Source organism: Plectropomus leopardus, chromosome 9 (assembly GCF_008729295.1).
Source record: "Plectropomus leopardus isolate mb chromosome 9, YSFRI_Pleo_2.0, whole genome shotgun sequence".
NCBI lineage: Eukaryota > Metazoa > Chordata > Actinopteri > Perciformes > Serranidae > Plectropomus > Plectropomus leopardus.
In genome coordinates, this window is record NC_056471.1 from 29,842,674 (window position 1) to 30,103,851 (window position 261,178).

Sequence of the window (261,178 nt, forward strand, 5' to 3'; positions counted from 1 at the left end):
AAAGAGTTTCAAGAGATGCAATTGATATAATTCAGTTCTTTGGGAATTCTTTATGTGTAACTTTTTGTCGTCTCGTTACATAACACCTGGATAAACATAAGCATCACTGTAAGCATGTCACGTGACTTTTGCCCACTCCAGACAGCAATAACTGATCCTCCTCCCGTAAAGTTTTCCTTAGTGTGACTGTTTTGGGGTTTTTTTTGTTACATGAATTCCTTCTTTGTCTGCTCAGCCAATAAATAGCAGGAGGGACCCTCAGCTCGAGCAGTCTCACTCTCCTCCTCTTACACTCAGCAACCAGCTGACACCATGTGGACCCAGGACAGCGCTCTGCTGCTGCTGCTCGCCTGCTGCCTTTGGTCAGCGGACGCTCAGGGTGACAGGAGACAAAGCATCTGGGATGATCCCATCAAATTCAGCACCAAGGCCAAGGACGTGTGCACCATGATCATCACCGGTTACAGGGAATACACCAGGCTGAGGCTGTCCTGCCAGAGCAACAAGCGCTCCTATTGGTGTGAATACATCGGAAAGCCTTACACCTGCCGCCCCTACAACAAAGACCCCCGTCACTACTTCGTCCAGATGATGTGGGGCCTCAGGAAGCTCCACAACGCCTGCCAGGCGCCAAAGCAGATCAAACCATTCATGTGCAGGAAGGCATCTGATGACTCTCAAATGGTATTCTCATCCGCTTCTTTCTCCCAGTCAACGGCAGAGGCTTCCACAGGGACAGGAGCAAAACCAGCAGAACAGCCTGCCAGACCTCCACCACGTCCTGCACCCACGAGGCCTGACTCTGGGAGACAAGTCCCGCCAGGAGTAAGGACCACTCAAAGAGCCAGTCCACAAACAACGCCACCTCCTGTCGAGAGCAACGCTAAGAGGATAGCTCGGCAGTACTGCTGGAGGTCACTTCAAGGCATCTGCGCCTACTTCATCGGTTTGTTTCGAAAATAACGAGGAAGGTGAGCAGCAGAGCTGGCCTCTTCATTAACACGCAGCTTTTATTATGTTATCTTATGACTAATATAAGAGTACCGTGGTGAAGAGGAATAAGGGATCCTGTATATTTAAAACCAAGTTTGCCTCCAGCATTCATTTACTTTTCTCTTTTCTTTGCTCAAATATTACTGATGCACATAATTTAAAACTGTATGCATTCCCTCTTCTGTTATATCCACAGATTTACAAGTCTGATGAAGATAACTTCTGATGTCTGATGAAAGCCCTTGGAGGGAAATCCTACACCAGCAGCTTTTACATTTTGGGAGAAGAACTGCAGCACTCTCTTCAGGGGAAGAGATGGTACTGCTGTGATTTTTCTGTGAACTTTCCATGCATCATCCTCCAAATGTCACGTGAAAAAAAACTACCTGTTATTACTAAGAGGGTTTACACAGAAGGCTATGAAACACATGTTTGAAATGGTAAAAGTACTACTACTAGAGAGTTTCTGCAGCTGTACACACCTTTATATCGATATACAGGCCTGGGACAAGAGAGACAAACAAATTATTGCTGTCACTTATTTGTATTTATGTTTTTGTTCTTGTATATAATCTTCTTGCATCACCTAATATCACCTCAAATATTACATTATTGGATATTTCTTTCGTTTTCATTTTTTTTTTTTGGTCTGATGATTTTTGCTCTGGTGTATTTCAAAGAAAGGTTTAATAAATGTGAAACATATTTTATAAACTAAATAAATATTATTCTTTATCATTTTGTGTTGATGAGCAAGATGTTATTACTCCTTCCTGATGAAAAATAACTCAAAAAATACTGAACAAAAGTTCAGATCAAAAACAGCTGCTATACAATATTAGTCTTGTGATACCTGCTATACCATATTGAACCACTGGGTGACGCTACTGTTTAAATTAAACAGACCACTGAGTTCACTCACTGATTTTCAGGGATTTTCTCCTGCAGGGACATCTGGCTCGTTTCAAGATATTTCAAGTAATTTTATTTTTGGCATACTGTACTAACAGATGGTGCAATGAAGGTTTTTAAAAGACTCAGTTATTTGCATTTGTTTGAAATTAATACCTTAAAAGTAGGGTTATCGCAGAAGCAGGTGGGACTTCTTAAAGCAGGCAGCACAATCTGCCAAAACAGATTATTTTTAGTCCTGTCTTCAATGACTGCAAGTTCATACACAAGTACAAGTTTTAAGTCTTTGCTTAAATTAAATCAGTTTTGACTAAAGAACTAAAAAGGAGAGAAATTAGATGTCAATCAATCACTTATTTGTCTCTTGAAATCATTCATGGTCTAACTCAAATGCGATCCTGTCAGCTCTTTTAACATATGCACTGTATTAAGTCCTTTTTTTACCTCTTCTTACATGGTGGGGTGCTTTTTTATGATTGTCTGTGTTTTCAGACGAGCTGCAGCATGTGTTTATGGGTTCCAAGTTTACGGTTGTGGAATGATTTAACTGTAGTTTTGGGTACAGTTGCTTTTGTTGTTTTATTAATGAAATGCACCAAAGACTCAGTAAATTCATTGGTTTCATAGGTGAAGTTGAAGTTTGTATCCTGGAATGTGCTACACACTCTGACTGGCTCGATCTCATGCGTCATAGTTTGTTTACATATCTCGTCACCAATCAACACCGCCGTACGGTTGCTCCGTGCGAACATGCGCAACGCCGTTCTGCAGCCACCCCTAAGCGGCTGCCTCTAAGGAGCACTGCTGTGATCTTGAGCAGGAACAGGACAGCACCTCACATTCACACTGATGTACCAGTCCTATTTTGCCATATAACACACGTCTACTCCCCTTAAACAGTCTCCTGTTTGAGCGTCGCTGTCCTGGATTTAGCCATGTTTCCTCTGAATAGAATATTAAAGTTTCTGATATCCCGTTGGAAACTGATGCGACACAGAGGTCATCCAGTTAATTATCCAATGCCTGTACAATGACTAGCAGCATGCAAGTTCAGACGGTGCTCATTCTTCTCCATCTTTTCCTCGACAATTAAAAACCTCAACCTGGCTAGCAAGCAGGGTCACAGAAGGAGAGTTTCCAGACTGGTGAGTTGATTTCCTCATCCCACCATCAAACACCAACCCAAAAAAGCACCACCAACACTTGCAAGTACAAGTTATATATAGTCTTGCTTAATGCCTTTCACTTGGTCTGATCCCCCCAAATCAGATGAAACAAATTCAGCACACAGACTGGAAGAGCCGGTGTTTTCATATTTACAGGCACAGTTCTACAATGAGGTGAAGTCTAAGTTATTTTGTGGTTATGGTTGCCACTAGGGCCAGATCAGCAAAGACAAAGAGACAAATTGACCAAAGTGAAAGTCCCCTGAAGTTGCTTTTCAATGACTTTATCACACTGTTGCTGGTTATTAAGCAGATTTTGATGTCAGTGGTATTATTTAATTTAATTTAGTAAATAATTTGATCTAACTTGTTTAACCAACTGCATGACAAGCTTCAACGATGGCAATAATCTGTATTTACAAGCTTAATTAAAATAACAAAAATGATTTCACAGGCAGTGATTTGACTACCCTTTCATTGGCTGGCTGCTATGAACTCAACAAACTTTGTAAGCCCTCCAATCATGCGTGTGTGTGTGTGTGTGTGTTTGTGTGTGAGGGGGAGGGCTGTATTGCAGCAGCGTACTGAAGCTGCAGGTAGAGTAAAGACGACTCTCAGGTGTCTGGACTGTAAACCTAAAATTTATCCCTGAAAACTTCAGGTAAGTTATCGCTGATTCATCTGATCTCAGACTCTAATGATTCCTGAATACTAACCACTCTGATATTATAACAAATGAGGACTTAAAGTCTGAATGTATTTGCTGTGGCTTACTTTCATACTTTGCACACGCTAATTGCACTAATTCCAGCATATTTACATCGATGCTTACTGCTGATATGTTGATTAATGAGCACTGTCCTAACTCAATAAACTGAATTAATTTAATTTAATTTTTATATGCAGTAAAACCTTAAAGTCATTACATCTCTGCAGTAATTTAAAGGACTCTTTATGATACATAACTTATTAAATTCCTCATTATGTCCCTATAAACATGTCTTCACTTGGAGGAGTTGTATTGTGTTGTCATTTCTTTACTTTCTAAAGCCTGCTATATTCACGTCACACTCCGACTGTTTCATCTTATAAACCAAGGATTAATTCTTTGTTTGGCTCGGCTTTTTATTAAATTTGGGGCTATTTATTCATTTCTTTCATCACACTGTAAGTTTTTATTCCTCTTTTTATTCTTATTTATTCCTTAAAAGCCTATTTTCATCTTTCATTCTGTTAATTTGTATGTGACGTTTTATATTCAATGTTTCTTTTATATTTTGTCTTTATGTCAAACTGCTTTGAAAAGATGCTATTCTGAACAAGCTGTGTTGTTTTTTTTTGTTTAAGAGTCACTATCTAAAGCTTGGAGTGCACCAATAGTATTTCTGTAGGAAAATTAGTCATTTCAGTCCAAAACATGCGTCTAAAAGGGGATTATGATTCCTTTTAAGAGGGAAAAAAGGGATTTAAAATATCTAAATCCTGATTTATCCTCTTGCAGGGTGTTTCGTGCTGGTTTCATGGCTTTTTTTACCAATGTCACCATCCTGCTGGTCCTAGCGTGTATTTCCCATCAGCTGGTGTTGAGCAGCTGCCAGAAGAGCCATGGGCGAAAGGGGAGAGGCGTGGACAGAGGACAACACAAGGACAGGCCAGGGCTGAAAGTGGGCCGCCAACCCAAATCTGTCTCTTCGCAGCCCATTAAAGGCAAAATGGTCTCCAAAGACAAGTCAGAGTGCACCTGGGCAGCAACAGGTGAGGGTCTCTTCATCCTTGGTATCACCTGCAAGAAGATGGACAGGAGCTACAGCTGTGAATATGTCGCCAGACTGGATCTTTGTCCCCAGTATGCCTCCAATGTCCGGCTTTACTGGAAGCAAATCGCCAGGGCACTGAGGAAGCAAAAGAGTTTGTGCCAGGACAGTCGTGCGTTGATCAAGGCGGGAGTGTGCAGGAGAGCTGCCAGAGATGCTCATTTCAGACTCCGTAATGCACAGAGGAAGACTGATCCACCTTCCACTCCACCACCATCTCCCCGAGCTGTCAAATCCTGTCAACCTAATAACAGGAAATTGGCTGAGGAGCACTGCCACGACTCCTGGTCGAGTTTCTGCACATTCTTTTTCACGATGCTGCAGGATTATGATTGCTGATCCAGAAACAGTGGAGACTAAAATCAATTCAGCTCTCTTTGCTGTCACATTAACACTTGTCTCATTAGATATTCTTCATAGATGCCACTAAAGAAGTATTTCTCCACGTTGTTAACAGCCATTCTACCTTCAATAAACACTTTTTCTATCTATTCTTTAATGCTGCTCTGTGATTTGTCGATTTAGGAAGAAATTTACTTTGGTGATAACTTGCTATTGATAAATTTGTTTCGTCTTGAGGAGAAAGACAAGGAAATCCTGTCATGTCATTTTAACACTTTGAAACCTGGATTTCTTCTTTTCAAATGTGTGTTCACAGTCTTACTGAAAGTATTTGCAGGGGAGATTAGGAGTTTGAGCATGTTGGGTATTGACACAGTAATTTAACCGGAGGGAGTGTGATTTTTAGAAAGGCTTGGCCTGCATACTTTGGCACTGACGAGCCTCTAAATCAACACATGTTCAATGTGCAAAATCAAAGGGCAGCAGGGTCGTATCAGATAATACTATCAACAAAGGATATTTGGCAGACTTAACAGAAGATGCATTATGGTTGGCATTCATAATAGGATTATTCGACATTTCTGCCTCATTTCAGTTTCAAAACATACACTTGATTCATGCACTAAAATGACAATTTGGCCGAAACATCTTTAGCATTCATTAGTTGAAATCACTAATGTTCAGAGGTAAAATGAGAGCGGCTACATGACAGTCCAGGGTGTAGGATTTAGGGGAAAATATTTAGAGAAATTAAATATAATAGGTATGTTTTTTTGGTGTATAATCACCTGAAAATAAGAACTGTTGTGTTTCTGTCACTTTAGAATGAGCTGTTTTTTACCTACACAGGTGGCAGGTCCTCATCCATGGATATCACTATGTTGCCATGTTTCTACAGAACAGACAAACCTAACACTGATTCTAGATAGGACCATTCATATTTTTGCATCGGCCACAGTGATTAGCAACCCCTCCATGACGAGAGCATCTGACAAACAGATTTTCTTTTTCTGTAAGACTGTTTTCCTCATTGTTTTACTGGTTTAAATCAGCGCGTTTGTTTGTTTTGGAGAGGAAGACACCTCTGGATATATGGCTCATGGTAAAAAACCTCCTGAACATCTGCATCTTAAGTTATCAGATAACAAATGGGAGCTCACATTAGCAGATGCTGGGCCTGCGTCCCATCTGCAATGTGCCGAACAGCTTTGGAGAAACACTGATTTGAAACTGCTTTATTCAGTGTTTTTACCAGTTTTAATTAGGGCTACCCCTTTAAAGTTGGAGATCTGATTCATCAGTCGGCAACCCCTCAGTTGACTGAGACTGCTTCAAGACAAGCAGTCGTTTTTTGTGATTTTTGCTAGTCAGTGTGCTATGCAGAGTACTTCTGTGGATGTTTTGGTCTCCAGATGTTGCAGAATGTGCTCTTGACTTCAACAATATAGCATGGAGGAGTAGATAGGCTACTTGACACGAAAGAAGAGAGAGACTGCTCTTTTGTTTAGAAGTGATGAGATTACAGCTCACAGCAAGTTAATACAGGATCAGAGAGCAGAGTGATCTGTACGGAGGTGATTCGAAACTACAGCAACAAAGCTACATCAATTCAATATCGGCATAAAATGCCCCCCAAAAAACGGAGAGGGTCAAGTGGCCAGTTTTGCCAGTGGACGCTGGAAGAAAATCTCATGGATCTCTTCTTTCATTTGAGCTATTCTGTGTTTTCAGAGTCTTTGTACAAAATATTCTGTGGGTCTTGAAAGATGACTCAAATTGGCCAGAAAAGCTGGCACAAGCCACTTTCCATTATACAATAGGGCTGGCACTCAATGAGTTAATGGTCAGGGTCTGGAGCTCTGCAAAAGCCCTGCTTTATGTGTGTCTGTGAGGGGCAGAGAACCATAGAAGAGAGCAAGAGAACCGAAACGCTGGTATAAAAACAACCTGACAATTTATACTCAATGTTCGGGATATAGTTATTTTGTACTGTATATAGCACAAGGATCAAGCTGCGATACCTCAAGTGTATTGGATATACATGGGCCACCCCTACTGTGACACACAACTAAATACCCTACATCTTACACACTGGACCTTTATGTAAAATACTGCAATACAACATTATTAAAACACTCCATAAAGATACAAAGTTCATTTTGTAACACCCACTCACTGCTAGAAAAACAGCTGTTGTTATGTTTTCTCCCTGAGGTTAACAGGACAAATTGCTGATAATGTGATGTGATATCAGGTCAGGATTTAACCAAATCATCAGCAGCAAACACAAAGTGTCAGTATACTAATGTTCAGCAATCATAAAGATATTTTTACATAACAGGCAGACAGAACTTTTTTCCGCCCATAGCAGCTCCAGCAGACCAGAACAGGGCCGTCTCAGCACACGCTGTGATTTGAGAACAGGGAATGACTATCATTTTTCTTGATGATTCCAGCTTCATCTCCTGCTGTAACATAATACATTACCCACGGCTGAAATCCATCTAATTCACAGATTCTCAGCAGGTTGCACTGTGGGCCATGTAGGAAACCCCTTAATGTCAAATGAGGCAGACAGAAGTGTGGCTGCAACAAAAAGTAAATTAGAGGGCGGTCACAACATAACTGCAGGAATGCAGTGGATGTAGAAGTATATTTAGGGAGGAGTTTTCCCTTACAGCAAGATTTTTAAACACCAGCTGCTGAAGACTAGACTTTGATTCTGGAGGGCAGCTTGTAAAGCGTAATGCAAGGCACACACTCACTGAAAACATTTAAATGCCAGAAAAGCACCTGCTAATCTAACAACTTTAATACTTAAATAATTCAAAGACCAACTGCAGTGTTAAAGCTGTTGAAATCAGTTTCACGTAACTGTCCTTTCAAATACAAGCAACACACAAAAACAATGTCTCTGGCCATGTACAGGAGAATGTCGGGATTATTTTAAAATTGCGTTTAAGTAGTTTTTATCTGACAATATGCAATCATTCTAATGCCTCAGCTTTACCCAAATTCACATTACAAAGCTCACGTATGTCCCCCAGATGTTCAGAACAGAAACTAAAGTATGGCCACACACTAAATCAATCGCTGCCCAACAGCATGAGTTTAGAGACCCGTTCATGGGGGAAAAAGCAGTGAAATCTACCCTTTTTGCATTTTCACAAAGAGAATAGAGGTTTCACAAATCTGCAAGTGTGTTGTCAGTGTGTAATGTTTAGCCTCTCTCAAATAATGCAGTCCAGTTATTGCATGTATCTAAGTGAGTTTTTCGACAGAGACCTGGTCCAATGTAGGTCTATATATTTGGAAAAAAAAAAGCAGTGAAATCTTCCTGCAATTTTACAACTTTAGCCTTTCTAGGATAATCTAGTCCAGATTTGACCTAGGTATAGTGGTTTTACACGCAACAGAGGTACTGGTCCTTTCCTTTTTAAACCTTTTTAGGAGAGTTTTTCACAAATCTTAAATCATTGCTTTTTAGAAAACATTTGGCCCCTGTTCTAGGCTAATCTTGTCCAGATTTGACTTGGTTCTAAGTATAACGGTTTTTTGACAGAGACCTGGTCCAAAGTGGTCCCTTAATTTTGAAAAAATGCCAGCCACGAAAATCTTATTTTTTTCACCTTTTACAAGATTCAAGTTTTCAACACATAGGGTTTTCAGGCGGGGAAATCGTCGGGGCTTTTTTACTGTTTTTTTCAACAATATGCCTTCACAACAGTTAGAGGTAACATCGGTCGCCAAGCAAGTTACTTTTATATCTCTGTAACTGTTAGTCTTTTTACTACTGAATCAGAAGCAATTACGAGTCAGCGTTCTTTGACGTTACTTTCTGTCTCAGTGAGGTGGGGGGTCGCGCTCGTGCACATTAGGCATTTTTTGGGTGGAAAAAATTACTAACTTTGAGCAAACGCTAAAACGCCAAATCATAAACAATATAACACAATGCGCTATATCACATAACTCAACACGATTTAACACAGGTGGGTAACCCGACATGACATTACCTGTCCTCCTCGGTGCTGTCGGTCGGCTCAGTCCCAGTTTTGAAATAATAATACCGCGTCGGCTTATATCCGGGGGTAGCTCATGATCTGTTAGCCGAAGATATTTTCAAAGCGGTCCTTCTGCATGATTCCGTGTTTAGTAATCCTCCCAAGGGGAAAAAAACACAAGGCATTCGAGATCCTGAAAGTCTAGCTCTTGATCACGAAGTACCACCCTCTCCAAAAAACGCAAAAAGATAAACACTATCCTCTCACAAACTTACGTTAGGCTAGCCGTTAGCTATTTTGTTGTACTCGAAAAGAACCACTTCTCCACTTTAACTCGGATTATTTACAACCAGTTTTGGATTATAAAAGTCGTCTCGCAGGGCTGGGGTGGGCACTGGGTAAGGGTTTTTTAATCTTTTTAGTTTTTCTTCAAAAAGTAAACTTTAAATTAAGTCTGTGAGGAGATTAAATCCGCATCGTTCACGGTAACAACTAACGGGCTAACCAGCTACCAGGGACACTAGGCAACACTAACAAGCCAATCCAGGGGGGGACGGTGCAGCGGCCGTAACGGCAATCCGCTCTGGGCATGCGCACTGTGATTTCCCACACTATACGGGGGCACTTGACGTCTTGTGCGGGGCGGTGCAGGGTCCTCTCGAGTCAATCCCTTTCTTAACAATATAAATACCTTTAAAAAAATTTTAAACCCTTGGGCCTGCCTTTAATATCCACACACAACACAAAAAGCTTAAAAAGAATATTAATATTATTATTATTATTTTCTACTTTCATTGAGTAAAATCTAAACTACAAAATCAGCCCTTATCATATATTCAATTTTTATCAAGAAATTTTTAATTCTTTGTCATGATAGGTTTTGATTTGTCACATTTGTTGCTTATTATGAATTATTAGATTAAAAAAATAAACACCACCAAAAATGAATTATTTCTTATATGCTACATTCTAAGTAGAATTTTTTTATCATCACAGCTTTTATGTCAATAAAGAAGCAACAAGGATTTTTGTACATTATTTTTTGTGCGGTGTCAAATACTCCCACTTTGCAGAAAATTTGGTATTTCAAAATCAAGCTATAAAATATATTACACATTAAATGATGAAATTTCCAAGAACTTTCAGTGACTTTAATTTTTGTAGTCAACATCAGTCCGATTCATAAATATTAAATATTTTTTAATTTTTTGAATTTTAAATGCCCTAAGGTTTTTTTGTTGTGATGTATTGCCAACTTTTGAGTTTTTTACATGAAAAAAGAAAATTCACTGTACTACATGCAAAGTAGATTATTATATTATTATTGTTGTTTAATAATATATAATAAAATGCATAAAATATTATTTAGAATAATCAAAACTGAATATTATCTAAAATTATTTTACAGAATGATAATTTTTAAGCACCTTTCTTCGGGTCTCTCTTTTTTTCTTTTTCTTTTTTTACTTCCCTGTATTTTTTATGTTTGTTTTATATTTGCTAATTTTTGGGGTATTTTTCTTATACTTTTTACTTTTTTTGTTTTTGCTTTTTTGTTGTTAAAATCTGGGTCATTTCCTCTTCAGTTGCTCATTGCCTTCTCCCTTGTTTTCTGAGAAAAATCAAGCCAACTTTCCGAGGTTTCAAAGGGTTAAAGCTGAGCCAAAGCATCCTTCCTCACTGGGCTCTGGGTGTCCTGGACTGACGGTGGCCTGACCGCCTGTGCCTCCTGATTGGCTGAGAGATGTGGGCCTTGGTGAAACTGAAAGTAAGGAGAACACACACCCCGGCACTACTGACGCTAAGGAGATTTGGCACTGTGTGTGTGTTTGGGTACAACCGGGCTTACACACTCCTATGAATGCCTTTGTATGTGTGTGAAAGGCCATAAAGAGCTTTAAACTCAGACAAAGAGCTGAAGGGAATTAATGAAACACCACAAGCATCACATTGTTAGTGTGAAACGAGAGTGTGTGGAGCCGGTGGTCGATCTGAACAAAGCAGCATCGACCAGGTCTAAATCTAAAATATATGGCCTGTATTGACATTATACATGACATATTTAAGATGGAAGGGATTACTTTTGCTATTTGACTGCAACAGAACAAGTTCTTAAAAAGATTATAGAGTATATTACACCTGTATATTCTTCATTTATTTAAAGTGAATTCATTTTAGTTTATTTTTGTATTTATTTACTTTTATTTTTAATGGTTTTCGTGAAGTATCGTGAAGACACACTCCAAAATTCTGGTCTATTTATGAAGCGCATTTTTACCTTTTTGAAAAATGTGTTTTTCCAGGTTCATATCTGTACTATTTACTTTATCGGTCCTTTTTGGCTTCTGAATTTATTGCTTGAATTCACTTTTGTAGCATCTCCGAATGTATCTCTTATTAACAGAAGGCTTGGAGAGATAAAACTACTAAGCCCAATAAGGACTATCTTTTTGGACCTTGTCAGAACTCAATAAAAAGAGAATTAAAAAAAATAAAAAATAAAAAATATGGCCTGTAACTGACCAAACGTTGCTGAGATTCACCTATTTTACTTGGTAAGGGAAGTTATATAACCCTCCAAAATTGTTGAATAATTCTATTTCTTTCATTTTTCATTGGAGAATGAAATGTGACACTGGAGGCTGGTTTACAGCGTCCTCCTGCAGTGGAAATGAGCGCCCGACACAGAGCAAGTGATTTATGAATCAGTCAGAAAATTGCAGCTGCTGGCCACATAACCGCTGAGTCATTCTCATTGATTAACAACTATATCATCCGCCCAAACTGTAGTCATATCCTAGAGATTTTGTATCATAGCTCAGTTGAGACCTTTACCGTTGCACCTGCTGAAAGAAAACTAGACTGAAGCTAGGAATAAAATCATTTAGTTTGTGTTGCTATTTTTATCCTTTGAGGGTAAAATTTAACGGTCTTGTGGTCTCAATAAAAACTTCACAAACTGGACTTGTTCCTGATTAACTTCCTTATTAAAGAATTACTGAAATGTGTCCGATCAGGCCGCATTAAAACTAAAATGCCTTGACTCAGCATGTTTACCTCATTTAAATCAGAGGACTGCTATCAACAGCCAGCAGTAGCCAACACTACACTTCATTATATAGGTGCATAAATGCCACAAACATAAATTAAAACGTTTTTAACTCCGGGGAACTCTGTGAAAGAGGACCCACCCACATATTTTAATATAAAAAGCTCATAAGTAACTATTCCTAAGTAACAAAAACAAAATGATTCTTATTTTCAGGTGATTACACACTAAAGAAAACATACTTATTATATTAGACATTATATTCAATTTATGCCAATATATCCCCTCAATCCTACACACTGGACCTTTGAAAATATTTTAAGTGCATGACAGAGTTTATGTGTAATGTTTTAATGTTTTATATCTCCCTCCTTATTTACTGTGTTGTATTTTTGGTCTAAGACATACTTGTCTTCTTTATTATCGTGGGTTTGTTTGGATTAGCTAAACTTAGTCTTCACATTCTTTAATTGGTAAAATACATTCATTTGCAAAACATAATTTTTACTTCAGTCACGTATTATCTGAAACAACATAATTTTGAAGCTGCAACAAACAGCCCAGACAGCTGCAGCTCCTTACACCTGAATGACTATAATGCAGAGGAAAGGAAACATCAATCTGCGAGTCATTTTTCAGTCGCACTGGAGCGAATACTCATCTGCAAAAACAGCACGAGGCTCTGAGGGGAAGCATGCCAATACATGAAAGGTGGTTCAGGTGGTATTTTAAACGCCTAACATAACGTCTGGCAGACGGGAACATAAAGAGGTTTGTAAATCACAGAGACATAAACACTAAGATTTATTTTGTGGCTCATAGGCCTGTGTCTGAGTGACTGTGGGGATAAATGTATGAAACTAGATTTCTATTTACAGCTGTGAGAGTGCAGCAGGCAAACAAGCTCGCTGCTTAAAATCACCTTGTCTTGAATTTAGCCCTAAAAATCATGAGAAACTGATGCAATGTTTCCCACTGGAATCACAGAGATGAAATTATAGTGTGTTATTTTTAAGTCTCCCCAGAAACAGTGAAATCACTTCATGTAAGCCTGCTGGAGACCACGTTTGGGAGGATAAGCCCTTTATAAACCCAGAACTTTATTTTAAACTCTTTACATAAGATACAAATCTAAATGGACCGATTTAGAGGGACATGTAAAAAAAAAAAAAAAAGGACCAACAAAACAATAGGACAAACAAAAGAAAATGTATGTTACTTGGGTAAAACAGCTGAACTCTTGAGACCTGGATCAACATTAGTTTTTCTAAGCTCCATTAAGACGCCTTTAAAAAGCTGTTTTACCCTTTGAAACCTGAGCAGATTGGTATTAATCAATTGGTTCGATTGTTTCAAAATCATGTGGTGAAAGGCAGTGAGCAATTTGGCAAGAAATGTCCCACAAATTGCAGAAAATTAGTAAAAGGTGACGAGAAAGTGACCTGTAAATTATTATTACTGTTTAAAAAGGGGGAAATAAAAAAACTAAGAAAAAAGTCCAGAAAACTACATTAATAATTAATATAATTATATTTTTTTAAAATAGATTTTCCCCAATTTTGGGGGGTAATTTCTTGTTAATTTTTTTCCTTTTTATTTTTATTTTTGCTTATTTCTGGGTAATTTTCTTGTAACTTATTTACTTATTTCTTACTAATTTGGGGGCCATGTCTTGTTGCTTATTGCCTGCTTCCCATGTTTTTTTTTTGTTTGTTTTTTTGTTTTGTTTTTTTTTACAAGAAGTCAATGTACACAGGTTTTAAAGGGTTAGGGCCTGAAAAAACAAATAGCTTTAAATCTTATGAGGTTATAAGTAAATTTTACCTAATACAGTTAAAAAATGTTCAGTCACAGTATGAACCAGTTTCAATGTAGTACCTGCATTTTCTGACTATGTGAAGCCTAAAATATATAAATAATTTCTGAAGTAGCACATCTTTACACCGAGGAAGACCACATAAAGACAACAAGTGATAAAAGTGCTATAAATTCAGTGTAATTTAAATGTGTGAATAAAAGCAGTGCAGAGAAACAGTGAGCTGGTCTCAGACTTTGCTGCCACCATGTGGCACAAACCCAGCAGAGCGAACTCATCTCCCATCTCTTGATCTAAACATCCAATTTGTTTGACATCCGGTGCTGCCATGCAGAAAGACACGGGGGCAGCAGTATGTCTTTATATGAGTCAACAAATGTCTAATAGTGTCCCATTACTCACTGATCACTGACAGCCGCATTGTAATTCAAGTCCGGATCAGCAGTTCATTTGTAATTAATGAGAGCAGGAGAGCTGTCGACATGTAGCGTTTAATAAATCAGCAGCAGTATTGTATTTTCTAAGTTGCATTTAACACATGCTGCGAGCACTAAAAACAACTACGTGTAAAATGACAAAAAATAGGGCCACAGCAAAAACTATTTAGGTTTTTAAGGTAACACAATAATTGAAGCATAGCATGTGTATGTACTCATAGAGCTTTTTTCTGTTTAAATGTCAAATATTAAACAGAAACAAAACATTTTTAAGGTAGTGCGCTCTAACTGGAGTTAACGCAAGAGAGATATCATCGTAAGTCGAAAATGACGAGTGGGAAATTCACACTAATTCTATCAATAGTGAGCTAAAGTCAAAAAGAATGAACAACTCTGGATCAATAACCTCATCTGACGTGAGGCTTCGTCTGGCCGCACCACAGCGGCTCATCAGTCAGTGCTGCTACACATCCTAACAGCATCAATCATTCCCACCACAGAGGTAGAGCAAAGCCTTCTGGTAGTCCCCGGCTGTGTCCTCCTGCAGAAAAACAACAGACACGGAATCAGTGGCGGAAAGTAAATACATATACTCAACGACTTTATTAAATTACAATTTAGTAAAGTATTTGTATTTCCATTTTCTGCTACTTTTTCCTTTTAATCTACTGCATTTCAGAGGTAAACTTAGCATTTTTTACTTCACTACACTTGTTTGATACCTTTTTAGTTAAAGCTTAACTATGCCGGATCTTTTTAAAAAACAATACAAAGTCTCATACAGAAGTAATCCCTCTCAATCATCGCTTCTGACCCACTCTGTGTGTGGCGGTGTATTTTTCTGCAGAGACTTCGCCCGCTGGCTTTATTTTCTTATTTTTTTTGTTCAGGATGTTTATGGGTGTGTATCCCAACAGCACTGAGGTGAGCTCAGAGCTTAATGAAAAGGTAGTAACCAGGTGCCAGACTGTGAGCAGCAGGTATCCAAAAGATACAGCACCAAAAAAAACAAAAAAAAACAAAAACAAAGTAAAAACAAATACATAAAGGCAAATATTTTTCCAATCACACTGCCACTTTTCGTGCATGTGGGCGGCTGTAGCTCGGGCGGTTTGATCGCCCGCTCCTCCTTCCCACCTGTTGAAGTGTCCTTGAGCACAACACTTCTGACAAACGTGGTCTGCCAAATTAATGCATTAATGTAATGAACGTTAACTCAAATCTGTCGCCCTTCAGCTGATCACACGTCCTCAGCTTCTGTTAGCAGGTTCAGCGAATGCTCATGTTAGCTGGATCCATTAAACTATGCATATATAAAATAGCCTGAGTAACAGCTGAGCACATTTATTCTGAATTTGTGAACGTCTGCAGTAAATAAAGTGAGCGGCCAAAACTCAACAAGGCTAGAGATGACAGCTAACCAGATAATTAATTAGCCTGGGTAGTTTTTATTTTCTTTAATGCTTATTGTGGTGATATTATCTGCTGTTGATCAGTACTGTCACTTTTAACCAAATCACTGTCACATGACCTTGCATTCTTTGTCACCATGTGTTATAGTGTTCAATTCTTTTTTATTTTTTATTTTGATTTGGTCCCCTTTTTTAGTTACCTTTTTTTTTTATATATTTTTGATTTCTTCTACATTTTACATTGACTGTATTCTGCTTCAACAACCAAATTTCCCCTCTGAGGATCAATAAAGGTTTATCTATTCTTAAATTGTCTGTACTGTATATTTATTTATCTATCGGTAACAATGAATAAACAAATTTATTTGCATTATTATTATTATCAGAAATGTCTATGTTTATCCAAATGAGCAGTTTTCAGGTGAAGTCCCCTGGCATTGAAGCAAAGCCTCAAAAATAAAACAGAAAAAACAATCGTCTGGGCATTCACACATTATTTCAAATTATTGAGCATTATTTCATATTGCTCACATTAGCACTGTCAGTTTTCTTTTATTTATTTATTACTTTAAAAATTTGCATTCTGCTTTGCATGTAGTTTATTAAAAAATAATACATTTTTTGTTTTTTTTTTCATGTAAAAGCGTAGTGCCATAATGACAAGAACCTATTATTCAAAAGGTAAAAAATTCTGAAAATTGCTGAATAATTTATATTTATGATTCGGATTGATGTTGGTTAAAAAACTAAACTCAATAAAAGTAGAAATCACACTGATGTATAATACATTTTATACCCTGATGAAAAGCACATATCTTGCACAGAGCAGTATGAGTCTGAATACTGATACGGCATAAAAAATAATAATGTATAGAATTCAGTGTTGCTGCTGATTAATGACATATCCCAGGCTGTTATAATAAAAAAAATAGACTTTGCATGTAGCATATTGAAAATAATTCTTTTTTTTTTGTGTTTGTTTGTTTTCTATCTAAAAACAGAGTAGCATCATGACAAAAACCTGGCATTTAAATTTTTTAATTGCTATGAATGAGGCAGATGGTAGTTAAAAATTAACTAGATAAAAGTACAAAAAATAATATTAATTTTTAATATTTTTTAAAGCTTGATTATGAAAAGCAAGTTTTCTGCACAGAGCGATACACGTGTGTGTAATATTGAAGCAAGCCCTGAGGGTTAAGCACATGAATACAGGTGTTTCTTTCTCTTAGCTCGCTGTAACAGGAAGTAGCTGGCAGATCTGATATTGGCCTGAAGGGTCGGACTGGTCGAGGTCGAGGACGCAGGAATCAGAGAAACAATAAACTGTTTTCAGAAGTTTTCCTTTTACGCTGCTTACACATCGTGTGGGATGGAGAGCTGTAGCAGCTTTGATTATTTAGCCCATAAATCTTTAAATGTGGGTTTAATTACCTTGGATGACAGACTTGGGCTGAAATTGCTTTTTCAGGCACTTAAGTGGATTTACGGTTCGTGCAAATACAAGTGAGACACTCACAATTATTGCACCTCCTATATGAACACGAACACATCGTCGACGCAGCAGGAAGAGCACAGGTGAAACTAATGACATCAATTATCGCTCATTTCAAAGAGCCAGTAAGTCACGACAATGAACCATCCTGCACAATAAAAGGGCCACTGAAGTGAAATATAAATGGAGTGCAGCCATAATAACAATCAAAATATCAGCTGTCTGTGTTAAGTCATAAAAAGTGACATGAAAAGGCATCACTGGGGAAAAATACCTCCATGTAGTATGAATACTTTTGATAAAAGGCACAACTTGAAGTAATAATTGGAACGATGAAATAAAAATGAACTCTACAAAAAGTGTCAAAAATTAAATATTGCTTAAATTATATATTTTATTATTTCATGATGTCATTAATCTATTCAGCATTGGCATTGCTCCAGGAGGATGGCAATAACTCTTCACTGCAAGGAACATCTGGACCCGGGAGAATAGATTAATTCACTTCGGCTGCTGTGAAAAGCAGAGAACGTCATCTCAGTCTCATCACGCTGAAAAAAGGCATTTAAAGTAAATCACCGATCTCCAACCCATCACTGCACTGACATGAATGGCGTATCAGCGGCATGAACGTCGTACACACAGCTGGTGATTTAAAGCATGCAGCGGGACAGATGAGCATGTTTAGAGCGTCAGCGGGGTAAAACGGTTACATCAGGTGTTACATCAATACATTTATTTTCTTCTTAAGTAGAGATCATAAAGAAACAGAGGGCTGTCAGAGTGAGCCGTACCTGGATCGTGTTGTAAAGAGACGCTCCGTACTTCTTTTTGAAGATGGCTCTGATGTCCAACATGTCCACCTCGCTCCTCGACACCATTATTCTCATCAGGGTGTCGTCATCAGTTCCAGCGCGCTAAACACAGAAGCAAATTCAGCAGCCAGAGTTAATAATCTATGAAATTGCATCTTCAACCAGTTTTATAGTCCAAGAAACTGTAAAACATCTTTCTTTTTATTTCTTTCAGAGAGACATTCTGTAACTGAGGGCCTCACACTGTCTCATATGGTGATGTTTAATCCCTTAACTATACTGTAAATCCTATTTGGAGGAAGAAAAGTTACTAAGAAGAAGTACTTCAAAAACACAACTGGGTTTGTCTTCAGAGGGTTCTTATTTAAGGACTAATCCAGTGATTTTGGAGGTTTAAGCTTCTTGACTACACTACATGACTACTGCAAAAAATTATCAAATGTATGGTGTGCAGATTTAGATTTGCGAATGTAATATATTTCATGTATTTATTTTTACGTAAGTATTACTTTTTTCTGTCCATCTGCTTGTTTGTATGATTTTTTTTTTTTAATTTTACATCTCATTTGCTGAATTTATACAAAAACGACTTTGGAAAAATGATCACGTGCCAGACTATTTCTTGGCTCGGTCATGACTATATCCAGAAATGCAGGGCTGTCCCTTAAGGACTCGAGGAGATCAGATAAACAGGTTCCAAAATTTCTTTCAGAAAACCTTTTGAAAAAGTTTTTTTCTTCTCCCAATACTCAAAGTCTCATACAAAACCTGACAACAACACTCTTGAGGTTGTGTGACGGTGACGCCTACCCTCATAGATCTGTACAGGCCATCAGCAAAAGAACTCTGGGACACTCCTGACACATTTCACTGCGGAGCAAAGAGGCAACGTCAGGACTCTGTGTGAGATTGAATTTCTGCCATGATAATCTTTTGTCGTTGTGTTGGCATCGATTTCCACCACAGAGTGTTATCATCTCTTTTATTAAAGCATGAGTTTTAGCCAAAAACAAATAAAAAAAAAAAGAAAAGTGTCCTGATGAATCTCAGGTCTTACCAACAGCTACCAGTAAGTCCTCCAAATTCCCAGTGGTCTCTCCCTTAATGCTGTCCTCTATATCGGAGCCAGAGAGTTTCTTATAGGCATCAAACACTGCAGAGAACAAAACAAGCACAACACATATACAACTAACATGACTTTTGTGCTTTGTTTGTTAATTTTCCTCGTGATTTTGGCTGTTTTATGGCATCATATTTAGTATTTATTGATCACTGGTATTATAAGAATCCACTTTTTAGGAACACCAACAGCACAACCATCAGATCATCAATTTACCACTTAATGATCAGCTGAAAGTGAAAATACTACCAAAATTAACTAAAGAGTGAATTTTGCAAACCACGTCAGTTTTTTCAGCGGCCTGTTAACGCCGCAAAAAATGTTCGTAGCGGCTATTTGTCAGCAAAAATCAAACTTACATCAAACATTTAAAGGGCCACTGACGCAGCATGGGCGTCATTCATAGTTATTGTGGTATTTCTTGATTTATTTATCAAAAGATAAACAAGCAAACCAAGGAACAAAGGAATCATGTCTTCCGCTGCCTCTCTTGCTCTGGTGAAAAAAAACAAACATTTTGCCCACCCAGGTGCATGCTGGTCACACCTGTAGTTGTATCGCTCTGCATACAAAATCAGCCCATAAAAGAAGTATTTAACATTTATATGATTTTCAACTGTCATTGAATTAAATTTTTTAACCAACATCAGTCCTAATCATAAATATCAATTACTCATTAATTTACAGAATTTTAACCAATTTAATTAATTAATCAAGATGTTGTCATGATGCCACTATGTTGTTTGATGAGAAAAAAAATACACAAAAAAATTATTATTTTCAATATACTACAGACAAAGTTGATTCTTTTTAATTATCACAGCCTGGGATATGTCAGTGATTTGCAGCAACATTGATTGTGACAGTGCACTTAGTGGAAATAGCATGTGTTTTCTGCATATGCCAAAAATGTTAAAAAAGACACCATCAGGTGGAAAACAATAAAAATGATATAGTTGTAAAAACGAAATTTCTGAGGCAAAAGCCAAGAATGACACAAAGCATGTTTTTATGCTTTGATGGCTGTGGGATCAAAAAACTGCAGTTTGAATGGGTTTTTAATGAGCATTGTTTTGCCCTTAACAGTATGAATGTAATAATTTTGTTTACACAGTGCTTTAGAGTTATTGTAGGAGCTGAGCTGGAAATTAAAAGGTTAAAGAAAAATACACAATCTTGCCAAAATGTATGCCATATGCATGAACACAGCCAAAATTATTTAAAAAATGAAGAATGAAAAGCCTGTAAAATGCACCAAACAGTCCCTAAAGGTTAAGTATGAGGACTCATGCAGAGGGACAGTATGTTCGGCCACCCACTGCTCACTCTTGTTGGGGATCACGTTCCCTTTCACTTTAGCTTCGTCTAACCCGTCGACTGACCTGTTTCTTGCTGCACGCTTTAATTTTTCAGTGAGTTGTGCCTTCAGTTCGGGCATCTGACTCACTAACCAGCTTAAATAAGTCTCTGTTGCAGCCAGTCGTTTGTGCCCTCAGGACCGCAGCTGAGTTTGTGGTTGTTTATCACACCTTAATAAACTCTACAAACCCGCTCTACCCCTGTGTGTCTAAGTTGTGTAGTGTTCACTTTGTTGTTGTTTTGGCTTCCACTTTTTGTCCCTTTTGTGGGAAAAGAAATTTACTGAAATTTCTAGTTAGGTATTGAAGATAAAGATATATTTGAACAGAAAATGACCCTTTCTGAATCATTTAGGTGAAATAAAACATGAGTGCATAGTGATTATAAGTTGCAACTTTTGATCTTTGATTTTTCAGCAGCTGACTGACAAATTACACATAACATTTAAACACGCTGGCACAAACACGCTCACCTTCTCTGAGATGCTCTGCGCTCCTGTTGCCAAGAATTGTGATGAATTTTTCCTCGTCTGTGCCAAACTTGCCCTCACCAGCAGCATACAAGTCCTGTAATGGCAGACACACACCTCTGCTTGTCACACACACAAACACACAGAGCTAACCTTGTGTAGACGTGACTTATTTGAACACACACAGGCGGCGCAGGAATGACAGCACTGATGTAGGACCTTGCACTGTGCCAAAACAACACGGAGAAGTTTTTTTTTGCTCAATTGTCTTTGTTATTAAAGAGAAATTCTGTGTTTCAGGTTCTTTCACCTGCAGCTTCAGAAGTTTTTTCTAATGTTGGTCAAATGACAAAGTTTTAAAAGACTCACCAACTGATTTAATAATTGATCATTCAGTTGGATTTTTTTTTTTTTTAAGAAAACTCATCTTTAGGCATGTTTGGTATCGAGGTATTACTGTCTACCGGGGTATTTTAGAAATCCTGAAGGTATGATTTTCAATGCCGTCAAAAATACAAATAGTCCTTTTTCTACTAACCCTTTAAAAAATTAAAGAGAAAATAACTGAAATAAGAAAAAAAAAAAATAATAAAATTAAAAAATGATAAGTATAACATAATTTAAAATACATAATTACTATTATCTTATTAATAATGAGAATTACAAGTTTTCTGAAAATACTTACTAATCCATTTTTTCACACAAATAACATATACTCCCTGGTGAAATATCTAAAAGGTATAAAGGAATGAAAACATACCACCCAGGTCTATTCATCATCATTCATTTACGCAGCAGGTTAAATGAATAATTAAAGTTAAACTACACAACAAAAGAAAACCTTTAAACTATCTAAGTAAAGTGCTGCGTAACATTCTGCCGACAATACATTTGTACTTTTACTTAAGTAACACTTTGAATTTAGGCCTTTAACTTGTAGTATTTTATGGTATATCTACTTTTACTTAAGTAAAGGATCAGAATACTTTTTATATCACTGCTGATGACGACGCAAATAATCACTTTGATAAAAAGTGTCATCATGTGTCAAGCACAGCTTGTGCCTTAATAATTTGTAGTACATTCAAATACATGTTGGATCACTTTATCATTACTGGGTCACAATTCACGACTCAATATCAATAATTAATAATGGTCCAGGAAACAAAGATGTTCCGTTCCCAAAGGTTAATATCCTATAATTAATTTACCCTATTGACTATTCTTTCTTGGCCTTTAGCTTAACTGCACTTTGATGATCAGCCTCACAAACATGATCACATCTTCAACATTGTGATATTTGAAAGAAGATGGTGAAATTTAATCAGATATTCTCTGTAGACCATTCACAGGGCTGCACAGGATATTCACTGTGGTTTTCAGTTTTTAAAGCTACTAAATGTTGAATTTTGGTACCTCATCTTTTTGCAATGTTTTTTCAAACTAAAGTTGTTGTGAGACCACCGTTTCAAAAGGTCTCAAGGTTGCATTTTTTTTTTTAATTGGGCTGCCAGGTGAGGTGTTCAAATGGGACGTCATGTGACAGACTACTTTTTCAGCCGGGACCCGTTGCCAGGCAACCAGCAGAGAGTCAAGCAGTGGTGAAGAAGAAGTCAGATATTTTGTAAAGTAAATGCTGCAGTGCTACAGTGTAGAAATACTTTGTCACATGTAAGTTCTGCATTAAAAATTAACTTAAGACAACAGACATCAACATGTATTTATAGTCCCCAAAGTCTACTACTACTCATTATGCAGAATGGCCTATTTCAGATTTGTTATATTGTTGAATTTTAATTATTAATGCATTGATGTGTTCATCACTTTAATGCTGGAGTTAATATGAATTAAGTAATACACTTTTAGCCTGTGAGTTTCCCGCCTCATCTTAACCAAAATCATATTTAATGTGTTGATTGTTGGAGAGACGACGGGATAAATGAGACTTGGATCATGCTGCGTGAGTTGTGTAAGAGTTTATAAATGGGGTTTTCTAAGTTTTTGGATTCTTCATTCACTGTTCATTGTTCTTTAAATCTGTTGTAAAGCTGTTAAAGAGACCTTGTTTTTCTTTAAGTGTAATATACGCTCCATTTTTAAGGTGGAAGAAATGAACTAAATAAACTAACAGCAATTTCTTGTACTTTTACTTTCAATACTACAGTACATTCAATATCATAAAATGACTTTTAAAACTTTAAGTACAGTAAATATCAGACAGTAGTATATAATAGGTGACTTGAACTTTTAGTTCAATTTTCTGGTAAGATATCTGTATTTTTCACTCAACTTTGTTTTTCAGGTACTTCATCCTGCGCTGACTGTAACAGGGTTTGTTGATGGAAAAAAGTTTCTCTGCACACATCAGAGGGACATTTGTTAAATTGTGAGAAATTGTTGTTTTTCTCATGTGCCTGTTTCTTACCTACATGGTGGAGCAGCGTTTTGTTATCATGCAGCACAGACCTGGAATAACCTGTTAGCCAAACCCCGACTATAACCACTTTTCACACTGCCCACTCCACCAAGTAATGACTCCTAACTTCTTTTTAACTTGATTTTTTATATCACTTCAACACTTTTACACCTGGATCGACATCAGTTTTCTTGGGCTGCATTCACATGCCTTTGATTTAATTTCTTTTGAAAAAATAGGAAATAAACATAATGAGCAACTTGGCAATAAATTAGAAAAAAAACACACAAAAAAAAAATTTAGCTAGCGGTGATTGTTATTATTATCCAACAACAGGGGAAAGATGCCCCGAAAACTACATTTATATACTGTATCTGTTAATTTTAATTTTCTTGTAACTTTAAACTCATTTCTTACAAATTTTTGGGCCATCTCTTGATAAGTTCCTCGTCTCTTCTTCCTGTTTTTTGACAGAAAGCAAACCAATTTGCTTAGTTTTCAAAGGGGTAAATAATATCTTTGCACCTCTTGTCTGCACTTTTGCTATTTTTAATGGTGATTTTTACTTTATTTCTTTTTAAAACCATTTATCATTCATCTAATATTGTAAATCTGTATCCTTTATTATGTTTTATATTTAATTGCTCTGTAAAGTTTTTTTGAATTGCCCTGTAGTAGGAAATGTGCTGAAGCCGCCTTGCCTTACCTTGGCGTCCTTCTCGATCTTCTCCTCGTTTACTCCCTCCTCCCTGCTGCCCTTCACAGCCGGACAAATGACCAATCACACAGACAGACAGACAGACAGACAGACAGACAGACAGACAGACAGACAGACAGGTAGAACAACAGACACAAAATCAGGTCAGCGTGGATGGAAAGACAAAGAGCTCAGAGCCTCTCAACCCAGGTAATCCCTGAAGATGACATTATCTGCCCCAAAGCATTAATATTACATCTCCGTCTGTAAACTAAAACACATTTGAGACACAAACTGTGTTATTGTGCTCTCATTTCTCCCCCAGCCCACACCTAAACCTCTCATGACCGTGTAACAGCATCAACAGCAGCTCTCATTATCAGGAAACACAAGTCTCTCCACCAGCCCCTCTCTGTCTCTCTCTACCTGCAGGAGGATCACCAGCAGCTTCTGATAGTGCCCCGAGGTGTCACCGCAGATATCTTTCTCCAGCTTGCTGCTGAACTCTGGAGGAAAGACGAGAAAGGGGGCAGAAGATTGTTTACACTTTGTGTTCACGAAAGTCACGCGCGGCTGCAATCGACCCCAGTGGGCCCTCGTCTGTTGTACCCGAGGATCTCCGACAGCAGAGATTGGATTAGTCGGCTAACGGACAGCTCGGCCTTCTCTTTTGTCCAGATCAAATAAACTGGCCTCTTTCCCTCTGGCGCTTTGTTGTCACACTGTTTTCCACTGTGGTTTGTTGCCATTTGAAGCTGATATGTTCGAGACGTTCTTACAGCTACACAAGTGTTGAGAGATACAGTGTATTCATTACACTAATGACACAACTTCTCCATGTTACAGTGGGAAACCAGAGAGGTGCACCCGGGAAATACGTCTTCTACATCTTCTGCTCACTGGAGAAAATACCACTGATATCAGAAATCTATACAGAATTATAAAAATCATTTTGTATTGTGTCAAACTTTTATACCCTCTTATGATCATTACGGTTAAGATACTTATTTTGATCTCATAAAGCAATACATTTTCCCCAGTGGAATATACTGGGAGGTCACTATACACCACACTTTTCACTGCTTCACTTTGCCATCAGACAGCCCTTTCAGACGGGGAAATGAAGCCGTTATCTGCTTCTCTTCAAATTTACTGAACTCCACTGACAAAAACAGCTACTTCACCTTGTAGAACCCCGGAGCTGCTGTTCGACCGCTGCCTCGACCTATTAGTTTGTTTGTTATTACCAGACTTTGGTGAATTAAAAGTAACCCTTTAAAACACCAAAGTTTTCTGTTACAGATTTGCAAAAACCTTAAGTGATATTTCAGAAATGTCGACAAAATGCAGTCGCGAGATGACTGTTTCCACTGAGTGATGTCATGCGACTTCTCCTCCCGCAATAACATGCCAAGAAACATGGCGAAGGCTTTATTTCTTTTGCAGCCACCGCACAAGCCGTCATTATTTCCAATGAAAGGCAACGTAGGCGTGTCATGTGAGCCCCTTAAACATTGGCCACATATGAGGGATTTCTGGAAGGTGATAGTCCACAATTTCACAGAGGAATTATGGATTCAAAACTTCTGGATGATCAGCTCAACTTTTTAATAGTTATACGATTCAATAACTTGTAGCGCCTGCTGCATCATGTCCGAAGGAGCCAGTTTACTGACAAGCCCAAAGCCATAGCATCATGAGACCTATAATATACTTATATAATAAACTGTTTCCATTCCAGATTTGTGGAATATGGCTTTTTGGAATCGCCTGAAATACCACCTGCTGCGAGTGTAAAAACGTATTTTGGAAACTGGCATGTTTCGATTAGGTGTATTTTATATTCGCAATTTTTATTTGTGAAATTTGAGAATTGATGGACCCCCCCAATGACTGTTTTTGTCAATGAAGTCTGGTGGATTTGAAGAGATGTTTATAAGAGCTTCAGGTCCCCATCTGAAGGGGCTGACTGATGGCAAGGTGAAGCTGTGAAAATATCCTAAATATTGTGTACAATTACTGATTGTGTTTTTTTTTTTCAAAATGCAGTAAAACACTGTAAATCTTAATGCTTTCTAGGGCCAATATTGTGTAATATTGTAATTCATGTAACATTAATATACTGTTGACGTAAACTGTGGCATTGCCTCTGTAAAATAAAGGTAGGAAGCTGGCAACTACAGCTGCCAGAATTTACCTGAATTTTATGGGAAAGATTTTAACAGCATGCTTTTTTTTTTTTTAGGTGGGCCTTTTTCCTGTGGCCAAATTACGTTCTGCTGCAGCCCCGTCCAAAAAACAAGACTTTTTTACTTTTTTTACTTTTTAAACTCTTGGCCACATAACACCGATACCCAGAGCTTAACTGACAAACAACAGTGAACATGTTAATCTGCTTTTGTCTCACTCACCTTTCTTGTAAACTTTGACGATGTCTTTCATCTGTTCGCCGGTCCTGGAGGCCAGGATCTCAATCAGCACGTCGTCATCAGTCCCGGCACCCTGCGAACCAAAGTCAATATGAGACAACATGGATTTGTGCACCAGCGTGTTCTCATTCTGTCTGTCTTAAGGTCGATAAAGAGCAATATTTTGCGATTAAAACACACAAAAGCTGCAAAAATGTTAAAGAAAAATGGATGAGGAAAATAAATATTATTTGTCAGCACAAAACAGCGACGAGGTATGCAATTAGAGAATGAATAACCTCAGCTGAAGAGAGAGTTCAGCTTCGAGGTCCACTCTTTACTTAAAAGCAAATTCTCCTCTCTTTGCTCTAATTAACCTCCATGCAAAAATGTCTTACGCCCCGAACAGATGGGGAGGTAGGTGTGATAGGAATGTCGAGGCCAATTCCTAAATGCTTTGCTTTCACTTTGATTGAACATTTAATTTGCACTGCACAAAAGAAAATGTGATGAAAGAATAATGAATACTGAAAAAAAAGTCCATTTACAACTTGGAGGAACCAGAGTTTTGCCAAATCTATTTTCCTTACTTCAAAGTAGTTTGACATAAAAATCAGCAGGTGGTGAGTATGTTATGACTCAAAGATAATAAGATATCTGAAAGTTCAGTAATTTATACAACTATAAAGTAAAAGATCTGGTAATAGATCTGTTCTACAGCTCCAATAAATCTGATAAATCTGTGCACTGTAAAAAGAAACGAATTGTTTTAACTTTATAAACGAGTGTCTAGGCTGCTTTAAAAATCTAAGTTGAACGAATTTAAGAAGATAATTTGAGGTAATTTTGTAATAATTCAACTTTTCTCAAATTCAGTCAACTTACCAGCGTTTCCAAGTTAAAACCAAATACTTTCTTTTCACAGTGCCGATGGTTTGTGCTACTTTAGTGTGACATCTTATCAATTTGAGCCACATCAGAGGTGCAGCAGATAGATATGAAGAAAAATCTCATATTCAGGACTGTTGTATTAACCTACACTGAGAAGCAAAGACACAACACGTCATTGGAAGCAGTCCCAAGGACAATAAGACGGGACTGTGTCCCTAAAGAGTTTATCAAATAAAATCCAGCTTTAACCTCTGACCTTGGACAGATTTGAAGCACATACATAAAGAAAATGACACCATATGGGAAATTATTTTCATCATGGAGCATGAGTACTTGTAAGTATAATAGTTTTGTCTGTTCTTTACCTTTATTTGTCCAGCTTTGTTGTCTTTGTCCCTGGCTGTTTCTGTCTAAGGAGTCAATTCCTTGTATATGTGCACATATTTGGCCTCAAAAGGTGATTCTCATTCTGAGGTTTCTTGTGCTTGGCTCACAGAGTAACATTTTTTCCAGCTGGTTGTTGCTCATGTAAATTTTAGCCTGATTTTGGCTGCAACAACCCAATACTTTTAATATTGGCTTATTTAATTCAATGAGCATGAAATGGTTTTCAGCACATTGCTGTAAAGGTTCGGTGAGTCATTCTTGTTTTGATTCAACAAACACACAAACAAAAACCAAAACATGTTTGGGATTTTTAGCACTTACTACACAAAGAAGGTCCAACCTTGAGCAATTTACAACTAATTACAATTTCCTGACAATGCAACAAACAAAATCAAAAAAACAACACCTGAAAAAAGTTTGATACCTGTGACAATGTACAACAATGCATCTTTTGAACATCAAATTAACTGATATGTCTTTTCCTAGTTCTGAAATTTCAAGCTATTAGCAACTCATAAGAAGTTGCAGCTGCTGAATGCTAATAAAACTAGAAATCTGCACTCAGTCAAGAGCAGATCTAAAAGTCCTGAAATTCTTCACACATCCCCAAATCCTAGAAATGTCCTAAAATCTTAGCAACGTCCTAAAATCCAAGAAATGTCCTACAACCCTAGAAATGTCCTAAAACCCTAGATCTGCCCCAAAATCCTAGAATTCCTGAAATTCTAGAAATGTCTGAATATCCCAGAAACCTAAAATCCTATAAATGTCCCAAAATCCTAACTACGTCCAAAAATCTTAGAAATGTCCTAAAATCCGACAAAATTTCTAAAATTCCAGAAACGTCCAAAAATCCTTGAGATTTCCTAAAATCATTGAAATTTCCTGAAATTCCAGCAATTTCAGAAAATCATATAAATTTCCTAAAATCCTATAAATTTCCTAAAGTGTCCTATCATCCTAAAATCCTAGAGACATGTGCAAGGCTGCTGCGACTGGCCCCTGGCCTCCTGTCATTTTACAAAAGTGGCCCCCAAGCAAAGACAGCTGAGTATTCCTGCAGTGAGGCTCATTGTTTTTAGCTGAGGAGGTTTTTGGATATGCTGCTTGGAATTTGTTGAGGACTTGCAGCACGTACCAGCCGGCTGACAGGAGTTGGAGAATAGTTTTACAACAGACGACTATAAACCATTCAGACATCTTTTAAATGGCAAATCACATGACACGGGCCTCTCTCATGGCAGACATTTAAACTTGTCGATCACAGGTTACTGATAACATCCGCAATGGCTGAGTTCCATTTATGTGAGTCAGTGCCAGGGCCTGTGTCATTGTGCACGCTGGTTTATTGGCAGGGCTTAAATAGAGAGGAACCGTCATCACTGTCTTCCTGCTATGACAAGTTGAAGTGAGTGGCGTGAAAAAGGTCTAATGCTCAGTGGAGTGTTTCAGCGACAGATGTTGAAACATCTGTGCACTAACACCGCTGAATAAACTGTATCGTCTGACGGTCTCCACGCATTTACATATAAGACCTGCAATATGCAAAAAAAGTGGCGCGTCTGGGGAAAATGTCATCAGTTACCTTGAGAGCTTTGTGCAGCTTGGAGGCGTCATATAAGGTAGGTGGGGTCATCAGGGCCACGATCAGACTCTCAAACAGCCCGCCGAGCTCCGATTTCAGAGCGTTGACCAAGTCCTGAAGGGACGAAGAGATGATTAATGACCAGAGGAACAATAACAATGACTGTGTTTACACACTGTACTTAACTTTACGTCATTTAAATGCTGCGTCATTAAAGAAAACAAAGACGTTATCTGGTGCCTTTGACTTTATTTAAAAAAAGTGAAAACACACAACTTTCCCCCTTATATTTATATATATATATATATATATATATATATATATATATATATGTGTGTGTGTGTGTGTGTGTATATATATATATATATATATATATATATATATATATATATATATAAAAAAGAGAGCTGACTGGCCTTGTGCTCTGTGGATCACAATCAAATGTAGGTCACGAAATAATATCGGGTGCTAATGGAAGACGGGAAACAACAGGATAAGTTGAGGAGGAAATCCAGGCAAAGTATGCAAACATGAAAAACAAGGAGGATTTACATTAAAAAACCTTTATTGTAGTGGCTAAATCATTAAAAAAGCCTAAAAAATGCTTTTGAAGCCTTGATGAAGGCAAACAGCTATGACAAGAATAAAAAGGGGAAAATGAACAAAAAAGTGCCTAAAAGAAGTATATTATTATTATTATCATTATTTATTATTTTTATTACTCCACGACTGATTGGCTAGTATTTATTGCCTTTGTTGGTTGTGTTGGTTAGTTTTAGGCATTAGGAGTGAGACTGGCTAAGGTTAAGGCAGGAATATCAGTGTAAGCCAATCAGAGGCAGAATAAGGCGTGGTTATGCCTTTGTCATCTTTGGAAAAACACTACAGCATTATCCTGCTATCCTCTGTTTTAGATGTGGAGTAGCTGACACACACTTCCTTTGTGCCGTAAATCGAGCCTTCATTATCCCGGGAGATTGTCCCCATTAGCGGACAGAACTGTACAGTGCAAGCGAGGCTTATAGCTGATGGTGTCATTATTCCATCGCCATTACGTTGTGCAATCAACATTTAGTTCATGACTGTAAGCATAAAAAATGGTCTTTTCCACTTCATATGCATGAACCATAACGACATCATAAAAGCATAGTGACAGGAAAAATAGACACTTCACAGAAATGCAGATTATCCTGAAATTATTACAAATAAGTGTTAAAATATAAAGAGAGCTGTCAGGTTCTTTGTGTCAGAGATGATGGCTTAAGTAACTGCACTGCTTTCACTGCGTTTCTGAGAAATGAGGATAATCATAAGAAATGTGCCCGCAGAAAAGAAAAATATATTTCCTTTGCATTGTTTCCTTAAACTAGCAGCTAATCAAATGGCACATATTCCACACAGACGGCTTTATTGATTTCTTTTTTATTACACATATGGTCGTTGCTGGGAGCACGACCCGAATGATGTAGTGAAAAGAGTGAGTAATAACGTGTGTGTGTGTGTGTGTGTGTGTGTGTATAAAACGCCACCATCTTGTGCTTGGCCAGTTCAACACATCTTTTTAGCAGCTCAATATGTGCGACCTCTAACAGAAAATCTCCTTGTTTCTAGATTACATAATCAATCTCCCTCTTCACATAACAACCTTGCTGTCATTTCAAATAAAACTCCCATAAAGGGTTTGTCAAAAGGTGCTTTACAGAGCTGAAACGATGCACTGTTAGTTTTAGAAAAATGAAACTGGAAGGAGAAAATAAGAGCATGGACTCTGCAAGATATGACTGTAAAGATATCTGTTTTTCTCTACTTTTTTGGCACCATTTCTTCTTCTGATTGTCACTGCAAATGAGTGCTTTAACCCTTTGAAACCTGGATCGACATTGCTTTTCTTGCGCTTCATTCATACACCTACACAAGTATTCAAATATTTGTGCCCTGAGCCAATTGGTTTGAGCCTCTTTAAAAAACATGGGGGAAAAGGCAATGGACAACTTTGCGAGAAATGTAGAAAATTCAATTTAAAAAAAAAAAATTATATTTTTTTTAACCTAAGGAAAAAATGTCCAGAAAACTTTATTTGTAATTATTATAATTATATATTTCAATTTTTATTACAGAGTAATCATGATGTTTTAGGAGCTTTTTTTCCTTTAAATAATTGTTTTGACATTTTTTCATGTAATTTTTTAAATTAATTTTTGGGTGATTTATTTGCTCATTTGCCTTCTTTCCAAATCTTTGAAAGAAATCATGCCAATGGTTTTAAAGGGGTAAGGCAGCGTCTCTTGCAATAAATATGTTTTATTATATGTAATGGAAGAAACTGTGATGAAAGCAAATGGGCTTCATTTTGATAAAACACTGTTAATATTCAGAGATATTCCAGGAGCTACTGCGTGATTTTTCTGACCTTTTTTTTCTCTCAAACTGCCTCATCTATTTATATTTCAGGCAGCTTATATATTTGCTTTTCAATAACCTCCACAGAAGAAAATTAACTTGCCGCCTTCAATCCACAGGTGGTCAGAGAATAACTTGACAGTGGGAGCAGAGGAGCGTAAAATGTGCAGGTCTTGTATAACAAACAGCACTGCACTCTGGTCCACTGAGACTGGAGGAAATTGGCCTTCCTGCCTCTTCCTCTCTGAATACTTTCTCATATGACTGTTGAATGTTAATGCAGAATGTCAACTCCTGCTCCTTGATTCTGAGTGACAGAAAAACTTGATGTTATAGATGACTGAGCGACTTTTTAAAAAGTGTTTCACTCTTAGAAAGATGGTCTTTTCTTAAAACTGGGTGGTGTATGCAGTAGGAAGACGCAAATACTTTTGAAATTGTTGCTACGTGACCGGAAAAAAGCAAAAAACAAACAGGAAAACAATATTATTTTCTTTTGCTCAGTATTTAGAAAACCTACAACTACCAGAATGCACTGCACCACACTAACAAATGCTCTAGCTGGTGAGCTTTTATGTGTCTTAAAAAACTCGGTTGCAAACAAGTGTCTAAATGAGACTACAGAACGACATCATGCCGAACACTGCTTTACAGCCACGTTGTGGTGGAGACGTTAAATCATGCCACCATGGCGTAGTTCGTTTATAGTCTAACGTTGGCTTTTTACTTCCGGCAACTGCATTTAGGCTTCAAAATCCTAAAAGTGGTGTGTATTTGTGTAGAGATTATCTTGCTGAGCAAAACCTGTAAGTATTATAAGCATTTGTTTACCACAGAGCTTATTTTCTGCAATAATCCCAAATCCAAAGGAAAAATCCCGTGGACTTTTTGACGAGCTAACCAGGACGATGCTAACTTCTGCGTCAGCCTACAGAAAATCATCCTCCTTGGAGCACTCTGTGTGTTGCTGGCTGTTCATCTACACACAATCTTCAAAGTGTCCAATTAAGTAGAAAAACAGAAGTAATATCAGAAAAAATGTGCTTCAAGTGCTTAAAATAAAGGCAGTTGTTCTGCAGCAACGCGGCCTGTGTGACTGATTGGGGGATGTAGTAACATACTGAGACACGGACACATTATTTTGTCTTTTTACTGGATTTGTTTGTAATGACTGTGAGGTCTGTTGAGACGTGATTTGGGATCTGGAGGGTCCTCAGTTCAAGTCCCCATATGGACTAAACACGGAGGGCGGACTTGTATCTGGAGAGGTGCCAGTTCATGCCAAAATGCCCTTGGGGACGGTACCGAACCCCAAACTGTTTTTGCAGCCCCCTCGCTCTGACATCTCTCTACTAATGTGCGTGTATAAGTCCTTATTGTGCATGTCTTTATTTTGGGCCTATGTGTGTGTAATTTGTAAAAAATAAAATAAAATAACAGCAGAGTAAATACTGAATTTCCCCATGAGGGACTAATAAATAAATGCTCTTTTTTCTTTTCTTTCTCATAATTAAAATGTGGAATATAATCAGCCTCAGAAAACAACAAAGGGACGGTGTTTTTAAGTGCACTGGAGCCGATGTGTTTGTGCCTTGAATGTTTCTGGACCGAGTGTTTCCCAGGTGGTGTCGGTGAGTGACGGGGACACAGTGACCTGCTGACATGACCCGCAACCATCCATCAGAGTGACGGCCGGCCGTCATCAGCTCTCTGTTTTGTTCCCAGCGGCTCAGCTCACCTTTCCGTAGGCCTTCTTGTACGCTGCCTTAATTTGCTGGCGTTGATCGTTGCTGCGCGCGGTCAGAAGCATGAGGATCGCATCTTCATCCGTACCTGCAGCAGAAGTCAATTAAAGCATTAAATAACACACAGAATAAAACACTCTGTTAGCATTTACCCAGACAGCTGTTCTCTATCTGAAAGAAAAAAGGTCGACCTCAGGCTCCTACAAGCCAAACGCTTTATCGCAATGTGCTGGAAAAGTGTTAGATGTCCCTCTCTTGGCCACTGGTCATTAAATTTAACTTATATAGATAGAAAGAAAACCCAATAACATTTTGTTTTTTGGATTTTTGTCAGAAACAGTGATACTAAAGGAGCATTAGATGAGTGAGATAACGCTGAAAATGTCAATTTACTGTGAGGAATGTACCCTGATTGATGTTGTATTTATGTAATTTTTCATTTTATTCATATTATTTACTGCAATTTTAAACTTTTTTTTCATCGCCTTTTGCACATCAAATTTGTGTTTAACTTCCTTTTTGTTTTACTGTATTTATTGTTATTGTAATTATTATTATAATTATCACTAGTAGTAGTAGTAGTAGCAGCAGGAGTATTATAACTAATATTGTTATTATTTAATACAAAACTGCTGTATATTTACTTTAGGGGAGAGTTCAGATGCTTGTGCATCGTGTAGTCTGTTTAAATGTATAACTGAATAAAAGTAATAAACATTTGTTTTTTAAGAATCTTTATATTCTGAATTCTTTCCTCTAGCATTATCCTGTTTGCACCTATAATCTAAGAGAAGCATGCTCTCTTTAGCAAAACCCGACCGAGAATAATTGACAGCTTGCAATAAACTACATGAGGGGTGGATAAAGCCAGTGATCCAATAATCAATAGCTCCTCAAAGTCACCAGCACTCTGATAAACAAACAAGCTGAAGAGCAGCTTGTTATTTCCTCTGAGGGATAAATTTGTTAAATTAGTTAAAGCCTCGCTGATCTGTTATAACAGCTGTGATTAAAGGCAAAGGTCAGGTCATCATTGTTCTCGCCACTTTTAAATTCTCTAATCCCCCATTAATTGTTTATGTCCTTATGACTCTTATTGTGAAAGCTCTAAACTGGCAGGAAGCAGGAGATGAAAGTGAAAAATGTGCTGAATGCAGGTTTATATTTAGCAGGAGAAACATCAGCATTAATGATTACGTTGTGTAGTGCATCTTTAATTTGATGATTGTCATCGGGCCCATTGATTTACACTAACGACCGCAGCTTCTCATTTTGCATCTCTGCAATTAAAAAAGTATCACCTGCGGGAGGGAAATGGGGTCAAAGGTCAAACTATTAAAAAGAAAACCAAATTAAGCGAAATGGCCTTAAAACAAAGACATAAATTATGTGACACAACCTTCAAGTTATTCCTCTCTCACAAATGCCCACAGCAGATTTCAGATGTTGTCTTAGTTTGTGCTCCTAGTTAGTTCTTCACTTGAGTATTTGTCACTTTATACTTTTACTTCACTACATTTCAGAGGGCGATATTGTACTTTCTACTTCACTATATTTGCCTGAAAACTTAAAAAAATAACAAATTACCAATCATTTTAAACAAGTGCAGCTGCAAAGATTATTTTGAATCTTTATTTAGACTAAAATCATTGAGGGCGAGCCTGCATTTACAATGATGTCGAGCACATAAAATATAATGAAATAAAATTAGAGATTATTTGAAATTAATTGAGATTAGTTGATTAATCAATCGGTCCATTGACATAAAATCAATTGCCAACTATTTTGATAAACATGTAGGTCTTTATTGTTTATTTATTTTTTTTATTGTGAGTTCAGGGGTTGTTTTTTGATCATTTTATATTTGTGGGTGGGTTCTTATATTTTTGGTTTGTGGTGTTTTTTTGGTTTGTTTTGGGGTTGTTGTTTTTTTATATAATTGTTTGTTTCATGGCCGTTTTTTAATAATGAGTACACCATCACATATTATTATTTTTGAAAGTTTGAAATCAGTTTTACAGTAAAATAATTCTGTGATGACCGAAATGTTAAAACTAACCCCGACGTAACCTTTCTCCTTCCAAGCTCGTGTCACAACATCCTGTAATCCTGCCAATATTTAATCATGTTTGGCAAAAATATTTATTAAATTCAATATTTTATAAAAAAAATATATTTTTATAGGGCAAAAAACACATTTTTGGAGCATAATTTTTTTTTTTTACTTCATTTTGAATGATTTTACTTTTTTAGTTCCTTATCATTATAATCATCTCAGATTGTTTACCAGTCCGCCCTCTGCTTCAGCCATCACATTACAGACTGGGCTTTTTTATGGTGTGTGTGTCTCTATGTTTGCCAGGACACAAAGTGCTCATTACTGTGGTGTTTTTGCAGAGCATGTTGTGGAAATGACTTAATGCTCCTACTTGCTTTAAAGTTTAAGTTTAAAACTTCTCAGTTTCTCTTCTAATTGGACCAAATATACACTGTATTAAAATTATTCCTACACACCAGAGGATTACACTAATTGTTCCAACAGTAAACGGAAACGCTTCCCTGACAGCTGTGTCATTACTGTGTTTTATTGGTTTTAGAGAGCAACAAAACAAGCATTAAATTGCAAAGTAAACTTTTTAAAATATACTAATGACACAAACACATAAATGGGACACACCTGTCACATGTGGGGACTGTATGTGCAAATAATTCAGCCAGTCCAGCTGCCGGATGAGAATGTTTGTATTGTGCAATTCTGCAAACCACAGGAAGTTACATTTGTATGCATATCAATGTTTATAAAGTGATGCAGTTCAGACGACAGCATCGTCACAACAACATAAAATTGAAAATTTAAACAAAGTTTGAACACATCTGCTTATGAAATGTACAAATGTGTAACAGACCCATATGTTAAAATGCCAAACTTTGCGTGTGTGTGTGTGCGCGTGTGCGTGTGTCTAAAACCAGGTCTACTTTGTTAAATCCAGAGTGTGTTTTTAGCCATCTAACACCCTTTTTGTGACTCTCTGGCTCTCTCTGTTATGTTATTGCTGCAGAATGTGTTACACTGGAGTTATTTTAAACCTCAGTACGTCTCATACAAACGCTGTAAGGTGCGTTGTGCGTTGGTAACAGAGGCCAAGGACCACTAACCAAGCTGTTGTATTTGACACCCTGGGAACGAGAGCAGTTTGACCTTTTTCTATATGAGATAGCAGATCCCAGTGGTATAACATGCTGAGTGTGAAAGTAAACAGCAGTGGGGATGGGTAAAGAAAACTGACCGATTCCTTTCATGGCTTTGTGGAGGATTTCAGCATCGTGTTTGGCGTTGAAGTTGACGAAAGGTCTCACGCTGCCCCTGTATGCCTGCAGAAAGACAGCAAAAAAAATAAATTATAAATGTGTTTTTAGCAGATAGTTTTCTCTCGTGTTTCTTTACTCTGGCTGCGGAAACTGCTGCTATATGTCTCTATGTGCAGGTGTTTACAGATGTTTTCACCAACCTCCAGAAACCAGCAAACCTGCAATGAAATCTTTTTATGCATATTTTAACTGCTCAGGTGAATTAAATGAGAATCACCTGTAACATACTTGGTAAAGTGGGTGCTAAAATATGTATATTGTTTCAAGGTTTTATTGCTCTTTCATGATTTGTGTTTCAACTGCTTCCCTTGCGTAATAAGAATAAAACCATGAGCATAAAAAATTTAAAGATACTGAATATTACTGCAAATGTTGGTAGCTGCACTATAAAACTATTGCTTCAGGCCATCAAAACCCACCCGGGTTTCAACGTTGACAATTCAAACTCCGGGGCAAGTACTGTAAGTATAATTTAAATCAAGTCTGGCTGCTGCTTTATGCAACACGGGTAATTTAAAAAATGTGCCGAGTTTTAGATTGTTCTCCAGGGGAAATGTCATCTGAAGAAAAAGCAATAAAACATCTGCCTCAGCTGCAGCTTTGTTCCAAACTCTGAGCAGGTGGACCAAGTGGACGAATATTGTCTCCCCCTCCTCTCAATAAAGTTTTTATTATCTCTTTGGTTGGTTATCCGTTTTCAAGAGAGCAACCTCTTGAACGATGACGATGTTCACGCTGAAGTGTCGCTCTCATGCATCACTGTCACAGCTTTGATCATGCCTGCATGCATCATGAAGTTGACTAAAGCACAATAAAACACCTTTTTTCTACAGTAAAACCAGTCGTGAGCCATTTTCAAACACAAACTCACTACTATGATGTGAGTCAACATTTATTGTTCATTCTCTCTTTTATTACAACATTTAGTATTCATCTTCTACAAAGACATCAGCACGAGCTGTCAAACTGTCTTTTTCAGCAACGCTATTGTGGTCATGTTTTTAAGCACCACTTTGAGCCAAACTGCAAATATCTTCATTACTGCTGGATGGATTTTCAGGAAAAGTGGTACACACATTTATAAGTCCCCCAAGACCATCAATAAATGACTTTGAGGAACCCCAGATTTTTCATCTAGCGCCACCAGTAGGTCAAAAGTTTTACTTAACCACTGAAATATTTCCCCATCTACCAGACTGGTTAGCTTTTCGTCTTATCATTTAAGGTCCAGGGTAAGAAATCTCAACAACTACTGCAGGGACTGTCAGTATATTCCTTAGACGCTGCCTTCACATGCTGCTCGGGGATATCTTATTTACCGTATTTATGAGTAACAAGCAGAAGAACGGCCCTCCAAAGTCAGAATTATGAGTGGGAAATTGTGAAACTACAGTGACACCCGAGTTGTCGAGTTGTGACGTTTGCGTGAAAAAGTGAAATTACGCCATCCGCCACTTGATCCCCACGAAAGAAAGACTTTTCCCCATTGACAGTTTTTTTCTCTTCTCTCATAGTAACAGTGTTTTTTTAGAGAGGCTATTAAACAGGAAGAATACATGTTTTAAGCAACGGTTAAATCAAAGTCAGTGCTAATCTCAAAGAATGGCTGTTGTATTAACCTTTCAAGTACCATCAGGGAGCTTTGTCTCCCGACTGTCCTTTGATGAAATAGTAACCCTGAAGAGACACAATAGACACACAAACCTGCAGTTTCCATGCACGTGGAAATACAATATGGTGCAAATTAGACCACAGTCATCAACTTAAACTGAGCTCTTGCCTTCACTTTACATCTTAAATCAGCTTATCCTCTTCAGACAGTCTGAGATCTCTCAACAGCCTCGAGAGGATAAAATCAAATCAAGGATATCAAATGAAGCTGCTCCTACTCTTTTGCGCCAATGTGAGTATACGGTATTGCACAAGTCGCACTTATGTTTAACTAATGAGTGAATTGTTGCAGAGAGTCTTTCCGGCAAATCAGGGATCATATAGAGGTTGTGGTACACATCAGGTCTTCACAGAGTAGAGGAACTGGGAAAAATGAGGATTCAATCAAATTTATGGAAATAAAAATTGTCTCTGGTTGCATGCAAATCAGAGGCTGGAGCTGACAGTTATTTGTGATGTGTTTTGTTTGGGACTGATCATGCAGCACTGGTTTCAGTGTGGCTTGAAAAGGCATTGACCTTTCCAGAGTTAAGACACGCTTCATTACACAAACATTAATTCTGGCGCTGTGGCCGAACAACACTAGTTTTAATTCCAGCCGTTTTTTGCCAAGCAAAGTAGTTTCTTGGCAGTTTTCATAAATAGACTTTAACCCTTTAAAAAACTGAGGAAATTGGCTTGTTTTTTTTTTCAAAACATGAGAAGAAGGCAATGAGCAACGACAGAAATTATCCATAAATTTGCAAGAAATAAGTTAAAAGTACAAGAAAATTACCTGACATTTGTACAAAAAAAAAATTATATGTATGTGTGTGTGTAAATTAAATTTGTTGTTTAAATTTGTTTCTTACCAAGTTAGTCATTGCCTTTTCTTAAAATCGTTCTAATTTGCTCAGGGTTCAAAGATCAAAATACTTGCGAAAAGCATCTGAAAACAGCACAAGATGTCGCTCCAGGTTTCAAAGGGTTAATTTAAGGATTATTTTTTATTTAAAAGAAAATAAAACAAAAAAAGGAAAAACTTACCATCCTTTTTGCTGAATGAAGACTACTGTTGTAAACTGAAAGAAAGTGAAAGAGATTTCTGATTTAAAATAAGCAGTTTTAATAAGTGGTGAATGTAACTAAGTACATTTACTCAAGTACTGTATTTAATCACAAATTTTTATCCAACTTTATACTTTGACCTAATGACATCTCAGAGGTATAATTTGTACTTTTTACCTCACTACATTTATCTGACAGCTTTAGTTACTTTTCAGATTTCTTTTTTATACCATCAGGGTTACAAAGGTCATGGAAAACCTGGAAAAGTCGTGGCATCAGTAGAAAGCATGTGAAGTTTTGTAAATGTCATGGAATTGTGTTTAGTGCAATGAAATTAATTGGTACAGTAATCTTTACACTGAACAGACAACCACTGCCACACCCAAGGCCTAAAAAGCGTATGTTCACATTCAGACTCACATTTAGACATCAGTTTATTGTCAAATGCATCAAGACTGCACTGATACTAGAATCAGTTGTTTCTCCTCATCCTTGAATGCCAGTGCCAGGCTGATACGTAGTTTAAGTATTTGAAGTGAATATGAACATTATTAAGAAATCACCCCCCAAAAAAATCAGCAAGAAATTATTGTATAAAAACATGATAAAATTTGCTGAGAAATAGAAAAAAAAAAGGAAATAAACAGAAAGAATGGCTCAAAAACAACTAATATTCAATGAAATATGTTTAAATATATAGTTATGATAATTATAAATATAGTTTTCTAAACATTTTAAAAAGCCAAAACTTAAAAAAGAAACATTTAAATTATTTTATCTAATTTTCTAGATTTCTTGCCAAGTTCATCAAATCCATTGGTTCAGAGTCCAAAGGCTTAATTATTTGTGAAAAGCTGTTTGAATGTAGCACAAGAAACCCGATCCAGGTTTCAAAGGGTCGAGTAAATGATCTGAGCAGCCAGCTTATACCAACTCTAAAACAAAGCATAAATAAGTATAAGTGTTCTTACCAACAGGTGTGTTTCTCCTCTGTCCTCACAGGTGATCTGTGCTGCTTCGGGTAGAGGCTCTTTATTTTCTGCTCCTGGCTGCTGTCGCTCGGCTGCAGCTCTGCAGGGGAAAGCTGACAAGATGTACTTCCCCATCCGTGTGCAGTGTTGTCTTTCACTCGCTGTCAGTCACAGAGATCGTGACCTCATGCTTTCAGTTGCTTTGTGTGACCTTCAAAAGGGGGACAAAAGTTAAACGTTTCCCTAAAAGTGTCCACAGAGAGCTGTTGTTACAGATATTGGAGGCAATTTTAAGACGTTATTATCTTTCTAGCCAACTTAGCAGCCAGATCAGCGTTGGAGTTAATTAGATAATGTTGTCTACTCAATATTCTGCGATGATATCTCAGTAGAAATTCATCTGCATTTAAGCAAGCTAATACTAGCCAGTTAAAACCAAATCAGCACAATAACTTCTATGTTTCCTCTAGGAGTTTTTCACTAAATACCACTGAATTTATAATGTGGAGCACTAACTTGAACAAATGAGATCCCTCTGCCACACTCCCTGCCGCTAGGACACTTCTCAGCCGGGTATTGTCAATAGCAGCTTTGAAGACGGACCTTAGCTACTGTAACAACTTGAATTCAGCGTGCGCACACCAAAAACTCATGGATATATCGAGAAGATCTGGATACAGCACAGAGGCGGGGCTCCGTTCATTGCTATGAGAGCTGCTCAGTATCGCCTGAAGCAAAAAAAGCTCTATTTCCGCTGCATGAAAGTACCCAGATCTTCCACACTCGGATGGTAACGTCTGCTGGCGGAGTGACTTATTCCTTATTTAACGATTCGCTAGTTACTGGTAATAAATATGGATTATTACATGTAAAAAATAACATACAATGCTTTTAAATAAAATGTAGTAGAGTGAAATTACGACCATCCTGTCTGACCCACTATAAAGTATGCAAATGTCAAAAATCTGAGAGAGGCTGTCACTTAATTAAATGCCTTTTTCCTTTTCCCCTTCAGCGTCATTCACTTTGTGTCTCATTTCAAAGGACATGTTTTCGAGCGTGTTTAATCCAAACATGTGCTCAGGCGAAGACATAATAACAAACAGGAGATGCTTGATGCCTGATAGGAGCGACGGGATCAGCAGAGCGAAGCTCCGAGGTGCAGCTCACATATCGTCGTCACCGTCCTCGTCCCTGCAAACCTTAATTAAAGTGAGCACTTGTGAGGAGATGAGAGTGTGAACACCATCTCTCAGGTTATCCAGTTACGGATGCTCGCCGTTTCATCTCACAGCCTCCTAGACTGACATGGAGCCAATTTCCTTTAATCACCTATAAACAAACAGGTAATAATAAACTTATCAGATTAAGTGGGGAGTCTCTTTTATATCATTGAGGCTTTTTTTAGTCTACAAGCCTCAGGGCTCATAATACTGAATAGATGTACTGTTTTGGATATTAAATGTAAATAGAATCTGAATATTCAATAGGCTATAAAAAAAAGACTATGACAGCACTCCAATTTGACATTTAAAGGCAATATTAAAAAGTCAAATTAGAGTGCTGCCCTTGGCTGTTCTTTAAATTATCTAAATTAAGCATCCAGCACCGAGCCTTTAAGGTCTGATCGTGACTTAAGCGCACTGTTCTATTTCTATTCAATATTCAACATCAGAAATTTCTAAAAAAAAAAAATAGACTTGACCTACTTGACTTAAGCCCTTTGCTCCACCAAGGAGCATGGGCCATTGACAAATTACTTCCATTTCACTCAGTTATTAGCATTTTTTTCTAAATTTCCCTAGTTGAGCCACATGTTTGCCTAAATCCCTTTTCTGGGCGACCTCTTTTCGTTGTTCTATGTGGGTTCAATTTCAGGATTTCAGGGCTTGTTGGGTGATGTTTGAGGCAGGAAAATATGGTTTTTTTTTATTCAATGTATGGATATATCATAGTGAAATAGATTCAGTGGGTTGCATATAACACAGAAGCCTTACAGCGGCTGAGCAGGTAACTTCCGCCGGCGGAGCGACTGTCTTCCGGTTTAGCGCTTTGCTAGCTTGAACGGCGGTCTAAAAAAATGTAATCTTGAGGTTCTTTTACACTCTCCAAATTTTATCAAACTGTTTGTCTTGAATCTAGATAGTCAAATGAGTCGTTTCGCAGGGGTTTTGACGCTCATAAAAACTATCTACTGTTTTAAAGCCGTCTCTATGGGGAAAGCCTTTCTGGGCGTTACCCATGTACGCAGCTATTATTAGCATGAACGCTCCGAAACACTTAATTTTTCACTAATTTATCACAATGACAGTTAAAAACACACACCCCAAAACATAGAAAATATATTAAATCACATTATACCTTGTTCCCGTTCCAGCCTGGCGATTATTTCAGCGAGAAACAGTAAAAAACCTTCAGTACAAACATTTCGGTGTTTCCCTCCGCTTTCCTCAGACGTTTGTGCCCTATTGAAATGTTTCCGCCCGGCTTCAAAATAAAGGCCGCGAAAGACAAAACAGGAAATGGCACTTTCAAAATAGCAGGCTACAGTAAGTGATTTAGCTTTATCTTTTACCTCATTTACGGAAATGTTTTACCTTTTTAAGGGTTATTTACGCTGCCCATTAGATCCCGCCCGGCTCCCAGACTTAAATTATGATAATATAATGTATTTTTTTGGAATGCTTTTATCAGCTTGAGAAAAGTTTAACAATTGTAAAACCACCATGGATCAAAAATGCATAATAGAAAGTGTCATAATTGACATTAGTGGGTTTCCATTAAAGATCTGCACAAAACTCAAAACGTTTATGTTTAGTTTTCACAAAGTTTTTAGGGACTTTTTTAACCGCAATATTTTAGAAACCTGCCGAATTATAAATAATAAAATATATAAATAATTGCCTGTTTTGATTGCCTTGTAAAAAGTCCTCTATAAAGTATTTACATTAAAAAAGTTAATAAAAATTAAAGCATTTAAAACATCACTGCATCTCCGTTGGTAGACTTTGTTATATGCTGAAGACCATAACAATAAAACTTTATATGTACAATTCCATCACAAGTTGAAAATGTGCAGTTGAACCATGAGTTGTGATTGTTTTGCCAAATTTAGTTTCAAGACTGAAGTATGAACTTCAAAATAACATTTGTTTTCATATGGAAGAAACAATAGCTATTGTTCTTCAAATATAAGCTGAATCAGTGAGTGAGGCTGCAAACTGCTGACTGTTACTTTCACTTTTTACGATCATCCCTGAGTTGTCAGTTTCCAAACTGAATCATTTTGAGTGTTTCATTCATGAACGCAGTGCCATGGAGCAGCCTGTATACAGAGCCGTGGACGGCTCAGTTTGTCGGGTGCTGACTGACAGACAATAAGCTCCATCATCAATCAAAGGGCCTCCCCAGACACCACTCATCGTCTCTGTTTGCCATCTTCCCCTGTGCTGAGGGCAGGTGTTATCAAACGCACACGGCTCAATTTCGACAAATATTACCTGGACTCATGGACCTCTAGAGAGCATCCATAAAAAGCACGCTGTAATATCTGGGGCAGTTTTAAGAATAACATCTGCCTGGCTATGAGAGACCATCAGTGGGTTTATGGCTCTGATGTAAAGTAGCTCTAAGCTTCAGACTGAGAGACAAAGTCAAGTCAAGTCAGTTTTATTTATAGAGCCCATCATCACAAAAACATGGTTTGCCTCAGAGGGCCTTACAGTGTACGGCATCCCTCCGCCCTTAGACCCTCACATCACCCAAGGAAAAACTCCCGAAAAGAAACCCCTGTAATGGGGAAAAAAAGGGAAGAAACCTCTGGAAGAGCGGTGGAGGATGATGAGGGATCCCTCTTCCAGGATGGAAAGTGGTTTCATTCTGTCCATTTTTCACTGTGGCCTTTTTTGAGTGGATATCACATTCAGGTGGGAATCTTCCTGCAACATTAACATTGCCTGCAGCTGTCAAATCTAATTATTTTCAGAACATAAGGGAGAACAAAATTCGGTAGCAATATTAGCTGCACCAACAGTAATTACCTGGAGTTGGTAAAGAAGTAAGCAAACATTGGCCTAATTGCCTGTCAGCTGCTTTAACCCAAGTTTCATTATGTAACAAATATGCAACCTATATGTTTGAAGCTACAGTTAAAGCTGGAACAGCCCGCTTACACTTATTCGTTTGCTAACTTCCTTATGGACAGAGCCAGCATGCAATTAGCTTAACTTAGTTTAGCATAAAGACTGGAAACAGGAGACAAAGATTCTGTCAAAAGATAAAAAGTCTGCCAATGAGCTAACCTCTAAAGCTCCAAAACGAACAAAGTACCATAAACGTTTATTTGCAACAGAGCTTATTTTCCGCAGTAATCCAAAATCCGATGGAAAAATCCCATAGGCTTTTTAAATTCCACGTCTACCTGCAGAAAAGCATCATCACACAGAAAAACGTCATCGCTGGGGCACTCTGTTCAGTGGACAAAATGTAACAGAAGTAAACCCAGAAGCTAAAAGCATTTTTTTTTTTTGGTGTATGCACCAGGCGAGAAATGAATAAGTGCCACCTTGGCATCCGGTCTTTAGATATAAATCTATGTGTTGCAGAAACGGGAACGACAGCATCCTGATATCAGCGTGCACAGAGAGCCACAGAGAAGCTCGGATTACCACACATTCAGAGAGAGCGTGATTTCATACTCTGCTCAGGACGCCATAACTCCACCATATCTTTATGTAGCAGTTCGCTGGTACATTAATCCTGTTAATGTTGTATAAAGCTCTTTTAAAAGACAACTATGAAAGGCTTCTCCTGTAAGTCTTTGCAAAAAAGCAAATACTGATAAGCATATTTCCCCAAACTGTCAAACCGTTCTTTAATTACTCTGCTTTAGTGCTGCAATTTTTTTTCTTTAAGTGCAATTCATCAGTTTCCACATACAAACATACTGTACATATGAATCAGGTTACCTGGTTGGATTACTCCAACATATATCCACAGTATATCCATACAGCTATTTTTTCAAGAAAATGTATTTTTAACTTGAGTCAGCATTGCAAATATACTGCCACAAAACTAGGCTACCATACATTACCATTTAGAATATAAAATGCCAATTCTTTATATCTTTTTTAAAGCATCAGGACACAGAAGCCAAATTATATGTTACACATTACACAAATGAGTGCAAAAATGAAAAATGTGTTCATTTATTGAGCAAAAAGGTCACAACAACATGCTTCAACTATTTCCAATAAACAGCTTCAACAAAATGAAACGCGGGACTTTGAAAATAAAATAAACATGATTTATTTCTATTATAAAATACCAATTTATCGACTTAACAGTTATCCTTTGAGGCAAATCGATTTTCAAAATGTTCAAAACAGCCACCAGAAGAATAGAGTCCTGTAGACTATTCAATTTTATTTCCTTATTTTGCTCAGAGGACAGCTTGATTTATATTTTATTATCTTCAAAAAGGTGTTTTCATCTCTTCTTCATTTACCAGTTTGCAACTAGAGGCCAAGAAAACAGACACTGACAATAGGACTGCATGTTTTTGTAGTTGTCATCAGAAACCTTCTTTATCCCTCTCAGCACCACATCTCATCAGGTGTTTTCATCTTCTCTTAACCTCAACTGTCTGCAGGACGAACCCAGCAGGGATCCACAGCACAGAGGAGAGTGGCTCAGAGGCTGCTGTGACTCTTTTCATGTATTCGCAGACATGTGGCACTATCTTTGTTAGAGGAGGTTTGAGAAGCCACAGATGGTCAAGCAGTGCCAGAGGACAAATTTCAGCTCGACAACAAGAGGTGAAAAAAATGCAGTCGTGGGATCTATCCACAGTGTCAGACCTCATTAATCTGCAGGTCTCTTGCTAAAGGGAAGAAAATGTTATTGGCTTGAAATAACCTGCGTTCAGACCTGTTGAAGAGAAAACCCAAAAGATTTCCTGGTTTCACATAGTAGAGAGATAGTTCAGCGTTTTCAGGCCGATGATTAAAAGGAGTATTTTGGGAAATACACCTTGATATATAGCCAGGAATTAGACGAGACTGATACCACTGTCAAATCTGTATGATTAACATGAAGCTAGAGCCAGAGGCTGATTAGATTAGCACAAAAACTAGAAACAGAGGGAAAAGAGGCTGTCCTGTCTAAAGCTAGCAAAATTCTCAAATTGTCATGTTTACACTTAGGTTTCTGTAGGATTAACCCTTTGAAACCTGAGCAAACTTGATTTCTTTCAGAAAAAGCAACTTAACAAAACATGGCCAAAAATAAGTTAGAAATTGGTTTAAAACATTACAACCTGAAAAAATAGCAACAATTTCTGTAACATAATTTTAAAATTATAGTAATTATAAACATTGTGTTCTGGATTTTTTCTGCTAGTTTTATAAGTAGGCAATTTATTTTGATTATCCTTGGTTGCACATGTCAACTCTATTTACAAAAAATATGAAATATATGGTCCAGTTTGACGTAGTTGTCGGGCACCGGTATGGAAACCTGTGAAATCACATTGTCACAACGTTATTTTTTGCCAGACTTATTGATGCATTATTTAAACTATTAACCACCAACTTGCATATATGGAGGGATAGACCGATCATAGGGAGAAAATGATTAAATATAAACAAACAGAACATTTAGCATCAACTCAGTAGAGCTATGATACACAAACAGCTACAGAAAATATGTTTTATGTTACATTACATGGAAGCTTATTCATTAAAGACTACTGTAACAACCTCACAACATATCCTACAACTACTTTTTTTTACTATTTGTAGGCCATACTATGATTTGTGTGCTAACTATGAAGCTGAAGAGAAAAGCGTGAGATTGATACCACAATAATATCTGTATGCTAAATTTGAAGTTAGAGCCAGCAGCTGTTAGCTAAAGCACAAACTGGAAATTAAGGATAAAAGCTACCCTGGCTACGTCTGAAGCTAAAAAAAAACCCCTCAAATTATCATGTTTACACTCAGGATTAAACAAAAGAAATCTAACTTGTTAATTGGTTAACTTTAGAGGTACTGGCAGGTGGATTTAGTTACCTCTGGAAAAATCCAGGCGAGCAGTTTCTCTGTCTTTCTGCTAAGCTAACAGTGGCATCAGTCTTCTCATCCAACTCTCAACAAGTACACAAATTAAGTTTTCAAATATCAAACTATTATATTGTACAATATTCTTTGAGCATAAGTCACAAAAACAACACTAATATTGCACTAAATGTGAAGCTGGAGCCAGTGGCTGGTTAGCTTAACACAAAAACTGGGAACAGAGGAAAAAAGCTTACCTGGCTCTGTCCCAAGCCAACAAAATTCTTAAATTGTTGCGTTTACTTTTTTTTTTAAAGATAAAATCGAGATAAAATTGTTTATTATTAATTGTTGAGCTTTAGAAGTGTTTTTGTTAGATTTTGGTGAATTTGGACAGAACAAGCTTAATTCCCCCCTTTTCTAGTGTTCATGCTAAGCTACGCTAAATGGCTCCAGAGTGGCATCAAGCTCCTCATCCAACAAACAAATACATTTCTTAAATATCAAACTATTCTTTCAACAGAAGCCACAAAAAAAAAAAAACAGAAATAAATGCCTACAAATGAACTGATGAGGCACAACACATAAAATGGGAACAAAGCTTGTGCGGCTAATTTAATAGCTTTGATTAACACTAATGGTTTCTTTCCCTGAATAAACGGTTTACACCCCTTGAGAAATGTTTAGTGATGCTGAGGCATCACACCCAGAAGCACTGTGTCTGAACCATGTTTGTGTTATTGTGCTGCTCTATGAGGAAATCAACTGTCAAGGTGTAATTAACATGCTCCCCTAAGGACCGCCACGCTATTGATTCCTCTCGGACTATTCAATCAAAGACAGCCCGGCCACCTCTGACTAATGATTGAAGAAAAATAAAACCCAAATGACTCAAAGTTACCAAGTGAAAAAGGTCAAATATGTATGTATTGTGACTTCTTCTAAATACCTGGGAAATAGTATGACACTTGTGGGCTCTTGTGGTCGATATTAACCTTCCACCTCAAGGGCCTAATTAACTTTGTCCCCTGACATGGACACAGGGGTTGAGAGACCCAGTGGCACACGGCACCTTTCATATTTCTCAAGGCGGCATATCCTCAATATCCCTCCTCCCAATCCACCAATGAGATGAGAGGAGTGCAAATTGCCTTCCTGAATGCGTTGCTTTAATCAGCATGGATCAAGATGCAGATTTAGTCTTGGCTTGTGCTTTTTACCCGGCAATTTAGATGTTTGAGCTCGGCTGTGAGGGATGAAAAGAATTAGCTGTTGCATAAGAACAACAGTGTTAAATGAGCAGAATAATACAGATAATTTAGTGCACATCAGAGATAATATAATTGAAACTGATACAAAAGAACAGGCAGTTGTTTCTCTAAGTAATAACATGAGCATTTTTATTAATTTTTGAGGGAATATAAGCACTTGAGTCCATAACAAAGTGTTTTTTAAAGTCATTTTCTTACATGGATCTGTCAAGCTCTCCAACAAGCCTCAGTCCTGGCAGAGTTTGGGCAGAATTTGTCCCCATTTTTCACAACACATGCTGAAACCTCTGCTCAAAGCAAGGCTGCCTGAAAGAGCGTCCGGGCTGCAGCGTGGATTTTCCCACCGAGTTGCCCAGCTGCTTGAGGAGCATCCAGAGAAGAAGCAGCATGAGCATGAGAAGTCCGACGAGCATCCCCACGTACAAGCTCAGGTTCCAGCCCCAGCCCAGTGCCAGGGGCAGCGAGGTGGACGCCACCAGAAATTTTCTGGGGGCAGGCATGGGGTTAGGCAGCAGCCCGCCCTCCCTCTCCCACCTCTTCCAGGACAAAAAAAAGCTCTTTTCCCACACTTGGATCTTCTCAGGGGTTACACAGATGCTGTGCTGCAGCTGCAGGAGCCATTCTTCAAACTGGTATCCAGCTGCTTTTGTTATGTTACAGAATTCCCTTCTGTTCCCATGGTTTACTCCTCCAGTGAGTCACAAGTGTGTGTTTTCAGGGGCAAGGAAAGCGTGGTGTGAGCTGTCCATCCTCCTGAGATGAAATGGTGGAAAGCTTTCTGCAGCTGGGTTGTGCTTCCCCTCTCCTGTCAGACTCCTGCACAAAGCCAGCCTCCCAATTTATCATGAGAGCGAGCGAGAGCGAGGAGAGAGAGAGAGAGAGAGAGAGAGAGACGCCAACGGCTGCCTTTATTTGACTTTTAGGGAAAATCAAACTGCTAACGTATGCGATGAAAAAACTAAATCAATCCTGTTGTCCTGTTATTGACCTAATCGATAATTATGTGCAAAAAAATGAAGACATATGTCCACCACGCATGTCTTTGTATTTCATTTTTCCTGTTTGGGATTCAGTGGACCAGTTTTAGTTACAAAACATTGATGGTAACTGTGATGTTACAGCAAAGATTTAATTGGATGATTTTTTAATAATCCCTCAATTATAAATTCATTGATCATGTGTCAGTATTTTCAGGGTTCCTACAACTTCAGGCAAGTATTAAACCTTTGAACCCTAATCAGATTGATGTGATTTCTTTCAAAAACATGGTTAAAAAGGTAATAAGCAACTTGGCAAGAACTGTTCAACAGATGGATTATAATTTCAAACACCTTCTCCAGTTTTTTTTTGTTGCATTGTACTTGTACTTTTTATTAACTTCTTGCTAAGCTTATTCTCAGATTTCAAAGGGTTTGTATTTTTTAAATGTCAGTCAGAATTAAATATAATGGCAATTTACAAAAACCAAAATTAAAGAAAAAGAAATAAAAGAACACCTTGAACTAACATCAATTACTGAGGGTCGGTTTTGACTTTTGTGGAAAGTATCTGATGTTTTGGTGGTTTTTATGGACAATTTAGTGTTTTAAACTCCACATGATTTCCATAGTGCTGAATATGAAAAAACGTTTTGCCTTAAGTACTCTGAGCATATATACGCACTGCTGTGTACCGGTTTCAGCCATGCTGAAAAATCTTGGTTCAGTGATCAGTTGTTTGTATTGAATTTAACTTTACCATGTCGGCCATTGTACAGGGAAAACTGGCAATAATTAATTAATGGACTGAAAACTTTAAAATAATTGCCAACTAATTTGACAATTGATTGATCAGCAAGATAAAATATCAAAAATCTCATTTCAGCTTCTTCAATGTGAATTTTGTCTTCACTTCGACAATTATGTGAATATCTTTGAGCTCTGAGCAAAACATGAAATTTTAGGAAATCTGGGGATTTGAAAGACAATCAGTTCACCATTTTCTCAACCAAACTATTGATCCATTAAGAAAATAGACAATGAAAGTAATATTTAGTTGCAGAGATCCTCTGATCTGAACACACAAGACCAGAAACTAAACATTAATGTAAGAAACAGTATTGTATACACAAAACTGTAACCAGATATTTTGACAAAATGTATAAATAGAACTTCATATCTGAGCATTTTAGACTTCAGGACATTTCAAAACCAATTAAGTCCTTTTAAAAATGAACCCTTTGAACGTCCTGAAATGCTGGTTTTGCTTGTGCCGTCTCTCCTCAAAACCTTTTAAAAATAGTACTTCAAATTTTACATTTGTGCCTTTTGTAACACCTTGTTTTGTTTTAACACTCAACAATTAAATCCAATAATTCCTGCTCATGTCAACCTTAAAGCACAAGCCAAGATGTTTTAAACACTGAATTTGAGGTATTTTCCTCTAAAACCTGAGAGCAAGTTACCATAATTCATTTTCCTTTTGCTCCCATAGCACAGTTAAGCCTTCAGTGTTCAGCTTGGATTTAAAGCCCCATGAGCCATCAAAGGCATTGAATTTAAACTAAGCTGAAAAATGCAGAGCAAATTTGATGCTTCAGTGCACATTGGGAGGGTTGTACTCATTTAGTTGTCCAGACCTTCACAAATCACCCATTTTGTTAGTAAAATTCTACGTTTGAGTCCTCATACAATGCGAGGACACCTTGAAGGACCAAAACTGGTCCTCTGCTGCCCCCCAGAGTCCAATGTGACCATAAAGATGTCAACATCAAGTCTTATACTTTAAATGCATTTTATTTACAAGAGCCATATTTTACAGTGCAGATGGCGCCTTGAAAAGCCGCAAACTCCCAAGACACCAGTGTAATGAGACAGCTGACTCCATTACAGACAAAACGTTCTTTAATCTGCATCCCATGAGGTTGCCTCTCAGGTGAACCAGCAACAATAACTGCTTGATTCAACCTTTAAAAAAAGTGGGGAAAGACAGGTTTTCTGGGTTTGAGCAGATTTACAGGTCCATCGGAGAAACACCGAAGCTCAAAAGCAGAATTTTGCAGAAGACCTCTCGATTTTGTCTGCGATTAAAAGTCAACATTAAAACTGCTTGATTTAAACCAACAACTGTCTGGTATGAATGTCAGGATTAAGTATAAAAATACCTTAAAAAACTCTAAACATCTTGTGCTACTCCAAGAAGAGCAGGCCATGTCATCTGAAATGGTGGCACACATCATTAAAAAATACAAAAAATGGAAAAGACTGACAGGTATACAAAACTCTACATGGACAAGGAGAGGGGACAGCTTAGTTCAGCAGCAGTTTAGCCGGAGCTTCAATGAGGGAAACTTCAGAGTACCTGGAAGAGAAACAAAACGTTTAACATTTATGCCAAACTGCAAAAAACTAATAAAAACAGAAAAGATATCAATCCAAAGCTACAAAGACTGACAGTTTAAGTTGAAGCCTACTTACTTGGGGCCCTTGTACTTCTCCCGAACAGACTGCTGAGCGTGCTGAGCAGCACTGAGGTATGTTCGGTGCAGATCCTCAACACATGGCATCAGATCTTCAAGAGAGTAGCCGGACCTTTCTGCCAAGGACTTGGGCTGAGAAGGAAATAACTGGAGTCAATGTGACGAAACAAGCATATTTTTACTAGTTAAGAATTGCAGTTGGTGTATGAGGTCCTGTGCAGATTTAGGTTTTATTTACAAATACAGTTATTGGAGTGAATTAAGAAAATTCATCTTGCCACTGTAATTTTGTTTAGACAGAGACAAAATCTAATATTTGTACCAGTTTTTAGCCAAGTTGCAATTTTCTGCCTGTAGTTCTTTGGCAGATGGGACACATAACTTTTTGATGTACAAAACAGTCATAATTTTACAAACATCATCCCTATATCCCACTTCAACTTATGATAAATCAGATTTGTGCAAAATTGCAGCAATAAAATTGAGGCAGTCATTCCCACATCCTAAAACCAGAAATAAAAGTTAGATATTTAAAACATTTGTGGATATTGAGAACTAAAATTTTAAGAAGCTTTAGTTGCTTTAATAAAATGAGATTTTCATACTTCAAGACCTGCGGAAACTCAAGTCAAACAGAGGCTTGCACAAACGTCTGAAAACAAAAATGCAAGACTGCTCCTTAAGACGATTCTACCTCAAACTTACCCATGAGCCACCGGTCACTGTGTGGTTGGCCAGGATGTAGGCTGCTGCAGCCGTCTGTGATGGGAGATACTTCAAGAACGGATCTGAATCAACCAGACTGAGCTCCCCGAGGTACTGAGGGAGAAAAAATAAAAAATTAGAGATACGTTTTTACCATGTTGGCAATAAAATGCTTTGATGCAAGTGAATAAAAACAGTAATATTTGCTGACGCTCACCATTGCCAGATTCTCCACCTGTTTGCTCACAGACTGATGGAGGAAGTACTGGGTGAGAAACTGGTTGATGGTTGGCGCTGCCAGATCAAAGGAGAGCACTTTGAGCACCAGATGCTCCATTCTTAACACCTGCTTCTTGGTGTAGGTGTCATCTGTGATGTAAACAAACTCTGCCACCTCTGGGGGGTAGATCTCTTCAAATTTCCTGCATTTGAACATTTGAATAGTCAATTCACACAGCAGGAGAGGCAGCTTTGTAAATGCACATTGTAATTTGAATGCATTCAAAAAGCATGAGTCAAAAATAACGGCTACGTACGAAGCCAACAGCATGGCAGCAGTTCCAACCAGCTGAAGCTTCCCCCTCAGGACAGACATGGAGGACAGGAAGCGATCGATGTAGTTTACAGCCAGATAAAGCGTCTCGTTCTGGAGCTTGTACTCCTCCCCGACCTCCACCAGCCAGTCCACCAGGATGGCCCTCATGCTGTTGGTGATGTCAGGCTGCTTCTTCATGTAGCCAGCTTTGGGCCTGGTTTTTACCTGCGGACCATTGCCAGCGTGTTACGTAAGAAAAAACACTCAAAGTTCAGATGCTTAAATCCATTTTAAGAAAAGGGTCTCGTGATGTTTTATATCCTGCCAAACACAGCTGAAGAATCTGGGGCAGAGATGCAGTTTTTAGAGTTTCTGTTTCTTCCTCACCTCCATCTCCCTCAGGTACGCGTGGATTTCAGCAGCATATTCTGGGACCTCATTTACATTGACTTGTTTCTCCTCCCCCTCAACCACAGACATGTCCATGGGAGAGTCTGAGCAAAGAAAAAAAGTTAACATTCAGTAGAGAAAAATCTCACTTTTATAGACAAATGTCAACTTTTGTCTTCAACTAGATTTCAGAAAGAATACATTAGATGTGATGGTAAAAAAAATTACACATTTTTGCTGAGGTGTAATTGAGCAATTGTCAATTTTGCCACATATTCAACCAAACCCACCAAAGCTGACATCCATCGCCGATGGCATATCAATGGTGGCCAGCGGCTGCCGGAGCCGTGCCACAGCATTGATTGTGAGGGGAGACTCCTCAGGGACGGGTTTGGCTTTGACAGCTTCGTCCACCTGCTGTGGCTTCTTGGTGCAGGCGCCATCAGGCTCGTCCACGTGAATCTGGAAAGAAGGCTGCTTGGACGAGGGCTTCTCTGAGCAGATTTTGCCAAAATCTCCATTTTTGCAGGACAAGGGTTGTGACGACTCCTAAAAGCAGAAAACAGGGTCCGTTCAGATTTTTCTTGTCTCACAAGAGGAAATGTTTTGCAGTAAGGCAGCATAAAAAAAATACCCAAATTAGACCATTTAATACATGAAACAAAGGAAATCAAAGTTCCAGCACACACCAGGAGCCTGTGGTTGACCGCTGTGCACAGAGTGAATCTGATGGGGTGAGATTTTTGTTTTTAATGGAAGTTGACAACAAATGAAGCGTTAAACTGGAGTTCCCTGGTGTGCACACACACTTTGATTTCCTTTAGCTCATGTGGTTCATCCTGTGAGAGACAGCTGTGCATTAGGCATCTTCAGTTTAATAGACAGATGGCACCATGAAAAAGGACAATTTAATCTATTTTACACGCTCAAGAATGCTATAAACACTTTGAAATAGGCACTAACATCAGTATTTGTGCTGAGTTAATTTGCCTTTCACAAGCTATTTGACACTTTGAAATCTGAACAAATTGGGTCTGATTTCTTTCAAAAACATTGGGAGTAAAGGCAATGACCAAGAGGGCAAGAAATTTCACAGAAATTGCAGAAAATTAGTTAAATGTGCTAAGTTGTTTTTTTTTTTTAAATTGCCAGCTTTTTTGGTCATTTTGTTTTGTTAATTAACTATTTTATAATTTGTGTAACTTTTTTTTGCCAAATTATGGTAAGTTGCTCACTGCCTTCAACATATTTTTGAAATCAATCAACCCAGTCTGCTCCCAGTTCAATGGGTTAAATGTTGCTTTGATAAGAAAAGCTGCAACAGTGAGCATAAAGCAAAGATGTGACGGCAACCAAGAGACAGTTTATTTTGTATTAAGAAAATCAATTATTGCAAAAACGAAACACAGCAAAAACTTTAATCTGCAATTACTTTTTAAAAGCCTAAAGATGTCAGAGTACTTTAGAGTGTTAAATGCAATACCCCAAAATAGTTAATGCAGCTGGGGAATGGCGGGAGCAAGTGCACAAAGCAGAAAATGAGCAGAATAAATCAGCAGACACCTCTGTTGTGTAATTAAAGCCGTTGAACACAGCAGCACTGACGGGGAGATTAAAATGGCGGACAATTTAGATATCAGAAGTAGCTACATATATAGCTACATTTAAATATATATGCACGTTTTAAAACACTAAAAACGCAGGTTAAATACGGCATTAAGCACAGATGTGGGATTGTGTTAACTGACAAGTAAATGCGTTGCCTCCAAAAACTGCAAACAATAGCACATATGTGGATCACATTAGCAAACACCAGCTAGCTGGAGCTACTTAGCATCGTTACCCAAACTGACCTGCTTGGTGCCGCGCTGGTTCTGGTTCTGGTTCTTGCTCCTCTGGTTGTTCTGCAGGGCTCCCAGGACGGTCCTGCTGGCCGCTTGTTTGGGCGGAAGATTTTCTTGGTTGTCGTTTGCAGAAGCAGCTCTGGGTTTTAGCGAGCCTCGCAGTCTTGACAGCATATTTTCCTGGTTGTGGATGTCGCTGGCCGCGCTTCCCTGTCCTCTGCTGGTCATGTTTCCCCTCAAAAACACAACCGTTTGCTTGACCGAGTCTCTACAGCTCGTGCGCGCGCTAAATATAGTTTTAAAAAAGTGAGTTTTAAATGTTGTGTTTCGTTACGGACGGTTATACTGAGGCTAGCTTTAGCGGCTAGCTTGCTTAAGGAAGGTTAAAGAATCAAAACTAAGCAGTTGAGATGGCGACGACACTCGGAGCTGCGCTGCTAAAACAAACAAAGCGGGTAAAAAATAATAACGCACAGCCGGCGGAGCAAATCTACAACAGGTTCAAACGTGTTTGTTAAGTCGCCATGCTCGTGAGTTCCCAAATTGCCACCAACCTGCAAGCGGAGCCAGCTAGCCTCGGTCCATTTACCCAGAAACACGCAGAGATCAGGAGGCTGCTTTCTCTCAGTTCAAGTAGCCCGCGAGGATTGAAACGAGCCAATCACAGGCCGCACAGGCGATGACGCGTCCGAACTACGGCAGCCGAGAGAGGGCAATGTTCGCTTGATTGCAAATTCAAAACCGGTTTGACACATTTGAATGTAAAAGTCGAATCTGGATCAAAGAGGACAAACGTTATTCAGGAGGAGCAGCTGCAGAGGGATCATGGCAGCGGAGGAGGAAATGCAAAGAGTTTTAGTGGGAATTTAACAGTGTAGAAATACTCTGGAACAAGTAGAAGTATGAGCATCATCTTTACTTAACGTAACAAAAGTAAAAGTACTGTAAGGACAGAACTATATGTATTTAATTTCACTGTAATTACTGATGCATTAATGTCTGTATGTATACACACACACACACACACACACATAATTCTTTTTGTGTTTGTTTTCTCATTAACTTTATTATCAGAAATATTAGTATGAATACTTTGATATTGCAGCTGATAAATGTGGAGCTAATTTGAATTACATCCTAATTTATTAGTCGATTCATATTTAAGTATAAGCATCAAATTATACTTAATGTCTCTCTCTCTCTCTCTCTCTCTCTCTCTCTCTATATATATATATATATATATATATATATATATATATATATTCTCTTTTTTATGTCTTTGTTATCTGTTTAACTTTATTATAAGTATTAATATTATTAGTAGTATTAGTACTATTTTATGTAAGCATCACTTTGATATCGCAGCTGATAAATGTGGAGCTAATTTGAATTACATCATAATTTAGTGGTTGATTTATATTTAAGTATAAGCATCAAATTATACTTAATGTGTGTATATATACACATATATATATGTCTTTGTTATCTGTTTAACTTTACTATAAGTATTACTATTATTAGTAGTATTAGTATTATTTTATGTAAGCATCACTTTGATATTGCAGCTGATAAATGTGGAGCTAATTTGAATTATTTTAATCCATATTAATACATCATAATTTATTAGTCGATTTATATTTAAGTATAAGCATCAAATTATACTAAATATTAAATATAAAATATATAAGTGCTCATTATGCATCCGAACTGCCCCAGTCGAGGAAATTGTACTATTTATTCTATTATGACTGATACATTCATATTTAGGCAGCATTTTAATGTTTCAGATTTTTAGTCGTATTTTTTCACAATACTTACCACGTATCAGCCCTTTGAATGATGGATCTTACAATAGTGACAAATTGGCCTAAATTTTATTTCAAGAGGGCAAACTCAGCGTGCTATGATAATTATGATGTAAAAAAAAAAAAAAAAAAGTTCTGTGGTATATTTGGTCACTGAAATTTGTCTTGAAGCGTCTTTAACTGTGCTATTTTTGTATTGTAAATACAAAAGTTTTGTTTAGAGTTACTAGCAGTGTTTATGTCATATTGCCATTTAGATACTGTTTTACCTTATTATGGTGTACGATATTTAAATATAAATATTTAAATATCGTACACCATAATAAGGTAAAACAGTATCTAAATGGCAATATGACATAAACACTGCTAGTAACTCTAAACAAAACTTTTGTATTTACAATACAAAAATAGCACAGTTAAAGACGCTTCAAGACAAGTTAATAAATACGCTCCGATCTACATGTGATATCACGCCTCATTAAAAAAGTCTAACAGAGAATTTAAGTCATAATTATCGAGTATCTCGAGCAACGAGGACACCTTGGTTTTCACATTCTGGCCTTTGAACTTGAATTTGTCGATGAAGAGGTCTGTGATCATCCCTGCAGGAAAGAAGAAATAATCATTTCAGTTTAAAGTCCTGTCAGGCATCTTTAGAAATAAACTGCAAATGTTTACAATGAATAAAAGATACAGACAGAAGTGGAAGGAGAATTAGTTAATTGAAAGTGTCCCTGTGAAATGAAACAATAACACTGCACCATAAAGCCTCTCGAGGTGCGCCGGCTGCTTCTTGTACTCCTCGAGGAGATTGGCGGACTCATCCAGGATGTCACGGTACTCCGGGATGAGGAAGTCAGCGTTCCCCTCATGAACCTGAAGCTCCTGTGAGAGAAACCACAGAGGAAGAGTGACGGAGGTAAGCAAGTGTTTAACAAAAGCACCTTAAAATAAATAAAAAACAGTCAACAGCAGAGTGAGAATGAATAAGAACTTGAAGCGTTTAAAGTGATGTTTGGATCTTTTGAAGTGGGCTTGTATGAAATACTTATCCAGTCTGTGTATTACATGTAGTGGATTTTCATTTTTGGAAACATTTATGATACATGGTTTTATGCTGTTTTATTGCTGTTGTTTTTTTAAGGTGACCTTGAGTGTCCTGAAAGTTGCCCATAAATAAAATATATTCTGATTAGTTTGGAGAAACAGGCTGATATGGAGGTTAAGGTGATGTGCTGTGTGCTGACAGAGGCAGCACCATAATAATTTTTATCCACCTAAAAAACAGTCCAAACTAAAACAACCAATATCATTTTAAGTGTATGCTATATTTAGAATATCTTTTATTTTTCTACTGTATGTAATACATTGACAATTGAACCACACTTAAAAAAAATCCAAACTGTCCCTTTAGCCAGAAGGCGGCTTGGAAACGGAGATGATTCAGCTCCAGAGTGGACATAATTAACCGTTTCGTACTTTAAGTGCATCGATAAGCTGAACTTTTCTGGCCAACAGCAGCTGGTACTCCAGCTTCGGATGGATCATCTTCAGGGTGTGACTCACAGAGTCATCACTGATATCTGGAAGATTTACAAACAAAAAGATAGTTAAACAGGATTTAACTTAATAGATGATATTCCTTTGGAGGGAAAAGAACAGACGTACCGTACGAGATGTTCAGATTGATTTTCCTCTTGGTGGCTTCTTTCGAGAGAACATCGCTCAGTATAGAGATGGTGGAGATGTTGTCTGACCTGAAGTGACCCTCACCTTTGCTAAAATAAAATAAAAAAATAAAATAAAAATTTAAAAAATGTAAATGTAAATTAAATTGAATTAAAAATAAATAAATTTAAAATAAAATAAATAATATAAAATAATAAACATGTTTGATTCCAAGTAGATTATAACACAAACAGACAGGATATAACATTGTATCAGCCTTTGTCATTGATTTCATAATCTCTATAAATGTATATGTAATCCCAGGAAGCCTTTCTGCTGCGGTCGCGTATTTACCAGTAGGTGGCCTCAAGCTGAGTCCCGAGAAAAGTGTTGTGGAAATAGAAAGTGATGCTCTCTCCCGCTGGTGTTTTTTCGGGCACCTCTGGCAAACAGAAGACCACCCAGGAGTGGATCTCAGCAAAACTGAACTGTCCCACCAGACTGAGCCTGTTCATGGGCCTGTTGGACAGACACGGAGACACAGTAAGACATGTTCTGTGAGGTCAAAATCATTAATCATTCATTTGTTTTTACAGATTAAAACCAGTTCAGATTTTCCCTCTGAAGTCTTTACCTGTCTTGGTCGATGCTGTGTGTCCGCTGGTGGAGGGACAGAGGTTTGATCTGGTACTGGCGGACCTGGCATGTCTTAGGTTGCAGTCTGGGTGTGATGTAGGCCTGCAGGGTCCCAAACTGTCCCTCGATGGACCGCACCTGGATGGATGGAAGGATGAAACATATCATTTTTCTGCCGTGCATCATCAAGTAGTTTGAGAAAATAGGTATGCACCGCTGAGTACCATCTGTGACTCAAAATTACACAAAAGAAGTTACTGAAGGAGAAATAAAATCCCAGAGTTTTGATGCGGGTCCTTACCTTGAGTTCGAGTCTGGTCGTGTTGGCCTGACATCTGTACGTAGCCAGGAGGAAGTTCCCATTAGGCTGCTAGAGACAGTAATGAGTCAGCGCTCTGGGAGCAGCAGCAGGCTCTTGACTTTGTTTGTGATGCATGTTTGTCTTGCGTAGAAAGAGTTTAAGCAGCTCACCTCTGAGTCACATTCGCTGAAACTGACAACAGCCGAGTTCTTATCCACATCCAGCAGGTCTATGGGGACGTCACTCTGCACGGGAGAGTCATCTTTAAGTTGCATTTTTACATGTTTATGTCCCAAACATGGAAAACTATGATCATTTATTCATAATGAGGAGAGTCTGTAAGCACCAGAGTCTGTAACAGCAGGGATTTAACAATGAGCCGACCTGAAGCAGCAGATTGTCGATGGCGGTCTGCACCTCCAGAGTGAGGCTGTAGCTGGCGTCGTCCTGACAGAGGGTGAACTTGTCATTGACGCTGAAGACGGGAACAGCAGAGACGGCTGTGCTCGACTGGGAGGTCTGCTGGTACTGCTCACGACCCTGCAGGACTTTGACCTGCAGCTGCTCCAGCTCTGCCCTGCAAGGGAACAACAGGATTTGTCTTGAAATTGTACTTAAACCATCAGGGCGTGTGTCCATTTTTCTCTGGCAGAGAAGCGCTGGCAGAAAACTGGAGGGCCCATTATCAAAAAAGTGCCCCCATTAACAGGGAGTTGATTATGTAGCTAACAACGAGCTCATAATGTGCAAGGTGATAAAAGCACATCACTCCCCAGCAACATCAGACCAACCTGCCCCTGCAACAGGCTTCTCTGTCTTTGTTGTGACAGTGACTACACCAAAAAAAAAAAAAAAAAAAAAAAGTAGCAATCTGAAAAAAGAGACTGGGCGCAGCACTTTATGTCTAGGTGGAACTATGCCATACGCTCTGTCCTCATTAAAAACAATTGGGGAAAAAAACAAACATTATATGGACACTCACATAGAAAGACAAACACATTAAAAGCAGAAGATCTGGTACCTGAGAGCCTCTACTTTGGACTGAGTCTCTTTACTCATCCTGACCTCGTCTCCGGGGCCGGCCTCAGCCTTCTGGGGCTCAGTGGTCAAACCAGTCACCCACCCTGAAAGATGTAGTGACAGTAAAACAAAACATGATGTACACGTCAGAGCTCCTTCAACTACTTAACACTAACTGCTGAGCTTTAAAAAAACAAACTCCATGTCAGGCAGTCCCAGAAATGACTGTAAATCTCTGATCAAGAATGAAGTGATGCAGATAGATGGTCAGGCAGAACAACAGACACATTTCCATCTCTGAAATGAAATTTGGAAACACTAGGTGCACTGTTTTGATTTTGTAAATCTTACCTGTGTAAGTGGCAGTCAAGACCTCATCATAAGACTCCTTCCCCACGCAGCCGCCCTGGATGGAAGTCACGCTCTCTGACAGCACCTGAAGACGGCAGAGCCTTCAGCCATCAATGATCAGTATCAATCACATGATACAAAACATGATAGGAACAAATGATTTGGATTGGATTTATTTCCCCAACATCTGATATGTTTTTCAGATCATTTTGGCTGTTTGCTGATACAAACATATTCTTTTCCCAACTAATTGCAGAGAAAATCAAGTCTCTCCTGTGGTGACATCAGCATTATTTTGCCTTTTGTTACTGTGATGGCTCACTGACAGATGTACACACTCACCAGGCAAAAGAAGAAAACTGCTCAAACTTAGCTTATATTTAAAACATGCCCTATTTATTTTTTTATTCAACAATTTTTTAGATGTAAAAAATGTAAAATTCATCCCACTTCAACAGGCTTGGATGCTCAATAACGACAATAACGACAGGGAGGGCGAAATGTTCATTCTGGGTCAATGCTGATATTTCATTTTAATGCCTTTATCTGCCGATACTGATGACATGCTGATGTTATCGTGCATCCCTAAAAAATGACAAAGGACTTAGACTTTTAAGAAAGGGTCAGCGGGTGATACGTGTTGTGATTTTCTTTACCAATAACATCTGTGATAAACTGTTTTTGTATGACTATAGATATTAATAAAAAGGCCTTGAGCAAAAAATAAATAAATAAAATAAAATAAAAGAGATGTGGACCTAAGGACCAAAACCTTGTGAAATTCAATAAAGTTAACTGTATTAGAACAATGTGCAGAAATCCTCTTCTCTTCTCTCGCATTTCACAAATACACATTAAGGTGAATTGTGATGGAAACTGGAGTGAGTTAATTCTCTATATTTGACAAGATAAACTCACATGCTCAAAGCGTAACGTGGGCCCGCTGGTGCTGTCGAAACCATAGACCTCAACCGTCCCATCATCCCTGCCCACCAGGACGTCATTCACTCCGTCTCCAATAATGTCATACGTGTCGATGCAGAGAATCCCTGACGGGAGACAGAGAAGATGTTTGAGCAATCTAACATAATACATGTTTGTGTCTAATTGGCTGAAACATATAAAACCCTCCATTAGGTCATGCAAACAACACACCTCCTTTCTTTTTTTCGTTGTCGATCTCCCATTTTGTCGCGGCTGAGCTCTCACCGATGTGGACTAGTCCGATTTTGCCATCTGTAGTACCGTAGAGGATTTCCTCACCTGTAGAGAAATCGTTGTTTGATCTGTGTCATGTAAAGCTTTTGTACGTGTTATTGTTCTAGTAAAAAGCACAAAACTTGCCTCCATCTTTGTTGTACTGTTCCAGGACTGACGGAGGGCCGGGGACTTCAACGTCATAGGCAAGCTCGGATCCCTACGCAATAAAAAACAACAACACAGAATAACATATTCAATTATCTCAGGTAAAACAACTTACTGTGTTGAAATCAAAAGAGTAAATAAAGTCTTGGTCCACCTGCAAGACTCTGAGAACCCGATCTTGGCAGGCCAGGACCGGGACGAGGCGAGTCAGGTTTTCTGAGGACAAACACGTGATATCGTTGATTTTGTCTCCGGAGAGGTAGTAGTCTTGGTCCTTGCAGTCACAGTAGTGGTTGTAAATGTAACTCGCACACACAAAAAGGTCAGCGCCTGAGACATGCCTGGAGAAGAGATAACGAATGCCGGTGAATACAGTGAAAGTCACACACAGGTGGATAAAGTGTAAGTTAAGGGTAAAAGTGGTCCCTACATGGCGTTAATGCTCTCAGTGAGGTTGGCTTCAAAGGTGAGGAACTGTTTGCCTTTCTTGGTGAATCCTCGGACCTGAGAACCAGAGCAAACAAAGATCTTCTCCTGAGGAGTCCCCGCAGCTCCTCCGAGGCCCATTCTGGCTATTTTCTGCCCTGGAAGTGTTTTAAAGACGGGCTGAAACAGAGGAGTCAAATTCATCCCATTAGAAACTGTTCAACACATTAAAGAGAACCAAGGACTCGTCTTTAGGAAAAAAGTTATAATGGCTTTATTAAAGTGGCAGGTTCTAAAGGTAGAACATGATTAAACACTATTACTTCTACGATTTTCGGCGTCCAGCCTAGAACCTGCTGCTGTAATAAAGGCATTTACTGACTATGGATAAGTACCTCATACACGGTTCTTCAGCTTAAATCAGAAAAGAAGATTGAATACTTTCTTTTATTGCTACTCTAACAATAACCAATATTGAACAAGGGCAAAACGTGACTTTTGTCCAGTGAAAAACTTAGATTATCTACGTCAAATGTTGGAAAAATAACTCTCTTTAGGGTGGAGCACATGTAAGACAATGAAGATATTATACTAACATAAAGGTTTCTATTCAGTTTACCAACAGAAGCAGGAAATATTTGGTATTTCTGTTCGGTTTTTGGGAGGATTTGTTTTTTTTCTTGATACTTGGACTCCCATCATGACGAATTTAAGAGAAGCAATTTATTACATTATTTAATTTAAAAAAGAAAGGTGTTACCAATTATTTTGAGATTTTACAATGCAACATCAGAAAAAAAAGATTCATAAAAGCCAACTTACCAAGCCTGATCATTTTTAAGACTTTTGCAAATTAATATCAATTATGGCCTTCTTTTTTAATGAATCAATTCAATGCATTTCAAGACTGTTTAAGAAGGATCTGCAGGAACTCTGACCTCATACAACCCCACTTTAATAAATCTGAATGATAAATTTAAGATCCAGGTGGCTGTTTGACAAGGAAAGAAACTCACCACTGCTTCTCCCTTCTTCATCCCAAAACATGTTAGTATACCATCATGATCAGCAACAGCAACCTGAAACAAAGAGACGACGAAGAATCACGATGCTTCAATCAAAAACACCACTCAGATCTCTAATAAGTCCATGTGAGGCACAGCCATTGCTCTGACAGATTAATACCTTTTGGGTTGCCTTTCTTCCCAATGCTGGAAGCAGCTTCATGGTTTTCTGGGATGTCACACCGACCTGTGAGAACAAAGTGGAGCCAATTACACTCACACATATCCATAAATGTATACCACTGCCCATTCTGTCCTATAGCGTCTTCATATTTAAAACTGTCTGTAATGTACATATCAGATCTGTCACTTACACTCTGTATTTACATAATCCGCCCTAAAGGCAACGGCAGTCCCCAATATCAGTGCCCCCCTCCAAAGCAGGATAATGCACCACACCACACCTCAAAAACTGCTCAGAAATGGCCCGAGGAACATGACAAAAAGCTCCAAGGCGTCGACCTGGCCTCCAAATCCCCCAGATCCCTATCAGATAGATCATCTGCAGGACGCGCCAATGAAATAAAAGGATCCGTCACCCAACGCTGATGTCCCCCAGAGGTCCTGCGTCCATGCCTCCACGGGTCACAGCAAAGTGCAATAAAAGGTGACCCCACCGTGGATTGGGGGTGACCCTGGGTACCAGCACATCCCATGAATGGTTGATCTGATTGGGGTAAGGAGAATCTGGAGGCCAGGTCTATGCCCTGAGCTCTTTGTCACATTTTTGGGCCTTCCTGGGCAGTTTTTGTGATGTGGCATGTTGCGTGGTCCTGCTGGGAGAACACCGCCATCTGTGAGTGCCGCTGCCATGAGGGAGGTGAACCTGGTCTGCAACAGTGTTTGGAGACCAGGATCCACAGTTTCCCAGCAGGGAATAAAGAAAAGAATAGACTACAATCTTCAATGTTAATACATAAAAACAAAGAAACAGTGGAACATCTGAAATAACATCAAAAATAAAAGATTAGTATAGTGATAAAATACCATTTTAATATTCACAGTAAAAGAAATAAAAATAAACATTACATCGTAATGAGATGATTACTGTTTCTCACTTTATCTGTCAGTGGTTTTAATGTTTTGGCTGATCTGTGTGTATCTCCTCATATTCATATCACACTGTCCTCACTGTTAATATTGTTTAAACTGCCAATACTACCTAATGAAGTCAAAACTGATCATTACTGTTCACTATAGGGTCAGTTTGTAATTGATATTATAACTGTTACATTACTCTAGCCTTCACTGGTTAGATGCTGAGCTGCATTTCGTTTTATTTCGCGACATTACAGTTAAGTCGAAACGACTCTGACAAACAAAACTGACAGTTTAAAAAAAGTTACATGAGGGCAACACCCTGAGTTGACAATAAATGTGCAAAATTCACCGTAAAAGACTTCCAAAAACAAAGCAACAAACACCACAGAAACCACCGCCTGTGCGATTTTCTTTTACCTGAATATAATCAACTCGATGAAGGTGGATCTCCATCGTCGGTCTCCGCTGAGTGTTTTATCTTTGAGGGAAAGTGAGGTGTAATTCTTCCAGGTGTGTTATCCGGTCATAAAACAGCAAGGGTCATTAGTTGCAGTTCACCTTAAACTACTCACAATTTACCATCCGAATTTCAAGACGACAATAAAGACGATAAAGAGGCTGGGACTGGATTATCTAAAGCAAGAAGATTAGCTCTACGTGCTAACGTTAGCTAGCAAGCTAATTGGCTAACACGACAACTATTCGCACGACATCTGTCTGCTTCGGCGGAAGAAATCATCTTTAACGGAATCTAAACGACAGAAGAGCGTTTCTGTTCGCGCAGGCTGTAAAAAGAATTAAAACCTATTTTAGTGCGAATATTAGTAAACGCGAGGCTGGACGGTTCTCTGAAACACTTGGGGACCAGATAAACGCAGCACCCGTTGCCATTGGCAACGCTGCAGCCATAAGAAGCCGTAAGACGATTGGATGAGATATTGATTGAAGCTGTGTCCTGATTGGGTAGCTCGCAAAGACACTGCGCTGTTTCAGTAAATAGCACAAATAGCATAGACTGAATATAAAAATAAATATTTAAATATCTATCAAATATCTATCTATCCATCCACACAGTCTACAGTTGACACGTGTCAGTATAGATTTTGGCAAAATACATAAAACACCACCCTCAAAATATTAGTATTTCTGAATAAATAAATAAATTTAAAAAATGAAATTAAATTACTGTCTCACTAAAAATAACATCCCTTGGGATACAAACCAAAATAACACTGCAAACATTTGATTAATACATGAATAAGCTAAACATTTTGAATTCAATTATAAAGTATGTTTTTGACAGTTAAATGCGGTGTTTATCTCTGAATTTAGTGCAGCGCAGTACAAAATACTACGGCCTCAATGATAAAAAATATTAAAGCAAAATCTCCACAGTGCCACAAAATGTAAACATTCTGTGCAACAAAAAGTGGATTGGAGTGTATGTGCGACTATTTCTACATTAAGACATCCTTAAATTAAGAAAAAACAAAAACTAAAACTAAAAAGTCTATTTGCTGATGATGAAAGTTGGTATTTACGTCTTTAGTTACAGCAAACAGAACTTAAGTTAAGGTTGTTTGGTAACACGATTATTGTGGAATTTAAGAATAAATCCCCTCAGTAGATATTTTGGTCCAAACACTAGAAAGCATAGAAATTGAAGTATTCATATCTGCGATTGGCAAGATTTGTTGGGATCAGCTACAGTAACTTAAATAAATTATAGGTTCAAACCACATTCCTGTTCTTTCATATTTTATTGGTTTAATTAAGAGATCATCTTATCCTAGTCATAAAAATGTGGTTTGTCTGTAGGCAAATAAACACATTTAACATGGCAGATAAAATCAAGAGCATGCATTAAACAAAAAAAAACAAAACAAAACTACATCGCAACAGATAATTCTGAAATTCAAAACAGCTTTCAAACTGAGAAACAGGGTGAGGATGCATTCAGAACATGACAGACGCTGTGCAACTCTTTTTAAATATGAATCTACAGCAAAATGTCTGGTACCTTAAAACAGTCTCTACAATACAGCAGATATCTTGTTTCTCATTTCATCACCCATTTTGACATCAATGCCACGTAGATTTTGCAAGTTGTTAAAAGAAAGGGTTGATGGCATTAATAGATAGAAATAGTTAGGTACTTAGACAAATAAGAGCATTAGGTGCTTTGCACATAAAAAAAAAATAAAAATTGGACCACATAAAAACTCAAACGAACCCCGCCCTCCATCCACCCGAGCACTTGATCATTAAAAAAGACTATTTTTAATCATGAATAAGCATATTATAATTTAAGTTACTAATCTCAGAATGTTAATGTTTCATTATAGAATAAGCGATTTTTCATGAATAAATAAGGACACACAAGGAAAAAATAATAACAGCCAATACATACAGGTCACAGTTGATGTCGACTGTGCTGCATTGAGTGAACACAAAGTGAGGGATGTCCACCGCTTCACATTAGGGAGATGGGAAAAGAAATATCACCATGAGGCTTCAGTGCGTTACTGGCTGCTCGTCAACTGTCCTCAAATATACAGAGAAGCTGGAGCACGGGCTGCAAAGTTGACATTCAAAAAACAGTTCCTTCTGTTGATGGCAATGTCTGTCCCCATCAAAGTTCAAGTCACATCCTAAATGGTGGAAAAAAAGAAACGAAACAGAAAGAAAACACAACTTTTACGTAGTGTGATCAGACGCCTGTGGGTGCGAGGCGGCTGATGAAGGCGATACTGCTGAGGCACATCTTCCTGAAGAAGGCGGGGCAGGCGGGCTTCATGATGAAGTGCTCCAGGAGAATCCGCAGCTCTGTGAACAAGGTGCTGCCATGGAAACAGGTTTGTTTAATACTCAACTCAGACAGCAAACAAAAAAAACAAGCAGTTTCTTATTTCTGAATAGCAGACCGCTGTATTAAATATGAGTATATTCTACTGATTTTAGGGGTCGACTGATACTGGTTTATCAAGGTCCACGTGGATTATTAGTCGATAATGAGACAGAGAACCGATATTTGGAACCGGTATTAATTTACAATAAAAATGTTTCCGTCAATATTTAAAATTTGGAATATAAAAAACTCCACAACTAAACTAAATGCCTTTAGCAAATGTTTTATCAAAACTGAGACTTTCAACATCATATACAGCAAGTTCCCAGCAAGGTTTTTTTTTTAACAGAAGTTCAGTGAAATTAAAAAAAAATTAAATAAAAAATGAATAAATAAGAATAGCTCCCTGAGGTTTTGCAAAGTAAAAGTCCCTCACATGCTGAAACTTTCTTTGCACTTTTTAATCAATTAATTTTATCACCAATCGTTAAAATAAAACCCTGATACAGATAATGTGCAAAATGCGAAATATCAGCCCCAATAATCAACCATGATTTTTGATACCATGATGAAAATTTAAGGCATAAAAGTATTTTTCTATTGTAAAAAGATACATTTAACAAGGCTGTAACATGATGATGACTTCTTCTCCTGATCAGCAGCAGAGAGCAGCAGTTTGACTCTGATAAACATTAACAATAAGAGAGCAAGAACGCGCAGCTGAATCAGCAAAACTGGAAATCAACCTCAACTCTACACGTACAGACATTTCAATGGCTGACAACATTCCCTACCTTCTGGTGTTTTTATTTAATTTTGGTTCACAGTAAATAAAATAAATTTTAAATTAAACTTTCGTGTCAAATGATGATTGACTCAGCAGCAAAAACCTTAAAGAATTACACAGAACATTTCATGATTTCTTCACTCTGCTTCTGTCATCATGACTCGCTTGTTGTATTAGTGATATGCAGAAATGAATTAGCTTTGCGATATTATTGTATTATTCAACATCTTACCGGCAGTATGGGTTTCTTCTGGACGTGTAGCGGAGGGTGAGGAATCGGTAGTAAATGAAAGGCAGCAGCAAGCTCCCCTGGCCGCTGTGAAAGAGAGAGCGAAAACCGCCATGACATAACTGTGGGTTGTTCAACATTTTAATAATGAACAATATCATTAATAATCAACATTTATCAAAACATTGTTAATAAATTATCTAAACTGCAACACCAAGTTAATGAAACTTGCATAATCTCATTCAAACCAATAAAACGACTATCTGCTCTCTTGGTGCCTCTGTAGATCGCTTTAATAATTTGCATATGAAAATAAAGAGTAGCAGTGTTGATTTTTAGTGATAGTTGAGTTAAAATTCAATAAGACTGATTTATCTGCTTATTTTGGTAGCTGAGATTTACAGGACTGAAATTCAGCGTGACCTCAAAGGTGTTTAACAACAAGGAGAACCAGTCCGTTCTGTTGCTCACAATCTTTTCCAATTATTTTTGGCAGCACAAGATAAACTGATGGATCGCTGCGTCAGAAAAACACTGTCTAAGAACACCATCAGAACTCCCAACACTGATTCACTAATCCCGGCGCACACGCTGGGAGATAATGTGATGACATATATTACAGTAATGATCTGCAGGGTCTCTTCACACAAAAGCAGAAAAAAATATCTGTTGCTCTTTAGTTTATGAGCTGAAGCACAAACGAGCATTTCAATAATCCTGGAAACAGGAGTTGAGCTGGCTGGCGTTAGAGGATGCCTGTGAGCGCAGAATAAGTATCTCTGAGGAAAAAGAGGGAGGATCGTTGTACCATTTTCGATATGCAAAAATGTTTGTTGTATAACATTTTTGACACACTGTGTCCCTGTTAACTTAACATTAAACATAACAATTAACTTAGGTGTTTTTTGGTATTTGATAGACACTAATAAATAAAGCAAAAGGTGCAAATCAAGCAAAAAACAACAACATTAATGTAGAACCCTGCACTTACCTGAAAAGCATGAAAACAGTGGCTGGCATCAGGAAGATCTCATTGCAGGCGATGAACTTCAGGATGTTCTGCTGGTTGGTCGTGAGTTTGTCCAGGAGGTTTCTGATGAACATCAGGCTGCTGGGGCCCACAGACTGCAGAGAAAGGTCACGTCAAAAAACAAGGCTGCAGTAAGGCAAAATGTCCAGCGAGCTTACATGATACAGAAAAAAAAGTAAAATTAATCACATATTATCACTCATCGTTTTTATTCAATTTTAAAGATTAATTTGGGTCTCTGAGCCACGGCTGAGTAATTTAGTAGATGATTACAACACCATTTGGCTGGTGGAAATTTCCCACCTGGGGGTTAAACATTGTTCAGCAGAAGTCTTTCTGTTATACATTTTTAAACAATGGCATTAAAAGTCGGAGCAGGTGTCTGCTGCCTTCTACTCACATCCAGGACTTTCTTTGTGTAGGTGGTCGCATGAAGCAAAGAGAAGAGGAAGACTGGGAAGATGCTCACTGGACACAAGAGTTAAGGATCAACTTAATGACATAATAAACCATCTACAGTGATTTAGCGCAGCTATTAGAGCCACGTAATTGATTGAAATCATGGTGTTATCATGGACTAATAGAAGACGCTCAATGTGCACCAATGTTACGAAACAGATGGTTTTAAAATTCAATCCAGAAATACAGCAATACTGTTTTTCCCACAATTAGGCGTTGAAAGGATACTTGTGATGGGGTAGGAGTTGACCAGGATGAGTGAGTAGAGCAGGTAGTGGCAGCTGTCCTCCTGCAGAGCCTGGGCCAGGAAAGCTCTGCTCAGCTGAAAGCGTGGAAGCCTTTGATGCAAGCGAAGGGCGCTGGTGAGGGCGTTCGCTAACAAGGCTCGCTGATAGAAGTTAGCTGCTGCATAGGGTCTGAAAAACAGGAGCGGTCGCAGATATTCTGACTTCTATTCAGGCTCAGAGCAAAGACAGTGTTGATGATGTGTGCTGAGTGAACTCACCCCAAAATTGGTAGAATAAACATTACGGAGCAGTAGACGGTGAATAATCGTGAAAGCCACATTGCGGTTTCCAGCTTGTTACTCATTAAAAATTGCTGTGTAAAAGAAAAAGAATATTATATTCAGGAGATACAGAGACATAAAAGTTGAGGAAATGGGATATTAAGTGTTGAACCTGTGCCATCACGGTGCACAGATTTGAGGCAAAGTGCTCAGATAAAACACTGACAGAGGAGATCTTCTGATTTCTTGTGTATACTGACAACTGATTGCTTAAAGGCTCCTTCACTCATATTTTCTTAACAGTTAGTATAATCAGCCAGACTATAAAACAACAACAACAACAGCAGTTAATTTTATCACCCGCTCATCAAAAGTGAGGAGACAAGATGCAGCTTTGCAATTTACTTTCATTGAAGATTATGGGCTGTGACAGATGCAGTGTCTTTTACCACTTGGAAAACATAAGTTTGGTTGCTGTTGTTTGGTACTTTTTTGCCAACTTTCAAAGGCGCAGAGGAAGGCTGAGCCTGATGTTGCAATGCGCTCATTACCAACATCACCAACATCAGAGCCAGTTCCCCAGAAATCCCAGTTCTAGAGGTGATCCTCATCCTGACTTTGTTTTTTAAGTGTGTGTTAGGCCCTAAATATTGGCTGTGTGCCAAAAGTTGAACTTCATATCTCAGCGCCTGAAAAATAAGCACTTGGGAATTCTTGCACACTGCGTCAGCATCGCTGTCTCTTTTGAATGCGCCTCCTGCACATCTACATTGACAGCGATGGATTCAGGTGCACAAAAAACACGGCATGTGTACCAGCCGTGAGAGAAACAAAACATTTACAGCAGCAAAAAGGGACCCCTGAATTTTTACCATGAATGTTTTAGGAATCTTTTTAAACAATTAAGCGATTATCGTAAATGTTGCTGATAAATTTTCTGTTCAGTAATGTTTGCAGCTCTATAATAAATATCTCGGGAACATCAGTAACTACACTACACTGATGCAGTCCTACATGAAGAACAAATTATTTTTTCTTTCTGATAACATAAAGTTAAGTTTATGAATATAGTGGACACAAAAACAAGGAACATCTACACAATACGAAGCTGCTCTAAAATATATACTAACTTTGAGAAATTGATGATGTTTGATGTATGATTAAACTGTTTCAATTAATTGAAACAGTTTGCACAAAGTCTGGATAACTCTCTGTAAAGAGGTTGGGGGATTTTCTCAGAAACCCTCCAGAGCCACAGAAAACATGTATATGTTTCAGAAGGCTGATAAGTACGCCTTGTGATGTGAATCTTTGCATGAAAAATCCATGGAGGGACTTCACAAGGTGAGAAATAGATGACAGATGTAAGTGCTTGGTCAACTTACCGCAGGCCCTAGCTGCGGAGGTGGACTTTGTTGGTTTGTGTCGGCCATCTTTGGGAGTGTAAGTTGCTCTGTTGAAGAAATAAGTTACATTATGAAGCAATGTTGATGAGTCATACCAACAGGAGTCACAAGTTCAGCACCTAAAACCTTTCCTTAGTCTGCAACTTAAGATTGTTTTCTTTATTAATTAGTCAGCTGATTACTTTTCTGTCAGGAAATATTGAAAAGTGTTATTCCCCAAAGCCACATTTTCAAACTAACTGTGTGACAAACAGTCCATACCCCTTAGTATGGAGTTCGTTGTTAATATAACTAGCCAACATTACATACAAATACAGCTAACAGCTAATTGCTGTCTAACAGAAAATGAATGTGAAACAGTTTTGATAACTGCCTTTTTGAGTATAATATGATTGGAAATGTGCTGCTTTAACCTTCATCAGTCTTAATGTACTCTTAATAATGTTGAGGTTTGGACTTTTGGCCAGATAAAACGAATATTAAGTATCACTTTTGCCTCTGAGCAATTGGGACATTTCTCACTATTTTGAGAAGTGTGACAAACCAAACAACTTATCTAGATATCTACATTTTAAACTAGAAAATAATCCTTCAGATTAATCCATAACGAAAATAAACAACAGTGAATAGTTCAAGATGATTAAAAACTCAGTCACCTGCAATACAACGTATTAAATACAGGATAAGAAAAAAAAAGAGTCATTTCACTTAATATTTGAAGTACATTTTTTGTAATTATATTTTCATACCTGTACTTTGGCAACATATTAAAAGCAGTATTTTAACTTGTAGCAGACTATTTTCGTGTAATGAATAACGTTACTTCCTCCACTACAGGTTTCTTACTGCAATTAGCTAACAGAGCTAAGCAAACCAGGTGGACACAGTCACTATCAACAGTAAACTATAATATTACGGTAAAAGTTACGGCAAAAACAGCATAGAAACTAACGTAAATAAACTACTGCATTTATCTTTAACTGTAGTAAAAGATAAGACGGCAGCGAGGTTACATTAGCCCACCTAGCCTCAGACTGATTAATTCAGCAGAGGACCGATGCTAATAGTAAAGATTTACGCGTTTTTATTGATAAAAGTGGATAAATTCTGTCAAACGCGTATAAATAATCGTTACACACCTGTGTGTGTGTTTTTCTGATGCTAACGTTAGCAGCAGGTGGCTCTAGAAGGTTCTCCGTTACCATCGTTACTAGCATGTGAGCTAAAACCTCCGCTAACGTTAGCTGCCTCGCGAGCTCGTGAATGTGTTTGTATGCTCGCTCACGCGGGCTGACCTTCGCCGTTTAAAGCAGCTCGCTCAGATTTGACACTCCTGGTTAATAATATCAGTACATAAATAATAAAGCGCACATCTTACCGGTGTAACAGCGTCGAACAGGAGCGGTGCGTGCTAACCTGAGCGTGACAGGATGCTAACCACCTAACTGAAGTAAATGATCAGCTGACCTTTGAGAGCGACAAGGAATCCGACTCTCGCGAGATTTGAAGAGGAGCGCTCCTGAACACAAACAGGTAACACTGCCCTCTAGAGGTGGAAAACAAAGACCGTCAGTTAACCCTTTAACAGCCACACTAAGAGATGCATTTGAAAAAAATGTGTACATTATAGACCATAGAATATGTGAAGAAAATGCACCAGTTTATAAGATTTTTTTTTTCATGTATAACGCATTGCAATAAGTGCAAAAGTTAATGTAATGTAATATAGATCTAAAATTAAAAGTAACTTCATACTTACAATAAACTTACAAAAATAAATAGATACAAATAATAATGAATCTAGTGAGAAAGATCTGTATAAAATATATGGTAAAAAACAAATTCTCATTTTTATAGATACAGATAAAAATGAATAAAGCAAAAAAAACCCCAAAAAACTGTTAAATATACGGTAAAAAAAACAATAATCATTGTTATCATCTATAAACATTTGTATAAAATGAAGTTGGATTTTGCCAAGTTTTTATAAAAGCAATTTGATCATAAAAAATGTCAGCCGTGTGGTTACAATGCCTTTTAAAGGGTTAAATACATACATACATATATATATATGTGTCATACTCACAGTGGTGAAAGAAATACTCAGATCCTTTATTCAGTGATATACAAATCTTCTACTTAAAGGTGTCAGTATCATAAAAAGTCAGATTTCCATTTTTCCCCTCCCGTATCTGTGAAAAGGTACTGGTATAATGTGGCAAAGAAGTGCATCTTGTTGAACTGGAACCACTAAAGGAAAATTCAGTGTGTTTAAACATATTTTCAGTGTTATATATGTTTATATTGTTATAGTCTTTATTGCTGTCTTCACATTTTTGTCTAATTTTTTACAGTCATCATTTATTTTTCCTGCTACACTGCTTACATATGTTATGGTTATGATTAATATTTAATCATAATAATTAATAATAATTTGAGTTTACACTTGTTTTAGTTGCCAGAGACGATATTCTTTTTGTTTGTTTATTGTCAATCCTAAACATTTGTGTTTTACACATACAATTGTAAGTTTCTTTTACATGTTAAATCAAAGGCCAAAATATAAAGTTATATATATAAAAAAAAACAAATTTTGAGTGAAACTTGATGTCTTGAACAACGCACTTTTAACACCATAATAAATTTAAGTTTTTTTTTTTTTTTTTTTTTTTTTTTTTTTTTTTTTTTTGGTATTTTTTTATTTTTTTTTTTATTTAGTTTTTTTTTTTTTTTTTTGTTTTTTTTTTTTTTTTTAATTTCTTATAGTTTTTTTTTTCTTTTTTATTTTTTTTTTTTTAATAGATAGATAGATATAACTTTATTGATCTCTAAAACAATTATTGACAAACAATTTAATAGAATAAAAAAGGAATACTCATTAACACAAATAACCTAAATAAACTAAGTGACTACAACATATATACATATATACAAGTTTTAATTTCGGAGTGACTGCAGTTTGTTAGAGGTCCCATAAAAATCTAGAATAGGTACTTGTGTCTTGATTTTTTTTTTTTGGCCAGGCTTCAGAGAAAAAACAATAATTCTTTCCAAGGTTTGCCCCCCCCCCCCCCCCCGGGGGGGGGGGGTGGGGGGGGGGGGGGGGCTATAGACCAACAAAACTGAAAAAAAAAAAAAAAAAAAAATAAAAAAAAAAAACATTTTTACAATCGCGCCAATGAAAAAAACCTCAAAGTGGCGGGTAAAAAGGGGTGCCCCCCGCCAGTGGTTTTTTACGCCCACATTTTTTTCAAAAAAAAAAAAAAAATCCCTTCCTTAGCTTAAAAAAAATAAAACACCTACCAACTGCCTTGTATAAAAAAAAATTTATTGGCTCTAGTTTTAATAAAAAAAAAAAAAATGGGGGTGCGTGTTGTGGGGTTTGGGGAGTGGTGGGGGGGGGGGGTGTAAAAAAAAAAAAAAAAACCTTTTTTAGGGGGTGGGGGGGGGGGGGGGGGGGGGGGGCCCCTTGGTCAATTTTTTTTTTTTTTTACCCCCTGTTTGGGTTAAGCCCCCCTTGGGGGGGGGGGGTCCCCCCCCCAACTAAAAAACCCCTTTTTTTTTGCCTTTTGTTTTTATTTTTTTTTTTTTTTTTTTTATGTTCTTTGAGAGGGGGGTGGGGGGGGGGGCTTAATTTTTTTTTTTTTTTTTTTTTTTTTGTTTTTAAAAATCTTTTCATTCCCCCCCCCTCCCCCCCCCCCCCCCCCCCCCCCCCCCCCCCCCCCCCAGATTATTGAAAAAAAAACCCCCCCAGAAATAATAAAACCATAAAAAATAGCTACAGATGCCCTCAAAAAAAATCCCCCCCCCCCCCCCCCACCCCCACCCACCCACCAACCCCCTAATTTTTTTTTTTTTTTTTTTAACCTAATTTTGGCATTAAAAAAAAGGTTAAACCCAAGCGCCCCCCCCCATTTTGGTTTTAAATAACCCCATTACTGACAGCTTCACCCCCCCAAAATGGTCAGGAAGGGACACTAAGTATCCACTTGTTTTAAAGGAATTGTGGGAGAAATAGTCGGGGGGGGCGGGGGGCAAACAAATAAATACAAAAAAAAAAAAAAAAAAGGGGGGGAATTTAAACCTGCGGAAAAAAACAACAAAAAAAAGGGGGGGGGGGGATAATCAAAAAAAAGGGGGGGGCCTGCAATTGCGGTCCTTTTTTTACACCAACCCCCTTTTCCCTATCTTGGGGTAAAAACAAATAATTAAAAAAAAAACCCCATTCTTTTTTTTGCCTTTTTTTTTGGGGGGGGGTAATTCTTCCTCTCTTATTTACACTGCCGTTTTAATTAAAAAAAAAAATAAAAAAAAAAAAAAACCCCCCCAAATTATCGTAAGTTAGAGTGACCCCCCAAAATTTTTTTTATTCCCCCCCCACCCCCCCACCCCCCACCCCCATTTTAACCACCCCCAAAAACCCCCCACCCTGGAGAATATTTAAATGAAAACCCCCCCCCCCCCCCCCACCCCCCCCCCCCCCCCCTTTTGTAATTTGAAACCAGGCCCCCCCCCAACAACAAGTGGAGATTCCTTTGGGGGTGGGTTTTTTTTATTCCTCTTTTTTTTTTTTTTTTGAACTTTTTTTTTTTTTAAAATGAAATAAAGATGAATATTAAAAGGGATATTACCCAGACCATAAAATAGCCCCCCTTTTTTTTTCTAGGCGTCCCACCCACCCAAGGTATTAAACCGGGAGGGGGGGGGGGGGGGGGACTTGGGGGGGGTGAAATCATTTTGGGGGGGGGGATTGGGGGGGCCTTAATTTTTTATAAAATAAAAAAACCCCCCTTTTTTCCACCCCCACCCCCAACAAAAAAAAAAGGGGGTTGGTTTTTTTTTGTGTTTTTATTTATTTTTTTTCTTTTTGGGGAAAAAAAAAAAAAAAATAAAAGGGAAAAAAAAAAAAAAAAAAAAAAAAAAAAAAAAAAAAAATGTGGGGGGGTGGGGGGGGGGGGGGGGGAAAACTAAAAAGAAAAAACATAAAACAATATAACAAAAAAAAAAAAAATCAACAACATAAAAAAACAACAAAAATAAAAAAAAAATAAATATTTTTTTTTTTTTTTTCGGGAAAAAACATACATTTAAAAAATAAAAGGGGGGGGGTGGAAAAAAAAATAAAAATTTTTTTTTTTTTTTTTTTTTTTATTAAAAAAAAAAAAAAAAATAAAACAAAAAAACAAAAAAAAAAAAAAAAATAAATTTTCCTTTTTTGTTTTCATTTTTTTTTTTTTCCTTTCCAAAATAATAAAAAAAAACATTTTTTTTTGGGGGGGGGGGGGGGGGGGGGGGTGGGGGGGTGGGGGGGGGGGGGGGGGGGGCCCCCCCCACACCCCCCCCCACCCAGGGGGGTTTTTTTTTTTTTTTTTTTTTTTTTTTAAAATTTTTTTTTATTTTTTTGTATTGTTTTTTTTTTTTTAACGGGAGTGGGTTGGGGGGGGTGGGGGGGGGGGGGGGGGGGTGGGGCCCCCCCCCCCTCTTTTTTTTTTTTTTATTTTTTTCTTTTATTATATTAATTTTCGTGGGGGGGGGGGGGGGGGGGGGGAAAAAAATTTTTTTCCGGGGGGGGGGGGGGGGGGGGGGGGTGGGTGGGGGAAAAAAAATAAAAAAAAAAAAAAAAACCCCCCCCCCAACAAAAAATATTTTTTCCCCCCCCCCCCCCCCTTTTTTACCCTCTGTTATTTTTTTTTTTTTTTTTTTTTTTTTTTTTTTTTTTGGGGGGGGGGGGGGGGGGGGGGTGGGGGGGGAAAAAAAAAAAAAAAAAAAAAGGGGGGGGTGTAGTTACCCCCAAAAACATTTTTATTCCCCCACCCAGGGGGGGGGGGAAAAAACAACAATAAAATAAAAAAAACTTTTTTTCTTATTTTGGGGGGGGGGGGGGGCCCACCCCCCCCCCCCCCAGGGGGGGGGGGTCCACCCCCCCCCCCCCATTTTTTTATTGGGGGGTTGATTTCTTTGTTATTTATTTTTTTTTTTGTTTTTTTTTCTTCTTTTACCGATATGTTAAGGCCTTTTTTAAAAATATTTATAACAATCTTAATTTTTGGTCTTCTAAAAAAATAAAATCAAATGATTTTTTTTTTTTATCTTAAAGTCCCTGGTGAATATTTAAACATATATATATATATATATATATATATATATTATATTACGAAGCCTAAGCATTTAAAAAAAACCCAGCTCTGAACATGTTTAGTTTAAAGGAACAACCCCGCCTTGAGATAACCACCTTTAGTTTTTAAAAGTTTTTCCCCCCAAGGTTTTTTTCTTTCCAAACAAAGTCCGAGCATTTTTCGATCTTTTTTTTTTTACGCAATACGGCCAAGGTTCTGTAAGAAAGACGAGGGGCAAAAACAATTGGATTCATGACTACTTAGTTTAGAAAAAATTAAATGCACTCATATTCGAAATCAAAAGTGGAAACGCCATAATTTTTACAATTTATTTTTGTAATATAAAAACTTCCAAAAAAAAAAAACTTCAAAAATAAAAATTGAAAAGGAAAAGAAAAGTCGGAATGAATTGAAGTAATATAGGCTTTCTCTGCAGTATTTTTTGAATTTCCCCCCCCCCCATAAATTAATTATTATTATTGTTTATTTATTATAAATTTTTAATTGTATTATTATTATATTTTGTTTTTGGTTGTTTTGTGTCCCCATTAATATTCTTATTTATACTATTTTTGGTGTATAATATTTTAGGGCCTGGCTATACCTTTCAAAAAAACCGACTTCTAATACAATTTATTTATAATTATTAGTAATTACTAAACGAAAATAAATTAATAAAAAACCTAATAATAACCAATAATACTTTTTTTTTTCCTCCCTCCTCTGAAGTAAATAAACAGTTTGCGTTTTTTTTTATTCTGCGTAAACAAGAAAGATTTATCCAACCTGCGCCTCACATTTATTCCCACATTTTTTTTCTTTAAATCCCCTTCCCCTTCAAAAGCTCTCGGCAGAAAGACAGAAGAGAGAACAGAGAGTGAGTGACAGACCGAAGTGAAAGCTTTCTAAAAGAAATAGAACCGTCGTGTATACACTCAGATGAAAGCGCTTGTAATCGCTCCAACACCTCGCTCTCTGGATCTATTTTCGGCCCAAACAAAACAAGGGTGTGGTAGAGGAGGAAAATCGGAAACAAGCGAGGAAGAGGACGGAAGAAAGAGCTGGTATTGATAGAGAGGAAAAGAAGGACAAACGGTGCATTTCCCTCAAACTGCTTAAAGAAACAATAAAGCGAGTTATCCTTACAGACTTTTTCCCCGCCTTTTATCGTCTTTGTTTGGCTGATCTGAGAAAGGCGTTTCACACAAGCCACAGGAGCGCTCACCAGTCAGTGTTATGATGGGAGTGAATTCACTGTGAATTAATAAATAAATAAATACACAAATAAAAAACCAAAAAATAAAAATCGTAAGCTTATCTTGTTAATTTACACAAAAAAAGGCTATAAAAATATTTTAAAAATGAACTAGTTCCGTGTTCCTTTCAGTTGATACTCACCTTTTGCTTTGATGGTTTTCTTTTAACTGCAAAAAGAGCAACAATCTGCAAGAGAGAAATCACAAGATCATTTTTTACATCATCTTTCCTCATATGAATAATATCTTCAGGTACGGAGGTCAAAGCTCTCACTTTATTACAGCAGCTCACTGGTTAATTTGGTTCTTCACTGCAGTGCAATGCTGAAAGCAACCTTTTTGATTATTCTTAATTATTAGGGCTTTTAAAACAGGTTTAAGAGATATTTTAAAATAGAAAGGTTTTGACATTTGCCTCCAACATTTGAGGCAAATGTCAAAACCTCATTCGGACTCATGGTGCTGTCCTATATAACCAAATGACAAAATTTGACATGTTGAATCTTGGTTTTTTTTTGTGCATTTTGTGGAAACTGACACCCCAAACTGTTGCACCTTGATTTGAGCAAAACATAACACTTCTTGGGCAGATCTTTTTTTTTTCTGCAGGATTTTGCCACTCGGACAGATTCAGGCAGGCTATATTCTTGGCCTGCTAGCTTTCTCCCGAGCATTTTCATCCATTCCAAGTCATCCATTTTATAGAGAACGCTTTGGTTTATAAAGCATTTGACACCACTATGTTTCCTCTTTTCCTCATCAAGGTCTTCACTGTGCTACTTATAGACTCAAAACTTTGATATACATCTTCCAGTTTCTTTTTTTATTTACTCTATCTTTGTATCTGCACGAGTAGCAAGGAAACCTTTGTTGAAATCTTGGTTCTGATTGATGCATTTATCACAGAAGTAAAATAAGGAAAAAAAGAAGCAAGCTTTGTTCATGTTTTGGAATATAAAGAGTTACATATTAATATAATTAACATATCTTAGCAGAAGTGTGAACACACGTGTTTTCATTGCTATTCTAAAGGAATTGTCAGGAAAGATGCAGCTTTTTGTTGTTATTTTCTTTTGAAAATGAAATCTATAATACTAAGATATGTATATATAAAAAAAACAAAAAAACAAATGCAATATTCCTGCAGGGGATAAGTCTGCATTTATCATTTCTATTTTGCCTTTGCTGATAAAAACATCATGTTCAGCCTGGAGGGAATCTGATGCCCACAACGAGCCTCGAGCCAAAAACTATTGACACAGAAAGCAAAGGCGATCCACCAGAAAGCTGACTTTTCCCTTTTCGGGAGTAAAGCTATGTTTGTTTCTGGGCTGAATGGGGGTCTATAATGGAACTGATGGCATCAGGATTGTCACCACAAATGGTCTGGGCGTTTTGCAAGGCTGCTTGACAGAGCCTATTATGTCATTGGTCACGTCCCTCCACTCCTTGCTCGCTTGGGTTTGAATGGGAGTGAATTAATCAAACGGTTTGAGAGAGATCAGGCAACTTAATGCACTTTGTGTCAAGGTCTACGGTGAGCAGAGACCCCCGGCCTGCCCCTCTATACCTGCACTGTTTTCATCTGAACCATGCATGAGCTGCAACACACACATTTAATGTCAAATCTTTTTACTGTATAGATCTTTAAAAATATCTCCTAAATCATCACATCAACATTGAGATTTGAGTTGTTTCAGTAGTGAGTTTACAGTGAAATTACTGTGAATTATGAGGCATTTCTCATCCCTGGATATCACTAAAGAAATAGTTTACGTCTTACAACTTTATAGCATGATTTTAAATATATTTATAGGCCTACTACTGCACTATTTATAGCATTACATTTATGATGTTATAATGATCTGCAGAGGACGGTGACTCTGGAAACAATTACTCCAGTTTTATTCTCTGTCTGAAGATTTCACATCACTTTACGATTAAAATCTGGCATTATAGCCATGCAATGACATAATTTAATTTATCCAAGAAAAAATGATAATTTTTTAAGCAATAAGAGCCCATTAGTTGAAATTAATATTTTTATTCTATGGAGGATTGTTGTGCCTGATTTAGAATTTGTTTAATGAGTGCTGCTGAGGGAAAAAGTGTGACTACTGTAATTGGATGTCATTCATAATTTGGTTAATATGTGTGGAAATTTACCCTTTACCCTCCTGGAGTTCAGCAGGCACCATCTGAAAAAAAGGTCTATTAAAAAGGATGCTTTATGGATTAAATATTGATATATATATTCTAAAATATATATATATATCAAAGCAGAGCCGTCATCATATGTTATCAGGTGGGAAAATGGTCCAACTGGTCCATAGTGGTGCGCTGTAACGTTATTGCGTTATCAAACACAATCAAACAGTGAATTAATCAAAGCACTCTGCGTCAGAGCGCGTATGCATGAGCATTGTTTGGCTGTAATGGATGGCTTTAAAATTTTACGTTATTATTTCCCGTCATTTCTGGAAACAAATTGAACATTTATTGCATATATATTAAAAATTACACAGTCGTCGAGAGAGGCTGATGTCTCTTTTATTGAGGCGCACCGAGAGGTGAGGTCTCACTGGATCAATTTCCCTGTCTTGTTACTCCCGCAAGAGGATGTTTGGAAAATGCCTGCACCGCTAAATTGATTCAGAAACGAATTCATAACTTGGGGGGTTTAAGCAATTTTGTGGCGCCCATTTTTTTTTTTATCTCCTATTTTTTTCTTTGTTTCGTGTTTTGATTGCTTAAAGCAGCCAAACTAAGTTTTGTACCATTCTGCTCCTCATTGAAACTGCCTTATTCTCAGTTCTGCGGCCGTTAGTCCAAAAAAAATGCATTTAATACACTGGGTTTTGGGTGGCTTCACAAACATAGCCATTAAGCAGTCACAATGCTTTTATTGTGCACTTGATCTCAAAATAGAGGCTGGTCTGACTGCAGGATCCAGACGAACCTATGGAAAAGGCCTTGTCTTTGTCTGCCTGTACAGAGATGAATGGCCCGTGTCAACCAGATGATTAGTTTGCACTATTAAATTGTCAAAAAGGAAGGATTTTTCCCTAATAGTGGCTTTTCGCAAAGAATTATGGAATTCAGAGTTGTTTGCGACTGCTGGGGAACTTGCGGGGCTTCGCAGGGGCGAGGGCGAAGGTCAGACAGAGTTCTCAGAGCTGTGTCCAGTGTGGCAGCGGTCCGAGGGGATGTGGAGACAAATGCCGGCCTATGAGAAGATTAATCTCTACATTGTAGCAGATGAAGGATTGCCATGCAGTGACACCGTGATTCAACAAGATGAGCTGGGATTATCCGTCAATCAGTGCATCCACAATGATTCACTAAAAAAAAGCGTAAAAATTGTGCGCAAAGAGGAAACAAATGCATGCCTACTTCTAAAAGGAGGGGTGATTAATCTGTACATTGCATTAGATGAAGGATTGCCATGCAGTGACACTGTGATTCAACAAGCTAAATTATCCCTCAGTGCATCCACGAGGATTCACAAAAAGCGTAAAATTCATGCATAAATACGCAACATGGAGACAAATAAAGGCCTGTTTCAACAAGAGAGGTTGAATAATCTCTATATTGTATAAAATGAAGCATGGCCATGCAGTAACACTGTATTAAATGAGGTAAAGTGGGATTTCTCCCTTCGAGTGTCCACAATTAACAAAAAGCGTAAAATCTGCGCGTAAATACGCAGCATTCAGCCCTATTTCAACAAAATGAGAAGAGTAATCTCCGCATTGCATCAGATGAGAGACAGTCATGCAGTGACACTGTAATTAAACAAAATTAGGGGGGATTATCCCTTGGTGCACCCACGAGGATTCACAAAATAAGCGTAAAATTTGTGCGTAAATGCGCAACAAGGAGACAAATACGGCCTCTTTGTGTAAAATAGGGAGATTAATCTGTACATGCAATGACACTGTGATTCAAAATCTTCAGTGGGATTATCCCTTAATTCATCTAAGAGGATTCACACAAAAAAAACGTACAATTTGTGCATAAATGCGCAATAACGTCAAGAGTTCCCAAATCACACCAACAACATAGACTCCATGCAAACAATAACAGCAGCGTATCAAATGATTAACAGTGAACCTGCTCTCAATTAAACAAATACATTAAACTGGGAGTTGAGGGGATTTTTATTTCAAAGTTGTGCACGAAGCAATGGTGCACAACCCAGATCTCTCTCTGCACATGAGCTGTCTCTCCGCATGTCACCACTGCCATGCTCCACCCGCGAAAACCCCCTTCTTTTCTGCTCAACCTCTATTCTAGTGCCAGCGTTTTGTGTTAAATGTTAACAACTTGGCCCGATCCATTTAATCGCCAACAAAAAATCTGTGTTGACTCTAACACTCGCCTCCTTTGTGCCCATTGTGCGCCTGCCCTCACTTGAAGATTTATGTATTTTTGATATTAAATTCCTTCTGTCATCAAGACTGCTCTCTTGTTTACTTTTCTTGACCCGACGACCTCGTTCCCCAAACTTTCCCATATTTAACGCGGGACCCGCACCCTCGCCCCCCAAACTTGTTCTGCTCTGCCACAGCTGAATGCTGTGTGGCTCCTTTTGTTGGCATGTGCTGTTTGCACTGTTCTTGAACTTCAGTGCGCTGCCCTGTCCCCGTCCTGTACTTTGAACCCTGCGGAACAAAATAACGCCTTGTTGTTCTCAAACTCAGAGGGTTCAGTTCATGATATGGCAGCTCTGTGCATCTCTAGTTTCGGTATTTTTCTGAGCAACTTTTTGGAAATTGTTGGTCAGTGTCACGGATTATAATCTGGTCTTTAAGCACTGTAAAATCTGAAAAGTTGGTTTTACTTAAAAATCCAAGAAAATGATAGCCTTTAAAAATATAAGTAAAGACAACTATAGTCTTAATTTATGTTTATTGAAAAGTTAAAATTTAGATATGTACTTAATTTTGAAAAGTCAAATCAAAAACCTTTAGACTTTAGTTAAATCAATGTTTCTAAGTTTTAGCAACTTCAGAAAGTCAAGTTTACTGTGTTATATATCTGAATTCTTCTGGCTGCAAAGTCATTCATATTTGTTTTTTCATAAACATGTTAAAAAAACAGAGCTCGCAGCATCACTGAAAAAAATCTCCTTGTGATGATCAAGTTAAGTCAGACTAACTTGGCTTACTGAAGTTGCTAACACTTATACAAGGTAATTCCACTTGGCATTTTTAAGTTGCAACAACTTAACAAAATTAAGTAAATGCAGCTACAGTTAGGTAAACTTAACAATTAGACATAAATTAAGATTAATAGTTACAGACTTGTCAGATTTTACAGTGAGATGTAGCTTTCAAAACAACACAGTGATTTCTGTGCTTCAGTCACAATCTGCAAACCGCATTCATCCAGCATTGACGCAGTTGACGGATGCCCATATACCTTTTCCATATATGACGTCCATGTCGCCTATACAAGCCTCCCTCTGCTGCCCAGCTTGCTAATTAGTTAAACAAACGCTCATACTAATGATCCCACTGGCCTGGTGAGCTCTGGGGTTTTTGTTCGCCGACTTTGCCCCAGCTTCTCCTGCTGGAAACTTGGCCCCGCTGACCCGGGCTATCACGGCGCTGTGGAGACGACTGGGCCGCCCTGTCCGGAGTCCAACCCCCCAGGGGCCAAAGGGCAGCGTCCAAGGCCCGGGAATGCCACCACCAGCTGCTAGCGGTGACACCGCTTACAAAGGGGGCTTGGTGAGCAATCCTTCTGTGGGCTGTCAGTGTTGTGACAGTGCCGGCTTGACGTTTATTTACTCTCTCATAGGAGTAAAAACTGATGGTTTGGCTTAAAAAAAAGTGAGCAACCGAGGTTAGTTTGTTTCCAATAAGGCTGAGCTGATGTTACTGTAAATCTCTACTGGCTTCCCCATAAGTAGGCACCATTGACAAGGGTTTATAAACTGCAATGGCTTTATCATTTGTCATGACATTAGGATTGGAATTGATATTTCTGTCCACCTGCCACTGTGGCTGGTGCACTCCAAAACATAGCCACTTTGGGGGGTTTTTTGGCTGTAAGGGGAAACAAATCTAGAAGCTACTTGCATATTTCATAAGCATTTGGCTGGTACTAATATCCAACCCTATTAAATCATTTGTTAATGCTTTGTAGATCAGTAATAAGCCATTAATGAGAACTCTCATTGATGATTGACGGTTTGACTACTTATTCATAGAGGCTGCAGATAATCTGGACCAAAATCTAATTATGAACATATTATGCTATATCTATGGACTTGATGATTAAAACCAACTATTAATGATTAATTGCTGTGTATAACTAAAGATAGGATAATTGTTAATATCTATAAATGTATTATTACCAAAGAGGTTTATACAACCTGCTGGCAATCCCAAATGTATTCTCATATATAGCTTCTAACTGCTCTATAAAGCATGAGGTCTGAGGATGATCAGCACCACCATCAATCTCATATATATATATATATATATATATAAATAGAAATAATATATATATATATATATATATGTCATATATATAATTCCACTGCGACTTGTAATGCAAACTGTGGAAACCTGAAATAGGAATATGTGCGCTAATTGTTGATATTTATGCGGTTAAAGGTTTGAGGTCTGTGGGTTTATTTTAGAAACCATCCTTTAGTTTATGTCCTGCTCCTCCTAAATTCAAACGTTTTTGTTTCCCCGCAGCGCGCCGCGCGGTTAACACTGGCCCATTACACCATGTCATTTGTGGCTCTCGGTGTTATTTGGACAATGTTTGGCCATTTACCCGGCCTGTGTCTGCGCGCTCCAAGGAGGTCTCGACAGAAATTGATACTAATTGCGGGGACTGTACACTGCTGGCTGCCGGAGCGCCTGCAGGCAGTTGGAGGACCTGCTTGTCACCGCCTAATTGACAAGGGCTTGTCTGTCCTGGGAGCAGCTGGTCCTAAGCACTGGCGCACAATCGCAATCTTGACACGGCCTCCTCTCGCCTCAAGGAGTTTTGAGGGGAAACGCCGTTAAAGGGAGATTTATTGAATCTCCCTTTGGGTGACGCCGTATTAAGTACGCAATATCGGCTTATTTCCGCGGGTGCAAAAGGGAGCCACACTCCTGGTATTAATAACAGAAGGTGCCAATTAGGCCAGACAGGTGACATTTCTCGTGACATTATGAATCACTGCAAACAAGACAAGCGCGGGTAAATAAAAGCTGCGAGCAGCGCTGGTCTGAAATCCGTTTTAAGGGATAGTTATTTTACTTTTCGCAGCTACATGACACACAATGAGGCTATATGCGCAAATCGGATGAATGCAGGGGGATGTGTTGCACCAGCCATTCAGCCGGCGCACACAAATAACATCAACCCTCACAGTAAAATAATCAATTCACTATTCTGGCCTGTTTCTATTAGCCCATAGCTGAATGCATCAAGAGGAAAAAGCCAAGCAAGTATTGTTTTCGTCTGCAAGTGGAAAAGGTTTTCCACCACTTTCCCACTGCCTGTAAAGAAACGCTGCTTTTCTGGCCCCTTTTGAACTGAAAATCGTGATTTTTTCCCCTGGTGTTCTCCGGACGCGCTCCTTTCTTTCTGCGGAACAATGACAACACTGGAGCACCCCGCCGGTGCGCCACAGTTGGGGATCCCCCGGATTGTTTTGGACATCTTTGGATTTCATCAATCAAAATGACTGCAGTTTTCCATAAAAATGCTGAATTTGGTGCTGGAACCGAGCGGGCAAGGTAGAAAATACGAAGCTGTCCCTCTCGATGATAAATGGCCATCCTTTGATTGAGCAAATAGAGAAATACGTGCCGCAGTATACTGAGGAACAGGAGAAGATTGTTAGAGAGAGGACTTGCGTCAGATCATGCCAGAAATGAATCGAGCAGAAACATTAAGGCGGAAAAGCCACTGCATTTTCCCAAACCTTAGGAACCGGTGAGACATATAAACCATAAGTGGATTGGACATTATGTAAAACTCATCTTACTGGGCCACTATCAACAGAAATATTCATCTTTTTTTGGTACTTTCTGGAAATATGTATGAAAACAACAGCAGGAGAATAAAGATTACCTCTTTAGAGGACTGATTCAGGGCCGGACTGAGGACGTTCGAGGCCCTAGGAAAGCTCCCCATGGCAGCCCCCTGGGGACAAACAAACATTATTTTCTTTTATATTTATTGAATTAAAAAAAAACAAGAGTTAATGTGAAATCAACACAAATAAACAACTCACCTGACAAACAATTATAACTAATTTGCAAATTTCATCTTCTACTTCTCATTTTTTGTGTGTTTTGCGTTTCAAATGGTTTTTGCTTTTTTATTTTCTTTTTAGACAAAGAACCAGTAGCAACAAATGCCAACTGATGCGTCGCCTCGACTACTACGAAATAACACCATATCAACAGACGGCAGCAGTCTGTATTTGTCATTCAAAAAGGGAAACCAGAAGACGGACAGTACGGATTTAAGATGGCAGTTATTGAGATAGCACATTAACAACACGACCTGATGTTGAAAAGAACAAATCATATTTACTGTGAGCTAGTGAACAAATCACAATTACAAAACGTGTTTGCAAAAGAGCTCAATGGCTAAGAAAAAATTATTTTACCTTCCAAGTTTCGATCTCATACCCTCTTTAGCCGTTTATTTTCCTCACTTGTGTTTCTCTTTTCCTGCAAAAGACGAAGATTTAATTAATCTCAGAGGAGAAATTCTTTTTTTTTTTACTCTGTTTTTATTTTCATGTAATATAGTAACGTGAAAATAACAGTCGTCTTCTGCATCTATGTATTACGCTGTAGGTATCCTTCTGTATCTGCTCTTTACGTTCTGGGATGCTACTAACATGATTTTAACAAATGCATACGGTGGGATTATGCTGCACGTGATTACTTTTAGGCAAACAAAAGCACTTCGCAACCAATACCGGGACGTCAACAAAAGCACATGCTGCTACGGATGGTTAGGTTTCACATTCAGACAGGAAGCAAACACTGGACTACCGCATGAAAGTCTGGGGTTTGTTGGACCTAGCCACTGTCCCTCCTGGTTATTTATATCACAAGTTTGTTTTGACCTCACTCCATTATGACTCTAGCTGTTTGTTCGCTCTCTCCACTCCAGTCTCTTCTCGTGCACTGAGCTGACCTGCCAGTAAGAGTGATTTCATTCACTGATGAGCTTCGCCGTCTCCGACACTAGCCGCTTTTACACAGAGATCACGCTATAGGGCCACAACTGAGTCCTTTCTTTATGCTGCACCTGCATTTTTACACAGAACCAAATGATCTGGTCCAGTGTGTGATTTCACCCTGTAACGCTGCATCCCACAATTAAAAGAGGCGTGACATGTAACACAACAACGCCGACAGTGCTTTCTAAACAATACCAAAGGCATAACATGTCAATAACAATCATTTACAGTCTCTGTTATATAGCTCAAGCATCTCATTGTTTTCCCTGTTTGGGGACATTTAAGTCTGTTTTTCTTATTTGAATTAGCCTGCTGTGCTAAAAGCTGCTTTTTAAATCTCCCCTGGTGGGTCGCACAGATAAACACGTTGTCTAAACGTCACATCCGTGCGGCCCATGGTCACATCCTTCCAGCTTTACGTTTTACACAGAGTTCGTTTCAGCACTGTTACTAAATCTGTTCCCTGTTCAGTGGCGAGACCACTCTGTCCCCCTTTCCGTGATTGGACGTTATATACAGAACTGCAACGCGGTATAACAACGTGATATTCCCACTTTGAACAGTGTAAATGCGGTTATTGATTAAACATGCTGAACTTGTCGAAAAAGGACAACAAGGGCCAACTAGTGCCAATGTAGTGGAGCACAGCAAAATCTGTGGTGTTGACACACAATGCTCCCCTTAATGCAGACCAAACGTTAGTATTTTTGGATAATTTTTTTTCCAAATTTTTGATTTAAAAAAAAATTAGAAGTAATTGGCGCCACCTCCATGGGAGGCACCATAGACAGCCGTCTAATTCGCCTATAGGAAGATCCGCCGCTGCACTGACTGACAGGTCTGTAACTCAGCTCCTGCTGTTTGATATATCATCCCAGTAATACTGGTCTTTCTTACCAGGTTACTGGCTGTAACAAACCAGATAAGGACCCATAAATATAAGGAGTCTTTGGCCTGAAACTGCATGAAGCTGATCCAGTGTCCCTGCACTGCACGTTTTCCCAACACTAAACCCCTGTTAACATGGAAATACCACATCCCATTGACTGAAACCCAATTATGTGGCAGCAGCTCTCGTTGGAGCAGACCTGGGATGAAATTAGAACACTGTGCAAAGTAAAACTTTTAATTCCCCGAAAAGCAATTATGAATTAGCGGCTCGTGCAGACGTCTCTCAAGGTGTCCTCCCTAAATGGACGTAATGCTGCGGCTAATTATCCAATATTGACATTTTGTCCCGCCTCAGGTCAGCGGGTCAACAGTCGGAGATTAATGGCAGCGGAGGGAGGTTATTGGACGAGGAGCTGAGGAAAAGCCACTGTTATATTACTATATTGTGACTAAAATGTATTCTCTGTCTCTGTCAGTGTCCTTATTGAACTTTGTTAAGATATCTTCAGGTTTTATAGAGAATCACAGGGGTTATATCAGGGATACTTAACTTGCTTTGCTTGGGGGGCACAAATGACAGGATTTCTGGGACATTTTGGGGATTTTCCACTTGCACTATATTTGACTAACAAGTTCTATTTTGATGCTGTTTTATGCACTCTGACACTTTATGTATACTAAAAGTACAAAAACAATTTCCAGTGTGAATCACTTCATTATTATTGTGAATTAGAAAATGGTTTGGGGGCCACCCGGCATGCTATTGGGGGCCAGATTTGGCCCATGGGCCGTAAATTGAGTATAATTGGCTTATATTGTGTCTTTTATAGCCAATGTTGATGTTTTTGACCTTTTTGTACTTTGTTTTTGCAAATCTCTAATATAAGTCTAAAATAAGGCTTTATAGCCTGTATTTGTTACTCTGTACTGACCTTATCTGATAGGTCTTTATGTTTCTTCTTCATGTTTCTTTTGTGGTCCACACTGTCTATCTTAATGATTTCCTAACATATATTTTAGGACAGTTTGCTCTGGTAAGGACACCGTCCCCTCCCTCCTCCTCTCTCAAACATATAGCAGAGTTGACTGGCTTGTCGAGCTTGAAGAATTGTTTAATTTCAGGGCCCCGGCGTTTCCTGAGGTGAGGTCTGCATTGGCTGCTAATAGAGATCTAATTGATGGGCCGAGTCCCGTTTCCGTGCTCTCTCTCCCTTTATTGCGCTCTGGCGTCTGCTGTAAAATAGGTCTGTAATCAGATTCTGCCTATTCCTCCTGGAGCAGGATGAGAGCTCAGGGCTGCAGAGAGAGATGGGGCAAAAAAAAAGAAAAGAAAAAGAAAAGAAAAATCAAGTTAAGACTTGAGTAGAAATTCGACATACTGTTGTGGCTTGATGAAAAAGAGAAAAGTGGGCTTTAACGTAGAATTTCTCTCTACTTTTCTTTAAATAAACCGTCTTATAGAAACTTCTGGTGTGGCTCTCATTAGTGGGACCGTATCAGCTTTAATCTGTCAGAATATTGCTTTATTTCTTCGGGGATTCAGAGTTTTGCTGCAATATTTATACACTGAACCTCTCATCTAAAATTCAAACTTACAGGATTACTATAGATCTTCCATAAAAGGGTCTGTTATTGCTGCCAAATGCCTTCTATAATGATTATTTTAACGTGGTTATATGTGCTTTCATGACTCAGACTCTCACTTCATGATCTAATCAAATTGCGCACAGACCAGTTTTGGTTCATACGAGTGTTTTGCAGCCAGGAGGTACAGAAGATGTCAATCAAATCAGACTGGCAGCAACAGAAACAGAGTGATTCTCTATTTTTTCCCTCTCCTCTGCTTCTCTCTCCATCTCCTATAGAGCTTCCTGCGATTGGCCGGCTGTCTGGGCAGTGATAGCAGCCCTGGAGCCGAGGATGATTGATGATGGCGAGGGCAAGGCCGAGCGCTGGCAGCATAAAGCCCCATAGACGCCTCAATAAAGAGCCTGGCTAGTGGAGAGCCTGGGCCCCGCTCAATAGGGCCCCCACCGCCTCCGAGGACCCACGGCTAGAGAAGTGCGTGGAGAGAGAGAGAGAGAGGGAGGGAGGGAGGAAGAGAGGGAGAAGGAGAGGTGCTCTGTTGTTGGATAATCCGTTTAGCTATCGAGCCAGCAGCCGTCTGAGGCTGGATAAGTGCAGCGACGGATGTGTGTGGGGTGAAAATAGCAGGGGTTGGCTGGTGGAGTGCTGGAGGGGGGGCAGGGACGAAGGATGTAGAGAGAGAGAGAGAGGGAGAGATGGATCATCCAGTCTCAGGATGCATAATGGGGGGAAAAAGGGAAGTGGATGTGCAAAACTGGAAATTTCTGCAGGCTGCTTTTAACACAAAAACACATAAGGAATCAGCCTAAAAAGTTGACCAAAAGAATGTGAACTGAAGCGGCTCTGCTGCTACTCTGGTGGCCGTCATTCAGCCTACAGATGCATAACTGCGGTGACCTTTGCTTCAGCAGATCAATGAGACCCTGCGAGGTTGGATTCCTCCGGGTGCAGCGTCCACTGCTGTGGCCCCAGACCGCATGCAGCCCTGTTGTAACCCCCAGCGCACAGCAGCTCTGAAAAGCACAATTAGGCAGTAATCTGCTCCTACCAAGCCAGCTTTCAGTGACTCCAGCATGGCTACACGACGTCCTGCAGACCGTCCTGGCTGGAGTTGGCAGGATGGAGGTCTGAGAGAGCAGCAGGGCCGCAGACTGGTGGCCTGAGGATCGTCTTCACTCTGCAGGGTTCAGAGATCAAGGATGAGACATTATTTTGCATAAGACCCTGCAGATGTTGCACTTGCATTTGATTTTACAAGTTTTTGGGGCTGATTCAAACAGTATTAAAACAAGCTGAATCAATGTTCCCAAATGCACTGAAGTCTGAAATGTTGTTTATTAAAACTAAAAGCTTTTGAAAATGTCATAATCTCAAAATAATTTGCATAAGTTGTTTTTCAGCAATGCTTTGTGCAATTCAGTCATATTCATTTGCATTTTTATGTCCTTAATGCAAATAAATCTACCAAAGTTTCCACAAAACAACTTCTCTTTGTTCTTTTAATTTCTGCTCTTCCATGCACTGAATAAGGAGGCACATGCAGAACTATTTAAATCTTAAAGCAGAGCTATACAAAACCATTAGTGCACTGTCTTTATTTAGTGACTTTTTTTTTTCTATTTTTTAAGCATTTTCCATTTATTTATGTACATTGTGCACCATGGGGAGTTTTCGGTTTGGTTGTATGCTTGTTTATATGATGATAAATAAAGCTCTTTTATTCTAGAGTGTTTTTTTCCATTTGGGATCATTTCACATGAATCCAAGTCAACTCTCAAGTCTCATTTTATGTCCAAAGTGTTTTTAATTCCAAGTTAAAGCAAACTGCAAGTCATAATGCAAGTTGTTCAATCTGACAACTATGACATACAGGTAGTTTTAGTAGATATGAACCTTTCAATCTCTTCTCTCAATCTCTTCAAGTGTTCATATCCTATATCACGTTTTACTCAATTAATTGTTTTCTTTATGGAAACGCTCTCTGGGATCAATAAAGGCTTAAAAATCAACCCAATGGTCAGAATAAATGTTGACGTATGTTTCTGCAAACCATTGACAGGTTACATTGGCACGTTATTAAGTAATGGATTCACTGAAACTTTATGTGCCAAAAATTCTGTAATTAATGTGTGGTTATGTTGAGGCGCAAAAAAACCCACGTGGTTATGATAAGAATCCCAGCTGGCAAACCAGCGACGTCTCAGTAAAAAAACAAGCACTCTGTGGACCTAAACAGTTATCGGAGAAACCATGACAGGACAGAAGAAGATGCTCAAAACACGGCAATGTGTCTTTAAACTTCAACCTGTTTTGTTGTTTGTTGGTGGAACGGTTGTCTGCAGCCTTGCAGCCATCTCGTCTAAGTGTCATCCTCACTTTCGTCCACCTCCAGATGACAGAAGGCCTTTTTACACAGACATCATGGTAAAGGGCTGCTAATAAGTCCCTTCTTTGTGCCTCCTTTGCATTTTTACACAGAACAAAATGACAGCAGCACAACAGCGTCTCCATCTAGCGTGACATGAAACATAAGCACTGGCAGCACTTTCTAAACAACGACAGCAACAACATGTCAATAACAACCATTTCCCCTCTCCGTTATATGGCAGCTGATCTCATCCTGCTCGGATCTCATTGTTTTCCCAGTTTGCGGACATTTATGACTGCTGTTCTTCTAATTCGTCGCTAAATGTTAAAACCTGCTTTTTAAATCTCCCACAGTTCGGACACACACAACACATCACACCTCCACACCCATGGTCACGGGGGATTATGGATGGATGCAAGCCACCAGTGGGACGGACATGAATTGAGGAGAACTGGTTGCGTATAGTCGGCATGAACCGGACCACTTTGTTCCCCCTTTCTGCGACTGGACGTTATACACGGAACAGCTAGGCGGCAAAACGGGTTGATTTTCCTGCCTTGATAAGTCAGTGTAAAAGCGACCAAAGTCACATAATATGTCGCTTTAGAAACGTTGATATGATACGTAGAAAATGTATAAATGTAACATATTCATGACTTGCAGAAATGTACATGGCCAACATTTTCTTCTGCTGAGTGGGCTGCTTACTTTCAAATCTTCCCGGGACAGACAACAGCAAAGACGAAGCAGATATGACGTATTCTTAAGGGCAATCAAAACAACAATTATTTACAATGATTTGCTGCTACTGCAAAACACACTTCCAGAGTAAATGGCAGCAACACCACAGAAGGAAAACAAACCTAAATCAAGTCCTCAGGAGGTCAAAACCCACAGCAGACAAATAAAAATCAGGCTCAAAGTCAAGATTTAGAGACTTAAATCCGAGTCCAAATCTTAATTCAACAATCTTACAATGATTGATGATTTTATTGCATGTTATGCTGAAAACTCAGAAGGTGAAGGTGAAGGCTGTGGTACATATTCTTAATACAAAGTCTTTGTATTTAGGATACTTACCATACACGCGTGTCCCCGGCGTTACGAATGAGTCCCCTCCATTAAATAAAGAGCATCAGGGTGTTTTGATGAACTACAGACCTGAAACAAGAATTGACAAAAAAGAAAAAAGAAACACTTAACAGAGTTCAGCAAAGAAATATGGACTCAAGTATAGATTATGGTGCATATCTATGTAGGAATATGGTTTTGTCTTGTATGTTTTCTTTCTTTTTTTGTTTGTTTGTTTGTTCTGTTTGTGCTTTTTCTCTCTTAGAAATACTTATCTAAATTTTAATTATTATTTTGTTTTGTGATTTTTTCTGATTTATACATATGTATATGAGACATTTGATTTGATGACCATAGGTGACATTTTAAGTGGGGAAAAGTTAAATAAAATATTAATGGAAAAAAAGAAACATGGATTCTACTCTCTTGTTATTAAACATATTAGCCTGTAAACTCATAATAAATAATGAAAAAAAGTCTTTACAGAATTTAAAATGATGGCAGCGACACAGATCAGCATACCTGTTCATGTTGTTCACTCTCACTCCTCTTTATATTTGACTTGTGATTAAGTTTAACAACCTTTTTCATGATTATAATCAACGACTTACACTACTTACTAATGAATCTAAACTAACACGCATTACACCTTATTGCTTTACAGCCAATTAGAGCCACACAAAATCTGTGTGAGCAGTTCAAAAGCAATAGGTTAATGAAAGCCTAACAGCCAAACGTGTCTTTATTGATTTGTGATTAGTGCCGGGGGGCTTATTCATGGGGTATCCATAACTTGATTCTGCCTCGGATTTTAATTGCCTAATTGGAGTGATTATTTAGCAATGGGAAACCATTCCACCTGTTCCTCCGCCGTACTTCTGCAAGTGTCAACGCTGTTTGATAGTCATGTTGACACAAACAGTTATCCTCCCGAGTGGTGGAACAAGTACTGTGAACTTTTAGATAAAAGTACAACAATGTAAAAACACTCCAGTACAAGTAAAAGTCCTGCATTCAAAATCCCACTAAAGTATACAAGTATCTCAGCACAATGTAATTAAAGTATCGAAGTTAAGAGTACTTAATCTGAAGTAAATTGTCACCTGTGACTGATTTATCATTATTGTAATATATGTTATTGTTAAGGCTGATGCAGTACAGTGGTTCCCAACATAAGGGACAGGCCCCTCCACAGGGTCACCAGATAAATCTGAGGGGTCATAATCTTTTCTTAATCATAACAAAGTTGTTTTTGTGCCTACACATAACCACACATTAACCACAGCGTTGTTGAAACATAAATAAGTATCTGTGGCTTAAAGAAACCCTAAATGTCAACGATTATTCTGGCTATCATCTAAGTATAGGTGTCCCTGAAAAACTGACGACTGAGTGTAAAAGTCTTGTTTTCTTAAAACAAACAAAGAAAATTTGCCTGTGTCCTGAAAGTTTTTCAGTTTTCTTCCAATACAATTCATTTTGTCTTAAGATTTCTTTTTCAGAAACAAGTGTAAGTATCTTTAAACGAGACAGAAATATGCTAAAAACAAGAAAAAATGACTTCATAGTGGAAAAACTTAAAAGTTAAGTTTGCAAATGAGCCTTTTTTTATTGGAAACAGGCTAAAATTATCTTACTGCTCTTGCAGAACACTGTTTTTTAGAAAATGAGACTTTTAAGGGATACATAATGGACAAATGACTAGTGATATTAAGATTTTTTACATTTTTATGTACTTTTTACAGAGTACATCCTACATATATTCTGGTGATACATTTTTATTATATGCATCAATCCTCTGACTGCTCTTAAATACTGCACACGCCTTTATTGTGCAGATGTTCCTCCTCCTTTCTCCCTAATCCGAGTCACACAGCTGTGACATGCACCTCCTCAGGAAGAGAGAACGAGCTGATGAGAGCTGGAGTGGTGGGGGAGGAAGGTGGGAGGAGGAGGAGGAGATAGAAGATGGAGGGAGAAACCAAAGCACAGAGAGAGAGAGAGAAGCTCTTAGACAGATTATTGCTCATTAGAGGCTGCCTTGCACCGTACCATTATGTCAGGAGGAATCCTTTTTCATTTGCACAAATTTGCCTGGAATTTTTCTTATTTAGCCTGGCCTCCATTATCAGAGCTGGAAATCAGATTAGCCTATGATTATTCTCTGGCTCGCTTGCCAACATTTCCCCATGCGGCCAACGCTGGTGGCTTGGATTTGTCTTGGCCTTTTGTTAACCTCTGCCCACCAACAATGCACGCAACAACAGCCGCAATATGAAATAATTCAGTGCTGGATAATGTGCTCAACCCGAAGGCCCACTCATTAGATTTGTTCATGCTGCACATAAACACATGTTCGCCATGTCAGTCAGAGAGGAGAGATTATGGGACATATTTCCCTTTGGATGTATAACTTTCAATATATATATGATAGAAGTGTTACTTAAATCTGACTTGAGTTTGACCTTACACATTTTTTTAAAACAGAGGGGTGCTGAAAAGTAACTAAGCACTGCACCCAAGGACAATTTTAAAGGGGAACTCCACTAATTTGCGCATCGAAATCTGTTTACACAACACGCTCTCACTCCGAGCTCGTCACATGGCGTCGCTCTGTCAGTGACCTTCTGCGTCCACATATGACGCTTTAGGTATCGTTGTGCGTCAGCTGTTTACGCTGTTTACGGTGATGTCAACAAACACGCGCAGTGGGATGAAGCAGCCCAACACCCCGATGTCAAAAAATGCACGGGCTGAAGTGGCACGGTCCCTATATTCACACAACAGTGCGGACTGACACGATGGTCGGGATTAGGCACCAGAGTCACGGATGGTTAGGTTTAGGCAAAAGAGACACATGGTGAGGTGTAGAAAAACACACACACACACATCCATACAGGAAGTGAACTCTGGACTCCCGCCGAAAGTCACTTGTTTGTTGGACCGACTTAACGTGGTTACCAGCAGTATTATTATTATCTGACGCTGTCCTTCAGTATTTCAGGTGCACACGACTGGTATCGTCCTGTCGCGTTGTCAAGTGAGGCGGTGTGTGCTGAATGTGGACGCAGACGGCGGCTTTTGGCGTCACACTCCTTCGCCAAAAGCACTGACAAGGCGGGGTTTTTTGACAAATATAGATTGAGATCGGGTTGGTTTACAAGTCTTGAGGAGTTATGTGAAAAAAAGTTGTATAAAAACTTTTAGTTTGAAAACTACATAAAAAAATCTTGGAGTGTGAAGTTTAAAAGTCAATTTCAGAACACGCCAGCTATCAGTCTGATGACAGTTTAGCCTCTGGGAGTCACGGCTGGTATTTTGGGTGTTCTGGTGTAGCCATATAAAGATACACAGATAACAGATAACGAAGCCAAGACTTCCTCTTCCTTTCGCCCGTCATTGTTTACAGTCTGATCAGCAACTTGAGAAGCTTGAGTTGTAGTTAAAGCTAATCCCAGCCCATTCTGATGCTGCCTTCATGTGCTCCTTAGAAATTATTATATTTAAGAGTTAGGAGAACAAGAACGGCCTTTCAAAGTTACGAGTTTAAAACTGGGAAAATTTCGATGATACCCGAGCTGCTAAGTTGTGATATTTGCGAGACGTTTCAGGCAGCAGAATTGTCAGAAACCACAAAAAGTGTCAACAACTGATGGTAAAAATTGATATATTTCATTCTTTTGTTCCTATAATTTGCTTTTAGCAGTTACATTTTAGTATATGCATCTATTAGGTGTAGCAGAGTTGCTGCCTGCATTAAAAAGACAGCTAAACTCAACAGGAAGTCTCTGCATCTCTTTATTGATAACTGAAGATCTCATGTTTTAAGAATCTAGACGTTATCCTCCAGGGATAATGTTGACTGCCTTAAACTGGATGTCATGGAAGTAGAAACAGCACATATCCTAACATTATAAAATAGTCTCATCATTAGAAACACACAACTGCTAAACAGACTCGTACGGACTTTTTTTCTGTCAGTTTACCCACTAGAGAGTAGACCTGCCTCCTCCCCAGTAACCCTCTTATCTACCCAGTAAACCCATCTCACCAACTACCGTAACACCACTGGACGCTCCTGTTATCAGACAGAAAACAATCCACAAAACTTTACCAGAAATGAAATGGTTCTTCTCTAAACTATACTTGTGCATTTTGTACGTTTGGATTATTTTTAAAGCGGGGACCCTCAACTTGCTTTGCCACTTTTTATAAAATGAATAGAGGTCAGCTGCATCGGCCTCGTGTGTTTTTATTTAGGATTTTAGGATGCTTCTCAGATTTCTGGACATTTCTAGGATTTTACAACATTTCTTTGAGTTTTGGATGTTTCTGGAATTTAACGACATTTAGGACATTTCTGAGATTTGAGGACCTTTCTAGGATTTCAAGATGTTTCTAGGATTTTACGACATTTCTCCGAGTTTTCGTTTCTAGGATTTTATGTTTTATGTTTCTCAGATTTTAAAGCTTTTCTAGGATGTCAGGCAGTTTTTAGGATTTAAAACATAATGGGCTTAGCCAGGATGTCTGTACAGAGGATCCTCCACTGGCATTTTTTTTGATAAGCAAGCTCTATTTTGATGCTGTTTTATGCTCTCTGGCACCTTATACATACAAAAAGTACAAAACCAGTTCCTACACTGATTCAGTTCATTTTTATTGTGAATGAGGGTGGGGGGGGGGGGCACCTATTGGGGGTTAGCTTTGGTCCGCAGGCTGTAAGAGGAGTCTTAAAGGTTAAAAGTCACATTAACAATAAACAAAAAAAAAAACCAACATAGCAATAACACAGAGGTTTTTCTCATTACAGCAGCGATACAGCGCCCTGTAATATGTGTTGTAATGTCAGCAGCAGCAGCTGTAAGACAATTTTAACTCCATAGAAAAATAACACCCTCCCTCCTCCTCTTCCTCTCCCCCTCCCTCCCCTCTGCCAGCAGCAGCAGCAGCAGCAGCAGCAGCAGCAGCTTGGCTCTGTGTTCCTGACAACTTCCATAAATTATTGGAGATTTTCATATTTCAAATTTCATCTGCATTCATGCGCAGCGGCCAGGGCCCCGGTGGAGGCTAGCGTCGGGGTGTCGGGTGTGGAGGCAGCAGAGCCCTCGGTAGCAGCGCTGCCACCGGCTGCCTGGCTCAGTGGCCCCAGAGACCCTTGGCTAATTGAATTGCATCCCCTGATTAGATTATCCTTGCGGCAGCTTGCTGCCAATCTGAAGTATGGGTGCCTTCTATCCTACTTAACCCCTCTGCCCCCCACCCGCTGCTGCAGGCACACACACACAAACACACACACCACACACACACACAAGGCAGAGTGCCCAATATATTCAGGGGCCATCAAAGTTGGCCAGTTTAGTTATTTTTCTTTTGCATTGTCTTGCCTTGTAAAAGTGGCCATCTCTCACCGCCCAGCCCTCACCACCGCTCCTTCTTTACCAAACAGCCGACCCTGGCAAACTGCGAGAGTCATTACTCCAACTTTGTTTTTCTGTTTGTTTTGCTTTTTCTCTCCTGCAGACTGTGGGGCCGACTATTACTGAGGGCCTGACTGACAGAGACGCAGCTACACACAGGTCGACCACGACAGAGATCACTGCTTGTAGACGACGTTTTAACTTTAAGACGCTTTTTCCACCATCAAGTTCCACTTTTGAATTATGTATTTATCACAACCGAAGTATAATCTGACTTTATTTGTGATTATTTGTTTCACACTACACATCTCTTTATTACTGAAGTATTTAATGCTAAATGTTTTTTTATTTCTTGTCCTATTGTATACAGTAGATACTCATAACATGTTCTATTTTTTTGTATTTCTTCTTTTACCTTTATTATGCATAGACACTTTCTCTTCTTACTGTGACACTTACACAACGTTAATAACTTTGTGAATTAATTTCTCACACAAGCAGATAATTTTGCTAAAATTACGCAAAAAATACTGTATAGTTATAATAAAACTTTTGTCTGCACTGTGACTGCAACAAATGTATTACCCTGTCTGCAATATAATTTTACTGTAGCATTACTACACCATATATTACTACTGTATAATAAAGCCAATGGTAAACAAGCAGTGGTTGAGGGTGACTGAGTAAATCTACTGAACTTAATTACAGTTTGAGGCACATAATAAGGTCTGTTAATGGATGAAAACATTGGAAAAAAATAATTCTATATCTGTAATGGACTTTGATGCTGTTAAATGTTTGTTTACAAGAGTGATGTTCATCAAAATTGGCCTATATTTCAAAACCTGATTGATAAAATCCATGTAAATATAAACATACCTCAAGTGTGTATGGTCAGAAATCTACAGATTGGGTCTTTAATGACAAATTGAACTTTATTTTTTTTTAATGTATTTAGAAAAATTAGACATCTTTAATAATGGTTCTGTGTCAGAGTAAAGGTTTCAGGTCACATTTTAGATTTCACTGCTATAAAAAATAACAATCCTTGAGTAATTATTGATTTATTTGATGATTATTTTCTCTTTTTTTCTCGATTCACTGATTAATTATTTGGCCTCTAAGGGCCTTGAAACTAAATTGACAGCTGGCCATGGTGAGTGTCTGTCACCCTATTTTTTGCAGTGTGGTCTGCACCCTTGTCTGCTTTTTTTGGCGGTTCAGCATGTTGAATTAGCGTCAAAGACATCGGATTGAGAAGAGAAACAAAGTTGAGCAAAGTAAACAAACGGCTAAAGTCAAAAGGGCATGAGAGCAAACGCATAATTAGGTAAGATTATTGTGTTTAGCCACTGAGCTCTTTAGCAGAAATATTTTGTAATTGTTTGTGTTAATGTTCACTATTAGACGGTAAATAATTTGTTTATTTATCATCAGGTTGTATTATTAATGTGCTAACTGGCTAACTAGTGTCTTGATCTGTCCTGTCGGTCTTCTGTTTTCGTTCTACTGTCGTCAGCTTCTCACGCAGGCGCAAAACAAACGTACTAGTTGGTCGTCGCAGTCTTTGCGGTGCATTTCGTTTTTGGCTGAGACACAGGAGAAATTAGGCAAGGCAACAGTTGGCCTTTAACGCACCAGTTCTTTGTGTCGTTTTTTTTGTGTCTGGACCTTAAAATGTCTGAAAATGGTGAAAAAAGCAGAACTCAAAAACTCAATTTCATATATTCAAATAGCGCATTTTGTCTGACCAATTACTCAAAAAGTCAAATATATCCAGTTTGTATCACAGAAAAACAGCAAACATGTCTGAAAAACTACGACCAGTTCACTTTGTGAAAAGTCCGTAATAATAATTAATCAAAATTTAAATTACTTTCTGTCAACCAACGACTCCGTTCAGATCTTAAATACAGGGTGTGATGCCACAGCGTCGTATTTCGGACAAACAAGTTACACCAAACATCGTAAAAAGCCTCGTGACCCTGTGATGACTGCAAACACCCCCGTCAGTCTGTGCCACCAGCAGGCCATGTCATCTCATGCATTGCCACATTTCAGTTTGGGGCCGATGCATAACCCAGATGAATATAAGTGTTCACTGAGGAAAAGTCATGTTCTGATGTAATTATCATCTATTGCTTCCTGTAATCGTATCAGATCTCTTTTGAACAATAATCTCATGGTGAACGTCTGGAACGGAGCCCTCCTCCCTGTTTATTGTTCTCCACTCCGGTAAAACGCAATTCAATTGAGGACTCAGCTATTAGATTTTTTGCTCTGTAGAATAAACTGAAATCCTATTTTTGCTGGAAATTATCAATACATCTCGCAGAGCAAAAGTAAGAAGACACAGAGCAAAAGTAGACCCTGGGTAAAGGGAGAGATGAAGTAGATGAAAGATGAGGAAGAGTTGATAGGAAGACTTTCACCAACTGGAGAAAGGATTTATTGACGTACTGGGGTCAAACGTACGTATATGCTACGGTTTGTAAATCACATCAAAACTGCAAAATACTGACTACTTTATTGTGCGCCTGCAAGTAAACCGGGTATATTAAAATGTGGAACTGAAGGACTGTACAGTAAATAAAAGTGTTATTTCTTTGTTGCTAGGATTAAAAATAAAGAAAAAAAAGTGTTTTTTTTTAAAGCATAAAAAACATATTTGAATGAGCGCGTTAAAGTTAAAGAAATTACTTTCATTTATCAGATAAAATAGCAGAGGTGTGGTCTCAAGTCACATGACTTGGTTTGAGTCAGACTCGAGTCACAAATTTAATGACATAACCCTTTGAAACCAGAGCAATTTGGTTTGATTTCCTGAAAATATTAAGGGGAGTAGACAACAAAAACTTAACTACACATGGCCCAAAAATGAGCAAGAAAGTAGTAAAAAATTATGAGAAAATAAATTGAAAATAAGCAAAAAAAAGCACTGCAACCAAAAAATTGTACTGAATTGCTTTAGAACAGCGACAAAAATGCTGTGTGGGCACAACATGGTGATCGTGACTACAATCAATGAAAAAGCTGCTAAAAAAAACAGGATGAAACTGATATTTGTGACGAGACGAGAAAGTCAACAGAATATATTCGAGCTAAACTCTGCCTCTTTGTCAAAGTGCCACCGTGCAGGTGAACGAACATGAGTAACCGTATCCATCCTGTGCCGATTACAACTGCCAGTGAAAGTAACCTAAACAAAACAATAACAAAAAGAGGCTCTTTGTGACTCCTACAATAGTAATGACCAAATAATACAAAGAACAGGGCAATAAAATATAAAAAAAACACCTCTCTCCCTCTACAGGAGGAAATGGCACTTCGAAATAAGAGCTCTGTGCCAGAAATTCACTGTAATTCAAAATAAAGTCTGTTTTTTGGGATTTTTTTAACCTACCAACTTGACATAGTCGAGAGTCACCTGAAGTCCATTAGGGATGGACCCATGACACAATTTTGGACCACAACCCACCAATTAGGAACCACTGACATACTGTTACTCTGTTGTTAAAATGGCATTACATGTGTTAAAGAAGACATTATGACTTGTTTAGGACACAAATCCCAAAGTTTGACACTTGTGACTCACCTGTCTTGACTTGACTTGAGTGCAAAGACTTGACTTGCAAAATAACGACTTGTTCAAACCTCTGGAAATCATCTCATCAACTGTCAAACAAGAACAAAACACAATATTGCAACCAGCAGCAGTTGATATTCTCCGTTTTTACTGATCAGAACAGCTGCACACGAACACAAAAACAATTCATCTACACAAACATAACTTCAGCTCTTCAGTTTTCTGTTTCCTTTCTGCATGAATGAATTTGACAACATCAAAAAGAAGTGAAATCATACTTACAGACTTCGGAGCGATGCAGCGGGTCTGCAGTGTTTTGCATCTGGCCTGCAAAAATATCGATGACACACAGAGTTTGAGACGAACCAATAGCTTTAATTGGATCAGTGAGCTCATACAGTAAACATGGACAGCTGGACAGAAATCCATCGTGAAATGTGATTTTGAAAAAGCAGCTGTGCAGCCGGGGATTTTACAAATGGACAATAATACTCGAAATATACATAAATCTATCTGCAATCGTCTTAAGCTGAGGCTCACATCACCGTTGTTGTTGTAGGTTCGTAATCGACTATGACTGGCTGATCAAACTTTATCACTCGAAACTTTATTTTCTTGTGTGAAAATAGTTCAGTTTTTTGGGCTGTTAGAGAATCTGTTTCCCTCTTTGACACTTATTTGTCCCCTTTGCTAATGTGTGACACTTACTGAGGTGAAACTGTACTTCGACGTTCAAAAGTGACACCAGTTTCATAGACGTAGTTATCTATAGTTTTAGATAAAATACAGTAACGTATAATGTGTCCATGTTTTTGGATTCTGACATTTTTGGCCTTGTGTTTGTAGTTCGAAACCTTGTGAGGTGTTCACGTGTTACAAATACAGACAAATTACATCCAGTGGGCTGGATGTAATTTCAAGAAATAAATAGATCTTAAAAAAATAATTTGTAAAAAAAAAACGAAGGAAAAACTATATCTATAATGATCATAATTATATATTTTAAATTATTTCACAGAATTATTATAATTTTTAAGTGCTTTTTTCCAGGTCATTTACTTGTTAGTTTTTTGGTTTGCTTTATTTTTTATTTTGTTTTATTTTGTTTATTGGTCAATGATTTTCAGACATTTGTTTATACTTTGCACAAATTTCTTGCTTATTTTTGGAGTGATTTCTTCTGTCGTTGCTCATCGCCTTCTCATGTTTTTGACAGAAATCAAGCCAAACTGCTCAGGTTTTAAAGGGTCAACTTCCTGCCTCTGAAATGTATAAATCTATAGGCTAATGTTAAAATCAAAGAACCAGCTGTTTGTCTTTTGTCCAAATATTAAACTAGGAGAATTAACACTAATCCAAGATGAAAAAGTGCTCCAGTTGTGAGTCACCAGACATCATCAATGGAAAAAATGAACTTAAGCCTCCAGAACCAGGGGTGCCAAAAACGCTTTCTCCCACATTACAACTCTGTGAAGAAATATCTGTTTTTGGTCAAACATTTCATACAAAGGGTAGGGTTATGGTGATGAATTTGTGTCTAAAATCGTATTTATATCTCAAATTGACGGCAGATGATTAAAATCTGTTCACCTGTTTGGGCGCTGCTGGAGGCTGAGGATGCTCAGGCATGTGCAGCGGGGCCGTCAGCGTCTCCGCTCCCCTCAGCAGCCATCCATCCATCCAGCTCTCCTGAGTCACTTTTCATAATTATTGAATTACATTCCTGGCAACCCATTAAGCAGGACATTCTCTTCTTAACCACCTGCTCTTCCCCCTCCTCCACCCCATTTTACGCCATCAATCTTTCAGCGTTACCGGAGCCCCTAAAAGCTTTCTGACTGCTCTATAATGGGGGACAGCGCGGGGTCAGGGGGTGCTACAGGACTGTGTGCTCAGGAGCAGTGATGCCTCAGCATTCGGGTGGGGAGCGGGGCAAAGGGACGGGTGGTGGTGGTGTGAGGGGGCAGCGGGGGTCACTCGCTGCAGCGCGGCCGGAGCAGGTCACTGACTGGACCTTTGGCTGGGAACAAGAGAGAAAAAACATGTTTATATGTGCGATTATGTGACTGTGCGTGCCTGTGATTCATGTATATAACCTGTTCAGGTGTTTCAAAAATAAAATAAAGCTCTGAGACTCAAATAGTATACATTTGTCACTTTCAGTACATTTAATTTTAGTAAAAAAGTGTTGTAATTTACTCTTGTGGTATTTTTACTCATCTTGTTTTGCCTAATTTTATGTCAGTTTTTGATTTCCTACATTTCCCAGAATGCCTTTCGACACCAAAGAGTGAGAATGAACTTGCTGCGGTGGTGGTTAACAGCAGAAAACACAGAAGTTTTGTGAGGCTTTTCAAGTTTCTGAGGACTTTCTGATCAGCTTTTTAAGAATTTATTCTGTCGTGAAAATGGTTCTCAGCTGGACTTTCGTGTTATCGCTCTTCAAACTAAACAAACTGACATTAAGGCTGAGTTGAAGTCTGAGAAGTAAAACACCTCCAAACTGTCATCAAAGTGAAAACATCACTGTGAAGTATTTGATGTTGTTTTTAACCCTTTGAAACTGGTGCAAACTGGTGAGAAACATGGGAGGAGGCAACAAGCACAAAAATTAGCAAAAAAAAAAGTTACAAGAATCCTGAAAATAATAAAATAATAAATGTTGTGTTGTGTGTTGTTTTTTTGTAACAAAATTTTAAATAGAAAATTATTTATATTAATTTCTGGACATTTTCTCTGTTTTTTCTGTATAATTTTATAACAATTCTCTCCTTAAAAAACAAACAAAACAAATAAAAAAACAAGCACATTTTAGGTTTCTTGTCCACTTTTACTGATTTCTTGCAATCTGTGGGAAATTTCTTGCTGAGTTGGTCATTGCTGTATTTTCCCACGTTTTCTAAAGAAATCAAACCAATTTACAAAGTTTTCAAAGCAAATAGCTTGTAAAAAGTGTCTGAACGCAGCACAGGAAAACTGGTTTCAAAGGGTTAAAAAAAATCATTGGTTTGGTTTGTTTCTGATTGGTTGTGAGGTATCCATGAAACTGTAAAACATCAGTTTTTAAGCCTACTATGTACATCAATGCTACAGGTATTAAACTACAGCTACCTTCTTGTTGAGTTGTTTATGAGTCCCGACATAATAAATTAAAGTTAACTCTGTAAGTAAAGTGAAGCCTCAGTCGCTTATAAATGATCACTGTGTACCGATATAACTGTTATCTATTCTGGGGGAAGCACTGTATTATGCTGTGAACATGGTTTTGGTTCCACTTTGTTGCATAAATTTTATACTGAAAATTCAGATGGACATGTTGATTATTTTACAGCACAAGCAGAAAAGTGTGCAAATAAAGGAGCATAAATATAATAATAATAATATAATAAGGCACAGGTATAGAAATGCCAATAAACAGATACCCACTTAATGCAAAACATACTTTATGTTGATATGCAAGATAACTGGAAAGTGAAGTTAAATTAGGTCACTGTGTAACAGGAATTTAAACAGGTTATGGGTTTGGTATTCCTCAAACACAGTAGTTAAATTAAGTCACCAACACTTTGAGGTTTGTTTGGATTAAGAAAGATTTGATTTTTAGAAATACATTTCATCATCCTATCTCGTTTCACCCATTCTGGAAAATTTCCCACTCAAATGATATTTGACACAAACAGAAATTTTATATATATTTTTTTTTTCGGTGTAATAGTGACACAATTAGCTCTGGTTAAATGCTAAATGTTTCGACACTCATCATGTGAACATCACTGACATTTTGACACGTGAGTCATTTTGGTATTTTGATGCACAGTGCTCTTTTCAGTGTGTTGTCCAGGAGATTCCTCTAAAGTCAATGTTAAGTGAATAGTAAGGTTAGGTTTGTCTTTACCCTGCTGGCTTATTGACTCGCCTGTCAATACCACTGCAGGGAAAATCCATAAAGCCTGCAAATCTTATCTCAACATCCGCTTTATGGGTGTGCATCTTCACTCGTGTGTGTGTGTGTGTGTGTGTGTGTGTGTGTGTGTGTGTGTGTGTGGCTTTAAAGGTCACATACAGTATTTTACTGGGATATATATTGTTTCAATGAATATTCAATCCTCCGGGATGAACAACGGCTTTGTGAAATGTGTTATTACAGGTCTTATGACGACAGCTGAAAAAAAAAGATGAAAAATATCCTAACAAGGGCAAGAAGACGATGGCGAACGTACGCACGAGAACCGCCAGCTGATCACAATAGTGGTGAAACAAACCTACACTTTGCTGAGGAAGCATTAATAAACTCAGTGAAGTCAGCGACACAAACGCAGCTTGGTAATCCACCATTGTTGTTATTGTGTTCCTCCTCCTTGTGCGTGGCTACTTGTTTTAAATGTAATGCGCAAAGTGATGTCACCATCCTCACAGGAGTGAGTGGTGTTTTCCAGAAAATTACACTCTGGATCGGGTTTCAAAAGTTTGCGTTTTTTGACCTCCAAAACGCTGTTGTTTCAAGAATCGTTGCTGTATTAATGGCCCTTAACACTACATGACAATAAATCTGCCATTAAACCAAAACTTTTAGATAAAGACGGTATAAAGATAAAAAAATTCATAGAGCTACTCAGGTTTGTTCTAATCGTCAACCAGTTTCACTTGATTTAATAATATTAATGTACAGCTTTAAATTAGGGCTCCGTTTCCATAGTTACCATGGTTGTTCCACTGTCTGTCATGGTAATAATTGCAAAGCACCTACACTGATACTCTTTGCACTGAGGATATCTACTGAAAGTTACCGTTGAAAAGAGCTTTCCTTGTCCCATTTTGGTCACACAGTGGCTGAGAAACTTCCTTTGAGTCATAAATCGAGCCTTCAGTTTCCCAGCGGGTCGTACCTGGTGGCAGACAGAATAACACAGTCAAAGTGAGGCGTTTAGGGAACTGTTGTCTAAATGCAACAGTGTCATTATTCCACAACCATTACACTGTGCAATTAACATTTACTTCATAATGCTAAGTTAAAGCAAAAAACTTGTCTTTTTCCGCTTTAAGATAACGGCGTTTCTGAAAAAATGAATGGAGGTCCCCACAAGGATAGTACAAGAAATGTGTTTGTGCGTGTGGTTACAAGTAAACAGCATCAGTGCAGATGGAGGGCTTCTGCCTCACCTCACAGCACGCTGCTCATTACCTAATGCTCAGATCCCAACACGTATTATTCATCTCTGACAGCTCGCCGCTTTGCATAAAACAAACACGCACATGAACACGAATACACACGCGCGTGCTGCACACACTCAACAATACATGTGCACCTTAAACTAACAGGCCATCATGAACGCACACAACCTGTGCAGCTATAAACCTCGTGTACTGTATGCACATACATGCTGAATGCAGAAGTGACCTTGCACACTTCAGCATATGCTTCTTATATACACACACACACACACACACACACTGAGAGCATATGAGTAATGAACAACCTTAATAACACCTCCAACTTTTCCTCTTCTTCTCTCTGTTGGCTGTTTAAATTCACATCCCCCTTTAACGTCGCTCTAATCTGATTACCGCTGGGCTAATGGCTCTCCTTCTGCTCCTCCCAGACGCTCTGCCCAGACCTTGGAAAACACACACACACACACACACACACACACACACACACACACACACACACACGCACACGCACACGCACACACGCACACATTGTTCAGGGTGTGTGTTGCTGCAGAACAGCTACATCTGCAAAGTATGGCTGAGGGAAAAGAGCTGAGAGAAAAAGAAAGACGGAGAAGTTGGTGTTTATATGCATATGGGTGAGTGTTTTTTGGGGGGAGAGGGGGAGGGAGGGGGGCAGCCAGCTCCACTCCGAAAACCCTCCCCTCACTCACCCTCTTTTCCCTGCAATACCCCCCCCCCTCCCCTTGAGTAAATCTATAGGGAGGGAAGGCAGAGACAGGTGCATTTCTCCACAAATTGAGTTAGCCAAGACATGCCACATCCAATTGGGCTAAATTGATGTGAGAGTTTGTGATGTCTGCCGTGGGTATTACAGCAAAGGTCAGTGTGCCGAGACAATGACATCAATCTGGTCCACGTGGCCGAGCGGCTCGGGCCCCCGCCAGCCTCCTGATTCAGATGCAAACCTGCAAACACAGCCAGGGGAAGGAGAGGGCGGACGAAGGCTGGTTGCAGACTGGTGGGCATTTTGTGATTACTTTTTGAATAGAAGCTAAACGAGATCTCAAACACACACACACACACACACACACACACACACACACACACACACACACAAACACAAACACACACAAACACACACACACACACACACACACACACACACACACACACACACACACACACACACACACACACGGCTGCTGATGGCCAATAAACACTATTTAAAAAATAAATAAAATATTATAATACTTATAAAATTAGCACAAAGTCTGTGTTTTTATGCACATAGTAACTCAGGTATTCACTAATATACTGTTTGAACTGTTTATGTGCCTTTATACTTAATGAAACCACTTGAGTGAAGATTAATCTGCAGGCTCGCTGTGATATACAACACTTTGTTTAGATATTGATTTTGTTAGTATAGATTATGCATAAAAATGTTGAGCCGACTGTTCACATATTAAACACTTAGGTTAGCTGGTTAGCTGGAAAAAGATCTTTATAGGTATAAACAGTAAGTATGTTGTGTGTTTTTTAAATATACAGCTTATTTGAAGTTCGTTATTTGTTTTTTTTCTGTATTTTCTGTTTAGTTTTTTGGATTTTTTTCACATGTATTACTATAGATGTGTTTTAACATAGTGGTGTGTCCTGTAATCCTAAATGTTTGGCACAGCATAGAAATAAAATATAAACTGAATAAACTGAACTATAAATATAGACATCTTTAAAAAAATCAGGAAAAACAATACTGTATGTACTGGGTATTGAAATGTAATCTGATGTCATTAAATCGGTCCCGTGATGTTTTGATTATGCAGACAGTAAACTGCAAAAGTAAAAGGTTTAATAAAACAGCCACATAAACTGAGTTTGTCATAATCAGAATATGAGATCACTCGAACTCAGTCATACTTGAATTAACGTAAACTCTCATTCGATTCTTCGTCGATGTAAACAGACGGTCTGGTTGATTGTCGTGAACCCGTTCAGGGTCACGGTCCATGTGAATTCCTAACTTTTCGTGTAGCACCACCAACAGGTCCAAAAACATTTTAACGTCACATTTAAATGGACACTTCTGCATTTTGAGATAAACAGTTACTCGCTGTAATTGCCTGAAAGTCAGATTAAAAGATTCACACGATTCTTGTGTTTATGAGGGAATTCGCTTCGCTTTGCTTAAAGACTGAAACTAGGAGGACACAGCTGTGGTCTCGCTCTGAAGCTCACCAATAAACTACATAAAATGACTATTGTGGTTCTAGAGGGAGTTATGTTGAGGATGATTTCTTGATAAAGCTCCCTAAAAAAACACAAATTCTCTTTTCCACATGACTGTTTCCGAATGGATTAACAAAGATAGAAAGCTCTTCTTTCTTTTTCCAGACTAGCTGTTTCCCCTCCTCAAGTCTTTTAGTTTATTGTCTCCCACCTCAAAACACAGAGACAAAAGAGAGACCTGATAAACTCAGCAACCCAAAATATCAAAGGAATCATCTCAGAATACCTCTTTATCTAATGACTGAGCAGTACTGGCCTCTGTTGTAGTTTGAGGTTATTGGTAACATAACATGACGATATGCTAGAATGTCACTATGGTTTGAGAATATTCTCCTACTACTTAATAAAACATTAAAAACTCAGAGTTAGCTAAAACAAGGCTGTTTTTTTAGTTGAAGGAGCTGTATGTGAGATTCAGAGCATATTTATGTTTCAGTCTGAGCCGAGATTCACTGCATACAGCTCTCAACATGGAGGTGGCTGAGCCAGCGACAAGCAGGTAACTGTGCTAACAACGACAACAGTGCTAACAGGGTTAATGGTATGTACCTGGGAGGGAGCTGGAGGGGGGGCGCTGTACTTCTGTGATGACACTGGTATAAACACTGTGCAGAGCCTCGAAGATTAGCAAAGCAGTGGGACACACTCACAGGGACTCACATGCACTAACATGCACACACAGCTGGACCATCTACAACAACAAAAAACAGAGAAGCTCAGATTACAACACAGAGAGGAAACATGACTTTATTCTCTGTTCAGGACGCCATTACTCCAATGCTCTGAGTGTTCAATGAAAGGTCTGATACACGTGGTCATTACAAGACACCAACAATCATTTGTTAACATCAGATGATCAATCAGATGTAACAGTAATAGTACTGTGTTATTTAAATGTCAGCTGTGGTGGTTTTGTAACCATTGTTTCTGGAGGTGTATTTACCTGTCCATAATTTTTTTCTCCATCAAGCGCCATGTTTACATATCTGTATATACTTTATCCTAATAATAAAAACAACATGGGGTAGCTCAGGCTAGCTGGTAATACTAGATAATACAACATTTTTTTTAAAACCCTTTGAAACTTGAGCGAAGAGGCTTAATTTCTTTCAACAGCATGGAAATAAGGCGACAAGCAACTTAACAAAAATGGCCCAAAAATTAGCAAGAAATTAGTAAAAAGTTATAAGACAATTACCTGAAAATAAGTAAATAGATAAATAAAATATAATAATAATAATAATAATAAAAATAATAATGATAATACATTATTTTTCTGTAATTTAACTTTAAGAATTATAAATTTAGTTTTCTGGATATTTTTATAGTAAGTTTTTTTCCACCCCAATATCTAATAATCCTCCCCAAATGACTGTCAGGTCATTTTAATTGTCACCTTTTTTATTTAAATTACATGATATTTCCTACCAAGTCACTTATTATGTTTTCCCCACATGCTGTCAAAAGAAATCAAACCAATTTTCTCTGGTTTTAGAGTATTAAATGCTTATGAAAGGTGTCTGAACACAACACAGAAAAACCAATGTCAACCCAGGTGTTAAAGGGTTAAACTACGATGTCTACTAATGGTATTCCATTTCTATTATGTCAAACTGTCTAAAATGTGGGATGTTATTTTAGACGCCCACCAACGATGAACACATATTGCCTATCAATTTCACATCTAACACGTGAGTGGTGGCGGTTTAGGTCTACTTTGCCTCTACTTTCAGGAAATCCAGTAGAAACTTCATCATGCTGTCACCTCTGCCGCGGCCTGCACACCCAGATTTCGGGGGTATGGCTTTCATCCCACTTCTATTCAGAGAGCCATTTTCTTTGATCACATTAGCTTTATTGCTCCTCTCACGGTTGCCTCCGTCTTCTCACTGTTTCTCTATATCAGCCCAGGGCTATTGGTTTTCATTCTGTGGCTTCAATCTGGACCCGGACCAGGCTCAGCTCGACCGCCTTACACTGACGTTAATTCATATAAAAGCTATATGAACAGCCAAGTTCAACTGCTGCCTTCACAAGCTCACTCCATCAACGGGACATTATGTTTGACAGAGTGTATTAAAAGGTAAATGTACCGTAAAAAGTCATTTGTGGAAGAATTTAGTTTCTCTTAAATTACTCTAACCAACAAGGAACAAATTGATGTTCTTTAAGAATTACTGTGTATTTAGCTTTGTTTGACATAATATTTATTTTAATCAAATACTAAAACACATACAAAACATAATTGATTAACTCTTTAAAACCACAAAAATTTGGTTTGATTTCTGTCAAAAAATTAAAAAAAATAGGTAGAAGGCAATGAGCAACTGAACAATACATGGCCCAAAGATCAGCAATAAATTATTAAATTAGTAATAAAATTACATGAAATAAGAAAAAACAAAGGGAAAAAAATGGCACTAATATATAACATAAAATAAAGCTATATGTATACATTTTTTTCTTAACATACTTTTAAAAATGTAAATTTAATCATTATAAATATAGTTTTCTGAACATTATTCCCTTTTTTTCCTTTAATTTTCCCCTCTATTTAAACTAATTGTCAGGTCATTTTGTTGTCACCTTTTACTAATTTCCTGCAATTATTGGGGCATTTCTTGCCATGTTTCTCATTTCCTTTTTTCCCCATGTTTTTGAAAGCGATAAAATCATATTGCTCAGGGTTCAAAGGGTTAAATAACCTGTGAAAGGCACCTGAGCGCAGAAAAAGAAAACTGGTGTCAATCCAGGTTTGAGAGGGGTAAAGGTGGTTGTTTTCATTCTTGCTGAGCAGTGTGGTTTTGGTAAAATTCACTAAATGAGCTGAAAATTACTAATTTTACAGAAAAGTATCTGGAAACCCGAGTCGATTCTGCACAGGTCATCATCTGCTCTCTTTGACAAGTTTTCCTTGAATCCACCAGGAAGGTTCAATTCATCCCCAGTCGGTGGAATCCCAGACCAGAGATTTGTCTGAGAAGCAATTTACTGTCATTTGCCGGAGAGTGCTGGCCTGATGCATAAACATCGTTCCTAATATGCCAATTCATTTTCATCATCAGGCAGCCGGGGATTCTGGGTGTGTTCTGATCAAATTTGCACCCGGCGATGATGAGGGGCATGTTGGTTTTGCTACAGAAAAGTGCAGATCCAGCTATTTGTCACGTCAAGCTTCAACAGGGGAGTCAGAGGAGGGGAGATACACGGCATAGAAACAGAACGGATAGAAGAGCAGTGTGTTAGTGGAAAACTAAGACGGCAGATTTTTAGCTCCGAGGACTGCAGTGTTGGTTAATCTGCGACTGTGATCCAGAGTGAAATATCTCAAATATCAGACGATTGCCACGAAATGTTACAGAAACATTCGTGGTTATGATGTTTGTGATCCACTGACTTTACTTCTAGTGTAAGCATGAGAAAGACGTGGTTTTTAAGTGAGATTTCTCACCAACTATGGGCTGGATTGTCCAGAAATTTGGTGAAAACATTCATGTTATCACGCAAAATTAACCCTTTGAAACCTGGAGCGACATTTTTTCTTTCTCGTGCTACTTTCAGATGCCTTTGACAAATATTTAAACATTTGAACCCTGAGCAAATGTGATTTCTTTCGAAAACATGAGAAGAGGCAATGAGCAACATCATGAGAAATGCTTCACAGATTGCAAGAGATTAGTATATTGAGAAAATTACTTTCTAAAAGGGCTCTGGAAAAATGTTCAGAGGAAAAAGAAAAAAAGCAAGAGAAAACTGCAGCTTTAAGTATCATAATTATGGAACTACCATAATTGTCAAAGCACTTTTTCAAGTCTTGTTTCTTTTCAAAGTTTCTTTTTCTTTATTGTTTTTCTTTAACTAAAAAAAATGTCATTTTTGGGTCATTGCGTCTTTCACTGCTCATTACTTTTCCAAGACTTTTTCAGAACCCATACTAATTGTTTTCTTTCTTGTCCCATCTGCCAGGCCTTTTGAAAACATATTATTTATATATATTTATATCAAATTCAAACTCTACATTATTTCAGTAAGCTGGTATACAACAAAAAGCCATGATTTTTTTTTTTTTAACTATTTTCCAGACTTTTCTAAACTTGGAAAATGCGATTGTGAAAGTCTTCAGGTCTTCCATGACCATGAGAACCCTGATCATCAGGTCCAATTCAAAATGAGTCCAAAACTTAGTTATGACCTACTATGTTTAAAACACTGTCACAAATGCTCCGTGTAAAATTATGGTAAACTACTGGCAGCTGTGGTTGCCAGCATCCTACTGTTGTTTTACTGTGTCACTACTGTAAATTAATTCAACAGTATATTGCCTTTGGATTTATTTTCAGTTTATCTACAGTGTAATATTGGCTCAAAAAAAGCATCAAGATATTCTGTGTTTTTATGTAATTCGGAAAAACAGTACAGTACTGTTATAATGTGGCTGCATTTTTACACCAGCTTCACTGTAATAAATGTTGGTGTAAATTTAAGGTAAACTACTCACGACTAAAGTTGCCACTATTCTATCATTATTTTATAGTGTCAATACTGTAAATCGCCTCAATATTATACTACCGTTAAATGTATTACAGTATTCTACAGTACAATGTGACAGTCTATGGGTTTACAGTGTAATATTGGCTCCGAAAAGCATCAAGATTTACGGTGTTAAACTGTTCCGGTATTTTGGAAAATCTGTACATTATTGTGAGATTTTGGCCCCATTTTGACAGCAATTTAACTGTAACAACTTTTCCTCTAAAATGACGGTATTGTACGGTATAATATACGGTTTACAGCGCAACATTGGCTCCAAAAGCAGACAGATTTACAGTGTGTCACTGTATTTTTCATAAAAACTGCACATTACCGTTAGACTTTTTCCGCATCTTTACAGCAGCTGGTTACGGTGTTGAAATATTTCCATCATTATACATATTGTGTACAGCTGACTGCTAATAAGCTAATGTTATAATGCTAACATGCTAAACTAACAGTGGAAATGTTAAACATCACAGCTGCTAAGCGTTAGCATGTTAGCATAGTATCATTCAGCTGGAGAAAACTGGTTCCTGCCACAGACTGCACATAAAAAAGGACGACGCACCCCCGCTCACCCCCACTCACCCACTCACCCCCACTCACCCCCGCTTTACATGAGTGAAGCTGAAATATCCGGGACACGGGCGCTGCCATCTTGCGCTCCTCAGAGCCGGAGTCTGCGCAGTACCGACATCCGCGGTGGGGGCGTTCCCGCAAAAACACCAATCGCGAGCACCCCAGTGAATGCGAGCGCACGGATTGGCTGATGCCGTGTTTATACCGGAAGCTCTGAAAAACTGAGCGTCGCGTTACTGGCGGGTAGGCCGCTTGTTTGTTTTTGGCTGCGGTTGTGCTTATGTCAGCTGGGGGAGGCAGCTAACAGCTAATGTGGTTAGCAGTGAAATACAACAGAAAGCTGGATGTAAATACACAAGCTCCGTGCTCCGTGAACAAAGACGCTAACGCTCTTCATTATTTAACAGACTGTCACAGCACATTTCAAACCCTCAGTTATTTACTTTCCACAATGAAACACCGACTTAAATTACTCAAAGCATTTTGCTGAGAAGCAACTCAACACAAGACGCAGGTGTATTTTCAGAGCTTACCATGTGACATAATGTCTTTCCCTGTAAATCTCCGAGCCCTTCAGGTCTTTTTTGTTCTGTCTCGTCAGTACTGATGCTGAGTGAAGCTCCGTGTGTCCACAGACAGTGACTTAGTTTATCTTTTTATTCTGGATCTCACTAACGTCAGGAGAATCTCAACTGACATGCTATCGCAACGCAGCTTCACACGAAATTCTCACTCAAGTTGAAAATTTTTTGCATCATGTCCAACACGTCCAGTGTCAACACAGCAGGACACAGCTGTCAATCATGGCGGGAAATTCCCCTTTTGTAGGACTGAATAACTCATTAAAAGCGAACTTATTATAAAAACAAACACTTAAACAAACATCAGGATGATGGGAACTACTTTCAGTGAGAGAAACCATCTTTGGAAAAAAATGTATTTGGGATTTACTTTGAGTTTTTAGTTTGGCCTATGTCCCATTCACTAACATGGAAGGGCGGGCTTTATGACCTGTACTGCAGTCAGCCAACAGGGGCGATCGAGATTGAAAAGCTACGTTTTGAGGTAGCTGTCTATCTGTTGTCTATCTTTCTATCTTCCACTGGGAACTCAAACTGTAGTAAACGGTGCAATTGTTGGGGACTAATTTCAGCAGCAGATTTGGTTCATTAAAGAGTATTTAGGATGATATATCCACCAATAATTTTTTGACAATTTTTGGACAACAGTGGAGCTCTATGGCACAGAGGAATAAACTATAAGGGCTCTGGATACACAGGCAACACGGGGTCAATCATTGCCGGTTTTGGTCTTTGCATCGGATTTGTTGACACTAAGAAAAACATAGAATATCACAGACTTGTCATTGCTTCTTCATGTCCTCTAACAAACAACATATCAGTTCTCTAAGTTGTGTTCTGCAGACCACTAACACGTATCTTCTGACAGCATTATAAAACACTCTAAGACTCTTATTTTGTGTACCAGCCAATTCACCATCCACATTTATCGATTGCAGCTGGAATACCCAATCTATCTCGTGCAGCTCTGTGGTGCAGCATCATCCTTCAGAGCCCAGAGAGCGGCCTTCTGGGAACAGGAAGTGAATCAGAGGCTGCAGTGGACAGACTGACTCTGATGGCTCCCATCTGGCTGTTCTTTAAGGATTCCATCCAATCGAATTAGGTTTGATTGATCAACAGGCGCAGCCATTGGATGGTGGTCATGGCAACATAAATCACCCGCTGCCATCAATATGGATGGCTTTCCTGAGGAAGAGCAAAAGTGACAAAGTGTGCATGAAATTCAAGCAAGTTGACTTCATTGTGGACAATATACTGTTTACTAATTTGAATTTTTACCTCAGTGAAGAGAGAGATGATGATCGTAAGATCACTGCAAAGACGGATGAGGTTCACCTCAAACAGGAAATAAAGAGATTAAGATACACAGATTGAAAATCTGATATCTGCTCTAATAAAATTGTTTACATTTTTCTCATAAAATGTTTTACTGACACCAAAGTAAATAAGTTATTATTGATATTCTTAGCTGTTGTGAAGCACTTTGTAGCATTTGTAATTATGCTTTACTTCAAGCAAAGACTTCTGAGGCTGCAAGTGCCAAAAACTGCAGTTTCTCTAATGGCCACTTGAGGCTGACTCCAAAACTGAGTAAATCCTCGTAGACCCCCATGTTAAAATGCCCAACTTTACAGCAAAAATAAACATGTTTAAAGCCTGGTACAAAAAACAGTTTTGGTCTCTTTAGCTAATTTAAACAATAATCACAATTGAACGTAGAGTGAATTTTCTTTTATAACTCTAAGGACCAAAGTTATGCATATATAAAGATGGTGTCACTTGAGTGACAGGCTTTTGTTTCAACATTGAAGGATACCAAATTGTTCCTCAAGTCGTCACATCTTGCCGCCTTGCAGTGGATTTCGGCATTTACGTATAACACTATACGTATACTTCTGTCTTTGCTGCTGACGTTCCCAGATGCCGCTACCCTGATGTCAACAAAAGCACATGGTGGGATTGAGCTGGTTGTGGTTATGTTTAGGCAACAAAAGCACATGGCAACCAATGTTGAGACGTCAACAAAAGCACCTGCTCGGACCGATGGTGAGGATTAGGCAAAAGGACACATAGTGAGATGTAGAAACAAACATCACACTCGGATGGAAAGCGAACACTCAGTTACTGCATGAAATTTTGGTATTTGTTGGATCCATCCACCACCCCTTCCTCCCTCCTTAGGAACCTTCATGGTCCTTATGTTACGTCGTTACCAGGAGCATTTTCAACCTGATGCTGTCCAGCAGCGTATCATACTGATACCGACCGTCTGCGCATCATGCTGCCACAGCAGGTGCCGTCCAGCCATCCAGTGGCATACAATAACACCACTAACAGTTCTTACCGGCCGTGTTTAAAGCTGATGATGATGTCCAGCGGCTGGATCCTGCGCTGAAAGCGCTGCAAAAGTGTCAATATATGATGACATCGTAATGAGAACGAACTGTGAGAAAACAAGAGGTTCAGGGGTAAGAAAACTTTGAGCATCAAACACTTAATTTCATGCATTCTGGTGTTTTGTTTTGCACCAATTTGTGCTTTTTGCATCAATTTATGGTGTAAATGATGATCCCAAACCCACTAATCACGATACACTTGGCAGGTGTCATATTGCGATATGGTTGGCACACCTTCTAATGTGGTTTGGCAGAAAGAAATAGTTCCTATATGAAACTGCTGAGGACAAGGTCTGTGGATGATCTCGAGTAACCGCATCATGATTTCTGGAAAGAGAAACTGTTGTTGAGTTTTTCAAATGTATTTTTTGTAGCGCTTTGAGGAATTATATATTGAAGTGAAGGCAAACATCTCTATGGCCGATATCTTCAACACTCTGCAACTCACACCAAAACAATCTGGACTGATAAATAACAATAAAGGTACAAGGAAATATATGTATTTTTCATTTTGGGGTGAACCGCCTCTTTAAAAAGATGTTTTATTACACCAACAGCACCCCAATCAGTATTGATTAATGACTGTGTTTTGAAACAATATTAGGCATCCTGTTGTGTGCATGTTATGAGTGTTGGAGGGGACTCTTTTGACTATATGGAAATAATAATAATTCATATGAGCTGATGGTTTACGCAGATGGAGGCTGGGGGGCAAAGCTCTAATGTACAACTGAGGCCACGTGTTCAGTCATAACACATCAAAAGAATATGAGATGAGAGGGAGGGGTGCACGAGGCGAGACAAATTAGCAGCTTTAGAAATTGATAGCAGGTGTTTACATGTGGTATCTTTTGCATATTATAATGTCGGAGCAGGGGGGGTGTAATAAACATTACAATGCGCTGTATAATAATCAATATAATTCACAATGACCTTGACGTTTTATGATGGATTGGGAGACGCGGCCTACTGTAATTGCTGCCCACTCCTCCCTCCTTCCTTCCTTCCTTTCACCCTGCGCTCCTACAGGCCTCCCTCTCTTCTCTCTCTGACATTAAAAACCGCTCCATCATTCTCGATGCGCCGCCTTGTCGCCTGCCGCTCAGATGACCATTAATCGCTTAATTCCAGTAAACCTACGTGCGCACAAAAGGCCGCTGTCTGCCGCTTAATGCATGTGTGATTAAGCTTTTAGGGCCGACCACACGGCATTATTAGCCAGCAGGTCCTTGTATAGAGGGCCAAATGCCTTCAGGGGGCCCGAGGGTGGTGTGGTGCAGAGGAGGGGTGGGGAGTTAATGACACTGACCCTCACTTCCCCAACAGCTATTCAATTCAACAATAATAACGGGTCACGCAGCTGATTTATGAGGCTGGGGCTAATAATTGTCAATTGCTAATGCGGGGGTGGGGCGATGCCAGTAGACTATGCTAAATAAAATATGCCTTGGCCTCGCTGGGGGTGAAATGCACAAGCCCCCCCCCCCTCCAAAAAAAGAGAGAGAAAAATGACAGATGATGTTTGAGATACCCAGTTTTACCCTGACACTGTAAAATCTGACAATTTGGAAAAAAGCAAACAAACAAGAAAACTGATTGCCTTGAAAAATGCGAGTAAATAATGTAAATGTCTCTGAATTTTATATCATAATATAAGCTGTCCCATTTTAGCATTGAAGTTGTCCCAATTTGCCTGCAGCACCTGTAAAAGGTTGTCTCAGGGAATATTAATTTAGAATCATTGATTAATTATTCTGATTTTTTTCTTTTGCATATTGTAGTAAGGGGGTTGATGTTTACATAATGGTATCATGTTTGGAGACATTTGAAAAGTGAAATGCAAATTTTCAAAAAGTGTCCCAATTTAACAATACTCTATTCATCTTAACTGATGTTTACCCTCTAAGTGTTGAGTTTGAAATAAGTTGCACTTACATAATATTGTAGAGTTACTGCAACTTAAGTTTGAGCAACTTCAGTAAACCACGCTTAGGGGAGACCAGGGACGGTTGTAACGCAGCTATTTTCACTAACAAAGGATGACCTATGAGTCATGCAATGCATCTGAAATTTCATAGTTGTTTGTATTTACAGCCAAAACACCAATTTTTAGCTGTGAAAGTATTTTTTTAAACCAAGTCTATATTTTAATTAGTCCTAATGCATTAAAAATAAAATTATGTAACTTGTATTAGATTAAAGAGTAGTCTCTTGGGTAAAATATGAGGCATTTCATTTTTAATGATTTCAAAGCATCATGCTACAGCTAGCTAAACACTGGCTGAAAAAGCACCACAGCGGTCAAAAAGTCTTCAAGCAACAGACTTGACTGAGGCAACAGACTTGTATTTTGACTCACTCCATGTCAGGCAGCCTACTCGGCATCTTACAGGTGCAGGTTAGCGAGTAAGACCTTAGTAGGAATTGGTTATTGGTGTATGTAATTTTTTTATATTGTGTAATTTTTGAGATTTCACTCTTGTTGTTAAAACATATCCCAGGTAGTGGGGCAGGTAGAACTCCTCGCATTTGACTTTAAATAATGAATTATGTGTTATAGATGGTGAAGTTTTAAATATTGCTATTTGTAGTTGAGAAAGAAGGGTAATCTGGGCCAAAATTTGAGAGCTCTAACACAAAAATTCAGTAAGTTAGGCGCTGAGACAAAATGCTACAGTCATACTCAGTCTCCCCTAATCTGAATTCTGATGGCTGCAGATTAAATCAGACTAACTTGATTTATGAAGCTGCTAACACTTAAAAAGAACAAGGTCATTTCACTTTTCACTTTTAAGTTGCAACAACATCACAAAATCAAGTACATGTAGCTCAACTGAAAGCAAACTTAACACTTGGATATAAAGTAAAGATAAATTAAGATTCATAATTATATTTACTTTCCCTATTCAGGGCAATCAGTTTCCAAGATCATTTTAATAAGATCAACTTGTCAGATTTGACAGTGAAAGCGTGCTGCAGCTCTAAAAACACAGTTTTGGCGCGAATTGAAAACATTCAGAGAAGCATCATCCAGGCCAGACTCGAGCCCGCGCGCCCCATCCGTCCGCCTGCACGGGCTGCAATAAATTAATAACAACCAAACAATGTGTCGTGGAGAGGCGGATTCAATTACTAAGTTTATTTACAGGGAAAATCTCATGAAGGCCATTGACCAACGTTAAACAGCGCGGGATGAAACGATGACAAGAGCTCCGATAAGAATTTAATTCCATCTCATTTCAGACGATTTTATGAATCAAATTCTTGAACACTGGCAAGAGATTTAATGATCACATCTTTGCGAAATCTTATTTCAGAACCGGTCGATGGCATTTCTCTGCGTTAATGTCGACTTAGAGGTTGGAGTAATTTAGTAATTGATTCCTTGCCTGGCTCGCGCTCGTGCCAAGGCCGCGTTTGAGGGTAATATGTTTCCTAATCTTATCCCCCCGGAATAAGATTTTTATGTTAATCCACTGGCTGGTCTCTTGGTCACTTGGGGAAGCGCAGATAAAAGCTCAGAGGGGCCGGAGAGGCCAACAGAAACGAGGCGAGCTCTGCAGGAGCTGGCTGCAGCATCTGGAAAACAACGACATGAGTTAATGGGAGATAACAGGGAAATATTACACACAGAAGAACCTTCAGTACACGAGGATAAAAATATTTACCTTTTTCCTCGACGAGAATATGCAAATTAATCATTTTGTTTCCATGCAGGCTAAATAACAGGTTGATGAGGGTAATAAATCTGCTCTCCCTCCACATTTTCCATATAATGCGTTGCTTCATTATCTATAATGAGCTATAAAGACGCAAAAACTCAATTTTCTACACAAAATTCAAAATATAATAAGATCACATAGGTTTGTCCTCCCTCTCACCCCCGCCAATCATCATCACCGAGGCGCACGAAGCCATCAGATTTGTGCCAAAAACTGAAAAAAGACGCATCAGGTGAAAAAAAACGTCAAAAACGTCCAATAACAATAACAAGAACAGAGCTACTCGCAGCAGACTGAGACACTGAAGTCTTTTGTGTTGCACGTTTTTTTTCTGCAGACACAGAGAGAAGACACTAGCCTTTAATTGAATTTTGCCTCTTCTCCAGATGTCACTTTCCATCTGCGCGCCTGGAAACGCGATGCGCTTTTTACGCACCGACCCGGAACACCTTTAACACAGCTCTCTTTTTTCCCTCCTTTTTTGTGTCAACATGTGCAGTTTCAGATCTCAAACTCAAGGCAGCTTAAGGAAATAACAAAATATAAAAACAGATTGTAAATTATTAAAGAATATTATAATTATTTTTGATAGTATTTTTTTATGGTATAAGTGGATAGTTCCGATTTTTTTCCACGCATTTCGCAGGTGAAAGCTCGCCTTTATCCACCCTGTCAAATTGAGACATCAGACTAAATTGCCACGAGAGCATCCCCAAAATGAATTTTTTATCCGTTCTCGAGCCCCTCCCCTGCAACACGCGGCCTTATTAATAACCGTTTTGATAAGCGTAGGATTTCCTCGGGCAGAGGAGTGAGACATTAGAGGTGAAATGTGACAGCGGGACCCTCCCATCGTGCTTTCTCTCTCTCTTTATCCTCCTCTGTTTCTTTGCCTTTTCGGGGGAGTGGATCCATCCAATCCATCCAGAGACAATGGCATTTTGTTCCTCTTTTTGTCCCTCCTGTCGACCCGCATTCCTATATTGCTGAGCAACGATAGTGCGCACTAAATGGAGAGGAGTTGCTCCGCTATTGTTCGACACTTGCCGGGGGAACTTAGGGTCTTGCACACATCGCATTTTCCTGATTTATTTAAGTGAAGGCTTATGGTTGAAGCCCTTTATTTGGCACATAATTACGAATTAACTGCCGCTTTACTTGAATTAAAACATCATTATGTTACTGTAAATCACTGTTTGCGCGCATTGCGGCTGTTTGGAAACAACCTGCAGCCACCAGACCCATCTGCAAGATTCAAAGTGTGTGCATCGTGCAGAAAACTAAAAAAAAAAAAAACAACTAAAAACAAACAATCCATTTCAGCTGCAGAGCCCCGCCTTTCGGATTTAATATTCTCACATCAAAATATCAAACTGCGGCTCACCCGAACCAGCTGAAAGAATTAAAAGATGTTGAAATTATAAAAGAGGAGGCGTTTCAATGGCTGGTGGACTATGGTGTAAGGACTATAGACCGCAAGAATAAAGAGCGACTTCAGTGAAAGAAACCGATGGCTAAAAGCTATAATTGTATTTGCCTCGGCGAAATATCAGAAAAGACTTCTCGTTTCTTTGAGCGTTATTAGATTAATTCCCAGAGATGGCTTCTTTTCTCGCTGCCAGACGCGTGGAGGGAGGACGGTGAACCATTTGGCTCTTTGGTTTCAATAATCAAATTAACCATTTGGTACAACTTTTGGGTCCCAGCTCGTGTGTAGAAAGGAGGGAAATAAAAAAAGAAAACATTTACATAATAGGCACCGGGTTGTGTCAAGAAAGAATTAACTTTTTTTGTGTGGCTCTCGTTGATCTCTGAGAAGACAATGTACACACGGAAGAAAGGGGAGAAACACACTGCAACACGTCAGCAATTGTGGAGAAAAAATAATTGATGGCAAATGTGAGCAGTTGTATTTTAACAGATAATAACTACAGCCTGGAAAAAAAGTTCAAGTTATAAAAGCCTTTGGTGCCCAATTCAGTCTAAAAATCTCCCTTTTTAAAAAGATTTTAAAATCAAGAGTATATTTCATCAAATGCAGCTTTTTAATTATTATACATTTTGTGCCAATATCGACATTTTATAAGTATGACACGTATCTGAAAATGTGAAATTTCTAATGTGAAAAGGAGGTTAAAAGATTGTTTTTTAAAAAAAATCACCTTTAGATCAGGGACCTCAGACTGTGACCTGGTTGTGGTTTAGAAGGCCTCACATAAAAAAAAAAATCCCTTGTAGTCCAGATTTCAACAAACTGTTTATTTAATATCTTCCCATCTTTTTTTAAATTAAAATGGATAAAAAAGATCAATGTGGTGAGGGGGAATAATCAAATAAAAAAAATCAAAGGGAAGATCTATAATAATCCTATAATAAAATTGAGTAGGTTGTGAAACAAAGGGTTATAATATCCAGTGTCCAAAATGATGCTGCAGCCACATGTGATAGAAATACTGACCGTGGAGCAGTATCTGGATTATTACAGGAATATTATGGTGATTTTTCAGACCATCAGCGCGCAGATCAATCACTGAAACGCGACCACTGCTGAACAAACTCAACCATCAAACTCTCATCTGCTAAATTTAATTGTTGCTCCATAATTCCTGTTGCGCCTTTTTGTGTTTCCATAATTTTGACGAGAAAAAAAAGCTTCAAACGAGGACTTGAACTCGGCCCAATGGATGAGAAAAAACCACAGACAGTCTCGTGTGTAAGCGCCATACAAAAACGGTTCACCTTATTACACAAACCGAATTAACCACTCAGCCAATATTGTGAGCCTAAGAGGTCCGATGACTGCCTCGCCAGTTCGTTACTTTCATTAGAAAGATGTTATTTGCCAAATAAACGGAATAATGAAAGTAATAAAGACAATTATAAACTCATTTGAATCATAAAAACACACCCGGAAGTTTAGCAGAGATTATACCGCAGCAGTGTGGAGGAAAGAATTAGAAAAACGTTGTATGATTTGGCAAAAAAAAAAAAAAAAAAAAAAAGCCGGCATTATTAAACCGACGCTGGTGAATTTCGTGTATTTCCACGCGTAAACTGTAATACGTTCAGACAGTTTCTAACACTGAGATCGATTTAAGAGGCAGAAATTGCTACGACTTTGTTTAAAAAGTCCAAATTAAAAACAATAAAAAATGTCAAAACTCGTGCAGTGAAATGTGAAATAAAGCAAAAGAAATAAAAACAAGAAAGGGTGAATTTTGGGTAGTCTAAAGCATTTTTTGGGCTGTGACTAGTGCGCAAACTGTGGGGGAAAAAACCTGAACAAGCATTTTATATTCGCAATAAAAATCGAATTTTTCCCTCACAGAAAAGGGGAAAATCTGATTTGTTTCAGAGCACATTTCAGGAGATTTGTTGCAGAGCTATGCCCTGAAACAAAGCAGAATAATTTGGGTCATGCATGGTGGAGAAATATCATTAAAAAACACCTACGTGAAACAGGTGATTTCACCTCAATTGCAGATTTTTATTTGTCCCCAAAAAGATGATTTAAAACTTCAGAAGTCGTCAAATAAACGACAATATGGGCCGTTACACCTGTTTAAACGCACCTATTTTTTGCAGCTTCAGTGCAGAAAATGAGAGTCAGACACAGAGAGAAACGAGCCGGAGCAGACGGGCAGAAAGAAGAGGCAGAGGGGGAATACTATGTGAAATCCTGCCCAAGGTATACGGTCGCTTAAAAGGCTTAAAAGCTTGGAGAAAATTGGATCAGGGAGAATCGTCACCCAACTTTCATTATTTCCAAGTGGTGTGATTGAATTAAAGGGCAAGATGGTGGTTGGAGAGGAGAGGGGTGGATGGGTAGAGGGGTGGAGAGGGGGGCGGCGGCGGTGGAGGGGTGCGTAATGGCGTGGTATTAAATTCTAATTAGAGATGCAGGGGATCAATGATAGGGAGGTTGGACAGCCCGGGCCCCCAGTGCCAGCCCAATAGACTGATGAGTTATTGTCATGTAAAAAAGCGCTAGCAATAAGACCAAACGCTTTGCTATTGTCCAAGCGGAAAGAGCCAAGTTTATTATGAGGACTATATGCTCTAGAGACCTCGGGCTAGGCGGCTCTTAGGGGGCTTTTCATAAAACAGGGCTAGGTTCCTATAAAGGAGGCCAGTTTTGGAGCAGGCGCTGAGCAGTGAACATCTACCCACCGTCCAGCCTCCTTCCAACCAGTTCAAACCAAACAAGTCATCTTTCCCCCCCAACTCAGACCGCGCGTCCTCCTCATTTTTGTTTCTCTTTTTTTTTTTTTTTACTTTCTAACCCAATTTTTTGGGGGTACTTTTTGTTTGACGTTTTTTTTCCCGGGAAGTGCAGCTTTCTAACTCCACCGAGCCTTCTCAAATGTATAAAATGGAGTATTCTTACCTAAATTCCTCTGCCTACGAGTCATGTATGGCCGGGATGGACACGACGAGCTTGGCATCGGCCTATGCGGACTTCAGCTCGTGCAGTCAAGCCAGTGGGTTTCAGTACAATCCCATCAGGACCACTTTCGGGGCCACCTCCGGCTGTCCGTCCCTCACGCCGGGGTCCTGCAGCCTGGGGACCCTGCGGGACCACCAGAGCAGCCCGTACGCCGCAGGTAAGCAGCGGCTCCGGAGCCTCAACCCTGCGTATTATAGGACGCCTTGATTGCATTTGAAAATGGAAATGTGTTTAGTATTTACCAAACGAAATTTGCTTACACAAATGAAAGAATTTATCACGTTAGAAGCGATTGCAGGCAAGCGGTAATTCGGTTACGGGGTTATACTATCCCAGTCACACCCAAAACCGCCAACAGAATTATCTTAAGCTGCCAAAATGATAGGCATAATTTATTTACTTTGCGATGAGACATAAAGCTTCGAAAATAATTAGATAACCAAAGACTAAAGCTCATTATTGACACCGAATTGGAGTTACAGTAGCAACAAGCGGAGCGGATGGGAACATTATGACAAGTTTTCAAACTTGAGCCTCGATCTGAGGAGCAACAATTAGTTTAACATCACAATTAACCGCATCACAGGTCAGCAGCGTTATCAATTCAGAACTAATTCACAGGTAATCAAAGGCGTAATACAATTGGAAGCTTTAGCGCAGCATCCATAACCGGATTTTATACAAAATATCGAATTTACTCCCATTTGACAACATCACAGGTGCACATGCACAGATAAGGCCACTAACTGACATTTTTATTTCGTTTTACAGTTCCCTACAAACTGTTCACGGATCACGGCGGACTGAACGAGAAGAGGAAGCAGAGGCGCATCCGGACCACGTTCACCAGCGCCCAGCTGAAGGAGCTCGAGCGGGTTTTTGCTGAAACGCACTACCCGGATATCTACACCCGAGAGGAGCTGGCACTCAAAATCGATCTGACTGAAGCCAGAGTGCAGGTACACAGACAGCGGCTCTCCAACAGACGCTAACCTGCGCCGATTACGCATGATTACGCACTGGTGGATTTATGATGCAAATAAGAAATATTTCGGCACATTGCATCTAACCAGTTAGTTTGGATAGGTTTTAGTGAAATAGAGGCTTTGACGTGATTGATTACTGGCTACCGACTACAGTCTAACACACTCTCGTGCATTAATGCGCAAAATACAGATGGTGTCTTTAAGGACACTTTAAGACATTTCTTGTCATACAAATTCTTATTCATTTAAACATTTTTTTACTTCATACAAAAATACGAATGATATAGATACAAGAGGATCCACAATAAAAAAATAAATAAAATAAAAAAGGAAAGAACAAAAGAACGAAACTAACAAACACTGAGCTTAAAAGTTAGAGAACCCACAACGGCATTCAAATTGTCCTTAGACATACAAACGCACACACAGTACAGTATACACAGATATCCATAAACACCTCGTCCCCTACCCTCCAGCTTCTCTAAGGTGTTGCTCCTCTCATGTGAGACAGAAAAATTGCCATATCTGGGGGCATTGATCACTATCTTACTTTTACAGGCAGCAGCTTTTAGTACATTTTACCTCCAGACACATTTATAAGCTCACAGATTTAGAGTCAATGCGCCTCTGCTGTGCCAAGGAGCCTTTTTTGTCAAGGAGAGTGAAAAATAACAACTAGTTTTCAATGAATACTGATTCACTTTTCTTTTCTTTTTTGGCACAAACCAATAATTTTGCACCCTTTCTCAATTTTCCAGGTGTGGTTCCAAAACCGGCGTGCCAAATTTCGCAAGCAGGAGCGCGCAGCTGCAGCGGCCGCAGCGGCTGCCAAGTCCAACTCTGGAAAGAAGTCCGACTCCAGAGACGAAGACAGCAAAGACACCAAATCTACCGACCCCGACAGCACGGGAGGACCGGGCCCGAACCCCGTGCCCACTTCCAACTGCGGCGGACCGAGCCCCACCGGCGGCCAGGTCAACACCACCGGGAGCGGACAGGTGGACCAGGTGAAGACCTCCGTGTCCACCGGCATGGGGGTGACAGCACCGAGCCAAGGCTGGGCCACCGCCCCGGGGACCATCACCTCTATCCCGGACTCATTGGGCGGGCCGTTCGCCAGCGTACTGTCGTCTTTGCAAAGACAGAACGGAGCCAAAGCTACGTTAGTAAAGACCAGCATGTTCTAATGAAGCTTCACAGCGGGGGGAGACAAACAGAGAGGGAGAGTTTCGTCCCCCGGAGACTGAAAAGCAATCGCTCGAGACAGACTAAAGGACAATAAAAAAGCAGTTAAAAAGAAGACGACAACTCTGTTCTTTTATTTTTATGCCTTGCGCCGTTTCTTGTGGTCACTTGCTGTAAAAATATCCATCTTGACAAGTCAAACTGTCTAAAAATAACGTTTTTCTTTTCTTAAAACGAGTGCAAGTCGGGTGAAATGTTTGTTTCCGGTCACGTCTACAGACTGAAATCCTGAAATAATTCCTGCGTAAATTCCGAAAAAGACACCGCCTCACCCCGAATCTAAACGCCCTTCTTATTGTAGGAAACAGACGACGCATTCAAGACTGAATTCTGGATGAAGTGGCTTGTTAAGGTGCACATTTTTGTGGCAAACAGACGTCTGCGCACTGGAGACGCGCAGTGCCATCAGTGCGCGAAGGAGCCTCGTTAAGTCACGTTACATGTCAGAGTTCAACAGCTGCTTTGTTTGGTAGAGAGACGTTTAATATCCATGACTGAGGATGCTCTCTCTCTGTCACAAATCCACAGTCTGACACAACAAATAATCCAACGAGACGCCGACGCATTTTGCTTTTCTGTCTCTATAAACACAACCTGCTGTTTGGGAAGTAGCCTCTTACAGCTGCGTGTTTTTCTTTTGTTTCCGGGGCTGCTGAGAGTTTAGTTTCTTTAAATTATCGATATAAACACAATTATTTCCTCGAGAAAAAAAGGCACAAACTACTGCAATGTTCACCTCTGACAGGAAATCTGTGTGTTTTGTGTGTCTTTCTACGGCAGTGTTTTTGTGGCTCAAACTGTATAGTGTTAATACGTATTATTGTCTCCTATAGTTGAACCATAGGCCATACTCCCTCGTAGATCGATCATACAAGTCTTTTTGATGTTTTACAAAATTCCCTCGGAAGAATTTATTTTGGGTAAAGAAAAAAAGAAGGGAATGGATGCAAACATTGTATTTATTTCTATATAATTTGCATGTTGTCTCTTTGTCTGATTTTACAATGATTTCTCTTCCATTTTGTGAGCATTATGTAACATGTTTTGTCCAGGATCTGAAAGTTATTTATATGTAGGTAATGAATGCTTATATTTAAGAAGGAAATATTTCTACATGTGCACATAGTTTTCCAGGTGTACCATTGAAATGGTTGTTGATGATAAAAAAATAATAGTCCAAGCTGCTTTTGTCATGTTTTCTTTGGACAAATAAGTAAAACTTTATTAATATAGCACCTTTCGAAACCGAGGTTACAAAGTGCTGTACAAAAAGAAACAGCAATACAACGAAACATTCAAATCGGAGAAAATAGTGACACAAAGAAAAGCAATAACCAAATGGAATAAAAAGCAAAAATACGGAAACTGATCAAAGTTAATAGTTACTATGTTATTTTCATTATTAAATCCTAAAACAAGTTTCTTAATGACTGCTCAGTCAGAAATGCGAAGTGTTTTTCGGTCATGGTGGTTTTAAAGGCGGAGATTTCAGCACCACGGACAGCTCTGCACCCATTCATCAACTTATTCAGGATTTTTTCCCTAAAAAGGTGTAACTATTTGCCTTTAAATGGACAGAATTTCACTCAATTTCAATAAAATGAACAGAATAAAATGTAGGTCTTCTGAAATCCGAAATATTTAGAAAAAAATGGATAAAAACGAAAGGAATGAAATCACTATATACAGTGGCGTAGTGGAGAGTATATATGGACCCTCCTCTTTTTCTGGTCATTTACACCTATCAGCCAAAACACAAATAGCACCAAGAAGGATGGACTATTTATTTTACAGATGTAGATATATATATCATTTTTAAGCTACAAAAAATTCAAAATTGAACTGATGTACTTTCTAGGGTGGAAATTTGGAAGAAGATCAACTAGGGGAAAAGGTTTAATAGTTGAGGTCAGCCAGACTTGCACTTAAACCGAATGCCATTAAAATTTGTGATATAGTTTGTTTCCCCGCAGTCAAGATTTCTAGATCTGGTGACTGTAATATAAAGCCTTAATGCCTCACTGGCAAACTTTAATATAAATTTAAACTAACACTTAAGCCTTAATAGCGCTTTTACATATCTATCTATAAAACAAAACAAACAGGACAACAACGTATCACAACAGCCACAATAGGTGTACAAATGTAGTGCAGGTATGTCAAAATACAATCCATCATAGAGTGAATTAACAAGCAGCGATATTTAATTTGCTAAATGAAGCAGCCGCAGCTATCTGTGGCCGCTTCATTTTAAGCAACTTAAATGATTTTAAACTTGTTAAGTCTTCTTAAATGAAACTTAATACGTAAGAAATAAATGAATACATAAACAAATAAATAATTCTCCCAGTACTGGGTCAAACTAGCACCGACCCAGTGGTAAAGTTTACCCTGTGGGTATAAAACCACTGGGTCACCAATCATACCCAAAGTACTGAGTGATTTGGACCCAGTTTCAGTATAATTTGTATTATTTCCACTCTGTTATCCAGCCATACCAAGATGTGGTTATTTTGACCCAGTAACAATGACTTTTTATGTTGCTGCTGGGTCAAATATCAAACCAAAAGGAGTGGTTACTTTAACACAATGTAATGTAATGTTTGGAGCATTTATTCGGCACGTTTCTTACGTTGATTAAAATATATTTAGTTGTGCACCCAGTCTCAAAATAAATTAAAAAAAAAAAAAAACACAACCACTGTTTAATTTATAACATTTTATTTATAAACATACAGTATGCTATAAATGCCATTGCATTTAAACATCAAATTAATCTATATTTCGGATAGTGTTCAGGTGAATATTACAATAAATACAGAACAGACGTAAAGGTTTCATTCCCCAACTATCCTGGTAAGAAGACCGTCTGAATGTAGAGCTCCGTCTCAAAGATCCCGCTATAAGAGACTCAGCCGAGGTTTATTCTGGAACTAAATGAGGATTAAAAAAAAAAAAAAAAGAAAATACACAACCGGAACAGAAGCTTAAAAATACTGTAGATCAGAGAGATGAACCCGGAGGAGAAGCTTGGCTATAGGACGCTGTTGAGGAGGAGGCTGCTAGTTTGCTTTCATACAGCAAATCATTTGGTTTTAGGCTTAAACGTGCATTTTTTTTTAACATCCACAATACATAACCGAGCTCTTCTCTTACAAGTCCAAAAGAAAAAAGAAGCAAGTGACTTAAAATGTCCAGCTGGCGGCACAGATCTTTAGTTTTCATCCAAACAGATATTGCACAGGTGCAACTGCTGCTGCTGGTATGAGTGTTCATATCACCTCTGCGCTTTAACTAGATGTAACATGGTGATTTTTTTATTTTAGATTTTATAAATGAATCCTACCACTGAGCAATTATCAAAATTACCTCAATTAATAGCATACAGAAGTCTAAATCTCTCTAGAATAAAACAACATTCAAAATTAAATCAATGGTCTCCCCTGCAGTACATATTTTATCCTTTGCATTGTTTTATCACTGCAAATCACCGAGGAATAAAAGGGGGGGGGGTGATATTATTAGCAGTACTTATCAACTGAAGTAAAGCATGATGTAAGGGAGGGCTGCAGCTTTTCTGTCTGCAGTTTAAAGGTTCAAATTTGGCCAAATCCCTCCCTACAATCATAAAAATGAAAAAAAGAGAAAAGAAATAAAACACCATACAGCTGGTGTTTTTCTTCCTGCATCACCTTGCTTTCCTAAGGCACATTAAAGTCCTGACTCTCCAAGCGGACAGGCTGACCGAGGAGCAACCTGCTGTGACCCCCAAAGCACAAAAACAGCTCACGAGTCGAGTTATTGCCCTAAAGATGAAACTACATCCATAATATGTGTTTATATTAGAAGCTAATTTTAATCAGGAGCGCAGAACGACAGACGTTAGTTCACTGTTGGGGCCGAAGGATCAAAAACGGTGACTAACTGTGTATGTTGAAACTGTGGATCTACATAGGGGTGTTTATAGTGACCTTTATTGCACTTTAAAAAAGAATTTTCTGTATATATTTGTGTTTTCATATCCTATTTAATTAAAGGGGCATCAAATTGTTAATATTTCTCAGATCCAGCCTGTTGAGAGAAATTTTAAAAAATCCAATCTGAGCTGCCTCGCCACATATTCGGTTTTCTGTCCTGTTTTATTTTATTTTTACCAAATTAAAAATTATTCTTAAATGCACTTTAAAAATAAACTAATTGTTTTAACTCAAAAAGGGCTGTGTCTGGACTGTCTTACAATTTTAAGTTGACTGAGATAATTCTGTAGTGATTCAACTTGTCTTCTCAAATTCAGTCAACTAAAAATTTAATGCAGCCCAGACACTAACTTTTTATGTTAAAACAAACATTGTCTTTTTACAGTGTGATAAAAACGATTCAATAACTACGTGATATACTGCATTTCCATCATATGGAATTAAATGGTTAATACTCACATTTTTTCCAACCAGGAAAATAAAATCTGATTAACGGAGACTTAAACACCGTGTTTTTTCTCTGTGTGTTCGCTCTGACAGCGCAGGCCGTCAGCGTCAGCCTACCTGCGCCTGAAGCATCTGTTAATGTTTTTCGTTTTCTTTCCAACATGGCCGCCACCCCAGAACAGTCTCTTTCTCTCTCGCTGCATGATGAAACAGAGTCTGCGGTGGTACGTGGACCAATCAAATCCTGATTTCACTCACATATCAGATGACATAAACACGAAGAAGAGATTTTTTTTTAACTGTCCCCAGATCCCCCGTTCAGCCCCTGTGATGAATCTTCGTTGGTTATTGAGCTGCAGAGGATGCAAAGATCCCGACACGCTGTGAAGGACATGATTTGCAGATAATCGGGTTAAAAACAGGGATGGGGTTTCTTCCATGAACCTTGTGCTTTTTTCTGGTGAGCGTCACAACGTGGTCGGCTGTCCGGCCGCTTGAAAGGAAAAGGAAAGAGAGGGGAAACCCACATTTTTTAAAAAATAAACCACAACGGTTCTGTTTGTGGATTTTAAGGTCAAGTGCATGCAGCACTAATGAAAGAAAACCTCTTGATTCGGGATAATGACGTTCGAGTATTTTGATTGAGGCTGTGATTTGATTCTGTGGTTCTCTGATCCCTGAATGGTAACAGCTGCTGAGAGGTTGTTTAAATGTGAGCTGCGTCTTTCAGAAAACCTGAACTCGTGCTCTTGTGCAGGAAAGGTGAAAGGGACGGAAAGTTACTGTCACCCTCTCCCAGCTGCTGCATCACCAGTTTCTCTCCGTCCTGATGCAGTTTCAGGTTCGTCCCTCAGTGCAACACAGCTTTACTGTGTCTGACACTTCTTTATTAAAGCCGCACCGGGTCAGACTCTTATATTAAAACACGGTCGTCTTTTCAGCCACACAGTGGGGCTGCAATAAAGAGTGAAACCTCCGAAATACACCTTAAATTTTTTATCATAGAAGTGTCAAGTTTCATTTGAAAACAATAAATCAAACAAATATTTGTCTGTTTATGAGACTGTATTTACTGCTGGTGCTACGACACCATCACCTTATTAAAAACTGCATTTATTCATCGGTGAAAATATGAAATATGGCCGACACTGCCAAACAATAACAAACACCTTCCCCTTTTTATAAAATGAGAAAATGATTAAACTCTCTCGTTATGAGCATTATGTAACAGGGAAGTTGTCTGTATTTTTTCTTGTGGCTGTGTTTTTGATGCTCATGATCCTGTTTGATTTGGAACCGGCGGACAGAAAGGGACACTCACAATTCATTTATGTTTCGGATGGACGGAAAACATCGTCATAGAGACAACAGACAGACAGGAAGGAAGTGGAGGGACTTACAGCGGGAGCGGATGTAGCACTGGTGGCAGTTGAGGAGGCCGTTCCTGATCCGGACGTCCGTCCCCGTGGTCGTGTCGCCTAACTGTCCCTTACACACCCCACACTGAAGAGAGTGAGAGAGACAGAGGCATTTTAGGCAACACTGATCTTCCATTTATTCGGTGCTTTTACAGGTAAATCTTCAGTTATTTTAATTCTGTAATTTACTGGAAACAAACCCCTCGAAAACACCAGTATTTGTTGATAATAAAAATACATACTATTGCCAACTTTAGGATTTTTTTGTATTTACATCACTGTTAATTATTCATTATAAATATGAATGTTTAAGTGGAAAAAAAAGTATTTAACTGCTGGAAGACAGTTTTCGCCATCTCTTCAGAAGAAAGATGCAAATATTTTTAAATTAGGTGTTAGAGAAAGCAGAGAAAAAGGACTATGGCATTTGCTTTTGCTCAAGAGGTAGAAAACCTAAAACTACCAGAATGCACTGCATTATGCTAGAGGGGATTCCCCACGAGAAACAAAATGGCAGCCAACGGGAAACAAACAACATAAAATTACAGTTAAACATTAGTTAAAATATGTTTCTGAGGTGAGAAATATGTGAATCAGCTAAAGAATCTTGGTTTATGGTTGATCAGCGCTGCATAATCTTACTGTTGTGCACTTTTCAGCCTCGGTTTTCATGATACAGGAAACAGTATGGCGCGCACTTCCTGTTTATAAATTCTCCTTTTACAGCAAAACAGTAAACTAAAATATGTTTTGGAAAACATTTTAGTCGACCAAAAGACAACAAGGCAACAAAAAGTTGATTTATATTTGATCAGTGCCCTTTTTAGTTTTCCCATTTGATCAGAGTTTGATAGACAGAGAGAGGGGCGGGTCTCCCTCGATCTGCTTCCATACGCTTTGTGTCCTAAAGAGGAAGTACTATCTGTAGTCGGAGCAACAGCCCAAAAACCAGTTAAAATCCGCTGGATGATTTGATCTGAGAGATGAGCAGAGAGATCTGGGTGCTGATAAGATGGAGGGAAGTTTACAGATGTTACCCACACTGTTATGATACAAAGATGCCTCTTTATTAAACATAGAAAAAACAGACTTCTGACACCGACCTTAAAGCAGTGAATGTGGAAATAAAGACTGAGGGTCTCTATGATCATGGCCGCTCCCTTCCCCAACGGCTGCCCGCAGCTGGAGCACAGCTTCTTTCCACTGACAGACCTACAGCAGAAAAAACACAGAGAAAACCTTTGATAGGGACTGAATGTGACGTGCAGATTACTTCACTGTTACACAGGCTCCTTTTTTAGTGAAGCTCAAACACAAACACAGAATAAATAAGCTGTTAGTCAGTCAGTGTATGGTTGTGTTGGAATTTTGAGGACAACAGGAAGAGAAATAAAGAAAAGCTGCTGAATCACAACCAAGATGACTCTTCAAAACCCAAAGTGGCAGCATCTCTCGTCACAGCACACAGAGGTCGTGAACTTAAGGTCAGAGAGCATCCTCTGCTTCACCACTGCCCTCGATATGGACTTAGTCACCAAAAAAAGATGTATTACATTTATTTCATAGAAAAAATGTCTCTCTTTCTCCTGCTCTCTACACTATATTTTCTGTTTAGTTTGTTGGTCTGTTTTTGCTGTTTCTATTTTTGTTTCTACTGACAGAAGTGTTCAGTAATGTTCATCAGGGTCTGTCTCATGTCTTCTCATGTCTTCTCGTGTCTTCTGCGTGTTATTTTCCAAACATATGAGATCATATTGCATTTTAATGACCTGGGTATGCAGATGAGAAATTGGATTTCTCGACATCTCTGGCACGTTTCTAGTAAAATTTACATAAAATAAAGGATTACTCGAGTTTGCATGTCTTGTACCAAAATTCCCACTGCATTCAGGGTCCTTGCTGCAGTGTCTCATGTCGTGATTCGGGTGAAGAAATGTAGGCAGCAAAGCAGAAAATGACAAAGCAGAAATGAAGAATGCACCCCTCCTCCTCTCCCTCCATGTGGGCTGTTTGAGATGCAGTACCTGTTGGGTGCTGGAGGCTGTGTGTCTGGAGGTGGTGGAGATGCGGCGGGGGGTTTTGATGAGCTGCGGCACATGTTATTATCAATGGGACCACTCCTGGAAATGGACAGCAACATGCAACATGATGATGACTTTCAGCTACGGCAACTCTATTGGCTGCGCATGTGGACACGAACCAATCCGAAACAAAACAACAAAAATAAAACCAGTAATGTTGGACAAAACCCAGACTTATATTATCCTTTAAAATGCAGTGCATTTGTGATTCTTATGAATGTTTTAAACACTTTTCTTGTCACAGACTGACATTTATTTATGTGGAGGGAGACTATGAAGGAAAATGCAGATACATGATGCCACCTGCTGGTCAAATAGGAGAGCTGAAGGTGTCCCTGAAAGACTCACCAAAACCCTACTGCTGGTCACAAATATGTATTTTTGTCTATTTTAAAATAAGCTGTGTTATTGTACCTGAGGACAAGCCGGGACATGTAGAGGAATTTTATTAAATAAGACAAGGAACAGGAGGAAATAAAGCAATGTGAAAAACAAAATAAAAATAAAATAACGCAACCAATATCTCGCAGCTATGACATCTAGACTTAACTTTTTAAAAAAGGATTATACTGCATTTTGTTCTTGGTCACTAGAAGGTATTCTTCTTGTAATAACAGGTGCATTTTGGTGCTGTAGTCTGTGATTCGTAAGACACAAATAGATGTAAAATTGAAAGGAACTGAGCTCTAACAGACCATGAAATCCCAGTGTTGTAGCAGAACTCGGACTGAACACCTCTCACACACACTCACACACACTCACACACACTCACACACACTCACACACACTCACACACACTCACACACCTCCTGTCTCCTGCAGGCCGGCTGGGCTTGTTGCTGTCTGCTGAAGGCTCTTCCTGCTTCTTCACTGGAGTCGAGGTTTTGGTCGGCAGCTTTTGGCCGTTCTGCAGACTGTGACCGACTGTCTCTAACTGACTGCTGCTAATCGAGCTGAGGATCAAAAACAAAACATGTTGAGAATAATTCTGTTTTCTGTTTATGCTTTTTATTATTTATTAAATGAGATCTACATTTTTTATGACGGTACCCCAGCAAGCAGAGCTGAGAGAAAAACTGCAGGTACACAACAAGCAAAACGATGACTTTCAAAGTATATAAGTAACACATGAAGCTCCAATTCTATTAAATAAATGTGAAAATGCTCACTGATTACATATAGCACTTTATTATGAATCTGCAAGTGACTACTAAACTAAAACACGACAACAGTTTTCTTCTAAGTTGTTAGTACTGATCTAGTTTTTCTAATTCTTCTTTGTCAGTTTCAATTTTCTACGTGTTAAGCTGCTTCTCACATGACACTAAGGCCTCATTTTAAGCCTCAGGATGTCGGCTAAAATGTCTAAAATGTAACATTTAGTTCACTAACCTTCTGGCTGTTTTCATGCTGTCGTCTGCGGTGCTGATGTCACTGGTCCTGTCGTTTTCTCTCCGTTTCCATTCGACGTTCTCTGTGCTCCCCCTCTGAGCGTCCAATCACAAACAGGGAACAGTCATCTCAACAACCAATCAAAAAACCAACACTGTGCACACTCAAATCTTTTTAACCAATTGTCACCCTCCTGAATTCACACAAATTTAATGCATGCTTCTAACAAACTATATTCAATCAATCAGTCATTCACCGACTGCCTCTCCAGCAGTTCCTGCTTCCGTTCCCAGTCGGCCAGCGAGCGGACGATGGTGTCCTGGGGCTCCGAGGTGGAGGAGATCTCCCCTCGGCTGGGGGAGGGCAGGGCTGAGGGGCGGGGAGTCAGAGGCGCTACTGTTTCCTCCAGTATCCTACGCTCCTGTTGTGACGGGAGAACTGGGTGAGTTTTCAAGAACATATTAAGTACCATAAAGGCCCACCAAATAAACTTTAACTTTTGGTTTAAAAATACACACATTTTAAAAACTGGTGCTTTTATCCAACCTAAAATTATCCTGGTTTCAGATACTCCAAGTGTGAGTTATGCTGAAAACGTGTGACCACAGCATAAACATGCACACACCTCCTCATGGTACTTCCTCTCCTCCTCCGCCACCTCCCTCTGTGCTTTCTCCCACTCCTCCTTCAGCTTCTCCTGCTCGCGCCGATACTTCTCCTGTTACCATGGCAACAGACACATGACATACAGCACAGAGCCTCAACGAAGACTAAACTGTCCGCAGGTGGATATTTTGGCAGGAAAATAGAGATGGTGCGCAGACATATGTGGGCTCTGAGAGGCTTTTCAGTCTCGAATCAGTCGCTGATAATATTCTCCTCAGTGCATCCTGCCTAATTTAAATCGAGACGGGACTGACACCTCAGTATGTACTTTACATATAAGCCTAGACATACTTGCTACTCTTCTGCTCAGATCTGATATTTGCGTGTTAGGGATAAAAAGCAAACAAAAGAGACCAAAGCAGGCACTGCGGGCAGAAGAGCATGCAGAGGTTCCTTCACAATCTCCATTTTAAAAGCTGCCTTTCATTTTTCATTACTGAGTGTATTTATGTTCTTGATGTGTGATACGATATGAGCAGCATGACTGTCACAGAAAAGACGACATCCCTTTGACATGTTTGGTTATTGTATACAAGCATAAACCACAAGACTTTTTCACTCTTTTCAGACTTGTGTAGGAACCCCCAAAAAGAAAGGCAGAATTTAAAGATTCGAGATTTAGAGAGAAAGCAACTTAAGCAAGACAGATGACAGACTGAGATCGAGGCAAAGAGACGACACAGAATCAACCAGGGAGAAAACAAGCACATCGATGCACCAGACATTCATCCATTTCAGCGCATCTCATCTCAAACAGTCAACTGGAAAGAACAAAAATCTGTACTCATCACCGTTGCCTTTTAGATTTATCTATCAAGATTTTACTGTAGATGAGCACGGTATTAAAGATACCAATAGATCCTTTAAAATTTTTAATTATGTGGACCTGAGATGCACCTCTGATTGGTTGAGGAGAGAGAGGGTGATTTGGGCAGCAGCAACAGCAGCAACCTTGGACAGAGCCCTTGTCTGTGTGTGTGCATGAGATGGAGACGGGGAGCAGATAAAAACCAAACTGGAGGTTCTTCCACTGCACAAAATCGCCCTCTGGTGGTCAGCGTGTGCACAGGAGTGGTTGGCTGGGGTGTGTCTTTGGGGGAGGATATATGCTCAATATAAAACAAACATGGAGGCAAGCTTTGCAAGTAGCAGTGAAATGTGGTTAATCCATCTGATTCTGAGCTCAGCGCGTGCCGTCACACAGCAGCTAACTGCGCCACTTTTAGGGTTTGGTACATTGTAAAGTATCCCAATTTGAAGTTAAAAATTGGTGTTAAAACTGGTCTTAAAGGGATAGTTTGGATTTTTCAAATACGCAGTATTTATCCATAGTCAGAGTATAACATACAGTAGATGTCAGTGGGCACGCTCCCAGTTTGGGGAAGCAGGCTGGAGTACGACACAAAAGCGGTGCAATGTATTACTTTAGAGGGGTCGTCAACAAAAATAATAACATCAATATTAGTTTATATTCATGATATTTTCACTGCTTTACCTTGCTTTCAGGCAGTGATTTTTGACGGTTAACTAAAAACAATAGATCGGTCTCATCAAAACCCGACTCTGCTGAGAAAACAGTAGTTAACATCGGTGAACACAGGAGTTTCTGGTCTTGGTTAGTCACCAAAGTCACACAAAAACACAAACTCACTAATGGATTGAGGCAGAAATAGTCCAGCAGCTCTTGTGTTCAGTGAGCCAAAATTACTGTTTTTGTATCTGGAATTTGGGGAACTGAAGCCGTCACTCCAGCCTGATCTCCAAACTGGGACTGTGCCGACAGACATCTACGCATGTAATACACTGACTATCCCTTCAAGTTAAAGTCAAAGGTTTTCAGACATTACGGTTACAAATAAGGTTTTCTTAGTTAAAATTAAGCATTTAATTGACTACATGTCAAAATCTACTTGGGACCCAACGCTGTAATTCTGTTTAAATACAGTTTAAGTATTACCTAGTTGTAAAAAAAACCTCTTGGGACAAGAAACTACACATCTTTTTATCGACAAATCACCTAATAACTTATTGAGACTAAATCCCTAGTTTATGCATTAATTCAGGCAAATACAGCCTCTGCAATTTGATTCGGTCTAAAGCAGTGGTTCCTAAATGGTCCACGAATGGGTCATGAGTCAATTCTGAACAGACATCAAGTGACACATGAACATGTTCAGTTTTTTATTTTTTTTTTAATTTTGTAAACACTTTTTTTTTTTCTTGCAATGTGTTTATTTCTTTGCATGTTAAGCTGATGGGTTGTTTACATTTTGTGAAATAAAACTGAATATGTGGTCATTTATTTTATGTGTGGACCTTAAACTAATGACTAAGGAAAAATCTGGACCCGTGGCTGGACCATTTGGGAACCGCTGGCTTTGACCTAAATTCAATCATGTGGGCTGTGTTAGTGGACTTGTTGTGCCCATTAAGATGGATCCTAAATTTGAGGCCAATTGAAACACTGAAGTTTTAATCATAGTCGATTACAGAAGCCACAGAGTATCTGTTCTACTATGTACTTTCCTTAACTATACGAGTACCCATCAGTGCACAAAACATAAACTTTGAAACGCAACCACTATGTTGTTATAGCCTCATGTGTAGCTGCTGAATGCTACACAGCAAATTATCATATTGTACCTACATTTAGGGCACAAATGCGATAATACAGCGAGCACATATAGATTGCAAAACTGTTTGAATAACAGACAACAGCAGTTTGTTGCAAGAGTGTGAGAAATCCTAATTACCTAACTTTGCATATTCATTTAAAATTATTTTGTTTTCCCTGTGGGCTGAGGTTATTTTCTTTCCCTAGGACTAATTTGTACAATAAGCTGCTAAAATGCAGTAGATAATCCTCACAGCGCTGGTGCTTTCTCGACCCACTAAGCTGCGATAAGGAACTGAACCTTGCAGACTCATGCGCCATGCTTTTATCCTTTGAGGTATACTATGTACCTGCAGCATGCGCTCCTGCTCTTGCTGCCACCTTTCCTGACGCTTTCGCTCCTCATCCGGGTCCCAAGACCAGCGGTCACCCCGCCTGGCCTGGGGCAACACCGGCACTGACACCTGATAGACCCCAACAAGCACACACACACACACAGAAAAACACACACACGCATCAACATGCACAATCACACACAAATATCCATGCACACCATTCACACGCAAACACACGCGCTCTCACCCAACCACGACGCCAATGTGAGGGATCAATATGGCCCCAACACACACACACACACACACACGCATACACACACACACAGATTAACACCAGTGTGCACACACATCCACCACAGGAAAAGAAGAAGGGAAGGGAGGAGACAGAAATAGTTGGTCTACCACAACAGCACTACTCCAATGCTAGCCAAAGGATTCCTACTAAGGAGAGAGAAGACAGAGAAAGAGAGAGATGAGCTCAAATGAAAACGAAAGCAGTCTCGGCCGTTTTCTACAGCATCCTCATCTGGCATGCTACATCAACAGCTCTGTGTGTCCTGTAATACGTCGTAGAGTCTCGCAAAGTGGCACAGTGAGTTCACAAAACTGCGCTAAAAACTAACACCTGATGCCAGAAAATGATGGACGGATAGATACAGGCAGTCTTTTTCATATTTGTTTTGTTTTAGGTTGTTTCCATTCACATGAAAGACTTCTATAAGGTACCTGGGTGATTTTTCATTAATCTTACCTGCAGTTTTATAATGATTTAAATGCATTTGACTTCTGTTTTATCTCTGTGTGCATGCTGCATATTGAACTTAACTACTTTAACCAGGAGATAAGCCAGATGAGAAGCAGTAAAAGGGTTTTTCAGTGTCTGACCACAAAATATTATGCAGTCAGATGATGCTTTTTACTCACGTTTCCACGGCGATCCTTCTCCGTCTCTTCTGTAGAGAAATCATGAGAGACAACAGTGGTTCAAATTTATTTTAGACACTTTGGATACAGGTCATCAAACTGAATGCCATTTCATAAGAAAAATATTTAGGAAAATGACAACATGAAGAGTGAATATGCCAACCACAGAAAGCCCGTCCACGAAGAGCAATGTACTCTGAAGTTACACAACAAGAATTTGTCAATTTAGACCCTTCAGCTTTTATTAGAGGCTCATTAACATTAAAGGGCTTAATGCTCGTGGATCTTTTCCCTGAAATGCCTCACATGCAAACAATAATGTCACAAAAAGAGGAACAAAAACGTCAATGACAAAACATGTCACATTTGTGAAACAGGCATTTCATAAACTGAAACTTTTCTACAGTCACTCTGGATAAGAGAGCCATTTGTTGACGGAGAACTAATGATGTAGCTTTTGGTGGAAAAGACGGTACTATAAAGCACACTGAGCCAAACATAAAACTGATCATTCATGAAGTTAAGCAGGTCAACCCATTAGAGGCTCATCGATGAAGATTTACAGAAGTTAGATATTTTTATTGGATATTTTGAAAAGACCTATAATCAACATAATGATACTGACAGGACTCAAAATAATATAAGTTATTTAAAGCTACAGTTGGTAACATTTATTCAATTCAATGCAATTCATTTATGCATATTTATGAAAATATCTGTGTGATATTTGCTGAACATTGTTTCGAAAGAAGGACATGAGACAGATAAAAACCGTGTCCCTCCTCCTGAAAGTGCTTGACCCGGCTGCCACGTTGGAAATGGTCAATCAAAGCACCATGCACCATCCGCTGGCTGAAGCAAACCTCCTCATTTTACGTCTTAACAGGGCACTAAAATTTGTTTCTGTAAACATTTGAGAAGGAAGCCAAACCACTGTTTCCCTATGGTACAGCACCTCTGTCTGGCGCTCCTTTGTTGCTGCTACGCGATGCATTTTTAAAAATATTTTCAATTTTCCAGCTCAAGGCGCGGAGCCGCAGTGCTTGTTAACGTCACTTTGAGCCACACGCACGCAGCACAGCTCCACAAGCACTCCTAGCTGTTTTTCAAGATGTGCTCTGAAAGTGTTTTCGGAGCGGTGGTGCCTGGCGCGATGCGTCTCGGGGTGCTTCACCCCTTAGACAGTTTGACGGTAGTCCACGAGCACTCCTCGGCTCTGATTGGTTGTTTCTGTTCACATGCAGTAACGCCATTGAAATGCGACAAGGCAGTAGAATAGGCAGAGTTACATGATTTTTTTCATGGATTATCTGTCTCATTTAGTGCTGTGTGAATATGGTGACAGTTTCAGCAAATTTGAAGGAAAAAGTTAGATTTGGTAAGTTACCAACTAGAGCTTTAATGACGACAACACACCAATGAGTTAAACACAGAGGGAGCACAGCACTGATCATCCATGGCACTCTGGAAATTACTAAAAACAAGAGATGGGACTGAAGGGCGGTTGTCCAGCCCTTGAAGAAATGACGGGGAAACCCTGTGTGTTCAGCACCCGGGGACAGAAACATGAGCTCCACCGGTGAATGAAGGGGTTTACCTGGTGGGACGAAGAACTCCCAGCGTAACTTAGGGTTGCTGGTTGCCAGCGGAGACCTGACACTGTTTGCAAACTCTACAGCAAAATAAAAAAATGTGTGGGTGGAAGGAGAGGAGGGGACGAGGGAAGGAAAGGAGGGAGGGGAGTGATAAGGGACAGACAGATGTCAAAACCAGGAGTTGGTATGGACATCAGAGAACTGGAGGAAGGCTTTTATAGTCCTGCTCCTGTGATACTGAAAGCTAATTTGCTTGTGATGGGAAAAACAATATTTAGTCTTTAACCCTTTAAAACCTGTTTCAGTATCAGTTTTATTGTCCTGCATTCAGATGCCTTTCACAAGCGATTTCACCATTGGAGAATTTAGCAAATTGGTTTGAGATCTTTCAGAAACACGGGGGAAAAATGCAACTTAGCAAAATATTTTCCACAAACTGCAAGAAATTAGCCAAAGTCGACTAAGATAATGACCTGGAAATTAGTTTAAAAAAGAGGGGTTAAAATTATGATAAAATCATCAAAAAAATATGGAAAAACTGTATTTTCAATCATTACAATTTTTAAATTATGTAACAGAATAAAATATACATATATTTTTACATTTATAAGTCTACACTTTTTTGGGTCATTTTCTTGCTGCTTTTTATTTCTAATTATCATTTTAACTTATTTTAAGGTAATTTTCTTGTAACTTTTTACAAATTTCTTGCTATTGTTTTTTTTTTTTTTTTTTAACACCATGTATGTCTCAAACCAGTTTGCTCAGGTTTCAAAGGGTTTCAGAGTTTGTAAAAGGTCAAGTTTTCTAACCCAACAGAATTTCAAGTCTAAACTTGGGGGACAAAAAGTCAGAATAAAGACAGAGAAGAAACAACAATAAAGCAGTGCTTTTATTACATCTAAAAACCTAAAGGTTTATCTCTTTTCTACATGTTTCGTTGGATCTCAGGAGAAAAGTGAATAGTCTCAGTGCCAATTAGAGATTATTGTCAGTTGAGCAGATAAGAAAGGTTAAGCAGGAGTTTGTGCAGGGTGCCAAAATAATCACTGGAGGCCTCTTTAACTGTGATTCAAACATCTTGCAGTACAACCAAACAGAAAGAGTGTCAGGCTGAAAGGAAAAGGGGATAAAAAGCCAGCTAGGAGGATATGCTAATCAAACTCAGAAACCAAGGAGATGTATGAAAAAGAAGCTTTTGGCTGGGATTTGGATGTAAAGAGTTCACTAACCTGCTGTTGTTTCCCTTGGTGGGTGATATTCAAAAGATCCTGGTGCAGCTAAGCTCGGTACATTCTCCCTCCTCTGTGACGGCTCCTGGGAACTGAGAGCACTCGCCTGCAGGGAGATTCAAAGATTATCCTTTAGACTGCCGTGTGATTGTTTTTGTTTAAGTTTACATGGGTTTGATTGACAGCCTCACCTGTGAAATTATTGGCTGACTTTGCTGTGTGCTGATTCCAGTCTGGACAAGGCTTGGACCAGATGATTCAGTTTTTACTTGTTCTTTTTTGGCTTCTGAAAACACACAAATGACACAGTTTTATCCCTTCTGTTAAAATCATATGAAAAACTGAAAATAAAGACAATTTCTCTTTGTGTTTTCCATAAGTTCTGGGTCACATTACGATAGACCTTGACCTGTAATGACACAAGTCAATGAGAAACCACAAGGGGTCAGCATAGCAGCATGCTGTTCAGACCTGCAGGTGGTTTTTGTTGAGCTGCAGCATTTGATGTTTCCTCCTTTGGAGCAGCTGCTGACTGTTTTTCAGTTGTCCCAACGCTTTCTGCTGGTTTCTGCAGCTCCTGTAATAGTATAATATAAATAAAAAAAATAACTAAAACAAGCATGTGATCAAGAGGCCGATGTAGTGCATAAAGTATATGTACAAATATTTGAATTCTAGTCTTTTTAAAGAGTCCAAAATTAAATAAGTTTGCCAAAATCCTTGAAAGATAAAATTTCCCCCTTAAGATAAAGAGCATATTACAGCACTGATACATGACGTACATTAACACATCACACAGTAATGACTGCAGTGTGACTGCTGACACGAGAGTATAATATATTAATTTGACTTTTTTTTCATTTTAACTAATCACCTGTTTGAAACTTTACTGACTCTATTTTCACATTTTATGATAATCAGCTATAGAAGATTTTAATCCTGACCGATGGGAGCGAGGTGGGCCGGCTGGGTGGTGTCGAATGCTCAGTGACTTTCTCTTCTTGGACGTCCTTCGAAGCCACTTCTGTGTCACTCTGTGTCTCACTGGCCTTTGATGACACGGGGCTTTCGGCTCTGGCGTGTGTACTGCGCGTCGGTGAGGCTGTTGACGAGGGAGCGTCTACAGTGCTGTTGCTGGTTTTGGAGGGGGACGCCTGGAATTGAGGAGGAGACTCTCTTCCTTGACTTTCAGGTGTGGCGGGAGCGTCGTCACTTCCTAAATCGCCATTGACTCGGAACAAACCATCCGCCTAAATCAGAAGAGAACAGGTTTGATATTTAGCAATGTAGAGTTCACTGATGCTTGAAAGCATTAAAGATAATCTGTGAAATGTTGAGACAGTAATTTGCCCAGGAGCTACGTGATCCGCACAACAATGTATCTCATGATAAATTTAATATAGGCTTTATTTTGAATACACCAGCCCACCTCTGTTATGTTTGTCCTGATTAATTACAATATGACCAGTTGGAGATTTAAACTTTAGAGTTGGACTCCGCTTTTCAGGGACAGTTGATAAATAATGATAGTTCTTACACAAAACTGCTCACAACAAGGTCTGTGGATTATCCTGAGTAACCAGGTCATGTATCTGGAAAGAGGCGTTATTGTTGAGATTTTTATATTTTTTGGCACTTTTAACACCACAAGCCGAGTGACATCCAGTTCCATTATTTTGGAGAGAAGACAGACATCTCTATGACCAATCTCCAACATTCGGCAGCTTATAACAAAAAAATCGAAATTGGTAAATAGCACTAAAGCTAAGAGGGAAAAAAAATATTTATAGTATATATATTAATAGTGCACATTAGTAAGTTGGCATCTGTATGAGACATGTTATTGCCATTTTGTATAATTCTTTATGTTTTTCTTTGTTTTACATGTTTGAAATATCTATTTATCTATCTATCTATCTATCTATCTATCTATAATTTTTTAAATCAGCTATTTTGCAGTCTCAACTTGAAAAACATGACTCAGGTGGATGAAAAAACTTTTATACTGTAGGTAAGAAGCATCTAAGGGAAACATTGCCTGAAATTCTGCTACAATCAGCTGTTTCAGCACAAAATATTGTCAGCAGTAAACAAAATTAATTGATGACAAACAAAGAAATTAGAATAACCTCATTCCTACAAACCCAGTGCCCTCATTTGTGGTCATTACCAGCCTCTCACCTCTGTTCGTTATTAACTATTCATCTGGCTCACAACACCGCACTGGCCTCTGTGACAAAGAGGCACTAATGTATGTGTGAGGAGCTCCTAGTGAGCGGTAACTTAAGACACAGCGGTGGAGTTGGGTGAATGCAGGCTCTCAGTGCGCCCCCCCCTCCTCCTCCACCTTCTCATCCCTCTCCTAGCAGCCTGTGTGGGCCCTCTTTGTCCGCTGGGAGCCCACTTCACATTGAGAGGGCCCTACTTGTCAACTTCTTAAGTCAATAGGAAACAGAGGGCTCCATTCAGCGCCGGGCTCCGCTCAGACTCCTGACAAGACATTCCAGAAAAAGCGCTGTGCTCCATTTGGTCTGGTAATAATCTGCCCCTCCCTCCCCGCCACACCGAAACACAAGATCTCATTTTGAATAATTCCCATTTGGAAATTTTTTCCAGAAGAAAAGGAAATGGATCCTGTTGAGAGCACTTTGAGCTAAATTGAAACATTACATGCTTCTGCGGGGAGGGGAGGTCCTGTGTGTTCCTAGAAACCGGCCGGCTCATCACCATGGCGGTTCTGTGGCATTCTGATGTAACGGCCAAAAGAGCTGGAGGGGAGTTCACCCACCAGCCTGTGAGGAGGGCGGCCAACGCCACATGTGAAGTGGTCAAGACCTCGACCGTGCCCACTGCAGGACTGTTGTGGTTAACCGAAGTCTCAATCAGGTCATGTGTGTATGAAGAAAACTATCATCATTATGTCTGGTAGTTAAACAGAGTGCTGCTCGCTGTGGGGTGTAGTCTAATGGGGAGATTTTACTGTGGAAACCAAACACATGAAAAGGCAGAAACCCACATTGCTACTGGAGGATGCTGCAAGTATACAAGGTTCACACACACTTTACCAGTACATTCCCAGGCCTTTTGCACAACTTTGAGGTAAATTTTCAAGACCATACCTTCTCTAAATTGACCGCTGATAATCCTTACTGGTTCTTTTTCATTATTTTATAAAATATATATTTAAAAAATGTGCATAACAGGATTAGAACTTAATATTTAAATATAACTAAGGGACTGTTTGTCATTTATGAGAGGAGGGTGTGGTGTCAAACCAGAGAGGCATGTCAACTAATTTTTAAAGCACTGGAGAGGGAACTATATTTTTTTGTTTTGGCTTCAGGCAGGGGCAAACAACTTTAAATGGCTTTTTTTTAAAAAAAATGTTTTTTTAAAAAAACATTTTGGGAAATTTTTATTTAAAACATGCCTTCCAAACCTACATGTTTTATTCAAAAATCACCAAAATTACACTATTTATTACAGCTGGAAACATTAAAATCTGAATTTGTTGTTGGATTTTCACATTTTCGACAGTCCTTTAACGCGTGTAATGTCCATTACTTTTCTAATACTTTTAGGGTATATTTACTTTTCCTTGACTTTTCCAGGTTTGTCATGACAGTGCCACCCCTGAGTATATTTACAGCAGCAATAATACATTCAGTTTCCTGACGTGCGTCTGAGTCAGTCTCACCTTGCTGGGCCACGGTTCAGACGCTGTGGGTCGGGACTGGAAGTAAGGCTTGGGCGTCAACAAAGGCACCGGTTTGGGCGACAGGTTTCTGGTAGATGGCGGCTCAGACGAGCGAGAGCGGATCTGAGGCCGCTGGTGTGAGGAGTCTTTGGGAAACTCCTCGATTCGTGCCTCCAGTGTAGATGTGAACTTTGGAGCCGGGGCGGACTGCTGGCGCAGATACCTCAGGGGCCCGTTGGGGTCGATGTCGAAGGGGTCTGGGGTGGTCGGGGAGGCGGACAGGGAGAGGGAGAGGGGGAAGGATGATGAGGGAAAGGAGGGATCAGCTGATATGCTGCGGTCCAGGAGCTTTGGCAGGTGCAGGCGCTCCAGGACCGCTTCACTGATGGAGAAACGCTGGGCGTAACGCTGGAGGATGATGGCCGCCTCCTCGGGGGTTCTGGCTCTTCTGTACGTTTCCCGCAACTCATCCTCACGACGCTCCCTGTTGAAGAGGGAAGGGGGTACGGAGGGAACAAAAAACAAAACAGCTGTGTAAAATGTGAAGCAAATGATTCGATCTTGTAACCACTCGTCTGTCAGTCTGATAACAACGACCCTCAGAGGAAACGGCCAATATAACAATAATATGTTTTTACGGTCTGTTGCATCTTGTGCTTTACAGTTTGTTTTCGTTTTTCAGTCTTTTAAAATGTCTTTTCTTTTTTTAAAAACAATTTCATTCCTGTGGAGCACTGTGTTTAATGTAGCAGCTCTCACAGAGCATGGACACAAACTTAACTTACTTACACTACACACAAATCATATTAGAACTTGATTTGATCACAGATTAAATCAATAGTCTAGTTCTTCTTCTTCACTATGAACTCAGCAGCTCATCTTCTTTCATTTTTTCCTCTGAGGGAGACCTACATATTAAAGGACTCCTGGAGGAGTTTCTGTCTCCTTTGTGCCCACTAACAGGAACGATAATGAAAATTAAGACCTACTTTTCCATGGTACTAGTATTATTTTGTACATTCAGCAGAATATAAATTAAACATCCTGTTTGTGTGTTTTTAACCTACTTATCCTCCACTATCTCTCTGTAGGTCTTGATGCTTCTCCTCCTCTGGGAGGTGCAGGTGTCTCCCGACATCAACCGCTCCATCATCTTCCTCTCCTCCTCCTTCTTGATCAGGTCCTGGGAGATACTCCTCCTGCGATTTTTCCACCGGGCCAGGTCCTGACACACAAACAGATCGAAAGTGTTTCCAAGTGAAACAAGGCGAGAGGCTTTGGCTCTGCGGCGTTATGAGACCTGAAGCTCTGCTGTGGCCCCAGAAAACTGATTTAAGTTGTTTAACTGGGGCACAGAAAAGATTACTGGAGTCTGAGCTTCGGCCTGCAGGGACTGAAGTCACTGCAGATAAACTTCAGACAAAAAGGAGACAAGAAATACAAACTGTGCAGATGATGAAATCCTAATGGGAGTTAAAAAAGTAATAACAATACAGGAACAACAATGACAAAAACTAGAATTACTGCCTTGCGGTTATTTGACTCCAACAGTCAGGCTGCAGTTTACGTTAATGTCCTTTCAGACTCATAGTATATGCAGTGAGGAATTTATTGAAAAGATATTACGTGCATTCTTTTGGTTAAATGGAGGTTTTCACAATATTTAAAGGTAAGATTCAACAGATATTTTTAACTAAGGGACTTAGTCCAGGGTGTACCCCGCCTTCCGCCCAATGACAGCTGGGATTGGCTCCAGCCCCCCCCCCCCGCGACCCTTACGTGGACAAGCGGTTACAGAAAATGACTGACTGACTGACTATGATATCACAGTGAGGTCGACCTTTGACCTTTTGGATATAAAATCTTATTATTTCGTTTTTTTATTCTGTGAGACCATTTGTGTGAAATTTTGTCATAATTAGGGGACGATTCCTTGACTTGCAGCTGAAAACATGTTTTGCGAGGTCACAGCGACCTTTCACTTTTGCACACCAAATTCTAATCAGATCATCCCTGAATCCAGGTAAACGTCTGTGACAAATTTAAAGAAACCCCCTAAAGGCCGTCTTCAGATATCCCGAAAAAAAACCCCCGAAAACGTAATGCCTCCGGCCATGGCTGCAGCTGCCTAAAAGGCATAAAATAATCATCCTAATCAAAAAAACACAAGAGAAATAAAAATAGTAACACGAAACCAGACAAATCTGAGACACTCACGTCCTGCCAGTGATCGTCCTCTTCCTTCATCCTGTTATACTGGTTGTGCATCAGTTCATGACGCACCTGACTGTGAGGCTGCAAGATGGCCTCCTCCTCACCACGCATGTCGATCATACTCACACTCCTGAGGAGAGGAGGGAGAGAGAGAGAGACAGACGGAGAATATGGATCATGAAAAAGACGTTGTGACATGTCATTTTCAAAATAGGACATGATTCCATAAATGTCCCTCAGTGTGTTGTACTTAAGTGCTGTCTGTTTCTGTTTCATAAAGTAATATTGGACACAGTAAAAACATGAGTTTTAAACCCTTCCCAATAATCAAAAATGGCTAAAAGGTGATATCCCCCCCAAATCTATGTTTATACAGTAGTATCAGAGAAAACACATCATCCAGAAAAATGATTTCGTACCATCATCATCAGGAAAAGAGGATAACCTGTAACCAGTGGATCAGTGCATATACAGAAATGTGTCTTTTAAAGACCACATGAATAAAATCCGTCCATTTTTAAACAAATCATCTTGCTGACCCTATAGCTAAAATCTTAGTTATACAGTATTCACAATAAAGAAGCAGTAAGTAATTTCCTGTTATTTTTTTCATAGGATATCATCATGTTTCATGTCATATTCCAACATTTGTTTCAACAGGAAATACATTACATTAAAGATGCCATCTCATGAAACCTCTGAAAACATCAGCTGAGGTGAAAGTACTTGCACTTGTTCAGTTTTTTAGTGACATTTGGACGTACACGTTTGAGATGCCACCACCAGTACGGTCGTCATACAGTCAAAGACTTTGTGCAGACACTTTACACTGGTCTTTATAATATTTAAGTCAGTAATGTTAAAGCATTCATTTTTAGATTACAGACATGACAGTAAAGTGCAGCCTTTGTGTTAAGAGCATGCGGCTCATCACAGAATTAAAATGAGTAACATCATGTTTTTGATTAAAAAAAACAGTCCTGTTCATGGAAATCATCCGTCTAATAACCGCTTTGTTTTAACACTCATACAACAAGACTGAAGAAACTTGAAGCAGGAGAGTGTTTTCAACCAAAGTGATGACTGGTGTGCTTTTTATGTCAAAAGTTTGGGTCAGTGAGACAGGTAAAGGTTCAGGTGTGATCTGTGGATTGTGCCAAACAAACACGTGTGTGGTGTGAGTCATCTTGTGGTTATAAATCCTCTCTCCTGCTTCAGGAAAAGCTGCACTTTTTACATTAGCTGTTAGCAGCAGACGACAGTACAGTGATGATTTGAGTTGTAAAGGATGGGATGTTGTGAGGGTGGATGAAACTGTTGTATTACATGAAACATGAAACATGCAACTTGCAGCTAAGCACTAAAATGTCAGAGCAGCAGAGTTTATTAAGTCTCCACGGATGCCGCTGCAGGCAAAAATCTGAGAAGGACTGATTTTTGCCAGTCGAAAAGTCAAAAAAACATTTCGACAACTGGATTTATGAAAAACAAGTTTTTGTGATATTTCAGATCAAGTGTAATGGCCAGGGAAGTAGTTTGACACTGTTAAACACACTGTCAAAAATATCCACCTGACAAGCCACTTCACTTATTAATTTTCCATTTTAATTTAAATTATACAAGTAGGAAGAATCTGCTTAATTGGGATAATCTTTGCTTTTTATGCAAAAAAAAAAACTTCTCATAGATGGTTGTTCAAAATCACACAATCTAGTAACAGATGCAGTGATACATCAGCCCTGACTGACTGCTCAGACTCCCATTTCCACATCCAGAAATCTGCATGAATGAGCTGATCTCAAACAACTCAAAATTCACCAGAAAATTCTTTGTGTGGGAGCTACAGAGATGACAGGCTGATCAAACATAGATTAATGAACAAATATTTGCTCATTCGACCTCCAATCAAAGAAAACACCACTACTAAGAAACTCTACCGTCAGAACTTAAAGCTGTTGTCGATAGCTTTAGCAAAATTCTTTAAATTACTTCAATTGTTGGCAGATTTTCCCACTTGCATAAAGAAAAATCCAATTTGAACACTCAGTGAATGATTGAATGAGTTATTGAGCGGGCTTTGTTTTGAAGTGCAGAGCAGCGCTGAGCCAGACAGCCGAGTCTGAGTGGTAAATGGACAACTTACTGTGGGTCATCTGACACACTATGTGTGCGGCTGAATCTGCAGAAGGCAGAGAGCATGGAGAGAGAGCACAATCACAGATGAATACACTCATTCATGGGAGCATCAAAACACTGATGGAAATATTTGATCGTTAGATAGTACAACTGACAATGAGTTAATTACCGTAAAACTTCAAATAAAAGTTTAGTCCCGATAAAACGTCTCTTTGACTAACCCACTGTGGCGACACATTTTTACAAATAAAGGCCTGTCTCAATTAGAGGCCCGGTCTGGTTACCATGCAGTTTGTTTTTATAGAAGTTCTTTGAAAGTATAAAACCTGGTTGTTCCTGCCTGCTGGAGTTAATGTTAGTTAGCTGCTTAGGTCACTCATACAAATATGCAAATATGTTTAAATTTTTGTCAATATGGACATGCTATTTACGATATTAGCTTGGTAAGATTCTCACAATTCAAGGTACAAGGCAGATTCATTAGCCATTTTTTTAGACATAGTTTAAAAATATCCAATTTTAATTTTTCAAAAACTGAAATAATTCAGTTAATTTTATTGAAACCGTGAGCACTAAAGAAGGCAGTATTACCAGCATAGTTAACAAGAGAGAGACGCAAAAAAAAAAAAAAAAAAATCCAGGGAAAAATGTCCACTGAACTATATTTATAACCATCATAATCATATATTATTTTTTTAAAAAACATTATTATTATATATATTTTTTTCATTTCTTCCTTTGTATTTTTTTTTACTTACTTTATATCTTTTTTTGTATTTTTTTTCAAAGACAGGTAAGCCAAGTAATTCTCTAGTAATTTTCACATGAACTTCTGGGTCATCAAAAAGTTGATTTGCCAAAAATTGAAAGGTTTAAATAAACAATTTGTAGCAACAGTTTTATGTGAAAGGAATTAAAAACCTGTCCCATGTAGACGCCTACTCCAAATAAAAGCCTGTTAAGCTCAGTGATTGAAGCAAATAATAGCCCGGGCTGTTCATTGAAGTTTTACGGTATGACAGATTCAACACAGAATGGTTCATTAATAATAAACAAGTGTGCCAGCAGGTTTAGTATCTATAGCATGTATCAGTCTGCTCCTGGATTTACTGATGATCCTCAAACCAAACACAAGGGGGCAGTCTTATCCATAACACAGCCAGAGCAGAACACAACACAAGTTTACTGCATCGCTGCAAACCAAAACACTGCCTGCAGACAACAGATGCATATGGCAGTGATCTAAGAACGCAGCCGACGCTGAACTATTACACAAAAAGCACATGCATCTTTTATTAGACAGCACATGAGCAACATCAAGGATGTGGCTCCCTTCCTGTCTGCGACCACCACTTGTAGGTTTGGCCTCAACCACAAAGGTCTTCACACAGCCTGTTTTTTATGGAGCCGCGTCTGTGACGCTGGAGGGGCGTGAGAGAAAGCGTGGCCTGTGGTTTGTCGCCACAAGAGACCGAGGAGGCTAAATTAAGAGAGACCTTGTCCTCGCTAAATCAGGACCAGATAGTTTTCTAAGATGGCTATTTGCCATATGGTTTGTGTCAGTAAAATGTCTTATTTGTCATGTTTTTTTGTAGGAAGATATCAGGAAGGAAGACGTGATACACTGTGGCTTACATTAACCCTCTGAAACCTGGATTGACATCAGTTCTCTTGTGCTGTGTTCAGACGCCTTTCACAAGCTATTTGACCCTTTAAAGAGTAAGCAGATTGGTTTGATTTCTTTCGAAAAAATGGGGATAAAAGGCAGTGACCAACTTGGCAAGACATGTCCTACAGATTGTAAGAAATTAGTAAAAGGTGACAAGAAAATGACCTAAATTGAAAAGGAGGGGAGAGTTTTTATGTCCAGAAAACTACATTATAAGAATTTTGTATTTTAAAAATACAATAAATTTTACAACATAAAAATCCATATACATATTGTTATATTTTCTTTTTAAGGTCATTTTCTTTTTTCACATTTTTACTCTTTTTTTGGCTAATTTGGGCTAATTGCCTTCTCATGTTTTTGTTTTTTAAGAAATCAAACCAATTTGCTCAGGATTCAAAGGGTTTAAGCCAGTAATTTATTGGCATACTTGTAACTGTTGCTGTTTGACTGATTGATGATGATTGGACCAATTTATGCATTCAAAGAAAAGCTGAATAGTTTTGGTTTAAACCGGATCAGATTCAGTGTCCATTGTTATTATCCTCTAAAGGTGAGATTAAAAGTTGCCAACTTTGGGGCCTGTGTCCACATGGTGTTTTTCTTCAGCAGAAAACTGTTGGCAGAGCGCTGGGGAGAAAAAAAAGAAGATCCCAGTGCTTTTTTAATGATGCACTGTGCATGGGTTTTGTTTCTATGACAACGATGTCTCAACATTAACATTAGCTAATAAGCTAACGTGAAGCTATGTTAAAACAGGGCTGACTAGATGGTTAACAACAAGCTTACAACAGTACGCAGATAAAAGCACAACACCGTGTCCGCTGGTTTTTGTGCGTCCACAGATGGGCTTTTCTGTCTGTGACAGCAGGCGAGGTAAAGGAGCAGCAGTGACGTCACCGGCCCTTTTCTAGAAAAGTCTGATTTTTTCAACTAGAATCGCAGAGAGCAGCTGCACAAAAACAGATGAAGGGCTCTAAAAAAAGCTGCCTGTCGCAGCGACAGCATATGACCGCTCCTCATATTTAACGATTGAGAAAAGATGCAGGTGCTGAGAAAAAAATGCTATGTGGACACAGGTCAAGGTCAAGATCAAGGTCATGCGTAGTTAATCAAAAATCACATTCTCAAAGTGTTTTATTCTCCAAATTTCTTAAAGGTATACTACGCAGGATTGCTGGTCATTGTGTGTAAACACACTCGCCAGGGAAATTACCACTAAAAGCCAAACCCAGATTCACTCCTTTGGTGTTTCCCCTCGTTATATTTGCACTTTTTGGCGCCGTATCTCTTAGATGCCTGCTACTTACAACCTGGCAATCTGGTCAGGGCTTCATAAAATAGACAATCTGGACCTTTTTTACGAAGCCCTGACCTCACCTGAACACTGTGGGGATACAGAAAATAAGAAAATACAGGCAGAGGAAAGTGTCTCTGCAGAAATATACACTTCCACAAACGTCTAATGGTTCATAAGGGATGTTTGAGAGGGATTACTTCTGTTTGAGTTTATACACTGTATTTTTAGAAAATCCTGCATAGTATATCTTTAGCAGAGGCAAGCAAGGAAATGAGAAAAATACATATTTTTCAAAGTTTCCATGCATTCTGTTTACAATAACAACTGCTTTTTGAAAACAATATCAATTTGCATTCATGTAAAAAAAAAAAGATCATGCAATCTTTTAGCAGTTAAGTCATCAGGATAGGAGCACTGCAGTCTGAGGTCCAAGTCACATGCTGAGATCGAGTATTCAACAGGATCACTGGAATAGCAGATCCCTTGATTTTAAAGTATATAGTTCAACGTGGTGGAAATTTCTAAAATGTAGTGTAGTTGCTGGACGGTGGCTCACGTTGCTGGAGGATTGCTGTCCAACCAAGAGCTCCCTCCTTGTGGGTCGTCACTTTCGCTCAGCGCCCTTCCCTTTCGTCGGCCTGTATCGGTTGTTGCTGTTGTTGCCGTGGCAGCGGGCACAGGAAGGAAGCGCGGGGGACTCGGGGTGGTGACGTGTTTGGGAGAGGGTCTGCCAGGCGTTTGGCGAGCCTGCTCTGCCTCTGCCACTAACTGGACGCCAGCAGCTCCCTTCCTCTCAGCTTCCTCCTCCTGCTCCGACACAGGTGGATGTTTCCCAGATGGGTTGACGGGGCTTGTTGCGACCATGTGAGTTGCCGCAGCATTGGCTGCTAGAGTCGTCTGATGGTGGAAGAGTTCCTCTGAGCACGAGCGAGCTGGGGTACTGCAGAGAGCAAAGCAAACTAAAACGTACTGCTGCCTGGTTATCATCCTATCAGACAGCATTCTTCTGGAGGAGCCTAAATGAAGGTTTTTGAAGACATAAATCTGAGAAAATAGCATAGCATGGTCACAAATTCCTTCAGAGGAGACTGGATGTGAAAACAAATTGAGAGTCGCCGAGCCAAAGCAAAATTCGCTGAACGCTCTGCTTTCTGTCATCCTGTGATGAACAGCTACTTTCTGAGAGGCTTATTATTGGACTATAAATTTCCAGGATGCATAGCAGGAGGAGAAAGGCTGTGAAAAGGCCAGGCTTTAGTCCCAGCCTGCTCAGGGTCAGGGAAGGAAGAAAGCCTCATTTCCTTACATCCTGAGGGCGGGTCGCGTGTTCATGTTCCCTGCAAGTGTGTGGACACATACAGTACATTTTTGTGTGTACCTGCAGGTGGTATGTATGAGCTTGTAGCTGAAGCTGTGTCTTCAGAATTTTACAGGAAAGGTCAAGCGATATTGAAAAAGATGTGTCAACACAACATTGATAGATGACTACAAACAACAAAATGCTGATGTTATCCAACTTTTTTTTTTTGCACAAATTCCAGCCTCAGTCGTCTCCTGGAAAAACGCAAGCTGTTACCAACTAAAGAAGCTGATATCAAAGCCTTTTTAAAACATCCTAGAAATCCCCCTTTTTCCTTGGAATGCAGATATACACAGTCAGATATCCTCGGAGCACTCTTTTCACTCCCTTGAAACGCTGACAATCCAATCAATGCCTTAACATCTCTGCCAGAAAATGCTGGAAACTGGGGGTGTGACTCTAATAACTCTCCAACAGCACTGTGAATGAAACGTCTGCTGGACCAGGAAATAACACCGGATAGGGCTGGATTGTGAAATAACAACACAAACGTACAAGGACGTTTTTCAAAACAGAAACACTGTAATCACGCATCACAGTGCACAACAGCACTGTGTCTTGACAGCTCATAATCCTCACCTTGTTACCTCACACAGAGGGTAAAATTCATGACCCCTGGCTGGCCTGCTGGGTAAAGACTCTGTATGACATGTAACTTGGCTTCACTGAGCACTGAACCTCTTGCTGACTCACTGTTTTGTTGCTCTGGATTAGAAAATGATTGGAAACGATGCTCCGGTAATGCCAGTGCCAAAGATGAAAAGATTCTGGATGAAAACACCAGCTGTAAAAATAAACAAAGCTCCACTAAAGTAAACGGTTCACGGTGAAATATGTAGATTACACCAGTTAACTAGGACTAGGGTTCGCACAGACAGGGGAGAGTCAAATTCAAGGACTTTCAGGTACTTTTTCAAGCACTCATTTTTGTTTTTAAGGATGAAATTGGTTTTCTCCACAACCATATATTGCAAGAAAATTGTGCAGATATGTAAATGGAACAAATATGCTACCGGGGTCAAAAATCTATTTATTATTAATTAACTGCTGCTTATTTACTGCCGAATTACAGCTCAAAACTCGAGCTAATGGCTCATGCTGCTCTGGTGTGAGTGTTTTACAGGCTAGCGAAACATTCACTCGGGTTTTTGTTGATTGGCGCTATACAGAAACAACAAACAATTGCAACAACGGTGTTCTTTGCTTTCTAGTTTGAAACAATTATCTAAAACATTTAAAAAAATAAAGTATAATTCTGTTCTCCTCTTTATTAGATTCAAGTACTTTTCGAGGGGCCAAGTTAAAATATGTCTGATTTTCAAAGTATTCAAGGACTCAAATTTCTGTATGTCGAATTCAAGTACTTCAAGCACCTCAAATGAACCCTTTGGGCCATCACTTTTGGATTGGCGTGCTGCTGCTGAGACTTCCAAGTGTAATTTAAAGTTTCAAAAATAAAATTCTTCTCTGGTGGTGCAGGCAGGAGTCAAAGTGGGCAAATTTGAACATGAAGCTGAAGTGACATCACTCGAGTCGATCAGACTTCAAGCAGCTCTCCTCTGGAGCTTTATACAACTTTTCTCCACAAAGGACTCTACAAGTCCTCTAAACAGACTCTGATGTGTAAAATTGGTGGCGTTCCCCAATTATCGTTTAAAAAATATCAACAAATAATTTCAGTATCTATAAGACAATCTATTATGTTTCAGATTTGGATGATTTAGTGAAAATATGAATCAGAATCATGTCAATATCAATGAGATTGGGCTGCTGATTTAAGGAATTGATAAAATCAAGGTAAAAACCTTTGCTCAGACGTGACCATCAGGTGAGTTACGGCCTCCGCGGGGGACTCTGCATGAGGCCGAAAGAGGCTACAGGACAGAGGCTCACTGCTCCTCCTCGTGCCCACCGCGTGGATCTCAGTGTAAGGTGCGGAGACAGTCTGCTCCCCCTCCTCCTCGTCCTTTTTAGCCTGGTACTCCTTCTGAATCTGTATCTGGGGTTTGAGGGGCGGGGTGGGGGACTCTCCAGGTGGGACGTCTAAGCTAGGGGCCTCATTTAGACTGTTACATCACCCATTCACACACGGGAAAGGATGACGAAATGACATTGAAGCAAAATAAGTAACGATGACACGAGGATGACCGTGACATGATGATTATAGGACACAGAAAACAGGAATGCGGACAAATTAAAGTTCACACACAAGATATCAAAGGAAAGCAAGTGGGAAAACACCATGACGGATGAAAAAGAAGGACATGGAGGAAAAAAAACAACAGCAATGCAAATCAATTAATACATGCGTTTTGATGTGACACGATGGATGACGTTAACGACGCGGGGAATGAAAGACATAACAGCACACACTGGGCGACACAGGAACAACACACTTGCAGCTGCACACATGCTCCCACTTGCAGCACTTTCTGTTAATTTAAACACACTCAAATATGACAAATTAGACTGCAGATATTTATAAGTCAGTATCTTCAATCACTTGCTGCTGCTACAGCTAAATAATGCTACGTCCAAACTCTCTGATAATACTCTCACACACACCCCTCACACTGCACTTACTGACACTAACACGGATCAAAGCACATTACGGAGTCCACTAAGCCAGCAGAAATGTGAAACTTCTCCAGTGTCAATGAAATGCTTAACAGAGTAAAAATGTTGATCCCAGTGCTCTCAGCATGCCAAACCAATAAATGCCAATAAAATCATCAGGCTTAAATCTGTCTCCTCTATGAAGCATACTCCACACTTTAGTTTCGTCAGAGTCAGAGCCAATAAAAACGCACATCTGGCCTTCATCAGCCACTCCCATGAGTACAGTACATGACGAAGAACGATAATCAACAGCTGAAACGTTGACCTGCAATCTGACATGAGTGACACATTATCATACGAAATTATTTAACAACACAATTAACCAAACAAATATGGTGGAGGGTATAAGATAATGAATAACAAATGTGTTTTTTTTAACATTTCCAATTATTCTGTCAATCCGATCAGTTTTATCAGCTCTGCAAAACTGTCACAACTTTCACACATATTGATTTCCTTTGCAGGAAGATTTATTCACGCTGAACTAAACTCACAAAACATGCAAAAAGGAGATCATAAAGTATTGCCCTCCTTGCTTTTCAAACTACGAGCAGAAATGTGTTCTCTGCCAGAAAATTCATAACAGCCTTTTATCTGCAGCAAATCAATTTCAAGCTAAAACAAGGTAATGGTTGTACAACCTGCCCCCAAATGATTAGTTTATTATGCAGTTATACTCCTCCTAAAAACCATCACCAGATGCATCCAGGATGTCAAATGGCTCAGCAAATTATTGTTCCAGCCTATCTTCAAATTCATTATCTCATACAGAAACTCAGCTGCAACAATAAACATAATAATGTAAAATGTTTAAGCATGTGCTGTTTAATGGATTCATAGTTGCTCTGCACAACCAATTAGTGTGTAAATTATTCTCATCGAAGATTTTATCATGTAAGTGGTTAAATCTTTCATTGTCTAACCACAGACTTTCAATGTCACGAAATAGCAGTATTGAGTTCAGCAGCACAAAACATTTCATTGGGTTCCTGAAGCTTTTTAATAATAATACTTTACTAAAACACCTGTTTGATTTAAACCCCAATTCTCAGATTAAACCTCAGCTTGTTGTTAAAAAATACACTTGCATTTAAATATCTAAACAACCTAAAATCAATGACATGCTTGCATTTCCTCTGTGGTATTTGACAGTGTTTCCACCCCTTTAATCTCCACAACGCTCAGACTCACCTGAAGGGTCTGTCTCCCCCTACAGGAGAGGTGGCAGTGCTCCAGCTCTTGCGTGCTCCTTCCTCTTTATCGTTCTTCTTCTTGCGCAGTGGCGTGGGCACGTATCCGCTCTGGTTGCTCTTGTTGGGTAGATACTGGTTAAATGGCATGGCGGTTCTTGGCTCACTGACGGACGTTCGCCGCGCCAACATGTCGTCCTTGCGGACGTCTGGCATCTTTCTGTGGGGGGGACCGTCAGACTCCGAGTCACTGCCGCGGCCTGTTGAGAGGAGGAGACGAGGAATGAAGGGAGTGTATTTATTGTGTCAGGATTAGCACAGTGAAGTAAAGTGAAGTGAAGTGAAGTGAAGTGAAGGATAAGCTAATTCCAATTAAAAGGAGACTTAACTTCTGCATGCTTTGTTATGATTACTGGAAAATAACAGAAGTCAGATGTGTCTTTTTTGTTAAAAGTCATGTTCAAAATAATTATAAATTCACATTGTAACAAAACACAATTAATTAAGAAGCAAATAACTTTGCAGTTCTCTACTCGCATTATTTGTCACATTTAAATGTTGTTGACCTATAATGACATTACACAGTGATCTTGTAGTTTTGCTGCATTTCTGATGAAGCTTACATACAACAGAGTGTCTGATATGTTTATTCAATATCCTGAATTACATGTCAAAAAGAAGAGAAAAAGAGAGGGAGAATAACTCAAAAATTAATTTTGCTAAAAAACAGGTGATTAAGAAGTCTAACTGTGGATCCCTGAATGAAAATATCATGTAAATTTCCCCTCGAGCTGTTACATCATATAGGCTTTGAAAACACAAAGTGCAGTTCCAGTGTTATTATATGCAGTGCATTCCAGTGACTGAACATAAATCAACCTCAAGCAGGTTGACGGCCTGTTTTTATGAAACAAAGCAAGTAACATAAATCATCAGTAAACTTGTATTGTGCAGCTCTTGACTAAATTTTAGCCTACAGTTGAGAAGAACCCTCTCTGAATGCCACTGTGTCTGTCTGTATCGTATCTGAAACACGCTGTTCGCTCTTTATTGTCAGTGGCAACACCTGGCTTTGCAGAAGTGCATCGCTCAAGGACTTTCCCTGCTTGACGTCTTAAATTCCTCCGCAAGATGTTCATGTGTGATCCTCAGAGGACATTCACACAAGATAAATGAGGACAAATCCCATTGATGTACCATCAGCATACCAGTCAATCCATCTTCATTAGGTGTGTTTTTGGTCTAACCCATATTCAACAGGTAATGGATACCTGCCGCTTTGCTTTGTCCAAGGTCTCCACAAAATTCTTCTCAAAGATGTTCAGCACATGTGCTACTGGATTTCCCCTCCCTTCGGATGCATGCATCCTCAATTCCATGACCTCTGAATTTATGACTCAATGTATATATTTTCCAACCCGCAATTTTAACCAGATCAAAACTGTAAAATCTTCCCGTAGTTCTGAACTGACACATGTGGACGCGGCCGCAGCTCTCACTGGAAACAAATGCCACATTTTGAACTTGTGAAATCCTCCCGTTCTATCAATAGACTCCTTCATTTTTATGTGGTCTAAAAGATTGACAGATCAAGGTCCAACAGAGGCCTTGAGGTATCTCCACTTCCAACAATGAGTGCTTCAATTATGACTCTTCGCCCATCAATTGGAAACATGAGTGACTCTACCATCCTTAAGGAACAACATATGTCTTTACGGGCGATCTGCTCTCCCTGCACATCTGGTAACACTGAAGCTCGAGGAACGTTTTTCATGGGTCAGTGCCATGCTGTACCAGAGCTTCACAGAGACTCATTTACATCAATAATCATCAGCATGCAGTTATACTAAAGGAAACGTAAAAGCCGCGGAGTCCAGATCAATGTGCGTTACAGTAACTACAAAAGTGAGGACAGATTACAAATGAAGAGCAGTAGTGATAACCTCAACATTTCTAATAGTATTAAAGTGAAATAGATGATGACACTTTGCGGACAGTGTAGATGCCTTTTCCAATGTTTCCATTATATGACACAGATCTTTGTGGGCAGAATAACATCAAAACATTTGGAAAGAGATTTAATACTGATTATAAGCACATGGGAAAGTGATAGTAGGGTTTGGTTCTGATAGCCGATTTTATTTAGGATCTGGTTCAATGAAACACAGATTTGTTAAGCTCCAATACAAACAATATCTTATCAAAAAGTTAATCTGTCCTCACTCTTATTAGAATTATTATTAACCCTTAGGGACTGTTTGGCATTTTTTAATAGCTCTTTATTCTTCATTTTTTTGAGAATTTTGGCTCTGTTCACGCATGTGGCGTACATTTTGGCAAGATTGTGTGTTTTTGTTCAATCTTGATTGGGACATGGGCCAAAATGAAAAAGTCAAAGTACACACCAAATACACTTTTCAGAAAGATGGTGTCTGTCAACAAGGTAGTTCTCATCACCCTGTTTGTTCAAGTGATCGTTTTTATATGTTTTATTGAGTTATTCAATTCTGCAAAAAGGGGAGTTTCCACCATGATTGACAGATGCGACAGCCAATCTGTGTGCTCCTGTTCGATTGGGCTGCTCACGACTGGTCAAATGGGTATCGTTACTACACTACATAAACTCCAGCTCCGAATGATGTCACCAGTGCAAGACATTAGCCACCGTATGCAGAATATTTTAGCTTCACTTAAGTATACAGGGGGTTAGTGGGAATGCTTTGTCCATCTTCAGATATGATGTGAGAGCAGCGTGAAAATATTTTACAGACTGACAACCTGATTTAAAAAAAAAAACTGTATGCTAGAAATCATGACAATATCTTATAAAAAAGAAACCCCAAAACCCTAAAACCTATCTCAATGACAGCCTAGCACCATCAGTAGCACTGGGTGATATCTTGCAAAAAAGGAGCAGCTTTACTACAGGAGCACAGACGGTCTCATTTATCAACACTGTATCCATATACCAAACTTGGCCCAAACAAAAGAGCTTCTGCAATATTGCATCTCTTCCACAGACTGAATTAAACTTTGTCCCCTGAATTACAGTCAGGGTGAAGTCACTTCACAGAGCTGAATAGTGAAACGGTTTTGTCTTTAAGGTCAGGGCAGGAAAAACCTGGCTGAGTCAAGTGTGTGTGTGCGTGTTAATAAATGGATGCTCTTGTTCTGCGTGCACTCAAAGCTCCCTGTGATTGGGTGATAACTGCATTGTTATCCTGTTCTCACTTCTCCAGTTTTTGCCTCCTGGCTCTGATCTAAACACTGATAGTATGAAACCTTCAGTGCCAGCAGGAGCTTACATTACGTCGATCTCGGCCCTGACTTCCTAACCTTCAATCGCCCTTTTGCATGACTGAACCACAAAGTGCGTCTGACAGTTATAAATTAAAAACCCTAAAGGAAATTCCAACTTCAGATCATGTTGTGATATTCTGTCAATCTGTGGTGTTAAAAGCATTCCAGGAGTCACTTTGTGAAAATGTCATTAAGTTTTTTTAGTAAGCCCACGTCTCCAGCATGCCTCCTCATTTCCTTTAATCAGTTAACATCATGTAATTTTTCCAAACTGACAGATTGTGTTACTTTGGATCAGAAGTGGGCGTACGTGAATACGAGCAGCTTGACAATGTGACTAATCAGCTGTGGGTTACTCGTGTTGGTGGATAGATCGATGGTTGTAGAGTAAAAACTAGATGTTTGTGACAGCTTTGGATTCTGGTCTATTGAAGAAGAAAAACACACCTCGTCTCCCACTGCTGTGATTGATTTGACTTTTAAATGGCCCTTGTTTCGGATTTTTCTAACATAAAAATGATAGGTTTGCCACATTTTTTCTGTCCTAAAATTATATTTTAATTGTTTTATTATTTAGTATGTAGTAAATATTTAGGGTGAGATTCTTTTCCTCTTAATTCTGACAAGCAAACATCAACATCCAGAGAGGTTTTTAGTTCGTTTGACTGCTTCTGACAGCAGCTCGGGCTTCAGTGACGGCAGTTTCCTTCACACTTCCCTCAAAACCAAAACACAGTCAGACAGGATGCGTGGTCTCACTCTGTGTTTTCCCACGTACATTTCAGAGATGAAAACGTACATTAAGCTTTGTGACGACTGTTGTAACATTTTATAGGCTGCCATTAAAATTTAAAAGGGTCACATTCAAATAAAGTGGAGCAGTGAACAGCTTTCAATGACAGCATACGGTCGGCTTGGCATTTTAAAGGACTTAAATGCAGCCAACTCTATTTTTGATTTCAGCACAAAGCACAAAACAAATTGACAGCTGTTTTCAGTTCTTGACTTTAAAAACTTTGCATCATGTAAAATTGTTGCTACTGTGTTGGGTGCATTAAATTACATATGCCAACATCTGTTTATTTAAACAAAAACGTACTACAGACCTATAAACACAGCAACATAAAAAGATTACATACATGCAGTCAGATCTTTTTTGTTGTTTTTAGCATCTGTAATTATTTACTGTACTTTGAGTGTGTTAACACCCAGAGAGTCTACTGACTGAATCCTAAAGGAGGCCCAAACACCTAAAAACACTAGGGTTGGGGTTGGGCACGAAACATGGTACTTTTAAGGGTATTGACCAAATTACATCGGTACTATGGAGTGCAGACTAACTTTAAGTCAATCTGTGCCAAATTTTGGTACCTGAAAGTGCAACTGAGTGAGAACATTGGGTTCAGAAGTCAATAAACTGCCCTAGCAACTTTGCAACCTGCTTCCCGAGACTATGGGACACTTTGTGGCGGACTCAACGGAGCTCTGCAGAGCTGCTGGGTTCAGAACGGAGACAAAGTGCCCCAAAGCAGGGAAAGCTGGCCACAGAGCCACGTCAGCTTCCCAGTGATAGCTGTGGTTTAACTGGTCTGTTTTCCTATCCATTTCATTTCAGAACTGGCTTAATATCACTGCTGTTTGTGATTGTGTTTTTTTATTTACCTACTTTTGTCAGTTGTGTCTAAAAAGAGAGCGAGAGAGACGAACACACATACACACGCTATACACACACAAGTGGACAGTGACAGAGATGCTCTGTGTGATTAGAAAAGAGCAGAGGAGTAGAGTTGCTCGTTGACTGCAGTTTGTTCAGAAATTACATTTATGATATTCATTCAGGCAATGAACTACTTGTATTAGGGAAAACTACTTTTTTGTAGGATGTGCTCTCTTTTATTTATATAATTTATTTATTCTGCCTGCCTGTTTGCACTATTGTATCTTGTATATTGTACATTTGTGCATTGTTTTATGTGTTTGTATGTATTTTTGCTGTGTCTGAGTGAAGCCAACGACAACCTTTCACTGAGATGGACAATAAAGTATCTCTATATCTCTATCTCTATATTCACCTACAAAAAGTAGGAATAGAAGAATAGAAAAACAGTACTGTTGGCCATCGGTACCAAAGTCGAGGTACCTGCACAGGGAGCGGTATCGCTTAAAGATGTGAACGGCTCCCAGGCCTCAGAGAAGGTGTGGATAACTAAGAAATACCACTGTCTGTCAATGTGGGCGCATGAAATAGTGGGCAAAAATGGAGAGTAAAAATCAATCTTGATTCACTTTCTTGAATCTAAAAACAAGTTTTAAGGAAAGCGCTAAATTTCTGCACAGCTTCTACCTGCCAAGATATTTTTACTTATGCATTCAAGTTGTGTACACAGAGGAGTTTGTTTACAAGAACTAGTTACAAGTTGTCATTATTAAAGATGATAAAGTGTCCTCGTTTAAAATTGTGTCCTCTGAAGCTTGAAGTTTCGTCGACGCTGACATATCAGTCAAGTGTCAGATCAAAAACCACTGAGAGCCTTCATCCACACAAACACAGCTCTCTGTCTCACCATATCAGGAGGATTCATCTCTCTCTCTGATGTGGTCACTCATCTCATTCTACACATCATGAGTGTTATCAAACAACCGCAGAGCAGGACAACAGGCCCAAACACTCGGCACAGAGCCACTTTTGTGTGGACATCAATGGCAGAGCTTGAAATCTTCACTGAAAGGTGTCAGAAACACTGAGACTGTGAGGCTGGACACCCATTAATTTGCATACAAGCTGTGCATAAATACAGATCATAATCCACCAGCTTTTTACAAGGATAAAGCATCAGGCTTTTTTCAGGAGAAAGGATAAAAAGAGGATAGGATAGTTTGCTTTTTAAACTATTATTATGTTAGAAAAAAAAAGAGATGGATTAAATATTTTTTATTACAAATATTGGCTTTTAAATGTGTTGGTGTTTTTTATTCAGTTGAATTGAAGAAAGCAAAAAGAAAGTGTGTTTGGCTGTTTGATTATCAATATATCTGAACACAACTATTACATTTAAATTTTCCACATTTATCTGATGCTCTTAATTAGAGCTCTGAGTCTCAGATTTTAGCCATTTTGAGGGACACAGATCTGACGTGTCAACAAACTACTACATTCAAGTGCTTTTTTTGTCAGATCAAATCAAACCTTTATACCTGTAGCCATCTTACCGCTTTTATTTTATCAACTATATCAGTATTTTTCAGTTTTTCCATGAGGGCAAATATATCAAATATCTTCCGTTTTACGTCACATCTGTCATTAGATGTTTTTGTTGGTGTGTTATCATTACATAACTAAAATGTGGGTGAAACAAAAACAGTCGTGAAGGCGTTTGTTATTGTAGCTCGGCCGGGCCATTTTTGTCTGACACTGCAGACTGACATCCGATACAGCTGATACAGACAAAGCCAGATGTACATAAGCAGGTGTCAGAGGGAAATGGAGAAATGTGGTGTGCATGTAGCCTTTTCCCGTAATTAATGACATGATAACAAATCAATTTAATTTTATTCATAAAGCCCATTATCACAAATCACAATTTGCCTCAGAGTATTTTATAGCATAAAACATCCCTCTGTCCTCGGACCCGCACAGCGATTAAGGAAAAGCTCCCCCAAAAGAACCCTTTAACGGGGGAAAAAATTAATGGTAGATCCCTCAGGAAGAGCAACTGGGGAGGGACCCCTCCTAACAGACTAGAGTTTTAATATTTTTTAGTTTTAAACAGAACTGCCGACAGCAAAGTTGTTTTTTAGGGGGTTTTCTTAAGAACAATAAGTGCAGAGCAGTTTTTACCACAGTGTCACCAGAAGCACACAATACCTCATTTAGTGTACACTGTGTCTATATGCTAAATTTAACTATAACAGAATCAGCAGCTCCTGCGCTAAATCTCTTCCATTTCACAAGACATATAGCTGTTACTAAAATGAAACAATGGCCACAGTCTGGCTTCAAAACCGGCAGTGCACTGAGATCATTCACTTTATTATTTCAAATAGCCTTTGACTAACACTGGGCGTTGTCCTGTGAACACACAGGGAGGAGAACAACAAACCTCACTACAGTAGCACTAGCAGGACAATGCACCTCATTTATCTATATACTGTATCTGAACGCAACAATTGACCCAAACAAAACAGCCGGTACTGAATTACTTCCCTTCCACAAGACATACGTGGTGGGGCTTAAATGACACAATGACTATTGAACAGATTTAACCTGCAACCTTTTTTTTTGAAGGGTGGTCACTCTTATCACGAGATCACACTTTGAAAATAAATTCAAACTGATATTCTACGTGAATATGAGGAGTGTAAGGTGCATAAAAAGTAGGCTATTTCCTACCATCGCTGCTGCCGCGGGCGACCAGGACGTCCGGCGACGGGGTCTGTCGTGAGCGTGAGCCGAAGGAGTCCAGACTGTCGAACGAGTCCTCGCGGCCGTGCCGTGGCGGGGAGAGAGAGTCGCTGCGCTCAGAGTCCCAGCAGTCGATGTAGCCACTGTCCCGGATGCTGCGTTTAGGGCTCTCTGCCTCCTCCGCCTCCTGAACCGTCAAATAAACACGTCAAAGTTGTATCAAACGCACAAACACACAAATTAGTGTAAAAAAGGACAGAGACATAACATTTTTTGCAAAGTACTTTGAGTTAACTTGTGCTGCTTTAAGGGAATTTAATTTTCACCCAGTGAAACAATATCTGAGAAAATTAACATCTTGTCCCCTACAAACATCCAATTCTGAGTCCAAGGTCAAATTTCCCACCTTGCAAAAAATTCCTCTATAAAAAGATGTAAACGATACTCAAATATAACCATAATAACTGCTTTTTTCCCATGTATTTCTGTTCATGTTTACTTGCTTCACTCAGTGACGTTGTCGCCTATCAGAGGACTCAGCTGAGTCTACAAACCAACACCCCTCCCATAAAGACCTGCACACACGCACATACATATATGAACACAGACAAACAAACAAACAAACAAACATGTATACATGCACTGTCATAAACACTGCGCACACACTTTTTCTGCTTTTAATGACTTTAAGTATTGTTATTGTTGTCTTCTATAAATAAATATGTTATTAGTTTACTATCACTTTTATATTGTTATATTATTTTCTATGCGTTACTTTTTAAAAAAATTTTTTTATATCAGATTGTGAAATTTTAACCATTTTTTAGGTGGCCTAGTAAGCGCACTAGGTTTTCAGCCTCTTTACACTGTATACAGTTTGTTATTTTTGTCATTTTTTGTATTTTAAATTGTGCAAAAATTAAAATATCAAACAGCAAACTTTGTCCAGCCCTCTTTCTTTCACCCCTTCGTAATCTGCATCTATTCCTCAGCTCAAATCCCTCTCTACAACTCTATTTTCGCACACATACAAATACACCACATGAACACACACAAACATGTGTACATCCATTTTCATGATCATTACTCACTTAATATTTTCTGCTTTTAATAACTTTTTAATTTTTGTTTTTGTTGTCATATATAAATAAATGCATCTCTCATTAGTTTACCATCACTTTTATATCATCATAGTACTTTCCATGTATTTATTTTTTTTATTTTTCCAAATTCAAATAATGAGATTTTAACCTTTTTTTTTCCAGGTGGATGCTTCAAATAAGCGCACTCGGTTCTCTGCCTCTCCCTGCACTGTATGCCATTTGTTATTTTTGTCATTTTGTATATTTTGAATTGTGCAGAAACTTTATCTAGCCCTCTTTATTTCACTCCTTAGTCATCCCTGCATCTTTTCTTCAGCTCGTATCCCTCTCTACAACTCTGTTTTCACCTCAGTGACCCCACCCTTTGTCTGTCTACACCTGAAACATGCCTAATGGAAGGTGGGGAAAGGCCTTTCCTGTCTACCAAAAGACTTCCTGTTCCTGACCCCTGGACCGCTCTGCAACTCCTAAACCTCTGATGAGCTCCACGTTATGTTTTCATGTTGCCTGTACTGCCACAGAATTCCCGTCTGACTGTATGTCTTTGTCTGACACACATCAAACTTTTTTGGTTTTGTTTGCTCAAATTACACAGAAATTTAAGAGAGGGATACTGCAAATCCTGAACAAATGACACCAAAGCTGTCAATGACAAGATATCACCTGAGGTAAAAGAGGTGGTATATTTTTGTTTACTAATTTGGGTGAGCTGAGAAACTTTGTTAACTGTGCTACTTACAATATCTGAGCAGAGAAAAGTGCATCTGGGTGAAAATTCCACGTGCTTCTTGCATTTTAATCACCATTTTTTAAGGTCCAGCTTCCCTTTCATAAGCATTAAATGTAAACTGGGCAGCGCAAATTTAATCTTACATGTGTACCTGATGTGTTTTCCTTGATTTTCATTCCTCATTTTATTATTCAACTGTTTTTTTTTTTGTTTGGTTTCATAGTTACGTGGCTTTGTTTTGGTCAGCGGCAATGTGTGAACATCTGGGAAAGTTATTTTGCTGAGTTGGCGGTAATTTCTCACTTTTATGGAACAGCAGAGGGACGTCACATAGTGGAATAAATCGCATGGGGGTGACATCATGGTTATGAGTGGATGTCATAGAGTGCGCACGTGTGTGTCTGTGTGTGCGTCTTGAGGGCCTGCTTATGTTAACTTTTCTTTGTCCCTTTGGATCAGTAAAGGGGTGGGACCAGGTTAAGATGATTGACACAAGAGCCAAATTTAACAGAGGTCATCCATGGACTTCGGGTGGGGGGTTTAAATGTTGCCTGAGATGATTTCTGAGAAGTCTGTGCACATTTAAAAACACACACACAAAGGATGCCTCAAGAAATAAGTGCTCCAGTGTAGGACCGCCTCTCTACCCCTTACACCAGCTGTGGCTGCGAGGAAACATTTTAACACAACAGCAACTACTGACTAAACTCTCCCTGTACTTTAAGTTTTACATTTTCGTGATATTTTTAGGTCGAGACGTTCATTAAACATGACTGACCAACCTTTCGCATCTGTGACAGCAGGGCCTCAAACTCTTTCAGGTCCAGCGTGGGCCCGTTGTAGGAGGTACAGCCGTTGGCAGCGCGACCCAACCAGTAGATGGTTATTAAAACCTAAAAGAAATAAAAACAAAACCAAAAACAGTCACACATCATCATGAGATTAAATTTTGTTTGTAAATATAACAAAGTACAACAGTCCATGTAAGTGCCAAGTGAAATTAATGACACGCATGTGCAAAGTTTCATTGTTCAATTAGAGTCAGGCTCCATTTGGTCACTGGGGCTTTTATTGTTTAAGAATTGCGATATTAATACTGACCTGCATTAGCAGCATCTTTATAGTGATAATGAACAATTCAGTATTTAATTTTATTGTTACCTTTATTCAAGATCTAGACACAAAATGGATCAAATGCAGGTATTGTTAAAGAGGTTTCAATACTTTTTGGTTTTGGATTATTTCTGTTGATCCCTTAAATTTATCAAGTATTGATACCCAACTAGTAGGGGTGGGGTATTAAACATAATTGTAAAATCTAACATGCTATACTACATAACTCATTAACAAATTACAACTTCAGCTGTAATCTTATTCATGAAACACTAAAAGAAAGAGAGAAGCGTTTAGGGTTGTTTAAAACAAAGGCGACACAGGTCATCCAGTGACCATGACTGCAATCTTAAACTCAACTTCCTCCCTGCAGTCAGAGGTCTTCATAGTGACACCTTGGATCCAAACAGACTGTCCATTACACTGTCAAGAAAACACGTCATTGAACGCACAGTGAGACGATCTGTTTGAAGCCTGAGTTGGCTGTTCTAAACCAGTGACTGCCACATAATGAGTAAAACTGCATAACATTAGGTTATTGTTATTTAATGTTTTTCATAGGAACGTTTGTGCAATTTAATCAACCACAACAAGGCAAACATATGAAACCTTTCACTAGTTTTCCAAACAGGTAAAATGGTTACAAATAATGTTTTGCCAGCTCATGGTCTTATTGAAAGAAGGTAAAAGTGCATGAAGCTGTTCATGACTCTGGTTCTTTCACTTTTTTTTCCTAAACAGCAAAAAAAAATGTGTTTTTCTGCTCACTGCAATCCAGCCTCCTTCAAAGAAGTTACATGTTAGCTAATACTTCCTGCACAAACACGACAAGACTGAGCCTTTGTTCTGACCCTGAAACTGTTCGCAGGCACTTCTCCGGCTAAAATACAGCATCCCTCCAGGGGTCACGCTGATTCATATATGCATGTTAGCTAGCTCAGCCCTGAGTGCATAAATTATCAGGTCAATCAACAACACAGTAACCCTGTAGCATCAGTAGCTCAAGGAGACTGCACCTCTGACTCTTCCTTGTTTTCTAACGTCCTAAAGCAATGCTGAAAGTGACTGAGGAAGTGAGGCTCGCTGCATTTGTTGTGTCTCTGGTTGGTGTCAGCTAAATGCCTAAAATGCAGAATGTACAGATTGTCTGTAACCCGAGGGAGATCACACAGAGCTGCACCTTTAGCACTGTTGGCCAAGTGTTCCCTGCTATATTTACTGTGTCCATGTCAACCGGCACTCCACAGGGATTGCTTTGATAAGAGAGCTCAGCATGGCTTAATGTGTTTATTTCAGTCATACTGTCAGTGTAAACACTCTGCCGCCGCTCAAACACACTTTGAAGAAGAGTAAAAGAACTGGCCTGCTGTTCAAAAGAAGTCTTTTCTGTGTTATAATGTGCAGATTTCTCAAAAATTTTTATTTTGAAGCCCAAAAAAAGAGAAACAGCCTTATTAAGCTGTATCTCTTACAGCAGAAGGGAATGTAATGTTTTGCTAAAAGACATTTCAAAAGAGCAGACACCAGATCATTGAAGATCAAACCGCAGCGTTTCCCACACATTCATTTATTTGTGGCGGGCTGCAACAATTAAAACATCTGCTGCCACAAATAGATTTTCAAGCGCTTTTGAAATATATATATACTGTGTGGTTACTGATTGCACCACGCTCTCGGAGTGCAGAGCGTACTGTTGTCACCAGCGTGTTGTTATCACTGCAGAACACCAGGCGCAGTGAAACTTAACTGTTCATTGTGCCGGGTGTCTTAAGCCTTTGAAATCTGGACAGACATCAGTTATCTTATGCTGTGTTTAGACACCTTTTACAGGCATTTAAAACTCTGAAACCTGAGCAAATTGGTTGGGAAAAAGGTAATTAGCAACCTCTGCAAATCGTCTTGCAAACTGAAAAAACAAAACAAAAACAACAAAAAAACCCAAAAACAGTAAAAAGTGACAAAAAATGACCTGAAAATTAGCTTAAAAAAGAGAGGCAATCCATAGAGAATGATCAAATGACTAGGAAAAAATAAAAGGTATCTATATTTATATTTATTTATGTGTTTGAAATTAGGCTACCAAAAAGAAAATTAAAAAAAAAGTTCAGGTTATTTTCTTTTTTAATTTTTTCTTGTTAATTTTGGGGTCATTTCTTGTTAAGTTGCTCTTTGCTTTCTATCCATTTGTTTTTTTTCTTTTAAGAAATCAAGCCAAATTGCTTAGGTTTTAAATTTTTTCCAGGCAGATGAGATGAAGAACTTTTTTTTTGGTCATTTTGCGCAAACACACATTATAATGCAAAATATGACCTTTTTGTTGACGTTAGGGTGAGGAATTTGGTAAATATAAAATATACATAATATAAGGATTCGCGGGAACCCTGCACTCTGCCTCTCCTCTCATTCATCGATATGATCAGCTCTAACCGGATCAGCTGATCAATTATCTATGCAGCGACTCAAACTGCTGCTGAGGGTTAAAAATAACTCTGAGTTTCACCTGCGCTGCATTCATGGACTGTCTTAATTTAGGTAGGCGGCACAGAATGAGGAAAAAAAAGGGACACACGCACACAAAATAAAGAAAAAACAAAAGCGGATGTTAGCTGACACCATATCCCTATCACAGCTTTGACATTTTTCTTCATGCACACATGATAACTCATCTTACTACTTCACAGAATGCCACTGATCTACAAATAAAGCGCTAAACAACACTGCACCTGCTGTGGTTCTGCTTCATTATCTGTACACTTTAGCACACCCGAGCAGCAGGGATTATTGTTTCTGTGTCACCAGTATAATGATGATATCCGTGCCAGCTCCCATTGGAAGTGGGTCAGCACCAAATGTGTTTCAGTTGCTTACTAGTGTGCTTTAAACGGATCTATATTGATCACAACTGCACAAACTGAATGGGAAAACATGTTCCAACTGTACCCTGCATGATTCAGACGTGCAACGCTAAACCTGCAACAAACAACTGTACAAAAACCGAAACTTGGACACGAGCACCGGGCTACAGTAGTTGAAAGAAAACATGTCAGCTGAGTTTTGACTGACAGAAATATAAACAGCAGGCCTGACGGTGAAGTAATGCACAGGGTCACACTTGCTTTGCCTCTTCAGTTTCAGCAGCTGTCTGATCTGGCAGATGTGGAAAGACCTGTCAAAGAGGTTCCAGCAAAAAGCGACAATCGCCTCTTTGTTTCATGTGCACACACACGTAAGTGATGCAAACATGTTTGGCATGAACAACCCCACAAAATACCCCTACAGTGTAAACACACACACAAGCCCACACATGCACACGCTACAAGCCGCAGACCTGTAGTGGTACATATAGATCTGTATGCTAGTCATCACAGCTGCTAAACAATCATCTTGTGACTCCTGAAATCTTCCACCCGTCCATGCAACATCCTCTTTTTACGTCAACATCCAATCTGCCAAACAACACCTTCATCACCAATTCAGCAAATTCCTCACGGTACAGTTCCTTCACCTCTCAATATGTGATGTGCTGCAGAAACAGCTGCTGTGAGATCCTAGTCCTCAGTCTGAGCCTGCAGGGTCATGGATCCACAGTATAGCAGCATATAATGGTAGCAGGTCCTGGCTAAAGCCTTCAGCTGCTGGGAGTTTGCGGGTCGTTTGCTTTTGCTGCTGCAAATGTTGTCTTGTGTTGCTGAGAGAGTCCCTGTGTGTAGTCAGCTAAATGAGCTAGCAGGCCAGCTCTGCAGCTAGACACATTAACTTGTACGGTGCACAGCAGCATCACGGAGAGAGAGAGAGAGAGAGAGAGAGAGAGAGAGAGAGAGAGAGGGAGAGGTAGAGAGAGAGAGAGAAGCCCTGCTTTGACTGCAGAGTGGGCAGGGCCAGCAGTATGTGCTCTACTTCTTAAAGCAGCATTAATAGAAATAGAAGAAGAGATTTTTGATGTGCATTTGATCAATAATAGATAAGACTTGGGCTGTGAAACTGAATAAATAGAAGGGAGAACAGCAAATACACATAGAACTAAAATAAGCAGAAAATGAAAAATTCAGTGTTAGAATATGCAGAAAATATAGCCCTTTTCCACCCAAATAAACATGTGTAAGTCTTTTTAACATTGGAAAACCCCCTAAAATAGGCAATAAACTCCTTTCCCATTGTCAGTAGATTAAAGCTGTGTACACATCTCTGCAGCAGACAAGTACGCCTTTCTGTGTGTGTGGGGAGGGTTTTCTGCTGTGTCACATTTAACGTCTGGGACAGGCTAGAAACCATTATACTGGAAGTCGTTAAAATTGTCACAGTGGTTACTTCTGTTTGGTAATTATTGTTACCTTATATTTCTTATCTCCTTACTATTATTGCAAATCTATATTCTTTATTAACTTTTTTTATTTTATTGCTCTGTAAAACACTTTGAAATGCCCTGTTGTATGAAATGTGCTGTACAAATAAAGCTGTCTTGCCTTTAGATCTGTTACTTATTAAGTCCCTCTTTTGAACTCAGTGGAGACTAATTTTGAACAAGTACTGCTTGAATGGAGATGGACGATATTTTGTGATGACATGCCACTGCATTTCATCTGTAAAAGGGCATAAAATTAGCACATCCACCTGAATGTTGTATTTGCATCACTGCAGATTGGAGTCAGAGCTGACTACTTTAGAGTCATTTGACCCTTGTGTGAATGCTGAGCGCAACCTTTCCAATTACCTCTCAACAACAGTTAGTATATTATTTGTGCACTGAGAAAGGAGCTAAAGGAGCGCTGATGTTCAAATACACTGAAATTAAACTCATAACATAGTAAGAAGAACAGCTAGATACAGAAGAAAGAGAAGATAAATAGAATAGGAAAATTAAGTTGTAAAATGTCAGACCACCGACAGAATACGCAGAGCTGAAAGATAGATGGCATGAAATTGACAGATTTGGTGGAGAAGACCACATGGGATAGATACAAGTGAAAAAGCTGAGTGTAGTGTGAACAGACCTGGTGGAGCTGGAAAAGACAGAAGAGCAGCTGAAGGAAACGAGTGTGACAACTGCAGCACAAACAGAAACACTTGACCATAATCACAGTATGCATCCAAACATGCCATTTAGCACACAAACAAATGTAATCCACAAGTAGCACTTACATTCTTGAGCTTTCGGCTGCAGTCACTTCCCCTGGGAGAGCGAGACAGAGAGGGAGAGAGAGTGAGACACTGACTTCTGGTGTTATTTAATGAAACATCTTACATAAATACAACAGCAGACAGCTTTTAAACCGAACAAACTCCCACAGATTCATGCAAAACAGCAGCAAAAACAAAACTTTTTAATATACAGTAGAGGGATCTGCAGTGAGTGAAGCCCACGCAGGAGAACTAACAGACTCAAAACTCGCATCTCTGGGCTCAGCGTGTTAGGTGATGTATTTATTTAATATTTCCAGCAGTTATGTTTACTAGCTGCAGTTTGTCTTCAGCTACCTGAAATATAAAGAGCAAGGGCACCTTTCTACATCTACCATTTTGCACCGGCATGCATCAGTTCGACGAGACAGATGTCTCAGTGGCGGTTTGACTGCCAAGTGGTCTCTGGGAGGTGCAGTGCAAAACACCACAGCAGAAGCCATTTAGCACCACAAATGTTGCCAAAATGAAAAGTTGTGGATCTTGTGGATCACCGCTTAAAGCTATAAATGGGAAGTGGAATGACGCAGTTGTAAAACTGACCCTGACACACACTTGTGTTGTGGAAACTTCTAGGCTGAGAGATGGAGATGCAGCAGCACCAGAGACAGACTAAAATACCGTCACTGAGACGTAAAACAACATTAAATCGAAAATGCTTGAAATAAAAAAAAATTTGAATTTGTGTCAAGTTTTAACATTCCCCTAATCATTTTAAAAGGGAAGAATGCCCGAAAAACCTTAAAACATTTAAGAAAGTACGAATGTTACGAATGATAAAAACACAAGCAATCATATCCTGAGGACAATATTTTCATTTTTAAAGACTCTGGGAACCCAAATCACTCAAAATGTTCTTAATATGTAATCAAGGGTCTTACATGCATAATAAATAGCATAACATTGATCAGACATTAGCCTCAATCCAAATTTTAAATGTTGTCATTTGAGTTTTTGTTACAGTTTCCTGAAGCTGGGTTGATTTGGGCGTGGTTATCCTGATTCATATCACATAATATGAATAAAGCCACAGGTGTATCTTAAGGAAAGATCATACAACAGCTTCACACCTTTCAAGATAAAAATGCTTATAATGTAGCAACATTCCCAAAAACACAAGTTTGAAGTCTTAAAAAGTGTCCTGAGTTTAAGACAAGAAGGATCAGATTTAAAGCACTCTTTTCGGTCGCCTGGTCATCCTCAGGCTTCAGCTTGGATTGTGACCAAAAAAAGCTCTACATCTGCGCTCAGGCTGATTGAGTTAAATGCTCTGCAATATAACCAAGTGCTAGCCCAACACCAGCCGTACAGGCGATCAATAAATGCTCAAAACTGATACGGGTTTGAAAAGGAGCCAATGGAGAGGAGCCAGGATGGGAGGGATGTGGTTTCTCTCTCTGATGCTGGTTTTAAGGTGGCTGGCGGCCACATTTTGAACGTTTGGTCAGCTGGAAAATATGATGGTTTGAACATGTTTCCCCCATTATCTAAAAAATCTTTTTATTTTTATGGCTATTTAATTCACTATACATGGATAGCAGATAGCCTTTTAAAGACAACCAATTATCTATAATACACACGTTGACATGTATGGGTTTGCTTTACATGGAATACAGGCTACAATATTTGGAAAATAAATAACCTTTAATTGGAAAATATGTTGACTTTTTATCCTTCTGATGCCCTGGTCTTACCATTTTTATTTTTAATGTTCATCTATCTCTTATGCATCTGTTTTTTATCTTCTCATCTTTGTTTTATCCTCACTGATGTGATGCCGTCTTTTTTATCTTTTTTTATTGTCCTTTATTGCATTTATTATTCGAAGATTTTTTAAAACTTTATTCATTTAGTGCCTTAACTAATTTTGAGATCTGCCTTTTTTATAACATTTTTGTTCCTTCTATCTGCTTTATTGTTTTTTTAAAGATTTTTTTTGGACTGTTTATGCCTTTAATTGATAGGACAGAGAAAGCATGAAAGGGGCAGCAGGAAAGGGGGCGACACGCAAACTGAACCCGCGGCCTGCACATGGGGCGCTCGCTCCACCCACTGAGCCACCGGGCGCCCCAATCTGCGTTTTGTTCTTGCCTTTTTATTTGACTTTTCTAGACCTTGTCTGTTTGGCACATTTGTTGATGTTTATTTTATTAAACAGAGTTTTGGCCTTTGCTTTATCTGTTCAAGCACTTTGTAAACATGTTTTTAAAAGTGCTATATAAAGAAAGTTATTATTGAAATTGTCATAATTATTATCACTATAACTTGAGTACATCTTACACTATATACTAAATACAGCTCCAACAAAGCTTAATCAACCAATGACCTTGACACGTTGTTGATCTGCGGGCAGCTGGTTCCTCTGTGACCTGTGGTTACCCACAACACCGTTATCTGAGGGTTTGGAGAAACATAATTCCAGCTTAACAGGTCCTCACTTTATAGCCTCTTGCACTGTGGCTTTATCTGCAGGGGATCCAAGTAAACATAAAAGCAGAAAATCTTATATGGATACAAAAATGCTTATAAGATTAAGTACTGCATGATCCTGTGTGGGAAATTTAATGCTTTATGGAAAATGGAACAAATTTTTAAGAAACTATGAGAGGTTTGGATTTGGTTACATTATAGCATAACTTTGTCAGAAAAAAACCACAACATCTGCTAAATATAAGAGTCACATTTATCAAACAGAGAAAACTAATGAGCATTTTATTTTAATTTTGAATAATGAATCCTGAGTTAAATTATGAAACTGTTTTTCACTATTTTCCAAGGCCTGAGGGTCACAAAGCCCAACTCACTCAACACGTAACAGACACCCAAATTGCAGTTGCGTGTGTTTTCCATGACAGCGGGGACCTGACAGAGAGAGAGGGGGAAAGAGGGGGAGAAGAGCAAGGTGAAAGTAGCTGGAGGGGATGATCTCTAAACCCTCCTCCTCATCATCATCACTTTCTGTCAAATGACAATATAAACACAGAGACAGGCTGCTCCTCTCTGATGAAAGCTTGTAAAAGCAAACCTGAAGGACAGATTCCACAAGGTATTAGATCGCATTTAGGGGCATGTTCTGCCATCTACTTCCTGTCTCACTTTTTTGTCTTTATCAGAGTCACCGTATGTGATTTTTTTCATACAGTATTAATGACAAACAGAAACATAAATGTCAAAGATGTACAATGTCAAAACAGTAGTGTTAAAACCATATTAATCTGGAGATATAAAACAGCTATGTTTTACTCTCACCCTCCTTTTATTTTCTCTTCTTCCAAGTTATAAATATATAATAGGAGGGAAAAATAAACTTCAGGCGGTCATGCTTGGAGCAGGGACTAATGCAACTGAACGAGGTTAAAAAAGACTTGTCAAAACTTGGGTGTCACTCTATTGTGACTGTTGAGTGAATGCAGGTGGGTGACAGCAGTGGATAACAGCAAGAGGCCTTGGTAACTAAACAGACATCAAAATTACATAAAAAATAAATCAATAAAAAGTAAATGACTTAGTAAAAATAAATGAATAAAAAGTAAATGAATTAATAAATAAAATTAAAATAAATTAAAAAATAAGTAAATTAAAGTAAAAATAATAATACTAGTAATGATAATAATAAAGGTATAAAATATAATACTGAGTCATCATACTGTCTAAGATCAACAGCATAACTTATACTAAGAGGAAAATTTGTAATTTTTCCAAGTTTACAATAAGTTTGTTCTTTGTTTGATAAAACTTTTATAGAATGAGAGGACAGATTTCATGAAGAATTAAATGACAAACTTTTGATTTATATTTTTCTTCCTTTAAAAATTAAAATTCTACCAACTATTACTGTTAATAAGTGTAAAAAAGCTAATGGCGAATGTACCAGCAAGCAAAGTTTTCATCTATAAAACAGTACAAAGCACGACAGTCGAAATTATTTGCTTATTACTTTAATCCAGCCTTTGTTATTCCTAAAATTAGGTTAAGTTGTTATTGTTGCTATTAATTGCTGTTAATATTATCACATATATATATATATTTAGATATATTTCCGGCTACTTGCAGACTGTAAAGAGTATGAGTAACTCAATAGTAAAATGAAAGAGGGGCTTGTGTTCTCTTGTTGCATTTCCATTATATTTTTTCCTCCACAGCTGAGGGAAACCTTTTTTTAATCTAGTTTACTTTTTGCAGCATCTCAAAACTTTGTGTAAAATTTGCTCGACAGCTGCATGGAAACACAGCGTCTGTCTCCTCTCCTCTCACTGACTCTGCCTGGCACACTGTCACTTATCTTGGAAATCGATCCGTTTCCATTAAGACACAGAGGAACAGGAGATATTTCAGGCCTGAGCTCATAGTGTATCAGAACCTGTCTGTCTTCACGCCTCCCTGTCTAAAGCTGTTTCCTAGACGAGTAAACACCTGTCCGGAGACTCTGAGGGGAGACGCATCGAAACTGCTTCCTGTCATGGGTACAAACTGCAAGAAAATCGCATCCTGTACGGCAGAAAGTTACATAACAAGTGGAAATAGCACAGGGCCTCTTAAACAATGACTCCAATGTTTCCTTTTCAGTTTAGTGTATATAGATTACTCACAGTGATATTTCTAGAGTGAGTGAGTATTTGCTCAGTATGAAAATCATCTTCCACAGAAAAATATGATTCATTACAGTTGAGATGACGCTTTGATTTGGTTCCTGTGCCTTTCTTATTGCAGTATCTGTTTGTAATGAACATTTTCACACACATTACGGTTGTGGATTTAGATTTGAAATTCAAACTACTGTTTCATGGGGAAAAAAAAAACAAAAAAACAAACAGTATTTAACAATCTGTCATCTGCTCAAATTCATAGACAAGATTCGATAAGCACAACAGGCCTTGTGTCAAACTAAAGTAGGAGGTGTTCCTAAAATACACCGTCAGTCTAAACTAACTTTCCAAAAGGCAGCTGCTTTGTAACATCTGCTTGCCACTAAGGTGAGACAGCAGACACGTCCCAAATAAACAAAATATGGTTATAAAGGGCTTCATGTGGAAAAATGTACACATGCTAAAACAATATGCAGGTGAGACATGGAAAAAAATGCAACTGTGGGTTCGTTGTTATCTGTCTTAAAACGGCATTGTACAGGTCAATGTGAAAAGTGCTCAATAAATAAATGTAATAGTAGTAACTTAAATGTCAACTCCATGTTTTATTTAGGGTCTCCTATGTGTTACCAGTCAATGTTAAACACTATAACGCTATAAATGAAATGTATTATTATCATTACTATTATTAAAAACTGTAAAAAATAAATAAATAAATAAATACAAATAAATTTTAAAAAATCACATCATGACTGAATACATTTAAAAGAGGCACAAACAGGGGTGAGAAGAAAATGACTGAAAATGCATCTCTGTTAAAACTGGAGCTACATTCGTGCAACGGGGTGATGGTTGCACACATGCTCAGAAACAGAGGCACTTTAACAATAGTGTACACAAACACACGCACGCACACACACACACGCACGCACGCACACCCCACAATGCTTTGAAAGAAATCCTTGTCCTGACAGAACCAGTCAAGCAGCTCCTCCTGAGACCAGCTAAGATTAGCTCTGCCCCCCCTCTCTCTCCCACCATCTCCAGCAGCACCTTTCTCGAACCTTCTGTGAATGAAACCCTGTCGAAGCACGAGGACAGCACATGCCACACACACGCTGACACACCCACACAAACAGTATATAAATATATACATATATGAAACAACTACATGCACTTGTCTTTGTTACCAAGCAACAAAGTAGGAGTCACGGTTCAGCGACTGAGTGTTGTCTTTGGACAGAGACCAGTTGTGTCAAACAGATATGGTATTGTTGCTTCACTGACACAGGCTCTACAAACTTCCATTGACTCTCAGTTAGTTATTTGTGTAAGCAGTGAACTGAGTGATTGTGTGATGCAGAGAATGAAAGACGGGGTGACTGATGGAGAGAAACATAACGAGTGACACAGACACGCCGTCTAAAAACACACAACTGAAGGGTTCATCCTCAACACAACACTTGGTCCATCCACTTATCCAAATACAGGCCGTAAAGTAGTATCAAAATGTCTAAAAAATACATAAACTCCAGAAACAGAGCTACTAAACAGACACTGGTGTGAAATCATTTTGACTGAACTTTGAACCCAACACTCAGGTCAACTGGAAGATAAGTCCTTAAAGCTCCTGCACAACTGTAAGTGGACGCTGGGATGAGATTTTTAAATCCAGCATCTGCATTCATAATTCAGTTTTTTTAATTGAACTGTATAGTTCACTTAGTAAAGTGCAGATCTTTGCCAGGTACGTCTGTGGGCAAGTAATGGAGGAACAGAGAGTGCAGGGAAGGCTGTGTGTTGAGCAACTAAGCATGATGATAGAGGGATAAAGGGGAGACAACATGAGGTTTACATTTTCGAGGCGTAACAGGAGTAGACAGGCTATATGGAGACAATCCTCGGAAACAATTTTCAATAAAACCCTTCTCTACCTCTCTCTTCACTCACAAGCAAATGTCACAATTGAGTCACACGATTGTCCCTCCCAGTTCCCCTTGCAGCTAAGATGGCGGGAAAAATTAACAGAACCAGGGATATCTTAATCTCATATCATGCCTAACGTAGGTGGATTATAACATATCAGGTATGCAATTAATCTGCAGATGCTCCAGTTAAAAATGACACAAAACTTTTCTATAGATGTCATTTTCAAGCAACAAGTTGCCTCCAACAAATTAGCTTGGCTTGTTTTTAGCCAAGCTGATTGCCAGAAATGCCTTTTTGCTGTGTTATTTTGTTGATCACTTGCAGCCCTTGCATACAGGTTAGGAGGGGTGAGGAGTTTGCTTTCGAATAAAACATAGCAGTCACCAAAAACTTTAGATCACTGCAGCCATGAAAGGTCCTTTAGCAAATAGCTGTAAATGTGCAGACAAACTATTAGGCTGATTGGTCCAGTAGTCCAGCAGATGAACACATTGACCCCTTTCATAAGGAGCAATCATTTTCCCACAAGGAGTTAGAGCACATCTTTTTCAAATGGTGGATACAGTGAAACACGATGAAAAGAAACACCTGTTGGGCAGTAAGGTAACACTGAAGCTTTGAGACTTACTTGGCGGTGGGGCGTGTCGATGTGTCCTGCAGGTCTCCAGGGTCAAACAGCTGGGAGCCTTTTAGTCCCAACTCCTCACAGCCGCGCAGAAACACACTGAGGTTGTCCTGCACACAACACACACACAGAATTTCGTGAGGATAAATAAGCTGTTGGCAGCGACAGAAGGCAGCGCGAGGTCGGGTCCATTAACTGCACAAGGTCTTAACTCAAACACACCCATGACGCACACACTCTTTCCAATTCACTGAAAATCATACGGATAAAATATGAAATGCACTACTGACACCACACAGAGAAAATAAAGTCTGGCTCATTAGGCATTGTCAAAACATGTACACCCTTTATTGATAAGAAATTCTATACGTCCATTCTCGTTGACTCATTGACTTCCCAAATTTAAACCTTATTTTCAACAAACATATCTGATAGGACCGACAGAAATGGACCAGCATTTCTGGAAGTCAAAAAATGTCCTCACACACTCTCTCCAATTCACTTAAAATCATACGTCATAAGTCTGGCTCTTCAAACAGGTACACACGTTAATTTAATGGACACATACGTGAACACACTTTGATGATCATAAATTCTGCACATCCATTCTCACTGACTCAATGACTTCCAAATTTCAACCCTATTTACATCTTAAACCAAACTCTAGCCATAAACTTTAGACCTAAGGCCGGCCTCACACACATTTTAGCTAATACATTTTCTAAACTTTTCCATAATATTTTACCTTATTACTCTGACTTTATTTAAGAATTTCAAAAGGGTTGGTATAAGAACACATTTTTCCTGGATATTTTTGAATGTGCAAACTGCTAGCACTTGCTATCTTCACTTACAAATTAGACCAACTGCCAACGAGTTTCATATGTAAAAAGATCAGACTGGAAAAAACAGGTACTCTGCAAAACATCAAATCCATGCACGTTTTGGAGGATAGATAACCAAAGATCCGATCAAGTGTCACACAGCGCAGCACTAGAATTTAAATGCAACATACTTTGTGCAATGGTAGACATGATTGGGGATTTTTCTGAATACATTTTAAACAATAGGCCTACCTAAAACAATGTATATTCAAAACTCCTCCAAAACTTTATGTTAATACCAAAACATTTCCAGGCCAGTTATTCTAATTTCACAGTTTTTGAAGGAATTTCATGAATGTGGGAACCGTGCTAAGGTCAAACATATCTGATAAAAAATGTCCTTATAAGGTGTCAAATTCAAATGGGTCCTCACAAAGATAGAACTACAAGAAAATTATTCACAGAAAATTACACGAGGTCAACGTCCTCTTTATTTACTGCAAATGAAGTCTCTGACTCTCTCTCTTTCTCACACTCACTCACTCACACACACACACACCCACACACACACACACACACACACACACAAATGAACAACTCTTTCAAGGTCTCTGTCAGGGAAACACACAAACACACATGTTGGCCAGAGAAGAGAGATGACAAGACTCCTGTTTTACTAATTTGAAGAGGATGGATTCATCTCCTTTCCTTGCATACACACATGCAAACACACACACCATAAACACACAGACCAGCAACACACAACATGAAAATCAGGATACCTGCTCGACAGAAATGTGACACCTCCAGGTTTCGTGTTTGGCTTTCGTACGTCTTGCCTGTCAGATTACTCCAACTTTCACTCTTCACCTTTTGCTCCCTTTTAAAGGCTTCCTTCAATATCTTCCCTCCTTCACCTGCTTTTCCTCGATCAGTCCCTCTCTCTCTTCTTCTCTACCTTTCACTCTCTCCCCATCTTCTCAGTCGTCCTCCCTCTCTACCCTCTGCTCTCAGACAGACTCTTTGTTGGATGCAACCTGAGCTGAGCTCTCCTCTCCTGTTCCCAGGTTCTCTCTCTCTTTGTTTCTGTGCCTCTCTCTCCTTCAGAGGGCCACAGCCAAAGCCCTTCCCTCTCTCTCTCTCTGTCTCTCTCTATCTCTCTCCCTCCCTCTCTCTCTCTTTCTCTCTCTGGGTGTCACCGTTTCCTCTTCGCCCTGATTGTCCCAAGCACTCTCTCTCTCTCTATCCCTCTCACACCAAAACACAAATACAGTGTGCTGATATCCACAACATGCACACATTCAGACAATGTAAAGTTCTTAATATATATATATGCATCCTTTTAAATGCTCAGACTCACTACAGACTTATTCATATTAAACATGCATGACTACAAACAAATGAACACACACACACACACACACACACACACACACACACACACACACACACGGAAACACTTGTTCTCACGATCCTCTCCCATTTGTAGCAAAACACCCCCTCTAAACCCACCCTGCAGCTTCCTGTGTTTTTGGGACAGTGCCATCTCTGCTCTCCTGGTGAGGCAACTCCACCCACCCATGTGCACACGCACGCACGCACGCACGCACGCACGCACGCACGCGCACACACACACACACACACACACACACACACACACACACACACACACACACACACACACACATCCACACACACACACACACACACTCTCACACCCCCCCCCCTCTAATACTTCTCTCTTTTACTCTCTTTCTTCTCATCTCCTAATTTCTCTACTATGCCTGACGCGGCTATTCGTTTCCAGAGCAGCGAGAAGAGAGGGATCTCGAAATGGCCCCTCCTTATCTTCTCTCTTTGTTTCTGTGCCTCTCTCTCCTTCAGAGGGCCACAGCCAAAGCCCTTCCCTCTCTCTCTCTCTCTGTCTCTCTCTATCTCTCTCCCTCCCTCTCTCTTTCTCTCTCCCTCCTCTCTCTTTCTCTCTCTGGGTGTCACCGTTTCCTCTTCGCCCTGATTGTCCCAAGCACTCTCTCTCTCTCTATCCCTCTCACACCAAAACACAAATACAGTGTGCTGATATCCACAACATGCACACATTCAGACAATGTAAAGTTCTTAATATATATATATGTATGCATCCTTTTAAATGCTCAGACTCACTACAGACTTATTCATATTAAACATGCATGACTACAAACACAACACACACAACACACACACACACACACACACACACACACACACACACACACACACACACACACACACACACACACACACACACACACGAAACACTTGTTCTCACGATCCTCTCCCATTTGTAGCAAAACACCCCCTCTAAACCCACCCTGCAGCTTCCTGTGTTTTTGGGACAGTGCCATCTCTGCTCTCCTGGTGAGGCAACTCCACCCACCCATGTGCACACGCACGCACGCACGCACGCACGCACGCACGCACACACACACACGCACGCACGCACGCACGCACGCCACACACACACACACACACACACACACACACACAGACACAGACACTCTCTAAGAAAGGACACAGCAATCTCCTCCTTTGACAGTTTTACTCTGGGGAGGACACACCTGCAGTGCTGATCAAGGTCACATTCGCATACAATTAATATCAGCGTAGCCATACTAAAGAATATTTTCCAGATATCAGAAATGAGTTATTGCTTGTGGAACAATAATATCCTCCCTCAGGGTGGGGACAGCCTGTAACAGGGACTCCCAAACATTTTGCGTCCAAGTAAACAGATCCAAATATGACCCAAATATCCCAACCGAATGGGATTCTGTAGTAAAGTTCAATAACTGGGAGGATTTTCTTTTGCTGCTCTGTGTCAAACTTCTTGGCAATTATGTAAACAGTGAGGTATTACTTACTCCCATTGCATATGATGTATTGACTTATTTCCAGATCAAACTTGTGCAAACACTTGGACACATGCTAGAAAAGCTGCTTCTTTGACTTTAAACTCAGTGTGTGTAAATGCTAAAAAGCTGGCAATGTATTTTGAAAGGGTCAAGTGGAAGACTGAACTTGCTCAATAGCTGTGTCCATGAGCAAGTTAACTTAATCAATTCTTGCTAAAATTGGAGTTGGTGGCGAACAGTAGACAGCAGATGTGTGGTGAGCTGTCTTGTTGTGTTCAGGTTTTAGTCTATGAATAGCAAAGAAATAATACGGCTAACTCAATAAGTAATGATCTTATTCAAAAATATCAAAGCCATTTCAAACAAGGGCTGCATTCAAAGCCAGACAGCAAAAGCTGAAACATAAATAGGATTTTTTTATGACAGACACTCTTCTAAAGGACAGAAGGTCTTTCCTTAACAATGCACATGTAATTACAGTCAGGGTAAAGAAAAATCAGTAATTTATTTCTAAACACATATAAATGTTAGAAAACTGTGTAGGACTGAATTGTGGCGTTAGACCGTTAAACTGTTATTTACCATTTCTGTGTACAGGAGCTTTTGGATGGGCCCAAAAGCCTGTTTGACAGAGCCATCTTTAACATAATCTCTCCCGTTCTATATAAAAACAAAGAATGAGCCACTGTGAAGCAACAGACTCTTGTTAGCAGCTAACTCAGCGGCACAAAGAACGCGAATCTCCTGAGCCGAGCAGCGAGCCGCCACGCAACTACAGACTCTTGTCAACAGCTTCACCGGTAGCACAGTAACAAACACACCCTGAGCCAAATGAGAGTCGAAGGCCGAGAGAGCCTCTGGATCAGCAGCTAATAGCAGCTATCGTTAGCGTCAAAGCTGACACTCAAAGCAGTGAACAGTAACTGCCAGCGTGCCGAGTAGCTGATTTGGGCTAAAACAACTTAAAGGCAGGTTAATAGCTGATATTCTGCTTGTGTTTAAATGATTGTGGCATTTAACAGACTTATTTATTCACAAATTTATCACAATGAAAGAGCTAAGAGGGCTTGTAAAACATAGCAAACTCACCCCTCACACACAGCGTGAACAGAACGACACATTAAACCATAAATACTGAGATCTAATGTCTAACCGTAGTTTAAACTCCTTCAGCAGACACACCCCCAGTCTCTCAGAGCAGAGAATACTGCTCGATTTTGAACCCTAATTTTACATACTTGGTGATTTTTTTTAATAATTCAAATTTGGTTTGGTGGCTACTAACATATTTTTCTTGGTAGAGTCTCATTAGAAATATATATTTTTTCTTTACCCAAAACTAGATAACTGTGTGGATAATATTTTGCAAAAAGGAAACAAAAAACTAAATATGTATGACCACATTTGCTATCATAATGCAGCTCTCAGCCCTTCCATACAACATGTTGTGCATTCTTCAACTATAGGCACTACAAAGAGAAACTTTTTCTCAGAGACGAGCCCGCAGGAGCTGTTTGATAAGAAACCACAGAGGACCATATATTTCTTAGAGTATTCATGAAAAAGTGAGCACTTGAGAAGTTGCAGCCAGAGGCTGGATGGGGATCTGGTGACGCTGACATCAAAAATCTCAGCAATCATGAAGCAACTTCAACTGTAACTCCAGCAGCTAAACAATTTTGTCCCACAGATTTTCCTCTGTTTCCCAGCTTGTGTTTCACACGGTCTGGATTTGAAATAACAAACACTGAAATAAACCGACAGCTGATTAAAAAGGCTCATTTAGTACCGACTTGCGTAATGACACACTGGGTAATTTACTGGGTGCTTGGAGTGTGTGCATGCGAGTGTGTCTGAAGAAGTGAGCATAACTTTGTGGTGATTTGCAGGTCACTGCCACAGGAAACTGGGCGTTTACCACAAAGAAGTGACTGACAGCTGAATGTGTTTGTAGAAGGATTAGGAGGTAGGAGAGTGACTGTGACACAAAGCCCTTGTCCACTCTGTTCCCCTTAAAAAGAAGTCATAATAAATTTGGGCAAAAGTTAGATCCGGTATGGAAACACTAATATTGTGATAAAATTAACAACTGATAAAATTAAGTAAAAAATACAGCAGAAGGTGCACAAAAGATGACAATTAGCAGCAGAAAAAAGTTTATTTATATGAATTAGCCGAGGGTAAATCCCAACTGTCTGAAAAGCCACTTTTACACAGAAATGTTGCTATAGGGTCGCAACAAAATCTCCCCTCTATATTGCTCCTGCATTTTTACACAGAACCAAACATTAGCAGCATCATTCTGCTCCTGTATGTGATTATACACCGCATCGAGGCGTCCCGCCATCAAAGGTGTGACATATAAAACATGTGCCAGCTACACTTTCTAAACACTAACAAAGGCATCACCATCATTTACTGTCTCTGTTGTATGACAGCTGATCTCATCGTCTGCTCGGAAGGTAATAAGCTCCGTAATCTCATTGTTTTCCCAATTTGCAGACATTTACCGCCACTGCTCCTTGAATTAGCCGTAATGCTAAAAGCTGCTTGTAAAATCTGCCTGGATGGGATATAAACATGTTGTCAAAACGTCAAACCCATGCCGCCCATGGGTACATACACAGACCTTGTTTCCGCACTGTTACTAGTTCGGCTCAGAGGTGAGACCTCTGTCCCTACTTTCTGCGCTCAGACGTTATATACAGAACGACGAGGCGGTATAACAGTGTGATATTCCCACCTTGAACAGGCAGTGTAAATGCGGCTTAAGTCACACTCTCCAACCTTCCAGTGTTATTGGCTGTGCATATCATGCTGATAAGGACTGTGTGTGTGTGTGTGTGTGCGTATGTGTGCATTGTACCTACATTGGTACAAGTGTGCGTGAGAAAAAAAGAGCTTGGGTTCCTTTGAACACAACCCTCACTGTAATCGATATCTGACCACCAAGATTAGACCACCAAGGTTTCTCAGGGAAGAGGATCAGTGCTCACACCCTGTTTTGGGGCCTTGACTGAATCCAGAGGAAAGCTGACCAGGATGAGGAAACAAGCTAGTTGGGTGTCAAGAAGATATATTCTTTTTTTTCCTCCCTGCCAAGGACAACACCCAAAAATAAGACAAGAGTAAGGTGAAGGAGAGGGCCCCACCATGCTGCACTGTGCACTGAAATACACTTGGCAACCAAATCACGGCGCAGAGGGAAACGAGCATCCACTCACTGAAGAGAGGCTTATGTTTGTGACGGTGTGAGATGTTAACACTGATGGCGTCCTCTGAGGGTGAGCTGTAGTGTTAGCTAGCTCAGGTGAGTCAGCACAGGAATCTTTGTCCGTGAGTAGATGCACACGGTGATTCGGTTAGCAGAAGCTGCTTAAACTATGCTACACTGCCTCTACAATCTCCAGAGGTGGACCTTTGTTTTGTCCATATCACAAGCTCTTAGAAAACATGCACAAATATGAACAAAATTAATGAAAAGTACGAACAGAAGTCTCCGTCTGCCTCCATCTCCAGATACAATTTTCAGCATAATTGAGCCCTTCACTAGCTCCGAGAAGCTCAATGACGTAAATACACGCTTCCCTCTGTGCAGTGATACAGTTGGCAGGTGTAGTTTAATAGAGACACGAAACTGCTCACAACGAGGTCTGTTGATTATCTTGAGTAACCAGGTCTGATTTTTGAAAAGAGATGTTGCCGATGAGTTTTTCAAATGTAATCTTTGGGCACCTTGAACACCTTAAGTGCAATCTAGTTCCATTTTATTGGAGACATCTCTACAGCCAATAACACTCTGCAACACTGGACACTCTAGATTGATATATAGCACTACAAGTAGGAGGAAAAATATGTATTTTTGATTTTGGGGTGTACTGTCCCCTTCAGTGTACTTATTGTTGAGAAGACATCTACAAATACATCCAGTACTGATATCACATAAATACATAGACATAATATTTGTGAAATATGCATTTCTATGCATTCTTACTAGAGTTCAACCAGTATATTGGCAAATGTAGTCAGCTGCAGTTTTAGCATCACCTGTGTGTTGGTCAATAGGTAACAAGAAACTGCATTGAAGAAATTATTATTATTATTATTATTATTTTTTATTATAATTATTTTAGAAACAGTGCTCCTCTTAACAGATGGGCTTGCCATGTTAATTTTTCAACCGCCAAAATGTCCTGCTCTGGACATGATATAGTCACTGTTCTTAAAAATAAATTATTAGGAGATCATTATCAATAACATTTGGTTACGTGATGTATTTATTTCAAAATGTGCGTTCAGCTGTTATGCTGTTCCACATATGAAACAAAGCAGTATTAAATAGGAGTGGTGAAAAAAATCAATACAGTACAGTATTGCAGACACCAATTCTTGATTTTTAAAAATAAATGTATTATATTGCAAATACAAATTTAAACTTTTATTAGCCTACTAGAATCAGAAATCACCTGCTTTTTCAGCCCACTGGATATATTTTACTGCTATAAGAATGACTGAAATGAGATAAACCATCTGAAAACTTTATATTACAAGATATAACATGTATTGACAAAGTTTTCCTTAGGGGACTTAATTTGCAGTTGAAAAAAAGGTAATACATTGCAATGTGTCTCAGTACTAGCAAATTACAAAACGTTTAATATTTTATCCTGACTAAAGTATCCAGATAATATTATGTGGTGGGGCCTCTGCAAAGGGCTTTAACACACACATGTGGTTTCATTTTTTTTTCCTTTTATCATGCTGTCAAGTAAAATCCCTTTTATATCTAAAATATAAGCAAAGAAAAAACATCTTTAGCATGACTGACGGGGCTTTGAAAAGCTCTCACTGCACCGTGTGAAGCTGAATTATCTTAAGATACTAATGACGCATACAATCCCTCAAATAAATATGAAAACTGAAAATCCCCAAAGCCAGAATTACAAGGGTTTACGTAACACTTCGAAGTGTTTGTGTTTTTTTTCTTTTACCATGTGCGTCACTGCTGCCCTAAACTTGACGTGTGGAAAACAACACATTTTAAACATGTGAATTACTACTATTCAACTTGCAGGGCGATCTCCGCTGCGTGTCTGTTTACACACTGTAAAACATGAGCATACCAGTCGACCCAGAGACGGCTGGGAACAGAGCACGCAACAACCAACCTGTTCAGACCAACAGCGAGTCGCACAGGCCAAACTGCCAAAGCACTGAGGTAGCTGCTCTAATTACAAAACAGCCGAACCTCCTCAGAGACTCATTTTCCCATTAGCCCCCAAACAGGAAGAGGAAGGGGGAGTAGCCTGTGTTTTATTACGATGGTCCTGATAACAGCAGACCCCTTGTTTATGTGTTTCTCACCTCTTTAATCACAGCCCAGAGGAGGAAAAAATCCCTCCAAAGCCTCAGAGAGACAGAATTATGAAACTTCCAAAGTACACAGACTCATATTGTTTAGACTGGAATAAAACCAGCAGGTGTGATTTTTCTCTTACTTTTTATATGTTGTTCTCAAACTAACACTGTAAACATGTTTTTCTTCAGTGGATGATATATCTGCCCCTTTGGGCTAATTAGTAATGGTCATGCAATGTTTTTCATCCTGGAACTACTCTGCCTCTCCTTGGGCTAAAAGAGGCAGCTGTTCTCATGGTACCATTAGTTATTGCACTTAAACAGGATTCCTGCAGGTTAAGGTAAAGTAGCTTTAAGACTTGTAAAGACTTTTTTAATGTTAATGAAAATTAAGACCAATTTCCTAATAACAAAAATTGAAGAAGGAGAATTTTATTTTGCCCAAATGTTTATTGCGACATAACCTTCAAAAATTTTATCCAGACAGTGTGAGCAGAGGAGCTCTTGGGTTTAAAGCTCTAACAGGATGATCAATTGTTATTCTAGCAGTGACTGTGTGGTGGAGAAAAAGGCTTGTAAAGAATGTGGCTGTGTAATTATCTGCCACTTGTGAAAAGCCAGAGAGGGCTCATTGGCAGCCATTAGCGACACCATGAGATAAGAAAGCCCATTTCAGCCAAACTCAGACTTCCTGGTCTGCTCTGTCATCCAAATAATACCCAGCTCCCCTTACACTTGCACACCATCGTCATGTTTTAAATCGTTTTGAGTGTGTTCCTACAGACTCCTGACACATTTTTTTTCTTTAATCACACTAATGTGGCCTGCAGTTGATGATAAATGATAATGCCAAATTTTCACCATGGGAGATGGCATGAACAACAAATATTTGTCTTTAAAAACAAGCTGAAAAGTGATCTTTTTAAAAAAAAGAAATCTCAGTATGTGGCCAGGTAACCTTTAGGTCACCTTTGTGCTTTGGAAAGCTGCACAGGTACTAAAGCAATAAAAGTTACAAGGCTGCCATACACTACATCTCCTATGACACCCCTAAGCCATGTCATGCATAAAGCTTTTTGGACTTATTCAAGTATTCCGGCAAGTTTTTAAAATTAGACAGCACTGAGAAAGACCGTCTAAAACAGCCCTGGAGAGGCAAACAGATGCTGATAAAAAGTAAAAGGGGAGGAGGAGACGCAGACATAAAGCAATGTGACAAGCAAGGAAAAGCAAGAGATAGCATGGGGAAAAAACAATCCAAGAGGATTTAGAGACTGTCTTTAGTTTTGGTGGGGATGCTGTCAGGTTGAGTAAAGGTTAAAGACTTACCAGGCCAGCTATAGGTGTTGGAAGTCTGTTGATTTTCTTCACCAGACCGGGTTTAATGGAGCTCAGCAACCTAAGAAAAGACACACAGGGAGGAGTACATTACAAGCTGAATACGAATACAAAAAGCAGAGTCATACCTTTAAAAGTTATCTCAATGACAGGTTGAGATGAATATTTAAAATCTAAACCAAGCTGAGGCACAGTGAAATAACTGGAGGCAAAAGAGCTAAAGAGTGTGTCAATCTCAGTGTGTCTCTTCGGAGAAAAGAGGGGGAACAAAAAGGGAGTAAGAAACATTTTTGAGGGTCCCACAGTGGCGTCTGGAAGGTTTATTATTACACCGATCCTAAATCAGAGAGGTGAATCTGTGCTTCTCCTTCCACCCACTGAGAGCTGTTAAATAGTTTCAGTACACCTCATATCACTACACGTGTGGAGAGGTTTGTTCCTCTGCTGTCATCGCACACACACAAGAAGGAAAACATATTTTTCAGGGATGTATGCTTCTGGATTTTTTTTCGAATATCCGATATGCCGATATATAATAACTCATTTAGCTGATAACCGTTATCAATATATCCACTTTTCCCCACCTAATTTTTGTGATCAAGTCTCTTCTGCAATGGAATTAACATCATATTATGCAGACTCTTATCATGATGGGCCACCAGCAGGTGGAGACATGAAATACAATGCTTTTCACTGAGGGCTGATACCAATTATTAGTAGATAATGAGACTGTGAACTGATATTTGGAAATTATATGCATTTACAATAAAAATGAAAATCTTTTTTGTTAATATTTGAAATATAATAAACTCCAACACGAAACTCTGTTTAAATGCCTTCGGCAAATGTTTAATCCAAACTCAGACTTTCAGCAGCATATACAGCAAGTTCCCTGCAACATTTTTGCATAAGGTCAAGTGAAAATTTAAAGAAAAATGAATAAATAAAAATAGCTCCCTGAGGTTTTACAAAGTAAAAGTTCCCCCCCGCTAACACTTTCTCTGCACTTTTTTAAATTAATTTTATCAGCAATCAGTAAAATAAAACGCCAATACAGATAACTGGCAAAATGCAAAATAATGACCCCAATAATCGGTGTATGTAATATTCATTCATTGCACCAAAAAAAATCCAAACAAACAAAACTTAAAACTTAGGGTTGATGTTTTGTTCATCTCCAATTTTTCAATCAAACAAAAGTTTGCATTGTTGTCAAAAATCAGCATGTTGGCCGATTCCAATATTTCATTTTAAAGCCAATATCTGCAAATACCGAAAACGTGTTGATATTATCGTGCATCCCTAATGTTTTATAGAAAATGACAGTAAATTCTTGCAACCGGCAAAGCTTGTCAGTCATGAACAACAGTTTCAGAGTTGCCCTCTCTCCCGCTCTTCCACTTTGTCTCCAGTTTCATCTTTTGTGTGTGTTTTCATCGGGGGAAGCGCTGTAATGACTGTTCCCTCTAAAAGACAAACCCACCCTTGGATACTCTTCCAGTGTCAGATATCAGCGGTCCTGTGATGTTGACGGCATTCCAGCAGGTATTTGGCGATGAACTGCTGTAATTTACCTTTCTGGTGAACTCCAGCTTTCCTCGGTCTGCCTCATCTACTTCAGCTTCAGTTAGAGACTTCCTGCTGTACTGTATGTTTCCCAGAATAACTTTCAATAACCTTAAGAGAGGAGTGTTCTCAGTGCTACATACAATATGTGTAGGTGGGGAGAGTGGGCAATGGAAACAGTGAAGACAATATTTCCACTCTTGAAAGACTGCCTGGGATGAGAATAATGTTGCAGTCTGCTTTTTAAAATTTATTTTTATTTTCCTCCACCAATTTTCTTCTTCAAAGATGGATTTCTCCCAGTGTGATTGTTATGCATCAGTACAGATGATTTTGTTTTCGAATGTTTGGGGGGAGGGGAGTACGAACAATCCCATTGCCTCTGTCATAAAAATAATTGATGAAATCAGATTTATTTGCAAGATTTCTGCAGGAATATGCGGCTCTTGTGTGTCCACCCACGACTATCGCAGGGTTCATGTAGGGTCGGGTCTGATTTTTGGGGTCTGATCAGAGCTCAAGAGTGAGAGTGCTTTCCTTCATTTTTAAAAAAGCAGACACAATCAAAACAAACACAGTAGAAGCAACATAAATACATCATCTAATGATTATGCACAGGGACAAACACACTTCCTGACGCCTTGTGCATCAGGAAAAAGAGGAAGAGGTTGGAGGGTGTTTCACTTGTGGAATTAGTGAGAGCCGTACACAGGAAGTCCAACATGCTCGCTCCTCTTCTGCTCTGATACCATTTAAGTGCATTAACTGAGGTCAATGAATGTTTTCCCTCAATATTTGGGAGACTGTTCAAATGACTGAGTAACTGCTGAAGTATGTCAATAAACACTTTAAGGGATCCAAGTGGAGTTTTCTCATGAACAAACAGAATTTCTGCTTGTATGGTAAAAAACAACACAAAGTTTAAAATAAGTCTGTTTAAAAAAAATAAAAATTAGGATTTGGTGGACAGTTTAGTTGTGAGCCACAGGAACAAGTGACTAAGTTATTTCTCAAAGAATTTCATCACAGTGCAAAATATACATTTCTGACTATTCTTGCTTTTTTTTCACAAACTGCTTTTAGCAGAGTTAAAGAAAGTCGTGCACATGTATCTCAGAAAGCTCTGATCAGAAAGCTGGTTTGGCAGTCTGGGGCGGCTTTTTGTGACTGTTTTCAATGACAGTGAAGAGTTTTGCTGGCTGCATTGGCATAACTGAGCGCCTCATGTTTTTTTTCTCTCTATGCGCCTTGTGTTTTTACAGAAGTGGTTAAAAAAACCAACTCAAAGTGGAAAAGTGTCAAACTTCATCAGCGTTTTTTCGTGTTGTCTAATCACATGGATTTCAAGTTGGTCATTTGGCAGTGACATTGACAACGGTAGCGTATATGGTTTGTTTAAAGCTAACGTTCGCTGACTTTAATTGTCGCCCTACTAGGCAAGCTGCAAGACATATTGGAACAAACTGTAGCCTTTAACTATGATTTACAGCAAAAATGTCAAACTGTCCCTGACTCATCCTAAAATAAGCCCTGACCCCCATCCCACCAAAGCTCCTGGACCAGCTGGTGGTATTCTCTGTGATTTCTCCTCTTTCTGAGGGTTTCATACATCCACACGGCTTTCTGTTTCTCTGTGCCTGTGCCCAGTCCAAAAGTGCAGTCCACCAATCCATTTTTTAATGCAGATTTTAAAGTACAGATCTGTAAGTTTAGTTCATCGCAAAATAGTGGTTAAGTTAAGATCAGGTGATTCGATTAAGGTCTGGCAACATTTAAAGGAAGGCAGTGGGGTGCTCATTGCATTTTGCACATTGCAAGGCGGTCTAATCGTGGCCTAATGGTCTAGCAAGCAGGTACGTTCATCTTGAGGCAGATCCAAATGCACAGAAAACAATTCTCAACATGTAATTTAAAAAAAAAAAAAGTGAACAGAAGCATTATTAGCCTCTTAGTGGGTAATTACAGTTGGTCATAGGGCTACCACAAAACATGTTTTCATCAAATTTTTATGAATAATTAAAAAAAAGAAAAGACATTCTATAAAAATGTTGAGAATGGTTAAAAATATTCATAAAAACAGAGTCCTCGGTGATGCCTTCAAATGTCCTGCTAGTGTTGGTGATTATAGCAAAGATGGCCCTGACATAAACTTCAATGACTTTTTAAATTCTACTAATATTATTTCCTGATTCTGTCAATCATATATGTCAGACATATTTTGGCCTACTTTCTGCAGCATGAAATACTATCTTTAGATGTTCCATGATATTCCAGAAATTCCAAACCCAGTGGGGACACTGTTAAATTGGATGTGATGTCTGTATTCAAAATAAAGATGGTTCAAACATCGCGTTTGTGTAACCGAACTTGGCAGCAAAGAATGCAGAAGAAGTGTCCGTGTGTATTTTCAGCCTTTTAGCAGCTCGACTCATTATAGGTGGGCAGACAAGAGTTCACTGTGTTGCACTGGAGGACAATTTAACAGGACAGCGGTCTCTCTGATCGCTGGACCGCAGTGTTGTGACAAACTGGTGCACTTATGAAACAAAAAGATGATGTTCTTCCTAATGATTCTGAATTATGTGAAGTTATCCAGTCTAAGCTGACATGTTCTTTGTATTTTAACATCTTGTAAACTGTCGGGACATTTTAATTATAAAAGAAACAGATGCTGAGGAAGCTGAGCACAAAATTCTAGAAATTATAAAACTATAAATTTGAAAAAAGAACAATGCAATGCTATTTTTGAACATTTTGTTCGTGACCCTTGCACTCATACTCTCAGGACTGGAGCTTTTTTTAACTGTTGCACCCATTAGAAGTCACCATGGACACAATATCATCTCAATGCCTCAAGTAAAATAGAAATAAATAAATAGAACCCATATTTCACAGTCACTTAGACAACAGGAAGATAGCATCTTTTTTTAGGGAAAAAATGACAGCAACAAAGATAAAAGCCTCAAAGCCAAGCGTCATTTCGCAATCTAATTACCAAAGACAGTCAGATAAAAATGAAAATATAGTCAGAACTTACTCGCATAGCAGTATCCCGTTCTCCAAACCTCCTCTAAAGTCCTTGTCACCAAAGCATCTTCCTGTTACAGCCTACAGAGAGAACAAAGGGAGTGAGTTAGCAAAATACAAAAAGAACGGAGCTCAAGAACAAAAAAAACAGAACGTCAACAATCAACTCAGTCTCTGAATCTGAAGTCGAGTTACTTGGAAACAAAGGAACAAGCAGCACAACCTTTATCAGCACTCCTTTCACGTCTTCACGGTAAATCCTGCAAATGGTATGGAGAGGTGCACAAAGAGCTGCCGGCCGTATATCAAGTCACTCTCTAGTTAACAGCACCAAACACTAACAAGCTTGACATAAGCCGCAATCATCCCCACCAAACGGCTCTGGCAGGCTAATATGTTGTGACAGGGGATTTATTGGGTAATAGTTACTCCGACCCTCTGAGGAGGAGAAGCTGCCTGTTTGCATGGATTTGCATGACAACAGATCATCATCAGGCATGTGTGGGTGTTCCAGACAAATATTGCAACACATTTAAATGCTGGTTATTTGTTGCAAGACATTTAAGTGCACAAAACCCCCTGGCAGCAAACCTGTTCAAAATATGTGTACGGTACAGTTGCAGCAGAGTTTACGAAACAAACTGAACCCTGATTGCTATTTTCAACCAGCAGCTTTAGTTTTGACCTTTCATCTTTATTTAGATTGAACTAAATAAGTACACTGACTGACATGCATTTATATTTATTTATTTACCTGTTTTTAGTCACCATTGCCTCCTGTGTTTGCATCTGTTTTTACTATGTTTTAATCTATCACTGTTTTAATGTACTTATGTCATATGTTGCTGCTATGACAATACAATGTCCCTTCAGGGGCTAATAAAGTTTTCTTTATTTCCTTCTCTCCTTCAAGTAATAAAGTTTTCTTTCTTTCTTTCTTTCTTCATTTCTAGCAAGACAGTTTTCTTTCTTTCTTTCAAGTAATAGTTTTCGCTTTCTTTCTTTGTAGTAATATTTTTTTCTTTTGTCTCTAGTTTTCTTTTGTCTCTCTATAGTTTTCTGTCTTTCTAGTAGTTAAGTTTTCTCTTACTTTTTTCTAGTAATGAATTTGTCTCTTTTTTCTTTCTTTGGAGTAATAAAGTTTTCTTTTTTCATTCTGTCTTTCTTTCTTTCTGTATTCCCACCGATGCAAGTGAACAGGACATGCCATTAATGCATTTGAAGTCCTACACAAACACAAAAACATCTCAAGTGCAAATATAAACAGCAGCAGTGAAATTATTGTCTGATGCTACAGAATACTGGCTAATGTGGGACTTTTAGGATCATGCCTACTTAACATCCATTTATTGTCACAAACTCTGGAAAGGATTTGGCCATTAAAAAAAAGGGGGTGACCCCTCTGGACTGCTGGTTTGGAAGCCAAAACAATTACAAGATTAAATTTCCTGAGAGTTTCTTTTACATTTATTTGTACAGCTGTGGAAAAAAAAAGCGTGGAGATGTAGAGTGTCTGTGTCGCCTGTGTGTTTCGTTTTTGTCAGCTTCTTGGCTCGTCGGGGAGCCTGGACCTGCTACAAAAGAAGAGGACTGCTGTGTGTCAGTGAGTAGGCCGACAGTAGGCCTCATTTCTGCTGCTGGGGGGGTGAGGGGGTGGGGAGAACAGTGAGGCGCCGAGTTCGGTGCTCAGGACTTAGAAAGCGAGGCAGATAGAGATAGACAAACAGACAGAAGAAAGTGGCACAGATTTGCCTTGTATGCTGACATTTAGCTATTCACGGCCACTGCTCCCTACTGCGCCAGCACTTGTGTGAACGGTGCATTGTGTGCCTGCTGTTGACAGCACAAAGGTGGTGAGTGAGGCCGGAGCGTGAGGTCTAAAAGTCTCTCTCACAGTACACACACATGGTCCACAAAACCAATATTCTTTGAGTACAGTTCATGGAGCTGCTATGCAGGGAGACATCAAATTATTTGTTGGTTTAAACATCAACAGGGAGAACTAACTGAGTGGCAAACTTCAATAGCAAAGAGGAGACCACTAAACGCAAAGCCAACCAGTACAGAATCTCGAGCATAGTTTATGCTCAGTGTGGGGTCTCTGGTTTGTGCACCAGAAAAGACGTAATCACCCTTTTGCATCTATTGCAAAGGCTCTGGAAGTTTTTGCTGTGCTTGGTCCTGCCCACAATGTAAATTTGTCCCTGTGATATTGAAAAACAGTATTGTATATTGATATTTTACACAGTATAGTATCAATGTAAGAAATCTTAATATCGTGACAACACTACTTTGACAAATGCAAGGTTTGGTGGTTCATCTGTGTTTAGTACTGCACTGTGCTGTTATTGATTGCACCATATTCTCAGAGTGCAGAGTGTAATGTTGTCACAGACGGAGCAGCAGAAAACCAGGCGCAGTGAGAGTGAATCCTAGCCATTTATTGTGCTGGGTCCAAGAGATTGTATTTACTCTCTCTGCGCTCTGCTTCTCCTCTCATCCATTGATCAGAACAGCTCTGACTGCATCAATTATCCATGCCATGACTAAAACTGCTGCTGAGGAAACAAAATAACTTGTTGAGTTTTGCCTGCACCACAATCATGGACCCAAAATGTTTGCAAACATCATCCACCATCCTGCATATGCAGCATCTACGGCCTGTGCCACGGTGTCTTGCGTGAGTGTAAGCAAAGCTAAAGCTCACCACTCAATGTTACATCTAGTTTGTTTAAACTGAAGAAAAAAATGAATTTTTATGACAATTTGTGGTTTTACAGGGGGGCTGTTTCTACTGCATGTAATGTACACAATATTAATCATTCCCATCTAGCTTTAGGCAAATCGGTAGAAATTTTGTGTATATTCCAAATTTTCAAACCATTATGTGACACATCTACAGACTGGAAGAGTTGGTGTAACCTTAACAGACTAATGTTGCCAGACTGCATTTTCTCGGTTAACAGCTAGAGCAATAAGATGCTAATTATCCTCCTCCTCCTCCTCCTCTCTAACCTCTTGCCATTTCCACTGGGCTTACTTGGCCAGAAAAAACTTCTTTGGCTCTGCCTGCTGAGATTTAACTTCATCAATGAGAATTCTTTCTCCAGATCTGCCACTGAGAAAAGTGATAACAGCAGATTGTAGATTCCAGTACTAGTTCATATTTCTGTCTTTTCTGTATTGAAATTGACATTTTAAGATTTTATGTCACACAGTAACATTCTGTGGTCTTTTTACTGCAAATAGATAGCAATGCAAGAGTTGTCACATTGCAGAATTAGCTTTTCCTGGTTTTGTTCATAGTCTGATCTCACTCAAGATTCTCTGGCCTAGATACTTTTATATCTGCTGCTTTAAAAAAATCTGCAGCTGAGTAGGTGACCTTGATTTAGGAGCTCCTCAATAAATGTGTCATAGGAATGTTAGTACTCCACTTACTTAAGATGGCTGAACTTTTAGCTGCTTTAACATGTCACGTCCACAGTCCTTTAGTAAATAAAGTCAGGGTTTGGTTTCTTGCTTAAACATGAAACTGGTTGCTGCAGGGATCGAACCTGTGTGCTTTGACTAACAGCTCTAATATCTAGGTCAGCTCTTCACTAACCTTGTCAATGAGTATGAGTGCATGGGGGAGATTACAGTGAGATTACAGTGTCACCACCTTTACAAAGATTCAACTACAGTTTGAGGAAAGAGTGCAGCCAACAGCAGTAAAAATGACACTAAACTATTAAGGAGAAAAACTTGTGGAAAATGTACTAATGCAGATAAATTAGGCTACAGGTGGTATCGTACAAGTTCCCAATTGGAAACACAGAAAGTGCTTACACTCATAATTTCATGATAGAAATAAAAGATGTGAAACATAAAAATCTGTGTATGTATTTGAACCTTTTTTTTACATATTCAATAAATCCTAAAAATAATTTAATTAGCCTCTGGTGGGCTCAAATCTCCTGGTGGAAACCAGCGTCTTAAAGGTCGGGTCAATTAATATTCCGTCCTTTGGGGTTCACGCACATTAACATAAATTACATATTACTCTTCTGAAAATGGCAGGGACTCCGTTTTTCTCATTATCTTGCAGCTCAGTTTGGCAGCGACCGCAGAGCTGCTAAGAACGTTGATTCATGTACATCTGTTGCTCCCATAAGTGTCATCCTGAGCCGACTGACCAGAGGGAACACTTAGTTTGAAGGCAACACACACCAGAGCAACATATAATACAGACTCCACACGTTTTGGTATTAGCAAATGCAGTTTGAACAGGTAACACACAGGCCCTGGCAAAACTAGACTGTACTAAAATACATTTTCAGACCCTCCAACACTTACTGTTACCTTGTCACTGGGAGGCTGATTGACTCAAGGGCTTTACATCTCGGTAGAAACCATTACTTCCCTGATTATTAAAACACCTCCTGAGTTACAGCAGGAAGCTCCAGCTCCAGAAACACTGCTATTAAAGTTGAGGTGTTATATTCCTTTCAAAATGCAAAGAAATGTTGTTTATTCAAGGTTAAGGGCATAGTGTAAAGATTACACCACAAAATGAAGTGGCCATTTAACACTACATCAAAAAACCCATCGGCATCAAATTCAGAAAAGGAAGTAATAAAATACCTACAGAAGACCACCCAGAATAATGTAGAGCAATCATGTGATCACCAAAACCAAATCTTATTTGAACATGAGGATAAAACAGTCTAATACAAAAGTGATGCTGTTAGTTTATTTAAAGTCCGGCAGGCGGCCGGAGTGGTTTTACACCGTAGGGAAAAGAGACAAAGCAAACAAACTGTAGCCTACATATTATGGGCAGACAGTGTTTTTAGTAATACTGATGGACCACAGCAGGACTGAGGTTAGCAGTGCACTTTCCCCTGCTGAGGGTTTGTTTGGTGGCTCATACAACAAGTTAAGGTGAAGGACGACACATGTGTACAGATGTGTAAGTCACGTAAGAAGGAGACTTTAGCATGAAAGCTAATGTGGGTTGTTTTCCAAAGTCAGTGGCTCTTGTGTTGTGTAGCAGGCTGCTGTCTGGCTTAGCTTTGTCTGCTCAAGTTTGACTGCATTGCGATATACTGACATGCCACAGGAATTTAAAAATAAAGGTTTATCTTAAAGATGACAATATGTATTGTTTTCACTTTGCCTCGATGTTTCTGAATTGTTGATCATTGAGTCAATATATCGATCCGGATCATTGTGGTGTTATACCCCTACAGCTCTGCTGATTTTCTCTTTTTCTTTTAGGCTTTTTCTGATAGGCCTGCAGGTTCAGGGTGAAAGGGGAGAGAGAGGGGATGACATGCAGCAAAGGGCCACAGGTCGGAATCAAACCTGCAGCTGCTGCAGCGAGAACATAGACTTTTTGTACAGCGGGCACCCGCACTACCAGATGAGCTATTGGGCGCTCAGCTTTACGCAAGACATGACTGGCAAATAAGGTCTCAATCACCTTGACTGATAGCTAACAATGTTCTGTTGAATTAAAGCAAAACTAGATGGACGCTGAGGAGTGTATATAAAGATAGACAACATGACTGCTCCCTAAAAGTGAAGCCAAAATTTCATGACTAGGGGACGACAGATGATATTTTTTCAGAGCCGATACAGATACAGATTATTAGTAATTAATGAGACGGATAGCTGATATTTGGAACTGATATACATTTACAATAAAATGAAAATCTTTCTGTCAATGTTTAGGATTCCAAAACAAAACTTTGTTTAAATGCCTTTACCAAATGTTTAATCAAAACAGAAACCTTCAACATCATATACAGCAAGTTCCCTGCAATGCTTTTTATGAAGTCAAGTGAAAATCTAAATAAAAAAATAAATAATAATAAAGCCATCCACGAGATAACAATATATAATTAATAAATAACAGCTCCCTGCAGTTTTAGAGAGTAAAAGTTTCTCCCATGCTGACATGTTTGTCATTTTTTAATTAATTAATTTTATCGCCAATCATCAAAACAAAATACAGATAATCTGCAAAATGCCAAATATTGGTCCCGATAATCTGTGGACCCCTAATAATGACCACCCCCTGGTGGTTGGCTGCAGTATTGGTCATAAACCCTTCACCTGCATGTCAGCAGACAAAATAAAGAATCAAAGTACATGATAAATACATTTTTCTCAAAAATGTTTTTTTTCGATTTTTAAATGTTCAAGTGTGGTTTCACTACCCTGTCACTACTGCAGATTCTGTATTCAGAATATCTTGGCTTTATTTGTGGGAGGGAGTGGAGATGTGTTGTTCATTTGTATATCTAATCTATGGGGGACACGATAATGAAACCTAAACATATTAAATATAAATTTGGTTTCCTATTTTTTTTTTCCCTAAAAGGAGAGCACAGGATGCGATTTACCAAGCAGATATGTACGCTGCAAAAGACACAAAAAAAATGCAATGCAATGTCAGTTGGACTCAAACAAACACTTCAATGAAAAGATGCATCCTAAAAATGCCGGAAAATTCTGAATCTGAACAGACCTTTCAAACCATTGCAGGGTCATATGAGGGGCCTCAATTAAAAAGAGGAATGTGTCGCCTCTGTTGTTTTCAGGGGAATGTCGCCTGCATTGTTTCACCAACAATCAAATGATCCCGGCTGGCTTTTTTTCTCCTTTTCACTTCCTTCCCTTTGGAAACGCTTCATGTCTAAACCGAAGTCATTCTCATGGATTCACATTCAGTGTGGTCATCACTGCTATCACCTTGGTATTCAAACTGACAGTGTGTCTAAGTTGCATGAATGAACTTTGCAGAAGCAAATTCTGCTTTTGCAAAAGCCTGTTTCCCTGAGGGTACAGTAGTGTGTGAATCTATTTTTTTGCTTTGATGAATTATGAAATAGAAAAACCCAATGAAATTTTAGCATGGAAACTCCCGGGAGACGTTGCTTTCATGTTCTGAGATAAAACATCAGTTTGATGAGAGGAGACTGCTCCATAGTCAAATCATGTCTGGCAGAGGACCGCGAATCCAACACAATTTACTGAAATGATCTTGCCAAAAAAAATAAAATTTTTAGGACAAGACACAGATGAGAAATTCATACTGCAGATTCAAGTCAACAAATCAGCCAAATCTAGTTTTCTGTCAAAAAGCAATCAGGTCAATGACTGTTTGTCAGAACTTTTACATCTCCCAGTCTGAACCAGCTTACTGCACTCCCTCCACTCTGGGGGCCACCCAATGAAAACAGACCTATTGCATTGGAGCAGTCATCTCAGAGGCCCCACATTGGATGGCTACCTGTCCCAAATTAACGACCAATAATTCAAGGTCTGAGGCAGGTTGGTTTCCGTGACTTGGGGAGGTAAAACACTACTTACTTCAAGGCCCTGAGGCAAAGCGTGATCAGCCTGTTAAAGTCTTGACAGCTGTTAGCTCAAGGGCTGCTGAACATAAACAGAGACATGTGCTCCCAACCCACACGCCTGCTTTACAGTCGCACGCCTGCTTTGTAGTCGAAAGCATTCTACTTTACAGGATGTAGTCTTGAGTGTGTTGCATAATCCTTACTGAATCCAACACTATGCATCCAAGTTCAAGAACACATGTAAACACGTCTTGTGGCCTCTGGCCAATAATCTCGTTAATTCAATTTGGCAAGAGAGTTTAATCTGTTAACGCTCCTGGTTCGGATTAGCGGTACAAAAACAACAGTGTGCAACATGGCCATTCAGTCGCACAAACGTGAGTGGGGGGAATAGAAACAGTACTAGTGATGCATGATTTGTGTAGTCTAATGTCTTCTTTAAGCAGGAAACTGAACAATAAACCTCTTAATTTGTTCAGTATTGCAGAACCTAAATCAACTGTTTCATGACAAGACAAAACACTATTTTGGAACAGAAATACTGAGACAATCGCCAGGTTTTTATCATCACAAAAAAGATTAAATCTTGCCTTTGGCTTCAGCAGAGACGGGATTTGATGTTAAAAAAAATGTCCAAAGACAAAGAACAGTATTGAAATTGGTAACATCTGACAGTTCATATGAGGGGGCCCCTCTGGCTGGGGGTCCATTGAACTCATGGAGCTTCGGCCACAGTTCAGCCAAAGGTCAGGAGTGTTATCTGCCTACGGTCAATCATCCGGACCTTTTTATAAGCTGCAACCACTGGCACCACCGCAGGGATCCTCTATTGTGACTCTGCTGTGTCCTCAGTGTGCTGGCATGTTGGTGAATGGACTGAGGGCCGCTGGGGAGTTTAAGGGAATGATGTGAGATTTTCATTAAACTAGTCTATTTCTTATGTTTTGTGATAGCACATAATTACAATAAAGGATGAATAGAATGAAAGTTTGTGCACAAGTTAAGTCAGTTTGATTTTTTTCTACATAAAATAGAAGATTTGGCAGAACAGGTCAGCACGAAGAGGAGGGACAGTTTGGACCTTTGAATCACGTCCAGCCACAAAAAATAGGAGCAGAATCATTTAGTAAGTTACTCAGTTAGGCTACATCCACACTGATATATCTTCGTTTGAAAAACATAACGACTGTTGTGTTTATGCCGAGCATCAACACTACCACAGCATCTTGGTAGCCCTAAAATGGAGGGCTTTGAAAACGCTGCTGAACCCGTTAAGAGTTTGGAAACTCACATTTTCCTCCTGATTGGGTCTTATTATTTTGGATAGATAGTTGAACCACTAGTTGCAGCCCTAGGTAAAGATATAATGTCCATCTTGCTAAAGTGGCCCTATACATAATAATCCAGAGGAGAGGTGTTTACATAAAATCAAGCACTATCTGGAAAAATAACAAGTAATGTCCCAAAGCATATTTCATTAAAGATGAGCTATAAAATATGACAGAAGACTGCATGTATCACCAAGTATATGCTATAATTTATGCCGTACAAAGTGAGATGCAGCATGCGGTTACATTTTCATGAGTATATATGGAGGTGCTTAAGGCATCTGGGGCCAATGTGGGCCTGGAAAACTCGATCGCTTGTGTATCTTTTTCCTTGTTGCCAAATTTAAGCATGCATCATGAGGTTTTCCCGAGTTGGCAGACGCTTTCGAAGATTTGGGCTAATATTGGATCATGCTTCTAAAGCCTGCATGGCAGATCACCACTAAATCACCGCAATTAGTTGCAGATCCAACCGTTCACCGTGTCTCACTGATCTGGAGACGATGACGCCAGAAGATACAGGCGAGTCTTTACTGTCAGAAGAGCCACAGCCAAATCTAAGTGAACTCTGACTAGTGATGTTTTATTAACCGACACAAACACAAAGATTCATGGTTCCTCATTGGGCCACACATAAAAGCATTCAGTGACTCACCCACGCACCTACAAAAACATCAGCGCAGACATTTGATGTCAGCATGTGTTTACAGGAGGCTGACTACAAACACCCCACTTTTTCTTTTTTTGGCGGGAGTTGAGACAGACTGCTCTGAGGAAGCCGCTGAAGTTTTAAATCAACTGAGTCGAGCTGGAGCCGCAGCGGAGTCCCTGCTCAGGCCAAGGACAATGAACAAGAGAGTATTACGAAACAGGGATCATCACAGGTAATGACAGTTAATAGAGTATAATTGGCTCTGTATTATACGGAGGAATCAGTACTGTACCGCAGCAGTCGAATTCCAGAGTCAGACCTCGGCTTCTGTAGGGAATATTTACAGACTGATTTGAAGACAGCAGATTATTTAAGCTCAGTCGGTTGTGATAGATGACCATGTTTCATAGACTAAAACTCGTAATTGTTAACATCTTGTGAGACCACCACGAAGAACAAAAATAATGACCTCTGGCAGAATAAAGGAACAAACATTAATACAAAAAGAATTCAGCTACAAAATATTACATTATTTTTTAACAGAGAAGACAACATGAGAAAAATTATGCGTGGGACAGAGCGTTATGTAAGACCTTTGTGCTGAATAACTGCAAGTTTACCATTCACATGTGCCAACCACACGCTGCAGGCTGCAGCAATGAATTATGTTGATTTGTAGTCGTGGAGCGCACAATAAAAGAGAAAGGAAGACATAAATAAGTGTGCTGTTGAAAAGTGGACAACAATCACACTGAGGCAGATCAGTTCAAGAAAAACTCACTGTAAAATCTGACATTGCATGTAGAAACAGCATTTTAAGCGAGCACTGCCAGATAACCAGACTGTTAATCAAGAGTTTACACTGTAAACAAGTTTCACAACAGTTTACAGAACACCGATATCTCTGTGTAGCACATTTTGAAGAATGTGAGGAGGGATACAACTCGACTTCCTATGAAACTGGCACGCACTACTTGTATTTGAAACACAAACAAACAAACTTTCTACTGTTGCTTTCTCTTTTGAGTCAGAAAAGCACAAATGTTCCCAGGCACATGGAGGATCCTGTGAGAGTCATCTGGCATGGGAAGGCTTACACAACCCCTGATTACTCATGTATGGCTCCTACTCAGCAAGATGCACTGCACGGTCTCATCTGAGCAGAGGCTGCATGTTATTTACATGTCAGACTGTCGATAACAGCTGAAACTCGTCTGAAATGGTCTATACCGTATTCAAATGTTATAAAGGCAGGTAGTTCACTTTTCGTGCTTAAGTTCACTTCTGTGTGACACCAAGTTGGTGATCAGATAGGTGGGGATTAAATCCATGACCCTCAGGTTACAGAACAGTTTCACTTACCACAAAACCATCCTGTAGGTTACTTAAGAGAAATCATCAGAGCCTAAACAGCCTCAAGTCTAAATGTCATAAGCATCCTTTGGCATAAGGCCAAGTTTATGCAAAAATTCATATTACCCATAATATTGCCTTTAGTTTTATATTTATTAAGAATACACAACAATATCGACACGTCATCAGTTTTGGCAGACATGCTGAAACATGCAGATTTCTGCCGATATTTCAAACTGTTTTTTTTTTTTATTGAAAAAGTAAACATGAACAAAAAATCAACCCCAAAGTGTTTTTCATATTTTGCTAAATGAATAAATATTACATACATTGTATTTCATGTCTTCATTTGCTGGTAGGCCGTAATGATAAGATAATATGATGTTAATTCTGCTACAGAACACCTATGCCTTCAAATTACCTCTTTTGGCCAACAAACAGGACAAAACCCGACGACTTTTAATTTACTTTCATGAATGACAAAAAGCAGCAGATGCTCACTTTTAAAAGGCTGAATCCAGCAAATGTTTGACAGTTTTTTCTTAAAAAATGACTAAACTGGGGGCGTCGGTGGCTGAGTGGATAAAGCAGGCGCCCCATGAATAAAGGCAGCGTCCTTGCCACAGCGGCCTCGGGTTTGACTCACGCTCAAGGCCCTTTGCTGCATGTCGTCCCCACTCTCTCTCCCCCTTTTCACGCTATTGATCTGTCTTATCTAATAAAGGCTAAAATACCAAAAAGTAATCTTTAAAAAAAAAAGACTAAACAGATTAGTCGATCATCAAAATAGCTGGCAATTAATTATCTTAAGATCAAGTAATTGATTTGTTGAATGACTGTTGCAGGTCTAAAGCTAACATGAAGGCTCTCCACTGTTTGGTTTAACCCGAGGACACTGAACTTGCTTTGCCATATGGGCCACTTTTGTAAAATGACAGGATGCCAGGAGCCAGTTCATGAACAAACATTAATAATTAAAATATAAATAATAGTTGGTCTGAAACCTCTGACAGGGGATCCTCCCCTGGTACTATATTTTGATGCTTTTTTTGCACTCTGGCACCTTATCAACAAAATACAAAGATTCCTATTGTGACTGTATTGTAACTTATTGGTTGGCACGTAACTCGGAACCATATCTGACCCTCAGGCCGTTTCCTGATTCCCTGGTTTAACCCAAGCAACAATACAATTTACTACTGCAAAACAGACGTGGTCCAAAATCAAATTTCAGTACAGTTTCAATCCACAAAGAACTCACTGAAACAACACAAACATTTAAAATAATTACAAATCATGGTTAGCTCCATGCTAATTAGAAACTGTGAAATAACACTAGCCCGGGGATTACTGATCTGTCAGCCGCAGCAGCCTGCAGGAACACATTTCCCACGAGCGGAGCTGTTTTCAATGTCACACCTTCGTCTCTAGAGACGGGCCCTCTGTCTGTCAACTGATGAGCTCTGAATGGATGTCCGTCTGCTGTTTGTGTTCACACTGTAAATCTGGAGACCACCTGGAAGTCTGGTCCATATGTGGCTGAAATATCTCACTTTAATACGTCATCATAGAGCTTATTTAATAGATGAAACACGTGTCACTATTTTAGGAAAGAGCGGTAATATAAGAATAAAAAGTTAATTTATGCTCAGACTAAAAATGAAACTATGGGCAGATTATAGACATAACTGACTGTAGACAGAACATTTTACATACAACAGGACAAACTTTGACGTGACACATTTCAGACACTAGTACTGTGTTGGGTTCTAGGTTACACGTTGGACAAGTTAGTACCTGATGTGTTGTTATGATGGACTTTTCCCTGTGGCACAATTAATTATTCTTCTGTAATATCCTCCAGCACACCTGTGTCTCAGCACAGATGATGTGGTCCCTTTGAGCTGCTCTGTCTGGTGTTGCTTTGAAAGCTACATATCAAAGTGCTGATTGTCAGGCCTCCTTTAAAGGCCACAAATGAAGCTTATTACGATGCAGCCCAATATGACGACGCCTTGTTTCACTGATCTATGACCTATATATAATTTGAGGATTTAGGGTGATACTATCATTACATAAATATCAGGGTTAAATCATGATTCCCTGGGATACGCACAGTGTTGCATAAAGGACTTTTTCAAACTCAATTCAGCCAACCTCTTTCCAATTTACAGCATATTTTGGCAGTAAAATGAATATTTTCTTTGCAGTAAAAACCTCTCAGTCAAAGGCAAAACACTACATGACCTGTGGCAGGCCTGGCAGCCTTAAAGATGAAAGCTGCCTGAATGCTGTATCCGTTTTTCCGACTATACTGTACATGAGAGCTGGCCTGTGTCTGTAGGGCAGTTAGTCTTCAGCGCTGACACAATCCACGTCCTGTTCTTGAGAAATTGATACTGATGCTGTCATAACACTGATCAAGATAACATTAAGTTTTTATATGCAGTTTAATACCAACCAATTCTTCTTATCAACCCCTGCAGACAAACTGAACTGGCAAGAAAAACAGTCCGTCACCTGCTCACAATTACAAGGAAATGTGCACACCATGCGCAAAGTTACACACACATGCACGCAGAAACCGTCATATTCAACTAAACCCTCCGTGACAGTAATTCCCAAAGACAAGTGAGGAACTTGGAGTGCGAGAAGGTTTTCCAGACTTGGCTCGGTTTTTGTGTCTCACTTCAACAGAGCAATGAACCAATCACTTCTCAGAGGAGCAGAGGAGCCATGTGACACATCAATATTAACAACGCTTCAACGAGACACAAGTTCAGAGGTCAGATTTCAACTCTGTGTCTTTTGATCCTTTGTCTGTTTTTGTGTCTCCAGTGAAGGAGTGTACCCTAACGAAACAAGCTACTGCTAATTTGCTGGTGACGCATGTCATCCAAGTATGTAGTGAATCACCTTTAAAGGGTCCTCAAAAGGTGCGTTCTTACTCTTTCCAGCATCAATCAAAACTTTCAATACAGAGTGTCAGTGGATGTCAAGGACAGTTAAAACACTTGGTGTCAATTGGGAACTATGCAAGTAGCCAACTAAGATCTTAAATGGTAGTGAGTGGCATTTTAACAAATTACTAGCATCTTAAAAAAAAAACTGAGACTGCCAGCCTCTACAGGAATTCACAGCTCATTTGGGCGCAAGAGCTAAACCCACAAACTTCTGTTCCTCTAGTGCAAACGGAGTAAAAGCTTTGAGTGTCGACTGCCGCACATGTTATGATGGAGGGTGGGGTATTGTACCTATAAGCAATGGAGATTTGTTGATCAATAAAGATTTGCCTATAGTGTTTCTCCCATGGTAGCCATCCTGATATATCTATAATTGTGTAATGCTGTGTTTACACTACAAGCGATACAGCAACAGTGTGGCCTGCTACATTATCACAGAGTCCCTTTTTAAGTTTTGTTAAGCACTTGTTGACGTTGTTATGTCATAATGGGCTTGTGTGTGTCTGCTACTTGCTTCAGGGCACCACCACTCAACAATATCTAAAATTTGCATTTCATTTAAGATATATCTATATAGCTTTTCATGAATGTCTGAGTCCTTTTTTAAAATATCACTCAGGGTTTCCAATACATTCATTTGAAAAGAAAATACGTAGCCTCAGCAAAATGTTCATTTTAAGCATCACTGTTCCATTGGGACTTCAGCGAGGACAAAACATTTGTTCTTTGTTATGTTTCAGTTGGCTCTCAGTGGATTTCAGAACAGCCTCTGACCCTTGTTAGATTTCTAGGTTTGGCTTTTGTTCTCTGCTTCCTTTCACATGAAAGATGAAAGTTGAATGGCCCCGCGCCAATGTTCACATAAACTCATCCTCCAAGGAAGCTCGGAATTAAACAAGGAGGTCAACTTTCAGATGTCACAAGAATGAAGCATAGATGTTTCATATCAAGTTGTATATTTGTGTCTACACACTCTCCTGCACAGTATTCAACACTAGAGCAAGAGCTAGAAGTGAAAGGAGGACAGCATGACATCTCAGCAGGTGGAAAACTAATAGATGTATGGAAATACATTATGCAACGCTGAGGACAACAAGGAATCTTTTTTTTTTTTTTTTTACTTAAGTGAAAATGTACAGAATCAAGTACAGACTTCAGACTTTTTTTTTTTACAAGAGCTTACATGCCAATGTTCATGGAGAAGACATCTGAGCTGAGAGGAGATTTCCAGCTCTAGCAGAGCATAGACTGATCCCTGTGTAGCTCTGAGACAACATAGACTGATCAATACATGGTGTTGTTAACTACACACAGAGCAGGTCTGTGTCTGCAGGACATTTAGAGATCAAATACACTTGAAAAAAGGGAAGTCTTGTACCCCTTTTCCACACTCATGGGCTGGTTTGGTTTGGCCCCTCAGTCCAACACAGCAGGGACCTGCTTTTTCATTAAAATGGGGCTAATTCATTGCATTGTTTAAAAAAAAAAAAGACAGCCAATTTGCTCACAAGTCAGGTATATTCCCACACTTAATTAACTAGAATTTTTCTCAACCAGTGTTTTATATTTCAGCCGTTACATCCCGGAAACATCAATCTCTTCAAAGAAAAACACTGCCACCCTTCTGCTGTGATTAAAAGCTCTGACAAAGTTCATCCTCTGGCCCAGGCCCTGTGTTTACAGACAGGTTTCTTTTATTGCCAATAAGACCTTTACACTGCCGAAGCAGTTCTTGATGATGGGGTGTTGCAAAGCATGTTATTTCTTTTAAAGAAGAATACAGACATTACCAGAGGAATATAAACTAAAAGGGTTGAATTTCGTAAAATTATTCCAACAAATTCAAACTTAACCCACAGCATAATAAGATTTCTTTTCAACAGTGTCTTTCATATTGTGGCAGAGATTATTAGTCAATGAGGCTAAAAGAGCTTAGCAAGTGTGCCACACACTCCCACACTGCAGCCATTCACATGCCAGACAGCGCCATTTCTACTCAGGCTCGCCCGGGGCTTTTGTATATTCAGCTGTGAATGAGACCAGGTTGGGCTGCTGCAAGCGCCAAAGTAGAGCAGAAAATCTCTAAAAGTTCAAAATAAATTGTAGTTTCTCAATTTGCAAACAAACACCAGCTTTAGACTATAACCACGCAACATTCAGTGCTCTCTGCATTCAAACCATACATCTGGCATTCAAGCAGGAGACTGCTTGCTTCCAAACTTGTTTTCCTAAGAGCTTAAACAGTCTGAATTCCGACGCCCGGTTCCCTTCTTTCTGCCTCCCGTTCCCCTCGACTCTTGATAAGCCCTGCTGATTAAACAAGCCAAATTTCCTGCAACTAAAATGGCCTAGCCCAAAGCTAAATGTTAGTATTCCAGCCGGTCCGTCCCATTTCCACCCTGATTAGATGATGGAACAATGTTTGGGTTGTGGATTAACCCCACTCCTGGCCCCCATTGGCGCTACTCACATCCACCCCCATTCCCTCCCACGTTTTTCTCCCCTCATTCTCTTCCAGGCTTGGCGGGGCCTGGAGCCCACATGACGGGAAAGGAAGGAGTATTTGGCATGCGGATGGTTTGGCAGTTGGCAGGGGTGAAGGAGAGAGAAGGGGACCTGAGCAGAAAAGGACGAAGGAAACTCTGACGAGGGACACATGTGAAATAAGGTGCGGGGTGAGGGGCAGGTTGAAGTTGATTACTTTGTCCTGTTTTAGCCACAAGGTGATGCTGACAGTTGTGACTTGCCTGCCAAGTCATTTACCATCTCATAAATCTTCATGTGAGTGTGCTATGAATAGGAGTGGGACTGGAATAGTTGCAGTCACTAAATTTTATTCGTGAGTCAACCAAAAGCTTAATCCAAAAATTTGTGTGTATATACTGTAAGTATGATAATTTAAAATGTGCTGTTATTTTGTTATTTTTTTCATGTTTTAAAAGGCCTTTCAGTGTGATAGATAGGGTTGGGTATTGTTTTTTGATACTGATGCTAAAACAATACTTTTAAATGTTCCCGTTCCTAAAGGATCCCTGAACTAATACTAAAAAAAACAAAAAACAAGTTTTAAGTATAGAACAGTTTTAAGTATACTTAAATATACAATATAAATATGGTTAAATACAAAGCATTATTAACAAATTCCACTTAGAAAATAACAACAAACCCAACTACAATAATTTAACACTCAGTAACAGTTAAAGGACCACCAACAGCAAAATAAATTTTGATTTGGGATCTGTAAATGATTCACTAACTTAGGAGAGACTCGGCAGACAGACATTTCTCTGTTACCTGTTAAAGAGTGGCTGAGGCTGTCACTACAATGAGAACAGCTGGTCCACCTTAACAGTCCACTTACAGCCTCCTGCAGACTGAAATTTTTGCAGTCTTTTAAGTTAATTGCAAGCTACACTCTGCAGCATGGATCTTAATAAACTTGGGTAAAACATCAAGTTTGATGTATGCAGACTGGGTGATGACATCACCTACTGAATCGCAGGCTATGACAAAGGTCCATCGACGTCAATACACAAGAGCTAAACGTCCTCGGCCTCTGTCATCCATCTACACCGCTGTAGTGTCAAGAGCAAAATGTCAACAAACAATTCAAGCCCTCGCTTCAGTGGCATTTATGTGTATCGGAAAAAGTCTGAAGAAGAGGAGGAGGAGGAGAATGCGGACACGGTTGTGGCTGGGCAAAAGAGACCGACTTGGCATGCTAATTTCGCAACGAGAGCACAGAGTAATTATGAGCATTTACTAGCATTAAGCATGCACGAGCACGGTTGCGCTGAACAGTTCATCATTTTATGCTGCATGTATGTTGGTTGGTTAGTAGACCTAGGTTGTAACAGCAGACACACAGTGCGATGGTCATCCCAAATTTTGACAACAGCCATCTTTGAACCTCTGCGAGGGTAGGGTCACTCTTTAGAGCCACGTTTCTGTCACAATGGGTATCTCTTGTCTGGCACAGTCCAAAATCCAGGTGTGTCAGGCTTAAGAGGAGCCTGAGAGGCTAACTTAGCTTGCTAACTTTATTGCTAACCCCCTTCAAGTGAGACTCGGGAGCTTGGCAGCATCTTAAGAAGTTGTAGCATTTATTAACTGACCAACAGCCTCAACTGTTCACACATTGCAATGCCCCTCGACTTCATGCTCTCTGCTCTGCTCGCTGCAGCCTCACTGTCACCAGCACACACACACTCTGCTTGCTCGCTCGCGCTTTCCCTCTGTCTCGTTATTCACACAAAATAAGGCACCAAAATCTGCGTCATGATGCAGTAAGTACCGGTCATTCAGGAACCAATGCCATGTCAGCAAAGAGTTTCTGTACCCAAGCCTAGCGACAGATTCAGTTGCTGTGGCTATTCTGTATGCTGTACACCTGCATCATGGATTGGGCTTCTAAAGTTTTGATAACCCCCTGCTCTCTCTGCAGTGCAGATCTGCCACCAGGCACAAAGCTACTGACTCTGTGGTGGAAGACAGACTGCCCGATATCGGCAACACGGGGACCTGTTGGGGTGGACACAGACACATAGGGCTTTTAATTTGTGGCCCCACACTGGCTCAAAGAGATGTGTGTGAAGGGGAATGAACCTTCAAACTCCTTTTCTGAGTGCACACCTCCAGGGTCTACTGAACTTCCCTCGGTGGCACGAATGCCATCTCTTCAATTTAGCCATTAGCCTGGGTGTGCAGTTACAAATCCCCACTCTACTAACCCAGCTCATCTCAAACACAATGTCATCTTAGTGAAATTAGACAGGACAGGAAAGTGAGAATTAATACGCATAAAAGCAATGCATAACTTTAAAAAAAGGAAGAATACAGGGGATTTTTCTCCTCTATGAAATATAACGGGCTTATTAAAAACATTGGGGGAACAGGTAAAGATTCAGTTGATGAGTCACACAAGGACAAGTGGCTCATGATGGACAACTGTCATGAATGAATCATGTGACCTTAAGGTAACAGGATAGCCCGTCCAACAGTTAAGGCCCCTAGGTATGTCTACGTAGATCAAAAACTTCCAAACTGTGGTGGTTTCCTATTTTACACAATAACCAACCCAGCTCACAGAAATACCTGACAATACCGTATATCCCATACCTACCAGGGTTTTAGTGACAACCCCCCACAGCTCTGCAAGATCAGAAACAAAGAGCCCTCGTGTTGACACCAGCTCTCTGAGCTAAGCTTCCTAAGCAGCGGGGCTTTTCCAGGGGCCTCCACTAGTCTCCAATATCCTGCCTGCTACAGTTTCTATGAGGCCGAGGGCAACATTGAGCCAGCAGCCACACTGGGAGCCACAGTAAGACAGACAGGCAGACGCCCCGGCTGTGACCTGCTGGGATGGACATTTCGACGCCAACGTTGGATCAGCCAGGTTTCAGAAAGGGGTGTTTAGCAAAAGGGCTCATTTAGGGTTTACCTAATAAACATGTTTACAATATCAGAGTTAGTAACGCTCCATCCCAGGTGGAGTTTTTAATGCCACCTGAGATGAAAACTAAGACAATTTACAATAACCAAAACTAAAGAGAAAAGAACAATATAGGTTACTTAGAGTTTAAAATCTGCTGCAAAATCTTGGTTAAATCGCAAATTTTGGTTAAATCTGCATTTCCTCATGTCGTCCATGGTACAGTGACAGCTAGCTAATAGTAAGTGGACCAACTGCTCTGAATGGAAGCAAAAATAAGTGTTGTTAGTTACAGTATCCTGATTCGTGTGGGGTTAATGCAAGAGGAAATTTGGTAAATAATTTAAAGGGAAAAAAGGTGAACTGTTTTTCAAATAAATAAATGTGTGGGGAATCCTACAAGAGATATGAGGGTTCTTCATTTATCCAGCCTCAGGGTTGCAACAAATTCACATAGAAAAATGCCAAAATTATCAATGACAGGGTCAACACTGAATGATGACTAAGTTTCTCAAAAACAGAAGCAAACCTAGTAGCTGAACAAAAATGTACATAAAACCCTGATTCCTCTTTGGATCCCTGATTTATTATAGAGCATAGAAATCCTCCCAAGGTCAAAGCACAACTTTTGTAACTGGGAGTTTGATGGGACTGGTATCATCATGAGTATTATCACGAGACCTGTGTCTTCACCCAATTACTGCAGGTACCGGATTAGCATCTCTGACAATTGCTACAATTACTTTAAATCACTGGATGTCCCCAGCTAATAATAATCCCATGGAAACAAGGCTTTAGCTCCAAGCTCAATGAAATTAGTCAAGTGTAACCCAAGTGTTATTTTCTTGGCGACTGAGCAATGTAAGATTTGGCACAGTGTGCTTGTGAAGTGCACCATCCTCAGCACAGTATCCAGGCAACAGCCCTTGAATCTTAGTAAATACAAGAAGGATGATAAGAAGTAGATTCATCTACATGCTGTCATTTCAAAAGAGGGAGACCTGTATACCAGCCAAAAAAAACAAAACCCCTTTTAGACTTTCAACATGATAGGACTGTGTTCATTGTGTGCTCGTTCAGACATGCTCTCCTGTCTTCTCAATACAAAGTTCAGTCCTCAGAAAGACTGATCTCATCAGGAGCTTCACTGACATACTGTGTCAACACCGCAGCACATTGCGGGTTAATCAGCGTGTTTACAATGGCTTCTGCTCTCAAAAGTGTTGATCACACTTTGGCCAGTGGTGTATTCATGTTGAAACATTCACTTGAGAAGCAACTAAACACTGATTCCATTACATCTTGGTTTCCATTACACCTTCAGTAAAATCGTAGCCTACGGGTATTCCCAAAATACAGACATAGTGGGAAGTTATCTATGTTCAGAAATGTGTTAAGATAAATGCAAAATAAAACAAGAAACATTCTTGAAAATCCACAGACAAGTAGGCAGGGTTAGGTATTAAGGGATTACATATAGTCACGATTATGCAATCAGACTGCAAAAAGTGAGTAACGATAATCAGTCCTGATTACATTTATATGAAACGTGAAAATGTGAAATTAGACTATTGTTACATAGTCAAGGATTACATGATTGCTTATGTCTTTAAAATATGGAAGTTTTAAATTAATCAGACTTTTTTTTATATGATGAATGCTCTATGCCAAATTCATTTTATCTGCATCAAAAATATTTTGAGATGTTCAAAAAGAAAAAAATTCAAAGGTAGTTCCTCATATCTGTGAATAGGCTAGGTGCAGTTTTAAACTTTTTAAACACCATAACATACAATACAAAATGTATTATTTGACTAAGAATCAAACTATATTGATTAAAAAAAATAGTTATAATTTTTTTTTTTTATTAATAATTAGTTTAAGACACTTTAATTTCAAAAGCTTGACCAAACTAAATCCAGGTGTATAACCTTACATGCATGTACTGTATTTAAAATCCGGACCAGTTACCATAACGCATAAAGGTGAGCTGCCAAACCAAAGGTATATCATTGGAAGTGGATTCTCATGCAGTCAGTGGAGGACACTACAGGACAAGTGAGCTTGTCAGACAAAGCTTTAATAATTTAAAAGCTCAGAAATGCTTCTTCCATCCCATTTTAAGGACTCTAAATTCTTAAATATGTAAGTGGAAAGCAAAGAAATCCCTGTTCCTTGACAGTTTCCCATGGCTAAGCCCCTCTGTCACCCCTGGGAACATGGGCGTCTGTCAGTCCAAGTTAGCACTCAGCTCCCATTAGGAAAAGGAAGCATGGAGCCAGGCTTTCCTAACACCAAATGCACAGAAATCCTGCCATTGTGCCTCTCCCCAGGGGTTCAGGGATTTTAAGAAAGAATTCCAGGAATGATACAGTATCTTCAGAGGAGAACAAAATCATAGAGGTCCGTGTCTACGGTCTCTAGAAATTTCAGAAGAATTGAGATAATGTAGATCACAATGTCACTGACATTTTCTCAATCTAAAAAAACAACAACATTAAAAGGTATGGACTGTTGCTACTGTCATATTAATAAACGTATGTAAAAATGGAGATAATTCATCTTTCAAAAATATTATTTAAACATTAAACTCATACTTTAACATACAATTATTTTCAAAATTCCATTGTTGAATAAATCTTCTAACTAATTTCTCAATTGGTCTATAAGATGTCTGAAAATAAGAAAAATGCCCCAAATAACTTCCCAGTGCTAAATTGACATCTAAATAGTGTCCAACAGTCAAAAATGTCATTAATACAGTTTATATTTACTTAATAAGGAAACAAGCAAATATTCACATTTAGGGAGTTGTAACCAGTTGATTTTCACAATTTTTGCTTAAAAATGTGACTTTAATAATAACTCAATGATTTTTTTTCCCGCCAAGTTATCTTTCTGTCAATCAACAAATAATTAATTGACTGGTCGTTTCAGGTCTTTATTATACAACTATACAGTAAATGTACAGTTCTGATATTCACTTACTAGCATTTTAATAAAATTAAATTCTTGTGTGTCAAAATTGTTATATTTATAGTTTGGGACAATAACAACTTGGTACACATTAAATGTGCATCCTTATTCTGAGATGCTTGAGTTACCTATGTCTATATTTATATGTTGTTTATTAGGTGAATTTAACAGATCATTTATCAAAAATCACATTTTCAGACAGATAGAGACAGAGAGACAGTGTGAGCTACATAAAGACACACACAAGTGACTAACAGGTTGCTGATTAACTAAATTAATCTTTGGACCAGACAGAAATAATGAACACAGGATAGAAAAACTACTCTTTTCAGGTTGTTAGTGTGCAGTTTAACAATGCACAATACACCACCATAAAGGCTGAATCAAGATTTAGTGAAAATGAAGAAGTAGCAAAAGTTTGAAACAGGAAAAAGCCAAACAGAACTCAGAGCCTACCTTTCAGACGGCAAAAATGCCAATGAAAAAAAAACAAAACAAATAACACTAATCATTGAGTTAGTCAGGAAACATGACAAGGACAAAACAATTGAGTTATGTTCTACATGCAACAAATGAAAAGCAGGACCAAAGACCAAAGAACATAACACTGTAGGATTGTGAGCTAAATCCTAAAATACTTCTTTAAGCAGATTTCAAGAGGAATTTAGTTATGAGATCAAGCTACGATTTCCGCTGTTGGATCATGTAAACCAATCGCCTACACTCTTACGCAGAAGCTTAGTCATATTACTCATAATGCACACATATACACGTTTGCAAATGATGTATAGCGATATGAAATGCACCGGTAACTGATCAGGTCGGGCCCTCAGGGTTAACATCAGTATGGGAATTAAGCTTTAAAAAGAGAAATTCTTCGAGATAGTTCACAAAGTCTGACTAGTTTCACAGCAGCCATTATGCCTAAAATGCAGGAAAGTCCATTGACTGAAGATTAGGCTTTGCTCACATTGCATAAATTGCTCAGTAGCTGTTTAAATAACTGATTATTTCACTGAGAAAATTTGGAGTCTATTGCTGAGTGAGTGCAGAATGTGAAAATGAACATTAATCATCTCTGAGTTAGTCATGATGATGATGATGATGATGATGATGATGATGATGATGATGATGATGGTGTCCACTTAAGACTTATTTTGTTAAACACTGACAAGGTGCATCTCCTTTTTGTTCAGGTTAAATGAGCCAGGTTATAGCATGTTCTGCAGACATGGGGTAAATGGTGAAAAAAGACATGTAGACAGATATGATCTTACTTGTCAATTTAAAACAAGACACTAACACAGTGGAGGTATTATCTTTAAGCCCCCTGTAAGTAAGTTAGATTAGATCACTCAGACAAACACAAAGCAAAGGTAAAATCTGGATTTAATCATTCTTTTCACTTTGATTACATTTAGCTGGTAATCTTAATCAAAGCCACATACAGTCTCCACAAGAGTTTTAGAGGAAAATCCCCTTTGATATTCTTAGTTATCAATCTGTGATGTCTGGTGCATTCTAGGTGTTGTTTTTGTGATCCCTCAACAACTTGTCTTGTTCACTTCAACTCAAGATTAGTGAATTCCTAGAAAGCCTTTCAATAACCCCCCTAATAGAGGTCAGGAACTTCTTGCTTTAAGGTCAGGGCTACATGTGAAGATGGGAAAGTGATAGCTAATCCAGATTAAAAATAACAGGCAGGCATTTTACCGGAAAACTGAGGTGTGGCCCTTTGTCCAAACGGCAATGTTTTATGTATCAGAAATGAAAAAGTATAAAGGTTTCCATTCAGGTGCCAGTTGTGAGTAGCCTAAATTCTGGCTGCTTTGCCTGTGTTCTCACTTCATTTTTAATGCCCAAAGGAGGTTACCAACAGCCATAGACCAAATGTGAATGCCTCAGTCGCACTCCTCTTTAATGAACTAAGTTTATGACCACCATCATGTCCCAGGTGTAAGGGTGTGTGAGCCAAAATAGTGTCTTCCGTATTTTGCATTAGGTACAAAGACCCTACGAGCTGTCAGTCATCGTATCAAACACGCCCCACATAAGATTAACATTTCTGGTCCGCTTCATCTCTACTTGAACATGAGGGGGACGTGATTTAGAGCAAAATTCGTTTGCTTGCAAAATTGTCTGGTTCCTAGGCTAGTTTTTTGCCACTTGAGGACCAAAGATACGCAGGATAGGGCAGCCTGATCTGGCTTGATTACAAACATGACGCTGAACCCCAAGGGACTGTTTGGTTCATGCATATGGCATAAAATTTGGCTAGATTGTGTATTCCTGTTTAACCTCAGAATTTCCAGCTCAGCTCCCACAATAAGTCTATAATACACCGTGTGAAAAAATGCCAGATTAAAACCCATTTAAACTGCATTTTTTGATCCCACAGCCATCAAAGCATAAAAACATGCATTGTATTATTTCTGGGTGTCATTCTGGGCTTTTGCCATGCAATTTGTCATTTTTTTTAATTTTCTACATGATGATGTCATTTTACCATATTTGGCATATGGAGAAAATACATGCTTTTGCCACTCGGTATACCGTCACAATTTCTGTTGCTGCAAATCATTGACATATCCCAGGCTGTGACAATGCAAAGGCAAAATAATCCACTTAGCATGTAGTAGATTGAAAATAATTCAATTTGTGTGTTTTTTTTTCATCTAAAAACTTAGTGGCGTTATGACAAAAACATTTGAAGGGTTTAAATTCTGAAAATTAATGTATATTGTTTAATATTTTTTAACTCGGGCCACCCATGGGAGCTGTCATGCTCGCCCCAAAAAAGAAGGAGGTGCAACTGGCTGGATTAGTCAGGATTAGAGTTTATCTCTGCTACTAGCAAGCTGATGGGGATAACAGCACTCAAGAGCACAGTACTGTAAGCTAAGCCATTCCATTGTAGGTATTTAGTTGACACTCTTAACTAGGGAGACTTGCAGTAAGTGAACTGAAAGTGTTTTGATCAAGGACACTGCACCAGACATACTGCATAATAGCCACTGGATCAAAATAAGTGAATCTGTATGTTAAGCAGTATGCCTTTAGTGGCCTGTGCTGTATTCAATCTAACAACCCAAAATAGGACACAGCAACAAAAACAAAAGGGGCCCTTTCAGATGACATATAAGGAGTAAATTTGGCCAGTCTGCTCTTTATCAATGATCTAAAATGTGTTCTTGTAGAGTTTGTGTACATTGGGTTAGTACTTCAATGGGAATTGCTAAATGCCTTGTCACAATTAAACTGTTGCCAACATTTAACAAATAGCCATCCTGAATTGCAGGGCTGGCGGCGGTCCAGGCCTCGTGGAGCCTGTAGGGACCTCTGCCTGCTGCTGTCGTTACGCAGACGCTGACCTGCAGCAGTCGGAGAGAACAGGACTCCTACTGTACAAGTTAAGCATCTGCCATTTAACGAACGCCTTTATCCCCTTCATTACAGGGAGTGCTTGTATTTTCAGCGCAGTTGGGCCCAGTGGAAATCTGAGCCCCGCACCCTGGCAGTGGCAGTGCCAGGCTGCAGCCGCTGAGCTAAAAAACAAAGTTAGTTTGAAACTGGTTGCCAGACGTGTTACCAGCCATCAGCTTTTGGTTGCCAAAGCTGACAGATGGGCTGCTAAATTTCACTCTTTGTTAGTGGTGCGACGATGGTCCTGTGTGACTACACCGATATTTTTATGGCAAACAGCAGTGCCAGAAAGAATTTGAATACATTTCCTTTTTGGTTCTCTCTCTCTCACAAACACATAAAGCTACACGTTTATTGGATTTTACTGAGTGGATTACCTTCACTAATGACTTGCAAAGCAACAAAAACATTAGCATACCAAATTCAGATTGCAAATTTGAAAGATTACGTATAAATTATCAAATTATATCAGATGAAGAAATTGCGCCGTTTTAAAACCTGACCATGTCTGCAGTCATAGAATTTAAGGTTTTATGGTTGAGTTTTCTTTGGTTCTCCTCTAACTTGTGGTTACAGACTTAGAGGTCATCGTAGTACTTCATAGTCACAGATGTCGAGTGGGAACAGTCTACACAAATCAAATGGTGAGTTTTGAATAATTTACTTAACAAAAGAAGAAAGGTGTCAACAGGGGGAGGTGGCTAAATAAAATGATTCTCTGAGCTAAACAGAGCTTATAAGCACAAAGAAATGAACAAAGTCACCAATTGGGTCAAACAAAGTAAGGCAAGCAGCAGTGAAGAAGTTTGACCATCACTACATGGTGTAATTTTTTTATTTTTTAAAACAAAATTCTGCAAGATCCTCTCTTGTTCTGACATCTTTAAATGGTCTTGATTTTTTTCTTTTTTTGTAGGCTGCTATCAAATGCAAAGAGATCTGTTTCAGCAGAGAGTGTTTGTAAATCAAACAGTACTACGAATGATGGTATCCATTTCCTCTGTTTTTCTGTCAATGAGGTTTGAGTTTGTGGACAGCAGGTGGAGCCATTTATGAAATCAGCGGACTTTATTTTTGTATTCAGTCATGGTGGTTTTACTGATTAACCAGCTCGTCTTCCTCTGTTCTACTTATTTGTTTTTTCTGCCTCTAGTATCAGAAAACAAAGCTTCTTCTGTGTTTTCACTTATCCTTTAAAAGACCAACCTCACTGAGTTTACAGCATAGCAAATGAAGCAGATGCTTTCATAATCTGGGTATAAACATGGGTAAACCATTTCTGATAATTAATGTTAACATCTTCTTGTGTTCACACAATCAGATTTTCATTCAGTGGTACTTAGAGCAGGTAAAGTAGTTGATATACTGTCAGGTTTATGAGCCATTTAATATTTCCACGCCCAAGAAAAGACACAGATTTTTATCTTAACTCTCCTCAATTTTACACGTTCATGCCGTCCGAATGATTCAACAGACAGGTTTACGACTGAACATCTGCTAAAACTGTATTTATGGGGACATGGGTCCAACCCTGTCAATTAAACTTAATGCTCAGTAGTGATGCCTTTGACAAGTGCAGATGGATGATGGGAAATCATGAAAACAATGTAACTAGTGAAAAGACCACCCGAAGTTTTACTCTAAGGACTCATTCTTAAAGAAAAAAAAACATCCAGTAAGACAGACCAAGTGGTGAGAATACCAGACAGTCCAGAAGTGTGATATATACAGTATAGAGTGTGAAATATCATTCTTATGTTGTCCAAAAGATGTAAAACTGTTGCCCTATGACCGTCAAATCGGACTAGCAAGCACAGAAAAACGTGAGAAAAAGTAGCGGAGCAGACGCTTATTCTCATGCAAATAACAGATAATGGTTTTAGCTGAATACTAAAACGAAAGAATGGCAGCACAGGGGGCAGGGACATGCACGTTATCAATCCTCAATTAGATTCTTAAATCCTCACACAGCTTTGATTCAATGCCTTTTTCAATAAACTCCTCAAATGATCGCATGCAAGACTAAAGTCACAGCTTTGGAAAAAAAAAAAAAAAAAAAATATATGATTTTTACTTGCTGGCACTATCTGTTCTTCTGTCTACACATTACTCACGGCTGACCAAAGAGCCAAGTGGCATGTCATTCATATATAATCATCAGAATGTGCAGAGAAAAAGGAAAAACAATATCATCAATATCACCATTAGTGTGCTTCACATCTTCCTTCCACATTTCTATGACCACATCTTTTTAAAACGTCAAAATTTTTTCACCATGTTTGATTTCTTTGTCCGGTCCATTCCACTAAACCACACTGACAATAGATATACACATACTTTTAAGCTTAGTGCGAGCCCAACGTTTTTTACATTCTTTACATTACTTGCTAATTAAAGGCCTTCAGTGGAAAAGTAATAATGTTTCTGATGATGGATTTGTGGAAATGACTTGTGTGCAAAATTGTTTTTTTTTTAAAAGAAATGTATGGTATTATGGAACTGAATCCTGTTGACTGTAGATACACAGAAATTCCTCCCTGATATGAGAGAAACACACTAGTGACAGCAATGCTGCGTCATGCAGCTCTGTCCAGACAAATGCCAGTCAGCTGAGGGACGATTGTGTCACTTTCCAGAGCGTGGTGACAGCATGCATTGTAGTTGGGGGGCGACCAGCTGGGGAGTGTGAGTGTGTGTGTGTGTGTGTATGCGTGTGTGTGTGTGTGTGTGTGTGTGTATTGGGTGGGGATTGAGGGGCTCAGGAATGTTGGGGTGAGTAGACATAGAATCATGTGTGTGAGAATGTGTGTGTGTGAGACAATGAAAGGCATCCCACTCAGTTCTAAAAGCCTCCATTCACGGTGGACCTGAGTCATCTGGTTCTCCGCAGTACAAAAAAAAAACTAGACTTTTATCTCACATGAGGACTGACAATTTCACGGTTTGCTTGAAACAACAGAAAATGTCTTTGTATGAAACAAGACTGAGCTGAGGTCACCTTCCAGATTCAAGATAATGTCACTTTTCATCCTCGAAAATATGCTGAAACAATCTGAACCAGAGCTGAACGATCTCAATCTAAAGCCCAACTGAACGACACTGAGTGCATTTACATGGTCACGAATAACCCGTTTATGAGGCCTATCCCAGTTATAATCATATTCATAATATATTGTTTGCACGAGCACAGACAAATCAGATTATTCATATTCCTTGTATACATATAAATAGCCTTCTAAGCTGGTTTTTGATGACTGCATTTTATTTGTGTAGGCACTGTGATATTTACAAAACAAACCATCTGCACTGTTGCACTGTACATTTACTACCAACAACTGAACTGTTAATATCTCTGCTCTGACTGACGGCAGAGCTGACCACCGTCCCACACACACACATGTACACATGCACGCACACGCACACGCACACACACACACACACGCACACACACACACACTGAGCTAACTGTCTTCCACAATGTGTGAGGGATGGCTTTGGTTAGCACACTGTTGCTATACGACTGTCACTCAGCCTGCAATCCAGCGCAGGTTGCACTTGCTCCCTCGACAGTCAGAAAGAGTCCAGCTCCCCAGTGCCCCAACTCAGAAAACTAGGAAACCAGCTCAGCCTGCATGACCCAATTAGAACCATCCCCTGGACATTGGAGAAACATCGGTCTCTGTCCCATCCATCAGACAACCCCATATGCCAGCAAAGAGCAGCTCCTAATGCTGCAAGACACGGCATGAAGCGTGAGTAACACCTCATGCGATATGTTTTCGAGATTGCTCATGCTCTTTTTCAGCAGAATAAAGATTCACACCTACAGTAGACATTTACAACTGTTGGCAATAAATAAGCTACAGCAGATGTGGGATGATGACGGCATAATATTTACTGAAAGATATTTTCTGGAGGGACTGCAAAAGAGTCTGGCACGTTTGCAAAAGTTTCTTCAACTGCTCTAAGAACCTGAACCTCTAACCTTTCAGTCAAAAGACCACAAAACAATCCATAAAACTGATTTGAGTGGGAGGCTTGCAGAGTGACCCACATTGCCTGTAAATAAGGGCAATCAATAGAGTGGTGGCAGATTACATGACAGAGGTACGGCCTGTAATTATGGGCAAAGATTAGCGAACGAGCTTGTGACTGAACGTTTGAATGAGGGAGATGAGAATAGTCTGTCGAGGACTTACTGAGCGATGGTGATAGTGACTGTACAGAGTAGATTTCAGGTATGGCTGCCTTCTCCCACCAAAAACCCCAGCATTTATTTTAAATACACAAGATTAATCTAAAGAAGACAAGGTGGCGAACACGTCTACTGAGTTTTGTGTGTCTCTTTCAAGGACATCTTTGGTTTGTGGCTGCTGCTTAATGAAAAGGAGTGCAGATCCTTCAAGTGAAATTTAAAACGCTTTCATTTTACGGTTAGTTCAAAGGAATATTATTAACTGAAAACAACTCCAGGGCTTTTTCGGACATGCTGTGGCTTTCATGATGAAGTAGCACAGCGAACTGCAAGAAAACTGCATAATAAATTCTGCTTCAAGGGTACCTTGGAGTGGCTTTGTTTTTCTTTTTAAAAATTATAAATGGCAATGTCTACATTGAAGCAGCTGCGGTTTCTGCAGACATTAACAGAAGGAAAGTTTCTCCGGCTCATTAGATTTAATTTTCCCCTTGAATGTCTCATCATTATTCTAAGACTAAATTTAAGTTTCTTAAATGCAGGGTGCAGAGAGCCTCAAACTCACTAACAACATTTACTGCTGAACGAGCCCATCACAGGCTGTATATAAAGATGGACAACATGACAGTTTCCCCAAATGTAGCTTTTCAATCTAGATCACCCCCTGGTGGCTGGCTGCAGTATAGACCATAAAGCCCGCCCCTTCATGTTAGTGTGTGGGACATTGGCCAAACTAAAAACTCAAAGCACACCCCAAATTATCGGCGTCACCAGTGTAAGACGACAGCAGCCCTATCCAGGATATTTTATCTTCACCTAAGCATAGCAAGGTCAGTGGAGGAAATTTATCAATTTTTATATTCAGTATATGGCGCCCATAGTAAAACAATATGAGAAAAGCTAAGAAGCATTAAAGGCAGACATACAGTATACATTTAAGGCAAAGTTGAAAAAGCTGCCAAAATACATTCATATTGCAATTTAAAGCCCATTCTACTGTTATAATGTGAGTTGTTTTTGGATGAAGGCATTCTTTACATGCTTGAAATTAACTTTAAAATGGACTTCCCTGTCCTCCCAGTAAAATACTGTCAGCATCTGTCAGTTATGTTTCTCTTCAGAGTGAGCATTAGGTGCTCTGGCTACTGTGGCAAGTAACAACAATTGTTAACAGCTTCCCTGCAGAGAGTGGCTGGCACGCAGCCGGCTGTTCCTCCTTCACTCTGGTGCTTATTGTGTGTGTGTGTGTGTGTTTGTGTTTGTCTGCTTGTGTGTTTGTGTTTGGCTGCATGTGTGTGTGTGTGTGTGTGTGTGTGTGTGTGTGTGTGTGTGTGTGTCGCACTGCAGTTTACGCTCCAGGCTGACTTTCTCTCTCCTCCTTAAAGGCTCCTTTTCTCTTTCAGTACATGAACACACAGACCTGACAGTTCAACAAGATGAATATGTTCACCTTGTCACAGGCACACTTGCAACATCAGGCACTAGCAGACATGCACAGACACGAACACAAAGCCAGAAAGTCAAAGGGACATCCAGATCGAGCCGCTGAAATTCTCAGTGCTCTGTTCTTGGTGGCTGTTTATAATCACATCCTTCTGTTCCTCCAACAGTTTTTTTATATTGCCTGTCTCGGGAAACCACCTCCTATTCAGCCTTGAAAAAAACAAGCATTTCTGACAATGGAGGGGTACAGTGAGCAAGAATATGTGGGAACACGTTTGTTTGTGATAAGTTGTCATCAACCTAACTAGATAATGCTGCTTTAACCTTGCCCAGTGGCCAACAGTATTTGAATATATTTGGTTGTTAAATAAGTACCTGCAGAATCCCCTTGATAAGTTGAGCCATTAGGTTTTCTTTCCCTCCCTGCCACAGAGGAGCACATTTATTATGAGTGTTTACTTTGGCAGGTATAGCCTTCAAATATCCACTCTGCTGTTATTGGAAGTGAACTGCAGCCAACAAATCCACAGTTTTATTTAAAATCTCCTTGAGATGAAGGGCATTTCACAAGTTAGCTACAAGCAGGGCACACATGATCACCAGAGTGGCTGATGATCAGTGATGCTGCCCTCATGATCAGCTACAGAAAATGTGAAAACAAGGCAACAAGGTGGCCTTTTTGCCCGAGCTTCCCTGGATTTCCACAAAACCTGAAATAACCTTAAGTGGATTGATGTTGCCTTAGTGACTGCATGAACACAAATGTACAGACATGCACACATAATGGAAAAGGAGGGGGCTAATCTCCCATCCACTTCGGTAATCCACCACATGACCACCTCTCACCCCAAACATGCGTGTGTTCGTAAAGACCCATCTGGACTCAGACCGGCAGGCATTTGCTGACAACAGTCTTACTATGTGGGTTTTTAATGACATGACACAGTACTCTTTAAAAACTTTCCAAATCATACAAGAAAGTGTCTACGCATATCTAACACACCATGAGGCCTCCTGCAGCACGCAAAATTAGATAGGTAAAGCTAGACATATGAAAAAATATTGTATTGCGTGGTTAAGGAAATAGATATAGGTGCAATGACAAGACCTGCTTCTCTGAAACATCTAATCCCTTGTTCTTTCACTAATGCCACTGTGTCAACACGCCAGCTCTTTTCCTGCTTCACCAGGAGAGGACAGACGGCTTCTGCTGAGATTAAGAAGATCATAACCACAGGATTAGTGATTAGCATCTTACTTTCAGGGATTTCTCATTCGAGTGAGTGACTGAAGCTGTATGCTGCTGATTTACTGGCAAATAAGGCTCTTCAATCAAATTTGTTAAAACGACGGCATCCAATTTTGCCTTGCACTTGTATCAGCTGCAGCTCGGCTGAGCAGAATGTGGGTGGTTATGTTGTGACTTGCTAAATCGATAGTGCTGTAATTTAGGCAACATAAATAGATGACATACTGCGATAACTGCGGCCAATAAAGCTTCTTTAACAAGGACTTGGAGACTAAACATAGTGTTTGAGTCTCTTTAAAATCATGATTAGCAGCATTTTGCGCTGATGAAAATGGCTAAATGGAAGTACCCACACTCTCCCCTGAGGGATCTAAAAAAGATAGCAACTTTGTGTAAACTAAATAAACTGTGAGTTTGAGTTCATATCTTAATTTTGCAACCCTTGTAAACCCATTTTTTTACTCTCCTTACTAAGTTAGTGTGAATCAGTCTTATTATCCATTTCGTTCAAATTGCTTAAATATGACATTACTTAACTACGCCCGTTACACAGACAGCTGATGTCATAAATTTAGCTCTGAATGCACACTTGGGCAGCTGAAATTAATCATGTCCATGTTTCAACTTAATTCTCATCCTGGAATAAGACACTTAACTGTGTCCTCTAAGCTCATCATTCAAGCTGCACAGTGAGAAGAGGGGGGTTGTGGTAGACTGTGGATTTCCAGTTCATCAGAGCATTAAGGTGAGTGATGAGGGGGACATCCTCAATCTAGCCTAAACCCTTCTCTGACAGCCACTTCCTTCTGAAATTACACTCCTCTGTGGCTCGTAGTCATAGCAGTGCTCATGTACTTTGATAATAACTGACAGGAAAGCTCAGCACTTAAAACATCAGTCCACTCTGTAGGAAACAATGACAATGCCCCCAAACTAGGAATGACATCATGGATGAATTCAGGGGCGTCTACCGATCTTTCTCAGCACATGGCACTGGCTTTCTAAAACAGCCCGGGGCCAAAAGCAGAGATGTGCTGCATTGCATTTCTCATGTTCTGTTGCCCTCATGACATCCAACAAGGAAAATAGTCCTTACTAGGGCAGATTCAAAACATTAAATTTTTATAGTGCTGGTAGGAAGCTAATCCTCTTATTCAGAGTGATAGTCAAGGACATTCTGACAGACAAATGGCTGTTGATGGATTTGCATTAGTTTCTGTAAGATCGACCTTGTGACGTTTGTCATCAGGATCCTGTTTTGCTGAACAAAAGGCTACTGTGACGCTCTTTAGAAATCAGATAGGAAACAATGAGCGTCAATAAACAGTGTCTGTACAGCAAAAACCAATATAACCAATATGTTGTTCCAAGAAGATGGCTGCTGCATGATCCAACAAGCAGTCTCAAGAGTATCAATAAGCCTTTGCCCAGACTGAAGGTGCTTTGATTACTAAAACACAAAAACAATTCATATGGCAATTAATTTCAATGAAAGAGATAAACAAAACAAATGCCAGTTGTTCCTTTCACTCTGAAAATGTAGTCTGCTAAGCAATATCGGCACTTTCTGACTTTTTTTCCCACACAGCGCTCAAACAGAATATAAATCAACGGAATTATAAAACCTTGATTTAGTGGTATATTGTTGACATGACTTGAAACTGTGACTCAAATAACCCCCTTTACAAAGAAACATTAACACATCTTACACCAAACTAGGCATACAAAAGTGTAGAAAGATGACTTAATGTTCATAGTTCTTACAATGCGTGGGGATCATAATAGTGGGTGTGAACACACTGAATAAAGCCAAGCAAATGTGGAAAAGATAGTTGTTAATAGTTGCTAAGAACCTTAATAGTTTTCCACACTGATTAAGTCGAGCTACAGTTAAAGCATGATTAGGCCATTTAATTGGACTACTGTCCTCATTCCAGTATATAAGCACCGAGGGAGAATCAGTTTATTGATGGAAGTATGTGCGACTCCACCACGGTGGGTGGTGATATCTCCCCTTTCAGCTAGTTGCTACTGGACCTTCTTCCAGGTTGACCTACTGCGTCACACACCAAACAAATTAGTGAGTGGGAAACGGGCTGCACGTCAAACTGTAGCAACAAGGCCAAATTTTTGGTGTGTATGTACTCTATGCTTTTATGCTATGCTTTTTACCTTCGGCTTGTTTTGTTTTCTTCCTTTCTTCTTCTTCAATTGCTTTTTTTCCAGCTTTCTTCTATGAATTTATGCTGTTCAACTTCCTGGTCAATGCCTGGCGTGGGGACTATGGAGCATGCATGGAACGTCCAGGCCAGTTCAGGTCCAAATGAGTCGTATACATGAAAGAGTATATAGACCCCAAACCACATTATCTAGCCCTGCTTTAAGAAATTCAACTGAATATGATTTCAGTTGGACTAACGCGTTTACATGTATTTTAAGTTTTAGTTGGACGAACACAATAATTTTTTTTTCTAACATCATGTAAACCTACTGATTGTTTCCTGGGATCCTGACTCAAATTTTCCATAACAAACATCAGGAGCTGTCATCATTGACCTCATATCCTGCATCTCATTTCAGTTAGATTTTGTTGGTCCCAATTGTCAATATTCTACTTTTTGTAAGATGATTGATTAAACCCTGTTTATTTAGCAGTGCCGTCGATTGTCAATTGGATGTCTTCCATTCCCCCTTTGCAAGGGACTTACTACAAGAGTCATGCATTTGCAAAATATGTGTTAATTCAGTAACCACTTAAAAGAACAAACACAAAAACAAGGTTACGTAGCGGCTGCAGCTGTGTTTTGTAATTTGAGGTAGAATATTTTATGTGTTGACTTCTACATACACATTGCAACACTGCACACATACCAAAAACATTACATATTGTGTAACTGTGAAAAGGCTCAGTAATATCTAGGCTGAATAGAACATCTAATAACATGGATCAGTCTGGTGATTTGACTGTTGAGTAGGATGATATCACTGGAATGGTATCAGCCATTGACATGTATATGATATCACTTTGTCTATCAGACATGTCAGTCACAATGGAACTTTGGATTATTTACAGCCCCTTAAACATGCCATGGCTTGGATAGGAGGAGGTGAGGGTTCAAGGTTAGAAAAAAACCTCAGACAATACAGAACTAATAGAGAAGACAAGCTGAACGAGTTGAGACAAGCACTGGATAAAAGACATCTTGCCAAGAAGTTCTATAAATTACAAATGTTTGACGCAACTATTTCAAGCTTTAGCAAGAGAGTGAGTGCCATCGTCAGGCAACATAACAACCATGCAAACTGAGATTCCAATAAAAAATAAGTTATAGGTACTGCGGAAAGTATGCAAAAAAACACAGACCATACAGATTTTTGTTGTGATAAAATTGTGACCTCTTTCTGCAGGGACCACCACAAAATACTTTTGTCTTGAGTTGCTCTTTCATGCATGTAGCACACAACAGGAGACTACTGTCCTTGTCAACATGTTCTCACCTACTAAAAAATAGTCTATTTGGTTTAGGCGAGGGGTGGCGCCCGAGTAAAAAGTGAAGGGGCAGGACATGACGCATATAATATGCTGTGGAAACAGTCGGTATGTAATTAGTTGTCATAAACAACTAAGTCTCCTGCCATTCCTTGAATTTGCCAAATAATTTGGGCGTCTGCCCCAACTGACAGAAATTACAGAATCTTGTTGTCTCTCTCCAGTTTGACGTGTTCTTTGGCATCTCTGTTTAAATGACCCTTTTTCTTCATCCAGTTTAACTGATTCTGACATTTGGGCTCTAACATACAGCTTCTTTTGGGTACTTCAGTGGGTTTAGAGTTGCAGTGCATGTGTGAAAAGGACTTAACACATCACAAACCACCTTTTTGTAGAGAGAAAATCAAAGATGACCTCAATTTTTGAAATAATCAGTGCAAACTCAGCTGTCATGGCAAAGCCTCAATTTTAAACTGGTTTTATATCATATGTTCTAAGCAGTACAAGACAACCTCTCTGGCAATACGCCTTAACTGCTAGTTTATACAGGCTTAATTATTATACACATTTTTTTTTTACTGAATTTGATAGAGTCTCCAAGGAAAATCAGCAATCAATATGACCTACTGAAATTAGTTAATCCCTCACACTTGCCATTGATTGAAACTGACAAGTTATTTTACTACAGTCCTCATGCCAAACTGTAATTACATGCCTTTGAAAGTTTCTGGTTACATCATTTCAGCTTTTTCCATTCGATCAAATTCAAAATATCCATCTTCTCTTTAATCATAAGGCGAGTGATAAAATGACTCTCTCACAGTTATGCTTTGGTTTGCCAACAGCAAAATAGTCCTTAACTAACATTTAGAAGAAAGCCAATTTATCAAACCACAAAGATGTGTTCTGAGGAAAAGAACCAGTATGGAAATTTCACTGGGTTTCCGTTCATGCAAGCGCCCTGCGGCTATATGATACAAATCAATCAACCTCATCCAGGGGTCCAGTCATGCTCTTCTGAACTTCAGAGGAGCCTAAACGCCGTCATTAGCAGCAGTGTAACTGACGAGATGGTGAGAGGAAGCGGCAGGCAAGGAAGTAATGAATGCAGGTGTGAATGCTTCATCAAGGTGTTGGATTTTACAGACAGGGCCTTTGGTTGCAATTTGTCTGAGCTCAGCTCCCATGGTGACACATTTAGGAGGATTATTTTGTAATTCAGAGTGGATGTTAGTGCAAGTTACTTGCTTTGTAAGGATAATATTGAGTTAGTATTCTCCCTTTTAGTGACTAATTGAGTCTGTCAAGTAATTTCAGTGCAATCCATCTTTTGAGTTAAAAAACATTCACATAATTTCTTTTGAAATATTCTCCAATTGAGCTGCCTGAAAAATGCATTTTGAGAACTAGCTAACAATGTCATTTACAATGCAAACCCTCCCATCATTTCTTATGTCACAACATGTGTAAGGAATTACTTCAGGTATGATAAATGTGCGGGATATGTGTTTTTACTGTTACGGAGGTGCTACGGCAACCTATAGGTTAAAATCCTACACCAAACTATAAATCACTTTTTACTCCAGATGCAACTATGGCGGGACCACCAGAACATGTTGACAGAGAAGCATAAATCTGGTTTTCAACAGGAGTCTAAAGGGTTTCTTTGTGGTAAGCTGGTGCACAGCATAGTTCAAAGTATTCTCACCTGCCAAAACAAACCAAAATTAAAGAGTAACTGCTCCAAGTTATTGGGAAAAAAACTTGTCTGGCTGTTTTACGCCCTAAAATAGCATGAGGAAGTGATCAAACATGCTTCTTCAAATCATGTTATCTGATTGTTTTCTTGTATATGAAACATGGACATCCATTGTTTGAAATGACACACCTTTGGAAGGTCACAAAACTGAGATGTATGATTTCTCAGTCAAGAATTTATTATTACCCACACGGGTCTTTGAAGGCAACAACTAAGAGCTCAAACCTAAAATGAAACAAATGTGACTGTAATCAGCCTAAGAAAATTTTGGCTGACTGAGATTCAATTAACCGATTACTTGATGGGAGAAAAAAAATCTTCACGTTATCCCTACAATAACAAAATCGTCACAGTGCACCGAGTACACTCTACGTGGAAGCGTTTCCACCTGAGCAGCTTGCATGAATCTGAACCTGCATTACAGGACTGATGAGAAAAATTTGAAATATTTGACACTAAAGGAGTTAACTCTTGGGTTCACAAGTGTATATACAACATCACAAGCATTAAATATCTCTTTTACCCTGACTGTGAAAGAGGGCCTTACTATTTTTAACCCACAAGAAAACCTTTGTCATCCTGCCACTCAACTAAGGGCTCAGGTGTGATTGTTTCCAACTCAGAAGCTTTGTAATCCAGCCTTGAACCGCAGCGTCTTTTTGGAGACTTAGCCAAATAAAACCACAGTGATAAAGGCTACACTGGATGTGATCATTTAAAAATGAAAGTTGAAAAATGTTTAACTTTTGGTAAATGCTGATCACTGTCACCAGCGGTCCAATCACAGTGGAGAAGTGGCAGGACAAATACCACAAAGACCAACCATCAAAGAGGAGAAACACAAGTGTTAACCAAAACGGCTGCCGTTTTCAGCTTTGAAAAGAAGCCATATGAAAGTAACATCTGTGATTGTCCATCTAATGAGAATATGGTCATACAAGAGCACATCCACCGACTGACCAGAAGCATACAGCCCTAAAAACAAACGAGAGGACAAAGGACAATGAAAGTTTCACTTACAACAAGGGATGCATGGCTGATGAAGTGAACAACACAAAGCCTACAAATCCGATGTGACGATGCTCTGCATGTTCTGCAACTGACAATAACTGACAAACAGAGGACCCGCTGTTGTAACCTCTAGCCCCAAGTCCTGACACCATATATGACCCAGCTGAATGTAAGCAGTCAAACACTGGCCGTTGAGATGCTGACTGAGTCTTTGTATGTCGCATTCATTCAGGATCCAGTGACCTGTCTCTGGTTCCCCGAGGTGACTGAGGTGCCGTCACCAGGTGTGTACAGGTAATGAAACCAGTCCCCATGGGGCAAGGGTGATAGAACAACACAGGAGTGGTATCAGTTCACTCCCGCCTTTTCGGGTCTCAGCTCTGACCTGCCTCACAGATTCTGGGTCAGGAGTGGCTTTTTAAAGACTTCATATGGGCCTCCAAGGAGTTTGGTGCGGCTAAATAGGTCTGAAATGGCGCCTGACAATCTTAAAGAGGATCTGTCATCTCCTCTACAACTTAGAGATGCAATTCACTTGGATTACTCTAAACAGAGTCATAATACTATACTATAGATAGTATTATAGTATGCGTTGACCACATATCAGGTAGTTAGTACAATATCCAGAGTTAAACCCCCCCCCCCAAAAAAAACCTTGTATACAAGGTATGTATACTCGAGAGTAAAAATATTGTCTTGTTGGTAATACAGAAGCACTGAGTCAAGCTGCAGCAATGAGAAATCCAACCGTTTGATAAACACAGCTTTACAAATGATAGGTGGAACAGTTCCACCGAAACAAATGTGTGATGATAATAAAGACTGAATAAATATGTAGGGATTAACAATATGGCTTAATATTTTCTTGACTAATATTGACATTGGCATTATATAGTTTTAGTGCAGGTGCTTCATAGGCAAAGAACTTGTTTGACACACCTTGTTTAAGGTAGTTCAATTAATTATTGATTTAGATCTTAATTTGATATTTAAATCAGGTTACACATGTGAGATCTATCAAACTGTCTACTAATGTCATCAATAAGAATAACACTGGATCAATACAATGTTGCTTTTTAACTGCTATCACATGTTGGTAAGCAATAATATTCAAATATGATTTTTTTTTCATTATGAATGAAACAACCTCCTTCAAGCAAAAAGTCTACATGCTGGGAATTTTACCTTCTTAATGCAAAGGCTCATCTCCAAACATGCTAATATTTCATTAAAATAAGTTCCCTTCCCACACTTTTTTGCAAGGGCACCATCACTACATTTGGGGCTTAGCGCCCCCAAAATTACTGTGATTGGTTTAGAACAATAACAAAAAATCCAGAGCCTTTTTCTCCTTACGTTATCAGCCACACTGTTCTCTAGCACTGAGACAGCCTGAGGTAGGCCTGGCTACACGAGCCAAGCAACTGTAGAGGCAGAGTGGAGGTTTCTGGCACAACTTCACCAACTGTTGTTCCTCAAGCTCAAAGTGTTGCTGGAGCTCTTTGACCTGTTTATGCGAGCCAAGCAACACATACTTATGTTCATTACAGAGTAGTTTGGTGATTATTTTCTTAATTAATCAGTAGGTCTATAAAACCAAATCAAAATGGGGAAACAGGGAAAAATGCCTATTACATTTTCCCAAGGCCCAACAGTTCAACGGTTTTAAGACATTAAGTTAAGTCACATTAAATATAGCCATGCCAACATGGATCTACTGGTTTTACCAGGACTTTTAAGAGTAGAGCGCGATAAAATAAAAAAATAAACAAACAAACAAAAAAACCCAACATGACAGGTGGGACATCATCAAGGTGAGAAATGAGATAAGAGCATGCTGCGGTCTCACTGCTGAGTGGCGTGAGTCAATAAAGAGTCAGAATTGTAAAAAAGGAAAAAAGCATCAGATTTCTCTTTCTCAGCCATTTCATTATAATTGATCAAAAACAAATACAAAAAAACTCAAACAACTTCTTGTTAAAATATAAGCAGTTCATTTTAATGTTTTAATTTCAAGGACTTTTTAAACACCTTGTTTGAAAAAAATGAGCTATTTTCAAGGTATTGCAGTAGTTGATATATGAGGGGGTAAATCAAGCACTTTGAGTGAATCCTGTTAATAGCTTTCGGTGTTATCTAACAAGACTAAATAAACAAGTGAAAACCAGTAAGTACCTTTACCACATTAAATCCATTGTTATTTAAAGACGGGATGACTGATAGACAGATGGTTATCAAAGCTTCTCATGGTTTTAAGAGTAAAACTCAATGTGTCAGTGGTTAGTCTCGTTAAATGTAAATGAGGGAGGAGTATTAGGGGCCCACAGCTCCCTTTTGTACAGCAGCCCCATAATCCTTATCAACGCCCCTGCTACACTGAATCACTTACTTCATGCCATGGTGGGCCTCAAATCAGATTTCTAAGCCGTTCTGTAAACCTGCAAAGCTGTGACTGCATTCCACCAACATGCAACAGATAATCAGCCAGTCATCAGTGTTTTGAAGGCTGACAAGAGGACAGCTCACTGCAGGATGACAGAGTCAAAAGCAATGGGGGCAGGCAAGTGTCGTGATTGAAATTCTCCCAGAACAAAACCTCGTTTGTGTGATTATTGTCCGCCCGGCTCGCAATGAGGCAAAAATCCATTCCACATGATGCATTCATTGTTTTCAGCCAAACACGCACCAGGCCTCACAGCAGCCACAGCTACTGTACAATGGCCTTCACCAAAAACAACTGACAGCCTGCTGCCACATGATGAGGGTCTACTACAACTCATGCAATATCATTTTCAGGATATTATGACATTATTGTAATTTGATTATCATAAAAAACAAGGAATGCAACTTCCTGTTTTGGGGGTGCTACAGCTATTATAACTCAGTACTGGGCTTGAGACACAAGACATTTTAAGAATTCAATATTGCTAGAGGATAAAATACCAATAAATTCAACATATTTGTAAAAAAAAAAAAAGCACACTAAAACCGCCACATGAGCTTCACACGAATATAGTTGAGAACATTTCGTCAGAATCTGAGTCAAAATATTACAGTTTGAGTCACCTTTCAACAGGTGACGAAGCAATAAAATCAAACTGCCGTTTAAAGGAGAAGGCGCTGCAGACAGAGGCTGCAAACCAGTAACTAAAGCAACACAATGACAACAAAACACCTGCGTGAAAGGGAAGCACAGTGCCGCGGAGTTAAAACAGTATTTGGACTCTGTGTTAGTGCTCCATGACTCACCTCTATCCATTTCTGCGCCTCCTGAAACGCGGAGTCTGCGGCCGACTCAGTCACAGGGTGATGCTGATGAGACTGTCCTATGTCTGCAACCGGACTTGCCATTGGCGAAGAAGCTCTGCTCCCTAAGTATTAAAGCCTGTACAAATGGTGTGAAAGCAGCTCGGTGCCGCGTTATTCCTCCAAAATTAGTCGTGAACAGAGTCGGTCAGCCCGCTCTCCTCCGTTGGTTGTAGGTGTTGCAGCAGCAGCAGCAGCAGCAGCAGCACCGGCGAGGCGAACGAACCAGTTGCTGCTCTCCGGTATCGCTCCTGTTGGAGTCTGTGGGCAGAAAACCAGCGTCAAGTCACACAGAGTCACTCAAAGGGCTTCCGGTTTGACCGCACAAAATAAAAGCCTCAGTCCGTGAACGGATGGCATATCTGTGGATATTCAAATATAACACAAATAGCATTAACTCTTTGAAAACTGGGCAAATTGGCTTGATTTCGTTAAAAAAAAAGGGACAAAGCAATAAATAAATAAGAAATACTATAATAATATAGACAAGAACTAGACAAGAAATTCGTTGTTTTTTTTTTTTAAAATGTCCAAGATTGCTAAAAAAAAAACCCTCAAAACAAAACAGAGAAATGCCATGGAAAATTACTTTTTTTAAAAAAATTATTAAAAATAAAAACCCCTGTAATTCTGTATATATATATATATATATATATAATATATATATATATTCCTTAGGTTTTTAATATATATTTATTTTTTACATCAACAAATTTCTCACGATTAGTGGGGCTATTTATATTATATATTATTTCATGTGTTTTTGAGAGAAATCAAACAAAGGTTTAAATACTTATGAAAGGTGTCTGAATGCAGCAAATCGGCTTCATTTTCTTTCAAAAACATGGGAGAAAGGCAATAAACAAATAAAGAAGACATGACCCAGAGATTAACAAGAAATTAGTAAACAGTACAAGAAAATTACCTGAAAATGATAACAACATCAAAAAACCCAGGACAAAACAGGGAAATGCCATGGGGGGGGGGGGGGGGGGGAAAGAAAATTATATATATTTAAAAAGAAATTCTGTAAAATAATTTTAAATATACAATTATGCTAAACAAAAATACAGATGTCTGGATTTTTTGCCCCTAGCTTTTTTTTTTTTTTTTTTTTCTTTTTTTTAAAATATTTTTAATCTACTAATTTCTTACAATTAAGACATTTCTTGCCAAGTTGCCCATAGCCCTTTTTTAACGTGTTTTTGAAAGAAATCAATCGAATTTGCTCAGGGTTTAGCGGTTTAAATAGTTTTAAAAGGTCCCTGAACGAAACAAAGGAAAACTGATGTCGATTTCGAAGGGTTAATAATATTAACAACAAATAACATCCATTACATAAATGCGGTAGCAGCCACTCTTGCTTTAAATGCAAAGTAACTGGACCTCTGTAACTTCTCAGGTAAGCACTCAATAAACACTGACCGTTAGCGCTAGCTTAACCCCACCTTAGTTAATGCTACAACCTAGCTGTTAGCACAAGAACTCAAACAATGCGCCATTGAGACTAATTCAGCTGCCAATACACACTGAAAACCTAAAGAAGAGTAACGACTCACAAAACAGGAGAGCGGCTGAAATTGGAAAAATCCGGTCGAGCTGACATAAAACAAGCTAACGTTAGCATGCTAATAGCATTAGCGTTAGCAAACATAACAATTTTCCTAGCTCCCCAACCTTCCCAGTACAAACGGTAACGGCCACACCGGTGCTGTTAATTACATGCCATTTTTTTACATCTGGGGCTTTTACATTAGCTAATGACGTACGGTAATTAATGTTAAATTAAAGTTGCATAATACTACTGTTAGAGTGTGTTTCTCAGAGATAACATTAACAGAGAAGTTAAACACTAAACCTACCGCCGGTGTTGGAGACATTTCCAGTTTGCTCAGAGGCTCATTTCTCCAACTGAAAAGGAAAATATTCCAGAGGTTAAACAGATGAAAACGCATTTGAGCTGCAACTGTTTGTGAAACTACACACTAATGGCAACCGGAAATAAACAGGCGTCTTTTTTGCGGTAGAAATCAACAGTCAGGTGACCGGAAATTACAAAAAAAGTTTTAAAGAAATTAAAATAAATAAAACATTTTATTTATAAAGCGCTTTAAAAGGAACTCGACGACACTATGCAAAAAGCAATATAAACATAGTAATATGACACAAATTCACAACAAACAAATCGACCACACACAGAAAAGCACACATAACAATCATACATTAAAAGCCTTTATGTAACGACGTATTTTTGTAAGTAAGTAAATAAGTATTCATATATTTATATCAAACAATAAAAACTAATCAAGGAATAAAGGTACAAGGACAAATAATAAAATCTAGACACAATTGTGGAAATCATTTAGCAATAAGATAACTCAAGTTGGATGATATATATACATATAGTGAAAATGGTATAGAAAATTGCATAGGCCTATTTATTTGCTCTTTTTTTTTTAGCAAAGCAGTTGCGAACTCATTATCCAATTACAAATAATACACATAAAAAATACAAGATTTATGATAAATGGATAGTACAACTCTCTAGCGCAAGAAGGTGATGGGCTACCATTTCTGGGTCATGAACAACACAGTGAACTTTTATACATATGTAAATAAAAAAAACCTTTGTTAATGTGCAGCCTAATTTTTCTTTGTTTAAAGAATGGAGGTCTACTTAAAATAATAAAGTGTCACTCAAAGGTGTCTTTAGGCATAGGAACATAATGTCATCATTTTGTGAATTGTAAACCTGTTGGTTTTATCACTGGCCACCGGATTCGACTCCTCCAATCATATGTTTGGGCTCTTATTTTGGTTGCAGACTGGCTTTGCTTATGATAGTGATCTATCTGTTCCTGTCTAACTTGATGCAGCCGGACTGACAAGACCTGCACACCGCAGTATGATCCACTCCAGTGGCCAAAAATACACAGAGCAGAGTGTCACTCCACCACCAGCCAACGAGGGCAGCAACACACTGGGGATCTCACACCCACTTTCACTAAATGGGGCAACTGAGACAGCAGAGGGTTCACTGGTTTTAGAGCAAAGATACCTAAAACAAAGGGCCAACTCTGACCTCCAGTCACTGATCACCCCGAACTAATTAATAATTAAGAAAATGAAATATATTTACTTTTGTTAATGACTCTGTTCTCATATCTCTTCATCAGTTTCTGGTACAAAATGACCCTTTTTTGTGATTTTGTGTGTGGCTAAAAACATGATTAAACTCAAATAAAAGCATGAGGAAACTTGCACTTGAACGTCAGTAAATACTGTTTTGTAATCCGTAATGTTGCAATTTAAATTTGATAGGCTACCTCACCAGCTTCCCACCTGTAAACATGGTCACTCGAGTCACTTGTGGTCACTGAGTAACGAAAGAAAAAAATGACCCAAAAATGTGCCAAAAAATAGTAAAAAGGTACAAGAAAATTACCTAAAAAAATCTTTTTTTTTAAAAAAAAAGGAGATGAAAAAAGAAAAAAAGTAAAAAGCAATAGAAGATGACCTGAAAAAAGTGCTCAAAAAGTTCTAATCATTTTGTAACAGAATTTTATATACATAATTATGTGAATTACTAAATATTGTTTTTTCCCCTATTTTCTTTTTTCCCTTGAAATTTTTCCTGAAATTAAAAAAAAGATATTTTTCTAAATGTACTAATTTTTTAAACATCTGTTATCAAGTCTCTCATTGCCTTTTCGCCATGTTTTTGGAAGAAATCAAACCAATTTGCTTTGGTTTCAAAGGTTTAAATACTTGTAAAAGGCATCTGAAAGCAGCACAAACAAAGTGACACTCCAGATTTAAAAGGCCTAAAAAACGCTATTAGTTATCAAAACTGTATCCTACATTACATGACACCAATCAAGACTCATCTAGATCCTACAAAACACTGAAGTTTGTCCACAGGCTCTGTGATATTCTACATCTTTGCTGACCTCTTGTGGATTAACGCAGCAGCACTAAAAAGTGGGAGGAGGAGCTTCAGGAGGGCTCACCCCTGTGGTGCACATTTTGTAATGAGGGATTACTCACTCGCCACTCCCTCCTGCCTGGTCCCTGCTTCCTCTAGGCTTCTATTTCCTGGATACCACAAACAGTTCACACTGTGGGTTTTATTCATGTGATCTTTGTCCCATAATATCCCCCTGCTTTGTTTTTTCAGGGGGGCGGGCTGTTTTCCCACTCTGCTGCTCAGCTTCTTGACTTCCAGGAGTGTCATCCCATCTGGGTTTGACAGGACGGACTCTTTAACCTGGACGGGCAACAGGCAAGTTTGGCAAGTATTACCACTCTACTGCTGATATTGTTATTACTTATTCTTTAAGAAATCTGTTCAAAATGCTTTTTTTTTTCCTCATTTTAAATGTTTTAAAAGCTCACAGGATATCTAAAAATCCACAATCTTTTAGTTTTTAAACAAAAAACTATAAACTATAAAACGTGGTACTGATGTAATATTGTTGGAATCATTTGTAAAGTTGCATGTTTAGTCATCTTTTATTTATTCCAAGATGCAGTAGCCTGTAAATTAAGGACAGTGTCTCCAATAAAGATGAGAATAAGACTGAATCCTTAAAGATTTTTGCAAAAAAAAAAAAAAAACAACCAAAACTTGAAATTAATTACACGTAGCCATAGATCTCAGGAGAGAGGATCTATCTATCTTTCTGCTTCTTTTGATTCATTTATCATCTTTGTCCCGTTTGGTGTTTCTCCAAAGCAGTCTGTCTTATGGTTGTTTATTGTTCAAATGCACATTCAAATCATGGAAACACAGTTTACATTCAGCCTGCAAACTAATGTTTTAAGTGTAAAGGGGAAGGGCAAACTCTGTCCATTCACTGATACACATGTGTCAGTATTATTCATTATAGGAGACCTAATGAGATCAGAAATCTAGGATGCAGTGCGGTTATTTTGAGAATTGCATGGTGACTGCAGGCTGTTGATCCACAATGATGTGGTGTTAGACTCTCAAAGGATGGTTTAGCAATCTTCAAGATTTTTGTGTCAGCCCCATGAGCAGATTTATTTGGTGAGAGAACATGCTGTGATGTGTTTTACTGGAAGTAAAATATGCAGACACTAACTCTGCCTTTTGTGACTTACAGTTTGACAATATATTTAGGTATTGAAAAAACGATTTTATTTACAGGCTCTTGCCAGCAGAGGTACCCATAATGCATCTGCAGGGGGTGCCAGAGGTCAGTGTTTTTCTAATATTTTTACTGGTAATGTATTATATTGAGCAGATACTGCTTGATACACTCCACTCTGTGACATAATAACCATCTGTGAGGTTATTGGGATTTCACAGAATGATACAACATTTGTAAATAAATACAAATACAATCAGTGTGATATTGTTGTGCCATCAGGGAACAAAGACATGTATGTTTAAATAAAAGCGGGTGAATGCAGGCTGAACACCAATCTGCTTTTTCACTAAATATAAAAGTGAGTAATAAAATGTTTTTTTCAAACTTGTCAGTAAAATCATGTTGAAACCATAAAACATTCAAGTTTTTTGAATGCCCAAAATATCAGAATGTGCTTTAACTTATCTTGTAACTAAAATAGAATCAGAAAAACGCATAATTTATGAAAGTTTACCATAATAATAATAAATAATAATATAATAATAATAAATAATAATAATAATAATAACAATAAGCCAGATGTTATAATTATGAGAAGAGATAAGCCAAAATCAGAAGTAGAGTAACTAAACTCTAAGTGCCTCACCAAATGTTTCACTTTTCTCAAAATCTCTTTGCTTACCCTCTATGTCAACGTGTTGAGTTCCACAAACTCATTTCAGTCTCTTTTCCTTTCATCTGCAGGTTCTTACAGTCGCCTTGTGATGTGGCTCCTGGTCGTTTCCGTGCCGCTGCTTCCCGCCATCGTCATGTTTATCCAGACTTTATCGTGTCAAAGCTGCCGCGCTGTGCCATCGAGCCCTGGCGAGGGCGCTGAAGATGGTGCGAGCGAGTGTGTGCGTGAGAAGCACACACGCCTTTGGTGTTCTCCAAATGCACCCACGGCAAAGCTGACAGCGTCCCTGGAGACCTTTGACCTTTACGCTGACACACACCCCTCCCTCTGCATCAGCCCGCAGACTGGTTAGTATGCATGAGAATCACTTAAATGTCCAAGTGCATTAAGTTACAAGACACTGTTGTCTCGAAAACAAACACAGAGGATTTCTATAAAAAAATCTCACACAACATTACTTTGAACTTTTGAAAATGTCCGTATTTCACTTTTTTTTTTTTTTTACTATTACAGAATTCTGTTGAATAAAATAATAATAATTAGCTTTAGAAACTAGTGTTCTCTGATTAAAAATTCATGTCCATAGTGTACTGTGCTCTGAGGTTAAAGGTCCGGTGTGCAAGATTCAGGATTGCAGATTGCAACCAGCTTAAACTTCTCCCAGTTACAATTCCCCGGTGTTCATTTGTTCAGGAGTTTTTTTTTTTACCGGGAGCCAAATTATCTACAGAGGTCTCTTCTGTACCAAAACAAACCGACAGGTGAATAAACCTGGTAAAAACACTGAAGAAAGCAGCTTCACATTAAAAATCTCCCATGCTGTTTGGCATGTTCGAGATGGGCCGTTACCCCCCAGGACCTGCTCAACCTTTTTTCTCTCACTAAACTTAAGATCCAGACGTTTGGGAGGTTTCTACCGAGAGTCATCAGCAGAGGTCTCTTCTCTACAAAAACTAATAGACAGGGGGTGCGTAGGGAAACTCTGACCCATGCGTACAAAGACATTTTGGAGACAGATGACGCAGATCATGAGGTGAGGAATTAAAGCCAGATTCATAGAAATTAAATTCGAAAGGAGCCATTATATGTATAATGATGCCTCTCACACATGATCACACGATTACTTATACTAACTTACAGATCCCCTTTACATTATAAACACTCAGTCCAACTAGTTTTATTTGTGCTTGTGATTGTGAACCATAACTTTTCTATAAGCACCTTTCTGTTTTTTATAAGAAAAAAAAATAAGACAACTCAAATCTGGTCATTATTATCATCAGCACTGTCCCGATATTACACTCATGAGACCCAAGTGTGTTTTCAAAAGGATTAACACACCAAATAAAGCAGTTTCATGTGAAAAAAATCTGTGTTTTTCTGACACTGCTCGCCACGTAGGGGCTGCCAACTACAGTGGCTATCTAAAGCCAGTGTTTGTTTTGTCCTGAGAAACATAGCAATCTCCATGAACAGGGGGCCCGATCCCTACGTAGATATAAACTGCTCATTTTAAGGAAAGAAAACTCAACAATTCACAGATATACACAAAAGAAAACATACTAATTATATTAAATACTATCTCTGCCAGTTTACCCCCCCCGAAATCCTAACACACTGGACCTTTAAATACTTACATAGATAAAAAAAAATCTGCATTCAGGTCAGTACTGAGTCACAGACATAAAAAGGGATATGTTAAGTCAACTCATCTTTGTTCTGTCATCTCTCCCAGCTGAAGCTCTGGATGAAGTGGTGAGGCGTGTCCGTCCCTCCCGCGTGTTGAGCTGGGGACGCACTGTGGCTACAGTTCAGTCCGCCTGCTGCATCTGCTGCCCCCCGAGACCTGCTGGCAGACTGATCACAGTGGAGTTGGACCCAGTCACAGCAGAACTGGGGGAGGAAATCATACTGGTGGCTGGCTTCAAACACTCCCAGGTACACACATGAGCTTGTTACTTTCCTGCACTCGAATAAAAGACACAGTAGCAAAGAAACTAACTTCCTTTTCCTGTCCAGTTTCCAGGTGCTGACATCGAGCTCAGCTGAGGCCATCCCGATTTTGCGCTCATCTCTGGAGCTTAATCAAGGGACCAGTGAGGGGCTCAGTCTGGTGTTTATGATGGACCATGACCCCCTGCAGTATCTTCCAGACCTGCTGGCTCTGGAGAGAGAGGAGCTGCTCTGCCCCTCTGGCTGCTCCGTCGTTCTGATTTTTCTGATCTCCAGGAACCAAAGAGCCGGAGATCTCAGAGAGATCCTGAGTCACATCAGAGCGAGGGCCCGACTGCTACTACTGCGTCAGGTCACAGCTTCAGTTTATGACGGAGATCTTCTATCAAGAGAAAAGCACCAGGACAGAAACACAGTTATAGCAGTATCTGAAGATGTGGGTGTGCTGATTTCAGTTTGTGTGGACTTTATCAAACAACAGTGTTAAATACAACATCATCTCTAGTGTCACAAACAATTTGCAGAATAAAAGGCTAGTTAAGATGTTTCCTATAAATTTGTCAAATTGTACATTTGTTTTCTTTTCAAGACTCTATTGAAACAGAATAATATTGTTGACATGGTGTTATAATATATTTATGTTAAGAAGCATTAATCTAAAATAATTTAAAATATCTGATGGTATTGCTGGAAATTATTTTACAGCAGAAAAAGTATGATATTACAAAACATTTCATTTGCTTTATCATATTTGGCCTCAAATAAAACAAACCAAACAACAAAAAACATTAGAACATAATGGTTACAATAACACACCAGGTTCCCAACCTGGGGGTCCAGACCCAACAAGAGGTCCCCAGAGCTTCAAGGGTGTTCACAATGTCTTCTTGGTTTTAAGGGGTGAATAATAATAATAATAAGAAAACAAAAATCAGGGGTTGAGGGGCGGTGGATCCAGAAGGAAATATTCAATGGGGTGGCATGAGGGTGATATATTTGGTCAGCAGGAATATATGCAAATTTAAACACAAAATATCACATGCTTCAATATTTCCCTTGGAAAAGCCCTAAAATTAAGATATTAATTGAGCACTTGAAATGTTGAAGATGCGAATAGAACAATGGCCAAGAGTCAGGGAGAAGAAAACACTGAGGTTTTTTTAAAAAAATTAAAACCTGTAAAAAATGCATGATTGTTAAAAAGAAACACAGACAATCATATATATACGTTGTTAAAATATCAACAATACTCATCTCTCTGATGCAGTATTAACAGGAAATAAACTACAAAAAAAATCATCTAAATTTCTCTATTTAAACAAACTTACTGCAGTTATTGGATTCACTATTTCGGTTAATTGTACAGTTTATCAGTTCTTTTTGAAACTATATTGTTATGCACTGAATAGAACATGAAAATAATCCATAAAATATGTCACTCTGGGACGGGTCACACAACGTACGTCAGTTTACTCAGTAATAGAAATGGGAACCCTAAAAGGTTGGGAACTACAGCAATATATATTTAAAAAAAACTACCCACTTTTGTCTGTGCTACTAACAAAGCACAAAGCTGCGGTGCTTATGCAATCACTTCTCACAACAAAAGAGGAACAAAGAAAACTATGCTTGAGATTCAGAGCACAGGAAACCACTTGATGGCGCTCATCTGCTTTTTTACAGAATAAGAACCTCTGGCATTGATTTTTTGACAAGGCAAGCATTTAAAGGATATGCAACCCAATTTAAAGAGCTCACGTTCTTCCTGCACTCCAGCACATGTCAATAAATACACTCTGTAAACAGGAAACCTTTGAATTTTGTGGTGTAAATATGTGTCCCGATTAGATCACGATGAGGTGGAGGATCCACGGCAGACTTGTGTTTTGACGCACACTCCCTCTTATTCATCATGGGGGAGATGTCCGCGTTTGGGGACTTTACATACCCAAATGTCAATGTTTACAATTAAAATAAAGCATTATTGGGGAAATACGAAGCTCCCAGCAGGCTTTTCTCCTCTTTTTTGACAAACATCGAGAAAACTCACACTTGTTGCCCTTAATGTCTGACATGTCCATACACCATGTTCGAAACGGGCTGTGGCTGCATCTCAAATGAGGCGGAATCACTGCTGTCTTGTGGTACAAACTCAGACTGAGTATTTTTCCGAATTTGCCTCAATGGGTCCTGCTGAGGATCTCCCAAAGCAGCTGGAAAGCCATTACATGGTTTAAAGACAATTTATCAGCATTTAAATAATAAACATAATATTGGTGCACTAAACAAACGATTATTTGCAAATTACTCTAAAAAAAACAGTATTTACAAAAAAGCCAAGGGGTGGGTCTAACTTGAAGTCATTATTTTTAAAAACAAAACATGAATGAAAATTAATAACAATCTACAATAAAAATATTTCCCAGAGAGCTAAAAAGTGGTGCAGTTAAAAAGCCATAAGGTAAAAAAGAGAGTTACAGGGGAATATGTTAAAATTGTCACTAACTAATTAAATTAAAAAACATGGAGGTGTAGACACGGTCAGGGATGAGAGCTTTGTAAATCCTTCCAAGGAAAACTGTTCATCAAAATCGAACGTACTCCACAAGCACCCGGGGTAATTTAGCTGGAAAAAATTCGACCACGGTCAGCTGCATGAAATACTTCAAATCTCATACACATGGGATCCATTATGTTTGGTACACAACAGGGGAAGTGGCGAACGGTTGCCATTTGCTGAGCAGAAAATAACATGGGATAAGAGTCAACTGCAGGCATAAAGTGGGATATTGTGTCAGGCTCCCCCAACGGGTAATTCTGTTATTGAAGAGCCAAGACACATAAAAACAAGCCACTGATTTATTTTAAACACAGTGGATAGTGGCGACTAATCATATCAATCCTGTATTTGAACCAAAATCTTCAAATCCATACCAAATGCATACCTATTAAACTTTGTTAAGGTGGCTCGGCCCACCGGGTAATTCCTGGGGGGGTAGCGGCGCAGAAGTGGCGATAAACAACCAACTGTGGATTAGTGTGTAAGTTTGCATATCAGGGTAAATATAAAGTGGACATGGATAAGATCAGTATCTGAATAAAAGGTGAAGTGATGAATGTTCATGCTGTGGCATGAAAGTTAAACTAACTACTGAATATATTATTATCGCTGATATTAGACAATGCTGGAGACATGATCGTGTTCATTTTGAAAACAGCACTAAACATTCAGGTGGGTGTAATCATCTGTGTTGTTTTATTTAAAATCCACTCAAAATGAGTATTTTGTTTCCAATTTGTGTTTATTGGGGAAATGAAAGAACTTAAGATTCATATCTTTGGTATTTCTGTTTTCCTCAGTTAAGTCACTCTGTTTTTGTCGGAGGTTGTTTGTCTTAGCAAATATTTACTGCAAGTGTCCACTGAATCAGCCTTGTAAACCAACCAGTTTTGAATTTGTGTTTTAGTAAAGAAAAACCAGAATGTGAGTGGTATAACTGACATCACAGTAATTTGACTAAACTTTTCTTTATGAGATTAGATTTGCAGGAATGAAAAGAAAAATGGAAGTACTCTGCACTCCCCCATATAACAGATCAATAGATTGTTGTGTGCAAAGCAGCTTATTATGACCCATATTTGCATTATATTGTTAGGTGTCGAACCTCTTGTGTGGTCACAAGTGATTATAACAGCAGTAAAGGAGGTTTGCAAGTTGGTGGGTGATGGTAGCATGCAAAAGAGCTCAACAAAAGTCTGCTTTGTGGAGAAGGCACCCCGATGGCTCAAGGGCAAACACAGTACTTTAACCCAGGAGACCGCTGTTTGTGTGTCATTTCAACTTGCACAAGGTAACCAGCCCGTTCTCACTTCACTCCAAACTCAACAAATACATCAGTGCTTTTCGGCTGTTGGTTGCGCACATACATCGTGGATCACTGAAATAAACAGACAAGGACCTATATTGCAGATACAGCCGGCAAAAAAGAGGAATCCAGTTGAACTGATCCCCCCCTGCCGCCCAGAGAGATCTTAGTTAAGCAACATATCAAATGTATTTGGTAAACCCAAACAACGATCTTTCTCTAATCCTAGCCACAAGTCTCACTTGAAAAGACACTGCAAGTATGAGTGGAAACTGCATGTTTCTTGTGACCACTTATGAGACTTAATATTTTAAAGACACTGTACGCATGTAATGAGCAGAAACTGACACTAAAATCCAAAACTTTGAATCATCAGGACACTGATCAAGCTGCCGTAAAAACAAGCTGATATTGTGTTGACATAAATGTAACATGCTTGTGTTAACCTGCGGATGTTGATTCTAAAACCTTACCACATGTTTAAAGCTGCAACTTTTTATTGTTTTGGGAGTCAACAGCAAAAAAAATAACCTACTCTGTTGTTTAGATTATGAGGACATGTTGAATATTTTTTGGTGCAGGTTTACACTCACCCCGAAATAACAGATTCTTTCCCAGCATGTACATATACAAACACCTACACATGTATTTATTTAAATCTGTCATGCTGTTTCTCATGATGATGTTTACATATTTGGCTGTATTTGCTTTCAACAGACTGTAATTAAGAGATAATGACTTTTTTGATACTAGCAGGCATTTTACAGACCCTAGCAGAATAACAATAATCCTAGCTGTACGCAGCACGTCCCCAAATGGCCATGTGTGTGTGTAATTACACAAAGTAAACCAACTGTAATGGTTGCTCATTAGCTTCCACCACCATCTCAGCCCGGAGACTCTCCCAACTTTCCCACAACACGATGTGCTGGAGCCAGGACGTGGTCAATTTCTCAGCTGTCAGAGGTGATTTAACATTTCCTTGCCCTCCTTTCAGAGTACCACCAGTGTACACAATGATGTACAATCAAAATGTAAACACCTAGTGCTCTGGCGACCACCCCGACCTTCGCCCCTTCCGCCAATTTCCCTAAAAATTCCTATTTTAATGGGTTCAATTTTTCTGAGTTCCTCCTTCATCAGGCTTTGAACTGCTCTCTGTGCTACTGAGGCTGGAGAGCTGATGTAAACACAGCTTTCAATTATAAATCAAACTCTAAAAGAGCCACGCACCGCTGCCCCCGGGCCCTCTGCACAAAGGCCCGGCCTTCATACCCAAACAGCCCTCGCGGCACTGCTGGAACTTATGGCCGACTATTCACCAGGAGTTCACGACTGAGACAGAGACCATCCTCAGTGGCTTGTGAGCGTCAAAGTTATGCAGAGAATGTTTTGCTCATCTTTTGTGTTCGCTGTTCTGACTCTGAACTAAACTTAAAGCAGAGGTTTGACAGAAGGGGCAGTTTTTGGCAGGATTTTTGTCACATTATTGTACTGACAAATAAATATCCTGTTACTGCAACTTCAACACCCTTCTGGCTTTATTACACAAGACACAAGTCCTCTAAGCTGAATTACATAACACATTGTTTGTCATTTTATTCCATAAACTGAATAAATGTTTCTGACCCATGTCCCTGTCCCCAGCATGAGAATGTTTTCCAAAATGTTGCATTTGGCCCTTAAGGATGTTTTTTCATGAATATTTTCTGATCTCTGATCTTTCACAATGGAAAAATAATCACACAAATGACATAGTTTGGTAAGAAAATGAGATCAGTATTTAGAAAATGCTTCAGTTAAGTTGGGTCACGCCTCTCAATGACATATGAGCAAACTCCACAAAGACTCCTGATAAAAGACAGTGAGGTGGAGTTGAAAGACTGAAAAAAATGTTAGTAAGTGGGCCTTTTGTTACGATGACTTTGTGAACCCGCCTCGTCAAACTTGTATTTGTTAATTGTTTGGCAATATGTGGGCAACAGAACAACGCGTGATCACAAATCCCACCTGACATAGTGCCAAAGTTTAGCTCAGATGGAAGAGTATTAGGCCACATTTTGACAAGAACAGCTCTATGAAAATGCGCTGAAGTCTCTCCTTTGTGTTAAAAAAAATCTGTGTTCATATGATGACATTGTGAGAATGAATCTCACGTACACGGATCCAAAAAAAACATTTGAAAACTCAAGTATGCATGCGAGGCCAGTAGTTGGTGTTGTAAGCTTTTTTACACAACAACAGAAGAGGTTGCGTTTTAAAAAGATTACACTCTGGTATCTGGGTTCAAACGTTTGCGTTTTCAGGCCCCTGAAACGCTGTTCTCGTGTGAATGAAGGGCCAAACCACAACACAAGTTTAACTTTTCATGCAAGAACCGTTTCCATGTAAACGGCCCCTTGGACTTCAGATCTGTGCTGAGTTTTGGCAGCAGGTGGGCTGCATTTTAGTCGCAGTGTAACCAGTGAGGTACCAGTTCACCTCCTGGGCTCTGCCGAGGTGCCCTTGAGCTAATTAGTGACCCCACTCGTTCACTGACTACAGCTGCCGATGCTGTCCCGACGGTATTGCTGCTAAAACATGCTGGCTCTGTTTTCTTCAGGTATGCGGCTGATTGAGCGGCTTCATTTTGAGCTAAAAAAACCTTTAGCTTTGTTAACTATCAGCACAGTTTAGTTGAGTTACTGTTTTGGCTCGATTAGACCATTTAACTGGACTTCTGTCCTTATCCCAGTATTCAAACACCGGGGGAGAATCACTTCACTGACGCGAGTATGAACAACATTTAAAAGAAAAAAATAAAGAAATGCGTCAAACTTGAAAGTTTGATTTTGTGATCAGTGGAAACGAAGGCTATTTGCGAGGAGCTCCACTGTGTCACATGTTTTTAACTGAGGAGAATTTTCTCAGTCTACAATGTTTTAGTGTTTTAACAACTGAATCGGCCCAAACCTGCACCACAACAGTCTCCTGTCAGTTATGAATATGCGATGGCTGTTTAAACCATTTTCTTTCTGCACCAGTGTGTCTAATGGCGGCAGAAACAACGTGTTTACAGCAAAGTCCTCTTAAATTCACGCTGTGTTTCTTCTCAGGCAGTGAAGGAACAAAGCTTCTCCTCTGCATCTGGTTCATCAACTGGAGTGGGCAGAGTCAAAGGAGAAAGGAGACACTTGATGGCCTCTCCAGGGACCAGGGGACTGCTATATTTGGTGCACTGTGATAGCCTGTGATCCCCCCGCCCCTACACACACACCCACACACCCACACTCATAATGTTCACTTCAGGGTTGTGTAACTATGCTGTGTCCTCACCTTTAATTGCTGTCACTTGAAAATCTCTTTTCTTCAACATGTCATCTTTTCAGCAGTGAGGAACACAGCCTTATTTTTAGACTTTCTGCTGTGTATCTCTGAGATGTTACAGTTGTTTATAAAAGAGTTTAATAAGCTTTTAGCTGTGTCTATGTGCCTGCACTGTGCATCTACAGCATGTGACTGTTTCTGTTCCTCCATCTATGGCTGCAGAGGTGAGCATCCATGACATTTTAACCCTTTAACATCTAGACTGGCATCGGTTTTCTTGTGTTGCGTTCAGACGCCTTTTACAAGCCTTCAAATCTCTGAAATCTATGAAAATTGATTTGATTTCTTTTAAAAGCATAGGATAAAATGCTCAACATGGCAAGAAAAGTTCCGCAAATTAAAAAAAAAAAAAGTAAAAGGGGACAAGAAAACGGCCAAAAAATGAGCTCAGGATGGATTATTAGATATTATTAAAAACCTAAGAAAAATTGTCCAGAATAATATATTTCTATGTCTTATGATTAAATATTTAAAATTGTGTTACAGAAAAAAAAAAAATCTTTTAATTGCTTTTTTTTTGTTTTTTAAAGATCATTTTCTTGTTTGTTTTTGTTTTTTACTTTTCTTTTTGTTGCTTATTTTAATTTGTAATTTTCTTGCAACTTCTTACTCATTTCTTGGGAATTTTTTTGCCCATTTCTTTTTAAGTTGGTCACTGCCTTCTTCTCATACTTTTGAAAGAATTGAGGCCAATTCAGCCATATCACTGCACAGAAGGAAACATGAATACAACTAGCCCACCTAGCACCACTGAGCTTGGTTTGTTGTTGGCAGGTGAAGTTCGTCAGAAAGAAAATAGTTCCTACATGAAACTGTTCACAACAAGGTCTGTGGATTATCTTGAGTAAACAGATCATCGTCTTTGGAAAGAAACAATCTAGACTGATAAATAGCACTAGCAGAGGTAAGAGGAAAACTGTATTTCTGATATTTTGGGGTGAACTGTCTCTTTAAAATGATTGAATAAATAGATTAAAGTTGGTTTATGACATCCTGTCAGAGAATCTCTCCTTTTTTTTTTTATTAGTTATTCTTTGTTTTCGATGAAAAAATGCTCAATAAAGACATGATTGCATTCAGGAGGCCCGTTCCTTTACTTCCTGTTATTGTTTAGTGTGTCAGCTATTGAAAAATGAAAACGCTCAAGTTCTCTCTCTTAAACTGAGGAGGGATCTGACAATGTGAAGTGACTCTACCAGCAGCCTCTGACCCAGACTTCAACCTGCAACACACACACACACACACACACACACACACACACACCCTCCCTCCCCATGGAGAGAGGGGAGATTGAGAGAAAATAGACCTCCCACCATGCGGTGTCTTAAGAGGGCTGAAGCCTCTCAGAATGTACTTTCTCTGCTCCAGGTTGAAGAGACCTCCTACGCTCAGGATTTTTATTTTGGGGGAGAAGCAAGACATGCTGTCCATGTCTCATACTTCAGACATTAAGAGCACTTATGTGTTGCTGAGGGAAAATTGGAAGAGTACAGCCTGTCTTTAGATATCTTCATCATGAAATGTGACAACATGGCTTCATTCGAACAAAAAATACATGTTGTGGCGTCTTTAAGAGCTCATTTAGATTGTTTTATCATTACAGTACGCACTCTGAAACTGTATAAATAACTGCTAATATATTTAGTTGTCGACATAGTTTAGTGATAACTTACATAATTATGTGCATATACTGCATGTACTGCAATATCCCTGGTTTGATAGCAGCTGGGGACCTTTGCATGTCATCCCTCCCTCTTTCTTTGCCACATTTCTTGTGTATTAATTGTCAGATAAAAGCAAACATGCCCACTGAGATTATCTTAGCATTTCTAATCACGATCGAAATACAGAGCAATTAACCCATCGGCAAAGTTAGCTGAGATAGCATGCTCTCGAAGACATCTTTTTTTTTTTAAAGGAGAAAAAGTAGCATCCTGACTGTAAATATTACCGGCATGTTTGTGCACGGCCCAGGACAGGGAGGCAATACAGCTGGTGATTAAAACCATCTACTGAGCATCTGTGGTGCTGGTGAGGTGAGGTGCCTGCGCAGAGCCCAGAGGATATTAAAACACAACCCGTCCCTGCAACAGCCTGTTCACTGCTGCCGTCTGGCAAGAGATACAAAGCATCCGCTGTCGTACAAACAGACGACAGAGCAGCATCTTTCCTCAGGCTGTAAAGCTTTTAACATAATAAGAATTTTGCTTTCTGCTCACCGTGATGCGGGATGCAGAACACAGTGTGAATTTTGTAAACTACATGCTTACTCACAAACCTGGTAGCTCTATCTGCATTCATGTCGCCACGCATTACTTTTTCTGGAGAGATTTTGGTATGTTTTTAGTGTGTGAATTCAGTGATGAGGTTTTTCTTCAATCATTCCCTAATTAACCTGCTTACATGTGCCATTTTTAGCTACATCAAACTCAGCTGTTAGCTCATTGGTTACACTTTGAAATGTCCGCGGCAAACAAGGTCAAACTCGAAATAATCTTAACTTTGAGCGCAGAACTCTATGGCAATTTTGATTGATGTGCCTTGCAAAGGGTACGGCATAGTTGAGCGCCACTGCTCTCTCTACAGGACAACAAAGATACAGCCGGCGCTAAACAGTTTCACTGCTGATCATGTGAGCTCAGCTCAACTCATCCTCTGCACTTCAGCATAAAAAATGTTTTGTTTGTTTTTTTATTGTGTAGCATAAAAGGTCTACATCTTCCAATGAATTATGCAAGACAGTGTTACAGAATCATATTTAATAAACCTTAAAAATCACTAGCTTAGCACCAGCTGTAAGATAATGTTTCTCAAAAATATGTATGTTAGCTAAAAGTTAGTATTAGCTTGTTGCTAACTGAAGAAAGAATTGTATTTATTTACCTAGAGGGAAATAATAACAACAATAACAAACAACAACAACAACAACAACAACAACAATAATTATACTAATAATACTACTACTACTAATAATACTAATCATCAT

General features: G+C 39.1%; 8 protein-coding genes and 1 pseudogene across 17 annotated transcripts; 4 read left to right on the plus strand and 5 right to left on the minus strand.

Moving 5' to 3' along the window:
* Positions 1-312: 312 nt before the first annotated feature.
* fgfbp2a (fibroblast growth factor binding protein 2a) lies at positions 313-1,258 on the plus strand. Its single transcript, XM_042492811.1, has 2 exons — positions 313-971; positions 1,190-1,258. The coding sequence occupies exon 1, from the start codon at positions 313-315 to the stop codon at positions 961-963; it is 651 nt and encodes a 216-aa protein (XP_042348745.1). The 3' UTR covers positions 964-971; positions 1,190-1,258.
* Positions 1,259-3,603: 2,345 nt separating this feature from the next.
* On the plus strand, positions 3,604-5,384 carry fgfbp1a (fibroblast growth factor binding protein 1a). Its single transcript, XM_042492717.1, has 2 exons — positions 3,604-3,732; positions 4,573-5,384. Exon 2 carries the CDS (start codon positions 4,592-4,594, stop codon positions 5,222-5,224), a length of 633 nt encoding a protein of 210 aa, XP_042348651.1. The 5' UTR covers positions 3,604-3,732; positions 4,573-4,591; the 3' UTR covers positions 5,225-5,384.
* An 8,992-nt stretch (positions 5,385-14,376) lies between these two features.
* Positions 14,377-43,226, minus strand: anxa5a (annexin A5a). Its single transcript, XM_042493558.1, is given in 14 exon segments — positions 14,377-15,071; positions 18,232-18,354; positions 19,063-19,092; positions 19,094-19,122; positions 19,310-19,405; positions 21,204-21,297; positions 24,323-24,373; positions 24,740-24,819; positions 26,725-26,815; positions 29,585-29,698; positions 33,723-33,817; positions 37,017-37,101; positions 40,788-40,998; positions 43,149-43,226. Coding segments are annotated over 13 exon segments (1,083 nt in total). The 5' UTR covers positions 40,923-40,998; positions 43,149-43,226; the 3' UTR covers positions 14,377-15,011.
* Positions 43,227-51,868: 8,642 nt separating this feature from the next.
* ccna2 (cyclin A2) lies at positions 51,869-56,673 on the minus strand. The gene is made up of 9 exons (XM_042493759.1): positions 56,599-56,673; positions 56,054-56,330; positions 54,491-54,749; positions 54,198-54,304; positions 53,812-54,035; positions 53,493-53,697; positions 53,276-53,389; positions 52,569-52,702; positions 51,869-52,452 (listed from the first exon to the last, which is right to left on the minus strand). The coding sequence occupies exons 2-9, from the start codon at positions 56,270-56,272 to the stop codon at positions 52,401-52,403; spliced, it is 1,314 nt and encodes a 437-aa protein (XP_042349693.1). The 5' UTR covers positions 56,273-56,330; positions 56,599-56,673; the 3' UTR covers positions 51,869-52,400.
* A 1,500-nt stretch (positions 56,674-58,173) lies between these two features.
* On the minus strand, positions 58,174-66,593 carry bbs7 (Bardet-Biedl syndrome 7). Of its 3 annotated transcripts, none has more exons than XM_042493441.1 (19): positions 66,139-66,593; positions 64,802-64,867; positions 64,633-64,695; positions 63,621-63,796; positions 63,345-63,531; positions 63,170-63,242; positions 62,981-63,088; positions 62,744-62,874; positions 61,826-61,910; positions 61,476-61,578; positions 60,839-61,031; positions 60,625-60,699; positions 60,455-60,520; positions 60,152-60,291; positions 59,872-60,036; positions 59,518-59,627; positions 59,329-59,432; positions 58,611-58,734; positions 58,174-58,451 (listed from the first exon to the last, which is right to left on the minus strand). In XM_042493441.1, exons 1-19 carry the CDS (start codon positions 66,172-66,174, stop codon positions 58,318-58,320), a joined length of 2,139 nt encoding a protein of 712 aa, XP_042349375.1. In that variant the 5' UTR covers positions 66,175-66,593; the 3' UTR covers positions 58,174-58,317. The 3 variants fall into 3 exon arrangements, with proteins under 3 accessions (XP_042349375.1, XP_042349374.1, XP_042349377.1); XM_042493440.1 differs by having other exon boundaries at positions 60,455-60,523; XM_042493443.1 differs by lacking the exon at positions 66,139-66,593 and having other exon boundaries at positions 60,455-60,523; positions 64,633-64,727; positions 64,802-64,831.
* An 869-nt stretch (positions 66,594-67,462) lies between these two features.
* Positions 67,463-74,474, minus strand: tmem33 (transmembrane protein 33). Its single transcript, XM_042493218.1, has 8 exons — positions 74,367-74,474; positions 72,968-73,035; positions 71,580-71,674; positions 71,303-71,490; positions 71,016-71,083; positions 70,577-70,710; positions 69,589-69,672; positions 67,463-68,561 (listed from the first exon to the last, which is right to left on the minus strand). The coding sequence occupies exons 2-8, from the start codon at positions 73,013-73,015 to the stop codon at positions 68,432-68,434; spliced, it is 747 nt and encodes a 248-aa protein (XP_042349152.1). The 5' UTR covers positions 73,016-73,035; positions 74,367-74,474; the 3' UTR covers positions 67,463-68,431.
* A 53,667-nt stretch (positions 74,475-128,141) lies between these two features.
* phox2bb (paired like homeobox 2Bb) lies at positions 128,142-130,398 on the plus strand. Its single transcript, XM_042492759.1, has 3 exons — positions 128,142-128,382; positions 128,997-129,184; positions 129,970-130,398. The coding sequence occupies exons 1-3, from the start codon at positions 128,142-128,144 to the stop codon at positions 130,396-130,398; spliced, it is 858 nt and encodes a 285-aa protein (XP_042348693.1).
* A 2,810-nt stretch (positions 130,399-133,208) lies between these two features.
* Positions 133,209-243,478, minus strand: LOC121948553 (LIM and calponin homology domains-containing protein 1-like). Of its 8 annotated transcripts, XM_042493972.1 has the most exons (29): positions 243,161-243,478; positions 201,300-201,370; positions 196,688-196,757; positions 186,292-186,398; positions 179,110-179,140; positions 173,640-173,750; positions 171,013-171,211; positions 163,324-163,582; positions 161,319-161,579; positions 158,710-159,093; positions 155,192-155,227; positions 153,052-153,178; positions 151,902-152,059; positions 150,835-151,318; positions 148,082-148,387; positions 147,609-147,714; positions 147,329-147,423; positions 147,138-147,243; positions 145,908-145,982; positions 144,311-144,339; positions 143,402-143,515; positions 140,397-140,489; positions 140,028-140,192; positions 139,772-139,866; positions 139,186-139,332; positions 138,323-138,418; positions 137,402-137,510; positions 136,281-136,383; positions 133,209-135,373 (listed from the first exon to the last, which is right to left on the minus strand). In XM_042493972.1, the coding sequence occupies exons 1-29, from the start codon at positions 243,260-243,262 to the stop codon at positions 135,348-135,350; spliced, it is 4,065 nt and encodes a 1,354-aa protein (XP_042349906.1). In that variant the 5' UTR covers positions 243,263-243,478; the 3' UTR covers positions 133,209-135,347. The 8 variants fall into 8 exon arrangements, with proteins under 8 accessions (XP_042349906.1, XP_042349910.1, XP_042349907.1 ...); XM_042493976.1 differs by lacking the exon at positions 161,319-161,579; XM_042493973.1 differs by lacking the exon at positions 155,192-155,227.
* A 5,541-nt stretch (positions 243,479-249,019) lies between these two features.
* Positions 249,020-251,486, plus strand: LOC121948555 (annotated as a pseudogene).
* Positions 251,487-261,178: the final 9,692 nt, after the last annotated feature.

What these genes read in the sequence shown, in the direction of transcription:
- fgfbp2a (XM_042492811.1), top strand. Translation starts at nt 313, where the DNA reads ATGTGGACCCAGGACAGCGCTCTGCTGCTGCTGCTCGCCTGCTGCCTT.
- fgfbp1a (XM_042492717.1), top strand. Translation starts at nt 4,592, where the DNA reads ATGGCTTTTTTTACCAATGTCACCATCCTGCTGGTCCTAGCGTGTATT.
- ccna2 (XM_042493759.1), bottom strand. Translation starts at nt 56,272, where the DNA reads ATGACCAGCAGAGGACAGGGAAGCGCGGCCAGCGACATCCACAACCAG. An exon ending in GCTGCCATGCTGTTGGCTTC is followed by an intron (nt 53,698 to 53,811) that starts GTACGTAGCCGT and finishes GTTCAAATGCAG; the next exon opens with GAAATTTGAAGAGATCTACC. An exon ending in GAGAAGTACAAGGGCCCCAA is followed by an intron (nt 52,453 to 52,568) that starts GTAAGTAGGCTT and finishes TTTCTCTTCCAG; the next exon opens with GTACTCTGAAGTTTCCCTCA.
- bbs7 (XM_042493440.1), bottom strand. Translation starts at nt 66,174, where the DNA reads ATGGAGATCCACCTTCATCGAGTTGATTATATTCAG. An exon ending in ACAGTACAACAAAGATGGAG is followed by an intron (nt 63,089 to 63,169) that starts GCAAGTTTTGTG and finishes ATTTCTCTACAG; the next exon opens with GTGAGGAAATCCTCTACGGT. An exon ending in TCGACAATCTGCTGCTTCAG is followed by an intron (nt 60,700 to 60,838) that starts GTCGGCTCATTG and finishes TCTCCCGTGCAG; the next exon opens with AGTGACGTCCCCATAGACCT.
- tmem33 (XM_042493218.1), bottom strand. Translation starts at nt 73,015, where the DNA reads ATGGCCGACACAAACCAACAAAGTCCACCTCCGCAGCTAGGGCCTGCG. An exon ending in CAACTCCTACCCCATCACAA is followed by an intron (nt 71,084 to 71,302) that starts GTATCCTTTCAA and finishes TCTTGTGTCCAG; the next exon opens with TGAGCATCTTCCCAGTCTTC. An exon ending in AGAAGAAACCCATACTGCCG is followed by an intron (nt 68,562 to 69,588) that starts GTAAGATGTTGA and finishes TTTCCATGGCAG; the next exon opens with CACCTTGTTCACAGAGCTGC.
- phox2bb (XM_042492759.1), top strand. Translation starts at nt 128,142, where the DNA reads ATGTATAAAATGGAGTATTCTTACCTAAATTCCTCTGCCTACGAGTCA. An exon ending in GAGCAGCCCGTACGCCGCAG is followed by an intron (nt 128,383 to 128,996) that starts GTAAGCAGCGGC and finishes TTCGTTTTACAG; the next exon opens with TTCCCTACAAACTGTTCACG. An exon ending in TGACTGAAGCCAGAGTGCAG is followed by an intron (nt 129,185 to 129,969) that starts GTACACAGACAG and finishes TCAATTTTCCAG; the next exon opens with GTGTGGTTCCAAAACCGGCG.
- LOC121948553 (XM_042493972.1), bottom strand. Translation starts at nt 243,262, where the DNA reads ATGGCAAGTCCGGTTGCAGACATAGGACAGTCTCATCAGCATCACCCT. An exon ending in ATGGTCACGTCTGAGCAAAG is followed by an intron (nt 159,094 to 161,318) that starts GTTTTTACCTTG and finishes TGCTCTCTGCAG; the next exon opens with TACCCCAGCTCGCTCGTGCT. An exon ending in AGCATGAAAACAGCCAGAAG is followed by an intron (nt 139,333 to 139,771) that starts GTTAGTGAACTA and finishes TTTGATCCTCAG; the next exon opens with CTCGATTAGCAGCAGTCAGT.